General features: G+C 33.9%; 2 protein-coding genes and 2 non-coding genes across 17 annotated transcripts; 2 read left to right on the plus strand and 2 right to left on the minus strand.

Moving 5' to 3' along the window:
• Positions 1-2,229: 2,229 nt before the first annotated feature.
• On the minus strand, positions 2,230-24,450 carry Acat2 (Acetyl-CoA acetyltransferase 2). The gene is made up of 8 exons (XM_089640112.1): positions 24,172-24,450; positions 23,024-23,145; positions 19,186-19,298; positions 15,074-15,270; positions 14,360-14,589; positions 9,295-9,480; positions 6,806-6,968; positions 2,230-6,053 (listed from the first exon to the last, which is right to left on the minus strand). The coding sequence occupies exons 1-8, from the start codon at positions 24,218-24,220 to the stop codon at positions 5,935-5,937; spliced, it is 1,179 nt and encodes a 392-aa protein (XP_089496238.1). The 5' UTR covers positions 24,221-24,450; the 3' UTR covers positions 2,230-5,934.
• A 2,018-nt stretch (positions 24,451-26,468) lies between these two features.
• On the plus strand, positions 26,469-169,656 carry LOC149417633 (uncharacterized). Of its 14 annotated transcripts, none has more exons than XM_089640464.1 (14): positions 44,003-44,254; positions 45,998-46,135; positions 78,698-78,803; positions 81,140-81,256; positions 82,608-87,008; positions 152,450-152,629; positions 154,989-155,079; positions 158,424-158,574; positions 159,338-159,427; positions 160,513-160,599; positions 163,419-163,612; positions 165,480-165,641; positions 166,941-167,090; positions 167,591-169,656. In XM_089640464.1, exons 2-14 carry the CDS (start codon positions 46,115-46,117, stop codon positions 167,769-167,771), a joined length of 5,931 nt encoding a protein of 1,976 aa, XP_089496590.1. In that variant the 5' UTR covers positions 44,003-44,254; positions 45,998-46,114; the 3' UTR covers positions 167,772-169,656. The 14 variants fall into 14 exon arrangements, with proteins under 14 accessions (XP_089496587.1, XP_089496596.1, XP_089496590.1 ...); XM_089640465.1 differs by having other exon boundaries at positions 44,003-44,174; XM_089640461.1 differs by lacking the exons at positions 44,003-44,254; positions 45,998-46,135 and adding an exon at positions 26,469-26,681.
• TRNAT-GGU (transfer RNA threonine (anticodon GGU)) lies at positions 100,951-101,022 on the plus strand. The gene has a single exon. It is a non-coding gene; the product is annotated as a tRNA-Thr (tRNA).
• A 23,010-nt stretch (positions 169,657-192,666) lies between the features above and the next one.
• TRNAS-AGA (transfer RNA serine (anticodon AGA)) lies at positions 192,667-192,739 on the minus strand. Its single transcript has one exon. It is a non-coding gene; the product is annotated as a tRNA-Ser (tRNA).
• Between the last annotated feature and the right edge of the window lie 66,258 nt (positions 192,740-258,997).

The raw sequence follows: 258,997 nt of genomic DNA on the forward strand, positions 1-258,997 counted from the left end.
ACACATAGGATAGGACTTCTGCCTATCAGAACGCGCCAATAAACAGAGCGACTCAACTGCTTAACGATTCTGCATTAGCCATCGACATTTTCAATGTCACCTACAGACAATTCAGTAACTATCTTATAACACATGTGACAAAATAGTAAAACTGCCTGTGTAAACCTTTTAATTTGTAATCTTCTCCATGATATATTGGTTTTTTTTTTTTTTTTTTTTCATGGAAAACATAAAAAAATAAATAAATAAATAATCTGTATAGGCCACGCCCAAATAAGCGTTGATGCGTGTAGCGTAATGTGTCTTCAATGGGATATACTGGAACACAAGGTCCATAAATTTTCAAAACAATTATCAGGAACATACAAATTCATAAATATTTTTAATCAATTCCATCAAAAAATATTACTGTATATACTTTGTTTAAAGTATTGAATTTCAAGTTTCTTTCACCGAAGATATTGTACCTAAATTATAAAAAAAGTTAAATAGGTTGTATATTTTACTCTAATTAATTATAAGTTACAAAAATTATCTAGTTATTTCATATTATGTAAGTAAATTTTTTATTAATATAAATGAGCATAAAATCTAGTCCAAGTAAAATTAAAATATCGAACATAGCAAGTTAAAAAGATACATATATTTTAATATAAGAATAATATATTTAAAACATTACAGTGTGTGAGAAATACAACTTATTATTTTTATACAACAAATTTATTACAATAATAAATTACATAATATGCAAAACTCTTTTTACAAAAGCCTTCAACATCAAAAATATCCATGACTCTAAATATTATTTTCGAAACAACTTTTTGGAATACATTAGTTTCTCGTCTACCATAATTAGATTACATGTTAAATGCAATGTTGTATATCAGCTGATTGGTGTTTCTAGGTCTAAAAGCAAACAGGCAAAATAAAACTTCTTAAAGAACCTAAATCATATGATGTATAAATATAAAAAACATAAAGTATTTACGGGTACCACAGCCAACCTGCTCTCTGCTGCACTTATAAAACATGTTATATTATTAACAGTCATAACAAAATATAATAATATGTAGTCATAACTTACCATAATTACCAAGTCAAAAATACAGAAAATTTGTTTGGCAGCAGTTTCCCATGAAGAATACTTTAAATACTTGTCACATTAAAATTTTCGAATAATCGCAATTGTTCAGCGTAAAACTGTAATGAGAATCAATTTTTTTATTATTTATAGCGGTGCATTACTAGTTGCTTGTTGCAAAATACATAGTTTGTACATAAATAAATTGTAATTTTTTACCAACAAATGTATATTTATATAATAAATTATATGCTAACTATAAAACCAACTTTTAATTATTTTTCTACTGATTTACTTTTGGGGCAATAAACCATGTTGCACTTCCTCCTTCTTGAGCTGACGTTTCAGGGAGCCTAGCAGTATCCATCATCAGGGTAGTTGTGCGATGTGAAATTTTTCCCTATTTATGCGATTATATTATTTTTAATTTAATTCATTTTACGGCATATTTTTTTTTAAATTTCATTTGTTTGGAATTAAAGTTAATGGATGTTCTCAATATGAAGCCTAGAGTTTTCATACCCTTGTTCACAATTTGGTGGATGTGACTAGCGAAGTTCAGTTTTCCATCCAAAATGATACCAAGATCTCTCATTTCTGTGACTCTTTCTAATCCCCTGTTATTAATGGATATTCAAATAAAACAGGAGATTTATTTCGGTAGAAAGTCAATTTTTTGAACTTTTCTACATTAAAGAATAGATTATTTTGTATGCACCAATCTTTAAACTAACAATATTTGAATGTAGTATTTGACAATGATTTTCATCAGTAATTTTTTGTATAGCTTGATGTCATCAGCAAGGAGCAATACTTCAACATCTTCGAAGCAATTTGTTATATCATTGATGAAAATGAGGAATAAAACCGGACATGCGGTAAGCCACTAGTAGCCACTGGTTCAACAAGATATACAGGGTGTCCAGGGATAAAACATGCTAACTTCGGGGGGTGATTCTACACGATTTTAGAAGTAAAAAAGATAAATAAATTTTTCGAAATTCCAATGTTTAAAGGTAGTTTTTAGGTTAAAAAGTTGAATTTTATTTATGCGAAAATAAATAATCTTAGAAAATAAACAAAGTAATTTTGAAAAAATGTTAATTTATATTTTTTACTTCTACCATCATGTAGAATCACCTCCCGAAGTTAGCGCACTTTACCCCCGGACACCCTGTATAAATACACACATACACTTTAAAATTCAGAACAAGGTAAAAACTCAAATAACTACAAGATTGGTAGAAATTTATTTTATTTATTGTCCAATGGAATAAAACATAAATACGTAATTTTTCCCATACTTCTTAGGTGAGCACCATCAGTTAAATAATAAAGATTGAACTGTGTACCCAAGTAATTTAAAAAAAAAAACAAAAATTAAATAAATTTTATAAAAATACAGATATAACATCAAAATTTAACTGTACTGACCAAAGCAATAATTTAAGAAAAAAATAATTTAGTACTCTCTCAGTAATCTGCCGTTATCTCCAAATAGTCTAAAACAAAGTCGCTATCTGCGTCTGTCTGTGCGTTTAGTTCTTTTAAACTGTATTACGGATTTTGATAGGATTTTCACGATCATTTATAGAATTTCTTTCATAAGGTTTATATACATATAATACATGCATATTATGTTTATAGAAAGTAGAGAAAGTCGACATTTTGTAATCAAGTAAATATATTTTCAGGCGCTTACATTGCTAACACTGGCTAAACCTTATGAGATAAATCAAAATAATGTACTACGGAATTGTACATCTAAAAAGATCTACAGAAAAGCCCGCGATAGTATATGTCTACTTTCTAAGGATAACCGTCGAGTACACGTCAGCTAGTTTTTACTATTTGAAAACACAGCATAAAGCTCTTTAAAAGTAGGCAATACACAATCGGTTATGATACCTCCGTTTAGCTTGCTTGAGCTGACCATTTTACCACCAGGGTTCATTATTTTTGTTTTATGACATTTCGGTTAGTTAGAGGTGTATTCTAGCAACTGTCGCAAGTATTTCTTTCAGTTTCGTTCTGCCACATTGTTTGTTCAACCTCTGGAAAACCTTTCATGCACCAAAGAATTTTTTCCCACCAACAAACCGTTTGTGCGCTGCTGGAATTGGAATTTCCCCCTAGCTGGAATTTTTTGATATGCGATTTAAACTTGTATGGCATGAGAAGGTGCATACATTTTTTTAACAGAATCGTTTATGCTTGAAACACTTTAGAGTTCATTTTTATTTCACTTTATATTTCACTCAAAAAGGGTCTGGTGTTCCAAAGGTTAAACTTGTTTACAAAATGGAGTCTTCTAGCAAGAAAAATGACAACTTTAACCTGTTGAAGGCCGAAGCATAAAACAGAAAAATATTTTTTAAGCTTTCAGAGAGGTACAATTCAGAAAAATCAAAAAGGTTTTATTAGCCCAAGCGAGGCCGATTTTGTTTTCATACATCTTTCGATGCACTAAGGTCAAAATCGCATCGCAAATTATACTAAAAAGGAAAATATTAGAATGCTCGCATGTTCTCCAGAGACCCATCGGCATTCCACTGGTTAAACCGAAAAATGAAAATTTACAAAAGATCGACAGCGATGCTTGGTTGTTTTTACAAAATACCTGTTTTCTTTTCGAGCATATTTAAATGCATACTATACTATATGTAATCTGCCACTTTCAATAATATTGAACAAATGCCCACTTTTTGGGGTGACAGATTAGTGAGAGAGTTCTGTAAGGAAAATAATATATTAAACAAATTTATGAAGGACGGAATACAATAAATAATATTTAATTATACATATAACAATGTCCCTAACCACATTTTTAAAACGATCCTTGTGTAGCCCATAAACTTAACAATCAACATCACATCACTAAACTAGCAATGCCTGAATATTAAATGATAAATTCATGTCATGAAAAATTACTTAAAACATTTACGGTGCAATAAAAATTAAAATGCAAATGGTAGTGATATTTTTTAAATGGAGTCATTTCTCACGCTTAAGCAATAAACATACAACACTAAATCCACAAAATTGGTCGAGTCATAATAATTTGTAAATCAATGTTAAAACTATTCAATCAATACTTCAACAATACCTAAATATATAATTTTAGCAACATATATATTTTTCTAAATTAACACATATTTTTTAAAGTTTAAAACTGACTTCTCCGAGAAGACACACATTTTTTAAATTACACATTTAAAGTTGTCGATATATTATAAAGCATTCTTGAGTTCAAGCTCGTTTAAAAAATATTGTATAATAAATTACACATTTAAAGTTGTTGATATATTATAAAGCATTCTTGAGTTCAAGCTCATTTAAAAAATATTGTATAATAATACTTTTATATTTTTACCATAAAAGGTACCTAAAATATTATTATATGTATTTAAATCTCGCTTCTATGTATCTTTTATTATTTAGCAATATGTATGTATACCTACATAATCTGTAGTATTAAAAATACAATCCTCATAAATTGTAACAAATACTCTACAAAACAACGGCGATTGTCATATGTCACAAGCATAAAAAGGGTTCTTTGCACAAAAAGCCACAAAGGTGACGAAACGATGATTTACTAACATAAAAACTTGAATATATTATATAATTATAGATTTTAAATGAAAACATACAAATAAAATAAATTCAATCAATGCAAATTCAACTCCATGCAAGTCACTTTTTAAAATACGATCACACAGAATCCAAAAGTCCTAATCTAATCAGATGTCCAATTTAATATCACGCTTTATCTAAAACTTTAGTATTGTAACTTTCGTTTGTTCTCCACGCATTTATACGTGTATTAGGCACATTGGGGATTTGCTGTTACTTTATATATGGTTCTACTCCCTTGCAAAGGGTGAATATAAAATAAAGAATAACTTGGTCACATCATGAGGAGGCAACGAAAATACAGGATTACACAACTGATAATCCAGGGATGGAAAATGTGGTAAATGAAGAAACACACTTTGAAACATACGCAAATGGTACAAATGTAGTTCCACTGAGTTACTTCGATTGCCATGATGATGGTCAACCTACGATTAGAGAGCAAACTAGAAGAATATTAATAATAGAATTTCAAAATAAGAGGAACGGCAGCGCGGCATTTTTCATATAAAATTTAAATTTGGATTTCAGATCAAAATATCCAACCAAACTTGAAATTTTTTTTAAATCAAAAGCTATAACAAATACCTTGTATGGATATTTCCTATTTTATTTTTTTTAATGTTTTAAATTATGAAATCTAGTCAATAAAGTATTAGATTTTTCATGATTTTAAAAAGAACTTTGGCATTTGTAGTTAACAGTAATTACTAAAAAAAAAAACCTAATTAACCTACTATGTCAATATAATGAAATATAATATTTTTTTTAATCATCAAAGAATAGTTTTTGGGTGGAAATTAAAATTTTTATATGACAAATTTGTGTGCCAAAGTAAAATGGTAATTACGTCTTTTGTAATTTAAATTTAAGCCCATCGAAACGAATTTTAAAATAATTTTGTACATGTACATTGTAGGTGAGAAAAAATACTCAAATAATTGCCAAGTTGTATGTAAAATCATGAAAAATCGAATTAATGACCTGTACTTCATAATTTATAACATAAATAAATAAAATAGCACTAGATATTTGCTATACCTTTTGTTTAAAAAGATCTTTATTCAGTTTGGTTAAGTATTTTGGCTACAAATCCAAATTTAAGTTTTGTATGAAAAAGCCAGGTCAGCTCTTCCTCTTAACGATGGTGATGAACTTGCGATCATTTAAATAATCCAAATGAAATAGAAATCACGAAATATAGCGTGACCGTGAAATCACTGTCTTTGGACAGCTATCGCCACCCCCATTCCTCCTCCTATGCAGAGGGATGCAATTCCTTTGTGGCCGTTGGTCCTCTCCAAGGCGTGGAGCAGTGTTACCAGCACACGGCAACCTGTCAAACAAATACCTATTAGAAATATAGCTCTACATCTTTGCAGCTCTTTACTCAAAATTCCATACCCACACTAGAAAAATATTGCATAATTTAGTTTCCATTCTGAATGTTAGTTTCTCACAAGGACGATGCTGAGAGTATCTACCAGCTGCTTGAATACATACATACAATACATATATTTTTTTCCACTTAAGGCGATGCCATACGTAGTAATGCAAAATTTTGGTTTGAAAATTTGGTCGCCTAGAAATGTTTCAGATGCTTTAATTAAATACCGCGAGTATAATACATCTTGGCCTTTGAAATAATCGAGTATTTTTTACATAAGTCTTTTTATAAGCCCAGAAAAAAATAATTTGTAAGGCCTATGAAAACTGCTTTAAAGTTCAAAATTTCCTACTTACGAACCCATTTTCGGTTATGGTTTTATTGTATAATGTGGCAAATTAAGTTATTTATAAAATGATCAGAAAACATTTAAATATTTATGCCTGAACATCCACAAAATAAAATAAAAGGCACTTTTTGGCCATTTTTTTTCTTGCCTAAATCAAAACAGCTGGTTGGTGTTATGCGGGAATTTAAGCCTTATCGCCATCTACATAAGGAGTGTTATTGATGGCGGCTCGATTCAAAATATTACACGACGTATGGCATCGCCTTAAAGTTTTTTACCAGGTCTCTTCAAAAAACCTTTTAAAAGAAAGTTTCACTGTATATTTAATATTAAAAATATATAATGTTCTTACCCGAAGCACCGATTGGGTGACCTAGTGCCACAGCTCCTCCCTGAATGTTAACCTTCTTGGGGTCAACTCCAAGTTCCCTGACGACGGCCAGCGACTGGACTGCAAAAGCCTCGTTCAGCTCAAATAGATCCACCTCATCCAAACTCCAACCAGCCTTGGCGGCCTAGAAACAACACACGAAATAGGTTTTATTTATTTATATATTGATAAAATTTCACAGTTTAAAAAAAATCCTCTGAATTTCATTAAAGAAAATATATTAATTTTGAACAATGTTGCTGAAGGGAATGTAGGTTGTTTTTTCAAAATTACTTTAATAATTAGTCGTTGTACCAAATCGTAGGAAAATCTTATTATATGGTTACATTGGTTAATAATACCGCCGCCCTGGGAACCATTTACTGTGAACTGTGACTTAGCAAGGGTGCCCGGGTTTATGGGGTGAGACTTGTCTAGATCTTGCCGGCTGATGCGTCTGCTTATCACTGAGACACTGATTGATGGAGGCCTTTTGAACTCTCCAGCAGGACTCTCGATCCATCGCCTTGGTGTCAAGCCACTCCTGTCACTCCTGGACCAACTGACCCCGAGATACCTAAGAATACCTTTTTCCTTCCCAGAACTTCCTTTCTTGAAAGAAAGACCCTCCGCATAGCATCCCATAAGATGACATAGACCCTGAGGGAAATTATTTTCCTCAGGGCTTCATGTGTGGAATTAAAATTTAAAAAAAAATAAGGAATAACAATAGGGAATTCTCGTGCATTTTGTAAATAATTTATTTCAATAAAGATAATTATTTTATTATGTGCCTCTTTTTTTTCTTTTTTTTTAAATGCATTTTCAATTTTTTGTAGTTGTTTTAAATATTGCGTGCTATTTCGGCTCTGAAAACGGTCATGCGCCATTTTGACCGCTACGTCACAAGTGCTACGTCACACCTTTGCCGCTGCCGCCGCCATCGGTTTGCAGGATCTACTTGGGCCGGTCAACAGTGACGTCATCGTTCGCCCATGAACGCTTGATCAATCACCGGGCGTTTTTAGCTGCATTGAAATATTTCATTCGCGCCTGTTTTTAAAGTCATTATAACTTTAATAAATGATTTTTGAAAATCATAAAAACTATGTATTCTTGTGTCTGAAGTGTTTCTACATGTGAATAATTAATAATAAGTGATTTTTTGGTGTGAAGAGAATTCCCTATTATAATTAGGTAAAGAAATAAAGTGCTGGCAGATGAAGACATTTCTGGATGAAGTAACTCCGAGAATGTTATAGCTGTGGTAAGACATTAAATTTTAATGCCACTAGATCACTCTCTGTACTCTCTCTATAAGATCTATATCTTTCACAAAATATGGACTCCATATTCAAAAAGAAAGCATAGTCCAGGAGAGGTTGCACAAATATATTTTAAAATTATTTTTAATATATTTTTAACATCAAGTGCGGTGTTAGGTCAATGAAGGCTTTACTGACTAAACATATTATCGTTTGCTCTTTTGACAATCCCAGCGATATGCGGTTCCCATTTCAAGTCTTCTGATATGGTAATTCTATATTGTGTTGAGTTGCGGCTCACCACAATATGTAATTAAATATTCAATGCGAAATTCAATCTCTCACATTTACAAAGATGCACAAAGCTAGCAGGTAAAATGTTCATGCTGATAATATAACAATCACATATTGTACAGGGTTTTCCAATAAGAGGCGTTATTTTGATATTCAATTGTAAAAGATCAATGGTTTCGTTGCTTGTGTGGCACGTAGCGCCGTCTTGTTGAAAGTAAACACTGTCCATATCAATACCATCCAATTCCGGCCATAAAAAATCATTAATCATCTCTCGATAGCGCAATCCATTCACCGTAACTGTTGCTCCAGCCTCATTTTCGAAAAGTAAGGTCCACATACACCTCAGCACAGGTTCTCCTAGTGAGGTGTTCACGAAACATACAATATTAATCACATACAGTTTCACCTTCTCAAACCTACCTTACACAAAACATATTATAGTTATAAGTTTGAAATGTATCATGTACAAATATAAATAATTATGTGAACACTGTAAATATTATATAGAAATAAATAAAAATAAAAATTTAAAAAATGACTCCGCCGGACCATAAACCGAACCAAACAGTCACACAGGATAGAGAGGCTTTTCAACAATAACTCTTGGGTTTTCCGAGCCAAAGATGCGACAATTTTGCTTGTTGACGAAGCCACCGAGGTGGAAATGGCCCTCATCACTCAAGATGATTTGCATTTGATTCACTCAAGTGAATTTTTCATAATTTCAATGCGTTTTTGAAGCGTGTATAGTTCCATTTTTATTAATGGCGTAGTTTCTACTTGTCAAATGTCAAAAAATGACAGCTTCAAAAGTAACATCTACCGAAATAGCGGGCTATTCAAAATAACACCTCTTATTGGAAAACCCTGTATAAATAATAATGAATATCTTTATAAATCCATGCTTACCACCGCCCTAACTGCCGGGATAGGTCCAATGCCCATAATGAGTGGGTCCACCCCCACCTGGGATATTGCCTTTATGGAGGCCATAACAGTTAGCCCCTTGAGCTCGGCTATCTTGGAGTTCATCAGCACCACGGCGGCTGCTCCATCGTTCACTCCAGATGCGTTTCCAGCCGTAACTGTACCTTCCTGTCGGGAAGACAAACATTAATTAATTATTGAAAGGGCCAATAGAAAAACATAATAAAAAATGTTATATTGGCTTTTAGTGCATTTGTGCGGTGGAAAAAATTATGAATTTTTATGTGTCTAGTATTTGGCTTAATGAATAAATTAAGCGGTCATATCGTCGCTGTGAAATCAAACCGGCATATCTGCAAAATGCTAGTTTTTCACCAGAGCCCTTTAAAGATTTTGCATATGATATTTTCCTTTTAACGTCCGTTTGGTTCACCTCAAAGCCACCTTATGAATGAATAAAATTTAGACGAATACTGCTTATTGAAGTAGTAGTTGCAAATAAATCGAAAATTGCTTAAATTAAGAGTAAAATGCAGATATGCCAGTATGGCTTTAAAATCACTGTAATATTTGCTTTTGTGTCATAGTGGCTTCTTCTTTTGGAACCTGTTTTAGGTATAAAAAAAAGATAATGTTGTCAATGAAAAAATAATTTATTGCTTCACAATTTATTTATAAACAATTAACATAAAACTGCTCTTCCCTTTGCTGGTAACTGGTAACAAAGTTTCCCAATCGTTTATGGAAATCTGAATAAATTGACGGTATTATCCCGGCGGTAACTAACTTTAGGATACCATTTTTCTTCTTCTCATCAATGGTCTCTTGGAATAAGCTTGCATCAAAACAGGATTCACGCTCCCATTGCCCCGTTTATTCCTTTTCTTCGCCTCCTCCCAGGCATGTGATCCGTAGGATATTTTGAAGTAAAAGTTGCCGTCGTCTTTAATTACTTTAAACTTTCGAATGTCCAAAATGGGTAAAATTACCTGGGAGTCCTTCAGAGCTTTTATATCAAAAAGTCCTCATGACTCAACTCATGAACCAGGTAAGGCTTGCCACTTTTCTTTGCCGTTTTCATGGCCATGGCGTATTGGGAAGGTAAGTATATCGGTCCGCTTCGGAGTGCTCTTTTAACTTATTTTTCAATGGTTGAGTGAGCCGAATCCACCTTGTTTTGGGTGTGGCCCTTTACTAAAAATTTGTGAGTGATATATTTTTTAATGTTGTAACAGCATATTTGTACATTGCCATCATAAAGTTATTTTTGTTGTTGTCCACAACAATTATCGTTGTAAAAGACAACGTCTATTGGACAGTCAGCTTTGTCATTTAAGGCGAAATAGGTAGACTTGACCTGAAATTTGGCATTTTTGAGGCCACTTTTAGACGTATGGACACTTTTCTAGAAAAAAACACAAATTGATTTCGAAAGATCGTTATTTTATCTTGTAAAGTAAGATGTAAAATTTTGAAAAATGATATTATTTTCATATCATAATAAAGTGTTACCGTTGGACGATGCGCAGATTTGTTGCATTTTCAAAGGTGAAGTTGTATTATACAGCAAATATTTCAAATCATTGAATAATAATGTATAAACAATCAATAAATTATCTATCATATGTATGTATAAGAATTTTGTTTTTATTTCAAATAAAATTACTAATAAATAAATCCGAGCACGCGTTTTGTGACGAAAATCCCTCAATTGGACTATTTATTTATGGTCTTACAAATTGGTATAGTTCAGATTTTTTTAGAAAAATAATTTACCAAGACATAATTGAAACATTAGAAATAATTTATGACCAAAAAATATATTCTTAAAGTATATAATAGTAATTAATTTCGATTCGCGTTTGTTGTTTGTGTCTTGCCCCGGCGCAAGCCGAAATTTTATCATTCCCCGCTGCGACAGGGCGGCGAGCAGACGTCTATTCCACGCCAGTCTACTTGATAACATTTTAAAGAAATTCCTCGCTTAAAAATGAGGAGGAAAATACCCTCGAAAAAAAGTTTTATTAGATAGCACAAATTACGACATCAAAAACGTACGTGGGAGATATATTTTCAGAAAAAACAAAGGTTAGTGATATTTAATTATCCGTGTACATTGTTCGTACTTATATGCTACAGGGTCGTTCGAAAGAATCAGTCAGAATAAGCACATATTTTTATAACATTTGGCGATAATTTTGTGTTGTTTAATTTCCAGGGAAAAGAATCAACTATGGACAGGAGTTTATGTCTGTTATCGTTTTTTCATGTATAAATGTTAAAACTTATGCCAAAGTACGTGAAACTGTTTGTGATTGGTAGTCAAAAAGTGACACGAACAAAATGAATTTCGATTCGTGATGTGCGATTCAAATCATTTTTTTGTTCATAATTTCTATTTTATTGTCCAATTCACTATTACATTGGTATAATTCAACATATTTAATGTTTTTTGTGTTACTTTTTGTCAGTTTCATAATGTCATATTGTGAATTGAGCTTCTTGTTTTAGGAAAAAAAAACAAGGTTATTTTTGACATACAAACCTATGATTTTTACTCGTGAATTTAATAACATTTCGAAAATTAGACGAGTCAGGTCGCTCCGTTAATCATGAAAACAAATACATGAAAGCGATACAATATTATGCAATCGCATAACTACATATGTAGGTAAGTACCGTAGAAAATAGTTGGAAATAAAACCTAGTTTTAATATATAAATTACTTCAGTTGTAAGGAATAAACCCTCTTTTCAATGTCATACATATCAAATCAAGTAATACTTTGAAGATAAGTATTAGAAATAAAACTTACCGGTAATACCTTTCGGACAAACGAATAAATAAGTAAAACAAAAGATTTTTACTCACCTTTGGAAAACTCGTGTAAAATATTAAAAAAAAAAACAAATTAAACAAATATTTGAAATTTTTTTAAATGTATATTTATATACCTACATATTTTATATCTACCATGTCAACAAACTGCATTTGTATTTATTTATGTTTACGCACTCCGACGTATAATTTACAAATATGTATGTAACTACTTATAAGGAAGAAAGCTACAACCAAGAATTAAACAACAATAATTGTTATTTCATCGGAACCATGCTGTAGTTTTCACTGCCGCGCGAGTGGACGGCTCGCAGCGGAATGAATTCGGTATTTCTGTCTCGGTCTAAAAAAACGTCCGATCGCGAGATCGTCTTTTAACGATATTTGAATTCTCGTCCGCTGGTTAAATCGCCTTAAATGTTGCAGTCATTTCAGCACACAGCTCCCAATCTCAATAACGCTTCTTTTTCCCTGTGTTGGTTCACTCTTCCACGGGTTTCAGACCCGTATTCCTCACCGCAGTTTCGCATCTTTCAGTTTGCTAAAGTTTTTTTTATTAAATTTGCCTATTTTAATTTATTTTTTTAACCGGTAGAAATTTTACCCGGGTCAGACATTTTGGCATATATGCCGGTTTATTTTAGTTGAGGCTGCTATAAACGCTTTTGTTAAGTGCAAACCGGATTATCTGCCAATAAGTCATATCTGGGTAATAATAAAAATGTACTATTGTGAGATAATTCAGTTTTACTTACATGATGGACGCATTTCCCCCTTGAAAGTTTTGAAGCAACTGGCGTATTGCGGAATAGGTCTGTCTTCTGCTAAAAAAAATGGCGATTCCCGCGTAAATGCATACCGGCCCAATGCCATCTGACAGATTTTTATTCAACTATATGACATGCCGGTTCGACGTAAGAATAGAAGGGAAAAAATAAATTTTTTGACACCAATAACTCAAAAGCTCCATTTTTGCACATATGCCGGTTTGATTTAACAGCGACGATATGGTTATTTAATTGGTAACCTAACCAACGTCGGCTAAAGCCTGCAGCTTAGCCATTCTTTGTGAAAGTCACGTAGTAAGATGATGAATTAATTTGCAGTTTTTCCTACTGCCTACCCTGATGGCATGCCACTGCTAGGTAAATGGATTGTTATTCGAATAATCTATGCTGTAGCTGTTATGTTTTCTCGTTTCTAAATCAAAATGATCAGGAATGAAAAAAGAGTTTCTAATAGTAAATTAGCTTTCAACAACATTTCATCAATAAGAACCCAGAAATTTAAGAATAGACTTTCAATTAACAAGACCAGTTTCAGGGTGCTGAGAGCATCTTCAAACTGGTACAATTTAGACGAAAGCGAGGATTTTTGAAGGAGAATTCAAGGAGAAGCAAGCATCTGGATCAGGGCTAAATAATAAAAATGATGTATAGATTTCGATTGGAAACTATTGAAAATGTTACATAAAAGTTTAAAAAATAAATACTATAAATATTTATATATATAAATCTACTACTAGTATGAGAACCAAACTTTTGTAGCATTATTATATAATACTATGTAGTAGTTCTGTGAACAGAAAACTTTGCGTAATGTTGATTACTCAGTCTTGACAGCACGCAATACTCATGCGCTCTGGCGGAATAAAAAGGAACTATCAAATACGGCTACCATCTAGACAGGATTGACGAGACACGAAACATACAAACAAATTTACAGACAGACAAAATGCAAAGTGGTAGAGTAAAACAGTTCCATGATAACTCAACACAGTGATAATTCAACAGACCTATAAAAAGTCATTAGAAAAGATGAAAAAACTAACATATGGACCTAACCTAAGTAACCTACTTTAGTTTATAGTTTATATTTGTACTTTCCTGATGAAGGTTGAGTTCAACCGAAACCGGTCGACGTATATAAATGTAATAAAGTGGTTTAAAACAAAGATATTCTTTCATTTGTGTAATAATGTCAAGCCACAAAGTGTTTGCTTCCTTCGATAATTTAACCTACTTTATCTAGTTTTTATTTCATCACTTTTCATGACATTATATCACTTTTGAAAGATGTGTTGAATTGTCATTTTAATGATTAGCCAGTCACCGAGTAAAACAGAACTTCGCTACACTCATTCAATAAATATTTTTATTAAGCTTTCAATTGTTTAATCCATTTCAAAATACATATTCAACAATTTTACCTTATCAAAGCATGGTCTGAGTTTGGACAAGGTCTCCATTGTTGTTCCGTGTTTCGGGTATTCATCTTCAGAAACCGTGACTGGTCCTTTCCTGGATGGGATGATAACGGGAATAATTTCTTTGGAGAAGTGTCCGGCCTTCTGCGCTGCCTCCGCTTTGTTTTGGGATTCTGCGGCAGATTCGTCCTGGTCTCGCCGGGATATGTTGTACTTCTTGCCGATATTTTCAGCTTTAGATTAAAAGAATCATTGATAATAATTTATGAAACAACAAAGTAAAAGGCAACAAAATTAGGTGAGGATCTATCGTTTTGATTAAACACCCACTTGAATCTCTATCCCAGTTTTAAGAGAATTTAAAATATCACCTAACAAGCAATAAAGATGTAGACCGATGAAAGGTTCAAAACACACAGCTTGAAATTCGGGTAGATACTTTCTAGTTTTATTATTTTCCTTCTTATTTGAATGTGTTCTATTTTTAAATTGAAATAAAGCAAATAATTTACTTTTGAGAGGTGGATTATTGGTGGGAAAACACAGTTTAAGAGGGAAAAGAGACGGAAAAAGTGAGGTTAGTTAAATGTGAGAGATCGGTGGATTGAGTGTAAATTGAGGAAAATAAACAGAAAGAACAAAGAAAACTTGGCATTATTATAGTCAATGGAAGCGTGCAAGTACTGAAAATTAACTGAAATAATATTAATATAATACCTGTGATTCCCATGTGAATATCGTGCATGGCATCCGTTAGACCATCACACAGCATTGTGTCTGACAGTTGACAGTGTCCTGTCTTAACTCCCGACCTCATGAACACGACGTGAGTTGATAAACTCATAGACTCCTGACCCCCGCAGACCACTATGTCAGAGCCGCATAACACTGATTGGTAGCCGAGACAGACAGACCTGAAAAAATATTACATAATTAATACACCAGCACAAAACAAAATCACAAAACCAAATACACTTATCGTCATCTACTTACACAACTAAATTTGGAATTAACTCCTTACAATACATTGCGCAGAAGCAATATAACGCATTACCTAGTAATCTAAAACATCCGGCAATGAACAAAAGAACATTGGCAAAAGCTCTTAAAAGCTATTTCCTCAGCAGTTTTATTAATGACTGACATATTCTTTCTTTGGAACTCCAAAATAACTTCTGCGTTTATTTATTTTAATGTACATATTTATGTTGTCTTGTCTTTAATCTAATGTTGTCTTTCCCCAAATGAGTTTTGTAAACTCACTGGGAATAATACATTATAAATTTGTTATCATTTTGTAATATATTATCTTGTAATAAATAAATAAATAATATAATATCAAGAACCTAAAAGGCCCTGGACGGAGCTATTCGAGAACAATTTGAAGCTTCAGGGAGAGGGGGAATATGTATGAAAATGCCAAAACCTCCTTAAAAATTTTAATGACATATCCCATTCCCTGTCTCATCAAACATCCAAAAAAAATATTAGTCAATAATAATTGCATCACAATAGTTAATTTTACACCACTTTGCAGACAAATCATTTCAAAAGTTTGTCATACAAGATGGCTGACAGGCAACCTCTACTCGCCCTAACTTTGGCTTCAATTTCATTCATACAAAATCGCATTAATGCTCTGTCCAGGGTGCACATTCGCAAATACCCGACACATTATCCATTCGGGATATTTCGACAACACTCGGGCACCTGACATCTTCGTCAGCTATTTACCTCCCTCTTAATCAGTATTGTTTTATAAACTGAAGTGCAAACCGAACCACGAATTATGCGAAAGGAACGAAGCAACCGTAAACGGCATTTTGCGCGTAACTACTCTTGCGGTCGTTTCTATCCTTTCTCATAATTCGTGGTTCAGCTTCTGTTCGCAAATGTATATATTTTTTTTCTTTTTAAAAGAATGACAAACATTACCGGGTTACGAATAACCTGACAATATTTGAAAATCTCCTACTACCACCACAGTAAGCGGAAAAATGTTGCTTGTGTTGTGATGGAGGACTTAGCCAGTCGAGGAATTGAACACACTACGCCTGGGTGGGACCCAAGCACGATGTCACCTCGGCCACCGACCGAGCATTAGGTTAAACAAACGTTGCTTGTTTAATAAATTACTGCGGTCAATCGAAACGAAAATAAGTGATTAATTACCTACTATTTTTATTAAAATAGGCATTCAGTCTTAGTGAATTTCGTTAAAAAATAGCACAACCTTTAACATGTGAAACGCCGATGGGTCTCTGGGGAACATTCGAGCATTCTAATATGATTCTTATTAGATTAATTTGCGATGCGATTTTGACCTAAATGCTTTGAAAAATATATGAAAACAAAATCAGCATTATTTGGGCTAATAAAATGATAGCTTCTGTTTTATGCTCCGGCCTTCAGCAGGTTAAAACAATACTGATTAAGAGAGAGGTAAATAGCTGACGAATCGTCATGAGATGTCGGGCATTTACCGAGCGCCCGAGTGCTGCCCAAATATCGTGAATGGATAATGCTAGCTGGTATTTACGACTATACGACATACGTCCAGGGCATTATAGGTTTTACTTACCTACATAATATTATGATTCGCTTGTACTACAAAAGCAATTGCGACTGCACTCCAATTTAATTTATCAGTTTCCTTTCAAACTCGACTACAAAGAAAGCGTAAGGCGCTTTGCTTGTTAAACCTATTCAATTTATCTTTCTTTTTATTAAGTTCTTCAAGGATTTTGGTTTTTATTATTATAACAGCTATTTCGGCTTTCAATGCCATTTTCAATCTGTGGTCATAACACGTTTAGAGGACTTATTTGAAATGGCCGAAAATGGCCTTGAATGCAGAAACATCTGCAGAAGCATCAATTAGCATAGCAACATTAAAAACTAGAGCTAACCAATGATGTAATGATTGTTAACTATTTCCTCATACATTAATATCAAAAACAACATAATATTTTGGTGACATAATTTAATAGCAGTGTAACTAAACACATTTCGGCCGAGTATTTTTTGCCCTGGCGCTAAGCTGACTCCGGGCGAAAATAAAGGTCCCGCGCGAATTTCTTTAGTTTGTTTTAAATCGCTATATCTTCGAAAATAATTAAAATATATTAATAAAAATTTCTACGTAATAACTTAGCATACCCAAGCTATAAAATTGCTGAACGAAAATCGAATATTATTTGAAATTCAACTCAATTAACCTTGTAATATTTTTATTACGGTCCGCCTGTCGGTATTTGTCCATACCTGATTTCTTTAAATACACCAGACAACTCTCGCTCGCTTGCACATAGGAGTTGAGTGGGTGCGGAACAGAGAAAGAGATTCAATGAATTATTTCAATAACAAATAATATACTATCCTTAAGTTGAAATACCGATGTAAACGAAAGGCACGAAGATAAATAATGAATAATAAAGAAGACTTGCATTACGATTCAATAATTATGTACATATAGTTGGGACCTTTATAAAGAGATTGGTATATAATAATAATATAAAAACATTGAATAATTCCGTCTTTTCTGCCATTGAAATGAGGCCGGCGCAAAAGGTAGAACTACCCTTCCCGGCATTAAGCATCAATCGACCGAACGGGTAGAACTACCTTTCCCGACCCAAGTGTGTTAATATTCCTTTTACCCTTTCAGGTAACACTCAGATATTATTTACTACCTACCGTTTTAACTAGACATCGCCCATCTTCACCCAGCAGTCAATAACAAAGTAATGCAAAATGGTAAACGAGATTGAGTATGAAATTGAGCATAACTCAAATACATATTATTTTTACGTATTATACATAATCCAGTAACATGCATCTTTTGCAACTGCGCTCACGACTTGTTTGTGGCGAGTATCAGAATTTGATAAACATTATGACGCTTTTAAACCAACTTCCAACATGTTTCGGTGAAACCTCATTGAATTCAAGATTAGTATTTTTTAACACAATGATGCATCGCAACTGATTTAACCTTCCAGCGGGCGCGTTAAGAAATTTCCCTTGAGCGGGCGCTTGTCGTAAATTTTACGTCATCGAGTTTTCTCCATGTAAGTGGTGTTTTCTTTATACAAACGTTAGGGAATTTCTTTATGGTTATGAAAAATGATAATAGGCAGTATTTAAAATTAATATAAATTTGATTTTCTTAAAAAAAAAGGAAGCAACACTCTAAACGTGTTAGTATTTCAAAACAACTTATTTAGTCAGAATCAATATTCTCATCCTTACAATTGTTGCAAACCATCTCAACTGAAGAATGGTTCTTGCATGTAAAGGACTGGCAACGGTAACACTTCATTGATGCTGAGGATCTTTTCTTATCCAGTGCACATAACCGACAAACACCGCATTTTGGAAAGCTTCTGTTTTCTTCTTCTGTTATCAGTTTAACTGCCCGACCGTAATTAACTTTGAGAAAATCACTTATATCTTGCGGTAAATGTTTGACATTTGATTTGATTTGATTTGACTCTAGCATAGCTCGAAGTTCGATGCTTACGACTAAGTGGTAAGAGTGGGGGAAGTGATATGGCGCGTTTGTCGTAAATTTTACGACAGCGCGCCCGCTGGAAGGTTAATAAATGTATATAATAGATTAATGTACTCATAGGTATATGATTAATTGTAATTGGAAATGTTGTGAAATGTTACACCTGTGCCAGGTAAAAATATGTTTTTTTTAAAACAGGTCATCTGTTAGACTTAAAAGCAACAAGCGCTATTGTTTCTCTATTTGCACAGACAGATTGAGCCACAGCAACGTATGGCAGGGTACTGATAGTAAAATAATAAATAAATAATCTCACTTGAGACCAGATCCACATAGCATGTTGATAGTGTAGGCAGGAACTGATTCAGGAATTCCCGCTTTAATGGAGGCTTGCCTTGCCGGATTTTGGCCTTGTCCTGCAGTTAAGCACTGAAACAAAATGTATTCACGGTTAATTATGCCAGGACACAGTTGTCTGGTGTTCCATCCTCTCTGCCTACCACTGACGACCAGTGTGCATAAATATGGATGGGGCAAATATATGATCCTGTCACCGAGAGTTCCAACGTAACACTTCTGTCTGTTAATGTGTCATTTATTATTTAGCTATATATATGTAAATTGATAGACTGGACCACACTTATAATACTGGTTTTAAATTAAATGATAAACTAATCGTATATAAGAATTTAAATAAATATGAACAAAGAATGTTGGACTACACGATACCTAATTGCTTAAATATGTTACCTGACGAAATTAAAAAATACACAACCAAATATTATGTTGAAGACTTGGCTCGCTGAAAGAAATAGCTTGTATTAGACTCTAATACAAATTATTTCTAAGGAACTAGCTATAACAAGCGCTTGCCGAAGTTATCCTAGTTCTTATAGTCCATATAAACTATATAAACACTTTTTATAGTTTGACAAAACAAACATGCTATTTTTTAAACGGCGCCATCTGTTGGACATAAAAGTAACAAGCGCTATTGTTTCTCTATCTGCACAGACAGACTGAGCCACAGCAACGCGTAGCGGGGTACAGCTAGTAAATAAATAAATAAAAAAGTAACATTTAAAATGGAGCTAGCAGTGATGAATGACTTTAGGTATATATTTATGATATTTAAAAAACCTAACAATAACATTAATGGTTTAATAATTGAAATAGCTATGTTACTGATTGTAGATTATGTATTCAAAATTTATCTTGTACAGTTACTTGAAGTCTGAAAATAATTTTAAAATAGCAATAAAAACTAAGCAAATGTTAATGGAAGCATTTAAGTACCTAAATAAAAAAAAGTCATGCATTAGTAAGAATGATTGTTTTTTTAATGATACGCTCAAGAACATAATATTACGATATTACCTAAGCATAAAACGCTGTTATTCTATACTGTTGCATCTAATATTTCATGTAAACCACAAAGTATTTGTATGCAACTAATACTTTGTGGTTGTTCATTATAAAAATTAAAGAAACTCACTTAGTACCTAAAACACCACTTTAGGTTCAGTATTTTCCTGAAAAAGAAACTGGCTGGAAAAATACTGAAAATAAAGTATCGTTTTACTAAGCGCATTTTATTTATTTTTATGTCATAATACATGACTTTACCCTACCCGGTTTTGTTTTAGCTGACGTACACCCGGCCGTTGCTGGGAGTTATCCTTAAGAGATAGACTAGACTAGATAGATAGACTATCGCGGACTTTTTTGGGGGCCTTTTTAAGATATACAATTCACATGTTATAAATATAATACGCATGTATTTACAGGGTGTCCGGATGTCATCAGCAAAGAGCAATACTTCAACATCTTCGAAGCAATTTGTTATATCATTGATGAAAATGAGGAATAAAACCAGACTTGCGGTAAGCCACTAGTAGCCACTGGTTCAACAAGATATACAGGGTGTCCAGGGATAAAGCGTGCTAACTTCGGGGGGTGATTCTACATGATTTTAGAAGTAGAAAAGATAAAATAACTTTTTTCGAAATTCCAACGTTTTAAGGTAGTTTTTAGGTAAAAAAGTTGAATTGTTTGTATGGGAAAATAAATATTCTTCTATGGAAAAATATTTTAATATAGGAAAAAAAGGAGAATTTTGAACAAAGTTATTTATCTTTTTTACTTCTACTACCATGTAGAATCACCTCCCGAAGTTAGTGCACTTTACCTCCGGACACCTTGTATATATATATATATATATATATAAACCTTACGGAAGAAATTATCTAAATGATGGTAAGTTTTTAGACTCTCACGGCCAAAAGCATTTTTGTTGTTTGTTTTTGGGGTGTTATGCCGTGTTGCGCTAACTCCTTCTTTAGCCGACGTTTCGGACAGCGTTGCAGTGTCCATCATCAGGGCAGATCCGGTAGATCCGAAGATGTGTAAATTTTGGTTGTCGAGTTTGTTCTTTGTTTGTTGTTTCAACTTCCGTTGGCATTTCGCACTTGGACGGGCCCCAGGCTAACATAAATACTGTGCTTTCAGAATTCGCCACAAGATGTCGCCACTTCCGTTGGCATTTCGCACTTCGACGGGCCCAGGCCACAAACAAATAAGCACAAACTCGACAACCAAAATTTACACATCTTCGGATCTACCGGATCTGCCCTGATGATGGACACTGCAACGCTGTCCGAAACGTCGGCTAAAGAAGGAGTTAGCGCAACACGGCATAACACCCCAAAAACAAACAACAAAAATATCTAAATGATAGTGAAAAGTTTTCACGCGCCCGATTTTGATAGGGTTTTCACTGAAAACCCTATCAAAATCGGGCGCGTAGTTTAGAAGAACTAAGCGCACAGGCGGATTCGGAAAGTGATTTTATTTTATACTATTTAGAGATTTTGAAATAATATACACAATATTAAATTGTAACAATGTATAATACAGAGTACACAACTGCTGACCGTGTACAAATCGCAAGTGAGCCCCACTGTTGAGTTTGGTAGCCACCTCTGGTCTAGAGCCCCAAAATACCTGAAAAAAAAACCCTTGGATTGCAATCTTTGGAGCACAGACATCAAGTTGGTATGCTGTCCTTGTTCTACCGATATTACAATGGGAGATGATCTGAGGAACTAGCGTCATTGATCCCTTCAAGACCCATGTTTCTCCCTCCCTCTTCTTAAAACTCCGAAAATAAGCATCATCCCCAAAGATCACATAGGCCCTGTCATCATTAATTAATTAAAATTATTTTCCTCAGGCCTCCTGTATGAAGTTAATCTAGTAAAAAAGAAAAATGCCAAGGATTAACTAACCAAAGGGTATCTCTGGCATAAGAGGTATTTGGCCAATTGTGTTATTTTATTCAAATGTTTGTTTGTTCAAAATCATAAATCTCCGAAAGTTCTTCATAGACTGCTTTGAAATTTTGACGCAATGTTGCATTCAAATACGCATGTGTTTGTATATACCTATATTATATAGATGACACCTGTGACATCTAGGAATATATGAAAATTTAGTCGGCGTATGTTTGTACCCCCAAAACTCGAAAAGTAGTCAACTGATATCACTGAAAATTTTAGAGTTTGTTCTTATTAGTGCCAGGAGTGTTTAGAGAGTGGTTTAAATGGTAGAAGAAGTAACAGATGTACGATGTATACTTATTACTTAACACAACATCTCTGCACCGTGATACAGAGTCGAATTAAAGTCAGTCATTGTTAATCAGTCTGTTAACAATGGATTGTCCTTTGCACGGAATCAAGTAGTTTTATCAAGTGTTGTGGGGCTCTAGCCCAGAGGTGGCTCCCAAATTCAATTGTTGGGCGTATTTGAGATTTGTACAGGGTTAGCAGCAATCAATCAAAAGATCTACGAATTAAATGGTTAAATTCAAGATCAATACATATTTATTGGGCTTCTATAGATCCCTGATACTTGAGCTGGTCTGATAATCTTACTCCAAGCAGTAATTTCGTCAATCCTTCTTATTACGCTTACCGCCCCCTTACAGCTCTCGTAAACCATTACCGCTCTCAAGGGGGCAATATCACTTTGGGAATCACTGATCTATATATTTAAATTGAGATAGTCGGAAATGGAGATAATATATTTATGAGTAGCAGAGTACTGATCTTTGAAGTGTGTGCATGTTTAATGTATTCCTTAGAAATGCTTACTTGACCTATGATGACCTCTGATATCTCTTCGCCTTTGATATTGGCTCGGTGCAAAGCTTCCTTGATAACAATAGCACCCAGATCGGATGCCTTCACTGATGAGATAGCTCCGCATAGTGAACCTAACAATAAATACATAATAATTACACAATCATTTAATAAGAAGGAAATAGATTGTATCAAATAGAAGTTTTTTTCACCAAATTCACAATAATTTTTTTTTAATGAAGAAGATAATACTAATAAATCTAAACAAAACGTGAAACAGAACAAGACACAGAAAATAAAAAGATAACGGTCACAACTAGGAATCGAACCCAGGATCTTTCGTCTGGGACAGTCTTTACCGGGACAGCCTCTTAACCACTCGACCTTTGGACCTAGTTATAAAACATCATATTTCAATTTCAGAATTTAACAATATCATCTTGCAGTTAATTTTTCCATATTTTTGGCAGCTACATATATATAAAAGGTGGCTGCCAGGTATAATGAGGCATATTAAGTTCTTTAAAAATTATCAAAAAACATTTAAATATTTGTGCCTGAACTTTGCAAAATCATACAAAAAAAAAACTTTTTGACCATGTTTTTTCTAGCATAAATCAAAACAAGCGACTAGTGTTAAGCGGAAATTTATACCTTATCGCCATCTACATAATGAGTGTTATTGTTAGTGACCCGATTCCAAATTTTCCACAATGTGCTGCATCACCTTAATACAATACTTAAAGTTTCTAACAAGAAACATAGTCCTACGTACAAATGTATTAATGTCTATAATTTAAATTACATCATTTAACCATTTTACTGGGGAAAGAACTCAGATACCGATAATGATATAAAACATACACACACAAAAGTAACATTCATAAAATAAAAGGAAAATTCATCTGCATCCTCTACTACTCATCACGTATTGATTGGCGACATTTTCACTCAAAAGTTTAAAATATTTGTCAATTAATGTATTCATTGATGTTTTAGATAACTTGTTTTCTCGCGCGAACGGAAAACTTTCTAAATTTCTCATTAGTTTAACCAAATAAATTATGTGGGTCAAATACTGGACTCATCATACAAATACAAAATTATAAATTACAAAATTAACATTTGAAATTTATCATTAAATAATTAATATTACATACCAATAGGGGTTCGAGCGGCTGACACAATCACGACATCAATATCAGACATGATTTATATTTTATTTTAAACTTCGCGGTTCTTTCAAAATGAGATATTCAGAAAATTTATATTACGCAGGTATATTAACGTAATTAATGTGATAATATAAAACCGGTCTCATATAAAACAATCAAAGTACTAAATAAAGAACTCGGTACACTAGCAATAAGCAAGAAGAGACGACGCATTCCTTGATGTAACACCGAGTAAAGAAAATATAATTTCACTATTCCACTGACATTGACAGCGCACACTTGGGATAGAGATGGTCGACCTCAGTCGCCGCCGGTTACCTTGTACAGGTGACTTTGTTGTCACTCATAAATAAACCACTCGTATCATTTTTGGAGCCGGTTCCTTTTGTTTTATTTTGTAACACTTTTAATAAAAATTTTGAAAAAACGAGAAAGTGGAGGAGGTTGCAGCCGACCCGGTAGAAATGGTCATCGCGCCCAGTTGCTGTTGATCCACCGTTACCTCCTACCCTTCCCAACTCCATTCAACCTTACAACATAACCCTATTATAAAAGCCATGGTTCCACTGAATCAATACAGAAGAGGGAAGTTGGGACTCTAGTGTAGTCTTGGGCTTAAGCCAATATATAAGCCTATATCACCACGGCTATACGGATGAACTAAGTAATTAACATTACGTCATGAACTAAGAGTAGAGATGGTCGATACTCCTTTCCCGGCGAGTTTGGTGATTTCCCAAATCCGAACCATATTCAGTTAGTTACACACGACGAATAGGTATAGTATTATTATTTAACTAGGCATCGCCATGCAATCCCATACAATCGTCAACAATAATTAATTGTCCTAATACAACGCAAAGTCTTTAGTTTCGGTTGCCTCTTTATTGTACCTTGTTTAAATTTCTACTCAGAAGATTCTCATTTCTGAGCACAAACTGCCACCTGTTTTATATTATGTTTTAGTTTTAACGTTACTGTTTTTTTCCTGTTCTGCTGTTATTGTTATTCTTTGTTTTGTCATCGCTTTGTATAAACTGTATATTTAGTGTTATATTATTAGATCTGTTTGGGGTAAGGCACATCGAGGAATAATTTAAGAACTTTACCACTAATACTAAATAACCATTTTTAAGTTTGTCATAGTAAAGCGTACTTGAAGTGAAATGACACTTAACTTAACTTATAAATGCTATTTTATAATTATAATAAAGATTATTTTTTACACAAAAGGCTTTACACAAAATACAAATCATCCATATATTATTGATTACAGTGATCACTCACCAAGAGGCGTCTATTGGTTGAGACAAGGGGCGCCAAAATTTTAATTGCGCCAGGCGCCGCTTGGCTAGGCCCGGTCATGCGTAACAGATATAATTATTTTACTCGTCTGTGATGACTGTATTGAATTGTTTGGTTATTGAATTATTTGGTCTATCTCACGAGCAATGTCGTGAGATAGACCAAACCCATTTTTATATTTATATTATATTCGTCGTGTGTAAATAACTTGATTTATAGCTTTCCAATAGTAATTGGATAAAGAGCCGGCTACTCATCCGATAACTGGAACCGCAGTGACAGTCAATTTAAGATATTACATCTCTATTAAAGTTTTGACCCAGTGGGAACCATAATAACAAAAAGATTCACACATGAAGTACATTATAATAGCGTTTAGGAAACCAATACTGATCGCTCACTTATCTCAAATAACTGATTATTTATTTTCAATGCTTTAAATTTAATAACAACACCTTCTTATATAAAAATTCTTTCAATAAAAACGTTAATTTACAACTGACAGTTTAAGTTAAATAAATTTTAATTGTTACCATTGTCGTTAGACTTGTAGAACCTTTTTTTTCTTATTATGTATTTTCAAATGAAAAATAGTGTTTTTCTTTGGAAAATCACCCTTTATTTTTCTTGACTATTCGTTACATTTTACGTTTAGTTATAAAATAAATGCAAAATGATAATAGTATTTTAATAATGATTTAAAATGGCGCATTTTTGATTGTGAGGAAAAAATCATTATTTATTCCTGATGAAGTGATTTTGCACAAAAAACCGGCGTTATACAGATCATTAAAATATTATTATCACAGAACTAGTTTAATTATTAAAGAAGTTGTTTTCGATTTTTCCCACCGCTTCGTAAAAAAAGTTCTTACCTAGTAAATAAGTATTGCAATGTTGGTAATAGTGCGCAAAGTTTGAAAGCAAGTGACAACTTCAGTGCAGTCGTTTATCGCGCAGTGGTTGTGTTTATGATATTTGACGGACGTTTGTTTTCTCAAAGGATTTAAAACCATATTTATAAGGATATAACCCTGTGAAATCTTCGGTTTTCAGATAATTTGGAGAATTCTATTAGTAACATGGAGAATCAAGCCCCAGCGGCTCTTCAATCTTCCCCGAAGGCCGTCTTCAAATCTCCCCTGTCTCCAATGGGACGGGAGGTTTTTAGAGAAATACCGCAGAATTTGGTAAGCAATGAGTTTATTTAACATGTGTTATATTTTGTAATCTGTAAATGTGAATTTTTAAATATCGAGGGTATTATTGATTTAACAGGTTTTCGGCAATGACATTCATTGGTTTTCGGTTATTGTAAAAATAACTGCCAATGTTTTTAAAATTCAAAAGGTGTTCTTATATTTTGTTCTGCCGCTAGAGGGCAGTAACTTCAAACGTCTATTATTTTTGTTATGGCGGATTTTTTTTCTACCTTCAAAGCTTCGTCTGGGCTTGCAATTATTATATGTTATTGTCTTTTATCTCTCGTGCATTGTGTCATATTAGTGTTCAAGTTTTTTGAAACTCTACAGCCAGTGTAACACATTTCCAGTGGATTATTTACTCGGTAAGCTTTCTGAATTCTGTCACTTTCACTGTGTTGTATTTAACGATTTTTCTAATGTTAACATTTTATTTGTACCGTTTTATTTCTAATTATATTTTGGAATTTTATCTGTTGCATACTATTTCACCTCTAGATATAAAGGTACCTATATAAAAGAGGTTTAAAATGGAATAATAATATATTTCCAAACTGAACTGGGGGCGTAACATTATACTACCTTTTTTTATGCCGATTTTAAAATCTTTATATTTTGTACACTCTAATCTTGCCGATTTAATACTATTAAATGGGACATACAAATTAACAAAATCTGTAAAAAACTGAGAGGGATAGTGGGTAGAATGTATAAACTGAAGTATTTCATTCCTGTGAACATATTAAAAATTATTTACTTATCACTTTACCATTCACAGAATCAACTTTACGATATGCAATAACCACTTTGGGACATCCTTGCAAAACTAATTTAAATTAGTTACAATCAGTACAGAGTTGAATAATTAAATTACTAGTTCAAAAATATTTTTTTTCACAGAGCGAAACATTTCATTGAAGTATCGGAATTTAAATATCTTGCATGTGATTCAGCATATATCTGGCTAAGAATATAAGAGAAAAATGGAACAACACAACAATAGGTTCACAAATAATGAATGCATGCTTGTTCCAAAACATAACAATAAATATGTACTGGGAACCCTAGAATATAACGTGCCCATCATATTAACATGTTACCAAGTAATATCAAAAATTACGAATTACTAAAAAGATTCTAAATGTGGCAGAGATAATTTATTCTATTCGTCGTTGCACATTAAATATGAGCTTTGTGACGATTTTGATGAAAGTAAGTTAAATATACAGTTTTTTTTCAATTTTCCTTTTCTCCACCTTCTACAATTTGAGCCATGTGATAATTATACATATTATAAATTGAAATGTGTTATATACGTTATGTATGTTAAATTAAAAAAATTGTGAAATAACTTAAAAAAATTAAGGAGATAGAAAATGAACCATGTGCCAACGATCAAAATTTAGCTTTTATAAGAGCCATGTGATTTGATAATAATGTTTTTTCATTGAATTCTGATATTAAGGCGGTCAGGAGATTTAAAAAAATCAGAAACGGAGAGTCTTGGGGAAAGGATATTACGGTTATAAAAAAATTGCGGATAATATGAACAAAGCTAATTGCCAGAAAAGTCTGTAGTGTGAGTAAGATTGATGTTCATACCAATTACACAAGGTGGCACAGAAACATTTTTTTGCTGTCAGAAAATAACGGAAGATGTAAATATTTAACAGTTTTTGGAAATAGAAAATTTTGTCAGAGAAAAAAGCATATTTCGTGGGCTTTGTAGCACAAATGTATTATTTAGACCTTACCGCAGCACTCGGGGCTCTGCCTCGGTGGACCTTCTATTTTCCTAGACACTCATGGAACCATAAATGGTCCATTCAAACAGAGAACTAAGGGATGTTGGGCGACCTCCGTCTTTATATATATATATATATTTTTTAAACATGTTCAGTATCGATTTAGGCTGTAAAAGTTTTCTCCACTCACACAAAGATCAATGTGATATTTGTATGGACTTAATGCGATACTATTGGGAAAGAAGTTGAAGACAAAGCCAAAATTGCCAAGAAAACTGCAAAAGAATCTGCTGGCGAACATGTCATGTAAATGGCTCGATCCAAACACCCATACCATATAAAATGTCCACTTTGACTTATTTTAAAATTATGAAACATTAAACCCAAATTTAAATCTTTGTGACTGGGAAAGAATGTAGCGGATCCTGTTGTCACTGATATCCTTCATAAATTAAATCAGTAGAAGAAACAAGCAATGGTTAAAGTTGTTTTAATGCCGCACGAATAGCTATGTTCCTCCATTGCCTCTCTATACCACAGAATGTTTCCGAAATAATCAATAAATATTTAATGTTTCAAAGATTTTCAAATGAAACAATAAACTTAGTTAGTTCTTTAATAATGTCACTAATGCTAATAATATAGTAAATATTTCACATGAATTTCGTGCAAACACTTTTTTGGCTGATTGGGGGAGTGACCTATCAATGACATATCGATCTCGAGATTATTTTTCATTAAACCAGCACTTCTCAAAAATACAAATATTATTGATTACAGTGATCACCTACCTAACTAACTACCTAGGCTACTACTGGTTTTGACAAGGGGCGTCAAAATTATACACCACTCTAACACATAAAGTTTTTAAAATTAATTAACCGTAAAATATTCCATTTTATTAAAAAAAAAAAAATTCTGGGAAATTTTACACTTTAGGTGAATGTATTGTTTTGTAATATTTCAATCGCTGGAGTGTGAATACAGCGGCGCAATAAAAAAAATGTTTTCCTTAAATTATTATTTTTGGCCCAGCCTATAAAGTATATTGGCTCACTGCACTCAAGGGACATAAAGTGTCATGCCATTTCATCGGCATATTGCACCTAAAGGGTTAAGGCACTGATTGTGTTTCAATTAAACATTATTGAGACGTAACCAATAATAAACTGCTGGATTTCGTTTGTTTTCTCAATGTGCAAATATTTGGAATGTGCAGTTTGAAGGAGCAAATTAATGGCTTCTCTAGCTTTAGGTAGGCGACACATAACACTATACGCATCATGGCTTGGTCTATTACAGCACATTGCTCACCATACACTACCAATGTAAATGTATGGCGAGCGATACGCTGAAATATGCCAAGCCACGAAAATATTGTGCTATTATAGCGTGGTCTGTCACAGGCTATGAATTTATTTCACAGCGTGTTGGTTAGCAGATGGGTATTCCTCTTTTGAAAATAATGCCATTGATTTTTTTGTTTTGTTCTTCATGCTTAGTACAAATATAAGAGAAATGTCTTCTTTATCTCTTGTCAACTCAAATTTCTTTTTTTTTGTGATATTAATTTTTAAGCCTTTTAACAGTTACACTATAATAATGTATACGGAGTACGGGCCTAAAAATATCCACATGAACTAAAATATTACTTTCCAGAATAATTTAAGCTAAATGACTGAGGCAAAAGTACGCCTCTAATAACCACTTCCTAAACTTCCTTTTAGTGGTTGACTCGCAATGAGTGCTATAAATAATATAAAATGCTATATCAGAATATTTTTATTTTACTATGACTGTTGTATAATTGTTTTCATAGTTTGCTTAAAATCTTACCATTTTGCATTGACCAGGATTTCTATAAAATAAATTATTATTATACAATATCCCATTAAATGGTTTGCTTCTTGGATGAATACGAAGCTTTACTTTTTAATTCATAGGTGGCAGTGATGATTATTTTTAATTTGTTTTTTCTAGTTGCCAGGATTTATGAGTTTATTGGTCTCCTTGTGATGGATTGTATAATAATTAATTAATGCTAGTTGATTACTAATAATAGTCACAATAATAATATGTTTTACGTTAAAATCAGAAAGTAAAACAATCTATAATAATAATGAAATTATTTTCCCAGTGTGTAATAATAAAATGTACCTATGCTTGTAATTATTTTTAAATGTCTCCATCTATTTGAATTTCACTTTTGCTTTTCGACAATGAATGAATGCAAATCTTGGAAGTGGAAATTTACCCTCTTCGCGACACCCGATCGAGCTGAAACTCGACAGATAGACGCGTTGTCGATGACAATGCATTCTATCAAGTTTTGGTCGCAATAATACATACGCACGCAGACTTATACGAATTTTTCTGAAATTCGAAGAAATTAAAGCACTTAATATACTAAATAAATGTCATACCAAAATGGGATTTGGACCGGTTGGTAGCGCGGTTGATTCCGATTACTGGGTAGGAAGGTTCAAACCAAAGAAAATACTTTTAAAATATTTGTCATAGATAAAACTTCAATTTTTACACCTTGATTTCTTACTATTTCTTTTATCTATTGAATAATATATTAGGAAACTTTCCAACTGTACCAATAACATGAAATGTTTTTATTCACCAATCATTTTTTAATGATAATATTAAGTTTCCCACACACTTTTGTAAAATTACATAAATAAAAATAAATATCTATATGCCACTGGTTTTTTTGGTAACTGAATAAATCATCACATTTTAAAAAGTTATACTATAAAGTCATGGAAAGTGATGAAACAAAAACTTTATTAACTGGTTTATGTAGGTTAGGTTAAAAAAAAAAATTTTTTCATCGTTATTAATGACTATCACTTTAAAAGTGTGTTGAATTGTCACTGTGTCGAGTTATCATGGAACCGGTTTTTTTATAGCTGTTTCATAGACGAAAGCTCCCGGATAAATCTGTATTGATATTGAATTTCAATTTTTTTTCGAAACGTGCTAGTCAGATTTAGTCCCTCTTTCCAATCCCAACTAGATTACTTATGTAATGTGTAACCAATCAACAGATCTATTAATACATAAATCAACCAATTTCATCTCGTTGATAGCAGTAACAAGGTACTTCAACTCTAGCAGTTACCAAGTGACGTACTGCAAGATCAATGGCTTCGTGTTATTTCTCTTCCGTGTTCGTCTTGTAGTTTGGCCAATATTACCATCGTAATTCTGTTTCGGTCGTTTGGCGCCCATAAACTTTGACATGGTCAATGGCCACGGCTTCCACTATTAGTAATATGCGACTTACGTTGAACGAGAAAAGCGCTTTTCTAGTAAGGATGACTTATATTTTATGTATTTATATATCCTCTTTGAGCCTAGTCAAATTAGTAATGTAACAAGGAAGTGAATACATAGTTTATTATTTTCAAATAATCCTAAACGTGACTTTTCTAAAGCGTCATTCGCGGAGGAGTCAAATTTTCGGCGCCGAGATTTTTGGCGCTTCGGCATAACAAATATATACAGAGTGTATCGGCACGTAACCGACAAACTTTAACCAGCTATTCCTTAGCATATTTGGAGTAAAAAATCTTACGTGCACTTTGCTGTCCGGTAAGGTTTTTTTTTAATAAAAAATTTATTATTCATATTTTCACCACATGTCACCACTGTTTTATCCTTTGTCAAAGTTTGAAAACCCATCTGGCAATATTTTATTCGAATTCCGTTGAATAATGTACGTGTGTACCTATATTGGCGCGCTTTTACAATCACAACGAAATGGCACGGCACCATTCGTCTCATTTTTAACTATTATTATTTAGTGTGTGCGAAAGAGCGAAGACGTTTTTCGACATACATACTTGCTTATAACAGCTGTTGAACACGAAAAGCAATGCCAATGACAGTGATGGAGTGTGGAAATTTTTAATTTTTTTGTTTTTAATTTTTTTTTAAATGCTACCGGACAGCAAAGTGCCCATAACAGTTTTTACTCCAAATGTGCTAAGGAATAGCTGGTTAAAGTTTGTCGGGTTAGTGCCGATACACCCTGTATATACATTACTTATATGAAATTCCCTCGATGGAAAATAATCGCAAAGCAAGCTCCGAAAATTATTAAAAACACATTTTGTTCTGTTATTTAATATGTTATAGGCATGAACAAAATTCACAGTATATCTTTAAATGCAACTAAAGCATTTATCGAGAGAGTTTTGCTCTATTAAACGAGTCGTGTTTTATTAAATATTTTCACCATTTTCCCTTATTTATTATTGTTTTTGTTATTATTAGCGCGCTCCTTTTAACATCCGTATTTACATATCTCCCTTTCAAACGGTCTTAAACGCTTACTACGGGGCCTTAAACATGCGTACAGTAAATTATTAAACAAATTGTTTATTTTACGTGTGTTGTTCTTATTCATGTAAATACCTACATTATCATTATCTGACTGTTTCGACATTTTCTTATAGTTTTGTGGGTACACATTTAAATTAGTTGCTGACAATTTCTTGACATTCTCAAGTTTTTTTAAAGCATACTTTCAGTAGAGTAGTCGTAGTTGCCAGGAGCTTAATTTAGATGAGACATTCGGAAAACACTTTCTATTTTGACTGTTGAACTTGATTTTTTATGGACCGAATGCAACCCGACAAAAATCAACTAACCGTGTTCCCAGAAATTTATAACTTGACTAAAGATTTTATATAACTTTCAACAATGGTAAAATCAAATTAGCTTTTTGCTTTGCTTTATTTTTGCATCACAAGTTATTGTATACTTTTTATATCCAATCTATAATGCAATTTAACAAGTAACGATTAACCGTTCCGGTAAAATTATCTTGTTATGTCTATTGAGAGAGAAGTACAATTTTCTAAGATAGAGACAGGTGGCACTTTTTATTTATTACAGAATACAATAATAATATTTTTTTCTCTTTCGTTGTTCATTTTCAGCTACATACTTACAGTCTTACTAATAAACGTTGTGAAACATTTATTCAATTAATAAGATTTTCACCACGAAAAATAAAAACAGCCATAAAATAGTTATTGGAAATAAATAATTATAAGCAATAATTAGTCGCCTGAAATATCAAAACAAATTTTAAATATCTCGGGAGAATAACCAAAAAAATCTAGAGTATTTACTTTCACTTGTATAAGGCATTTACATAAAACATTACTTTCAAAGAAGTGTTCTATGAAAGTTTTTGTATTAGAATTTAATAAGTTTTCAATTCAGGCGGTAAAAGTCAATTAAAAATAATGTGTCAGAAATTACCTCGCTTTTTCCGAAAACATTAAACTAAATTCAAAACATGATATTATTAATGTATTAAAACTGACGAAAAATAACATAAATGATGTTAAATATATTGAATTTTACTAATAAAATAGGGAATTGGTTATTATCATAGAAATTATGAACAAAAGATGATTTGAATCACAAATCAAAACTGTCATTTTGCTGGGAAACTCACCCGCATAGCCAGTTCTTTCGCGGAACAGTTAAAGACATTTTTTCTAGTAATAATTCGAAATAGAAATTATACAGTCTTTATTGAATGTTATTAGTAAGGCTGCCAGTAATTATTTATTTTGCTATCCGTTAATTTATTACTATATTAATTTTGCCTCCGTCAGCTACTTTTACCAAACAAACTGAGTGATCGGTTCACCAACACAGCTGAGCGTAATTTTCGCTCAACGGTTTTCATATATAGGTAAACCTCCGCTAAATGATTCCACATTATACTTATTGTATAATTTTGCAAAACTTGTACAAATACGAATGTCAAACCAGCGGAATTTGGCTTTGACATATTTCGCAATAATAATAATACTCCTCGAATTTAACATTATAAAACTAAGGACGGGATGTTTCAGAGAATTTGAACAATTCATCAAATTCAAAGTTCATTATCAAGTTCTTTGAAGATTCTATTCAAGTTCTGTTATTATTTCAGATTTGTGAAACAACTGGCTAATAATTATATATTAGCAGAACTTGAATAGAGCCTCCACCGAAGTTGAACATCAATTCTGAAATTTGACGAATTGTTAAAATTCTGTGAAACAACCCATTCTTGGAGTTTTCTGTAGCTTTGTCTCTTTGTCCTACATAATAGAGTCTTACATGACTGCGTAGGTACGTTTTTGACCCACAAAACCCGTTCCTACAGGGACATATGAAATGTAAACCACAAAGCCATTGTGTCAACAATTCCCATCCTTTGTAGTTAGACGCGGAGATTATCCAATCCACTTCTTCCTCGTTCTGACTGGATTTCAGTCTGGATCAGGGGGGGTTCGTGCAATGAAGCAGGGGAGGCTGTGTCTCCCCTAAAATAATAGAGGATGAAATTATAGTTATTAAATATTAACTATTTATATTTTCGTATTTACTAGGACTGGTTGTCTCTGTAATTTATGTAACTCTACATTCCGGCCCGCCACGTGAATTTCCGGTCACTTAGGTACATATTATAACAGTGTAATACAAAATACACTAGTGAGGCAGACGTACGGCCTGCTTCCGAGAGCCGCTGATTTCTTGTAGGCGGAAGGGGGTGGGGAAGTCACATGGAATCGAAATGAACGGTAGCTGATAGGGTTTAGTTTGAGGCGCGCCTCCAACTACACTTCCTAAGTAGCACCCATCATTAAAGTTTTTTTTCTTTATTCAATTGATAGTTTATTACATGGTTTTAGATTTTTCGACCACCATACTACTTAAAATCACATGCCCGTGTTGTGGTGGTCGGATTACTTGGCCATTTGATTAGATCATTGATTTGACCTCCCGCTTGCGTGGTGTATTGGTGTGTAGGTATATTTATAATACTTTAAATGTAAGTTTATGCCTCACCACATTTCAATCCCTCAAATCGCCACTGGTTCATCTATTCAGAGTTCATTCTGAACACTTGAAAAATATCGAGCGATCAATATTACATATAAGTCTTTTTTTATCTTTAATTTGATACTTCAAATCTCCCTAGCTCGTGATAGTTGACCTGGAAATTACATACAATGAAAACTGTTCGATTTTCATGACAGTTGTATTTGTATCTTAATGCAAACTAGTTTCATTATAAAATTTAAACATTATAAATGCAACGACAATAAAAAAATTATGTTAAATGTCCACTAAATTTTTTTTTGTCTCGGGATACTTACATGCCAATATTTTCTCTTTTTTTATTTTTACTATATATTATATTATTCATATTTCAATGCCTTCCTGCGGTTCAATATTGACCATGACTAAACAGAACGCGTACGAAAGTAGCCAATTTGCTATGCAATTATTGACTTTTATCGCAGAGAAACTAAGCGAGCTGTTATCGGCTAGTATAGGTAGTTATTAATATTACAGCGGTACATACTGTCAATATCACATAGAATGGAAACATTGCTTGAAATGTGACCAGATCTGAATAGCAAGATGCATCCCAACATTATTTTTCCCTACAGCCACACAACATACCTCAATTGAAAAACGCTGATATTTAATTAAACATCACTCTCAATTCCAGAGTGGAGGATACTCTCGGTATAGCCCTGGTGTAAGACCACCGTTCAGAATTGAAACGTTGCCTTAAATGGCTTTGGTTGTGTTTGGTGACCTGATCTGAAAAGCCAGGTACCCCTTCACCTTCCTCTTCCCTTCTCCTTCCCCTCCCGACTACCTTCAGCCTCACAACATACCCCTATTGGCTATACTTTTAAGAACTCTGCTACTCCTCTGTGAAATTAATATCAAAAAGATGTCGTATAATTTCTAGGTAATCCTTTTTCTTTATGTTTTTTTCTTCCTTCGCACGCGCCGACAGGAGACAAGGTTTAATTTTATAGCAGCGTCTATGTTCTTTATCTTTATTTTTGCCATTCCACCATTTTAGTTTGTCTTTTTTGTACTCTCATCTTTGCGCTCCGACGCTATACGACTGACGCCGTTTGACAGTCGCAGTTTGACAGTTACGTCAGTTTGACAGATGCAGCGCGGCCGATCAGCTGATGCCCCGTCCGTGTAATTTGCATGGAGGTTTTAGCATACCGGCGCGCACCATACCAACTTCCGCCGGGCCGCCATTACTAATGCCATTATTTATGGTTTGTGCTGATGCGACACAGACGGTTAAATTATCCATTAAATTGGTGGGCCATCGGAGTATGATCGTCGTCAGGCCATTGTTTAGCCCTAACATTAAAATATACAATATAAATTTTGTATGTTTTTTATAGTACCTACTTCCAGTTTGAAGAGAAAAATTTAAATATAAAGTACCATGTAGGAAGTAGGTGAGGGTACCTATATTAGTTTTGTCGATTGTTGTCATTTGATGTAATTTGTTTTCAAGATCTAATTTTGAAAATTATTTGTATTGGGATTATGTTTTCATAATTTGCATTTGTTTATTTTTAAACCTTTAAAAGTTTGTTCCACTTATTTTAGCAATAGGCACCATCAGAATGTTACAATTTTAGGTTTATTTTAGTAACATACTAGCTGATAAGTTTTAGTTTCACTTGATCGTGCCACGTCTTTCTTTGGCATGCCCGACTTTCACCAATCCCTACTATTTACCACATTGTTAGTATTAAAAAAACTACATTTTCCGGTGCAGACATAATGCTTTAAGTCTTCCTCGTGCGTCCCCGACTTGTTTTACCACTCTAAACACTCCTGACACTAATAAGAACAATCTTTGAAATATTCTGCCAAATTAGACCTGTAGTTTTTGAGTCTATAGGGGAAAAACAAAGAAACATTCATGTAATACAGAGTTTTCCAATAAGAGGTGTTATTTTGAATAGCCCGCTATTTCGGTAGATGTTTTTTTTAAAGCTGTTTTTTTTTTTACATTTGACAAGTAGAAACTACGCCATTAATAAAAATGGAACGATACACGCTTCAACAACGCATTGAAATTATTAAAATTCACTTGAGTGAATCAAATGCAAATCATCTTGAGTGATGAGGCCCATTTCCACCTCGGTGGCTTCATCAACAAGCAAAATTTTCGCATCTGGGGCTCGGAAAACCCAAGAGTTATGGTTGAAAAGCCTCTATATCCTCAACGTGTGACTGTTTGGTGCGGTTTATGGTCCGGCGGAGTCATTGCTTTTTACTTTTACGAAAATGAGGCTGGAGCAACAGTTACGATGAATGGATCGCTATCGAGGGATGATTAATGATTTTTTTATGGTTGGAATTGGATGGTATTGATCTGGACAACGTTTACTTTCAACAAGACAGCGCTACGTGCCACACAAGCAACGAAACCATTGATATATTTCGATTGCATATCAAAATAACACCTCTTATTGGAAAACCCTGTATAAGCCAGGGATAAAACATGGATTCTTTATTATATTATGTTAAATATTTTGTAGAATAATAAAATTATTGTAGATATGTTGATTTTATTTGCTGACTAGAAGGAATTGTCTTCTATGTATTTATTACCTTCTAATATATAGGTTACTTTGTTACGTAGCAACGATGTATAATAATATGATTTATTTATTGTTGTAGCACAATTACAGGGAATATTATTCCCTCTATTTTTAAAAAGTGCGAGATAATTTCACAAATAACTATTGTGCATACTTATTTTTGCCACAAATGCATTTGCCAAATATTAGATAGAGTGAATACCAACTCAAAATTAGAATCTTGAATTTACTGCGTCTTAAATACTTGATCTTTGTCGTTCGCTAAGGTCGTCTATTTGTTCATTTGTGTATTGCGTACTTACGAAGTATCTATCTAATCAAACGTTATTATTTTTAAACCTTAATTTGGATTATAGTTTGTAATAAAAGGTGATTAATAATTTTTTTAAATTCAAAACTTAAACCGTAGAATATTATTGGTAATTCACTTTTTGATTTTGGCACTCTAACCGAAAATGTATCTTCAAAATCATTTTCCATTTTCTCTCTTATTTTGGATAATACTAGTGAAGTCCCCTTGATATTTTTATTACTTTCAATCCTAATAAAGATAGTACACAGAGAAAAATGAGTATTGTTAATAATGACTATTGTTTTCAAGAGTGACCGGATAAATCATCAAAATGATAATTCATCACATCTTTAAAAAGTTAAATAAAGTCATGGAAAGTGATGAAACAAAATCTTTATTAACTGGGTTAAGTAGGTTAGGTTAGGTTTACATTTTTTTTTTCATCGTTTCTAATGACTTAATATCACTTTTTAAAGGTGTGTTGAATTGTCACTGTGTTGAGTTATCATGGAACCGTTTTCAAGCGTAATCCGGGTAATAGTAGAATTACCTTTGGGAAAGTTATTATTTTCAATCTTAATCCGGTTAATAGCCGATTATCTCTTGAAAAAGCTATTATTTTCAATCTTAATCTGGATAATAGAGTAATATCTCGCGGAAAAGTTATTAGTTATTATTTTCAATCTTAATCAGTTAATTGCAGAATTAACTCTTGAAAAGGCCATTATTTTCAATCTTAATCCGGATAATAGAGTAATATATCGTGGAAAAGTTATTATTTTCAATCTTAATCCAGTTAACAGCAGAATTATCTCTTGAAAAGGCTATTGTTTTCAATCTTCATCCGGATTGTAGAGAATTATTTCATGAAAAGCTATTAATTTCAGTATTAATCAGAAAAATAGCAGAAGTATATCTTAGAAATTATATTATTTTCAGTATTAATCAGAATAATAGCAGAAGTATCTCTTGTAGGAGTTATTATTTTCTATCTAATATCACAAACCACGGTCGTTGGGATTTGATTGGCGGTAATCTCGCCTCCATTTGCATCGGCTTGGTTTGGATTGTGTTATGAGTGGTGCATTTTATTGGCCTCTCTTATTAATGACGCAAGAATGTGCGCAAATATTTGAAAGGGAAACGTTAGCCTGTTGCGATAATGTATACCCAGAAGCAATCATGATTACTTTTATTATTGGTGTGACTACTTATTCACAATTAATTGTTTGATTAAACATACTAAGTAAATTATATTATTTTAATATATGCAGAAGAGAGTTACCAAGTGATTGATAAAATAGGAACTAATAAAATAATTTAGGTACATATCTTGTTTTTCGACTGCCAATAAATTTTATTCTTCAACCTTCCATAGCGCATAGCAATATTTTATTGACCTAGGAAATCCGCTCACAAAAAGCTATGCAAATTTCGTGAAGCCAGTTATTGCTTTTTCTGCTTCAACAGATGATTTATAAACGAGTTTTGGTTTAAGGATATTTTAAAGACGTTTCTTTTTTATTATTTACTAGCTGTACCCCGCCACGCATTGCCGTGGATCAGTCTGTCTGTGCAGATAGAGAAACAATAGAGTGTGTTGCTTTTACGTCCAGAGAAAGGCATTGTTTAAAAAAAAGCATTTTTGTCCAACAGATGGCGCCGTTTTTCCAAAAAACTTTTTAACTGTCACAGGTGACATCTATGTAATATAGGTAAATGAAAACACAAGCGTTTTTGAATCCAACGTAGTGTAAAAATTTCAAAGCAACCGATGAAGAACTTTCGGAGATTTAAGATTTTGAACAAACGAACATTTATATAGATAGATTATATTGTTTTCATGAACATTTATATAGATAGATTATATTGTTTTCATGAACATTTATATAGATAGATTATATTGTTTTCATGAACATTTATATAGATAGATTATATTGTTTTCATGAACATTTATATAGATAGATTATATTGTTTTCATGAACATTTATATAGATAGATTATATTGTTTTCATGAACATTTATATAGATAGATTATATTGTTTTCATGAACATTTATATAGATAGATTATATTGTTTTCATGAACATTTATATAGATAGATTATATTGTTTTCATGAACATTTATATAGATAGATTATATTGTTTTCATGAACATTTATATAGATAGATTATATTGTTTTCATGAACATTTATATAGATAGATTATATTGTTTTCATGAACATTTATATAGATAGATTATATTGTTTTCATGAACATTTATATAGATAGATTATATTGTTTTCATGAACATTTATATAGATAGATTATATTGTTTTCATGAACATTTATATAGATAGATTATATTGTTTTCATGAACATTTATATAGATAGATTATATTGTTTTCATGAACATTTATATAGATAGATTATATTGTTTTCATGAACATTTATATAGATAGATTATATTGTTTTCATGAACATTTATATAGATAGATTATATTGTTTTCATGAACATTTATATAGATAGATTATATTGTTTTCATGAACATTTATATAGATAGATTATATTGTTTTCATGAACATTTATATAGATAGATTATATTGTTTTCATGAACATTTATATAGATAGATTATATTGTTTTCATGGCCATTTTTTTTATGCTACTCGTACACAGTTTTTATCTCTGTTTAAATATTTTGTTTACTTTCAAGACTAAGAAACTAATTGAAAGCGTAATATAATGTTTTCATTATTATATTGCCCAATCCAAACAATGCCAAGTGATAAGTGACCTTTACTCAACATATCATGTTGTGCATGAAGAGACATACACAACATAGTCCATCGGCATAGGTACAATTGTGCCTTCATATAATTTTACATTTAAAATATCTTATATATTTTGTGAATGTGATCATTTTATTAAATTGATCATATTCAAAGTTTATTACTCAGAGATAATCTTAGTATAAAATTCAATGTGAAAAAAAAACGCCTTTTCTTTGGAGCTGAGGGCAATAAAATTTGAGAGATCTTAAATTAAACAAACAATATCCAAGGGCTTAGTAAAGTAGGTATTTAAGAGTATTAGTCAACGAACCGACACTTAAACATACATTTCACTGTGTAATATGTTTTTAACTCTTGTAGGACATTGTGATTATAAAATACCAGGCTGTTAAATTATTTTATTTGGGATTTTACATTGCAGATGTGAGGCGAAAAAATTGTGTCCTGATAACATTAATATTAAAAATGGTGGGAAAATTAATCTAATATTATGTCTAAATTATTTGCAATGGATATTGTCGCATTCATTCTGGAATGAACATGAATCTATTAATAAAAATCGGTGTTATAGTAAAAGAAAACTTTGACATTACTCGTTGATTTTTTAATAAATTGGCTGATATAATTTTGTTTATAAATTTGCTTATATAATTTAACGAAACATACAAGACATATGTCACAGAATTTCAGGTCACCACGTCTTCTACAATAAAAGTTATTACAATCTAAAATCGCTAAAGTTACAGTTGTGCCTATTCCGCTGGACAGGTATAAATATACACTTGTTATGTATTATTAACAACATGACATTATTTTTCTATAATAATAATATTATTGTGAATATTTTCGATGCTGGGCACATCTATGATCGACGCCATTAATCTTCAGACCGAAACTTATGATTTGTCCTTACATTTGAGACTCCTAGGGAACAAAATTTGCTCTAAAGAAACGAATATGTGAAAGTAATTTCCACTTTTATCAGAAAGGTGACTGATCCATCGTTTCGATAAGGCACCTGCCGGTATCCATGCCAGTTTTAAGACGAAGCTTAAAACTGACATGCAATAATTATTTTGATTAATCTTCATAACTAATTGGTGTTCATTATGAATACCAAAAAATATGTTTTGGATAAATTTAAGGTTTTCCTATCGTTTCGTTTGAGTAGAATATAAATAAAAAATAAATGTAAACTACTAAAAAAAAACTTTTTCATTAGACATTTATGAACGCGTAAAGAAAAAAACTTTAAAAAAAATACAGTATTATAGCTAAGATTATCTGTGACAGTTTCGCTTTATTAACTTTTTTGCTTTCTTATAAAATCATTTACAAAATAAATAAAAACCAGTTTTGTGTTTGAAATTGTACGATTCTAGACTCCGTTTGTCAAGCGATTATACCAAGAATATACACATTTTTGGCTTGTAGCTTCCTTTTGAGAATTCAAAATATCATTTACCAGGCATTTTGTAAATTATCCTTTGGCCATCTGCGAAGGTAAGTGTGTCAAGCTGTGATGTGTTTTCCTGCCTGCTTAATTTCACTGTAGGTACTGTGAAACAAAGAAGATTATAATTGTTTGCTTTTGTCTTTATTAATGCAGGCTTCAAACAAAAGCATGCGGGTATTGGTTGTACCATGTTACAAACCGCTTTTGTCTACGATTTTTTTTAATGTTTCGTTACAACGTTTTTTTTGCTTTGTCCGGTGACCTACTGTGTTTTTTCGGCCGGCTCTGGCGGTGATAATTTGCCGTGGCGGTCAGGCACACGGCATATGATGTGACTTTGATGGAAAATCATGCATCATCGACGCGAATAGAAGCGGAGGAAAGGATGATTGGAAGCCAGCCACCTCTGTCTCTGACCTGCTCATTCAAAATGATGAATTATTTTTGGTTGTTAGTTTTAGAAATTAATGTTTTAGTTGTGGGAAGATATTTTATATTAAATTGCGGGAATCGCTGTAGGGGGTGATCCTTCCGATGGGTGAAGATGCCCGCATAGGATTCCAAGATGGATACTTCCGAATCTCGATGTAATTGCAAACCCTCATCCATTTTGTCGTTCGTTCTTTTAACGTTTCTTTCAGAAGCGTATTTTCAAGCGGGGCTTACGTATTTATGTACCGTACCTTATTGTTGACTTATAAATGAGAAATTAATTTTTTAAGGTACAAATTTTTATTTATTTTGTCAGCTCCGTGTCCCCAGAAGCAGATTGTTGTAAGTATCACAAATGGGCTCGGAAACTGAAATCCGTAAAGTCACGAACGTCTCCCATGCCAGATAATTTGAAAGCAAATTTACAAAACGATGCTTGACTTAAGTGGTCCTGAGCCATGCTTAGAAGTTGGTTTAAAATGATTGCATGTGTCATACAACATATTGCGTGGCATTTTTTCCACACGTTTTTTAAACCGAGGTGTATGTTTTATGATTTTTCTTAGAAACAATATAGCCAAAATGGAAACAAACGCGTTTTGCGCATTTGAATTTTCGCTCAAACGTTAATCGAATTTAGTTTATAGACTAATATTATGTTCACATCATAAATTGTGGTAAAATAGCAATACTCAATATTGCATCGACCAAAGACCATCATACCTAAAATTAACTGGGTTTCGTGTCCAGATCTGCCGATAGCCTGATATTTCGCAATCTTCCCTTCTCATTCCCTTTAACCTCAAAGCAATCCCAAAAGAGGTGCCAAAGTCCCATTTGCTCAAGGCATCATCACATAATGAAACTAAATGAATTTGTTTTGCGTTTTCGCACTCAAGCGTGCTTCTTTTTTTGTCAACATTTTTTCCGTCGATGACATTACAATTATTTTGTATTTTTATCCATGTTCGTTCTTTATCACATGGTCCAGATTGTACGTCGCCAAATGATCACTGCTTTTTGTGGTCGATCCTCTTTCATAATAAAAAGGTACCTAACAATGGTAGTTATGTACCGCCGTTTGGTCATTGTTGTTTATGTTGACTTTTTCAGCGGACGGACGGTACGGCGCGCTGTGTTTTCAGACGCCCAGTTAGTATCTGACTGTCGCGTACGGAGCAATGTCGCCGAGGTGCACCTGAAAGTGACATTATTTCAGGAAAGTCCTACAATTAATTTGTTCCACGAAAAAAGCCGCCTCGGTTTAACGCGATCGTGTGGAAGTTGGAACTCGTCGGGTTTCTCCGCTCTAGTGAAGTGTTTGTTTATTTATTTGTCTTTAGATTAAACTATGTTCTCGTTGATTAGTGGTATACGGACTCTAATCGGACTGTTGACGGTCAGTTGCTTTATTGAAGAGCTCGTCATTCTTCGTACTGTTGATGTGAATGTTATCTCTTTTTGTGTCTAAAAGCGTATGAATTTAATTGGCTATTTCCTCAGGCCAACAGCTGTATTGTTTGACCAATTATTGGACAATTGAACACGAACCTTTTTCTAAGCTTGCAAGTACCTTCTTTGGAGGTGTTTAGATAGGGACTGTTGTCAAAGGCTTGTTTACAAGTAAGAATGCTTTACATTGCGTACATAAATATCAATTATTCAGGGTGGCCACCAGGTAAATTAGATTCAAATGGGAGTTTTAAGGGAACCTTAATAAAAATATTATCATATTAGGGAATTCAATTGTTTACATAATATTGGCATAATTCCATTTGATTAAATTTTAGATTTATTTATTTATCTAATGTTGAATTTTCTTGTAACTCTACCTATTTTTAATTCGTAATGCCCCATCTCAAGAAAAAATCAGAAATCTAAAAAAAAAAATCTCTCTCAGAAAAACTCTCTAACGGTGAGTTTTGGCGTCATGAAATTTCGCAGCCTTTCATGTCGCCTTTTCTGCTTGGAATTAGAGATTCTAACGCTGCCGGCGTTGTCTCAATAATGAGCTATGAAGCTTTGAATATTAATTTAATTATGAAAAAAAAATAACACACGACGTCATCCATGTACTTTTGCTTCGTAATTGTATTCAATTCAAATCTCTTGCCGGTCAGTTTAGCTAGTGTATCTTAATAATAGTATTTTTTTCACAGACGACACAACTTAGCTTTATAATCATTATTAATTTAATAATAAGTTTGGTTTTGTTAGAAATCTCACGGAATAAAACAAAAAAATGGAAACATTGCCGAATTGGATCGCGAGTTAAAAAATTCAAACTAGTTCATGAAACTTTTTTGAACATTTCGACAATTTTCTAAGGTGTCCTCTAAATAATATGCCTGTTTTGTTGAAAATAATATATTTTCATATTAGTAACCCTGTTAATAATTTTGAAATCGTTTTTCTGTGGCCACCCTCATATCGATCATTACTCATTAGTCATTAGCTGCAACTGTAAAAACAAATAGTTTATAATAAATATGCAACCTGCATGCATGCTCCATATACTATGCATTTATTGATTGCATGGTCGGCATTATTTAAAGCCGTACATCGGCTTGAAATTGAAACCTATCCAAAACTCGGAAATTTCTTCCGTTCATCTGCCAAACAATTTATAAATATATTATCCTTTCTCGTGTCCGATACATTAGCGTACATTATTTTGTTTTCTCATCATCTGCCTATTGTGATTTTACTTACTATAAATAAATTGTACTTACATCTTGTATACAATCCGTCGCTTCTTCCTCGTGTTTGAAATCAATCGTATCTTTTAGAATAATGTAGGAGTAATTTCTATTTTTTATTGTTATTAAGTTTAATTTGTAGAACTCCATTTTATTTTTTTATTTTTTATATATACAATAATATTATTATTGGGTTTATAAAAACAGTTTATTTTTAAACAAGTTCTGCTGTGTAATTATTATTAATAATAATTATTAATAATAATTACACAGCAGAACTTGTTTAAAAATAAACTGTTTTTATAAACCCAATAATAATATTATTGTATATATAAAAAAAAAAAAAAAAAAAAAGTAATTTCTATTCTTGATGTAGTCGCTTCGTGACTTTCGTTGGTACAGTCTATTCGGCCTCTTGTTATTTATCTCAGTGTTTCTTATAGATCTGATCTCACCGTGTGAAGATAACGTAAATCCTGTTATTTTGTGGAAAAATCGATCATTTTCTATAGTGTTAATTACATTATTTATTGTGTTATTGTGACGTTCTGTGCCTGAAAATGGGATCTACGTTTACGAAGGTATATTATGCTTTTATTTGATTCATTTCTTCATCAGTTTTTGTGTATTTTTCGTTCATCGAGTCATTCGTGATCCAATGTTTTCATTGTAAATGTTCAGATTCTTACTGTCAAATCGTATTAGCTTGTTTAGCTATTGGGGTATTGAACCGTTTTGCGCTTCTCTTCTTTCTTAAGTCTTCGACAATCTCACTGTGCCCATCTATCATCAGGGCATATGTCTGAAGATGATGATGGACTCTGCAAGGTTGCCCGAAATCACGACTCAATACCCCAAAACCCAACCATAAGTAAACATATTTCATCAACAAAAAACAACATAACCAATTTCGTATTTGCTAAAGTTATAATTTTCTTATAAGTAGCGTATTCCTTCTCATGTTTAACAGACCATAAACAATTTTTTGCCAAACATTACTTATAATTTATGTGGCTATGTTTGTACCTATTTGTCTTAACAATCATACTTTACAGGGATCTTTTTTCAAACATTAACATTATTCTTATTTATGACTAATCGTATAAAAAGCATGATGCATGGGTCAATTTTAATATCATTTCGTTTTCATTAGGAATAACAAAACACGAATTGACGTGAACATAAATATACACGCTGTGTTTTTGTATGTTTTCCAGATTAAATGCATCACGCATGCACGCATTTGTATTGTTTAGCATTTTATGCAGTGATGCATCTGTAATTTTACGATTATCGAACGATAATATTATAATCTTTGCATAATTATTATTTGAAAATTGTATGTTATATTGTTTGTTATAGGGTTATTATTTTTAGTTATTATTTACGACAGCTGTTGAGTCAATTTAGTGATGTGTGCAATGTAAACATAGTCGACATCTCTACAAGCAGACAACCAGCGCCCATGTATGAAATTATAAATTTATATATAATATGTACTGAACCTGTAACCTCACGACTAAGTGAAATGCGTATACTTCTAGGCCGATGGAACTTAGAGGGCTGATATATGAGGAAGATATTCTTTGCCGATCTGGAAAATAAAATAAAAATATTATTTAAATAAAATAGTTCTGTGATAACCGCGCAAGAGTTCCAATTGCTCAGAGTTTAAGTTGCTTAGAGTTTTATTGTGTCTTAATCCCTCAGGCCTATTCTGTCAGATCGGAGAATTTTCGCTTTGCAATGGAATATTTATAAACGTTTCCAAAAACTGTAAACTGTTTTTGAAAGGTGATGAAATACACATACTTACACATTTTATTAAATACTAAAATTTCGAATGAAAATATAATAACAACAAAAATTGGTCACCTCACGTTTTACGTAACTAAAATTAGTGGTAATTAATAAAAAAAAAATCATTTAACTTTATTGTTTCCTCACCTTTTTGTCGTTTCATATGCAAATAAATAATAAAAAATCACAATTTTTTTTTTTCAAATTTCGGTCGGAGCTTTTGGTTTCATAAAGTTGCATATTTTAATTCTTCTTTGGTTAACTCCTAGATTTGAATGTAAGGCGTGGTGTTTTCTCTTTCTAACATCTTTTAGATTTACATCATATTTCTCACCATCACAGTAGGAGAGACATCGATTTCTGTGAGAAAATATGAGTAGTTCCCAAAAGCGAACAAATTGGAGGTGTTACTATTTAGTAGGTAAAGGGAAGAGGAATATTGGATAAGAATAAGAGATGCTCCTGATACATACCATACTCACGAATTAATTTATGATCGCGTTACTTCTGTTCGATATGTTTGAAAGTTATTGCCAAGAATATCTTATTTTTGAAATGTTGCGTTTTACTGCGCACACATACGGGGAATTGGGATATTTTTCTAACGTTGATTCTGCATGGGGAGAGGAAGCTTGGGAAGTGGGTGACTCCAACATAAGTTAACTAAACACGGCCAAAGCCATTTCAACAGTTGCTCTCGAAGAGTGGTTTAATTAAACTTTAATTTTTAATATGTCATAATAATATATCGTCGTGGACCTAACCTAACAGTGTTGTAGTACACTGAAGATTACTTTAGTGCGGTTGTTTTTCGTAGAAATAAGTTTTGTTTATGGTAATCCATTCATACTAGGCACCGTTGCCTAATACAGAAAAAAGCAGGAAATAAAAGTCCATAATGATTTAATGGATTTTTTTAAAGATTGTTACTAAGTTAGCCATAATTATTATTCAAACTTTAATCACTGAACATTTTCTTATACGTATAATATACAGCATTATGCTTTCTTTAAATCGTATAAAACAAAGTTGTCATCCGCGTCTGTCTGTTCTTCCAAAAACGGATTTTGATAAGGTTTTCACTATCATTTTGATAATTTCTTCCGGAAGGTTTATATACAGGGTGTATCGGCACGTACCCGACAAACTTTAACCAGCTATTCCTTAGCACATTTGGAGTAAAAAATGTTATTGGCACTTTGCTGTCCGGTAACATTTTTTTTTAATAAAAAAATTATTCATATTTTCACCACATGTCACCACTGTTTTATCCTTTGTCACAGTTTGAAAACCCATCTGGCAATATTTTATTCGAGTTTCGTTGAATAATATACGTACGTACCTACATTGGCGCGCTTTTACAATCACAACGAAATGGCATGGCACCATTCGTCTCATTTTTAACTATTATTATTTAGTGTGTATGAAAGAGCGAAGACGCTTTTTGAAACACTTGCTAATAACAGCTGTTGAACACGAGAAACAATGCCAATGACAGTGACGGAGTGTGGATTTTTTAAATATTTTTTTGTTTATAATTGAAAAAAAAAATGTTACCGGACAGCAAAGTGCCCATAACATTTTTTACTCCAAATGTGCTAAGTAAAAGCTGGTTAAAGTTTGTCGGGTACGTGCCGATACACCCTGTATATATAATACATGCATATTATATTTGTAGAAAGTAGAAAACATCCTAAGAGCAGCATCTAAGCTGTAAGCTAATTTTGAAACAAAAAACTGATAAAATACTATATTGAAGCGTTCATTTTCTTTAAAATGGGAACGTTTTGTTCCTAACAATGTATTTGAACTGATTTAGCCATTGTTTTGAATATGTAGATAAGCAATTGAATTGTATGAAAAAAATGTCAACCCTTTTTTTAACAATCTTGTTAATTTTTTGACAAATTGCTCTCAATAACAACCGTTATGTTTGATTGTTGACAATTTCGAAGACAAGACAAAAGCATCGGAACAAACGATTAAATTTGGTACAGAATTCCTTGCAGCATTAAGGGATTGTACGTCGTATGAATACATAATACTGCAATTCAAATACGCTGTGTGCATTTCTGTTCCCCACAGCCTACTAGAATAAATTATATATCGAGATTACTGTGCTTTGTGCATAAGTTACAAGCGCCATCGACTTTGGGTGACAAAATTATTTTTTAATAATTAATTAAAACATTCATTATTAATGGTACTTTAAAAAAATATTCACCCTGTATTACTTTTTTTTGTTATTGAAAATTATTTCCTTTCACTGAACAGATTTTATGTGCACTAAATAAAATTGCAAACGTTTTTACAATTAAAAATCAATCTGTGAATAATATATTTTTTTAATAAATGTATTTAAAATATATTTTTTTAGAGTGACTGAGGTTTGAACTTCCTCTCCAGGGACTGACTGAAATGAGTGAACCGCCCTATTACTTAAGCCAAATCCTAATTGGGTGCTTCCGAGATTTATTACGTATAATAACTACTGTAAATGTTTATAACGTCATCCAATTTTAGAGAAATTCTTGTTCTCATGAATGCCACCAAAAATGATAGAATGCATTGTCATCGACAAAGAGTCTATCGGCCGAGTTTCAGCTCGATTCCCAGATTCCGTTTTATCCATTCATTCATTCGAGAAAACAAAATCATCATTGAAATACGAGTAGATGTATTAAAAAACAAATTGATGAACTATAATTTTTACATACTAGTCGTAGATTTCTAAAACATAAAATTGCCATATTAATGTGTATGTAATAAGTACGTACCTACGTTATATGTTATTGTTTATTTACCTATAAATTTGTAATGAACAACATTTAGAAAATAAATACAAAATACCTAGATCAAAACATAAAAAACAAACTTTTCTTAGTACCGTCATATGAGATACCCCTTTTACAATAAATACAACGACCGAATATTTCTTAGTACCGTCATATGAGATATCCCTTTTACAATCTACGACCGAATATTTCTTATAATAATAATAATATGGCATTTATATAGCGCAGTTTAGTGTCATTTCACTTCAAGTGCGCACCGTCATGTGAGTGAGATACTCCTTTTACAATAAATACTATGACCGAATATTTCTTAGTACCGTCATATGAGATACCCCTTTTACAATAAATACTACGACCGAATATTTCTTAGTACCGTCATATGAGATACCCCTTTTACAATTAATACGAGGACCGAATATTTCTTGAATTTTTACGAGGAATGAGTTTTTTCATCATTATTTTATTTGAAGTGTCAACTGAGAGATATCGTCCGTTTTCTATCGCGCCTCCAAAAAAAATCCACTTCCCTTCTTTTAGATGTGAAAATTCTTGCCCGCATTTTAAAGCGTAGTAAAATTCGTAGAATGCAATCGTTTTAACTTGGTAGATAGATTCCTAAACAGCATTTAGAGGACGACCGTTTCCTGCCTAGTTAGAAGAGCATCTCGCCTTTGATTTATCGCATTAACTGATTCCAAAATAGTGCAAGCAGTAAATGTGCAAGATGCATTGCCCGATGTCGGATCAAAGATGTAAACAGCAGCACGCGTTTAGACAGAACTATAACTATCGGGTGTGGTCCGCTCCTATCAAAGGGATTAGGTGTCGTAATATCAGAGGCGTAACCTGATTATTTTATTGGCTTTTATAGCTGTGAGATTGTTACAGTGAAAACTAACAGGGAAGCTTTAACATGCTTAGCTACCTTTATTTTTCAAAACAATAGAAATTTTCTTCATTACTTTCATCACAACGGTTGGTTTGGATGTTCACTGTCAAAATTATTGTCGTGATTAATTGTTGGGTTATTATGCCGTGTTGCGTTTCCTCCTTCAGCCAATGTTTCGGACAGCGTTACATTGTCCATCATTAGCATGGCGCAACTTTAAAATCAATCACGATAAAGCCATGACAATTATGATTTGAGATTTTCTCGGACAAAAGTATTATGGTGATTTATTTTTGGGGTATTATGCCGTGTTGCGCTACCTCCTTCTTTAGCCAACGTTTCGGACAGCATTACAGTGCTTTACAGTGTAATCTGACAAATACATGAGATGGAAAGTGTCCTGATGATGGAAATTGCAATGCTCTCCGAAACGTTGGCAAAAGAAGGAGGTAGCGCAACATGGCACAAAACTCCAAAAATAAATCTCTTTAATTCCGTGACAATGTTTAACGAAGATGTTTTTTGGTATCACCATTCTTTTTTATGTTATTTCGAAAACAGACTTACATATGATAGTATCTATTAGATTTCTGCTAGTTTTTCACTAGTTAAAAAAACATTCAGGTACCCCAGTGATGCATTATTCACGGAAATAAAAGTTCTCGATGTTAGACAACTGTATATTAGAAAGATTATATTACTTGCACAAAAACAACGTCAGCACTTCCCTTCCATCGACCACCTTCACGACACCCGACTTTCAAGGAATAATCCAATAGTCCCAATAAAAACCACGACGTCCCTTGGGCAACGGCAATTCAAGTACTTAGGACCTAAATTATTTAATATCATTCCTAATGCTTGGAAAACGAAAAGTACAAATGTTTTGCGCAAATTGGTCAAAAAAGTGAAGAAATGTTGATCAATAGATAATCTCATTATAAAAAATATATATGTACATTACTGTCAAAACACTGATACATATTTTTTTAAAGTCCATACAATACAAAAACACATATTTATCACCTCTGAACACAATTGTCTATTCTATATTAATCTATACTTTATTTATCAATGCTATCGATTATTTTCTAATCATTCAACTATATTATAAACTTATAAACTACCCTTCCCATTTTTTCTACCTTACAACTCCTGTGGTGATCTGTCTTTTTATTACAACTATCTGGCTGTTATTTACTTTACCGGTTTTGTTTTATATTAAGTGCTAAATTATGATATGAACTAAACTTGTCAATTTGACTGGCCTAAAACAGGATCCATTTCCAGTTGGCTATTCAAAGTTTCCGCATGTTTTATTGTATGATTTTTATGTGAAACTTTATTATTATTATTAATATAATTAAAAAATTACATACTTCCTTTTTCCAACACGAAAATTTGCGTTGTGTCTAAAAGTTAAAATTACCTGACGTATCGCGTCTTGTCTTGTTTATTGGCAGTCCAAAGCTCCAGATGGAAATGAAATTACAAGCTAAAAATACTAACTAAAAATTTCATACGAAAAAATCTGTGCATATTTGATAGCACCAGATTTTACAATTCGGAATTTTTACTGCTATGGTACACAGATGTTATTGCTTTATAAAATTGAATCTCGCTAATTTTGTAGATTGTGTGCAGTTCAAATATAAAATTAGTTCCATTATATTGCTCGTAAGCTAAAATATCTATTTTGATCTTGGCGGGCGCTTCGTTTTCTAACCATCTTCTTCGTTCTCAATTTTCTTTAGCAGCACTCCTTGGAACCCTTTGTCTTCTGTGTAAATCATTGTTAATTGTTAAATTACATTCTTCCTGTGTTTGTTTGTAAAATTCCACTTTAACCCTTTCATACCTAAATTAAACATGGAAGTGGTAGAACGCATTCGATACTTATAATAATATCACTAGATTTTTTTTTAAATTAGCCTGTTTTTTTCAATAGTTAGATATCACTATTTTTCAATAGTTAGATAACTCGGGGGCTCCATCGAAGCCAGAGTAAAGTTGGCCTCTCAGAAGCTGGGCGTACTGTACAGGGCCCGCAGATACTTTAATAGTACACAACTGCTGACCATGTACAAATCGCAAGTGCCCCCTACTGTCGAATTTGGCAGCCATCTCTAGTCTGGAGCCCCTAAATACTACCTGAAAAAAACCCTTGACTCTGTGCAGAAACGGGCGGTCTGTTTGATAGATTCTCCAATCTTAACAAACGGACTGCAATATTTAGAGCACAGGCGTCAGGTAGGTATGCTGTCCTTGTTCTATCGGTATTACAATGGAAGATGCTCTGAGGAACTAGCGTCATTGATTCCTTCGGCACCGGTGCGTAGTCGGGATACACGCCAAACGCGCGCCCAACATTTGTACACGGTTGACATTTGTCACATGAGAACGGGTCGCTTCTACGATTCGTTCTTAAGTTCAACAGCTCGGCTGTGGAACGAACTGCCGGCCTCTGTGTTTCCTCCCTCCTACAACATGGGACTCTTCAAGACCCATGTTCACTCCTTCCTCTCCACAAAAAGACCCTCCACTCAGCATCCCCAAAGATGACATAGGCCCTGAGGGAAATTATTTTCTTCAGGGCCTCCTGTGTGGAGTTAATAAAAAATAAAAAAAAATTCAATTTAAAATATCATTAGGTCTCAGAGGGCGTGTTTCACATACAATGACAAATCATACACTGTGTAGCAAAAATATGACACTTTATTATATTTTAAAAACTCAGTATAAAAAAATACCTTTCATTTTACACAACACAAATATGAAAATAATCGGTCGAAATTAAGTACGAAAATCACATTTCAAAATGTTAATATATTTTCGCCTGAACTAGTTACTAGCCACTAAAAAATACAGTACAACAAAATAGCGTGCTAAGAAAATGAAAATCTGAGGAAAAAATCTTATATCTATTTATTTTCAAATGTACTCACGGCCTAAAAGGGTTAAATTACATAGATGGATTGACTGGTGTAAGAATTTACCCGTCTTGTCTAGGTTTGATTTTCTGAACGTTTTATCAAGAAAATCATTTGATAGCATGTTACGTTACGTTTAAAAAATCTCAGAATGAATAATCTAATTCCTACGATATTAAAGTTTATTTGTAATTCGCGACGTCATTGTGCAAAACGTACATCTTTGTGGGATAAGTTATTTTCGTAAACATTTTGGTATGAAATGAATATTTCTCCAGGATAATTTATGTATCCAGTCCCGCCCACGTAATGCTCGCAATTGACGTTAAATAAACTGGGTCTCCTTCTAAATCAGTGTGCGCGCGCGTTATGGTTTCCCGAGACGTCCCTTCAAAATTGAAAGAAAAAACATGTGCGCTGATTAACGCTCATAAAAGCCGAAGGAACAAAGAAGCTTCTGCGAAAATGATGAACTGCAGAAAAACATCAACAAACATTTAATTTTAAATGACCTCAGTCTAGATTTTCAAAGTAACGAAACGAATGGGGAATGATTGTGTTGATTTTACCACCACTATGTTCGCGTCACTCACAAAAATCCAAAACTGAATTCTCATTTCTCAAAACTATTTTTTTTAATGTGAAACCGCACAAGAGTCCCAACTGCTCCCGACCCCATGGCGTAGGTGAGACAAAAAATACAATGGAGTTTTATAAATAAAAATTGATGACAATAAATAAATACATTATATTTCGTTCAGTTATATTATTACTAACCCACGGCTTCTCTCGCCTTGTGTTAAGGAGAAATTACAGCACAAATAATTTTCCCACGAGAATGAAATATTTTTCCGGGATGAAAAGTAGCCTATGTCACTTCCCAGCCCTCCAACTATGCCTACGCGAAAAATCACGTCGATCTGTCGGTCCGTTGCAACGTGGAATAAGTACAAACAAATAAACAAGCACATTCAATAATGTTATTAGTTCCCACTTGCAGAATATTATTAAATTTTATTTACGTTAAATTTAAAAAAAAATGGAATTCTATAACTTAAAAACAGAACCTAAATAATTTTATATACCTACCAACGTAATATGTATCTATGTTGAATGTATGTATATCACAGTATGTAACTGTCATGGATGTAGGTATAGCCTTATCTAAAAAGGAAAATACATATAAAAGTTACAAATAACCTGACCATATTGAAAATGCTTCTTCACAGTTCAGGAGGGGACCCACCCTTTCCCAACGGAAAGTGTGAGGAAACTGATTGTTTAACCGCCTTAGTGAAAACACGAAACTTCTCCACAGTCAGCGGAAAATGTTGGTTATGTCGTGAGCCAACCGAGGAATTGAACTCACGACGCCTTGGGTGAGACCCAGACGCGATTCCAATTCAGCCACTGACCGGTCACATTAGAAACCTTAATTGGAATGAAAATACAATGGCTAAATAGATAGCAAAAAAAAAACACCTACCTTTTTGGGATGATGTTTTTAATTTTATTAAAGAAATAGCTGTACCCCGCCACACGTTGCTGTGGCTCAGTCTGTCTTTGGAGATACAGAAACAATAGCGGGTGTTGCTTTTACGTCCAACGATGGCGCTTTAAAAAAAGTTTTTACCTGCCACATGTGACATCTATACAATATAGGTATATACAGGGTTTTCCAATAAGAGGTGTTATTTTGATATTCAATCGTAAAAGATTAATGGTTTCGTTTCTTGTGTGGCACGTAAAAACGTCTTGTTGAAAGTAAACGTTGTCCAGATCAATACCATCCAATTCCGGCTATAAAAAATCATTAATCATCTCTCGATAGCGCAATCCATTCACCGTAACTGTTGCTCCAGCCTCATTTTATAAAAAGTCAGGCCCAATGACTCCGCCGGACCATAAACTGCACCAAACAGTCACACGTTGAGAATAGAGAGGCTTTTCAACAATAACTCTTGGGTTTTCCGAGCCCCAGATGCGACAATTTTGCTTGTTGACGAAGCCACTGAGGTGGAAATGGGCCTCATCACTCAAGATGATTTGCATTTGATTCACTCAAGTGAATTTTAATAATTTCAATGCGTTGTTGAAGCGTGTATCGCTCCATTTTTATTAATGGCGTAGTTTCTACTTGTCAAATGTCAAAAAATGACAGCTTCAAAAGTAACATCTACCGAAATAGCGGGCTATTCAAAATAACACCTTATTGAAAAACCCTGTAAAACACAGGCGTGTTCGAATGCAACAGTTGTGTCAAAATTTCAAAGCAATCTTTGAAGAACTTTCGGAGATTTAAGATGTTTAACAAACGAACATTTACATTTTTATATTTATACATAGAAGATTCGAATAATTTGCATGCATGCTTAATTACCACTGTAATTTTCTGTTCTAAAGTTTTCTTTCCTCATTATTCTGTTCTAAAGTTTACTGCCCGAGTTAGAGTGAAGGAACGTGGAAGAGACGAGTGACGGTTGGCAGATAAGTGAAAGCTTTAGCTTTCTTTGTCCTTGTTGGCTAGACGAATCTGCCCAAATTAGCGAGACTATTATACCGACGATTAGGCTTCTCTCCTCGCTTACCGAACCAGAGAAGAGAAGCAATCGGGGGTATTCCGCTACGTTACTAATTTAATAATGAGCCGGCGAGAATCGCCTGTTCAAATAATTGTAGTTTAGCTGGTAACTTACGTCATGTTAAGTTTTGCAGTATACAGAAAAAATTCATATTAAAATCTCATGAAAATAATAATACCTAACTTATCTTGTTTTCAAAAATGTTTATCTCTAAATAGTATGAATTATGTCGCTATCCGCGTCTGTCTGTTTATGTGCTTAGTTCTTCTAAACTACGCAATGGATTTTGATAGGGTTTTTACTATCATTTAGAGATTTTTTTCCAGAATGTTTACATATATAATACGTGTATATTATACCTAGTATTTTATTTTATTTGGAAAACCAACAGTTATAATTATTACAAGGTATGGTGTAGTAAGTATTCATTATTTAACCAAAAATAGGTTATCACTTAGGTATTTTAATTATTTAGTGAATATATATAATATTATACCTAGAATTCAAACTCAAACTTTACTCCATATCATGCACAACGCCGGGTACACGACAGCTAGTTTTAAAAAAAATATAATTCGTGACAATATGTTCATGTTGAACATAAAAAACAAGATATCAATAATATTCATGAAATCCTCTTCCCTTAAATAAGTTTGAAGACTTTTTTGACTTCCGAAAGAGATGTTTCCTACAGTTTTAAAATATTGGTGTTACAAATTTTCACGTTGCACCTGATTGAACCTTGATTGAATTGAAGCTGTAGATAGGTAGGTAGGTACTGTTAATTTTTATTCATATACATTTTAAATGTCCTGTTTTATGAATATTGTTTTTTTTTTCATTATTTCCAACAACCGTTCTTGTTTATTTTTGGAACATTTTCGCCGTTCGTAACAACGAATCCTTCGAAATAAGACAGAATACGCATTCGCCTGCGAAAGCATTATCCCGCGGGAGAGCGCCATATTGCGTTCGCGGTTCGCGAGGTTAAGCACCCCTTGCTGCTCGGCCGATCAGAACTGCGTTTCCACAAAAATCTCCGCAAATAGAAGCCCGAGGAGTCAGAGCTTGCAAAAGCTTGCACTTTTAAGCGCCCTCAACACATAATTGTTTTTTTTTTTAATCGTTACTTAATTCAAATACATTGTCATTGTGTTGTATATTTAAAGCACAAAACACGATCACAAAATCAAATACATTTATCGTCATCTACTTACACGACCAAATTTGGAATTAACTCCTTACAATACATTGCACATAAACAATGTAACGCATTACCTAGTAATTTAAAACTTCCGGCAACGAACAAAAAAACATTGGCAAAAGCTCTTAAAAGCTATTTCCTTAGCAGTTTCATTAATGACTAACACAATCTTTCTCTGGAACTCCATAATAACATCTGCTTTTTTATTTTAATGCATTTATTTTAATGTATTTTATTTATTTGTCTTGTCTTTAATATAATGTTGTCTTTCCCGAAATGAGTTCGTTTGTTGTTTGAGTTTTATAACTTACTTGTTTGAGTTTTATAACCTCACTGGGAATAATACATTATTACTTTGTTATCATTTTGTAATGTATTATCTTGTAATAAATATAACCTATATTAGGTTGTAATTCCTCTATTCCAACGCGTTTTGGTAGATACCTACTACAGTTTGTGTTAGATAGGTATTTACGAACAGTGGAAGCGTCGTACGTTTTTAGCCTGAATTTTCTTTCAGGCATGCGAAATTCTCTGTTTTCAGATTGATCAAATTAATATTGCCACTTTTTAAAACTCTATAATTTTATGGGGCATGGGTGCGATTTGACCTCCCTTACAGTGTTCTCTCCCAGTTTCAGTCTCTAGCCATTAATCTCCAGGCCGCGGGACTATACTTACCACACTGTTTCTATCTTCTACAAAGTCCTCCTTGGTCTGCCTCTGGGTCGCTTCCTCTGCTACATCCACTTGATCATGATTTTCGATGTCCTATCATTTATTTTGGGTTTGAAAGATTTTATCACTTACTCAGTTAAAATTCAAATATGTGCATACAATTACAAAAACCTACTCAGTCCATTCATTCAGAATCACAGTCCAGTCAGATTCATAATATCTACATACCATTATAAAATTATATAAAAGCTTACTCAAATGACAAACGATACAAAAAGAGGCAAGATAACTAGGAGACACAAGACACACAAGAAGAGAGCGTGATATAATTAGCTCAACATATTTTTGCCAATTAGCAGAACATTTTTTCTGAATTCGTATAAATTATCGACGAAAATGTATACTTCAGAACGCTATCTTATCTTATTATATAGTCGACATATTTGGGTCAGAGGGCTTAAATAGGCTATATAATTTTTAAATGTAGGTCAAGCGAGTCGTCTGATTTTTTTTTTGCATATTGACAGTAAATCGGGCTTAAGAATTAACGCCACGTGCCGTATCATTTTGTGTAACAATAATTTACTTAAATTCATGTCAATTATATTGTATAAACCTACACCACCCGCCTAAAATGGCCGTCTCTTGAATATGATCCAATTCGTAGTTTTTTTGTACTACGGTGAATCGTTGCCAATTATTTTCCCTGCACCGTAGCCGACCGTATCGGAATCACGTAACACGGCGACCGAAGTCCGGTCTCTTTTTGCTCGGTTTAATTAAAATTCGATATTTTAGAACTTTTTGCCGGCTTTGAATTCGAGGTTTTCTCAATACCGTTATGTTGTATCATTGCTATACAAATTGCATGAACTGAAAACTTTGAAACTAAGAGAATAGTTTTCAAGTTGTGTCATTGCTATACAAATTGCATGAACTGAAAACTTTGAAACTAAGAGAATAGTTTTCAAAAAATTTTTTTTTCGGAAGTTTGAAATTTCGGCCCGGCTCATTTTTCGGGCTAATGAGAGTCGCTATTATTTTCAGTAACATCGTGATGTCTTCATTTTTGTTCTGCCGTGTAAGAACACACACATTATCTTGCTGGATGAAATGTGCTGATATTGGTCAACGGAAAACTCCGCCGTCGAAATATGTGCCAAACATGGTGCGAATACGGCTTATAATGCGAAATACGTGTACGGCCGTTATTAGAAAAAAAAAACGGTGACTAATGACGGAGACAAATGATTTAAAAGCTGAGCATAACAGAACAAATGGACACCAAGACTAGTCGAAATTTTAGTGTTATAACATCGAGTGATTGGTGCCTTATGTTCCTGAATGTTAGAGATGCTTTTGTAAAGTGAAGAAACAAGAATATTATTTACATGACTGATAATTACTATTGGATTCTAATAGGATAATCATCCGCATTGAAGTATTAACGTCCTCAACGAGCCTTGCAAGGGCAAGTGACTACCCTCGAATGGTAGCCGATACGAATGACTGAATGTCCTGTCTATTAGCCGCACGGTGACCTTATTATTATTTACTGTTATTGTCTATAAACAGACCAGACTGCCCTTGCCTCCCAATCTAAAAATGTTTTACACCTTTTCTTTATTTTAATGATACACCGATAATGACACAATGTCCTGATGAGAATACTGTGTTTTCGACCACCTAGAGGAAATATTTGATTTAGTTTTATCCCCACTTGATTTTGTCCATGCTGTGTGCATTCCGAACATGTGGTGGTATCATCTAACGCTGCGCCACGGTTTGAGAACCTCCGTTCACCGAGTGTCAAGTAACGGTGCCTGTTTTTCTTTTTCTGGCTACATTACTACAGTCTGGAGGAGGCGTCCCCATTGATGCGTCTGCCCGTTGCATATATGAGGAGCTGGTCGGGCTTACGTGATGGCACCACCGCCCGCTGAACAGTTTTGTCTTTGTCACTTGGTGTGACAGTTTAACCCATCCGTCGGTATTCTTACTTCTTTGTCTTCTGAATTCCTGGTCGCCGCGTCCAGCAACAAGCAGTTTCGCTTCTGCCTCTGCCGCGGAGAGATCTCACCGAGTGCTAAATAAATTATATCCAGTCGTACAAAACGCGTAATTCTTCTCGAAAGCTCTTGACATGTAACGTGTTGTGTTAAACTTTTAAAATCGCAGTTAAATTTGAGGTTAAATTCGTGTTTTTGTTGTTATTTTTGAGTGTTTGAGTTTTCTCTGGTCGTTTCGCCGGGCTTCTGGTTCAGTCGCTAAAGTGGAGGTCAATACAGATGGAAAAGCAAGAAAATGGCGATTTTGTATTTGCGGGAAATCTCGTTTGGAAAATGTGCATCGCCAACGGAGGATATCCAAAAAATTTCATCAAGTCGTCGGAGGATCTTAGGAAATTTACCACGCTTAAGGTTTGGTAGAATTGTTTTATGAAATAGGAAAAGTTTTAAAATTTACTAGTGTAGTTCGTAACGCTCGTTTTTCTCGTCGACAATTTTGAAAACTATGGTTTTCTGTTTTTTGTCAGTTAAATGACAGTTGTGAATATCTTCCGTTTTTTCTTTTTTATGGTTCAGATAATTGGACCATACATCACATACATTTAGAATGTGCAATGTGTGTGACATTTTTATGGAAATTTGAGAGTAAGTTAAGATTAATTAATTGCACTGATCTCTCAATTTCCACTGGATTTCTAACATGAATATAATATTTTTTTCTGGCGTTAGAATTTTGATATTTTTATTTAACAGCAATTCAAATGTACTGTTTTTTTTTCTCATACTTCCATTATTTATGTTGCCAGATTGTGAAAATACATGCTAGTACTTTTTGTCTTCGTCGATGATATTCTTATCATCAAAGTTTAAAGTAACTTTTTCGTAGTTTTTCAGTTTATAAATGCGTGCATTTTAAGCCTTGTCTAGCCGAATCAGGCCAAAATGCAAAAAGAGCTGTGGGACAGCAGACATATCTGCAAATTTCAGTTTGTTTGTTCTTTTTGGAATGTGTATTACAAGTATTTTCAAACCGGGAAGTATTCGTTAGCATGCATCACGCATCACGCAGGCATTTCAGAGTCCAAGTCATTTTGTTTTTATCCTTTTGGTGTGACAGTGATTAAATCTTAACTTCTGCTGTAGAACATTATTTGTTTAATAAGGACTTGTATTTGAGCAACAACTAGTAATTTGATGATCAAATGTTTGATACCAAACCTAATATTTGATGAACAATGTTTACAGCATTAAAAGGTTAGATTCTCATAAAAATATTTTGGGCGTCTGAATATTGACTTTTATCATCCAATATTATTATACTAGCCGGCAGAGCCGTGAAAAATCATAGAATATTAGATTTGTGAAGCTAAACGTATTTATAAGATATTTACACATTGCTTTTCAAAAACAAATATATCCAATTTTATTTAATTGTATTTTTTTCTTAACAAATTACAGAGAATTCAGAAATTTACCTTTGAAATAAACACGTTAGTAAACCCGCAAAATAATGTGTCAAAATTTAATTAAAAAATTAATAACATTTCAAATGTAGAATTATTCTTTAATGTATTAAAAATAAAATGTTTTTGGTACCTACTGTATCCTTTGTATGAACAATCAGTTTTAATTTTTTTCAAACCATATTTGAGCACGAGGATACTTCACATCACGCATATCATCACAGACAACTGAAATTATTATGTTCGGATTGATTGCCACAAAAATAATTTTCTTTTAATAAAATAATACGAACACCGTTATCCGGGTCTTGAAGTTATTCATTCTCTAAAAAATGTGTTTAGGTTACAGTGCAACAAGTAATAATTATTGTAACCTAACCGAACATAATGTATTATACATTTATACAGCGCCCTTGAGGTGATTTTGCACCAAAACGGCGCCATACAAATTATTCAAATATTATTATTATTTGCTAACGTGTTCTAAGACTCTTTTTTTGTATCCAAATATGTTTAAATTTCCCTCATGAATCTTTAAATGAAAGGTAAACCAACTAAGGACAGAATGTTCTGTCATACGTTATGAAGTAAATTAACATTTATGATAATATCCCTATTGAAATGTTCACGACTTGCTCGTTTAATATTGTGCATATTCCTTGTGACAGCTGTAAGTCCATGTTTGTAAGGTCCATCAAATCTCACAATCGACATCATAACATCCGACACTGTCCATATATGAATATCTAAATGCAGATACGGGCCTACTACGCATTTGTATGAAAAATAACCTCCTCATTTACAAGTCAATAATAAGGCCTAAACTAACATACGAAAGGCATACATTCTCGAAAGCCACTCAAAATATTCAAAATAAAATCATCCGTTTTTAAAGTCATCCGGTTGCCCAATTACATCGAGATACAGAAGATCCGATCTTAACGAAATGTACCATTCGTTTTGTGGAATGAAAGCGAGTTCATAAAAATAGCCTCATATGACGAATGTGTACGATTTTTTTTCGAAAGTCGAATAAAATCTTCTGGAAGGATCGTCCTTCTGCTGCACACACCCGTTCCGGCAATTTAGTTTGTTATATTTTCTTAAAACTAAAATACTTTTTTTTTATGCAACCTGTAATAATTTTCCATTTTGAAAGGGCATAGAGCCTTTTTTATTTTTATATAAGCTCCGCACAGGAGTTCTTAGGAAGATAATTTTTACCAAGGCCTATGCCATCAGTGGAGGGTCTTTTTATGGAAAGGAAGGATAGGAAGTTCTGGGAAGGAAAAGGGTGTGAGGGGTGGGTAGGAACCTGGGCATCAATGTGTCTAACCATTGTATGAATGAATCCATCCCTCCCACCGCAGTGCAAGGCGACGGGTCAAGAGAGGACGAAAAGTCTCCCTCAACCACTATCTCCCGACCCGGCCCGCCACGCAGTGGGTGGACAGACGCCTTCCCCGCCAAGACCTAGACAAACCTCACCCCATGAACCCCTACACCCCTGTTAACCCTTAAATGCATACTGTTGCGAAACTGCAACATACCGTTCAAACCACCTTTAACTCTTTGGTGTATACTTAATGCATGCCGTTTTAGAATTATCAAGTTCACGGCAATATATTTTATCGAGTGGCATCACCTTTTTTTTTCTTTCGCGAATGTCAAATGTCACATTTTCTTTAACAAAATGAAGATTGTCGAAAATTGGTTGGAGGTTAGAATTAAAGTTTTGTTTTGCTGTTATTATTTTGATTTTCTTAGGTAAGTAGATACAATAATACAATACTTATATGTAATAACTCGTATTTTTCCGGTACACTTATTAGTTTTGAGAATTTTTTTTAGCTTTTTAATTTTTTTTTCATACGTAAATTGTTCATATTAATTTTTATTAAATACATTGTGTTGTAAACCTGCAACAATTTTTTTTAGTCAAATATCATTAAAATATTACAAAAAAATAAAAAAAATTATATTTCCTTGCATATGCATGTAAATATCTACAAAATATATTTTTTTCAAAAAAAAAAAAATTATGCATTTAAGGGTTAAGTCACCGTATGTAGTGAACCACTTGGGTTGACTTATGGCAGAGGTGTTGGTTCGATTCCAATTCGTTACTATTCTATGAATTGTACGTCTTTGATATGTGCTTGGGATAAGCGACTCATTATGCGTTTATTGGGAGCAAATAGCACCGTGTGTATGATGCAGGTGCTAATGGTAAGATGAGGCGTTTTGGATCAAGAATCCTTCCTGAGTCAGTCGACCTTGTAACGATTCGAGAAAAGGAAGATTGTTAAGTCCTCACATATCACACCCATCCTACCCGGCTGGGCCTGGTAGGATGGTTTTGTAGGTACACACTTTGTATTTCAATTTATCGAAAAATGCACATAAAATCACAACTAAACAAAAGTGTTTGATTCATACGATACGATAAAGCGCAATATCCACCGCGAACGAAACAAGCTAGTACTAACTTTGTTGAGTTTTTTTCATACTTTCTTTTCCACCACGGGACTCACCCACTCTTCTTTCAGCTTCAAAATATTGATTGTTAGCTCGTTAGCTCATTAGCTCATTAGCTTCAGGCAATAAGCTTCTTATGTTGTGAAACGTAAAAAAAGACGAAGTTTTATTGTAAATTATTTAAAAAAAAACGTATGAATATCATGCAGATTAACGCTGCTTCCAATTCCAACCTATAGACACATTACCTCATAATATATTCCTTCTCAACCACTATCTAAACAACATCCTTAGTACAGATATCACTAGTATAATCGTGATTTATTTTTGGGGTATTGTGCCGTGATGCGCTACGTCTACTTTTATTAACATTTCGTTAGCGCAACACGGCAGAATACCCCAAAAATAAATACTACTTTTGGCCGTGAAAATCTCAAATTATATATCACCAGTTTAGGTAGCTTTTTATTGTGATGTATGCTTTATCTGTATTCTATAACCACTCCTAATTCAGTTACAATCGTCAATATTTTGTTCGTGTCCCAAATGGCTGACAGGCTATAATAATAGTTTTTGTGGGCCCGCGTGTTCAATGAACTGTCCTAATATGGTACAATAGAATAAATTCGCACAATGCTAACTTATTGTCGATGTCCATTTGGTCATGTACTTCCGTCTATTTCAAAATATCATCGATATTATAAAAGTAATATTGATATTATTTCAATGCTATATAATATATGTGTATGTATAAATGTACCTATGCAGAAGGATACTAAAAATAAAACTACCTGACGAAGGTATTTCTACCATGAAAATTTAACTGTCAAAATACTTTAAAAATATCAAAGCGGCAACACTCAAACGGGTAATTAGTTATTCACATTAACTCCACACCGGAGGTCTTGAAGGGAATCTGTTTTCCGTAGGGTCTATGTAATCTTATGGATGCTGTGTCGATGGTCCAAGTTCCATATTATTATCAAATTCAACAACACTTCACCCACCATAAGTGTTAATCTAACATATTTTCTATTTTATCTTTTAAAAGTATCCACTTACCTGAATTTTAATAAATCTTCACCGGCTTATAAATAGTATTTTTACTATTTTATTTCCGAAAATAATTATGAAAAAAATGACCATAGTGCAGGTATTTTTATGTTGACGAATACATTTTTTATATTGATTTAAAATGTGTCATTTTCGATTTGTTTCCTTTGTGAATATGTTGGCGTTGACGCACAGTGGGCTGAAAATCGCTTTTCATAGACACAGAGACTTGAATTTTCAAAGGTATTTTTTTGGCCAGAAATGGATTCTGCTGATCATTTACTATGCTATAAAATTTCGTTTGAAGCAATTGTGTGTACAAATGAAGGAGTTATCATTTTTTTAAGATAAATTTGTATGGCACTGACATTAAAAATGAGGCTACTTAAAAATGGCACTGACATTAAAAATGAGATAAAAAGGATATAATGGCCAACCTTATGATTCCAGAGATAGACTCATTTTTAATGTCAGTACCGTACAAATTTTTCTTAAAAAAATGATAACTCCTTCATTTGTACACACAATTGCTTCATACGAAATTTTATAGCATAGTAATTGATCAGTAGAATCCATTTCTAGCCAAAAATACCCTTGAAAATTCAAGTCTCTATGTCTATGAAAGGCGATTTTCATAGACATAGAAACTTGAATTTTCAAGGGTATTTTTTTTGGCTAGAAATGGATTCTGCTGATCATTACTATGCTTTAAAATGTCGTACGAAGCAATTGCGTGTACAAATGAAGGAGTTATAATTTTTTCAAGAAAAAATTGTATGGCGCTGACATTAAAAATGAGGCTATCTCTGGAATCATAAGGTTGGCCATTCTATCCTTACACACAGATAATACTACTATTTATTTGTATTTTTTGACATACTTCATATTGTGGCGCAAGGTGCGATTTTTTTTTATCAAATTATTCGTATTACGGTTAATAAAGGGACTGCAGAACTTTAACGAATGAATTGAGAGGTTAATAAACAATCAGTAAAACACGAATATTTTATGGCGATGTCGGAACATGTGTTCATAAAAATTCTAATGTAAACGCTGGTGCATGAACACGCGATCCTTTTTATCAATATTTTAATAAATCAGCAATACTCATTTTTCTCCGTGTAAATTCACAGTTTATGAAAATACCCCATTCGTGTAAATATTTCTTTAAATGTAGGCATTTTTTATCACACTTTGTTCCATAATTTATTTTTTTCTTATTTACTGAGAAGCTACCAAATATTTGTACCCTACATGTTAGTATTAAATTCTGCTTTTCATGTTTTATTTACCTCTGCATTTATAACATTACATTTAACAACCGACTCCGAAGCGGGTGCTAAAAATACATTCTTTATATAATATAGTTATCACTCAATTCCAACAGATGTTGTTGTAATCGCTGTACAGCCCAAACTGGTTTGTTTCCGCACTTACCTCCATTATAATATTATCGATTTGCCCTGGTGCCCGAGCGCGCTATCACTGTCTCAGTTGTCGTAGTCCCTCTTCACGAGTGAGCATGCGCAATACAAACCACCCCTCGAATCTCGATTCAACAGTTACCTAGAAACCTTCCCTAAAAAATAGGAACCTGAAAAAACACAACTATTCTCATCTGTCATCTGACAGAAGATCTTTTGCGAATATCTGAAAAATATTTTGCAAGAACTCTGCACAATTTTGATTCATTGTGCTTGTGACTAAGAAACATACATGTTGTTGTTTATTTGGAGTGAGAGTTTTGACGTTTGCTCTCCACTTTGTACAGTGTTTGAAAGCTTTAATCTTGTGTTGAGTTTGTGATTTATGAAGTGCCAGAATAATATAAGTTGTCAGAGGCCTACGTGCTTTACGGGCTTTGTTTTAATGATACTACTGCACCCACAATAATAATCCATTCCTCGAGCGTGATTGTTCTTTTGTTCCTCACGCTTGAATAGTTTTTCAATGCAGGGGATACGAAGTCGAACGCTTTTGCATCGATATCCAAACTATGGTATATTTTATTAGTTTTGTTTGGTCAATATTTTAACAACTTATCTCATAAATTATTACTGATACCTACTGTCATTATAACGATATTATTATTTATATTTTGCATACCTACCTCTATATACAGAATGTTAAGGGATGTACTTGACTTACTTTAACCAATGATTCATGTCCTTCACATCGACCCTAGGTGACCAATTCCTACTGATTCTCTATGTTTTTTGATTTAAAAAAATATACGTATTCTTGCATTCAGTGTGTAATTACTGTGTTTTGTTTTGTGTGACACCATGTTAATTTTCCTTTGCTCGGAGCTAATGGAACTATGACACTGAATGTTACGGGGCCTTTTAGGTACCTACCCACCACAAAATAATGTATAGTAATTTCTAGCAAAGCTACCCTTCTAAATATTATTATATAGTGTCCCTTCCAATGAGATACTATGTGAATCGTCCACCCGAATGAAGCACTTTTATATGTATTACTAGCTGTACCGTGCAGTCTGTATGTGCAGATAGAGAAACGATAGCGCATGTTGCTCCATATGCCAACATATGGAGCTGTTTTAAAAAGAAAGCATGTTTGTCCAACATTGGTTGCTGTTTTGTAAAAAATATTGTTATCTGTCACAGTTAACATCTATACAATATGGATATATAAAAACAATCACGTATTCGAACGCAACGTTATGTCAAAAATTCGAAGCAATCGATGAAGAACTTTCAGAGATTTAGGATTTTGAACATACGAACATTTACATTTTCATTTAAACAGTTAGAAAGATTCATCAAAAATTCATTACAATTTTTTTTCACTTATCCTACTCCCGCGTTCTCTGAGCCTTGAACCAAAGCTCCCACCATTCTGTCGAAGAACTCGTTAAATTACTTCAACACTGGTGCAACTTCAGAATCTACGTGTTACTTGTTATATAGATGTATAAAAAATCAAAAACGATAGCTTTCTTTTAAGATTTACTAAGAAACTTTTTGATGATTTCAGAATTTGTATGTGTGGAGAGAATACAAGGTCACCGACTCGATATAAAAAAAATTAGAATGCAATGAAAGCCGTCGTCTTGAGAACCCCACCGTTCTAATTATCCATTGTTTATTGGATTTAAAATAATCCAGCTACTCAATGTAGACGCCAATAAGTAGATTAGTTTAGTTTCGGCCATGCAAACGGGAGCACCTTCTAAAAATCTGGTGAGATTAATCAAGACGCAAATAAAAATAATATCAAATACTTATTTTCGCTAGACCGTGAATACTCTGTTTACCATATAGTAGAATTTTATGTACTTGTGATATTTTCAGCATAATTTAACCATCGTAATGTAGGTATAATGTCTCTTCGTGAATTATTTCAACTCGACTATTGTAAAGCCTTATCAATTCCGCGATTTAGGTCGTACTATTATTTATTCCGGCTTTTGTGGGGTATCGGATTTCATAAAAATACACATGTAATTGGACAATATAGTGGTAGGAACTGTGACTGAAACTGCTCGATCTAATTGTTTTATTCCATTGCAACGGTCTTCCCGGTAAATAGAAATGTGGGAATCGTTGAATTACGTAATTGTTTGACAAGGCGGTGGTCTGGATGGTGATATTTTACCATTGTTAAATTAAGTCACCGAACACGGCTAGTGCCATTTCAAGCCACGTTTCAATTTTTAATGTGCTTGTCTATCACCAAGGCGATACTGAGAGTATCTTCCCCCCTGGAACGTACCGCGAATATAATTTATATAAATAAAAATGTAACGGTTCGTTTGTTCAAAATCTTAAATCTCCGAAAATTCTTCACCGATTGCTTTGAAATTTTAACACAAAGTTGTATTCGAATACGAGTGTATTTTTACATTCCTAAATTAAATTAATGTCACCCGTGACAAGTAAAAACATGATTTAAAAAAACGGCGCCATCTGTTGTGCGTAAAAGCAATACGCACTATTATGATAATAATAGTAAAACAACACAAATTAAGTAAATAAAATTTACTTGCACACGCTGAGATTTGAACCCACGATCTCGGGATTTGAGGTCGAGAACCGTACCCCTCAAATTGAGTAACTCTATGTTTAAAATTTCAACATGGTTGAAGATTATTATTGTGTTTTGTGAATTTCTCCTTTGAATATTTCATAAAAAATGGCACTAAAAATTTGACAAGTTTATTTTTATCATTATTAGAAATCGTACCATTACATATTTTATAAATTAGGTCCTATTCCAGCATGTATCTAGTTATTTAATAGAATTCTCTGGATTCGTTGTCGTTATCACAGATGGCTCGGCTACTGTTGATTTATAAATACAATTTAATCATTTATCCTCTCGCCCAATTGTCTACAATCTATTAACCTCTATGATTATACTCCTCAATCCAATTATCTTGTTAGACGTATAGCTGGACCACTTGCTGCTTTTGAAACAATTCGAATCATGATTTTGTTTATAGTATTTTGAAGGTTCTGTGGAAATTAGCTTTAAAATATTGCGTTTCACTCACGGAATAAGAATAGAATAAAGTATACCCATATTATGAAATTAGCTTTGAAATATTACATTTCACTCACGGAATAAGAATAGAATAAAGTATACCCATATTATGAAATTAGCTTTAAAATATTGCTTTTCACTCATGGAATAAGAATAGAATAAAGTATACCCATATTATGAAATTACTTTTAAAATATTGCATTTCACTTACGGAATAAGCACAGAATAAAGTATTCCCATATTATGGGTGACAACGATGTTCGTGTTTTTATTCTTACAAAGATTGGGATTAACATTATCTATTATACGTATATTAAAAAAAAAACATATTTTTAAAAATTAATTAACGTGAAGAATAGCACTGCCAGTGTAGGCTGGTGACTTTGTGATTAGTCCCCGGCAAAATAAAAAATTTAAAGTGGGGTTTCTTCGTTATTGTACCTTTTTTAACCGTCTTCGAAATTTCCGGAACTTTTTCTAGACTCACTATTTTATCTATTACCGTTACAGTTCTTTACGCAGAGCTTTTCCAAATCAAATTTAAACAATGACCTTTCTTCTTGTTTTGAAGGTCAAGTGTCCAAAATTTCGTCAGTCTCGGAATCTAAAACTGTAGATTTGTATAAAAATCAAATATTTTATAATATAATAAATAGATTAGCATTTTATACATCAAACAGTTGTTCGACCAGTCACCAACATTTGACTAAATGCTAACGGGCCGAGAATCAGAGTTAAACGGGGACCGTTATTTGATGAGGCAATTGGAAAAATTCATAATGACGTTGATGGCCAATTTGATGTGGTTCAAACAATGAAATGGACCTTAGATGTAAGCTCTCGATTCAATGTAGCTTTACGGTTATTAATTTGTGCGCGTTAGTTATGTTATAACCATAACTCTATATGCTAATGCAATTACCTATTACCAAATTCTAAACTTTTTTTTTTACATCTCAATTTTTACGTACATAATGTTTTAATTCAAATATTCATGTACCATGACTGTCGTAATGTAATTAATTATTCTTTTAGCCTTCATTTTCTCACTAACTCATCGCCTAAGTTCTCAGATCTCACATTGTAAAGGCGGGTCTCCTGCGATGCGTTTCCTCAAACTTATCACCAACATTACCACGAACATTGAACCAAATGGTTGTGCAAACCTGAAGCCGCGTCTCCAGCGACAATATTACCATAAACATTGAACCAAATGTTTGTGCAAATGAGAAATATTGGGACTCGCCCTCAATGTTTTTGTTTTCCGTGTCCGATAGAAAACAAAAAAACCTTGGGCCCGACTCAATATTTTGAAAACATTGCATCGCTGGAGACCCAACTTGAGAAATGTAGAGTGTCTGTACACACGTTTGTATGCAGATGTAATGTTTGAGCAGGTTTTTGATTCAATGTTTCTGCAAACATTTGGTTCAATGTTTATGCAAATATCTTATTCAATGTTTGTGCAATAATTTTTTCAATGTTTGTGTAAACATTTGGTTCAATGTTTGTGGAAACGCGTCGCAGGAGACCCGCCTTTAGTGTTTGAATTATTTCGGTATTTCTTCCGCTCATTATAATAATACAGGAGTGGGGTGAGATGTCATCTCGGCTCTGGGAAGCTGTGCAGCGACACGGGACGGGTGTTTTTATTTAATTGCGTTCTAATATTAGTACCCACGCGGGAATATACGAGGACCCTTTAAACTTGGAGATCACGATACAGAAAGCGCTCTGCAAGTGCGTCAGTTGAGTTTTGTGCTTTCACGAAGAAATGTGACAGTTAAATCCCTGATGTGATAATAATTAATTTTAATCGTCTTTCATAATAATATAATATACTATGCGCTTACCGTTATAATCTTTGTTTCTACCGGTAAATCTTAGTATGTTCCGAAGTGGTTGTGTAAAAATCCGAAAATATTAAGTTCGTTAGTTTTCAGTTCAGTTTCAAAACTTTAATATAGCGTTTAGGTTATGTTGGATTGAAATCTTACCGTAAATTAGCTAAATCCCGCATAGAATACAGAATCACACAAGAAGTGCCTCGTGTGCGTGTTTCGTGATACAAATAAATTTTAAATTTTCAATACAAAAATTCAAATGGAACTGAGATGTACAATATCAGGCGAGTTTATGTGAGACGGGGCGCTGGGCTATTGGGCTAAATAGAACATTTGTTAACATTAAAATTTGTATGGAAAGCACTTGTGTTATTCTTTATTATATGTCTAAAAAGCTTCAAAGTCTGTTAAAATTGTTACGCAGGAGTTAGGTTCGGTTAAAAAATAACCATACTTTACTAGTGGTCCCCACAATACTTCGCTATTGCTAATGTCTTTTTTTCGGGCGCCTCCAACTTCTTTCACCATCCACTACTACATACCACAGTGTTACTGTTAAAAAACTACATTACATAGACTTGAATTCGACTCCGTATCTCATTCCGGTGCAGAGATATTGCGTTAAGTATTCCCAGGGCGTCCCCGACTTCTTCTGCCATTCAAACTACTCTTTAAACAATCCTGACACCAATAAGAACAAACTATAAAATTTTGAGCGGTATCGGTCAACCGCTTTTCGAGTTTTGCGAGCACAAACATAAGAAGGCTGAATTTTTTTAAATATATTATTAGCTGACTTTTACCCGGCGTTGGTTGCTTGGGGTTGTTAATGATTTGGAGTAAAGTTTTTAGTTTGTCAATTCTAGGAAAAACATCGACTTTTTACTGTAAGTAAGACTACTTTCCAAGAAATTCCTTCCGAAATAAAATAAATCAAAATCCGTTTAGACGAACTAAGCGCACAAACAGACGGACGTGGATAGCGACTTTATTTTATACTATTTAGAGAAGATAGCAAAACATAATTAAAAAATTGATAAATCTTAACAAAATGGTTGTTTAAAGGTAAGCTGAAAAGCTTGTACCCACGTCTATATCCTTTAAGCTTGCTACGTAGATGTTAGTTAAAATAATAAAATAATCTACCCCCAAACCTCTTTGCCTTATCGTCCGCGATATCAATTAATTAACACTTGTATTAACAGTTTCGATTGTGTACTGTACTGGGTGTGTTTGAAGCTTAATCGATTGTTCTATTCTCGTTTATATCCTCAACCATCGACAGTGCTATGGGTTTAATATGCCTTTAATCGCCAATCATTGTTATTGATGATTTTCTCGCTAAGTGTTGTTGAAAAACGACTTGCGTTTTAGTTTATTATTTAGTTTCAATACTCCCATGCCGCGCCGTGAGCTTGTTGATTTGTGAATTGGCCGCCTGTTTGGTGGCCAGCTGATCCCAGAAAAGACTAAAGAACTGCATGAATGTGTTACATTTTTCATGAAATAACTGTTCGGTATTACAAACGCTAAAATATGTGTGCAAAATTTCATCAAAAAGTATCTAAGTTCTTCTTTGAAGAGTGGGTAAGGATGGATGGACAATGATTTTTCTCTTGTTTTGAAAGTCAAGTGTGCAAAATTTCATTAATGTCGGAATAAAACTGTGGATGTGTATAAAAATCAAAGCTACGCCCACCGCTAAAGGTACTATTCTTTGTATAGACAGATACACGTGGAAAATGGTTCCATGATAACTAAACACAGTGACAATTCAACACACTTTTAAAAAGTGATATAAAGTCATTAGAAACGATGATTAAAATTTAACCTAACCTACTTAACCCTATTAATAAAGTTTTTGTTTCATCACTTTCCATGACTTTATTATAACTTTTTAAAGATGTGATGAATTATCATTGTGATGATTTATCCGGTCACCGTGGAAAATAAGGATCAGGTCGACACAAGTTGATACCTAAAAGCGAATTCTCATTTTAGCTCAGTGTTTTCTATAACTTCAGTGTGTAGACAATATGCGATTTTAATGGTCACTACAAAATTATAAAACTTACACAGCCTATTAAAAATTGTTTCCCAACCAAAATAATATCTCTTCAAAACATTGTTGTGAAGTGCGTCATCTTCGTTCAAAACTTTGTTCTTCCCAAACAAACAATCTGACAAGTTTTATCATCGCGCAGCTTACTCCACATTTTAGCCACCCGATAGCAGAAGCAGTCCCAGTTGTTTGTTGGCCAGTTTCCCCTAGGTCGCAGCGAGAGTCGCACCTCTCACACACTCAATCGCAGTCAGTCGGTGGCACAATAATTCGACTTGCTTTGGCCCGTCACTCAGCTGCTGTGGGGGTAGACGTAGACAGCCAAACAGCGAAACAGTAGACGGTGTTCTGTACCCAGTATAGAGTACTCATTCTCTGCAGTGGTTGGTTGGTGAATGCTCACGCTCACTGAAATAGCAATTGGGTTAGTGCTCGGAAGATGGATTTCCTCTCGCGGCTCCTGAGGAAAAGCCCGGCGAAGGAGATGCTCACCAGCCTCAAGGACCAAGAGCCTGTGCAGGTTGAACAACTTGGAGTTTGCGTTAATGTTTACAAGTGTTTTGTGTCATCATAACAGAACAGATAATATTTTGTGAAAGTAATCTATTTATGAAATGTTTGACACTGTGCTCAAATATTACTGTTATTATGTCTTTACGTCGCTTTATTTATACTAACATGCCAACCGGTTTCGGCGCGACTGTGTTGTAAAATGTTAATATCTATTCTGATGAAGGTACGGCTATGCCGAAATCAGTTGGCGTATCCGTATAAATTATGTGATAATTGTATATCATGATTGAAGTGTCTCTGTTTTGAAATGCACTCAATAACTAATATTGGCTTATCTTTGTACGTTGCATACTGTTGCGCATTTTAAATTGTGATTTCATTGTCTGAAAGCCTTGTTTTTGTTTTGAAAATTTGATTCACCTTTTCTAATAATTATTCAGCTGCGTTTGACGTCGTCAGCATTCTTGGCAACCGCGCTGCGATTTTTTTGGCCGATCGCCCAATAGGTAGAGCATGTTACCCGCCTAAATACGCAATTACGTAGGTACCCCAACTCTAATCAACTTCCAAATTTGCTACGAGCAAAAGAACTTAACTTCTTTATCGTACTATTACTATAAATATTCGGCAAATCTTTCGCATTTCGCATAACGATCTATGCTATCTCATAATTATTTCGTAAAAATTGTATATTTCCTTACTTCGCTACGTTAGTTTTGCGGAATCTTGATTTGTATCAACAATTATTTACATTGGCTTTTTTATACTTTTACAAAATGCTTTACACTTCTGCACGCTCTTGTGAAAAAATGTAGGAAATTGATCTGATTTCGTATTGAATATTCGTGCATTTATTATTATCGTGGATCCATTAACATGCATTACTGCTGAATGAACATGCAATCCCAATATAATATGTACATATTTCTGTGCCATGCATTTTGTAAGCATATTATAGGTAATATCTCTTTCATCAAACTTGGCTTACAGTCGACGAACTTAATTTTAACGACATCGAGTTTCTGGTATATTTCTCCAATCATAACCTGTTTTTGGCGAGAGAAGATGTTATTTCGTACCTTTTTAAATGTGAAAAAATTCGGAAGTAAGTATGCAAATTCGGTTAATTCTGTCCATAACCTCAAAAACCTTCGGAGTTAATCTGCTTTCGCCTTTCCAAGGCTTCCCTCGGCAATAATCCCGGTTGATTTCCGAGTAGGTTGTGCTTATTAGAATGTATGCAACTATTATAATGATTTATGACGAATAATAAGATTGCATTCCCGGCCCACTGGGACAACCGTTGAACTTGATTCAGTCTACATTTACGGACACCGGCCACACAAATATTGTGTTCCTTTGAAATACAGGTTTTACTGGTTGCAAACAATACTTCTGTTTTTGCCGGCGCGATACATATTAGGGCAAGCTAGGTTCGGTTTCACTTTTCGAGAGACAGGCACGATCGCATAAAATATTGGTTCACTTTGCGGAATAATCATTTTCATTGCTGATTGGTGATTGTACTGATCGTGAACGTTTTCTCTGCCGCAATACTTCTGCTGCATTTTCTGCGCTTCTGTGCCTTGTGATTTTAAATTATTTTTTTCTTGCTTTTTTTACAAGTTCTTCATTCCTTTTGACGGGTGCTGCGATTGCGGAATTCATATTATTTTTATTTGCTATCCTCTTGCATCAGCAGCTGGACCAAATAAACATATTCCGCGGATCTAGAAAACCTAAACAAGAACTCGTGTTTATTTTTTTCAAGTGGTTTGTTTACGTTCTTATCGAACTCGAAGTCAACATAAAGCGTCGTTCTGATGACGTCCCGAGGATCTCTAGGAATATCAACGCGCTTGACTTTGGTTGTTTTATTCTTATGATTTTGGCAACGATTCAACATCATAACTACACACTAGCGTCCTCTTACATTTGCACCGACCTTGGCCAACTGCGCCGCGGGAGAAATTATTCAAGGGATTTTCTCGTTCGTTCCACCTCCCTCTGACTAGGTACTTCTATGCATTCTTTTTTACGTTCATTATTTTCTTCTTTCGACCCTCAATATGTTTTTAAATGTAATGTCCTCTCGAATTGATGTTTGGTACACATAAACTATTGTAATTATTACTAACGATCTACCCCATAACAAAGTTTAATGCTATATGACCGTTTTGATTCCGGTCGTTCAGGTTTGTTACGGATTTGATACATTTGCTCCCACGTCGTTCCTATTTTTTGGCTGCCGTTTATTTGATTGGCTGTTTTATTTGATGGCGGGCCAACATTAACGATGGATGAAAAATAATACATGTCCTATCTCTTTGTTCACTTGATCTTTTCGAAGTCAACGACACGATAAAACATATTTTAATGCCAGTTAAAAAAAATCCCGTTACATATATCCCTCTACTTGCAATTTCACACCACCACCCAAAATTATTATTTACTTTTCATTATTCTTTCTATTTTTAAATACATCTTTTTCGATTTCCCGAATGAATGAATGCAAATCTTGAACGTAAATATTAACCCACTTCCCGACATCCGATCGAGCTGAAACTCTGCAGATAGACTCGATGTCTACGACAATGCATTCTATCGATTTTTGTGGCAATCATACGCACTCGGAAATATACGCATTTTTATGAAATTGGATGACATTACAGCAATTAAGAGATTTGGCTCAGTTGTTAGCGCGGTTGATTCCAGTCGCTGGGGGGAAGGTTCAGTCATACCAATTATTTTTTTTAAGTTTTAAAAGACATTCTGAATTTTCACATCACTTAAGAGCTATTCATTGGGGATGAGATTTCAATCCTCAGTAAATAGATGAATTATAGTTTAAAAAAACTTTTTGTTGATTTTAAAATCTTTTTTTCCATTTTTAACTTAATGTCCTGACAAAGAAATCGGAAGGAAGGCAACTTCCGAAACAGGTCGACAGTTAAAATAAATGTTGTGGTTAGAACAAAGTACCTACTCTTGTTTAACTCAATTGTGCTAAGCCGCAAATTAATGTACAAATAATTGCATTTTACGAATAAATTTAAGACTATTGTGCACTTTATTTTTTTATCAATAAATTATAATGTTTGAAGTTTGGCGAAACAATGAAGCATCGTGTGAATATCTCTAATCATAATATTAATTACACTAATGACATGTGAACGTCGATTGTGTGTTTTCATCTTGTCAAGAAAGAGAAAATATCCTTTCTTAATGTTCTCGTTAATTTAAAACTTAATGTATTTTTTTATTGCATGTTTTTTGTACATCGTTAAGAAAGTATGCATATTTTTTTATGATTTAAATAAATATATTTGACAGATGATTTATAATAATACCAGTTCCTATCTAGCTGTCTACAGTTCCTATCTGTCTACAATAATATTTTCGTTTCGTAATTTGAAAAAACATTTTTTTATGTCAATAACTATTCCAAAGTTAAATGTTGAAAATCGATCAAGCAATACGAATGTAGGTAATATTTTTTCGTGTTTCGTGTAATGTTTATACCAAATTTGTTAAAGATTTTATTTTTTAAATGGCACCAAAGGGAGTGTTTTTTTTTAGATACATCTTTCATTATGCCTTCGATGTGGCCGTGTTTCTATGGATATTCTTGACGAATATGGTTTGTACTTATGGTGAAGTCAGTTTTTTTTATTTTTGTTTTAGGTTTTCTTAACATTTTCCACAGAACCAAAATAAGTAATTATAGTGTTTTTATATCATTATAACGTCCAAAAATATTGTATAATGTAGTCTACGGATCTTAAAATAATAATTATAATAATATTTAGATATTTTATGTAGCGCCGTTTTTCTGACAAACTACCTTAAGAATGGTAAAACTAATTAAAAACGGCACATTATAGGCATTTCTTCTTTTCGCATACAAAAATAAAGAGTGATTATGTTCTAATGATATTTTTCACGGTTCCATGAAATTTCATCAAAATAAAAATTCAACACACGTCCAAAAAGTGACGAGTCATGAAAAGTGATAAAACAAAAACTAGGTTTAATAGTTACATATGTAACCTATTTATCCTAGTTTTTGTTTCATCACTTTTCATGACTTCATATCACTTTTTGGAGGTGTGTTGAATTGTAATTTTGATGACATACCCGGTCACCGTTTTTCACTCCCTGCCATGAGATGCCAATAATAAAATATATTAACCATGAAAATGTTTAAACAAAAAAAATTTTTTTTGTCAGGGTACAAAATTTTTTTCTGTGATGACAGATAGAGGCCCATTTTCATACATATTTTTTATTTCTAAGTAAGTACCTACTATAAGAGTTTTTTTTATTCTTTCCAGAATGCTGCAGCTAATCAGGCTTCTCAAGCAGACCAGCCTGTGATCAATGATTCTCCAAACTCAGCGATCAACTCAGTTGCATCCAAAAACAGCAAAATTTCTGATGGTAAGCTACGACGATAGATGATACTAGTCAGTGCACAAATACTGTAGAGAGTTTCGTGTGGCATCCTGAATGTCTTCATCCTATAACTCATTTATTTAACTGTGACATTCGCCACCTAAAATCTATTTTGATTATGGAGTCATACAGAGTTGACTTTGGCATTAATGATCAAGTTTATGGTGATAGATTTTTTTTGAATTTTTCTGAATCGTTTCATGGTTAACTTTTAGATACTTGAAAACAGTATTATTTTTTAATAGAAATCAAAGAAATTAAATGATGGAATATGATATTTTAATTTGATTTAAGGTTTTCACTGTCGATAGTCTTCTGTTGGTTTTTTTTCTTTTGGGCGTTAAAATGTGTTTCCATTATTGAAGGAAAAATTCACTTTTTTTAATTAGTCGTATTTTTGACAAAACTCACCTGAGTGTTTTTTGTTGTTTGTTTTTGGGGTGTTATGCCGTGTTGCGCTAACTCCTTCTTTAGCCGACGTTTCGGACAGCGTTGCAGTGTCCATCATCAACGCTATCCGAAACGTCGGCTAAAGAAGGAGTTAGCGCAACACGGCATAACACCCCAAAAACAAACAACAAAAATGCTTTTGGCCGTGAAAATCTAAAAACTTACTTCACCTGAGTGTGATTAAAATTTTGAACCCAACAACCACAACTGCTTCTGCGTTTTCCGTAGACCTGTTTTTTTTTTTTTGAGACTTACCAATGACCTGTGTAATTCATGTCACTGCAATACTGTTCTAATTATGGATGCTTGAAGCATAAAGATAAGTAACACTGGGCCGACGTACGCAATTTACTCAACGCATTAAGATATCTTGACAATTTATAATCGATACATTTTCTTTGAAAATAGATACTTAAGATACACACTTGTCATACGCACTGCAATCCTAAGCTTCCCACGTATCCAGATTGTCCAGATTGACGTGGGACTTGTGAAAGAAAGATGACTTTGGTCTAAGGCCTTCCAACGAGTTGATTTGACATTTAAGGTTATGTTTTTTTTTTAGCATTTACTGACATTTGTTACTCATTTTGTTGTTAAAATGGGATATAAGCAACTAAATAAAGATATAATATGACCTTACAAAGTGATTTATAACCTAAAATCTATTGAATATCGTGATACTACAATTCAAATTTACATTGCGTGCATAGGACAAGTGTGCACATTGGCCTGGGACAGTAGTAATGCACAGGTTGCGTATGAGGGCCCAGTGTGTCCTTTCCTTTATGTAGGTAGTTGAAACGCAAGATGGCTTAACACTCAATAAATTACCATTACGGTATTAAAATATATTCATTTGTAAGACATATTCTTCTGTTGGGCTAACCAAATTACAGCCCCAGGCAGTTAATGATAATATCGTCTTCAAACTGATTTCTTATGCCAAACTCTCATAATATGATTTTTAATTGATAATTCTCGCAATACTTTCAACTTCATGCTACAATGTTTGTGATTTGTTTATCCTAATTTAATTTTCAATAATTACTGTCATAACAATAATCTTAATTATAATTAATATTATTTGTAGTTTGCTTTTGTGTCTATGCGGTCATCGTGTTACTTTATTGATTTATTATTGAACTTCTCTTGTAACGCTAAGATTTAACTTTTCCCGCTAACTGATTTTGTGCTTCATTCATGTAACTACAAAGTCGGTAAATTTGCCAAGCAAAACTAAAAACTTCACATTTATCTTTCGTAAATTTTATTTATAGTAGCAAGTTTTTTTTGTTTGTTTTAATCTATCCGTAACTTGTATTAGCCATATTTTTCAGTAACTTTATTATTTGTAAATAAGTACCTAATATCGATTCCCTAATTCCAATGTGCAACATGTGAAAAATGGCCAGCTTGAGTTACGTTCTTTTCCGAAGACTTCATAATTCTGATGCATTAAATTGTAGATTGGTTTATGTCTTGCAATTACGACTCATTCCTATTTAGGAATTATAAATGCTTGGTCTCCGAACAATTTCTCGTATTTCTGCCATTTTATTTTGCATCTGGAACTGGGATATCAATATTATACTGTTCTATTTCTCATATCAATAAACAAAACATGCTACCTATTAAAAAGCTCTTTCTGTAGTTCAAGGAAAAAAAAATTTCAGTTGAAAAACTAAGTATCTTTGTAATCTCTCTATGGGCAAAATTTGTAGTGGGCTGTTATTATTTTTATCTACATATTAAGTAATCTTCTTAAATGAATACAATTTCCTTAACTTTGATGGCCGTCGAATCACCCTCACGCACTAACAAACTCATGAACATTGACCAATGGCCGTTGTGTGACATTAACATTGCAGACTCGTCAGATAGCTCATTAGACTATGGCAGTGCCAACGAAGACTCGGCTTCCGCTCCCCGCGACGATAGTCTCATTCACGCATTCAACGATTTCAACCTAAATACCCCCAAATCCGGTGAGGCTTCCTTCATCATTTGTGGCATTGGATATGACCTGAAGGCCGGCTCGGTTATATTGACCTCGGATATAGGAACGACGGCATGATGACTTTATATACTATACTAAAAAAGGGCATGTACATTAATTTGGAAATGGTGATAATACACATATAAATTTGGATAATGTAGCAAATATTTTGCCATATCTACTGATGACAAAGGGATTCTTATCATTATCTTCTATTTTGATGTTTTAGTTAATTAAGTATTTGTGATTGTTATGATAGATGTGTAAATTCAGTTTATTTATGTGATAAATTCCCTCATAGAAGTCTTATCGATTGAATTTAACAAAATAATAACAATATTCTAAGCCATTTTGGTGCTCACTCTGAATTAAATATGTAATCATTTTTTCTTCATCCATTTGCGGAATTTCAATGTCATTCTCCGAATAGTTGTACCTCTATTAAAGTTGGTTGGTTATTTAACTAGTTGCAGTAGACTATAACGTCACAGATGTCCTGGTTCCTAACAGTGTCAATATAACAGAGTTGTACTGTCTGTCCCTTTTAGTGATAATTCAATTGCTAGGTTATAACTTGTAATTATGAACACAGTATGCTTTTGCAACCTTAGATTTCCTAGCAATCAATAAAGGGACTCTTTTCCAGTATAAACATTGTTTCCTATTTGCTCTATAAACTATTAATATTAATGAAACAAAATCAGCAAACAGTGTTTATTAATATATACTGTTTATGTAAAGTTTTTTCCCCGGTTGTTTTTTGTTGAATAATTTGTGTCGATGGAGAGTATACGAAACATTGTTTCTTTGAGAAGAAGTTGCCCTTAATGTTTATATAATATTTTTTTGTCGACTCACCTGTGATTTTTCATCTGTATTGGTTTCCATATTTGTGTCAGCATTTTCACTAATAATATTGAACACTGCTTATAGAGCATGGAGCAATACACCATTTGGAATGCGTTTTACTAAATGTTTTCATTCAAAGTTTGTTTAACCGTTATAGCACATGTGTTGGAATTTGCACAATTTGCCATTGAATGTTTCTTAGTGACAAATGATAACGAGCTTTATTATATAATTCCTACCAATATTTTAAACTTGAAATAAGTTTTTCAATAATTTATAATAATATATCACATTCAAAGTGGTTTAATTTTTCGACAGCAAGCTTGTCATTCTATATTTTTTAATTGTTCTCCATTCAAAAAGGCAACATCCAATTATTGTTGTAATCTTATTATAATTTATAATATTCTTTATTCATTTTCTTTTCTTTTGATTTGTTTTAATTATTTTTATTTTATTGTTTTCCTTTCAATCGTTGCTTTGGGAAGCAGTCAAGAAACATCAAAAGGAGCCTCTGTTTTTAACGCCCCATGAAGACCACCAGAAGCCAGACTTCCAAAACAGCCCAGTGGGTGTCAGATGGCCTGATGATAATTCTGTACTGATCGACAACCCAGATTTACCAGAGCCTGTTTCGGTAGTACATGAAGATTCTCTGCCCTTGCGGAAACAGAAAGTTTTCAATATCTTGACGGAATCATTTGAAACACCCGATTCAAGCATCATCGGTGATCTCAATTTGTCAGCCCTTTTGAATACAAGAGATCAATGTGAAGTTGGGCAGGACCCGCTCAGTTTAAGTGCTGAAAGCAATCACTTTCATCACGACGTTTCAGAACTGTCAACGGCGCTAACAAAGAATGATGCCGTTTCTAATGTTTCATACGTTCTAAACAATACAACAGATATAGAACCCTGCAATGGTATTACTAAAGATGATACCGAAAACGGCAATTTTGTAATTGCGCAAGATGAAGGGATCGCCGTTGTGAATTCTGACGAACGTGAAGAAATTTTCAAAGTATCAGAAGTTTATGTCAAAGATTTGGAGGATAATGACGAATTCATTTTGGAATCTAAAATTTTGAACATTTCGGATTTTCTCCACAAGGATCACGAACTAGAAAGTGTAAGCAAACTAAATTATACATTTGATAAGAGCATTTCTTCTGCAACCATGAATAATTCGGAAAATGATGATCCTGAATTGCAGAATCATTATGTTTTGTCAAACTCGATTCATTTAAATAATGGTAATTCTGTTAACTCTGCGGCAGATATATCAAATAATTTTGTCGAGCATATGAAAGAGATTTCTGATGTCAGGAATAGTATTAATAATCTTCTTGCCGGTGCTAATAATTCTCTGCACTTGAATGAAAGTACAAATAATGTTGAAGACTCGAATAGCCAACCCGAAAACATTGAATCTGAAGGAATTGCTGTTATAGATGAAAATTCTAATAAATCTGTCAATATTAGTGAATGCCTTCCGACAGTGGATCAAAGTAACAGTTTTACCATCCAAAGCTCTGATGAGGCTTGCAGGAACATTTCTCAGAGCGGTGTAGATAAACTGTGCAATGCTGAGGAAAATAAAATTGAATCACAAAAAACTATTCAAAGTAGTGATAACTCTTTGCAAATTGTGGATGTAACATTAAACATCATCTCCACTGAGGAAATCCAAACCTCACATTCCCCTGAAAAGTTGGACTTGAATCAATCCCATAATTCAAGCGCAGGGTTATTAGATCCTTCATTTATAAATGAAGCTGATAGCATTATTGACGGGAAATATGATGGTGATGAGCCGATGGATTGTGACTTTGAAGTATCTTATGTCATTCAAGCCAATCCAGATGCCAACTTGCCTTTGGTAGATACAATCGGTACCATTACACAGCAGATTGATCTTGTTAACCCCTTTGAAACAAACTCAAATGTAGCCAACACACCAGAAAGACTTAATACAACTTCAACTCTTTCCAATTCTATTGTTGTGGAAGGTACAAATTCCAGCTTTGATGGGAAACCTCATCAGTGTGGTGACACTTCAGAGCCAATGGAATGTGATGAATCATTCATTACTGATACGGCAATGAAAAACATTATTTTAAATAACTCTAGTCCTGCACCAAATAATTGTTCAACAGAATTCAGTGGTTTCGGTACAAGAGCAAATGTATTTAACAGCCCAGTATTTGAGAAGACTTTTGAAGGAAATCATTCATTGATAGAAGATAATGCTTTCGGCGTAAGAGCAAATGTGTTCAACAGTCCAGTAGCTGAGAATATTGCTGAAAGAAATAATGTGTCGATGGAACATACTGGTTTCACTACAAGAGCAAATGTATATAATAGTCCAGCAATTGAGAAGACTTTTGAAGGAAATCAGTCTTTGACAGAAGCTAATGGTTTCGGCGTAAGAGCGAATGTATTTAACAGTCCAGTAGCTGAGAATATTGCTGAAAGAAATAATGTGTCAATGGAACCTAATGGCTTCACTACAAGAGCAAATGTATGTAATAGTCCAGCAATTGAGAAGATTGTTGAAGGAAATAATTCTATGACAGAAATCACCAGTTTTGATACAAGGGCAAATGTATTTAATAGCCCAGTATTTGAGAAGACTTTTGAAGGAAATCATTCTTTGACAGAAGCTAATGGTTTCGGAATAAGAGCAAATGTATTTAACAGTCCAGCAGCTGAGAATATAGCTGAAAAAAATAATGTGTCGATGGAAGCTAGTGCTTTCACTACAAGAGCAAATGTTTGTAATAGTCCAGCAATTGAGAAGATTGTCGAAGGAAATAATTTTACAACAGAAGTCAGCGGTTTTGATTCAAGAGCAAATGTGCCAAATAGTACCCCGCAAGTAATTGAGCGTTCTTTGAATATGGAGATCAACGAACCTTTGGTTAAGGCTTACGTTTGTAATAATAGCCCTGCTAAAGTGAAAGAGAATATACCGTGTACGGAAACAAGCGAAGCTAACGGTTTTGAAACCAAATCAAACATGTTTAACACTCCAGTGAAAAATGCTTCTGAACCACCTTCACAAAAAGGCATTACTCCAAAAGCTGAATTAACGGATAATCTAACTCCAAACAAAGAAGTGCTTGTTTCAAATGGTGTTGACGATTTAGAAGCAGCCAATAAATCTCTAGAGCTTAGCAGTTCAAATGAGAATATGGATGCAGATGTAACTATTACCATCTCAGCTCCTTCCCCTGATGAATCTAAAATTTTGCCTCAACCTGATGAGTTTTGTATTAACAATGGAAACTCAACCCCGGTGGATGACACTTCTTCAAATATCAATACGGAAGCTGACACTACTTTTGATACTGATAAATCCACTGAACAGAGTAGTGGTTCAGTCAGCTTTGAAATCAAAACCATCGACGCCTCATCGAATTCTATTCAAGCAAGCCATTTTAGTGCTCATCAAAATCTAAGTGAGGCGATTGCTATCCTGAATGGCACAGAAGCCTTACCAAATGAATTGGCAGATAACCATTTGATGGCAGATCAAGCTCTGGATGAAGCTTGTGATATTTTGGAAAGTATGAACAATTCAATCCCAATTGTGCAAAGAACAGAAGCTGAAATAAATGCTACTTTTAATGGTGATTTTTCAATGTCTCATGTAGAACCTTCAGAGGTCACCTTTGAAGTACAAAGCAACCCAATAATTTCTGAAGAATTGACTTCTAAAATTTTAAAGCCTACTGAGTTGGTGATGGACAATACATTTGGAGTTAAGGACAATATTGGAAGTTCTGTTGGTGATGATGAATCAAATGTTCCTTCGGATGTTATTAAATCGGTTGTTGCTGATAATGAACCAATTTTATCTTCAGATATAACTGTCGGTGATGATAAACCAATCGTACCTTCAGATATTATTGAAACTATTGTCGGTGAGAATAAACCAATTTTACCTTCAGGTATAATTGAAACTGTTTTTGTTGTTGACGAACCAAATATACCTTCAGATATTATCGAAACCGTAGTAGGTGATAATGAATCAAATGTACCTTCAGATATTATTGAAAACGCAGTAGAAAATAATGAATCAAATGTACCTTCAGGTATTATTGAAAGTGATTTTCTTGATAATGATTTGGATGGGTTAGAATCAGACAGTGACACAATCAGCGCTTGTTCTTCGGTTCCATCTGAATTCAATCCCTTCGAAACAAGATGTAAAATCAAGAATACCCCAGACCGGGAATTGGATACTACCATTACGGTTGATGCAAACGTGCCAGAGGTAGAAACTCCACTTGAATCTACTTTAGTCATTGAAAAGAAAGTTATTAAGAAAGACGTGAAAAAGGTGGCAAGCCAATCAATGAACCAGATGATTAACAAAACTGAAAATCCAGCCAACAAACCCGACAGTGTATCTCAATTGATGACTGACATTTTGACAGACGATCAATGCAATGCTAACATTTCATTGTTTAACATGTCTATTGCAAATGGCGACTTTGTTAAAAACTCTACGAATTTCAAGAACAATTTGGAGAGGATAAACGATATCTCCCCTGAAAACATTGAAACCACTCCAAAATCAGCCAACGTTGCCAGGAGCGACTCTTGCAAGTTGAATACATCCGATCACACTTTTGCATCGCCAGTTCCTCGCAGAGTCAATCAATTGTCCAAGAGGAATGCTAGTGTCAAAGTTCAGAAGGTCAAGAATCTCTCTCCGATGTCTCGGTGTGGTGACCTGATGGGAATGTCTCCTGTTTCTCATGACGATGATGAGCGAGACTCACCACAGGATAGGCCCGCTGATTTCTTGACTGGAGACAGCAACTTCCAATATTCTCATGTGATTGATGATGACATGGAGGATGAATTTAAAATGCCCGGGGAATGTGAGTTTTTTATAACTTTTCTTTTATTTTAACCCTTTCATTTTCATTTCTACTTAAATATGTATTATGGTTGTAATTCTATTCTATCGGCCTTTGGTAATGTTGTTACAGGTGCTTTTGTATCTTGCTTTTGTTACTAACACTTTATTTAGTAGACATTATGTGCACTGGTGATAGACAATCTTCTCTCCTTGATTAGCCAAATAAGAAGCCTTTTCCCTACTTATTTGAATCAACATTTCACAAGCATTAGTTAAATCCTTAAAAAAAATCATTAAAAAAAAGTTTCTTCAAAATCATAATAATTTTCCTTGAAAACTCAATTTTATTTACAAACGAGTGTGAAGGAAAAAATGTTGTTCATTTTCGTAACTGTATTCTTTCTCTTTTGCAAACAATTTTATTTAAATGCACATTCCTTATTTATTTATAATCAGTGTTTAAACTTTTTGGTAGGTTATTAGTATATTTCATATTTGTTTGTAGAAATTGAAGTAATGTCTTGTTTTTTGTGTTATTGCATACTGAATTATAACAAAATATGATCCAAATCCTCAGGTGATTTAAAAAAATTATTGAATCTTTTGTGTGTGTGTACCTACATTTTATTTCAGATAGACAATGTTTTTTCCAGGTGTGTAATTAGAAAGTACAGAGAAACATTTAATGTTATTTAAAAAAAAATTATACTGCCATTTATTTGCGCAAGTGATTATTTTTGGGAGAAGAATTTCTGTATTTATATATTACTAGTGCAGACGGTGTAGTGCTTTTATGTCCAACAGATGGCTCTCTTTTTACCTGTCACAGGTGACATCTTTATAATATAGGTATATAAAAACAAGAATATTCTAATTTAACTTTGTGTCAAAATGTCAAAGCAATCAATGAAGAACTTTTGGAGATTTAAGATTTTGATCAAAGGAACGGTTACATTTTTATTTATTTAGGTTGATGCATGTTGCTTTCAACAATTTAATTTAATTAAACATGGTAATGCCAATTTACCTTCCATCGTTAATATTTTATGAATGTATTTAATTAGTTTATTTTCTGAAGCAATAATAGGTCAAATTGTTGCATCAACTCAATCAACACATTTAGTTTAATTTTTAGCAATAGCGTTTCGTTAAAAGCCAGGGTCGTCCATTTCTCCATCCCTCATTCCCCTTACCGTCCCTCCTTCCTTTCTAGATCCCATCCCACTCGTCCCCAACCTGTTAGGAGACCCCTCCCGAGGGTTGGGAGCCGGGGACCAGACTCTATCCTCATTGCTCCAAGCGTTCCAGCTGTGGAACGGTGATGTACCACCACCTATTCCTCCCATGAGACTTCTTCACCAGCTAGGTAAATAAATAAATTTTGAAAACATTTTACACAATACGGGAAATGAGACAAATTAATGCAACTTTAGAACAGTATCACGCATAATAAATATGTTATTCGTAATTGGAGAAGGAAATAAATTTTATTGATGTATTTTATCAACGATAAACCACTCTTTAAAGAAAAGGTTTTCAAGATAATCTCTCGACTTTACAATATTTTTCTACTGCCATCTGTTGTTCAATGCCAACAACACTTTCTGGATCTGAGGCCCAAAATGCATCGTTATTTTAGTTGAGATGTAAATTAAGACGAGCAAACTTTTCTAAATACATAATATACATAAATTTTTTTTCGTGAATAAAATGAATGGTATAAAACTTATGAATCAATTTAGTTAATTATTGGATTATTTGTTTTATTATTTATTCGTGAGAAAATCACCTCAAGGATGCAACCATGAAAAACAATGTAATGAAAATCAACCTGCATAAAATAATCTTCTTACTTACTTATTATTATTAAACTTTTGTGTGTAGGGGAACAACTACTTGTTGCACCTCAAACAATGGGTCGATTTGTATAACTCTTCGGGCCTCAGCCATATTTTATTTTGACAGGAGGTCGGAGTTTTTCCGTTTTGCAATAAAATCCAAATAATTGGAATATTTCTGAATGTATTCAAATACTAAAAACTGCCTTTGAAAGTTAATAAAATACGCTTTGAAATTTTATTTTTCTAAGTAAAAATATTTTTTTGATATGTTAAAATTTTGATTGGAAACATAAAAAAAATTAAAAAAGCACATCTTATGTTTTTGTAACTAAAATTAATGATAACGAAAAAAAAAATATATACAACATACCCATTTTATTAGACAAATGTATTACAAACGTTATTGTCATCTCACTTTTTGTCATTTCATTAAAAAAAAATACATTTCGTTTTTAACCTTTGGTTTCATAAAAGTGCACATTTTGATTCTTCTGCAGTTAAAATTTAGATTTGAATATAAATTGTGGTGTTTTCTCTTTCCAACACCGTTTACATCAGATTTCTCATAATGACAGTAAGGGAGATACAACGATTTCTATGAGACAATATGACTTTTTTATGTGTAACCGCACAAGAGTCCCAACTGCTCCCAACTGTCTGGATCCATTGAGACTATGGCATCCCCAATTGGAGTATGCTGTGAGGTTGAAGGTAATGGGGCGGGGAAGGAGATGAGGAAGACGAAGGTGGGGAAGTACCTGGTTATTCAGATCTGGTCACCAAACAAATTTCAAGCAACATTTCAATTCTGGATAGTGATACCAGGGCAATACTGAGAGTATCTTCCACTCTGGAACGTGCCGCAAATATACATATATTATTTGAAATGAGTAATTTGACTGTTCCCACTTGTAATGTGACCTGTTCCCAAAAGCGAACAAATTAGCTTGAAGAGATAAGTAGCGTAATGTATAGAGCTTTGGAAATACTTTTCTATAACCGCCATTGGATTTAAATATTATTTAAGATTTTCACGTCCAAAAGTATTTTTGTTATTTGTTTTGGGGGTGTTATGCCGTGTTGCGATAACACATCTGCCCTGATGATGGACACTGCAATGCTGTCCGAAACGTTGGCTAAAGAAGGAGTAAGCGCAACACGGCATAACACCCCAAAAACAAATAACAAAAAAAAGTCATTGGATTTTATTAAATTTTCACAAAATTTATTCGAATTCAAAATTATTAACATTCCACACTCTTGTTTTTTATAGATATTACTTACGGATATTATTTACGGATATATTATGAAATGTTGGGGGATGCTGGGTAATTTTAAGGAGAACAAATAATTAATCTGGCTGTTGAAGAGACCCATGTTGGAGGAAGGAAACAGAAAAGTTAAAGTCAACAATTCGCTAGAAGTTATTACGATAACTTGTACTAAAACTACACGTTTTCTTGTGATAAATAATAATGTTGGGCACACATTTGGCATACCTCACTGCTATGTAACGATACAGTTTTATAGAAAATTTAAATTTTTAATTATTGGAAATTTTCGATAAGAAAGTGCGTCATTTTAGGTCATCCTTACTAAAACTTATCCGCTAAAACATTTTTACTGTAAGTTTATCGGTTTTCTCGCCCGTGTGCGTCAGTGTTATTACCAACCCATGCTTTATAGTTTCCTATGACGTCATGCATCGGACACACTCCCATCCCATTGATTTCAAGTTACGCCCACTGCAGCATTTTACTAAATAACCCCAAGAAGGAACCTAATCGAATCGTTTCCAAAATGTAAACTAAATCCACTAATCTTGAGGGTATATCATCTTTTCTACAGATTGACATAGGTACTTATCTCTAGGGAGTTTTGCGTGTGTGGATTTTGTGGATACAAAAAGATCTATCTCTTTTTGACCTCTTGCACTGATAACCTTTTCGATCTGTAGACACAACATTATTGATGAATAATAATTGTATAATGTCTAATGCTTTTTCTTATCAACGTACAACAAATTCCTAACATAACTAGTTTTTTAAAATAAAAACTGTCTGTGGATAAACAAACAGACTAGAGTAAGGCCTGGCCAAATTACGAAATCAGTACTGTCGCTAAGTAAGCTTCACTATTTATAACAATAACGCTGTTTACTTAATATGCTTGCGGTAAAACTACACACAAATTGGCAGTAACAACAAGTATCATCATTTGCTAACTATCGCTGCCCGATGGCACTGACTTGATCACGTGACACTTCTAAATCCGTCGCGCGCCAAGGCAAGTACTCTAGTACTAAGTTCATAAGCGTGTAGCTATTAGGAACCATCTTACTTTAATTTCGCCTTGGTCTGGATTTAACCCACGACCCACGAGTATTATGTCGCGTATAAACATGACAAAATTTCCGCGAGCCGAGCGACCGCAAACGGCGCGAACCGCTGCTTGCGGTTGCTTTGTTCCTTTCCTGTAATTCTCGGCTCGGCTCCGCGAAATTTGTCCTGTTTATACGTAGCATTGGGGTACGTATACATTTGCGAACCGTACTATTACTTACGGGAAAGGAACGAATCAACTGCAAGCGGCGTTTCGCGCCATTTGCGGTTGCTTCGTTTCTTTCCCATAAGTTGAGATTCAGTTCGGCAGTTCGACTCGCTGATGTATACGTACATACATTGCAGACATTTGCACATCGCCTCATTTGGGCCAATTCCATCCCATGTCAGCTTATTCTTCAACAATGCCAATTATTATTTTATATTCATCGCTCTAACTCGAAACTAATACCATTTACAAAATGTGTTATTTCAGGCCATTTTTTGAGATGCGTATTCGTGTTTAGGTTTCATAAAACTAATTTTAACAACGTTAGGGTTCTCGTTGATTTCGTAGCCGTTTTGTATCAGTCGAAGAAATAATCCAGGAGATTGATCTACCTAAAGCTTTTTAGGGTAATCTTTACCCAAAACAATGCCTTCAATCATAATAATGCATAATTTCAAAATGTGTTTGGTTTGGTTTCATAAATAATCAAATCACTAAGAACGGGTTGTTTCACGAAATTTGAACAATTCATCAAATTTCAAAGTTGATTTTCAATTTTTATTATTATATCATCATTGGCCAGTTGCTTCACAAAACTGAAATCACAACAGAATTTTAATAGAACCTTCACTTGATATTTGATGAATTGTTCAAATTCTGTTTGTTTTATAACCGCGCATAAGTAAATTTATCATTTTAAAAATCTTCCTTGGGTACGCGTGAATGTGGTTAAAAAGTAGGACAATTTGCGTATTCATCACATTAGAAACGAAAACATAGGTGCAATTTTTAATACGTAGGTACATCTACTTGAATTTCACTTTTGTTCTCAAAACTTTTTTGTGTTGAAAGCATTTAAAAATACGTGTATTATAATTTAAAAAAACCTTGTTTTTTACGCGTTGATTATTGACATTTTTTTTAGATCTTCAGGGCCCCAAAAAACGTTCGTTTTTTTTTCTACATTGCTGTTAAATACGCCACAAAATCCGTTTCGTATGATATATATTATCTTCATATAAATTGAGCCTGTTTATGTTTGTGATCGCAAAACTCGAAAAGTAGTCGACCGATATCGCTGAAAATTTCGAAGTTTGTTCTTGTTAGTGCCAGGAGTGTTTAGAGAGTATAGTAGTATTATAACTTTTTTCGTCTGATCGTTTTTTCTTGCGCGTAATGCTACATAATATACTACGCGAGCCGAACTGAACAGCTTGCAGTTGCTTCATTCTTTCCCGTAATTCGTGGCTCGGTTAGCGTTTAAGTTCGCAAACGTATACGTACCCTGACACGGTCATTTGGTTAGTCACTCAATGTCACCCACGACACGCTTCAAGAAAATTCGTGCACATACAATAATATTTTTATTTAGTTTAGAAGGCTGATTGATGGGTAATTTTTCTTCTTTGTGGTTAACTTATATTTCCCTTGTTTTCGAATTCGAAATCTCTATAACGGAAAGGTACCCGCCTTCAGTTTGTCGGTGATGGCTTTTGCAATGTTCTCCAAAGTCCCAAAATGGCGCCATTTCCGTGTCATATTAAAAAATTAAAGACTATTCACCAGTAATGTACGTTCCAGAACGTGAGCGTAATTTTGAACGTGTCCCAAAGAGTCGAGATACTTTTCCTTCTTGTTGTCCTTTTGATCCTGCGAAAGCTTTTGGAACCATTTTCGATTAGATTTTCCTCATCTCCAATTCATTAATCAAAATCCTACGGACGGTTGTGTCGTAAAAGTCAAATTCAACGATTTCCCGATCATTCTGACCGTTGACCGATCAGAACTCGCTAAAATCCCGATACTTGGACATTTTCATCAGTTCTTGCAGCTGAAGGCCTTAAAAATTAAACACCTGAAAACCCGGGCCCTTGACCAAACATTGTTTCCATACTTCCATAGGTCAGGTCATAGGTAAGTAAAAAAAAAATTGTAATCGTATATATATTCGTAATGTATTAAATTTCAAAGCAATTTATTCAAACGTTGCATGTAGTCTTATTACCGCAATGCAGAATGGCACAACCTCAAACCACTGAACACACATTATCCCAAGAAGTGCGAACTATACCGATTTTAAATAAATGATTCCACCAATTCTCATAAGATCTTTCGGCTCCTAGGCCTCAGACAGGCTAATTAAATTGACCTGTTCAAGAAAGAATTTCGACGTTTGTTTGATCGATTTCACCAGAAGCAAGGAAAAATTGAGTTTACTTCGGGCACACAGACACGCCCATAACACATTTCTATCGGGTTTTATGCTCAGTGCCTCCAAACTGATTTGGCTGAAATGCAAAAAAAGACGGGTAGGTACTTACCTACCGAGACGGAATTTAAACGCGGATAATTAAAATACCAAATTATTGCGGCGCTGGCGACCTCCGTAGCGTAACGGCAGAGATATTGCGACGTTGAGTCGGGATGTTGCGGGTTCGATTCCCGCCGCAGACGGAAAGATCTATCACAGGCGCTTGGCCCAGTGGTCGCTGGTTCGAAACCTGGCGCAGAGCAAATTAAGTTTTCTGAATATCATTTCATTCACATAATTTATTTAGGGAGGTGGCGAAGTACCCGTCTATTCAAATCTAGTCACTAAACACGGTTCAAGCCATTTCAAGCAACGTTTAAATCCTGAATGATAGTCTTACACCAGGGCGATACTGAGAATATCTTTCACTCTAGAAATTTCCGCAAATGTGCTATACATATATTATTTTAAATGAATATGTTATGAACAGAGATGTGCAAAATGGGTACCCAAAACCATTTGAAATGCAAAATGGAAATGGGTCGAAACTTTTCTATTTGAAAATGCAAAATGCAAAATGGTTTTTAAAAAAGCATTTCAAATGCAAAATGCAAAATACCTATTTTCAAAATGCATTGAAAATACAAAATGGTTTCTCAGGTCAAACAATTAAAATAATTATAGAATTTTTAAACAGTTTTGTCATTTAATAATGGAGATCAATGTAGAACAGACATATTACATGATGGTAAATCAAAAAATGCCGCGACTACGGATTATGAACCACAAAAAATTTGCGCGGGACAAATGTTGCCAACGTAAAAACATAGAAACTGCTATCTAACATTTTATATTACAGCGTCATGGTCCCATGTTCAGTATTTTTTAGAGATGTTCCGACTAGTCGGCGACTAGTCGGTAAAGCCGACTATCCGGCCACTATTGTAGTCGGCGATTAGTCGGCGACTAATCGGCAAAGAGCGCCGACTATCCGGCTTCTTACGTTGTATGTATTTCTCAATAATATGAATGCGGGGGAACTACATGAAATAAAAACCTTGATTATATATATTTTCTTTTTATAATCAGTCTTATACATTAAAAAATGTAAAGCAATCTTTCCTTTGGTAATCACTTTTTAAAATTACTTGCTTGTAAAGAAAACATAATTATGACATTTATTGAACAAAATTAGTATCTATCCTAATTAACATAAAAAACAACCTAATATCTTCTTATCTTCAATGAACATTTATAAGTATTTCTTATTATTAAAATAAAAAGTAGATTTTTTCAATTAACAAACTCAGTTATATGTATTAAATCAAGATTGTATGTACAAGATGCACAGTAATATATGTATATATTATATATATATATATATATATATATATATATATCACACCGCCTATTTGGCGACCAGCATGGGAAAATATGCATTTAAAGTGGCGACCACCGACATTTGGCGACCGATATACGGATGCCACTTTGTTTTCTCAAAATTTTTACACAGTTCAATAATAGATGTCGTTACAAGCATCTCAGCGAAATTAGTCCTGGTCGCCAAATTGGGCTGGGGGTGCACGTTTTCGAATATTTAAGTTCCGGAGTCTGTCGCCAGGCAGCTTGGCGCTAGGTGATATACACAGCCACGTATTCCGCATTTTATTCCTGGCCTTTAGTGGCGACTGGGTATGACGAATTCTTAATTTCACAACAAGCCTTTAGTGGCGACTGGGTACGACGTATTCCGCATTTCATATCTAGCCTAAAGTGGCTACCTTTCATAACTAGACTAAAATGGCGACCGTGTTCGACGTATTCTGCGTTTTATTCCTAGCCGTTAGTGGCGACTGGAAACGACGTATTCTGCATTTCATATCTAGCCTGTTGTGGTGACCGTGAAGGGTACGTTTTTTTGCATTTCATAGCTAGTGGCGACAGGAAACAATGTTGCCGGTTCGTTTCAACTCGCGGTGGCTGGTTATTTTGCGACGTTGCAGCACATGTTTTGCCAGTGGTCCCGAATGTCTTACTATTTCAAATGTATCTATTTTCAATTTAATACCGAGTATTGACGTCTGTACGTTTTAGAGTTTATTTGGCGACCAACCATTTTAATGTCTTGTTTACATACAGTATTGATTACTGTCGATTACTGTCGAAAGCAACTCGTTCTAAATAGAAGTTAAAAAGCACAAATAGAAATTTAGAAGGTGGGTATGGGTAGCACTTCCCTGGAAACCATTTAATGACACAACACCCCTGACATAGGCCACACCAAGTGGTTGGCTACGTTTCGTGATTTAGCAGATGTGTCTGTTTTCATGGGGTAATGTTTGCCCGGGTCTGGGTGGTGGGTGCGATGACTGTTTACAATCGGTTACCGCGGTCAGGGCCGCTTGGTAATGCCGGGGCCTGAGCCTCAGACTGACGACTGAGGGTGTGCTGCCTCATCAACTAGTTGGGCAACTGTTGTGCCGGTTCGTGACCGAAACGGACCCAGCAACAGCGTTCGGGGACATTTGGGGTGACCTCTCCAGCCGGATTCTCTCGGCTCATCGCCTTGCGCCGCAATGGGTGGGTTGGGTTCATACCAATCATCACTACTGTCCACTATAATCCCTAGTTTACTACACACCCCTCATACCCTTTTCTTCCCAGACCTTCCTTTCCCTTCATAACATTGCAGAAAAATGTACAAATAAGAAAACAATTAACTGGTAAACATTAAACAAACAACCATAAGGAACTCCAGTCCATTATTTTTATATTTTATTATTAAATTACAGAATTTTAATTCTATGGTATCATCTTCTTTGTATTCAATTTATTAAAATAAAAAAATTAAAAAAAAATAATTTCAATTTCTCTACAAAGTCTCACATGGCGTCTCCAATAATACTAAACAATAGGTACGCATGTACCTAACAACTGTCTTTACAATACAATCACCTTTCTGAATGCTTCTGGTAATACTGGCAAGTATCTCAGATTTAAAGTAAAATACAAAATGATCATACAAACAAAAATAAATAAAACCGTTACATTGACAAGTTGGCGGATAACAAAATTCTTATTATTAATTCATAAATATAAATAGCATACTAGGGTTGTACTGCAATTATTTGTCATAAATTCACAAGTAATAAACTAGTTTTATCGATCTTTTTATAGTTTTTTTAAATCAAAATCGCATTCCAGGTTGTACTCCTAAGGGTAAGGCTCATTAACAATTTATTAGTATGTAATTTTATTTGAATAAATGTTAAAAATATAAAAATTGATTATTTTTTCGGTATGGAACGCATTGTTGTATTTTACATTGTTTTATATGGGAAAAATTATTTCGCAACGAGTGTTTCACATAACGAGTAAGATTCTGGAACGAATTAGTCTCGTTATGAGAGGTTCCACTGTACTTATATAACCACCCTTTACAAAATAGTTTTATTTTTATTTATTTACTTATTAATTTACGCCTTGAAGGCTTTTACATGAATACACGTTTACAAGGATACTTTATCAGGATCACAATATTAAGTGTATATAATTTAGTACATAACACTTGTTTAATTTACATATAAATGACATGGAACGTAATATTAGTCATTCTTGTTTCTTATTTCACGCGGATGACATGAAATTATATAAATGCATTGACTCCGTAGATGACTGCAACCAGTTACAGGAAGACATTAACAAAATTGAACAATATTGCGAAAACAATCAACTATTTCTAAACCTAAGCAAATGTAATGTCCAATTAATTATACTTACAAATTAAACCTTGTACCATTACAATGGGTAGAAACAATCAGATCTCTTGGACTAATACTACATTCTAAAATTTTATTTAAGGATCATATTGAAAATATTTTAGAAAAAGCTTATAAACAAATGGTCTTTATTATAAGCATAGCAAAGACTTTCCCGTAGCACACACCCTAATTATGTTATATGTCATATGTAAGGTCACAACTTGAGTTCGCCGCAGTCATTTGGAATCCTCAATATCAAACATATGTATATTGATCGTATCGAAAATATCCAAAACAAATTTATAAAACACCTATCATATCGCTTTAGTGATCATCGGTTTGACCCTTTCGCTTTATATAAACGCATAAAAATCTATGATGCTTTATTCTTATACAAAATCGTGAACTGTCTTGTTCGTTCATCATATCTGTTAGAAAAGATTGCATTTCGTTGCCCCAAACAAAACACCAGATCGAACGATTTATTTAGAATATCTCACTGTAAATCCAAATACGCGCAAAACTCTATAATAGGACGTATGTGTGAAACTTCTAATACCTTACGAGATTTTCAACTTGAAATCAAATAAATTGCAACTCACTAAATTAATAATTAATAACTAAAAATACTTTTACTTTTGGGAAAATTATACTATTATGTGGAGGGAACTTTACTTCGTGTGGAGTCGAAGATACTTACGAATCTTTCAGGAAGGATCATGTGTTCAGTGATGAAATCAAAAGTTCCTCGCACATTTAATAATTAATAAATTAACTGATTCGTTTGTCTTCCGTAGTTTGTTTTATTATTTTCAATTAGTACCTATAACCATGCGAAAACTGTATCTTTAATAATATTATGTACTTCTTTAACATTTCATGGAATTTAATTGGTCTATAACATATTCATGTTTATTGTTATATTTCACTGTACGACTATAAGTTTCCTAAATAAATTTAAATGAAAAACAATTTTTAAAAAATAAGGTGAAAATAAAAAGTAGGTACAATATAAGTGGGTACAGAGTAAAACAGAAATAATAATATAAAAGATATTGAACATGACGTTAGCAATGTAAATATTTTTTTCGGAAGATGCAAATTTAATTTTACTATGGTTCGGACGGTGATATAGCGGGTGGGACTTCAACACTTCTAATTTTAAGCTGCCATATAATGTTGGAGATTTATTGCTTTTCCTACTTGAGATAGACAATAGATAAGGGTTTCAGTAGGTAAGTAGTTTACCTAACACTTAAAAATAAGTCCTAAAAATGATATTTACAATGCAACATTTTAGAATTTCATAATATAGTTGTAAGACACCGTGTTTATAAATATACCATGCCAAAAATATTACTGTACTTTACAATATAAGGCTATGACATTATTTGTGAACATGTGAGGAAATAATATATGTTTTTATGCTACTTTTAAAAACGAAATGACGAATAAATATAATTCTTATGACAAAAACTATTTGGAATAGGAATTGTCGCATTCCGGAAAAAACAGATACCTAACTGAGTTTTGCAAATATTTTTGTATTTATTATTGTGACGGCTGTTTCGGGGTTCAAGTACTTATAAAATTTCAGCTACGCCACACGAAGGCAACTTATTTATATGATTTTATTTACCCCTTCAGTATTCTTATTTGTATGATGTTTTGGTGTTTTATTAACACACTTTGATCGGGTTATTTTTTCGCCGGCAGACCGCTGAAAATGGGCGAAAATAAAGGTCCCGTGCGAATTTCTTTAATTTGTTTTAAATCGCTATATCTTCGAAAATAATGGAAATATTTTAATAAAATTTTCTACATACTAACTCAGCATACCCAAGCTATAAAATTTCTAGCCGAAAACCAAGTATTATTTCTAATGCAACTTAATAAATCGAAAACAAAATCATTGTTGGGTCATTAGTGTTCAATTTTTAAAGTATAAACTAGGTTTCAATTTTATAAAATTACAAATTATTATATTTTCACCAAGCCCAAATCATTATAAAAACAAAAACAATTGCCACATCACTAGTATCGTCAGAGTAACACATTATTACCCATTCAAATACCACGTGTGCAATTGCCACCCAAAAAACCATCGGAACATGCTAATAATATTGGTTATTTTTTAAAATGAAATTTAAAATAATCTCCTCGGAACACAACCGTAGGACAATTTGCTTTTTAAAAACTGCCATGCACTTGTAAATATTTATTATGGTCCGCCTTACTGTGTTCGCCGATACCTGCTTTTGTTATATGCGCCAGACACTCGGTAGTTGAGTGGGTGCGGAACCGAGATAGAGAGATTTGTTTCGAGTTCCAGGGACATAAAAACTCTCGTTCCAGGAATTGAACTATTATAATAACAGAATATGTTATCTAAATTACTTATTTCATTGTACTTCAAACGCAATACCTATCAAGTGTCAGGTGTTAATAATATAGGTCATTTTAGTTGAAATATCGATGTACACAAAAGACTCCAAGATAAATACTAAAAAAAGACTTGCATTACAATTTGATAATTACGTACGTATAGTTGGAACCTTTACAGAGAGATTGGTTTATAATATTCATATAAAAACATCGGATAATTTCTTCTTTTCTGCCATTGAAATGAGGCGGGCGCAGAAGGTAGAAATACACTTCCGACGCGAACGGGAAGAACTACCCTTCCCGATTAAAGTGTGTTAAGCTAGCTTGGAATGGCTTTAGCTGTGTTTGGTGACCAGAACTGAATATCCTGGTACTTCCCCACCTTCCTCTTCCTCGTCTCATTCCCCTCACCTACCTTCAGTCTCACAACATTCCCCAATTGGGGATAGGCCATAGTCTCACTGACTCCAGACGGGAGCGATTGAGACTCTTGTGTGGTATTCAATTAAAAAATGTACTAATAGACGTAAAAAGTAGAAGAACAAAATAATATAACTGGAAGTGGGTGTACAAGCGTCCTGAGGGGTTTTACATGTAGGTAGTACAATATTAACATCACAGAAAGTTTTAAAACAAAGTAAAGTTAGTAATAATAAAAATAAAACTATATTAGATAAACAAATACAACAAACAAAAATTAAAATAACACAGCAAACAGAGAGGTTATTAATTTTCTTTTGAATTAACTTAATGTTTATAAGGTAAGGTTTATGCATAGCACAAAGGATTGCAAATTATTATAAGCAATAATTATTGTAAGGCTGCGGTTACACTTGGAAGTTTTTTTTACCGTAAGTGAGTTAAGGCAAAATTATCTATCGAAACGTCACCTATAAAGTGACATGCTGCCAATGGGACTCGAACCCACGGCCTTCTGATTACCGGTCAGCAGCTCTACTTCTGAGGTATGGCGGCTTATTTAATACCCGCCAAATTAGTCAATGTGTACTTAGTGTTCTGCAAGCAAAATTATTGCTTATTAATTTTTTTTCTTACCTGAAAAAACCAACTTCATTTTTGTAGGTAAAGGAATTATAAGTGCTTAATTCTCCCACTTAAGGGCGTCGAGATATATGTCTTGATTAATTGACTAATTTGGTGGGTATTAAATAAGCCGCCATAGTTCAGTGGTAGAGCTGCCGACCGGTAATCAGAAGGCCGTGGGTTCGAGTCCCATTGGTGACATGTATTTTTTCTCGGGAGCTTTTTCAATTTGTAAGTTTTTTCTCTTACAATAATATTGCTTATAATAATTTGTAACCGAGAGGTTTACAAAAATCTTCTTTAATCATGGTTATTATCGGTTAAACTTGATTAATCTTAGTTTATCTTGGTTTATCTAAGTTAATCTTGGTTAACTCTTAAACCCTACCTGGGGTACTGGAGTACCCCACTGATGTTTAAAATATCAACAATTTCAACAATATTGCACTGTTGCAAAAATCGCTCTAGGTAATCTACTCTCGATAATTGGCGCGTAAGTACGTCAGTAAGCCGTAACCGCCCGGCAAGTGTTTTCGCGTCCACAGGTGTTCCGGGGTACCCCAGTACCCCGTGGTAGGAATAGTGTTAGTTCTTCCTTCCAGTTATACTTGAAGTACTGAAGTTGTTTTTCGACATTTCTCTGGTAAGTTTACACATTATTTATGATTTACTTTACTTTGTGATAATGGTTAGAGTACAGTGTTGATAGGCAGGGCTTGCGCCCAATAACGAGACATTCATGGACTAATAATGTGTTATGAATGTAATGAGAGTGTATGCAGTGTAGAGAGGTATTGTTTTCAGATATGGCATCCCAGACTCGAAGTCTTGTGGGGGGGGGGGGGTGAAATTGCAGCCGCTTTGTTGGTTTCTGACGACGAAGAGCTAAACCTAGGAGAAGATTCAGAAGATGAGCCCGACGGTGTTCCAAGGATTTCCGGAACCATTTTGAAGTAGCATCTCACGAAGACGGTGATCAAGATAGTGTAGAAGAAGATGAAGAGTATTTAGTGCCTGACAATGACGGGGCTGGTGTGCTAGATTCTCCATTAGTTCTGTACGGAAAAGGTCATAATAATCGACATAAGTGGACTAGTGTTAAGCCTTCTCGCTCAAGAATGCCTCGCCGCAATATTTTGTTGCACCCACCTGGTAACGTCTTAACAGAAACCTGACATGTGACAATTGGTTCACGTCTATACTCACAGCCAAGAAGTTACTGGAAAAAGGTATAACATTAGTTAGAACTGTAAAGAAGAATAAACGAGAAATTCCTCCTGTTTTCTTGGACACTAAAAATTGAGAGAGATGCACATCAATGTTTGCCTACGACGGACCTCTCACACTTTTGTCGTATTGTCCTCTGAAGTCAGCTAAGAAGAAAGTTGTAATCATGCTGTCCACCATGCATGACAGCCCTGACAAGGATTATTAAGTGTACCTTCCATAAATAATACATTTCTATAATAAAATCAAATGCGGGGAGGATGTGTTCGACCAACTTTGTAAGAAGTACTCGACGTCCAGGAAGATCAAAAGGTAGCCCGTGTGTCTCTTCTATGGGTTGCTAAATGCCGTTGGTGTCAACTCTTGGGTCTTATTCAAGCTGTCAACTAACATTGATAAAGAGAAAATAACCAAGCGGCGTGAATTTCTTAAGAGTTTGTCAATGGCACTCATAAAGCCTCATAGGAGAGCAAAATTACAATAACCAAGTTTACCCCGGGATATCAGAGAAACTATACATGCAGTTTTGAATATTCATAATGAAGATCATAGGGCGGTCCCTGATAATCCCAAACCTGGTTGCTGCTGTTTTTGTCCGCGCACAAAGGACAGAAAATCTCGATCTGACTGTAACACTTGTCGCCACCATATTTGTGTTGACCATCAATACAAAATCTGTCCTTCATGCAACAACAAAAATGTCTTTTAGTATTTATTAATAAATTTTATTGTATTTTCTTATTACTTTGCCATAATGAAAATAATTTTCAAAAAAATATCAAAGACTTTTATTTTATTATTTTTTTTTTGCGCGGGGTACTTCAGTACCCCGTGGTAGGAATAATTACATTCCCAGAGTGGTAGGATTTAAGAGTTAATGTTTTGGTAGTCTTAGTTAATAATATGGGTATTCTTTGTTAGTAGCCTCCATACTCAAAAACTAAATACAAAAAACAAATATTAATATAAGTACACTGATGCTCGAACTCTGAATTTTGTAAAATAAATGGTTAAGCAACCTAACTTTTACTATTGTCTAATTACCTTGTCATAGTTACCTAAGATTATTTTTGAGAAATAGTTCTTTGCTAATTAGCGCCATGCACTAGTCACCAAACCTGCTGGAGTGTTATTTATTTATGCGACAATTTGTGTTTCCATTTTTAATTTTGTACCTGTTCATGTATGGGATTTCAGCACTGTGCAATGCCGTGTACAGTTCAGACTTAATGAATCCACCCATAAGCGACACTTTGAACTTAAACTCTTGTCTCTAACTGCTCAAGGAAAACCTCCCCTCTGCGGGTGTAAAACACTCAGCCAACCTCCAATCATACAGATGAGGTTAAGGAAATATCCGAAGAAAGAGTTGACTTTAATTAGGTAGGTAGGCAGCTGGGCAGGTAGGTACATTGAAAAAAATTGAAAAAATCGTCATACATATCTTGCAATACCTACTTAGTTTTAAGTAGTGCGTATCTCTATTTGATAGCCTATTACTCTTGGAATTATTTGACATTTACGTGCCTGAAAACTTGAGCAGTAGGTAGTCGTCATCATGACACGAATTGTTCAAGATACCAAACTGCAGAATAGATTTTCAAGCATAGCATAGCATGACAATATGAATTTTTCTATTGAATAATATTGTAAAAACAGTATATATATTTAATTACTCTAAATAACCTCAAAACTTGGTTCGTATACCTACCTGTATTCCCTAATGTGTTTATTGTTCTACATGAGAAATATTTTACGTATGCAAATTGCATTGTGTATATATCTACTGATTAATCTATTGATCAATACATTATTTGAGTAATTGTGGAATGATTTGCCGGCCTCTGTTTTTCCTCCCTCATGCATCATGGGTCTCTTTAATACCCATGTACAGTCTTTCCTCTCCTCAAAAAGACATGTTCAGGCCCAGAAGTAAATTATATTCCTCAGGGCCTCAATGTAAAAAATGGGTTTAAGTAAAGTAAACATTTTTTTCCTGCAATAAGTTATATCTTAGGCCCTTGAAGTGGTTTTTCACAAACACTCTACAAATAATCAAAATATTTTTTTTACTAGGTAGGTAGTTCCTACGTGCTTAAGTGTGAACAGTGTACACTAAGGACGGGTTGTTTCGGAGAATTTGAACAATTCATCAAATTTCAACGTTCATTTTCGGGTTCTGTGAAAGTCCTATTCAAGTTCTGTTACTATATGATTGCAGGCTAGTTGCTTGACAAAACTGAAATAAAAACAGAACTTGAAAAAATCTTTCACAGAACTTGAAAATGAGCGTTGAAATTTGATGAATTATTCAAATTCTCCGAAACAACCGGTCCTAAGAGTGCATAATAATAATTGGATAATATTTGGAGCATCGTATTTTGAAAAATCACCTCATGGGCGCTGAAACTATGGTATGGTGATACTATGGCATATCCTTACAACGACACCCTTCGAGGATTTTCAGGATTAGCATAACTGATGAATTAGCAAGTAACCTTCCCCAGGACTTGTTGAAATTACAACTAGCTTATGGCAGGATTATTCGTTTATTATATCTTAAAATATCACGTGACATTAATATTTTTTCAAAGACAGATCATTTATTTCATCTTATGTTGTTTTTTTTAAATGCCACACAATAAAGTCTTTTACAAATTTAGGTACGTTTTTATAGGTAAGTTGTGCAAAGTAGTATGACAAGTTTAAAGTACATAATATAATAATAACTGTGTAAAAAAAGTACATAAAAAATAAAATATGATACGTAAAAGATAGATATAATAGTACAATATTCTTTAATTGGCAAGTTGAAATCTGGGTAGCCGTCTACGAAGATTTATGATGATAGAGAAATTATTATAAGTATTCCAGCTATTCTTTGAACACGTATCCTCAGTGATTTTCATATATTATTATGAAAAAGTGTTATTACACATAAAATAAATAAAACAATTTGTTGAGCACGAGACCACAAAAAAATTAAAAAAAAGCTAATAATCATGCGACAGATATAAATATATTAGGAAGATGGCCAACTATAAAACAGATGGATAACTTTTTTTCAAAATAAATGCAAAAGATATTATTATTTGTCAGCATAATTCACATCGAATAACGTTATATGATAATAACAGGATATTATTGTAGTACTTATATTATGTAATCATTACATTTATCTTAATAATCTATGGCTTGTCATTGAAGTAAAATCATGTATTATTTCATAGTGCTTTCACACAAACAAAAGTATTGAAATCCGTAAGTCTAAACTTAAACTTTAGGTTGCACAGTTTACACCCGCGCTGTGCAAGCGGGTTCCTTTCAGAGCATCGGACCATCATAATATGATTATTTGCCGGAAATTAAAACAAAAATTATGTCCTAAATGAAAAGAAAAATGATTATTGACAGTAGATGTAATATGGACGATGGTCCCTTTACTTAATCAATTGTTTATGAAATTACTAACTCAACTCTTTTTCTTGTTAGAATGGTAGAATAGAGTCATAAAATAGGTACATAATATTCGTGATAATTACTAATATCAATGAACGAAATCGTTTTATCTAAAATCAGAAAAAATTGCGATCGCCCAACAAACATTTGGTAGGGCGCTAATGTCAGATGTTGTTAGCTTTGACGAAACCGATTCCAATAAATATAAGGGGGATCAATCAAATTAATAATAATATGACCATTACGTGATAATTTTATCCAACTCAGTTCTATCTAAACAATAACTTGTTTATTTACGGTGATAAGTTTATTGTTCGCCAAACAAGTTGAGAAAATGATTAGTTTACTAATGCGGATTTTGTGTTGTTTAGATATATAGAGAGATTATCTTGCCTTTATCGCGAGATTAATTTTAAAAGGGTTCCCAGATTTTAAAATAAAATTTTGAAACATATTTATATTAGATTAGCCGGGCTTTACACACAATTTTTAGAATTCGGATGTAGGTAGTAATTTTTATTTTATTCTTATCGTCAAGTATGCAAAATTTCATCAACATCGGAATAAAACTGTAGATTTGTATAAAAAGCCAAACCAAACATCTTTATATATTATGCATGTAGATGGATATATAGGCCCTGACCCAATCTTTTTGTTTTTGTCGGATGTTTTGAAAACATTTTGTCGCTGGAGACCTGACTTGAGATGACCGCCGCTAACTATGAAATTTGGCAAAATTTCGTTGTTGTTTCTAAGCATAGAAAAATAATTACTTTTCTACCAACCTTACGGTTTCACTGTCAGTGAATTCAATTCATTTGGCTAATACCATTTGTTCCCACCCAGTCAAGGCCTGGCTGGTTTCATTGGCTGGCTAAGTCCTCCATCACTGAATAAGCAACCAACATCTGCCGCTTATAATGACGGTAGTAGGAGATTTTTAAATAGTGATAGGTTTTACGAAATCCGAGAATGATTATCTTTCTTTTAAGAAATAAACCTTTTCGCAATTGTCGTCCATCGTAGAAAGGCAGCTACTAAGTCAAAATACTTATTGGTGACAAACATAACGCTAGAGCCAAAGCGGTTCGTAAAAATACAAGCCAAAATCGATAGTCAATTTTGACAGACGTGAAGGGAGATAATTACGTTATTTTCTGTTATTTCTAATATAAAATGTATCATAAAATCGTCCACCATTTTGAATTTTCGGAATGCTATTCTTTTAAAATTAAATTTGCATCATTCTAGACAAGCAACTTAAATTAATGTATTATGTCGTCAAATTAACCTTTGTTTGTATGGACTCGTCTTTTCAATGACAGCGTATCGTTATATACATAGGATATACACCGGTGCCAAATCAAGACCAAATTAAAAGGATTCTGAAAGCATCGGAATATAAACGTATGGCATACGGGAATATACGGAAGTCGTTAAATGTTCGTAATGAACGGACGCCTTATTAAAAACGTAATGTACTGTGATATTCGTAAGATATATGCGGTTACCAAAAAGGGCAGCAATATGAGAGGGTGTCCAAAAGACTCTAAAATGTATGTACCTTGCAAAAATATGAATACCCTTAAAACACGATTTATGGCAAATTCTGTTACGATCACTTTATTCTATAACTATATATAAGTGAACATTCACAGCGTTTTTGTTTCTAAACCTACCATAAGCGGTGGTAGTCAAAAGGATGCGAAGTGAAAGGTCGCCACATCGGTAGCGGGATTTATATATATATATATATATATATATATGTGTATATCCAAAAATTCTAAACATGAACTGTTTGATAAAAACAAAAAAAAATGAAAAAAACATATTTCTTATAACCATACCTACATAATCTAATCAAATCAAAGTCACAATTGTGACAACCAAAAATATCATAATCTCCTTATATTTTTTATAACTTATATTTTTTAAGGGTAAATTATGATGTAAGGAGACTAAAGCTTCTGCCTTTCTGGTAGCAATCGATTTCTTTTTGTTTCATATATGTTTCCGGCCTCTGAGAACAGCTTCTCACTGTAAACAGAACTTGCGGGACAGCAGAGGTACACTTTGGCCATGCGCGACATTTCATGGTATAGGTAACGCAACGAAAGAAGGAAGCAATAAAAATGCTTAGAATTGATGTATTGGTCTATCTGTGTGAACGTCAAGCGCCGCCCACTAACGCGATAAGGCTCTCTGTCTTGCTTACGCTCACTTATTGTAACTAGTTAGAAGAGAGGCAAGTTTTAACAATACCTTTACGGGGTATACTTACGGGTGTCCTATTCATTCAGTTCATAATTTGATTTAAACATACGTGCACCTACATATCGCAAGTGAAATAATTACCAATTTTTGAATTTGAAATAATAAATAGTTTATCATTTTTAATTCGAATTAGTAGATTTACAGAGTGTTTTTAAAGTGTGCAAGTGAATATTTATTACGACATCATGGAGTCCTGTTACAAAACGGGACGTGGCAAATCACTGAATGGACAAAGTCGTGAAATTTTATTCCGCCTGTTTAATTATTTTATGCATAATATAAAAAACGGTGGTCAATTTTTAAGCATGACTGACTTATATGATTTGACGTCTAAGGCAACTGAAGTATCGCAGACTAGTATTCGACGTATCGTAACTGGAGTGGCAAAGGAAGCAGAAACACAACCGTCATCATCGTCAACTCAACGACCAACCTTCAGCACACCAGGGAAGAAACGACGCAGACTATCAACCAAATCAGATGTAGATGATTTCGATAAGGAAGTTATTAGAAGATGTGTGTATGATTTTCATTTAGTTCATAAGTCTTTGCCAACGATGAAAAAGATTCATAGAGTTCTGAAAGGGGACATCGACTACGCAGGGTGTATAACTACGTTAAGGAAAGTTGTTCACAATTTGGGTTTTCGATGGAGAAAAACAGAAACAAACCGAAAGTTGCTTATTGAAAAAAATGATATCCGACTTAAACGTACCACATATCTCACTAAATTAGAAGAATATAGGAATGACGGACGTCCAATTGTTTTTTTTTTCAATCTTAAATCGAAACACGCTGTATGTAAGTTTTGCATCTGTGTGAGTACTGTGATGAAGCCAACTTAACTTGCGAGACCTATACCTAGAACTATCCCCGAAACCGTAATCGGCTTAGCCGACTAGTCGGCCGACTAGTCGGTCTTATTACAACCGACTAATCGGCTAGTCGGCTAGTCGGCGAAAGTCATAATCGGCACATCTCTAGTATTTTTTGTAATGGTATCACTCAATTGCCAGGGCTTCTACCAGGGAGCAACTTAACAAATGTAAATTATCTCTCATAGCGAGTTTGAGGACCGACTGATATTTGGGGCTTATGAAAAAAAGATGAGTGGAGATAGTACGAAGAATGTTGCAAAAATATAAAAAAAGTATAGGTACATTTAAAAAGAAATTGTTCAGTTTTATGCTCAATCAACAAAACAATGAAAGTGAATAATATCAGTGTGTAATATATATGTTATTTCTAGTTAAATAAGTGAAAAATGTAATTTTCTTTTATCTAGAATAAAAAAAAAATAAAAAAAAAATCATTTAAAATGGAAAATGCATTGAGAAAAGCATTTAAAATGCACAATGGAAAATACCCATTTTGCATTTCCATTTGAAATGGATTTATTTGAAATAAAGTACATCTCTGGTTATGAAACGCAAATAAAATTTACTTGCGCACGCCGGGATTTCAACCCGCGACCTCCGGATGTTAACGTACTTTATATCTAATTACGTGATTACTTATCGAAAATGAAATGAGTAATATCTTATAAGATTGAAAATAATCTTGATTCATCTGGAACCCCGCGATATCAGAAACAGCACAAGCACACACACACACCTTCCACATAAAACCATTACATTACACCAATACCACTGCGATTATTTTATCTATCCGCGCATTATACCGTGCGCAGTGGGAACCGCACAGTGGTCCCATCTCCCTCGCACTTGTTCATTACGGCTTTAATAGCGTAGACGGCTAACGACTGCCGCTGTCTGCAAGTCTAGACTCGTCGCGATCGATACCACTCGTGAAAAGGGAGCAAGAATGTATCAACTCTTAAATTTCATGCCTGCTTTTAGTTTGTTCTTTTTTGTGCGGTGGGAGTGCACCTGGAATTTTTAATAGTCTTCTCGGGACCCAAACAATTGTTCCCAATTGGGATGCAACCTGCATTTGTGGAATCTTCAATGGAAGTTTTTTAGAAAAAAGTTGAATAAAAATGCATTTTACAATTTATATTTTTTACTAGCTGACCCGGCGTTGCTCGGAATGTGAATGATTTTGAGTTATGTTTTGAGGTTGTGAATTCTAGAATAAATATCGACTCTTCTCTACTTTATTTCAATATAATAGGCATGCATGACATATAAACCTTCCGGAGAAATTCTCTAAATCATAATGAAAAGCTTATCAATATCCGTTGCATAGCTTAGAAGAACTAAGCGCGCAAATAGACAGACGCGGATAGCGACTTTATTTTATATATTTAGAAATTGCGGGAATATTGTGTAAAAAATAAATGCTCCTTAATTTGTGATTACGTTTGCCATTTTCAATATCTGAAGTTAATCCCTACGGTCATGGACGGTTTTAATATAGAGTTATGCATTGAATATTAAATTTAACGATGCAATGTTTGCCCAACACATTTACATTTTCTCGGCTTTTTGGCAAGTATTTGATTTACCTTTCGGCAAAAGTTATTACGCAACACTTTTTTTGCAGTTCTGATCTCACACCAGGAATTATAATGACCGCATAATTATTTCGAATATTATGAATACCACTTTTATGGGTTTTTGCGTTTAAAATAATAGCGAGACGGTCTTCGATAGCCTTATTTTAAATTATTTGGTTAGTCTGTGCTTCCTCTGCAGTGCCTCTTCATCACTCTTGTTTATTTTACCTTTATCAGAACTCTTCTATTAGTAATACATCTCCACAATCTACCCAAACTCAATCCATTGGCGTGAGAGAGAAAGAAGGCAGTTGTATCAGCCCCGTCTCCGCCGGGTAAACCGTCCGCCCGTATAGTAAAGTTATTCCGTCGGTCGTGCCGCATCTAGCAACGTGTGCACGAATTACGAATGAGTCAGTATTCGTCAGAAGTTCGCGGGTGGTGCACGTGTTATTGTGCTCCGATCTGTGTTTAAAAATTGTGATATTGTGCCACTAAATCGCCGATAGAAACGGTTGAACGTGGTCAATCAAAAGTGTTACTCGCCCACGAAGCGCTTGGATCTGTTTTTTGTGGAGAACCTAACGGTATTTAGCACGTTTTGTTATTATTTTAGTTTATTGTTATCTGACAACACCCGAGCTCGGAACTTCATAACTTGCCGCTGTCTCTTCTTTGTATTGCAATCTACTGTTTTATTATTGTGGCTGTGTTTGTATGTTTAGAAACATGCCCTGAAATGGTTGATTTACTGTTTACACTTTCAAGGAATGTTGTATGTTTCTAATCTTTTGTGTGCTTTTTCTTGTTACTCGAAATAGAACATGATGTGTGATAATATACTTACTGGATTCTCAGACTGTACTGTCGTAGAGTTCTCTTTACGTTAGTTATTTTCATTCATATAGTTATCCCTCACGTTAAACACTGTTTAGAAAAATTTCCTGCAAATTTTTGATCACCCTTATTAGGATTTACGTTAACGCTTTTGAGAAATGTTTCCTATTTCTATACGTTAACTCGAAATAAAACAAGATTTATAATAATATATACCGCATTCTCAGACGGTACTGTCATGTACTACTGTCTTTTTTATTTTATGTCCCTCGTCAATTCACATTCATATAAACAGTTTTAATAAACAAATGCCCCGATATGTTATTTGAATTACTTTTTTCACATTGTTTGTATGCTTTTTCTCGGTATATAATAAATAACATTTGTAATAATAATAACTTCTCAGATGGTCCGGTACTTTATTTCGTTTTTTTGTATATCCCTTTTGTATATTTCATTTCTAATGATTTTATTAATCAACCCTAAGTGTTAATAACTGTTCAAGTTTTGTTGCTCGCTTTCCCATTGTGCAGCAACAAAGAAAGATGGGCTCCCTTTCGTCCCATCTTTCTAACAGCAGTAATAAATTATATTAATAACGCTGTCTTTGAAAATAATTAATATTGAATGCAGACCACACTTCGTTCTATATGTATGCACAATGCACATATGAACAAATATGATTTGTTTATCCGGACAGAGATAAAACTGGCGAGTGTTTTCAAAGTATCTTCACTATATGAAGGATTACAATAAAGCCAAATTATTTTGTTGCGGTTCTTGTAATTGTGGCTTATCGCAAAACCTCGTAAAACCATTGTGAAATTTTAATGTCTTTTGGTAACTGAGAATTTATCAGTAGTTCTTGGCACTGCAGTAATTTAAAAGAAGACAATGAGTAATATAACGTACGAAATAATAATTATAATTTGTCTCTTGGAGGACTTTGCGCGCTTGATGAAGTCATCCGCCGGAAGACACGTGACCATCTGACGTTTCTCCGTTTCTGCGAGCTGTCAGCTGTCAAAAATAACGCACTTCGCAAAAATGGCAAAACTCAAACATTTCGCAATTTTCAGCGCTATGGTAAAAGTAGGTCGCTTTTTATTTCATGTGAAATTTTCCGCTTTTCTGACTAAAATGAGCTTTACAGGATCGAGTTTTTTGTGCAGTAAGAATTTTCACACGTTCAAAGGAGATAATATATCATTGGTAGTTATTACGGATTACACGAAAACTGATCGCTTAACGAATTATTTAATTTCTGTTAATACTTAATTCCAGTTGATCAGAAGTTGACGTGGGTCATGGAATAATTTTCAAAATTATCTACTTATAGACTAGAAGTAAACAGAAAATAGATTATTCATTATTATCAATGTGCACTTTCTCAACTTTTGAACAAGGTCATGGATAAGGTATCACTTACTATTAAGAACAATAGATTGCATTTATAATTAACACAAATTAGTATTATACTGATAATATTCATATTTGTGTTCTTAGGTAAATATAAAGCTACCGATTGCCAAGAAATTATCTTCTAAATTACCTAGAGATTCAGGTTTAGAAGAGAAGCTTGCTTATATAGTGATGTATACTAATAATTAGATTCATCATAATTTTATTTTTTATTTTATTAAAATAAAATTGTCGAATTGAATAGCGAACTTAAATTTGAATGGAATTGATAAACTTCGTTACCCACCCAGTATCTTTAGGCATTTGCAAGGTAAGAGGGGACTGCGGGCGGGTGTTTTAAACTAGTCCGAAAACTTTTTTGAAACTTTAGATTACATCAGTTTGCATAAATACATTCAAACGTATCCTTTTTTAAATGATTTGCGTGTAATAAAGTATATTACAAATCGCTAATCTATCAACGCAAGACCCTCATAAGTGGCAAGATCCGGATGTTTGTGGCAATTTACAAGAAACACGGAAGTTTTTAAACGGTTTAGGAAATGCCCATTTAAATTTTATTATTTTATAAATCTTTTTACAATACTAGATAAAAATAGTTTGTTCCTTTGTGTAATATTGACGTGATTTTCTTTCCGAGAACATTATTTTAACATTTTATCTTTATATGTATGTAAAAAAACATGCTTTTTATTCGAATACTGATTTTAGAATCTCCATTATTTTTCTCCTTACATCCAATTAGTTTCCTGCTAGTATCCAAAACAAGTAATTTTCTTGCTTATTTAAAATTATTTCAGCTCAGATAAAATCAACCATGCTGTATTCGAAGCTCTGTTGAAACTAATTCATGAAATTATATACTTACCTACTTTAAGCATTTTTATGTTATAATCGTACGCTTTTTTTAAAATGTTTTCGCTACCGTGCCAGACACTGAATTTTAATAACAGTTTAAACATCCTGTGTTTTTCGTACTTGTGAATAAAATTATTATGTAGATGCCGCACAAGTGTTTGAAATGTTTGCATCGGTCGATGGAGTTTTCATGTTCAAATCAGGTTTTAATTTCGAAATTTGAAGTATCTACCTACACTATTTTCACTCTCAAAATGTAATTAGGATTTGGTCATTTTGACGGACACCTGTTCATAAATAGTTTATGAAAAATATTATCAACCTAAAATATTGCATGAACCCTTCCAACAAATCTTTCTTCCCGACCTGCTTTTTTCCCTCGTTTATTTATTTATTTTCTTGAAATCTACGTTTGTACAAGAAGAAAAACTTATTAAGAATTTTTTTAAATCATTGGTAATCCGGTTTAAAATGGGATTGGAGGAATTACGAATGAAATAATAGGTTTCCTGATAAACTTTTAGTAAATAACGAATATATTATTACGATGTCGAAACATGTGTTCACGAAAATCCGAATATTTTCGCATTTCTTCATGATATATTATCAAGGCAAATTCACATGTGTACATGATATGTTTAATATATAGCCAAAATAAACTAATTATGGATTTCTTCCTTGTGAATTTACCTCTAATAAGACAACATATAAAAATAAAAATGAATCAAATTATCTAAAAGAAAATATCGCTCACGAAAAGCTAGAAAACCATTTATTTTATGGAGCTTATTCTGGTGGTAGTTGAAGATGTCATAAAAATTCATCACGTTACAAAAATAAGACGGGAAATAACATTTACTTGCGCCTCACAACGTCCCCCGATTGTTGGGGTTGCTACGATGCTAGAACTACCACAAACTAACCAAGGGGTCGATAAGGTCAGTGTTATCATGCAAAACTAATCAGGAAGTTACCCTTGTTCTATTTTCTAATTTTATCGTAATAATATGATAATATTATTATCACAATTATCTAATCTTTTGGTTAGTACAAGGGTAGGTAACAGTCGCTACTCTGTGATTAGATAACAAACTTTATCTATCAACCCTTATCCAACCTAGACACCAATAGAATAACGCTTAATCTAATCATTTTCAATATAACATAACAATAGAATTCGTACGGCCAAAACTAATTTTGTTAGATGATACGATTTTCTTATCTAAGTAAAGAATTTTTCGAATTATTTTGTTTTCGTGTCAAGAATTTTTATAGTCGCTTTGAACGACCGAGACTAGGTGCTTCTCGACTGGTGACAAACGGAATTCCTATGCGGATCACCTTGAAACAACATCTTGAGCATTATACATAGCATTCGTACTTAAATATACATTAAACAGTTTCTATAACCATCACGCCTTCTGTGGCGCCTGCGCCTCTGTGAGGAGAACGCATCGTTTCCGGCTTAGGATGCGACATTCCTTCACTTTCGTTAATAAGGAATTATAGTCCATTTAAAAAAAAATAATGTTCACATTCAAACTCAAATACCAGTATTTTTTTTACCAATGTCGATTTCAAAGTTAAAATAATTTTCAATATATGAATTTTTCGAAGTCCGCGTGACGATATACGTACCTCGGTTTTGTCAGTTAAAATTAAGGTCGATCCCTCTCGGGTCAGTATGAAATCAACAAATGTAATTTTTTCTGCATTCTTTAATGCACGCGGCCGCAAGGGCGGATCCAGCTTTGGCGCCAGGGGGGGGTCACGTAGTCGTGGTCAAGTTTTTTTTTTTTTTTTTAAAGAAAGACAAACATTCCCGGGTTACGAATAACCCAACAATAACTCCTACCACCACCACAGAAAGCCGAAAATGCTTGCTTGTGTTGTGATGGAGGACTTAGGTCCGGTCAGTTACAGTTACAAGAAGTTATAATTTAATTTTGATAATAATATATACAAGTAAAAAGTAGGTATTGTTGGATATGGTAACACTAGGTATATCATTAATATTGTCTTTTGCTCCGCAAGCCCGGGCGGCGTAGGCTCGTGTAATGTCAATTGTCAACCAATACAGTACAGATTACAATTATTAATCGTGTTCTTATTTCACCACAATATAACATGGTGTCAGGTGTGTCTTCAACATAGTATTGTGTGTAGGAATCTTGCAACTTTTTGAATTTCCTTTTCCTCGTTGTAGTTATTCGCCATCATATATAAAAGAAATGATTGCTTAAAACGTTTCCACTCGCCAACCATATCCGTAGCATTCTGCATTTGCAGAATTTGACTCGACATTATTATTGTAACACTTTGCTTGTCACGACAAAATAGACAAATAATAACAGCTTGTTGACCGTTATTTCTTTGCTTCCTGGTAAAGAATTTGAATCGTTCCACTGTAATATTCACTGTAGGTATGAAGTGTCTATCCAGTCTATCGAAGAGTAGAATAATGCCTTCCAGCGTGCTCTTCTCAATAGTGAGGCCAAATGAATTTTTTTTTTTTTTTTTTTTTTACAGTATTACCGCACAAGAGTCCCAACTGCTCCCGTCTGGAGCCAGTGAGACTATGGCATCCCCAATTGGGGTATGTTGTGAGGCTGAGGGTATTGGGGAGGGGAGGGAGATGGGGAAGAGGAAGGTGGGGAAGTACCTGGCTATTCAGATCTGGTCACCAAACACGGCTAAAGCCATTTCAAGCAACGTTTCAATTCTGAATGGTGGTCTTACACCATTAAATTAAAAATTTGAACTCCTTTATGACCAATCGTGTGCAGCAAACGTTATTAATAAATGTAAGTACTGTACTTCCATATTTAAGAGGAATATAAACGCTGGAAATATTTCGATTCTTGTGCTTTATAAATTTTAAAACCGAGCGCCTTGCACCATCATATTTTGGCCTGATTTGCACGAGGCAAGTAATTTGAAATAAATATTGTTGCCATGACGCGGTGCTTGCAATACGTAAGAAGCGCCCAGCGAGATCTCCGTTCGCCGATGCTTCCATACGCTTGTTAATACCTTGTTACCTGGTGGATGAATACCGTCCATTCTATTTTGCCAGCAGCGGCCGAGCCGGCAGCGTAGTCAATATTATCGACAATCCTCAAACTATGGGGAACGCTAATAAAAGTAAATATTTATAAAATTTGAATTGATTTTATTTATTTACAATCCAAACAAAAATATTCTGAAAGTGAATTATTAATAGGTACATATAAATATTAATAAAAAGAAACTTGATTAAGTTAAATATAATATGTATATATATTAATAAAATGTAACTAATACGTTCTTTTACAAAACTAGGTATATGTACTTTTATCAAATTTACATACACTTTATCAAATTACCACATCTAAAATTTTTGTAAAATTTATTTACAAATAAATTTTTTGGAAACAAATCAACAAACCAATCTCAATATTAGAAATGATGATGGAACAACTCACAGCTAGGTTTAAATATATTCTACAATAGATGCATCAATTTATGGATACATACACTTAAAAAAAAGGTTAAAATAAATAACTTGCATCTAGCTATTCTGAATTTATCCTAAAAGAGCATAATTAAAACAAATACAATAGATATCGCGGGTTCGAACCCCGGCAAACAAATCTCAGTATTAGACATTTTCAAGGAACAGCTCACAGCTACATATATTTAAAAATTATTCTTATAAAATATTAACTCTGATCTACCAATACTGAATTTAAGCATTATATTCGTCAACCTAAAATTTCTCAAATGAAAATATTCTACATTAGATACATCAATTTATGGATACATAGACTTAAAAAAAAACGGTGAAAATAAATAACTTGCATCTACCTATGCTGAATTTATTCCAAAAAGAGCATAATTAAAACGAATACAATATATATTATTTTAAAACAAAAAGTAAAATTTCGACGGCCTCCATGGTAGAGGGGAAAGGCTGCCAGCTAGCGATCCGAAGATCGCGGGTTCAAACCCGGCAAACAAATATCAGTATTAGACATTATCAAGGAACTGCTCCCAGCTACATATATTAATAAAAATAAACTTGATTAAGTATATATATATATATACATATTAACAAAATGTAACTAATACATACTTTTAAAAAACTAGGTATATGTATTTTATTTATTGTTATTAAGTTTAATTTGTAGAACTCCATTTTATTTTTTTATTTTTTATATATACAATAATATTATTATTGGGTTTATAAAAACAGTTTATTTTTAAACAAGTTCTGCTGTGTAATTATTATTACGCGTGACAGCTGTTTCGCCCTCTGAAGGCATTATCAAACTGTGGGTAGCCCACTTACAGACGATACATTTATATTATTTCTAGGTAGGTATTTTAATTTCATTTACTGATTTCTTAATTGATTTCTAAGTAAAATATTAAAAATTATTAATGGTTATTACCCCAGCAAAGTTTCCCCAATTAGTGTAATGTTTAAATTTGACTGAATGTCTTTATGTTAGTTATTCCCAAACGATGACTCATAGGGTTATTTTAATAGCATAATTAAGTACTTCATAGTGCACTCATATTTGCATTAGGTTTGAAGATATCTAGTAGGGGTGAACGAATTATATTTGTTTGTTCATTAATTAGAATAGCTTTCGGATTATTAGAGTTTTTGTTAATTTCTAATTGCTCTAAAAGATTCAGTTTACGGCCTTTATTTTGTACGTGTAACGGAGTTGGTTTATTATTATCATTAAGTGAGTGATTTTCATCTAGGAGATGTTTGGCAAATTGAGATTGTATTTTATTATTATTTTTAAAAGATCTTATATGTTCTTTAAACCTAGTGTTAAAGGACCGGCCCGTTTGTCCAACATAAACAGCGTTGCATTCGTCACACTGGAGTTTATAAATGCCACTATTTTGTAATTTGAGTACCTTACTTTTTGAGTTTTTAAGAGATGATCCTAAGTTGTTATTTGTGCGGAAGGCAATATCTAAACCACACTTTTTGAGGACTTTGGCAATTTTATTAGATGTCTGTCCGATGAATTCTAAACACCCGAATTTATTATTCGTCTTATTATTAGTCGTTGGGTAAATTAATTTAAGGTTATTTTTGTGTTTGTTATTATTAATTATTTTTTCAATGTCTCTACCCTTGAAGCCATTATTTTTAGCAATAGTTAGGATTGTATTTTTTTCCTTCTCGTATGCTTTCTTGTCGAGTGGGATATTAGTAAGCCTATGTACCATTGAGTGGTAGGCAGATAATTTATGTGACCATGGGTGTAAAGATTTATAATTAATGGTCGTATCTGTAAACGTAGGCTTACGGAAAATTTCAAACGTATGTTTATTATTTTCTCTACCGATAGTTAGGTCTAAAAAATTAATTTTATTATTACACTCTCTTTCAACCGTAAAGCAGATTTTACGGTTGATGGAGTTAGCAAATGTGACAAAAAGATCTAATTGTCTGTTGGTACCTTTCCAACAGACCAAAATGTCGTCAACATAACGAACATAGTATATTATGTGTTTGCTAAAGATTGAATTTAAAATTTGTTTTTCAATGTAATCCATGAATATTTCTGCAAGAAGTGGACTGAGGGGCGATCCCATTGGTAATCCGTCGTTTTGTTGATAGAATTTATCATTAAACTCAAAGTAGTTAGTTTCAACACAAATTTTAAATAGACAAATTCAACACAAATTTTAAATCTATCGAATGCAACGCTGTTTATGTTGGACAAACGGGCCGGTCCTTTAACACTAGGTTTAAAGAACATATAAGATCTTTTAAAAATAATAATAAAATACAATCTCAATTTGCCAAACATCTCCTAGATGAAAATCACTCACTTAATGATAATAATAAACCAACTCCGTTACACGTACAAAATAAAGGCCGTAAACTGAATCTTTTAGAGCAATTAGAAATTAACAAAAACTCTAATAATCCGAAAGCTATTCTAATTAATGAACAAACAAATATAATTCGTTCACCCCTACTAGATATCTTCAAACCTAATGCAAATATGAGTGCACTATGAAGTACTTAATTATGCTATTAAAATAACCCTATGAGTCATCGTTTGGGAATAACTAACATAAAGACATTCAGTCAAATTTAAACATTACACTAATTGGGGAAACTTTGCTGGGGTAATAACCATTAATAATTTTTAATATTTTACTTAGAAATCAATTAAGAAATCAGTAAATGAAATTAAAATACCTACCTAGAAATAATATAAATGTATCGTCTGTAAGTGGGCTACCCACAGTTTGATAATGCCTTCAGAGGGCGAAACAGCTGTCACGCGTAATAATAATTACACAGCAGAACTTGTTTAAAAATAAACTGTTTTTATAAACCCAATAATAATATTATTGTATATATAAAAAAAAAAAAAATATATGTATTTTTATCAAATTTACATACACCATACTAAAGGTCCCCATAAGGACGTCAACAACAGAAATTTTTAAGCATTTTGACGTTCCAAGTATACAGAAAATCTATGCCAAAAACATTCAGGTACACCACCTCAAAAATAATTCAGAAGTAAACACCTCACATACTTATAAAACCAGAGCCAAAGAAACAGAGATACAAAATATACCAAAGTGTAACTCTACCTTTGGACAAAAAAGTTCTAATTTTTTAGCAATAAAGGTATATAACAAACTCCCACTTAGTATCAAACAAATTAAAACCAAAAATCACTACATTAAGGACATTAAATCTTGGCTTAAGGAACTACCGGAAAAAGAACTCACTAGCCTATTAAAAACATCGTCGTAGAAGTTTCTGGAAAACCTTACCCAAAACATGAAGTCGAACCATAGAAGTCGCTGAAAAATTATTCAAAACCTAGTCCCCCTCAGCACAGGATCTCCTAGTGAGGAGGACTATAAAAATCTATATCAATTAATCATATAAATATATATAATTCTTCTAAAAATGTTTAAAAAAATGTAATATAGTTACTAAATAAAAAAAATAAAAAAAAAATAAAAAAAAGGATAGCTTCATCTTAAATAACAAAATCAATTTTTCGTTTACTTCTTCTCCCGAAACGCGTTATCACCTCATCTACTTCAATTGGTACGTTTTTATGAACGTGGAGAAGTGCCAGTCCGGTTAGGCGTTCTTCAACCATTGAAGCTCTTAGCCACGATTTGATTCTTCGTAACGTAGAGAAAGATCTTTCCGCTGTCGCTACACTAACAGGTAGTGTAGCCATAATACATAAAAATTTTCTTACATTAGGATACATCTCAATATCGCAATTTAAAATAATGTCAGAAATCGACTGCGGTATGTCCTGACTTTTTATAAACCGGAAAGACGGGACATAATTTTATATGTGCAAAAAAACGGTAATTAACTAGCCGAAAGTCATTTAAAAAAGAACGTTTTCCACACGAATGTCACAAAAATGGCATGAAATTGTACGGAGTTCTGTTCATAACATCTGTCAAAACACCGCCATCTTTAGCAAAAAGCATAAATATACCAAACCACCTACTCATGCAAAAAGTCAAATCAAAGGTTAAGTGGTTAAGTTCGCAGAGAACAAACAATAAATCTAGTGAACGTTAAACGTCAAATTCAAAAATTCGCCGGATATCAAAGTGTTGCCGTATAAAAAAAATAATCAGTGTGGAATTTTACAAAATTAAGGGAACATAATCGGAGACGGAACATTTTCATGTAAATCATTCAAAATCCATCATTAAAAATAATACTATGCATTTCTAAAAAAAATTACTAACGTTTTCGTAATCTTAGTAAAAAAATCTATCCACACTTTTAGCCTTCATTTTAATTGATTCTGAAGAATTTGTTACAAATATTAAAAATGTGTCCACTTCCGAAGTTATTAATTCATCATCTAGAAAAATAAAATCTGGTACTTACCGCTAAGTCCGCTAACTTTATAGTTATACACGGGTTATAAAGTTTTAAAATCGTTGAACGTAAAATATATTAATTGTAAGGTATTGTTTTATTAATCTAAAATATAAATAACTTGCATCCCTCGTGCGGCATAATTTTTTTTTTTTTTAAATTCAATTATAATTTCGCCGAAATAAATTAAAATGTTAGCCTTGGGCAAAACCTCGATGAACGAGGTTGTGTCTCGCCTTAAGAATTGCTTTAGGAAGTATAGGAAGGCTGGTAATTCGCGCGGGCGCGTTAGACCTGTCCAGACCTGTCAAAAAACTTCCGAAAGAATAAGTTCTGTAACTTACTAAAATTACGTTAAGTGACTTTTGGTGTCGTTTACATTGGGAATTTGGCCAAACTCGCCTTCAAGAGCGATTTACAGGAAAAAAAAACTTACGAGTCTAACCCCAGCCTTAGAACATTAACAAATAACATTTGAGTTTAAACACACATACACTGGCATAATGAAGAAACTGATTAGATTACTTACCATTTCTTGTAATGAATTGAATTTGCAGCAACAATTTTTAAGAACACTATTACTTATAATTGGAACTTATTTTTTTTTAACTTAGTAAACAAATAAAAGTAAACACTTTATTAATAAAGTTTAGTCGTTCCGATTGAGGTTAGGTTTTGCTAGACGTTAGTCGAAACAAAGCGCGCGCAAGCTTCACACGTGGTTACACGAAATGTGTCATAATAATATGAAAGGTGGCGGCCGAAGCGCGCGCCGGTGGCGGTGCGCGGTGACGCGGTAACATTCGAATTTTCGATGCGTTCGTTCCCGAATAATGCGTTTGCCGTCAAACAAAGTATTATATTAAATTAATTAAATATTGAAAGTACTTAAATAAAATTTATATTGTGACAAAAAATATATAAAAACATTATGTTTAACAATTTTAATTAGTGGTCCACCTAGGTCCTGGATGGGCCCAGGACCTAGGTAGTCATAACCCTCCCTGGGCTGGGGCCCAGGGGGGGGTCATGACCACCGTGACCCCCCCCCTGGATCCGCCACTGCGCGGCCGACCGACCGACCCGTGAGGTAGCGGTGTAAGTTCTGTCAGAACCCGTAGACCAATCTTAGCATTAGTCTCTTACGGTTATAATCGCTTTTAATAACGATTTACTTATTCATTATACTTAGATATAGACCGGTCGGTGGCCGAGTTGACATCGCGCTTGGGTCCCACCCAGGCGTAGCGTGTTCAATTCCTCGGCTGGCTAAGTCCTCCATCACAACACAAGCAACATTTTCCGCTTTCTGTGGTGGTAGTAGGAGATTTTCAAATATTGTCAGGTTATTCGTCACCCGGGAATGTTTGTCTTTCTTTTTAAAAAAAATAATGTATATACATATACTACATGTATATATTCAGAATCAGCGTTTTGAGAGCAATCTTGTTGTTGAATTAATCGCTTCGTTTATCGATTTTTATGTCTCAGTTATGCTGCATCCAAACGACTGGCATTTTTAAATATCACTTCTCTTTTATCCTTGCAAATAGTTCTTACACTTATGTTCGTATTAACTTGCCTTGATTATGTTTTTCGTTTACAACAAATTTGGACACCGTTGACAAACATGTAACTTCTTCTCTGACTTAAATGAGGTAAGAAATCGAAAGAAAGGCTTTAAAAATATGAAAGATTTGAACTTGACCCTGAAAAAACAAATTGTTTTCGTGTATGAAAATAACTTATTATTGGTTTGCTTATTTTTAGATACTCCTACAATGTTAGTCACGCAGGTCTGCATTTCTTCATGTGGCACGGTTTAGATGTATAACCAATTAACAAATGTTTGCATTACTGTTATTCGATCTAATTTTGATATGGATGACCTCGCATTACTTAAATAGTAAAATTATAAGCTAATGGGATAGCGTTCGACTTAGGTGTACGAAATGTCTGGAAAATAAACCAGCCCACATTGCAATTTCGACGTTTTGGAAACGAGTCAAATACTTGAGTCGTAAACTCGAATCATTTCAATTTTGGCCTAGTCTCGTCTTGCATCTTGGAAATTTCCCTGTATTGTTATATAATTCTGAACTGAAATGAAACTTTTCCACACAATCCACACATGGGAAATGTGTCGGCCAGACAATAAAGACAGGCTAAATACAATAAAAGACCAGTGTCGTAACTAGAGAGCTTCAGACCTTCAGGCAAAGTATTATTGTAGCTTTTCCTCCTGTCATCTCGCCTTTTGCAACGAATTGTGGGCTGTATTCAGAGATGTGCAAAATGGGTACCCAAAACCATTTGAAATGCAAAATGGAAATGGGTCAAAACTTTTCCATTTGAAAATGCAAAATGGTTTTTAGAAAAGCATTTCAAATGCAAAATACCTATTTTCAAAATGTATTGAAAATGCAAAATGGTTTCTCAGGTCAAACAAATAAAATAATTATAGAATTCTTAAACAATTTTGTCATTTAATAATGGACATCAATGTAGAACAAATATTATACATGATGGTAAATCCAAAAACACCACGACTACAGATAATGAAACCACAAAAAAATTGCGCGGGACTAATGTTGCCAACGTAAAAACATAGAAACTATATCTAACATTTAGTATTATAGCGTCGTAGACCCATGTTCAGTATTTGATTCAGTATTTTTTGTAATGGTTTCACTCAATTGCCAGGGCTCCTACCAGGGAGCAACTTGACAAATGGAAATTATCTCTCATAGCGAGGTTGAGGACCGACTGATATTTGGGGCTTATAAAAAAAAATAATAGAGATAGTAGGAAGAATGTTGCGAAAAGCATTTAAAATGGAAAATGCATTGAGAAAAGCATTTAAAATACAAAATGCAAAATGGTTTTTAGAAAAGCATTTAAAATGCAAAATGGAAAATGCCCATTTTGCATTTCCATTTGAAATGGATTTATTTGAAATAAAGCACATCTCTGGCTGTATTACGCTTGTCAAAAGTCATTGGAAGTCAAAAATGTCACGCGGTTTGTAGAGTACATGTCGCTAGGCATTTGTATTTATTCGGCAGACATTTTTCGATAAAACTGGTGTTATTTTGTAACTATTAGTTTGTTGACCTTCCGTAGGGTTTTGACCTCGAACTTACTTATAGATACGGTACTGAAATATTAAGCTCACGCATTTCTTCTAACCTAAGAGATTTATAAACATTTCCGATTTTTTCATGCGTCAACATAAATTTTATGTGGATATGCACTGCTCGACTAGACGTCTTTGATTTATGTTAAGATGCACATTTTATAGCATTAATATGCTTTTCTCTACGGGATTGAACATTGAACTCGCGCAAAAGGTCGCAAGTTTCGCCAACTTCCCAAAAAAATTATTCGATTTTTTTGTCACAATGTATGTTCTGATATTTATTGCATATTTTTATTACTTCGCACACAGTTAGCTCAGATTCAAATACGAGCTAATTCTAACTTTCGAAGACTTCCCAAAAAACCTTTCATAAGAACGGAATATTTCTATGGGTTGGAATTTCAGTTGGGTTCAGATACGAATATTAATAGACAATTATTTTTCTATCTTTAAAAAACTTTTAACTTACCCTATTAAAACACATCGCTCTGCATCACTATGTGTGACTTGAAGCTTAATAGCCCAGCTACACTACTCGCGAAGTTGACCGAATACGATAGTGTGGGCACGAACTTCGCTTCGCTTCGGGCATCTTCGCTTCGCTTCGCAAGACTTCCGATTGTTGTCGGTAAATGCGCCCGAGTCAAAGGACTCGAAGCGTCACGGCATAAATAAACCAATCACTGACTGGTTGGACTGAGTTACTCGCGAAGTACACGAGTGTGTGGGCACGCACTTCGAACTTCGTCGAGGACTTCGTCGAAGCGTCGAAGCGAGTAGTGTAGCGGCCGCTTTATATTGATGCTCAACACTCTTTTAAACACAAGCGCCTGCTTCTATAGAAGAGAAACAGAAACAAGCGGTGAAAAGTAATTTTAAATGACTATACTCTGTAAAGTGATTAATTATTTCATAAATAAAATAAAATATTAACCGATGAAGTAAAATATTATTAACTTACCAACTGTAGGTTCGTTTGAAATCATATGAAATGCAAATAAATAATTGTTACGCCTGCCTGTTGCTCGCACGAGTTTTCTTATAACACAATAATCGCAATAAGATGTTTTCAAGTACATAATTGTATGTAAGTAGTAATTAGAATTTTTGTTATTTTTTGCGTTGGTAATTGAATCATTCCTATCATCGACGAATCAATCAAAATCCATAGTCACTCGAGCATATTTATGAATTACATTTCATGTGTAATTAATTTATTCACCAAGAAAACATCTTCGTTATTGCATACGGTTACATTTTTACATAAACAGTGGTATGCTATGACTCTGCTGTGAACAGGAGTTATTGGAGATGATATGGCTTCGAACATTTCGCTGCAGATTCGCTGGTTTTCATTTTAAATTCACTTTTTACTGTTATTATTTTCCTCATTTCTCCGTATTTGTCAAATTTTAACTGTGGTCTGGAATGAATGTCAATATATATTTATATCGAAGCATCTGGGCCGAAGGCTTGGAATAAACTCCCTCCGGAACTAAGATCCATAACAAGTCCAACAGAATTCAGGTCTAAACTAAAAACTTACATTTTTAAGCTGTATATAATATAAAATATAAATATTACATACCGTTAAATTAAATATACCATTCCTGAGAAAACTCCAATTATGTCCTAAATCTTGTACTAAATTTCGCTAATAAACAATTAGTTAATGTTAATTAAGTGTTAATCTTAAGTGACCTACCAGTTAAGTATGGTACTGTATATTATCTCCATTTATAGTTAGTAATAACATAGATCATCGTAGAAATGTATTATATATTTGTACAGCGCCCTTGAGGTGATTTTGCACAAAAACGGCGCTATTCAAATCATCCAAATATTATTATTATTATTGTTATAATACTCTAATTTTGTAGTTTAAATTCCACGGCTGTTGAATTCAATGGGATGTATGTACATGTTATTATGAAGGCATCTCTCCCAAATATTGTAATAGCAAAAAAGTTGTGTGTAGGAACCAACATGAAATTTACTTTGATAATAACAACGTACAGTCTGTTCATCCCCTTTTTAGTAGGAACCAACATGAAATTTACTTTGATAATAACAACGTACAGTCTGTTCATCCCCCTTTTAGTGGTTCAAATCAAGAGAATGTCCCCATTTCTCATCATGTAAATATGCTAACCCTTTTTTTTAATGCTTTTGGGGTGTTAAGTTTCTTCCTCTCTGAGGCAGCGTTTCGTATGGGTAGAAATTGTTGTTCCTTTATTATACTATAAAGGTGACACCGTGTCGTAGTCAATCCTCGTTAATGTTGGTTACGTCGGTCGCTTCTATGAAATACCCTTTAAAGTTAGTTGCCTAGTTTGTTTTGTTAAGTATCAGTTTGATATCCCTATTAACGATAAAGGGGTGCTCGTAAGTTTCAGTAATCTTTGCAAGCGGGCGAGCTCGATGGGCTTTAGACTTTACTATTCTTATGATAATAATATTTGGATGATTTGTATAGCGCCGTTTTTGTGCAAAATCACCCCAAGGGCGCTGTACAAACATATAATACATTTCTACAATCATCTATCTTACTTCTAACTATATATAGACTAGTCAAACTATTGTCAATTTATGACTAACAGATTGCATCCACCGGTTCGTCGGTCACTAATACAAAGCTACAATGCATTTGTTTCAATAATCCATATTTCAAAAATCCAGAAATTTTGAATAAAATTTTATTTTACGTCCCTGATAACTTCGCAAGAGCGCGTAGACACAAACCATTCATTCTTCCGAGATGTAGGACTAACTTACCATCAGCAATGCCTCTCGGAAGAATGATAGGCCTTCTAAACTCACTAGCCTCTGACATCGACATTTTCCACCTGAGCATTATTAAATTTAAATCGCTAATTAGGCAATTGTGATTGTATAATGTATCTTTGTTATTGGGAATTTTTATTCTATAAATATACATTTAAAATATAAATAAATAAATAAATTTGATTGACGAATGCGATTCTAGAAATACTTATAGTTGATTTGTCCCAATGGTCGTTAAAAAAGGCTTCTGAACTTTTCTACAAGCATGAAAATCGTTACAGTGTAATATTATATATCAAACATATGCCCTGACGATGAACACTGCCAGGCTCTCGAAAATGGTGACTCACGAAAAAGAAGGATGCGCAACATGATTTAAAAGCAAAAGAAAACAACTAATACAGAACCTTTTATACTGTTGAACATCTTGAATCTTGTCCCAATGTTAGTCCCAGATGGTGGTTTTGACCTTTCTAATATTGTACGAATGACTTATCAACGATATATCAACGTAATGGTGACGTTATTATTTTGACCGATTATACACGGTGTCCGGAAATCCGTAGTACAAGCGGGAAACCGGTGAGTCTACATCACATTTACAGTCGATTTGGTGGCACACTTTTTTCATTTGAGCTTTCGTTTTCGAGTAAATAGAGTCCGAAGTTGGAATATTTTGGGTATACATTTTTTTTCATCAGACGCCAGTGGTTAATATCAACTTTTTATTGTTTTTTTTTTTAATGTGTCGAAGCATTAAAAAAAGCAGTAAAAATAATCTAAAATAATTAGGGTTGTGTATATATGATGTGGTTTCACTAGTTCACAGTTTCCGGACACAGTGTATAATGGGGATAATGACATTGCCTTGGCAGGCTTTGAAAAAATATTGTACTGGTTCACTAGTATGAGAAAAACCCTCCAATAATAGCAATAATAAAAAGTAAACAAAATTTTATCGCGTGTATAAAAAAGATTGTTAAAAGTTCTTAAAAATAATGTAAATATTTTCATAATTTTCTTTTATTTTCCGACCGTATTTAAAATTCGAAATTGCCATATAGTTCATTGAATTAGAATATTAATAAATTCAGACAAAGTAATATACTTGATGGTGAAGTATACTTCATACTTCAGTATACTTCAGTGCCCCATTATGGAAGCCAAATAAATGCGATTTGGATCTAACTATCTTAATTATTTTATCTCCCACATATGCTATTTATGTATTAAAGTTGCTTAATTCTGCAAATTAGTAGTTTTTTGTTTCCAAATCACCCATTATATCCTCCCAACAATGGCGCGATGTTGCGAAAATTCTAACTGAGCTAAATTCTAAGTGAGAAAGATTGTGATTATAACAAAGGCCTTTTGAAGATAGGGCTGCCACAAGAAACAGAACGGAGCTTTGGGAACAGGCCTTTTCCAACCAACAATAAAACTCTGCAAAGACAACCGATACAGAATTTGTCACGTAGTTACTACGTTCACTTTAGTCGTTAGGTTCCTGAAATAATCGATTAACTTCATTTTGTTCAAATGATTTAGTTAGGCTAAGGACTCACGGAGCGATTTTTACCCGCGCCCGCCGCGGTTGCGGGCCCGCAGCCTTTGTAGAATGCAGATATGTATGTAAAAAATTAAAGCACATTTTACGACGCGCTTTACGCCCGCGGCGTGGGCGATTGTTTGCGGGGCCCGCTGCACCGGCGGTTATCTTGTACCGGCGGGCGCGGTCCCGCAGCCGCGGCGGGTTGCTCCCGCGCGCTCTGCGATCGGTTGACGGGCGAGTTAGTGCAACTCAACTGATCGTTTAACTGCCCGTCTTGCAACCGCCCGTCTTGCGATAATCGACCGCCAAGATTGCGGGCGATAACCGCAACCGCAACGGCTGCGTCACGCAAAAAAGTCCGGTCTCGTCAGTTTTGAAAATAAAACTCCATTCCGCCACTGCAGCGGGCGCGGGAAAAAATCACTCCGTGAGTCCTTAGCCTTAGTTAGAACTCGTCGTTCGTATCCGAGTGATTAACTCGACATTTATCGATTGTGAAAATGTTTCGAAAACCGATTTTTCGATTATAGCTAGAGATGCTTTGGCAACCCTATTAGCGACCAGATCGCCTCACTTGTCACTTGGTCTAATGATGGCCGACACGCTAGCCATGAATATGCTGTCAGTTTTCATTGTTATTTATTAATCTTTATTAGCCTTTATTAGCTGCTTATTAGTGTTAGTTATTAAGAATTTCAGGGAATCAATACAAATAAAATTTATTTTACACGCTGATTCCACAAGGATATGAAACTTAAAATAAGCTGAAAAGTCATATTTAAATTTATAATAAGTACCGTCTTGTTGCGATGAGAAGACGCAAACTAATTGATTTAATAAAATAGCAGATTATTTGATGTGGACATCCGCTTCTTATTGGTAATGCCGTTCTAATAAATGTCACGTCTTACAATGTTAATATTCTACACCTACTATATTAACGAGACTATTCTTTTTAATGATGTTGATCAATTAATTGTGATTATTCGTACTGTATTTTTCCGTCAAGGACTGTAATTGTTGTTGTTGTGACTTTTGTTCGGTTTAGTATCTTGCTTTTCCTCCTCCTTGATTCAACGTTTAGGACAGTCTTGTTATGCACATCAACATCCAAAAGATTAAACTACGCAATAAGATTGGACGTGATACTCTTAAATATATCTGAAATATTTTTTGTTGTTGAACAACTGGCTCTGTGCTTATGACCCCGCATTCCGAATTTATACCGATTTAAAACGTACTTCCTTTGAACACTGTTTTTAAGCTCTAAAATATGTGTTATTTTTGTAGTATTGCCGATTTGAAAAAGTAATATGAAATTCTTCCCTCAATAGAAAAATCGCGAAGTATGCTCCGATAATTATAAAAAACTCACCTGGTGCTGTTATTTTAATAGGTTAAAGGTTGAAAAAATTAAATGTTTCTAAATGCTACTTGTCATTTGTTTTTAAATATTTTTGCTTATTTCTGAATTACAAGTTTTTTATTATTAGCATTCGCATTTGCATATCTCCCTTCAAACCATCTTCTTCTTCTTTTTGAATGTTTGTACTGAGCATAAATGTCTACTTCCACCCACACGGTCTCTAAAACAATCGAAGTTACCTACGTTTATTTTAGGATGAAAAACATTAAAAACTAACATGGCCGGCATTCTCAATCCCTCGGCACAGCTCCCGCCCACGTCTTTCTCCATATTTGTAAGTCTCGCCGTACAACTTTTATGTGATGGTTTTTTAAAGGCGGTTCCGCCCTCTGAGCTGATGTTGGTGCTAGTTGTTGGGAGACGCTACGACTTCAGAAAATGCGAGGCATACCTTTTAAAAACGATTTCATGATAAATCAGTCTCATAACTTGCGCTCGCTGTATCGGGAAATCCGGTAGGTGGGCAGGTTAAGAAATGTAAAACGAAAGTGCTTCCAGTAAAGTAGATGAACCTTCGATATAGTCGTACACCTGTGATATATATGGAGATCATAAATAATATATATTTTTTAAGTATATCTCTCCGTAAATGGGATAGATGGTTTATTTTCGGCTTGGCAGTGACTGCCCCGATTTCGACGTTTTTTCCAAAACGATTTTAAAATTTTTTTTTTTTTTAGCACGAAACCGAAAACTGTAATATTTCTTAATTGTAGACGGTTACGATGTATGTACTTGGTCGATGCTCGTTAGCTGTCTTTTTCACTAATGTCACGAAAATCGTTAAAAAGACTAGATTTTTTATTCAATCAACGTCAACAAAACTAGCGAAAATAAAAGCATCTCCTCGTAGAGGCTTGTTGAATTTTTAATAATTTATTAATTATCGTATTTTTTTCAGGTTTAATATTTTTGAGATGTCACCGTTGACGTTTTATTGATTGTCATACGCTGACTATGCCTTCAGATAATCTGCTATTAAATACACTAAAAGCACTCCTCATTGGAACTTAGGTTTCTGTACTTCCATACGTCATGTTAATGGAATATACATGAATTGTTTTGTGTTTAATTCATAGAACTCCATCTACTTTAATTTAAATCAAATTTAATGTTATTATTAAGTTCTGCTAATATATATATATTTTTAATTTTATTTTTGTGACAGATGTTTCGGCGTTCAATGCTATTTTCAAACTGTGGTTATGCAACATTGAGACGACTTATTTATATGCTTCTATTTACCCCCGCCCAATTTCAATTTATTCAATATTAGAACATTCATTCACCTATCGGGAATATAGCTTTACTAATAATAGGTTACTTTAATAGGTGCCTTCTTCTAAAGGTATTTTGGTATATCTTTAGTATACTCCTCATCTCTTATAGATGTCGATAGCAATAATGATAATTCACATCGGAACTTTTATTCGCGAGAGTTGATTCAAGCCTCCGCAAAACACGGCCACTTCTCAACTTTCTCCTTGATATGTTTGCACTTTGAGGTTTTATTTGATTTGATCACGCTTAGGTTAAATACGCCCATACTATTAAGCCGAGATAATTATTACTCATCACTTCTTACACCTCCCATAGGCCCGGGTGTGAAATGTGTTTTTTGCCACGTCAATTGAATAATAGATTAGTTAGATAACTTCATAAACGATTGTGAAAAAACACTTTCCCACGCTGGTTTAGATAGATTCTTTATTGGTTGATATTACACCAGACCGCCACACAATAATGTGCGTTTTATGTGTAGGTAGTTGTTGGACTTGTTTCCTAAAATAATTTGATAATTTTCTCATGGACAAATAAATAGGCCAAATCCTAAACACTTAAGTTTAAACTTTGTAAGACCACTTCAAGTGATTGGAACACCCTTGAATGTTCGTTATCTACCACTTTCAAGAGTCTACAGTTGGGAACTGACTTTTTAATACGAAGGTCAATGATTCATTAAGTGCAACGAGCAAGTAGCGGAACCATTTTTTTAATAAAATTCTATCATAGTTCACAAGTTCAAAGCTACTCACCACATTGGATCATCGTCCTAATTTTGCTAGCGTGTAATATTGTTTAGGTGATCTAATTCCAACCCACCTCTCGAATTCATAGAGCTGTCAGCGGTGACTGTGCCGGGTCTAAAATTATACTCCTGTAACGCATCTGTCTGCATACCTTATTATCATTCAACCTGCGGCGATCCGCTGTTGGATTAAGGTGTTTTTAAGATGTATCAATCAACCTTGAAGATTTTGTTGTCTTCAAATGTTATTTTTTTTTAATTCTGTCAATTTTAAATAGACTGATTATATTCTACTGTCTTTCACGTGACAATGGAAAACATCTGCATCTCTTTTCAGCCAAGGATTTGCCACTTTACAAAGATGTATGCTTCTGCCTTTCCCACCTTTCGTTCAGCCTCTCAGCAGAGCTAGAATCTTCATCCTCGTAATGAGAATAAGTAGGTACCTACTAATGATTGTTGTCGTCCCACCTGCCGCAGTGGCGTGATGACCCCGCTAGCCCCGGGCTGAAGAAAGCAGTCTTTCCTGTTAATTAGATCTCGTCGCGCCCATGTGTATTTTTTCTTATACTCTGGTCTGGTGTAGGAATCGATGCCTTGGTGACGCATTCGAAAGTCGCTTTGAATTGCGCTCAAGTTCAATCCACTTTAAAGTATGCAGTACATATGTATATTATATTATCTTGTTTTACCCATGTTTATTTTTTCTCTTGTAATGTAATCTTCAAGTTTAAAGGGGAATGAAAAATAACAAACCGATAAATGTACTACTTTTTCTGGTGCACTCTTCCATTGGAGGTTAGCTATCATCAGGGAAATCTTCACTCTGAAGACATCATCTCAAAATTACACCCGTACAGTAGATTTTCTCTCTACGTCTTTCAACAATCTTCCCCGAGATCATCGTTTGAGTTATCTTGTATCTGCCGCTCCGTGAAATTACCAAGACTTTGGAGTTTCCTTCTTTTAACATCCATTGTACCAAACAACCACTGCCAGGGGTGGCACCACGATCTGCTATGTATGGCTCATGGCCGAAAAAATGTATTGGCTCAGCACAGCATGACACGGGGTATGGTGCTGCTAAACAACATGACTCTTGATATCTTCAACAGTAACCTTAAATGTTTCAAGAGAAATAATTTCTCAATAATTCAATTCATACTTTTTTTCGTATTAGGCTTAAGAACTTACCACGTATTGTAACTTTTATGTACATAATATAATGCATTTTTGTTATCGTTTCGTAGTAAATGAACAGTCTGTAATACAACTCTAAAAATCTACCATAATTATGCAATTTTTGTATCCCTATATTTCCAAGGTATTTTAAGGATACGCATACACCTTTATCAATTTTTAAAAAGCCTCCATCTTCCATGTCAATGCTTGAATTGTAATACAAGACTCAATATTTTGACAAATAATTGACTTAAATGAAACTTTAAAAAATTCAAGTGGTTCCAGCTTCGTCTCCATTCTTCATACATTTGGTCATAATGACCCATACGCTTACGGTCATCGTCCGCGTAGGCGGCAAACCAAGTATGAACGCTTTACCAACATTAGGTACATATATTTAAATATTCTCAACCTTTTGGTATGCATTCGAGTACTCAAAAGGCGTTGGACATTGAACGTACAACCATTATTTGGTATAAGCCAGATCATCTTATTGATTGACCATAAAAAATTATATTTTGTTTGCAAGAAGATGAAACGGATATGAGATTGATGCAGACATGATCAACATATTTGATACATATTTATTTTGGTTGGCTCGTAAATAACTGCGCTTTTAATACGAACGAGCGATTTAATTGGCATATTAATATAAATGGATTGCAGTTTTTTGGACATTGACGTCGGGTGGGAATGGAAGAGCTGTGTTTGGTCTACTGATAATTTCAATTTCAATCGAAGATTAATTATTAACATCTTTGATAAATTCGATGCAGGTGCAAAGCTGGACACAAACATGTGCCCATCATTTGTAAACGGTTGACATTATTTGCCGGCGTCTGTTTTTCCTCCCTCCTACACCATGGGTCTCTTCAAGACCCAAGTTCACTCATTTCTCTCCTCAAAAAGATCCTAAACACAGCAATCCCATTATGTGGAGTTAATGTTTAAAAAAACCGATAGAATAGATCTGATCTGTAACGATTTCAAAGAAAACGGTTGTCGCTGTTTAAATTAATAACTTTCGACTCCTTAATCAAATTGATTATATGTTGAAGAACGAATTACTTCGTTGCGCATAGACACGCCCACAATACACTTATATCGGTCTATCTCTTCAGTGTCTAGTCTATAATATTATCTTTGTCCGCACGCACACGGATGAATCTTTTTTTACTGTGGCAAAAACATCTCAAGTTGCGCGCATTTTTTCAGAACGAATTATCTTAATATGGCCACTGACTGGTACAGTTACTATACCGGTTGAAGTCAATCAACCTATTTCAAGGCGTTTGTTGTTTGACGAATGTACAGCAGTCTTTACTCGTTTAAATTATTAGTTGCGAACATTGAAAAATGAAAAACTAGGATAACCCTTTCCTTATTAGAAAACACTTTTTGTGAAAGTAGGATTTATGCGACGCTTTTCTGTACAGCGTGCTTTCCCGATTGTTTCAACTGAAATTAGTTGCGAACATTGAAAAATAATAAAGTAGGATAGCCCTTTCTGTACTAGAAAAGACTGATGGATGTATGCGACGCTTTTTGCCTACGACAATGATCAACGAAGTTAGGTTAGGTTAGGTTCAATCAAGTTAGGTTTGGTTAACACAAAACGTCCGGTGTTCAGGCTTTCTGCGTTCAGAATTATTTTACTAATTCCTTTTTCCCGAACAAAATTTCAAAATGTCACAGCCAACCTTTGTCTTCTGAGGCTCAAAATTAATCGAAGTTGATTAAAATTTGCAGTAAAAATTATCGTTATGTAATCGATTTTCCTCGCCTTTGTTGCCGAGAAACTCGGAAATCAGGAAAGAAAAATCATAAAAAAATTGCATCTACTTCTTTGTGATATTATTATCAATGATTTAAAGTGAAATGGATGTTGTGAAAAATCACCTGTTCTGCATTAGGTCACTTTCATCATCTGGATGCGATTTACAAATTTCTATTAAAACCGTTTTCCGTGTGTTTTGCACAGTACCTACTTTGACTTCCACAGTTTCAGCACCATAAGTTAGTCCAGAAGTGAGAATTTCTTAGGTAGTCTGGTTTACCAATATACCAGGCTATTCCAGACAGTGCTATTTATCCCAGCTTCCAGATCGATCCTTTGTATTCCATATATATGCCTACGGACATCATAATTCGGTATCTTATATATTATTATCTTAATTCTCGCGGCATACGAATTTAATTAACCCATTTCGCGTGGTTTTCTTCTGAACGCATCTCGACTGTGACTTACAATATCTACTCATTAAAGTCGTTGCTATCACTCGGTTAAAATACACATCATGTACGAGTATCTACATACAGTTCGACACACTTAACATTGCATTCGGGGGCGTCGCCACTACAGATATTTTGGATTCAACAAAATTGGATGGATTTGAAAAATACGCAAACTCTAAAAATATGTTATTTGATTGCTTGCGAAGTTTGTTAAAGTTTATTTTATTATAACTGGACTGTTTCTCAAGAATGTAAGAGTTCCAGAAGCACTTTTACCATAACGATGTTGTGTTCTTATATTAGTAATTAAATTATAATATTATTTTATGCTTTTGCCTTCGTTAGTTCATTTCGTAATTGAAATTGGAGCAAATATAGATATCGAATAGTCGAGATGAAATGTCAAATAGTCGATTTAATGAAATTGTAGCAAATATAGATATCGAATAGTCGAGATGAGACGTCAGATAGTCGATCTAATGTAATTGTAGCAAATATAGATATCGAATAGTCGAGATGAGACGTCAGATAGTCGATCTAATTGTAGCAAATATAGATATCGAATAGTCGAGATGAGACGTCAGATAGTCGATCTAATGTAATTGTAGCAAATATAGATATCGAATAGTCGAGATGAGACGTCATATAGTCGATCTAATGTAATTGTAGCAAATATAGATATCGAATAGTCGAGATGAGACGTCAGATAGTCGATCTAATGTAATTGTAGCAAATATAGTTATCGAATAGTCGAGATGAGACGTCAGATAGTCGATATAATGAAATTGAGCACTTTATAATCACTATTATAATTTATTGTCAATAACAAACGAAAATTGATACAGCATTGTCTTTTATGTTCAATGTTGCGTACAAAGTGCGAAAAAAAGGTAAGCAATTTTATTGCCATTTGCTGAAATGCATTTTTATCGTAAATACGTGCATATATCTATCTACGTGCGTTTCTCTGAAAATTAATAACATATCGGAACGTGTTTATTGCGTGTTTAATTGAGTTAAAGTTTAATTGAGCACAGTGAACCAACTACCGTTTAAAAAATCTTATCTTTGTAAATTTTTCAACTTAAAATTATTTGTCTAGCGTCGTTTTTCGCTAGATAAGGACACTATTTTAATACAATTATTAAATTTAAGATTTATTTCTGTATTCTCTTGAAGGTGTGATTTCTGATAACAATGTGCGGTATAGTTTTATCTTCTTTTGAATACAATAATAATAATGTGGATAGCGCCGTTATTGTGAAAAAATCACGAGGGCGCTAAATACAAGCTCATATTGTACTTTTATGATATCGAAGAATAGTTCTATCAACGAGGGATAGAGGGACAGTACCTGCCACTAAATTAAGTAGTTTTTTGCTTGGACTCGGAACGTCTCTAAACTCTTATTGGCAGTGTTGTACTATGTATTCAGTATTGACTCAAGGTCGATTCTGATCTGATTATAACGCAATTCCTTATAAAAGATTACATCCAGCCATGTTTCTAATTTGCATTAAAATGACAGTTTGTCGTATTGAAATTCTTAATTCGTATCTTGCGATACGTGAAATGGTTTATATACCCGTTGTTAATTCAATAATTAATCTCGTTAAATTTATTAATCATACGGGCAATTAATTTCTCTACTCTATGATGATTTGTTATAATTATAAAGTACAAAATGTATTTTAATTATTATTTTCATGATATTTCTTAGTTTCTATTCTCGATTGCTTCTGACTAATGTTGAGTTGGCCAGTTAGGAGTACCTATTCACTACGCTTTGTTGCACATGCACAGGAACGGAGAAGTGTGGAGGATGCACTCAAATGATTGTGACAAAAGTTTCTGCGTTAATGAAATGTATGGTGAAAAGATTGTCATGGGACAGCGAGCTAAGTTGCACATACACGGAAAAAATTGACAAATCTCTTCAAATTATTAATAATCCGGTTAAAAATGGGATTGCAGGTCATTTCCTGATATTTTTTTAGTAAATTCGTAATAATAATAATAATAAATGATGACGAAATGATAATACATTGGTATTTTACCAAAAAAATATCAGGAAACCTATCAATTCATTCGTTAAGGGCCTGCAATCCCGTTTTTAACCGGCTTACGAATAATTTGATGAGATTCATAAGAAATTATCCATATTTTTATCAGTAATTTTTCTCCGTGTACATGATAGTCAGAACTGAAGCTGAGATATTAAATTTCGCGAAGTTTGTCAATCTTCGTTCACTCGTGTGGTGGCTTCATGTATCACCCTACCAGACATCTATCTACCTAACACTATAATAGCTACAAATTACAAAAAATATCACAATTACAAATTACAATATTATTATTCGCATATGCACCAGCGATCTACCTCTTAGTCAGCCTCCAGTCAATAAAAATACTTGGCAAGTTCATATGTTCCACCTTGAAGCTAACTTTTAGTCTAGGTTGAGTATTTTTTCATCGGCTTTCTGGCGTCCAGCTTTGTACAAAGTCCTCCCTCGAAAGTCTTCAGCTTTGCCTATCGGCGGCTCTATGCGAATTTAGCCTGATAAATTATTATAAGCAATAATTAGTCGCATGAAATATCCATACAAATTGTTAGCCTGTTTATCTGTGGACGATCTCTGCTTCTCTTCTTCAACCGCTATTGGGTGATTTGTTTATTTTTGTTATCAATCGGATAACACGTGAATAATTAAAAAAACGTATTAAATACTTTAGTTCTTCGATCATTGCATTCCGTATTAGGTATATTGGCTCCTGCTGTATGTCTTTATGGATTCATCTGTTAGTAATGAAGTGTTGATTGGACATAATAATATATGGACTATATTATAGAGCTCTAACCTCTTCACCCATATGGCCATCGACCTTCAGCCGCTGAGTAACAGACTTCTTCGTGAGCAACCCAGTTCTCGCATTGCTTCTTTTAATATTATCTCCTGGACAACGCCATTTTGTAAAAATGTTTTATCATTCCTCGCTTGTCCTGTTCGTATTGAGATTGGAGGAACTGCAGATCTGGGGTGGCTATAATAACAATACTCCTTTACTTTCATAAATGCAAAGCATAAGAAATAATAACTAACACGTAGGTATATTCGAAATACTAGATCTCAGGGTCAAAAACATATTTAACAAGCAACTACAAATGCAACATTTGGGCAAAAAAACTTCCCATACTCTGGTACTAAACTCTACAACAAAATCCCACTCTCATTCAAAACCCACAACAATTAAGAAGCATTTTTTTTGCTGACCGGATAACTCATCAAAATGACAATTCAACATACCTTTAAAAAATGGTATAAAGTTAGTTATCACAAGCGATGAAACAAAAACTAGATTAAATAGGTTTTGTAGATTAGGTTTATAAATTTTACTTTATTTTCGCCGCTTTTAAAGATTTTTATGCATAATGACTTATGTGGGAGTTATCATGGGACCGTTTTTTGTTGACCAGTTGACTGTGGTGACGTCTGTGACCTTGAGAAAAAAATGACACGCCCAAAAATCGTTGATAATTTTTTTCAAAGCTGCCAGAGAAGCTGCATACATCAAATAAAAAGTATTTTCTACAGCAATATTAGTGCAAGCGATTCTGAACTTATTCTTCATACAGTTTATTCGTACTTAAGGGTTAAAATCGCAAAAAATTAAATATATTTGTATGGAGGACACCGGTGTCCCATCCACAGTTGATGTGCAACACCTTTGTATAAATTTTTTTTTTTTTGTTTTTTTTTTGCCGATTTAGGATGTTTATCATTGTCCATTTTTCATGGAGATTCTGTAACGCGGTAAATAAACCATATGATACGATCATCTCACCTTAGCAGATGCGGAAGGGAGACCCAACAGGATCCAAAAAAGGATATGCGAGCTTCTCGAAGACAATGAAATTGATAATTTAATTATTGTGAATGTCGCCGGGGAATGATTGTCTCTGTCGATCGATTGTCAATTGAGCTGTGTTCAAGGCGCTCGTCACGGTCAGTTCTGCGATATACATTGACGTCCTGAAACGGTATAAACTTTATTGATTTCCCGTGTATTCGTTTAAAACCGCATGGACATAATAAAACGACATCAATGCCACGACAATTAGAATTAACTTACCCAAAAAAATAATGGGTTCATTCGGATGTGAGAAGCAGCAAAACGAGCTCTTGCGTCAAAAAAAATTCAAGGTCAGTGAAACTGTTTTCATCTCGTGATGCTATTTTATTTATTATGAGCTGTGGAGCTTTGAAATATTCATCTTTCAAATCCAGTAGTTATTCAAGGACGTCATGTTGTTTGTTCCATGTTTTTGAATTCGGATTTTGGACGAAACCTGTGCTTATTTTGTGTGTAATGTAACTGATTGGATTCTTACACGCCCGTTCAACGTTGGTGTGGTAAAGCCTGGTTTAAATCTGTTTTAATTCCACAAACTTCGCGGTAATAAGTTAAGTTTCCACTGTTCCGACCTAACATTTATATTTACACCGCGTTTATTAGAAAGGGGGTTAATGTTGACTGTTTTATTGCAAACTTGACGACACTAAACTTTTCAAATACCGAGTTGTCAATCTATGATATCTTATTTAATATCTGCACCAAGGTTAGTTTCATGCCAACATAGTATATTATGTATATCGTGGGGTTTCTTCCAAAAGATGGTAACTACATTTTATGGATTTTTGAGTTTATGTATTATAATCTATGTCTGGAACAAGTTTTTGTACCCTCTTATGTTGTTAAGGAGTTTTTTTTGTTGCTATAAAATTGTTTGTATTATAAAAATATTGTGATTCACTCCAATGATTAAAAAAATAACTCTGACTTCATAATGAAGACCAAACTTTTTAAATATTGAAGACAATATTAGTGATTCTTAAACGCAAATCTGAAACAGAAAAATCAGAAAAGGAAACGGTCACATCTGGGACTCGAACCCAGGACCCTTGTCTTTCCGGGACAATGCTCTACCAACTGCGCTAATGGGACCCTATCCTCATCGGTCACTTTTAACTGTATCATACTTCGAATAAGAACTACCAACGTTGTCTTCATTTTTTCACCGCACATTTTTTTTATTGGCAACTATCTTTATGTATGATATTTAAATATTATAATTTGAGGTTTTACTCAATAAGTTATTCCGAAAAATAATAACCAAACTTTTTCATTGAGTTTACTCCAAAACATGTTTGTGGTAAGTTACCAACTTTTAGCAGTACCTAACCCCACCATATATTATCACAAAATTTCATGTTCTTGAGATTTTTCATTGACACATTTTAGAGACCCGCCCCCGTTACTGTAATCATAAATCTGCTAATAATTATCATATCGGCTATTATCCAAATCGTGCCTTGAATTAATCTTCTATTGTCTGATGAAAATTGGATGTAATCACAAAGTACCTACATTCTTTTACAGCGATGTATTTATAATGTTGCCTATAATTGACCCGAAATTCAACTATTGAAAAACTAAACAAAAACGTTTTGTATTTTTGTAGTTGAATTTTTAAATATCCACGCATCGTTTTTTCTACATTGCTTTTAAAATACGCCACCAATTGATGCGTCAGTTTCCGTGTGATTGTATTGATATATAATATGTATAAAACATCAGCCTGATTATGTTTATGCTCGCAAAACTCGAAAAGTAGTCGATCGATAACGCTGAAATTTTTTTTTTCTTATTTGTTCCAGGATTGTTTAGAGAGTGGTTTGAAGCTGGGAACGCCCGACGAAAACTTGATTTAATTTTTTTTTTTAAAGTAACATTGTGGTATACAGTTGTGAATGGCGAAAGAAGTCAGAGACGCCCGTAAAAGACATTAGCAATAGCGAAGCATTGTGGAGTCCACTAGTATTTTCATAAAATAATTAAATTATCGCCATCTATGAACGCGTATATTATGACGTACGTTGCGTTTACCCTTAATGATCTGCTTTCGAGCGTATAATGGTACGAATACATTTGCGAACCGAGTCACGAATTACGGGAATGGAACGAAGCAACTGCAAGCGGCGTTTCGCGCCATTTGCGGTTGCTTCGTTCCTTTCCCATAAGCTGAAGTTCAGCTCGGCAGTTCGGCTCGCGTATTTATGCGTAGAGAAATATTTATCCAGCAAATACGATGTATTTTATTGACTAGCCCGAGACGCGTTTTATCGTTTCTAATGATTTGATCATCATTTTAATTATTACGTAGGTAGGCTCATTGAGGCGTACAACTTATCATTACCTCCTCGAGGCCTACAGTTTTTTCGTCATTCCGACACAGACCTCTTATTAAACACATTGGTATAATAGCTCACGTAGACGGCTGACATAGCTCGCGATAGGCGCATAATTACATACAATACAACCAACAACTGCAGCTTGCAACATGACGTTACAGTAGAATTTCGATTATCAAACCTAAACGGATAATCGGAAGGGTCGGATAACTGAGAGTAATGGATAATCCGGAAAATGGACTTTTGGAAATGAATCTGATGCAAATAATTGAATCAGTATTTATTTGAAATTATACACATCGAAAAACAGTGTTTTGCTACGGCGGAGTTTGAACTCCGATATTAAAATCTGCATGGGTACATAAATAAAATTGCAAGTTTTTTCTAGGGCAGATATACATGTCCCCCTTCTTACTAAACCTTTCGCCTATTTTCCTCATATGGCTCACTTCCACATACGCTTTATCTGTTGGGTTAGGTTAGGTTAAGATGGATATGCACAATACTATCGTGAGTATGTCGATACAGATACAGCCATTATTTACGTCTGATTAAAATTATTTTTTTTATAGATGGATTTTAAAAAACATTAATAAAATAGTAGTTAATACAGGTTTTGTAAAAAAAAAGTGGTCCAGCAAATGACCAGGTTCTAATTAAGACGATGCACTACGTCGTGTAGTATTTTAAATTGAGCCGCTATCAATAACAACTCTTACGTCGATGGCGGCGATAAGGATTAAATTCCCGCTTAACACCATCCGCCTGTTTTGATTTATGCAAGAAAAAAACATGGCCAAAAAATGCCTTATTTTATTTTGTAGATGTTCAGGCATAAATATTTAATTTTTTTTCGATCATTTTATAAATAACTTATTTTTCCACATTCTACAATAAAATCATAACCGAAAATGGGTTCGTAAGTAGGAGATTTTGAACTTTAAAGCAGTTTTCATAGGCCTTTACATTATTTTTTTCTGGGCTTATAAAAAGACTTATCTAAAAAATACTCGATTATTTCAAAGACCAAAATGTATTCTACTCGCAGTATTTAATTAAAGCATCTGAAACATTTCTAGGCCACCAAATTTTCAAACCAAAAACACATGATTTTGCATTACTACGTATGGCATCGCCTTAATAAGAATAAGGAGTAGAATTGTACATAATACATGTATAGAAAAGTAGAAAATATTATTTGTACTGTGTCAACACCAGTAGAATCAATAGCGAAGTGAAGGTTGTGGACTTTTAGAATTGTTTAATAATGTGTGAATGTTTTATAATTGTAATTAATAATAATCCGGATTGTACATAATCGAAGGGTGCACAATCGGAACATCACTGTACAACAATTATTGTATCAATCAAACGCGTTTCCATTGCGAATGGCTGTAACTCGTTCAACAATAATTCTTAGTATTGAAAACTCGCCGCTTCTTAGCTCGCCTAAATTCCTATCGGCAATCGTTACGCCGTTGGACGTATTAAAACTTCAGTTTACGGCGAGCCTGACCCATTTAGCATCTTCCATTTACGTGGATCTATCTGTGAAACTAATTTGTTACCGGTTGACATTGTTTAGTGAAGCCAATACAATACTTAACTACCTTTTACTTGACTTTACTTGATTATCTCCCACAGCTCATTTTTTAGCAGAATTGTTGTTTTGGAAAGGAGATAACCATGTACCAATGTTTAAAATATATGAAGTAAAAATCGTCTCACGAATGATTCTGCGATGTTATCGGAGGACCCCGCAGGGTTCAAAATAACTAGCTTTGCTACCCGGTTTCGCTGAATGAATGGTGATGAAACGAACGGCGTATTTGGAAGTTATGATATTTCAAACTACACAGCTCTTAATGAAAATGACAACGTTAACAATTGACTTTCAGTCAGAAAAAGCTGTTCAAATTTCATAAAGCAAGTTTTAGATAAACTTTCGAGATCTTTTACCGGTTCAATCAAACAGATTTATGGTTAATATTGCCTAGTTATTGGGTTTTATGTATATTCGTTATTATTTTAAGTGTGTCGTTTTAAAACTTAATTCAAGACTCGTTCGGTTTCAGCCTTTATTCATTTGAAATTAATTATTTCCTACAACCATAAATGAATAACCTTACATTACGCTGTGAGGTCTGCAGAATCGTGTACTTGTCAATTACTCTGCATATGGTTTAAATAAATACACACCCATACAAGGGTTCGTTTCAAAGACTTGCTTCTCCAAAAAAATATCGCACTGTCGTTAGTCAATGTCACTATTATGGAGAGAACACGTTTTACTATTCAAGTACGGCCGAGTGTATCTGTTTCCTTAGCCTCACGTAAACGTGTAAACAGTTGTAAATAATAAGCTGTGTTTCTCTTTCCTGGAATTTTATAGAACCTATAAAGTTATCGTTAGTCGCCCGGTAAATATGTCACCATGTAATAATTATCAACTGTTGCAACTGTTTAACAGACGTGTTGGACGATAGAAAAGGTGGAAACACATTATTAAAACCCGACGCGACCCGATGAAACGCGATGCGTGTTGAGTCGAATCAAATGTATTGTTTTCTTATGACCAGAATCACACTATGAACATCCGACATGGCGTCGCGTCGGATGTTCATAGTGTGATTCTGGTCATAAGAAAACAATACATTTGATTCGACTCAACACGCATCGCGTTTCATCGGGTCGCGTCGGGTTTTAATAATGTGTTTCCACCTAAAAACGTTTGTGGGAGGGGCCTTAGATTTAAAACTGGTAACACGATTGAACATAATACTTTTTTCCTATTCATTTTTTATATTAATTTAATAGTGTTTCTTAAACTGTGAAAGCTGGATCCCTACAAAGCTTCGGATCATCTCATTATTAATTATTAAATTCTTCTTTTCGTGATATCTTCTATCGTGTGTCGGCTATATCAGATCTTTATTCATCATGCATGCTGCAACCAGAAACTGTACTCGTACCAGTCATAGTAGAAATATTTTGACTGTCAAATTGTATTAAACCTTTCTGGATCAAGCTATAATATATTTTTTATGCCTTGTCCGATCTGAACACGGCAGCTTCGCTAAATACTTCTTCATTGTGTATTCTATTAAAAATACATTTTTCAAATCTTTATTTAAACCATTTCCGTTTACAGCATCCGCCGAAAGCAGAGTGATGATCTGGCTGAGATGAAAATTGCCGGACGGCTAGTTCATGCGTCTATTTAAACCATTTATCACGACGCCCTTGCGAATTCCCGAGCCGTCACTGGCATTATTTTCTGCGTGCCGAGATTTTATTTGAATAGTTTATTATTATATCACGAGTAAACTGAGAGGAGCGTACTTAATGTTGAAGTAAAATGTTCTTGCATAAAGCTTAGAGGCTTCTGTTTAAAACCCGATAAGTGTAAATGGGACACATATTTAAATGGGTTTTCCGTCTGAAAATTCCTTGAAATGTCTTTTGCTGTTTTTTTTCTTCTCAACAGTCTCAACTGCCTTAGCGATTGCGGCTATGACGTCCCCAATATTGATTTTTGATGAATTTCGAAAGATGATTGAAGCGGGTAGGAAAGGTGATGGGGAAGACAGAGGAGGGAGATTTTGGGAGCACCTGGCTATGCAGATGTGAACATAGGCCATTTAATATTAATTTATAAGATTTTTAGTGGAGACCTCTTCACTAAAATGAATAGTCTATGTTGAAATGGTGGTAAGTTTGTATCCGCTGTGTATAGACATCCAAATTTATTGACTAGCCCCATCAAGGAAAGGGGAACAAACCAAGTTGCGAGGAGCGGGGAGAGGCTTTAGACCATTTAGTTTTTTTTTTAACTTTTACGAATGTGTTGTAATGTACCCACCTCACTCATTTTTAGCGTCGCTACGCTCGGCGGTTCGGTTAAAAATGAACATTCAGACCATGCGATTAAGTCCCATCATGAACTGGGTCTAGTTATTTCAGTGTGCGCTCTTTGGCGGTCAAAAAGCTTTTTCGAACCCCCCCGGTGCCAGTAAATATGCTCACTTGACTTGCCTCCAGCTCGTAGAAATGATACCCAGATTTCATGCTACCGTAAGTCTATATCAATTTGGATGTCCACCGGGCCACCCCCATTTTAAGCACAGAGCTACACAATTAGAGACGTTATTGCTCCTATCAAAATGGAACCTATTTTTTCGCTTCATGGCTTATCTAAATATACATCAATGATATTTTAAGTAACTTCTCGTTTCCCCAATTTCTTTCCGCTTCACAACATTGACACTAGAACTTCTGTGGTAGTCCCACTAAGAGAAATTCAAATAACTCTAAAATATTCGCACCGCCACATGGGACACGGGACGGTCCTTTACGGCTAGAGCTATTTATAAATAAACCGAGGAGAGAAATCCTTCCCGAGCGATTTGAACCCCGACATTTCCCATCACTCTTCCACCCAATATCCACAAAAGCGTCCTTACATAGCGCCGCCAAATACGTCAACATTTTGCTCTTAACTCTAAAACTTTAACCACACACAGATGGAGCGCCGTTTGCTCGATACAATCTTGGCGTATTCTTTTTTGATTCAATCGATTTTCTCATTTCTTTGGTTTCCCGCCGGCTAGTACTCGCTGAACAAATAATCCCTAGAAGTGATTTATACCGATTTGAAGGAAAGCTGACGTCGCCAATTTACATAAAACTTTTTAATTCGCACACAGATAAAACTTACTGATATAAAATATTGCTAATTTATTAAGAATCTGTTCAAATTATTAGTAATCCGGTTAAAAAGGGGACTGCCGGTAACGAATGAATTGATTTCCTGTTAAACTTTTAGTACAAAAGAATGTATTATCGAGGTGTCGGAACACGCGTTTTCGCATTTCGTCATCATGCACGGTGTCCGGAAACTCGTAGTACAAGCGGGAAACTGGAGAATCTACACCACATGGGGAACCCAAATAAACATAAAGTTTTTTGATTTGAGCATTTTCACAAAAAAAAATATTTTTCGGCTATTTTAGGGTTAAAGTTTTTTCTGGTGTTTAGGGTTGAACAACAGATGTTTTAACCCTGCAGAGCAGAAATATTTTATGATTACACCGGATTAAATGAATGGTGATTTCAAAATAATGCTTCAAATCCGAGTTTCTTCATTTGTTTTACTTTCAAATGTTTTTAATTAGTTGGGTACTTTGATCTTCAGTAATAATTTATAAGAATTTGATTAAAAAAAAAAAATCAACTTCTAACTCGATTTACTCGATAACGAAAGCTCAAATCAAAAAAATATATACTACAAAATCGACTCCAAATGTGATGTAGATTCACCAGTTTCCCGCTTGTACTACGAGTTTCCGGACACCCTGTATATTATATATATTAGGAATGTGCTAAAAAATTTACGGCAAACGGCCTGCAATTCCGTTTTTACCTGTTATTTAATAAATCAACATTACTCATTTTTCTCCGTGCCCGCTAGCTGTTCATGAAAGAAGAATTTAGATATTTTGAAAATGTACTAAACTGGTCCCAGCGAGAGGTCGTAAGGACGTTATCGACGTTCGTCCTCTTCCTTTTCACGCGTCTTGTTTGAAAACGAAAAAGACATAAGATACTAGAACGATGACGTCACTTACGATCTCTCGCTGGGACTAGGTCACAATCCACCTATTTTTTCATACTTTATATCGTAAATAAGTCATCATGTTGAATAACACTTTTTATAGCTAATTGAACATAGTATTGCACGTAATACCAATGATTGTTGAAATTGGGATGATGTGCGAAAATGCACATAAAATACTCCTAAAAAAATTATACCTAAAAATCACTAAAACATTTCTTCTTGTGAGAAAAAATATTTTACCGCTCATTGTTGTTTGCTAAAAGTCACTATGTGCAGCTTTCATATATTTTTTCCAATTAATGTGAATAAAACATGTTGTAGTAGATAAATAAAAGTGCATTTAAAAAGTCTACTTTGCTGACGAAATATATATTTTTTACTTAGTTCGGGCAGGCAAGCAATCTTCCGAACAGGCCTTCCATTGATATGCTTGGTGTAACTATAAGTGACCAGCTCAGGTACGGGGGCTCCATCGAAGCCAGAGTAAAGTTGACCTCTCAGAAGCTGGGCGTACTGTACAGGGCCCGCAGATACTTTAATAGTACACAACTGCTGACCCTGTACAAATCGCAAGTGCGCCCTACTGTCGAATTTGGCAGCCATCTCTGGTCCGGAGCCCCTAAATACCTGAAAAAAACCCTTGACTCTGTGCAAAAACGGGCGGTCCGTTTGATAGATTCTCCAATCTTAAGAAACGGACTGCAATCTTTAGAGCACAGGCGTCAGGTAGGTATGCTGTCCTTGTTCTATCGGTATTACAATGGAAGATGCTCTGAGGAACTAGCGTCATTGATCCCTTCGGCACCGGTGCTTAGTCGGGACACACGCCAAACGCGCGCCCAACATTTGTACACGGTTGACATTTGTCACATGAGAACGGGTCGCTTCTACGATTGTTTCCTCCCTCCTACAACATGGGACTCTTCAAGACCCATGTTCACTCCTTCCTCTCCACAAAAAGACCCTCCACACAGCATCCCCAAAGATGACATAGGCCCTGAGGGAAATTATTTTCTTCAGGGCCTCCTGTGTGGAGTTAATATAAACAAAAAAAGGCCGACACGGCCACAACACACTCTTATTGTTTTATATATTCAGTGGTAAAACTTAGACATTTGGCGCTTTCCCACCTCGGAGACAATATCCTTCGCGCTGAAAATCGCGACTACTCTCTCTGTTTATTTCGTAGAGAATTTTCATCTTGCCCAGACAATGGGGACAATCACCACAATCTACGGGTGTGGTGACGTCACTATCTATAATATGCCCGTTTGGGGGCTTAGGGTGCATTGTGCATTTATACGGGCCGTGCCGTGTCGTACCGTACCGGCTCAGTTCAGTAATCCCCCTTATGTGTAAATGCATAAGTAGGTACTATTGTGTATTGTACCATGGCGGGCGATTAATACGAAAGAGGCGTTCGCACCGTGCATACGATACGCCTTTGATAAATTCAAAAGCCGGAATTTTGTTTGCCTTTGACCTGTAAATTGCTGCAATTTGTGATTATGGTGACGATCTTTATAATTAGTGGCTGTTATTTGATTGATAAAAGTAGGACTGCATTCAAACTGGAATCAAAAACTTTTTGCCAGTTGTCAGTCAGTAGTAGTACATACCTAGTAATAATAATAGTGAGAAGTTCTAAAATAATATGCGGTTAATGGTTACGGAGATGAATACTTGTTGGCTGTTTTGAGTTGATCATCGATTTAAAGTGTACTCTGGAAATGTATATTATTTTTATGTGATTTCAGTTTTATAACACTGCGAAATTACTCGTAGAATCTAAAATATTAATTTCGGTTGTGTGTTTGTTTGTTTGTAACTCTGGTTTAATGAACTCTGTAACTAAAATTTGAACTAATTGTATGAAAAATTCAGACAAGACATAAATTAGGTACCTACCTAGTTTCTTCCTTATAATTAAAAATATAAATGTTCGTTTATTCAAAATCTTAAATCTTTGAAAGTTTTTCACCGATTGCTTTGAAATTTTGACGCAACATTATGACATTTGACACCTATACTATATAGATTTCACCTGTGACAAGTAAAATCATGTTTTCTTTTTAAATATCTCTTGGACAAACGTGCTTTTTTAAAACAGCGCCATCTGTTTGACATAAAAGCAACACGCGCTATTGTTTATCTATCTACACAGACAGATGCCACATCAACGCATGGCGGTGTGAAGCAAGTAATGTAATATATTTTAACAGAAATCTATTTTGATTTTCTTTTTCAAATTTGCAATTGTAATGTCCACGTATTTTTCACTGGTCTGCGCCAATCTACAATAAATTCGTCAATATTTTGTGAGATACTCTTATTTTTATCGGTAGATAGGTACCTACATATTGTCGTCTAATGCTGCGTACACATTTGCGAACCGAAACGCGAGTCAAGCCGCGAATTACGAGAAAGGAAAGAGGCGCGTTTCGCGCCATTTGCTGTTACTTCGTTCTTTTCCCAAAATTAGGTGCTCGGCTCCCGTTTCGGTTCGCAAATGTATACGCAGCGTTGTATCACTAGGCGGGAGTTCGAACCCATTAGTTGCGTAGTTTTGTATGTGCTCGGATGCTTTGACAGCACGATACGCGTATTTTTTGGAAATTTTCCGTTTATTTTTCGTGAAACTTCACATTATTTATTATTATCTATTGAAGGCCGCCTGCTAAATGCTGCGGTTTCCGACTAGTAAACGTGAGTAGTCTTGCCTATCCCATCCGCCGGAAACTATTCGCGGATAGAGGAAGGTCATTATTATAGGTCGTTCGCCGTTCGATTGGATTCGTGTAGAAAGGAAATTTTACGAACACTTAACCGCATTCACGATATACGACTTTTGGAACAATGCAATCCTGATTTGGTGAAAAACTCTTCGTACCAAAAACACCCTAATGCGAATGGGGCTTTACCCACAATATGCTCACGTTTATGCGGCGTTTAATCGAAATCACGTACTTACTGTTTTTTGTTTACCAACCAAATAACTTACCAACATCAAATCACATTTTAATAATATACACGGTGTCTGGAAACTCATAGTACAAGCGGGAAAATGATGAATCTAAATCACATTTCGAGTCTATTTTGTGTAACAACTTTTTTGATTTTAGCTTTGGATTTCGCGTAAATCGAGTCTGAAGTTGGAATTTTTTATGTCAAATTTTATAAAAAAAACAACGAAATGTTCAGATCGATTTTTTTTTTCGATTTGAGCATCTTGATTGACACCGTGTGGATGTATATTATGAAGTATTGAAGGTTAAACCTATAAGTATGGAATCAGAAGCTCGAGTAAATTCATCTTTCAATAGATTCTGTTCGTTCAAGGTTTCCCTTGGCGTATATTAGCGTAACTGATTTTCACAATTTTCGGAATTCCATTACTTTTTCACTTGATAACCCACCCTGAATTTGACCTATCCATCAATCTTCCTATTCACCATCATATCATATTTTTTGCGCTAACGTTTATATAAAAACGATCACTACCACATTTCATCGAAGATGTTCAACAAAAATGTTTCGTGAATTCGAAGTATACGATTCGATCAAAAAAGTAGCCATTATTTATTATTTGTGCGTATCGATTCAACAACAAAATCGAGTATCAGTTATGCGAATACAGTAAAGAATTCGATTCGTCTCTGTCAATAAAAAAACGATTAAATCACTCTTCGTTTTATTTTGTTTCCTAAATCGTGACTTTACGATTGAGAAAAATAATCATTTTCTTGGGTGACGATTTTTGTGCCGTTTTATTTAAAACCGCATTTTCGCTAAAATAAGCGTTTTTTTTAGGACAAGTATTTTACTTTTGGAGGGCATTAACTTACTAATATATTAAGGGTATTCTGTTTTTCGTCCATATTCTGAAAATGCAATCTAGGTTCTTAGAAAGATACTGATAACTGATTACATTTTTAGATATTTTATGAATTATGACAATATTATTCCCGAGTAAAAGAATAATATCTGTTTTATATAATATCTTGGAATTTTTTATGCTCTAATATTTTTTATATATGTAAATTGTTTCCTTCCTGATGGGATAATATTATCGTTGCTCAGGCCTTATACAGAGATGTAAACAGTACTTTTCCTCTTATTTTGAAGGTCAAGTTTGCAAAACTTCATCAACAATTATCAAAATTTTGCTTTAAAGGGTGGGAATAGAGGATGGGGTGATTTTTCGAAATTTCATGTAGACAATTACCTTCCTCTTGTTTTGAAGGTCAAGTGTGCAAAATTTCATCAATCTCAGGTTAAAACTGTAGATTTGTATAAAAATCAAAGCCAAGCCCACCACACACTCTTTATGTAAAGAAAATACACGGTGTTATTAAAATTATTATAATTATATTTTTTTTGTATATTCAATAATATTGTTGTTGGGTTTATAAAAACAGTTTATTTATAACAATATTATTGAATATATAAAAAATAAAATGAAGTTCTATAAATTAAACTTAGTAACAATAAATGAATAAAAATTATTTTTACTATTTACTTTTTATTTGGTCCCAAACGGTTTCATGCTCTGATCATCTTCAAACTGGTGTGGTACAGCAGTCTAAGTAATGATTAACAAAATGTCTGTAAATGTTTGTAACAAGAAGAAATTAGTCCATTAAAAAATAAACCCTTGAAAGTTACATCAAAATTTTACTAATTACGCTTACTCGATCTCGAATAGATTGTCTTAGGATGTGTTACCCACAGGCATAACTACCACTGACAGCTGCACTTTAACCTAACTCTTTTTCTTATAATTAACATAATATGTATCACAAAGAGGGGTTGTGATGGAGCTCTCAGCAACAGAACTGTATGACATTTTAACTTCAATTCCCTATTTAACAGTTGGTATTCGTCTCCCAACGATCCCACACTATCACTATTAAAATTATTGTTTTTTTTTAAATTTAATATATATCTTTAATTAATAATATCATTATTGTATTTGCAGTGTTCAAAGACCCAGCCGCCTTCGACTATCTACTGAGCTGCGGTAGTGGTGGGGGCCGCGACCTGTGCAAAGAGAGCCTGCTGGTGCGCTTCGACCCGCTGGTGGCCGGGGGCGCGCGGCAGTTGCCCACGGGGGCCCGCCCGGGGCGCCAAGTGCCACCTCCACCGCCCAAGCTGGAAGGTAATATAATCAAATCCCTGTACTGTAATTAATGCCCATTATATAATTTGCTTTTCCTTTCCTTAAAATGAATGAATAAAAAGGAACATAAATACTAATGATCTTAAATATATTCATTTGTAAAATATATACAGTCAAACTTGGTTATAACGATCACCGCAATAGCGAGTTCACGGCTATAAAGAGCAATTACAAAATGATATTTTAGTTCAGCCTTATCTTCATATAATTGTTGACTGTTATAACGAGATCAATTCACTGATATACCGAACATATAATTTTGTCAACACAATTTATGATGCATGAATATAAATAGTTGGCAATTATTCAAGAATTTCCTATCCCATTAGGGACGGTTTAATATTTTTATGGCACTACCTGTGTAAGATTGTCGGCTATGTGAACCATTGCTATCCATCAGACACAATGTAAAATTGTCATAAAATCTACGAAAGTCGTGCAAAATTTGAGCCTATTTTTTGGAAATCCAGCATTAATTAATTAATAAAACAATGTTCTCAGTCAGGGTTTTCAAGAATTACCCCAATAATTTATATTTTCTCTATAGCCAAGTGGGGCGTATGAGATTGACATGCTAGCTGCAAGAATGGGGCTGCGGGTTGTGCATCACAATTTGTGACAAGCAAAATTTACAGCCGAAAACCAATACAATCCCGCAATAATTTGTGACATGTGTGGTACAGTACGCACAAGGTAGTGATAATAAGATAGCCAAGTTAGTGATATTTTTCTTGGAAGCCTTGAACCATGTGATGCTAGTTATAATGCGTTTATTGTTTTGAAATGGAAATTGAGAACCATGAAATCAAAATCTTTAAAACAATCATTGATAGTAAATTTGAGTAATAAAAGGGTATTTTTCTAATTAATAATTTTAATAAATAATACCTATTCACTGTACATTTGCGAATATATTGACAGTAGAGGCATTTAAGTAGGTACATACAACCGATTTGGATATAACGATTAACTGCCATAAGGTGCAAATTTAGTCAGTCCCCTCGTGCTCGTTATAACCAAGTTTGACTGGGTGTATAAATATAACCCGTTGTGTACATATAACCCATCAAATAAATATAACCCGTCTTATAACTTCTTATATACTATAGCTCTATACACTGCACATTGCAGTGCACCGTGCACCGGAAGGTAGCCATGATTTCACTGAACTGGTATTGTAGTTGATCGTATCCTAAGGGTTAAGAAGATTATTTTTTGTTACTTTTATGTCCCTTTATCTTTAATTCTTATGCTGTATTTTTGCTCATGCTTCGTGACGTCTATTCTTTCCTGCTAGATGTATGAACATTTTCTGCGTACATCTAAATAAATGTTCGAAATAAACCGCATAATCCAAAATGTAAAATTTTTTAGTAAGTATGATCAAAAAAAGTTTTTACAAAAAATCTTTTAAGAGCATTTTCAAAGATGTTTTAGTGTTTTCATAACCAGGTGTGGAATTTTGCACATTTTGGTTAAATATTATATTATATGGTAGTTTTCAGTTAAGTTACATATTTTAATGACAATAATACGTAATAGTATAAGCAGTGCGTATGCCTGAAAGTATAATACAGTGAAACTCTCTTGAGAAGTTTTCTAAGGGACCGGACGAAAAAAAAAAGTGGGAAAACTTCTTTTTTTTTTTAGTGTTGTATGCATAGTTATTAGCATTATGTATTTTTAAATTTCAAAAGTAAAATGAATTAAAAATATCATCAATATTTTTGCATTTTTTCGTACCTATGTTGTGACAATAGTTTTGGTTTATGATAGTTTTACTGCTGAACTTCTAAAACCTTGTAAATGGGATGCAGAAAATAGTAACAAAGTGATAAATTTTATGACTTTCGGAAAAAAGGGACATTTTATATTTTTATTTCGCCACTAGATTTCGTTTTTGATGGATTCACTGCCGAACTTTAAAACTTAGGCGGGAAGCAGTTTTAGCTAAAACTTTTTATGTGGGAAAAAATCGTATTTACTGCAGTTCTTCTGTATAGAATTTCGAGGGACCGAACAACAAAACTTCCTAAGTGTAAAAACTTCTTATGTGGAACTTCTTTAGCGAATTTCACTGTTCGTAGAACTATGCTAAGCTTCCACTTCATTGTTTGTTATTTTCATACTCCCATTTCTGCATTCCACTGTACAAATGAATCATTTAACAATATGTGCTGTTTACACTCCGTAATAATAATAACATAATATTATTGAATTCAGTGATTCTTGAGCACGTACATATCTTGTGACAGGTGACAGACACCTTGAAACGCAATACTCTTATAATAATCTCAATAATAATTAATAATTACAATTATTTGTTGTCTTATTCCAGAAGATGCAAGCACTGCTAGTGGTCTAGCAGAGAGTTGCAGCTCAGATTCCAGCCTTTGTACCAGTAACTCAGACCCGGCAAAGACATTGGGGTAAGTTTATCAATAAATGTATTAAACTCAATTTATAATAGATACAATTATAAAAATAAAAAACATATAAAATCTCAAACAATGCGCCAAACAAAATGTTATTGAAATTGAATGGAAAATACTTATTGTTGTATCAACTAGCGATGAGTCAGTCGTTCATGAGCAAGCTGCACAATTGAGCTAGCTCTTTTTGATGAGTCATATTCGTACGGTCCTATTCGTCCAGTCATATTCGTACTCCCGGTAAACCATACCACGGCTCAATTGAACAGTTTCCCGTTTTTATCAGGTGATATTTTAGAAAAATAGTGCCATTAAAATTATCCAGGTTGGTATTAATTGTTATTACTTACTAGGATACGTGACGGCGTCTGACAGTCCGACATCTGGACTTGGACGTATGTACCTATATCCAGTGGCGGCTCGTGACTTTTGGGTGTACTAGAGTGTTAATATTACAAAAATGGCAGTATTGATGTTGTTGTAGCTGAAAAAGATTTTTTTTTCTATAATTCGCTTTTTGTATGAAGATTTTCAGGTAATTTCAGTTTTGCCGGATTCGAATTTCTTGAAAATCTTCATACAAAAAATCAAATTTTCGAAAAAAAAAAAACTGGTTTTTAGCTATAACAACATCAATAATGCCATTTTTGTAATATTAGCACTCTAGTACACCCAAAAGTCACGATCCGCCACTGCCTATACCTACCGACTACCTAGCATCTTATTAATCTCATGTTACGAGGCGGTAACGCTACCAAGAGTCGTATGATCATTCATACGCTGGGAGTTGTATCGGGGAGCCGTACCGGCGGAGTCATATTGTGCAAGCACAGTATTCTCATTGCTCATACGCTCTGAGCTCTCGCTCTTGTTCAATTGAGCCGTTGTTCAATTGAGCCGTGGTTCCATTGAGCCGTGGTTCCATTGAGCCGTGGTTCCATTGAGCCGTGATTCAATTGAGCTGTCGTAAAATTGAGCCATCGTTCAATTGAGCCGTCGTTCCATTGAGCCGTCGTTCAATTGAGCCGTCGTTCAATTCAGCCGTCGTTCAATTCAGCCGTCGTTCAATTGAGCCGTCGTTTAATTGACCCGTCGTTCAATTGAGCCGTCGTTCAATTGAGCCGTCGTTCAATTGAGCCGTCGTTCAATTGAGCCGTCGTTCAATTGAGCCGTCGTTCAATTGAGCCGTCGTTCAATTGACCCGTCGTTCAATTGACTCGTCGTTCAATTGACCCGTCGTTCAATTGAGCCATCGTACAATTGAGCCGTCGTTCAATTGAGCCGTCGTTCAATTGAGCCGTCGTTCAATTGACCCGTCGTTCAATTGACTCGTCGTTCAATTGACCCGTCGTTCAATTGACCCATCGTTCAATTGAGCCGTCGTTCAATTGAGCCGTCGTTCAATTGAGCCGTCGTTCAATTGAGCCGTCGTTCAATTGAGCCGTCGTTCAATTGAGCCGTCGTTCAATTGAGCCGTCGTTCAATTGAGCCGTCGTTCAATTGAGCCGTCGTTCAATTGAGCCGTCGTTCAATTGAGCCGTCGTTCAATTGAGCCGAGATTCAATTGAGCCGAGATTCAATTGAGTCGTCGTTCAAATGAGTTGACTGTTTGAGCCGGTAGCGTGTCTCCCACTAAAATGAGTCATGATCCATCTCTATTTTCAACTGTTGCAATTCTGTCTTCATTAATCACTAAAAGTAATGTGTTTAATTTATTTATCTATAAAACTTTACTTTGAAGAATCCACCCAATAAAGTCACAATCCAGTGGTGGCACGCGATTGGTAGAAAAATATTTTATCACACTAAATTATGTTAAATGAACGCACCGGAATATCCCAGCTTGTATTAGAATTTGACATAATTATGGCTGAAATTACGAAATAATACATTCTTTTTACATGTACCTGAAAACATGGATTAGGTAATCTAACTGATATTGAATTTATCAGTTCGAGATTGCTTCATTTTATCAGGCTATCCTATAATCATAACACATTATTTTTATATTTATTGTCAAATGGGAGAGCGTCCACCATAGACAAATAATTTGTGTTATTATTGGAAAATGTATTGCAAAAGTATTTAAAATATTTAAACAAATTGAGTGAACTGAACCAAAATTATGATACTTTTACTAATGCCTTCTTTATCATGGTGGTATGGCAAATCAATTTATTTATTTTTTACTATGAATTAACAGTATGTACGCTCTGGATTTTAGGATTAAGAAATTTTTACAGAAAAATATATTTTGTGACACAAACAATATGGTCATAATAATTATGTGTGATAATGTCGTGTAATTAAATAATTGTTTTGAAAATTTGAGTTATTCATCACATCAATACTAGCAAATAAGGATCGAAAATCTTGTTCAATGTTTTTATATCTGCTATCAGACTAGACCTATTATATCAGATTATCTTTTCTGCAAAAAAAAAACATACATCTCACTTCTTCTTTTCTCAAAGGTTATTGAACTGTCTTCTTAATTTATTATATTTTATATGGCCAAATATGTTTTTATTTTTTGAAAATGAGGCGACACGTGGCTTGCAACAATACGGTTCCATCTGAAACAACATTCCTCCTAGATAATGAGCTCTAAAGAGAGCTCCATTACAGCTCAGAATAGTGTTATGTGTCAGATGATACCTTGTTGTTGTAAGGGGTCGATATATTACTTATCCTTTTCACATCGGCCATTAACCTCTGGATCACCGAACTTGTGCGACCTAATACCTCCATGGTGCACGGCCCCAAAGATTTTGCGCGGCTCGCCATGCGCCAGCGGATACTATTGTACTATGTGATAATATGTGTAATATGTGTAAATTGTACTATCTTACAAATAATTTTGTTTATACATTTATAAAAATAGTAGGTGTATAATCTACTACATATAAGCATTTAAAATGCATGCTATTAAAAATATATAAGAAAATATTCTTGAACTTTTATTATATTTTCCATAAGTGATTTCACAATGAAAAATAAAGAAAATACACACAAAGTTCACCAACTGCATGCGGGTGCGTTGAAGAATGACACAGTTGTGACTTATTTATAAATGGTTGCTCTTTACAAAACGAAAAGCAAGAACTCTTATCTCATTGTTTATATTGTTGAATTGATTTAATTGAATAAGATTTATTTTAGTAAGCTATGAACTTTTTTTACGTTGCCAATCCCATGAAAAGAAAGTATGTCAGCGTTCAACTGGTAAAATATTTCGTAACCGAAAGGATATGCCGGTGAATAAGCTGTTAGTACATAGGCATTTTTCATTATACATACTAATAAAATCACCAATCTAATAGAGTATCTTTTCTTTGCAGTACAATGTCCTCCGTTGACCAGAGCATGAGTGCTCTCTCCTTGCAATCGCAGGGCGCCCAGCAGCACAGTGCCGCCAACTGCAGCACCCCTCCCAGTGTGGCCAGCAATGTGCTCAACGTCACCAGCCAGCCTACTGAGAAACCTACCCAGGTAATAGACACACACATTCATCCTTTGCACTACAATGTCCTTTGTTGACCAGAACCTAAGTGCTCTCTCTCGCTCTCTCTTTAGTATGTTGTAAGAATTCTGAGAAATGAGTGCCTTCTGCCCACAACCTTTATTCTGTATATCGGAAAGGCGACGATAGGTTAAATGGTAAATCCACATTCGTATACAAGTTGAAATCGAACCTGCAACCTTCCAGTAAGATCAACATCAAATACCTAGAAGCATATCGAGCAAATTCAAGTCATGATCGGCAAAGATCTGCACTATTTTATCTATTCTTACGGGGTGTTGAATTATTTCATAAGCCATTCCTTGATTTGCTGGCTCTATAAATAACATTGTTTTTAACACCACTTTATTGTGTATATTTTCAATATATAAAACCTTTTATATATTGAAATGAATTGTTAGGTTTTATATATTGAAAATATACACAATAAAGTGGTGTTAAAAACAATGTTATGTTATTATAATTATGTAAACCCACGAAGTGTTTGCTGCTTGTGAAAATTTTATAAATTCTTTCTTATTCAATTATTGCTAAGTTTTTAGTTAAAACAATAAGGATAATGTTGTGTCTGTGAGCAAGTCACCTTAAGTCAGCTCTTTTATTAAAAAGTTTCTTTCTTTTAAAATTTTTCCATTTACAATTCAACATCTATCAACCTAACCTAACCTAAATTATAAAAATCATCATCATTAAATTATAATTTTCTCACCCATGTTGTTTATTTGATTCCAGGTGGTGACTCCTGCTATCAGCACGAGACAACAGCAGCAGTACCTTCCTTCCACACCACTCTCATCTAAAAACCCTCAAACCCCAGCAAAGGTCAGTATTAATATTCACGGACAAGCATTTTCAAAAGATTTGTTTGCCTTTTCAAAATTGATTTCAACATCATTGTTAGAAATGGAATGTTTTTATTAACATTTACATAGAGATTCCTGAACTAAATTAAAATTTAATGTCTTGATCATTTTGGAATACTTTTACTTAAGTCCATTTAAAAAAATATTTAGACAGTTAACTGCTTTTTCGTAGGTAGATTTTTATAAAACATTTATTTTGCCTTCAATTATCTCCTATGGTTTTTATTACATCTGTATTCTTAAAACATAACTTTAATTTTTTACTTCATTCTAATTTAATCTGGTTAGGTATCAAAATTTACTAATAATAACAATTATTGTTAAAATTCAGATTTTAACTTTTAATATCAAATGGTAAGATGTGTAACAGAATATTCTTAACTTATAATGTGTGGTTTTGTTTTAAACATAACTCAAAACTAATTAATTTGACATTAAATTATTGAGGTTTGGTGTTCTTCAAAACAATGGTACTGGTTTGTTCTAGCGAGTTCATTGATTTCAAATACAATTATCAGCATTTAGCCTATTGGATATAGCTTGGTTATGGTTTATATCCTCGATTCCCAAACGTTACTTATTAATTGAAGGTTGAAATCAGTAAAGTTTGCTAGAATGGTATCAAATCAATGAATATTATTTATTTTATTTCAGCCTTCAATTGGCACTATTGTTTTATTTTATTTTTTTACCTTTCTACCCTTGCCCGATTGTCAAATTTGACTATTTTGCAAAATTATCAAAAAGACATGATTTTCAAAGTTTCCACCTTTGTATAGGTCAGTGTGTTTCGAATGGGTCAATAGATATTGTTCTGCAAGTTGTCTATACTTGTTTCAAATGGGCGAAAGAATATTGATTTGAAAGTCCCCAACATTTGTATCGAATGGGTCAAAAGGGTATTGTTTTGAAAGTTATCTGCACATCATGAATGTCTCAAAAGGATGTGGTGTCACCAGTGCAGGAATCCCACATCGATACTTTTGTACAGAATCTTTCCACACGCGGCGCACTATACTGTGAGGGTGCTTGTGTCTTTTTCAGTCGGTCACTTCGGCACTGGCTGCGATAGACAGGCTCATCAGCCTGGGAGGAACCCCGCCACCACCCCCTGTAGTCGTACAGCCCAAGGTAAACAAACTTCACAAACACCCCAAGAGGGGATATCTCTACATTGCCAACCAACCAACCACCCGCTCTATATCTCTCTCTCTCTCTCTTTTGCCTTGCCTCATTGTGCCAAGGTGTATGTGTACGTTACTAATGGGAAATGGATCATCTTACTAACACTCGCACATCATGGGTTAATCATAGATAATATTTATCTCTGAAAAAGTTTGTAGGTCCTTTGATCTAGGTTATAATATTTTAAATGCAGATAATTTTTTCAGCTAGTCTGTTGCAAGGACAGTGTCAGCCATGACGAAACCTCTGCCAGTAAATTTTATTGAATCACCAATCTTTTTATATTTAAAAAAATAGATAAATGGTTGAACATTGAAATCTCTGTCACCCTAACTTTTGGCAGCAACGCCAGGATTATTAATAGGCATTTTCATGATGGTAGCAATTCTGTTGAATTCGATAAAGTATGTTTATCAAATCATCTTCACAATTTGATATTATGTACTAGCTGTACCCCGCCACTCTTTGCTGTGGCTCAGTATGTCTGTGCAGATAGTGAAACAATAGCGCCTGTTGCTTTTACGTCCAACAGATGGCGCTGTTTAAAAAAAAAACTTTTTACCCATCACAGGTGTCATCTATATAATATATAAAAACACACTCATATTCGAATGCAACATTGTGTCAAAATTTAAAAGCAATTGGTGAAGAACTTTAGGAGATTTGAGATTTTGAACGAACTATAGAGTAGAAAAGTGCTGACATATTTAATAAAATTTGAAACCCCTTTTTTTTCAAGAGATTGATTAAAACATTTCAAAATAAATAGATATTTTATTAAAATATTATTTCATCTTTGCTTAATTTAAATTTTGTTGAAAAGTTTATTTTTTATCTTTAATAAATTCAAACTTTGCATCGGAAATCTTGCGTCACTAATAATTAGTTATTTTGTTAATAATTAATTTTATTTATGATAGTCAGCCACCCTTACATGTAATTATTACATAGTGTTATGTAATACACATAGTCAACGCTTTCAGCTGTTCAAAATTCATAATTTTCCCCATTTTTGCTTTTGCTTAATTTCAAAATCCTGCTTGATTGTATAAATTTAGTTATGTACCAAAAATGCATGAAATATGTAGGTACTTCATTGGATATTGTAAATATATTTATAAAATATATGTTATGCTTCTAAAATATATGTTTGTAAAAATATTGACTGTGAAATGGAAGATTTTTCAAAGGATGTTCTTGTAAAATGGTAAAAAACATTATGCATGTGGATGTGGTTGGTATGAGGAAATATGTGAATCCTTCGCTTAGTATATTGTATTATAATGCTATGAAATTCATGTTGGGATATCATAAATCATTGTGTGAGCGTGCTCGTCATTTCATCACAAATTTAGTAAAATCCAACTACTTATTGGATGGCCTATAAATTGTAGAAGTTAAATTATTTGCAATTAAAAGTAAACCCTGAAACAGGCACATTTTAGAAAACTATCATATTTGTGAATATTGAGTAAATGAAAGCTTCCTCGTTCATCCATTTGCTAATTGTTTATTATGGTAGTGTTGATTTTATATTTGTTTTTGTTTTGACCTACATATTGTCAAATGTCATCATTCTTCACAGCACAATTTTACAAAATTGCTTTTAATAAAGGCACCGCTGATAGACGCATTGTAACCTCTCCCTCTTTCTCATAAACAATGCATGTAACAGAAAGAGAGGTTACAATGTAGCCCTCAGTGCGCAGGACCGTAACAGAATTATTATTATTAATTTTTTGATTTTTTATATTAACTCCACACAGGAGGCCCTGAAGAAAATAATTTCCCTCAGGGCCTATGTCATCTTTGGGGATGCTGTGTGGAGGGTCTTTTTGTTGAGAGGAAGGAGTGAACATGGGTCTTGAAGAGTCCCATGTTGAAGGAGGGAGGAAACACAGAGGCCGGCAGTTCGTTCCACAGCCGAGCTGTTGAAAGAACGAATCGTAGAAGCGACCCGTTCCTTCAGTTTATTTCCTTCAGTGTGCTTAATTTTTTTCGGAATCTACTTCTTAAGATTTCGAAAGATCCCCTAATACACATTGGGCCAACATTGGCTGCAATCTGCCAATGTGAGAGAGCTGTTGACGGGTTGGTGCCAAGATCCTTTGATGTGTGCACGAAAAAACGTCAATAATTGTGTTGGCCGGCCAATGCGTGCACCGGCAGTAAACGCCAATTGGTCCGGTACACGTTAAGCCAATGCGCTGACAGCATAAGAGTGTAACATTTAAATTAAATTCATACAGCAATTTGGTTAGAAGAAACTCGACACAAACACAAGTCTATTTTGTTCCATTGCAAGTGAAAATATTATGGAAAATGATTTTTTTAAAAATTTTGTTAAAAATTAAAAAAAAAAAAAAATATTAAACCAATATGGCCTATGGAAGATTTACATATCAATAAGTATATCCTTAGATATATATCCATACATAACATTTCAAAAGCTTTAAAAAAATGATCTAACAATTACATCAACAAGCCTTTTTTATCAATATCATTCACTTGAAGTCAGTAGTTTATTTTAAAAACATTACAAAAATGTCCACTTTAGCGCATTTTTAAATACATTTGTAAAGGAGAATTACATAAACATAAAAAGTTAGTATCAACTGTACCAGTTATAACTGAGTTTGTCTTTAGTCTTCATTGATGCTAAATACGTCAATATCTGAATTGATTCTGTTCAACGGCAAGATTGCTGATCATTCAAGTCTTTTAGTTCCGTTAAGTGTAAATATGAATGAAAAGTATAATTCCAGGAACCAGACATGGATCCCCGACTGATGGCAGAACTGCAGTCAGTTCGAGAGCTGTTCAGCCACCAGGAGGAGGAGCTGCGGCACACCAATGAGAGCATGTCCGCTCTGCAGAAGCAGCTCAACGACGCCATCGCCCGGGAGCAGGCTCTCATCGACAGGGTCAACGAAAAAAATAGGGACCATCGCCAGATGGAGTGAGTATTATTATTTTTTTACTAAATTAATGATACACAGAGTAAAGAAATATACTGTGATGAACTAAAAGGTGTGGGGAACAAACATATGAGCAGGGCGGCAGCGGTGGTCGTGGGCATCTAAAAAATTGATGTCCTCAAAACCTCAAAACACATTAAACTTTACTAAATAAGTTTATACAGTAGAACCTCGTTAATTCGAAATCCATTGCACACCAAAAATGAAGTTTTGAATTAACAAATTCCCACGTAATTTGATATTTTATGAAATTGCCACAATGTTTTGCGTTTTCCGTCAGTTACAGAAAACGTAAATATTGTAACCCTGCCATAATTTTTCATGTTTGCCCGAACATTTCGACAGTCCTGAAGAACAATGTAGGATGTGCAAATTTGTAGTTTTGCAGTAGAGCTGTTTAAAGTTTCATTTCTGCATTTTGACTGTTTTTGAGATTAAGAAATATAGTGTTGTTTGATATCTTAACATTAACTCCCTATTTATTTAATTGGAGATATATAAATGATCAAAAATGGTAAAAATGCAATGGTAAAGAAACATTAAACAGCTACTGTAAAACTACAAATTTGCACATCCGACATAGTTTTCCGGCACCGTCGATTCGGTTCTATGTTTGTGGTAATATTGCCGCTGGAGATGCAGCTTAAAATACACTTTAATGTGTAATCTGCCTGCAATATTAAAATTTCAATGTCTCTAAACTTGTGGACTTTTGCATGACTTTTTCATATTTGGAGTGTCATAGTCCCACTGGCTCCTGATTCTTTCCTAATTAATATCCTTAACCCTATTACTGTTGAAAATGATGTGGCCTGAATGATAACGACAACTATGTAATGGCTATGTACAACATAAATTGGAAACAATGTTTTCCGTGTGTTAGCCAATTTTGTAAAATGCTGCTTTGTATTTAACTGTGGTATAAAACATTAATTTCAACATTATAATAATTGTTGTTGCAAATATATATATGAAGATTCAAGCACGGAAAAGACTAAGGGCCTTACTAATAAACAACCATTAAGGAATCAGTAAGGCTACGTCCGCACAGACAGGCGGCTTGCTTAGCGCCTAGAGTCTAGTGGCTTGCGTTCTAGCTACTTGCTGGGATACACGGTGGCCGCATTGAAGGTGGTTTGCGTGGTGGGTCGCTAGGTGTCTTGGTCATTTGCTTGTCGTCACGTTGACGAGATGTCACTTTCAAAAATAGCTCTAAAACTGCTACTTACAGAAAATTCATCTTTAAAATATACCATTTCACGACCTTATCCATCACGTTGGGTTCATGACATAAATAAGTCACGGTCAAGTCATGGGGAGTTTAATGTTCTGTTTAAACAATTCAGTTCAAACAGTCCAGTCCAGAGAATCATTTGATCTACTTCTTAGTATACATAATCCAACGCCATAACATTTTTTTTTTTTTTTAAGACAACTACATTTTTTATGGAGTTCATTAGCTGGATTCTACAGAGGTTCTCTTTTAAAAACAGATGCAATTAATATTTCGTCCATTTTTCTCTTCAAAAATGCCTCGCCTCTTGTGACAAAAAACCAACACGTTCGTTCACTTCGATACACGCAAAGCGACTAGCATGCAACTAGCTAGGCGCCAAGCGCGCAGTGCGGCCAGTCTCATTCTAGAACGTTTGTTTTACTAAGCTACTCGCTAGGTAACTCGCTAGACTCGAGGCGCTAAGCAAGCCGCCTGTCTGTGCGGACGTGGCCTAAGGGTGTTAGTAAGGGGATCTATAATTTATTAGGCTGTACATTTTGATTGAAATGCCTTGTAACATTGAAAACAATATTAAAGTTATAAAACTAATAAATCATTAACTATTTTTTCAGTATGGTGATGGAAGAGTATGAGCGTACCATGTCTCAGTTCATTGGTGACCGAGAGAGCGAGAAAAGACAGTGGGGAGAGGAGAGGGCGGCCCTGATCAGGGAAAGAGACGAGGCCAATTCTCACCTCGCCAACATGGAACATTCCTTCAATGACATTCATGCGTAAGTTCAACAACAATTAACTCAATATTCTATTTGAACTTCATAATTTTTTTTTAATATTAATGATTTTTCAATGTTTTTCTGAAGTTCTTGATATATAAAAATAATAATTTAGTGGTACATTGTTAAAGAAGTAAAATTTGTTAAAGAAATTATAAAATAGTAAATGACAACAATATTTATTTATGATGTTTGTGTGTCATTATAGCCTTCTTGTAACTAAATTCCATGCAGTTGAACACATGTACCATCTCTGAGAAAGTATTGCCAACTGCATGCAATCTAGGTACAAGCGAGCATCTAAAAGACTCTGTCCTGATATTGTTGCCAAAGCATGTCAAAAAACTAACTGAAATAATTATTTCATTTAAAAAAAACATTATTTTTTCCTGTACAGGACTTTAATTTATTTACTCAAAAACGAAAGCTCTCATCAAAAAAGTATGGTTCCAAATCAACTGTAAATGTGATGTAAATTCACCAGTTTCCCGCTTGTACTACGGGTTTCCGGACGCCGTGTATAATTGGTCAAAATAATAACGCCATCATCTATATAAATAAAAATGTTAATGTTCCTTTGTTCAAAATCTTAAATCTCCGTAACATCTTCACTGAAAATTTGACAGAATGTTGCATTCGAATATGTGTGTTTTTATATACCTATTTTATGTAGATGTTACCTGTGAGAGGTAAAAACATGCTTTTTTGAAGAACAGCATAATCTGTTGGACAAACATGCTTTTTTTTAATAAAACAGTGCCATCTTTTGGAAGTAAAACTAACACACGCTATTGTTTTTCTATCTACACAGAAGATTGAGCTACAGCCACGCTTGGCGGGGTACAGCTAGTAACTATGTAATTTTTGAGGACAGATGAATAGATTAAGTTTGAAACAATAAGTTTATGAAAAACAAATTGTCTCCATTTAGCATTATTGTCTTTAGTAAGGTTGACTGAATTATTGAAAATGAAATGTTTCTTTGCTTCCTATTTTCAGTAATTTCAAAATTACGATAATTCATTATTGTTGTAATGCACAGAATAAAGAAGAAAACTAGAAGTTCCTTCCATATAAATTTAAATGAAAACAAAGGTTCCATTTAGTCCAATAGCCCTGCGCTCTGTCTCACTTACTACTTGTAGCACTACATCCCATTTGAATTTCATAAACACAGTATTGTATTGGAAATGTAAGCCTCGGTTGGTCAAATATTGAGATCATGAAACACGCCCACAAGGCATTTCTTGTTTATTCTATGTTGTAACGGAATAATAAAATAGTGTATTGTGTTTGCAGCAAATACGAGCGCTGCAAGCAGCTGGTGCAGGGGTACAAGAACAACGAAGAGGGCCTCAAGGAAGAGGCGCGACTCAATGATGAGGCCACCAAAAAGCAGGCCGAGAGATACGAGCAACTGCGCCAGCACGCCATGAGCCAATTAGAGACGTGAGTTATATACTTTTCATTCTTTGTCCAGTAAGCCTGTCTTCCCACGGGCTCGGTAATGGTAAGGAATTGATAAAAAAAAACAAGGACCCTGCGTAGAAAAATAATGTTCACCACGGTTGTCAGCGCAGCCATTGTGGGACTTTTCTGTGCAGGGTCTCCAATTTTAATCCTTACTTTTACCGAGCCAGTAGGACGACGGGCTAAGCTTTGACTCTTCTCTTTATTTTTTTTTTGGGTAATTATGTACGAATATGCATGTAATTATCGCGGTCTAATTCTAACTCTTTAGTGGTGATTATTGGCAAATATCAAATAGTACCAAAGACATAAGCCATCAAAAAGTTGATATTTGCGACGGGCAAAGAGTAAAGAAGTAAAACATTTTCTGTATTTGGCCCAACAGAGACATCCATTTATATCTACATATTTTCGATCTGTTTGTTTGGATGTAGTAAACAGTCTTTTTGAAATGTTTAATAATATAATATTATTTTCAGAGCCAATGCCGAGATTGAAAGCCTGAAGAAATCCAGCTCCTCCGAAGTTATCAAACTGCAAGCCATGCTGAAGAAGTCGGACATCCAAGTGGCCTCGTTGCAGGAGTCACTTTTACAAAAGGTCAAGGATATCGAAGACTTGACGGCCATCTGTGATGACCTCATCCAGAAGGTTGGCTAGGCCTTCCCTGACGGCAAAGTCTGTTTGGTTTAACTGTCAATCAAAAGATGTCACTGTCTGTCTGGCTAGATTATCAACAGACGTATTTGTCTGTTTAGCTAGGATGTCAACAGATGGCATATTTTGGTTGACTGAACCGTCAACAGATTGTGTCTTCTTGGAAATTGACTGGTGTGGACATTGTTTCAGTGAAAAAGACAGTTCATATTGATTCGTATCACCGTGAGGGTGAATAATAATAATTATTATATGTTATTTTGCAAAATCAGTTTTGACCGGCTTTATTTATTCGAAAGATAGATTCTTTTCGTTATGTTTACGTGGTTTTATCTTGTGAACATATATGTATTTGGTATTATTATAAACTTGATGTTTACTTATTATTTTATTATGTATGAGAGATTAACCGTGATATAGAATACACAATTCAATCAAAAAGGAAGTTAGGTCAATTTTCTAACATTTAACCATTGAAAAGCAATATGTGCATTTGTCATTTGTTTCGATGTCGAATTTGACGTCAATTGACTATTTAAAGCAGTGTTTCTATCAAGGTTTTTTGTGGTGGCCAGGCCAAACTTGTGAATTGTATGTCATTCAGTGGAGATAAACATTTGAGAAGCTTTATCGTGACAACATGCCATGGAGTGAAAGTTATATTTTTGATGTAAATTGTAAAATAGTTATCGTTGATTTCTTAATCCACTTTGTGGCTGACTGCCTTATTGTTGACCCAAGGAAAGGGAGAGTATGTAAAATTAAAAAAAAATGCTAACTAAGTCTTCTTGGATTTTTCCACTCCCTTCCTCACTTTAGGCGTCACAGTATAGCTGATGTTCTGAAAGCTTAAAAAAATACTTCATTTAATTTCTACTTAACCTCATTACTAATTTTGAAAAATAAATTGATAGGTTTGGTAATGAAAATAATTTTCATAAAATTAATTTCAAGCATCAATACGCATTATTAGTGCTTGTTGATAAAAAAAAAAGTTTTATTTCTTTCTTTGTAATCGTTAATAACATAAAAGATATAACATATTTTATACTAGATTATATACTCACATCCTAAGAAAAAAACCTTCAATTGAACCTGAAGCTAATAATATATTAAAATTGGTGTCATCAATATTACAGTAAAATTACTAGTAAAATAATGATATTCGATTTATTTAATGATGATTGTTTACGTATAACTAAAAATACGTCATGTTTTTTTTGTTTTGGAGTCTGATTGACTTGCATGTAAATAGTGGTTTGCCGATCCATTTTGTATTTTAGTAATATTTTTTTACCAGATTGTGAAGAAAAGAGCAGAAAAAGGGTGGGAAAAAAAAAACTGAAGTTTGATTGAATTTTTTTTTTATACGGTGGCAAGTCTAACAGAAGTCTGTAGGATTATGGATGTAAGAGAGAAAAGAATATGTACGTTATTATATTTTTCGTACTCCTTTTACTAATTGAACTTGTAAATTGCTTAGTGCCTGTACATTCCATATTGTTGGCTGCATCTAGATTTGCTGCAGTCACTCATGGTTTTATCATTTTCACCGCTTAACGCAGACAGTCATCAATTGCTTATTGTATCTTCATCAGAATGTTATTAATTTGTCTGAATAAACCAACAGTCGAGCGGAATTATTGTTGTGAATGTTAAATATGATTATATTTTCATAACCCGAGAACTATCCTGAAATATATTGTTAAACTGATGATGACCTAACCTTTGGATGGTTATAATAGTATGTCTAACGTGAACACATTCATAATTAGTTGGCCTATTTTTATATTATTTTGTTGCCATATAATATGGTAAGATCAAATTGTGTAGCATAGCACACCCGTCTGAAATAAATACATATAAAATAAATACTTTTTTTAAATAATGTCATGTTTCATTTTAACACTGCCTAGAACTGATATAAAAATGTTCTAACATTTTGAGTGTTTACAAAACTCTATCAATGAAGAAAATTCAAACGGCATTCACATTAAAAGTGTTTGAAATGTCATGCCTGCTTGCATATTTACCACAACCATAAAATGCCGAAGTAGTAAATTTTCTAAAATAACACCCTGAATTAGTACAAAGTATTTTTTAATGAAAAACTTATGTTTGACAATGAGCATTTCACCAACAAATGTAGATATAATATATCTCGAAGCCATCTAGTGGGAAATTCAGAACTAACAAAGCCTTTCCTACAAAAATAAATTTGGCTGTTTACAGTGGAAAAAAATACTATAAGCAGTAATTGTCGATTGAAGTACTTGTACATATTGAATTATTTGGCAGGTTGGGAATACGCCGACTTAGCTCAGTGGTCCAGAGCACCTGACCGGACATCGGAAGGTGCGGGTTTTATTCCCTTCGGCGGCATTTATTTTTATTCTGGAGATATTTTCAATTTGTATGGATATTTCAGGCGAGTAATACTTTTAAGGCGATGCATTACGTTGTGTAATATTTTGAATCAAGCCGCTATCAATAACACACCTTACGTAGATAGCGATAAGGCTTAAATTCATGCTTCACACCATCCACCTGTTTTGATTTATGCAAGAAAAAAACATGGCCAAAAAGTGCCTTTTATTTTATTTTGTGGATGTTCAGGTACAACTTAAATGTTTAAATGTTTTTCGATCATTTTATAAATAACTTAATTTGCCACATTATACAATAAAACCATAACCGAAAATGGGTTCGTAAGTAGGAGATTTTGAACTTTAAAGCAGTTTTCATAGGCCTATACATTATTTATTTCTGGGCTTATGAAAAGACTTATATAAAAAAATACTCGATTATTTCAAAGGCCAAGATGTATTCTAGTCGCAGTATTTAATTAAAGCATCTGAAAAATTTCTAGGAGACCAAATTTTCAAACCAAAAAAACATGATTTTAAGTTACTACGTAGTGCATCGCCATTTAGTACAAAGTAATACATACCAGGAGCACATAACGCCGAAGAAGGTATACAAGAAAACCTAATGTCATTAATTTATGAGCAATCGTTGTGTTTGAAGAGGTAAAATGATATAAAAATATCCATGCAAATTGCAGGAGCGTAGGCAAAATATAAATAATTTATTAGACCAAATAAGCCACTCAAGAGATGAATATTTATGAAGGATCTGCAGGGAGCGTAAGAGACGAGACCTTTTTTCAAATATGCGCTATGCCAGATGAATTTAAGCAATCTACGTAGCTTCTAAGCTGTGTAAATTGCGGAATCTATCCCGACAGGCGCAAAATATGCGCATGGTGTGATTAATTTATGCAATAATCGCACCTCTGAAGTCACGTGCATGGAAGAATCGTGTTAAAAGGCGTGAAGCAATTTAATACACGCAATATGAATAGCTTAGAATCAACCAGGAGAACAAGGTGTGTAAAATATACACCTGCTGTATCTCAGTATCTCACTCACACAATATTCGCAACCCTTGATTCATGTAGGTACACGGTACACTGCAGAAGGTGTCTAATTAGCATCTAACAATGTAGGGTACGCAACCTACGTAGTTAAAGTTGAAAAAGCAGTAGCTATATAAATTATTTATTTTAAATGTGAGAGGCACAGGGCACAAATTAATAAAATGAGGTGCGAAGGGTTTTTAATTAACAAATATTATAATTTTAGAGCAACCACTTTCATCGTTTACTGCCATCTTTGGAAAAATATCAAAAACTATTTAAGAAGTTTACAAATAATGTCTAGAATGTCCGGTAGATGTCTCATTTCAGAAGGGGAAATAATTTCAAGAGTATTACTTCGAAGCATTCACTAACTGCTCTTTCATAGATGGCGCTAATTTAATAATTTTTCATATACGTTTTGTTTGCGCCCGTACATGAGTATTATGAATGTGAATTATAAGTTTGTCCTTGTAAAAAATAAATTATTCTTTCAAGAAAGCCATACAAAATAATACAGTATATCATCGATGATTGAATCCAATACTATATTTGTATGCCTTTCATAAAAGAATTGAGATGTTATACATGACAAAACTATTTATTCATTTTCATAATACTTATGTACAGACGCAATAAAAATAAATTGTCTTAATATTTCAAAGCATAACTGGCAGAGGGTGGTTTAAAAAAAAAAATATATATATATAGAAACGCCATCTATGAACGCGTTGATAGTAACGTATGTTACGTTTACCCACAAAACGTTTCCACGATAACTCAACACAGTGACTATTCAATAAACCTTTAAAAAGTGAATTAAAAACAAACGAAGAAAAAAAAATTAAACCTAACCTAACCTAACCTTCTTAACGCAGTTAATAAAGTTTTTGTTTCATCACTTTCCATGACTTTATATAACTTTTTAAAGATGTGATGAATTATCATTTTGATGATTTATCCGGTCACCATAATCAATATATATTATAAAAGTAAGTGTACAATATGCGTACAGTGAAAACTCAAAAACTAGTCCCGGTGTGATCAAGATGGTGTGGTAGCCCTCTATCCCCCATCCATGAAGAAGGTTCCCGTTTTTACATGAAAGGCGTGCTTTTGAAGATATAAGGGCCAGAAGTTTCGCCCTCTAGTAATTTCTAGAACAGTCCAGAACATTCAATGTATTTGAGAGCATTCCACAACATCCCATAACATCCTGGAACATTATCGACCGTTGTGGAATGTTCGGGAATAGTTTGGAACATTCCCTAAGCGAAGGCGGGTACCCCATAAACTTACTGTACGTTGAAGTACAACACAATAGTCCATTCTTTGGCTTTAATATAAAATATCAAGCCTGGAAATTACATTTATCAAAACACACCATTTTGACAACAAAAACAACCCATTCTCATGATGCCAACATCATTACTGTGAAGGGTGTTTCCTTGAATGAAATATACATATTATACATTATTCCATACTTGTAATGAAATTGATCAAACATTTATCAAATATGTATAATAGTCCCAGGCCACGCTCGTATGTCGTATCTTGCGTGATATAATGGTTCCATAAAAACTAAATACAATGACAATTCAACGCACCTTAAAGTGATAAACCATTTTGCAAACAAAACGACCCACTCTCATGATGCCGATAACACTACCGTAAACGGGTGTTTCCTTGGAGGAAATATATTATTTTATTTATTTTTTATTTCTTTTTATTTAGGAAGCAAACAGTCGTACAGTAAAAAAATAATAACAGTAAACATTCATATGTTCTAGACCAAGGCTGCCCAACCCCAGGCCCGCGGGCCATAATGTGGCCCGCGAACGAATTATATGTGGCCCGCGTGAACCATTTTCAAAAAACCCGCCAATCCGCCAATTTGAAAAAGTATCGCTATTTGGGCTACTCAGACCGAGAATCAGCGAGGAAAAAATCTAACCTGTTGAACTTACTTTTTATACAAAAATACACCGGTTTTGATATAGTATTTTTTGCGTCCGAAATGGAATCTTGTAGCCACCCCCCCCCATGGAATTCGAAAAATTGTTGTGGGGAATCACATATGATGTTTTTGGGTGCGCGGAATTTTTTCTCAGCGAAGTTCCGTAACAACCCCCCACCCCATGGATTTCAAATATTTGGTGGGGAGTACTCATTTTGAATTTTTTTTTGTGAGGAATTATGTTTTATAGAAATTCTCTAACAACCCCCCCCCCCCTATGGAAATAGGAACCGTCAGGTATTCAGTGGCCCGCCAGTGATTCAAAATCGTCAGTTTGGCCCAACTGTTAAAAAGGTTGGGCAGCCTTGTTCTAGACCAGGGGTGCTCAAACTTGAACTGCTGGCGCTCTACCTCAATATTATTAGATTCCGATCGATCGACTCTGAGAGGCTGCAAGTATGTGTGATGCAGGATTGTCGTCTATATAGGTAAGGTGTATCGTGGCGCAGGTATAAGTATATATATATATATAGGGACGTTGCACAATTGCATGGCCACGAATCCACATAGAATTTGGAGGAACGACAGAAATTAGTTCGCAATATGCATTTTTTTAGTCAAGGTAGGTGGAGGTCTGCACTAAAAAGTCAATAAAAAAACTTATATTTATTCAAAATTGCAAGTTTATTGGTTCTTACAAAAAACAAACAAGTTCTAGTTTCTAAACACTAAATAATGACTTTGGATGTTGAAGCGTGGCACTGCATGTCCTCAGCATACTTTTCATACGATGGTACGTAATTACCGAGTTCTAATCGCAAGCACGATGACATATGTTCGTCAGTTAGTCGATTGCGATATTTTGACATAATTATCTTCATTTCAGAAAATGCAGACTCGCACAAGTAAGTTGACCCAAACATTATCGTCAACTGAAGGGCGATTTGCCTTAGATTCGGATATTTATCTTCAGATATAAAATACCAGAATTTTGTGTCAGATGCTGTGGCTATTAGATATATATCTGATATTATCTGCAATGTTCCAGAACACTCCGTTCAGTAACTCAGTCCGCTACAAGCTACAAATAAATAATAAAAAAGAAGGCATGAAAAATGGGAAATTTTTCTCGAAATCGACTCAAAAAGCACTCGCGATCGACCGGTCGATCGCGATCGCCCGTTTGAGCACCCTTGTTCTAGACCAATTAAGTTCCATTGAGTTAAATGTTGATTTAGTATTTTATATTTATATTATTTATATTATACATTATTCCTCCAGGGGTGTACGTGTACGGCTCATGTTCGTTGCCTTGGTAAACAAAAATGATACGAGTACAACACTTTATATTATCATTAATTTTCAATGCATATTTCCACCGCCTTGACGCATTTTCGTATCGGTTTTTGACTTCCCACCCAATCACTTAAAAAAAATTGACAGATGTAATCATTTGAATGGTATAAGCATGCGATAATTTAGTGCCGTCATTTGCGTGAAGAATTATAACTTTATTTTAATTTTAATAAATTCCTCTTCAATTATAATATTTTTTTACCTTGTTTGAAGGTCAAATGTGCAAAATATTATCAAATTTGGAATAAAACTGTAAATTTGTATTTTGAACTTGAAAATCATTGATATAAAGTAAGGAACTATTCTCCCATTTTAATAAATAAATATTCGCAATAAGTAGAGAATTCGGCTAACTTATCCGATAATGGCCAATATTCAGAGGTTCGAGTACTGAATTGTGTATTCCGCCTTTGCGTGTATTTATTTATACGTAGTCTATGGATAAGCCCAGGGCCGGCCCTATTGCCCCGTTCACACAGAGCGATTTTAGTTGAACGACGAAAATTGAACAAGATATCGTTCAGACGTTTCAATTCAACTCCCACAATCAAGATGGCGTCAAGTGGAGTTATCGCTGCGTCGCGTCGTCCCTATGATTTCTGACCTTTTACGGAACGAACTTTAGAATATGAAAAAGCGCAAAAAACATCGTAGGTGGGCTAGAAAATGGATTATGTATATGGAATAAACGAATTGGGTGGTTCTAACACTATATTGAGAGAGATGGCGTTAGAAGATATCGAAGGCCATCGCAATCATTTTCGAATTTCGGAAGAACGATTTGATGTACTGTTGTCTAAGATTCACGAAAAAAATCCAAAAACAGGACACAGTTATGCGAGCGGCTGTCCCAAGTTTCAAGTCTGGCTTATAGGCACAGAGTTCCAAAAAATACGATATCATTGTTTATAAAAGAAGTGTTCGTTGCAATAGTTGATGCCCTAAAATTTGTTATGAAAATAAAAAAAAATATTTAAAAAAAAAATTCAGTTAGTGTTATTTAATTGTATTAATTACAAAGTAACAGTAACATTTCAAAAATAATATTATTAATTGCAGTGTCACGGGCATTCTTATTTTTGTAAACTTCTTGCTTCTGATCCCAAAAACAGGGATGGCTTAGATCTAGACTAGATCCATAAATCTAAACATCATATCATCCGACCACTTAATAAATTCTTTCATTGAATTAGATGCCATGATAGTAGGTACTAGGTAAGCATAAAAAAACCACTCACTAGGAACGTCTTACGTCTACTTTTGACCGTAGGGAACACGGTTCGATTCCGCAGGAAAATCGAATGATGTCTCATACTTGAACAACAAAAATAGACGGGCTTTCAACTTTCGTCGCTCAACTAAAAGCTTGATCATTTCTGTTGAAAGGCTGTTCACACTTCTCGATTAGCTTTCAAGTGTCATCCAACTCCGACTTGATCAACTAAAATCGCCCTGTGTGAACGGTGTATATGCGACAGTACGCTAATCTAATGTTACGTATGTATTAGCGAATCGCAACGCGAACCGAAACACGAACCGAGCCACGAATTACGGGAAAGGCACGAAGCAACTGCAAGCGGCGTTTCGCGCCATTTGCGGTTGCTTCGTTCCCTTTTCAGGCTTTTGTTAGGTTCAGCTCTGCAGCTCGGCTCGCTTATGTACACGTAGCATAACATCTGGCGCTACGCAAAAATACAAATCATCCAAATATCATTGATTACGGTGATCACCTACCTAGGGCCTGTTTTGACAAGGGGTGCCAAAATTTTACCTGCGCCAGTCTCCCTTTGGCTCAGGGCCGGCGATGAGAAAAGCTATCAGGTATATTCTCTGTCTTCTCTTCTATTACACTAAAATAAAGTCGCGATCCGCGTCTGTCTGTTTGTGAGCTTACTTTTTCTAAGCTACGCAAAATATTTTGATAAGGCTATTACTATAATTTAGAGAATTTCTTCCGGAAGGTTTAGGTATGTATATAATACTCGTACATGCATATTATATTTGTAGAAAGTAGAGAAAGTTGAGCAATGCCAGATACACGTAAGCTAGTAAGAAATAAGAGAAATACATACAGTAAGTGCGTTGTGGGCACTGAACAAACAATCCCAGGAGATTGTGATCTATGTCGCCAGTTTACTTTGGAATTTTCAACTTCAAGGACAGACAGGCCGATAAAATTGATTATCTGTTCTAAAAATAATAATAACGACATTTGAAAAAGATCTGATCAATTTTAGACGAAGAAGGGGAAAAATCAAATTAGTGTTTGGGCTTGTCCCTGTGCCCGAAGCAAGCTTAGTTTTTCCTTACTCCTAATGAAATTGATCAAACATTTTTCAACTATTCCCAGGCAGAGCTCGTTTGTAAGTAATCATGAAACATTCCAATGAAACTATGTCGTATCTTGCTCGTTATAATACTGATAGAATAGTGACCATTCTTACATAATAAAATTAAATTGAATATATTATATTACATTTATTTATTTAATTATGAATCAGTTGTGATTAGTCAAATAGTTCGACTTGTTTAAACATCCTTCACTTCAGTTTATTACACCCCCAAATATTTAAGAAAGGAAGCCAAAGGTTTCGTCATGCATTTATTTCAGAAACGAAGGAAAACCACGATAATCAAAAATTAGTCATTTACTTTGATTTATTATATTTAGATTTTATTTTATTTATATATTTATATATAATTTGTACATTTATTTATAACAATTACAGGTAATAAAGCCTAAGACGTTATAGTTGTACCATTTATGCAGTATATATGCAATGCCAAAAATCTCGCAAATGCGCTATAGGACACAACAAAATAAATCTAATTTTTTATCTACCGCATTCAAAAAGCACGTAGCTCTCCCTACAGGTGAGTTCATTAATAAATTAGTGCGGCTTGCTCTACTATATAGAAGATTGTGAAGACGTCCTCGAGAGTGAGACTCTGGTACAAAAAAATTTAATTGGGCCAGTATCTCATTATTAGATAAGTGACCGTTTATTAGTTGGAAAAAATATTTAAGCAAAGCAATACCTCTACGTGTCTTTAGGGAGTGGTAATTGGTCATGCCTAATATATAAATCGATGGGTAAAGCCAAGGGTAACGTCCATAGAGCCGCGAGAATAAAAACCTTAAAAAATTTTTATGGACTCTTTCAATGCGTAAAGTGTATGTTAATTCGTGTGGAGCCCAGATGATCGAGTTTGATTCAAGTACACTTAGGACTAGTGTGTTATATAATAACGTCAGTGTTTTTGTGTTACGAAACGGATATGAGTTTCTAATTACGAAGCCGAGAAGCCTGTATCCTCTGTTTATTAAATCATCGATGTGTTGGTGAAAAGTTAGTTTGCTGTCGTAAATAACTCCTAGATCTTTGATTTGGTTTAGGTGTTGGAGAATAATTTCATTGATTGTATATTCAAATACATGCGGTTTCTTTGATCTTGTAAACGAGACGATATTGCACTTGGGTGTACTGAAGTTCAAGCCATTTATTTTGGCCCAGTTTGAGACGCAGTCAATGTCACGTTGAACGAGAATACAGTTAAGATGGTTTTTTATTGAGCGATATAGTTTCAAGTCATCTGCAAATAGTAAATACAGCGAATGTGTGATGACTGAACCAATATCGTTGATAAAAGAGATGAGACATGAAGCGAAAAAAAGGCTCCACTTTGTTACCTTCAAGTGACCTCCAACTCTCACTACGCTTTAACTAGAACTACCAAATCACATTCTAATAGTGGAAGGTATTTCGACGAGATATTGAATTATTCAATTTTTCTCTCCTCTTGTTCATTTTGATAAGCGGGCTTATAAAATAATAATATATTTTCATAAAATCACTTTTATTCTAAACCAGGGGGATTTGGATGATTTTTTTGTTTTATTTTTCGTTTGGCATCTAAAACGCCATTTTGGGTATGATTTAAACTCGACAGAAAAACGCCCTTAAATTGAAAATGTCCACTGACTCGGTATAATTTTTTTTCCATCCATTAGTTTTCTAGGTAATGAGGAATGCTTATGTCCCAGAATTTCTACACTGAAACAACTACACATTTGGCTGAGTTGGTATCGCGTTTGGGTCCCACCCAGGCGTAGTGCGTTTAATTCCTCGACTGGCTAAGTCTTCCATCATAACACACTCAGGTTATTCGTAACCCGGGAATGTTTGTCTTCAGCAACATTAAGCATCATTTAGAATTCTAGATAAAAATACCAAGTCGGTGAAATTCCTTCTAACTGACAATTTAAACATATTCACATAATTTAAAAGAGTATTATAGTCCAACAAAATTGCTGGAATACCGATTTTAAAACAGAAAATGTAAGATTTTTATTGGTATTCTTTTTTTCATAGCTTGTACATGAACTTTTAATAGCTTGGTACTCAAGTTGACTTCTAACAAAGACAAAATATAACAGTTTGATTCACTTAATATTGTTTTAATTTCTAGTTAACTATGTTAAAAATCCCAATATTTATAAGCCCTTGTTAGAGATTTCTGTTGTATGGTTAACATTTGATTTAAGAGTGATGCCGAAGCCTTAAGATTAAACGCGACGTTCGTTATATTCTATGTGTTTGTAGATGGCATTAATTAATTTATTTTATTAAAATACGTTTTTGGCAAGGTATTGCTTTACAATATTAAGACAAATTATTTGACAACTCAATATTTTCGAGAAACGCATACAAATACAATATTGTACCGATGATTCAATCCAATATTTTATTTGTATGCCTTTCTTGAAAGAATTGAGTTTTTCTACGGACAAAACTGTTTATTCATATTTAATCAATCTTTTCGAGAAAGGCATACAAATACAATATTGTACCGATGATTCAATCCAATATTTTATTTGTATGCCTTTCTTGAAAGAATTGAGTTTTTCTACGGACAAAACTGTTTATTGTAAAGAAATACCCTGAAAACGCGTATTTTGATAAAATAATATAATTAACGCCATTTATGAACACGTAGAATATAACGAGCGTCGCGTTAAACCTTAAAGAGTAAATATTGAAGGTGCCACACATTGAAACCATAGATATAAATTGAGTAGGAGGATCCAAACACCTTTTTTTACAAAACCTTCAAGTAAACAAAGTGACTATGATTCTAAAAGTTTTCTGTAAAATGGCGGCAATCGCTTTGTTTAAAATCGTTATAGATTACACTTCTATGGATCTTCCGTTCAGTGTTAGAAATGTATTAAATTTATGGAAATTTGACCGGAAACGTCATCGCCATCGACATAGGATATTATTTTGGGTTTGCGGTTGGAGCGGGAGCATAGTTGAATTCATGGCTGATGCGTTGACCCGATGGTTTGCCGTCAAATTGGTTTTTACGGAACTGCGAAATAGGTTGTACCATTAACGATTATTTATTACCCAACAATAAATTATTCAGCGTTAGTCCATAGTGGTCGCGGTTCGCGGTACATTATGTGAACAAATTGTAGTAGACGGTTACATTGCTGGTTTATATGAAATAAGCTTCAGTTCGATGCACGGCAAGAGGATGCAACGCCATCAACTATTTATTTTTTAACAAAAAAGACATTTTGTAAATATCTGTAATATATTTGACTTTTTAAGGTTAAACGCAACGCTCGTTGTATTCTACGTGTTCACAGATGGCGTTAATTAATTAAATTTGTTTAAATACGCTTTTGCAAGGTATTGCTTTACAATATTAAGACAAATTATTTGTTTGCGCCCTCATATACGCAATATGAATATGAATAAATAGTTTTGTCCATATAAAAACTCAATTCTATCGAGAAAGGCATACAAATACAGTATTGGATTGAATCATCGGTAAAATATTGTATTTGTGTGCCTTTCTCGAAAGAATTAAGTCTTTAAACGAACAAAACTATTGATTCATATTCATATTATGTATATACGGGCGCAAACAAATGATTTGTCTTAATATTGTAAAGCAATACCTTGCAAAAGTGTATTTAAACAAAATTAATTAATTAACGCCATCCGTGAACACGTAGAATACAACGAGCGTTGCGTTTAACCTTAACACATATTTCAGAATTTCGTAATCTTTGATATAAAAATGTTTTTATATTTTTTTTGGTTTTTGAGTTAGTTTATATAACTAATACACATGGTTACATTTAATTCTTCATAAAATTATATTTTTACAATAAGCATGACAACTTATTTTAAATACATTCATTTTTCAGGCATCTCACAATGTTAATCGCGAATATCGTTATATTCTACATGTTCATAGATGACGTTAATTAATTTATTTAATTAAAATAATTTTTTTGGAAGGTATTGCTTTACAATATTAAAACAAATGATTTGTTTGGGCCCATACAAACGCAATATGAATATGAATAAATAGTTTCGTCTGTAAAATAATCAATTCTTTCGAAAAAGGCATACAAATACAATATTGTATTGAATCATCGACACGATATTGTATTTGTATGCCTTTCTCGAAAGAATTGAGTTTTTAATCGAACAAAACTATTTATTCATATTTAAATTGCAAATAATTTGTCTTAGTATCGTGAAGCAAATGCGAAAATCGTAATTTAATAAAATTAAAATAACTTTTAAATAATTAAAATAAATTAATTTAACTTTCTTGCTCCAAAAATATTCAATAATTTAACGCAGGGGTGTCCAAACTAGATGGGACCCAGGGCCAATAAAAAAGACTAAATACATTGGTGGGCCGCAAAATATTTATAAAAATAAAATACTGGTAATAATACGTAATATCGTTATTTTATTATCTACTTTTTCATTAATTTGTCTTTTACAATTCTGTCAACATCAACCTCAATACTAGTGGTAGCTAGGCGCAGTGCATGTTTAAGTGAAGTATCTGTCAATGAAGACCTGTATTTCGATTTAATAAACTTCATTGTTGAATATGCACTTTCACAAAGGTAGGTACTGCCCATCATCGAGCCCATTTTTTGCCCGAAATTCGTCAGTTTCGGGAAACGTTCAGCGAGGAGCTTAAAAAAATCAATTCCTGTTTCTGTTCTGCCCTTGTAAAAGGGGTCTGATTGCAGATCACACAGTTCCAATTGATAATCAATCTTCACACTCGCAACTGCGATCGTTAATGGATGAGTAAAGAGAGCTATATCACTCTCAATTTTTTTAAAATCTGCAAAACGCCGCTCAAATTCGACGATTATTTCGTCCATGTATTTGAGGTGGTCCAAAATATTACATTCTTCAAAATTTTTCATCTCTAAATAATGTTCTTTACAACTTGAAAAAAAAGAAAAATCATTTTGTTGTAGAGACGTTTTGAACAATTTCAGTTTACTTCTGAATCCATTCACATTTCCGTACATGTTGGCTATATTGAGGTTTTTACCTTGCAATTTTAAATTTAATTCATTCAAGTGTTGCGTCATATCAGTTAAAAACGCAAGATCAGCCAGAAACTGAAGATCTCGCATTTTATCTTGTAGTTCAGAAGTGTCAGATGATATCTCATTTTTTAGAAATAAAGGTATTTCTTTTCTTAAGGCGAAAAAGCGTTGCAAGCACTGGCCAGCACTTAGCCATCTGATTTCCGAATGCAATAGTAAATCTCCATAGTTTGCATCGATTTCACTTAAAAAGTCTCTAAATTTTCTATGTGTCAATGCCCTGTTTCCACCTCTAATCAAATTGGTTATCCTTATAACAACTTTCATAGCATTCATTTGACGCAAAGATTTTCCACACAAGGCTTCCTGATGTATAATACAATGCAACAACGGGCAATCAATGCCATTTTGTGTTAGAAGTCCCGCGAATCCTGTCACTGTCCCGGTCATAGCTTTTGCCCCATCGGTCACAATACAAGAACACTTACGAAATCCTCCATATTCTACTATAGTTTTGTTAACCGCTTCAAATATATCACTGCCTTTAGTTGTTCCATGAAATGGTATTAAATCCAGCATTTCTTCCGTGATTGTAAAATCTTTGGAAATGCAACGTATAACGTAACGTAAGATTATTAATTGACTGACATCGGTCTGGTCGGTACTTTCATCCAAACAAATTGAATAGTATTTGCAATCTACAAAGTAATCACATATTTTTTTTGTAATATAATTACCCATGTCCTCTATTCGTCGCGCCACCGTTTGATGAGATAATTTATTTTATTTATTTATTTAACGCCCAGAGGGCTTTTACATGGTTGGTAGTATAATTTTAATTTGACAAATACTTTCAAACATAAAAAATAAGAATAAAATTACATTTGATAAAAGCTATGCAACAAGTCATACAAACACAAGAAACAAAAACAGAAAATTACAGCTATTTGTTGGTTTACATGATGTGTTTAGGAGTATTGTTGAAATAAATGTTTTAAATGATCCACAAAACTTGCCAAGTTGGTATTGAATATGTCAACATCACCCAAGTAATGATTTCCCATGGTGTGAAGTCGTTGTATCGGAGAGTGGGCAATGTAGTTACGCTTATGTGTGCTGCTGTAGAATATTGTATTTTGTCGTGTTGTTACTGTGGGTGTATGTATGTTTATAAGTTGCAGGAGTTCACAACAGTCGAATTTAGAGTTAAGTATTTTGAATAAGAACGTTAAATCGTTTATTTTACGTCTATCTTCTAATGTATGTATTTTTAGAGTATTCAGTAAGAAATTGTATTTTAAGTCTTCGACAGGGATATTTAATTTAAAATTTATAAAACGTAGAAATTTTTTGTGTATTCGCTCAATGTTGTTAATGTGAATTTTATAAGATGGAGACCAAACTACTGAGTTATATTCAATTAGACTTCTTACTAGAGATACGTATAATAGTTTAATGGCTTGCAAAGAATTAAAGTTTTTAGTTGTTCTTAATACGAAGCCTAGTATTTTCATACCTTTGTTCACAATTTGATGGATATGATTGGTGAAACTTAGTTTTTCATCCAAAATAATTCCAAGATCTCTCATTTCCGTGACTCTTTCTAAAGCTATGTTATTGATGGAATATTCGAATAAAACAGGATTTTTGTTTCTGAAGAAAGTCAAGGTTTTGCACTTTACTACATTTAAAAATAAATTATTTTGAACGCACCAATCTCTAAACTTACTAATATTTGACTGTAGTATATGGCAATGATTTATATCAGTTATTTTCTTGTATAGTTTGACGTCATCTTCAAAGAGCAATACCTCGACATCGTTGAAGTAATTGGTTATATCATTGATGAAAATGAGGAACAAAACCGGGCCAAGGTGACTACCTTGCGGTAGGCCACTGGTAGCCCGGAAAGCTTTCGACATCCAAGATTTTATTTTAACGAACAGTTTACGATTTGACAAATAGCTACTAAACCATTTTAGCATGTTATCCCTTATTCCTAGAGCAAATAGTTTTTGGATTAGTAGTTTATGGGATACTTTGTCGAATGCCTTCGAAAAGTCTGTATATATACAGTCGACTTGTTTATTTTCTGCAAATGATTGTATAATGAAGTTTTGAAATACCGTTAAGTTAGTTGCGGTGGATCTTCCTTTGATAAAACCGTGCTGTTTTTGATTAATTAATTTGGGATAGATTTCATCAAGGACCAATGATTCAAAAAGCTTTGGCAGTACTGACTGTATACAAATGGGGCGATAATTAGCTATGTCAGTATCGTCTCCTTTTTTGTAGATCGGTGTAATGAAGCTAGATTTCCAGCGGTCTGGAAAATGTCCAAGGGACAAGAGACGGTTAAATAGTAATGTAAGTGGTTTAGATAATGTATTAGAGCATGTTTTGAGGAATATTGGTGGAATGTTGTCTGGGCCAGCGGATTTGTCAGTGTCTAAGGAAAGTAATTTTTGTTCGCAACACTTTTGTGTGATTTGGCAGTTTGTTAAGTTTGTGGTCATATTAAATTTGTATTCGGGTATTTTATCATCTGGAGTGTCTTCATCATATACATTTTTGAAGAAGTCCGAAAAAAGGTTTACAATATCCTGTGTATTGTTTGCACTGATTCCATTCATATGCATTATTGGCGGGTAGTCTGTGTTTTCATTGTTCATTTTTTTAAGAAATTTCCAAAGGTTTTTGGATTTAAAGACAGTGTCCTCGACAGAGGTTATGTACATTTTGTAACATTGTTTGGAAAGATCTTTACATTTTTTCCTAGTTTCGCTAAAGATTATATAATCATTTATGGATTTACTTTGTTTGAATTTTTTGTGTTGACTCTTTTTTTGCTGAAGAGAGGCTGTAAGCTCTGATGAAAACCAAACCGGGTAGGTATAGCTTCTTGGTGTGTAAAAAGGTACATAGGATTCAATAGTATTAGAAAAATATAAATAAAGTTTATCTAACGATTCATCAACGCTTTCATCGGATAAAAAAGACCAGTCTGTATTTGAGAAATAGGAGTTAATTGAGTCGAAGTCGGCTCGTTTAAAGTTTAGGACGCTTTGTGAAGGTTTCCTTTCATTATCACATATCATATTTAATTTAATGTATAGGGGAGGATGATGATTATCTATAGGTAGAAGTGGATCATTTGAGAGTTCAACAGACATTTTAGCATTTTAAAGCTAAGTCTAATAAGCGATTGTTACTGTTATATATAAAATTATGTTGATGAAAGTTTAGAAAGTTTACCATGTCCAAAATTTCACGTGCACGAACGTTTTCACTTTCGTTTATGATGAGACCACAGTTATTTGCTTTCCATATTAAGTTTGGTAAGTTATAATCCCCAAGAATAACAATTTTCGAGTCAGGATATTTTGATGAAATTGTTTCGATGTCTTGACAGTGGTTTCTATATGACTGAGGGTCAGAAAGTGGTGGTAGATAGGCCGTTCCAAATATAATTTTCTCGAGAGGAGTCGTTATTTGCACAAAAATATGTTCGATGTTATTGTGTTTCGTGGTTAATTTTCTTGCTGACAACTTCTGTTTTATTGCAATTAAAACTCCTCCACCTCTTGACTTGGAACTTGATCTGACGTTTCTGTCGCAACGAAATACTTTGTAGTTAGTAAGACCGAGTTCAGTCGATTTGATTTCCGAGTTTAGCCAGGTTTCCGTAAGTATAATGATGTCATGATGATGAGAAGGTAGAGCTGCTTGTAGGTCATCGAGTTTTGAACGCAGTCCGCGGATGTTTTGATAATAGATTTTTATGGTTCTGGTTCGGTTAGGTGGGATTTCTTGAATATTTTTGTAACTTCCTAGTTTTTTGGTCGATTCGGCACGATTCGGGGGGTGGAGTTAATGTATTTTATGGTGACATCTTCACCATTTTCTTTCCTTTTTTCCAGCTGAACCCTCAGATCGCTCAGAAATTTTTGTTGCGCCGGTGTTGAGTCGGGGTAAATTCTGACATTGTTCTTGAGAAGACTTCGTTTGCTTAGAATATTTCTGGATTGTGTTGAATTTTGTAGTTCTATTTTTATTGGTCTAGGCTTGTCATTTAATAATTTTCCAACCCTATAAAATTTAGAAATATTTTCATTTGCTGAATTGTCGATTACACCGATTATACTGGTGACAGCTGCCTGGTCATCCAAGATCCTGCCAGATTCTGTCGCTTTAATGCTTTCGGGCACATTGCAAATAATAATATTTTTAGATCGCACTTGTTGTTCATTCATTTCCGAAATTGCCTCGCAAATATTAAAGTTGCTCTAATATCCTTGTATGCGCAGTTCACCTTCTAAATTAGCAGTTTTGGATGCTACAGCTGAAGACATGGTACTTATGGCACTTAAAATTTCACATGCAATTGGGGAAATTTTAGAGATTTGATCCTTGTTAAATTTGTTGGCCGGATCAAAAAGTACTTTATTTAAGGCATTGACAGCTATTTCTGCTTTGGAGATGAAATTTTGCACATCCATTGTGAAACGTTTAAAAATTCACTATTCACTGCTTATCACTGTTGGGAGTCGATGATTTATTTTTGCTTTTGTTGACACAGTACACAAGTTCTTCCAATGCTAAATACTGCTATGTTAGTAAATAAGTGCTGCTTGTTAATATTCGATAATATTTATGTGTAATAATTCACTGTAATTAGTTTAAATGTTTAATTTTGACAGGAGTAGATCAAAATATGTTTGTACTGTCAAAAGAGTATTGTTGTAATTTTAGGCGCTTTGTGCCATATTTTTCGTATATCGTGCGCCCGACGCTTTTTCACAATAATACTATCATTTTTCATTCATTATTGCTTTAAGCTTATTTTAAAAATTATTTTGAAGTTTTTAGTTCGATATTATTTAAAAGCGTGTTTTTTAGTTTTTTTAAACTATATTTATTTTTTCACTTTTTAGTTTCGTATGCTACAAAAGCGTGTTTTTTTAGTTTCTTTAAACTATATTTATTTAATGGTAGTTTCTTTATTACCGACTATGGTTCTAACAGGTAACTTTTATTCCGGAGAGGGAGCCTGAGAAACGGCCGAGGAAGGCAGCAGGAGAGTTACATACAAGCAAGCAAACAAGCAAGCAAGCAAGCAAACAAACATACAAGTGAAGTTAGTATAAAAGCGTGTTAATAAAGTATTATTATATGCAGTGGGTACACCTACAGACCTCTTTGTAGTCGGTGTAACCGAACCGGACTTTTTTTTGAAGTCGGTTAAAAAAAGGTTCAATGGGCCGCAATAATCTAAACCGCGGGCCGCATGCGGCCCGCGGGCCGTGGTTTGGACAGCCCTGATTTAACGTTAGAAATAAAATCAATAGCCAAATACGACAGTTTCAGGAAAGCGCTCGGGGATTTTTTGATGTGTGATTGTTATAGTGTTAGTAGCCTATTCCAAGTACTCAGATAGAGGTGTATATATTGTTTATATGCGTGAAGATGCGTCATATGGGTGTATGTATACATGTGTTGTTTTATGTATATAGGTACCTATGTCTGCTGCTATATACACATGTGTGCTTGCATGCACACATATTAAAAATTATATATATAATTATGTACATTTTTAAAATCTAATGCTAATTTACTTCTTTCTCCTTTCTAATTTCTATCTTCTACTTTTTATTACAATTTTTCCAAAATTTTAGCTTCATCTATAGTTACTAATTTCATATGTTTACACTAGATTTCATATTTCATACAAAGTAATTACACTCAATTGGTCACCATGAAACAGGCAACCGCCTAGTATGGTGATTCATTATATTTACTTTATGTAAATTTCAAAACAATGTAACATGTATTAAATTTAAAAAATAATAATAATAATTACCGCCATCTATGAACACGTAGAATATAAGGAGCGTCGCATTTCTCATATGCGGTCTATCTTCATGTATCACAATCTTCTCTATTATCTTCTATATAAATAAAAATGTAACCGTTCGTTTGATCAAAATCTTAAATCTCCGAAAGTTCTTCAAATTGCTTTGAAATTTTGACACAACATCCCATTCGAATACGCGTGTGTTTTAATATGGATGTCATATATTTATATAGATGTCACCTGTGACAGGTAAAAACATATATTTTTTGTAAAACAGCGCCATCTGTTGAACAAACATATTTTTTGAGAGACTGCGACATCTGTTTGACGTAAAAGCAACACTCGCAATTGTTTCTCTATATTCACAGACAGATTGAGCACAGCAACTCATGGTGGGGTACAGCTAGTTTATTTAATACATCCATATTATATTTGTAGAAAGTAGAGAAAATTATAAATTAACACCTTATAATATTATGTCGCTATTTTTTTGGAATCCAATTAGCTCTTTTCTCATTTGATTAATTTTAGCATATTTGCCTTTCCTTAGTATCTATTCATCTCGTAGCTATGTTTTGAATAATTTCTGGTTTCTTTTATTAGCTAAATATAATATCGTAGAACAGTACCTAATCCAAATATGGAGTAACTACACTTTTAAAATGAGCTCTGCGGTGTTTAGATAATAATATAATATATCAAATAAGAACATATACTTATTTGATACCTTCTTTTGCACACATTCACAATTTGCTGTTGTACAGGGTTTTCCAATAAGAGGTGTTATTTTGAATAGCCCGCTATTTCGGTAGATGTTACTTTTGAAGCTGTCATTTTTTAACACTTGACAAGTAGAAACTACGCCATTAATAAAAATGGAACGATACACGCTTCAACAACGCATTTAAATTATTAAAATTCACTTGAGTGAATCAAATGCAAATCATCTTTAGTGATGAGACCCATTTCCGCCTCGGTGGCTTCGTCAACAAGCAAAATTGTCGCATCTGGGGCTCGGAAAACCCAAGAGTTATTGTTGAAAAGCCTCTCTATCCTCAACGTGTGACTGTTTGGTGCGGTTTATGGTCCGGCGGAGTCATTGGACCTTACTTTTTCGAAAATGAGGTTAGTTAGTTTTGAATCCAATATTACGCCTAAGGCCTCGGTATTTGATTTAATTTACGCCCTATATTAATTGTAAAATTTCACCCAAAGTTCTCCGTTTTATTGCCTATTTCAAAATAATTTGTTTTGTTTTGGTACTGTTGGAACTTTTCAGCCATTTTACTATATATTTTGCCGGTCTTAATTTATTATATTAATTGCGTTTTTATTTTATTCACATGAAACAGATTAACATATCTTCGGTGAACAGTTAGGTTTTTAATCATTCTCATTCCGCTCTACCCTCCTATTTTCTAGAATAAAAGTCTTCAAATGTTATTTTATGGTAGATGAGTATTTTTGTAAAATTTACTACTCTTAAAGAGAGATTACCTTTTGAGGTTTCTGTTTTTGTCTTACTATAAGGGCTGGCGTTGCAAACTGCAATCATCAAGATTAATAATTTCGGTTGTAACTCTGTTTTAAGGAACTCGGATTTGTTTTGAATTTAAGTGCCATTTTAAAAAATTGGAATTGGTTGGGTCAAGAATTCACAGAAGCGATAAATACCTACCTATAATTAATAAATTGTTTTAATTCTTTATTTGAAATTTGTATTTCTTTGGTATAAATTTGTTGTGGTTCATTTCTTAATAAGTAAAGACAGATTTCGTGACTTTTCTAGCGCTTTATCTATTTTCAAGAAAGCGCAATATACTAACATGATGATTTACTTAAGGCATTTTTTTATAAATGCTTTCAGCTTCAAAAATCCTGCAAATATAATATTCCGTGATTTTTCAAGGGTCTGCGCGGGTAAGTAACAATAAGCAGAAATTAACCAAGTACCTATATATTAGTCTCTCAAGCGTCAAAGGCACAATCTGCTCTAACCCCCCAACCCCCAAACTTCGTCTTGCATCTTTCCCCAGATTTTCATTTTGTTGGCCACCAATTTGTGGCTTATACTATTAATATTGCTGTTCTCTTATTATAATATCTATAATATCAAAACTGTAATACCCAACCCAACCTAACCTCACCTATTGGATGAAGAAATTTTTATAATCTCCCAATCTGTCTGAAACGTATTACCCAATTTCATAATTTTACTCTTGCAGTATTTTTTACAAGAAGAATATTAAATGTCGTGAGTGGAAAAAAATTACACAGTGATAAATAAACACAATCCCGGCTGTCAAAATCCAAAAAAAAAACGTCACAAAAACACCAATACTAGAAACACACTAAGAAAAATTCTTTCTTTTAACACCGTTCATAAAAAAGAATTCTCGACAAAAAAGACAAATTTGACGTTTGTTTCCTCGGATATTAGCAGCCAACCGCAATATCACCCGTGACATAGAATTATGTCGCTTACATGGAAACTCCATAGCACATTACGCCAGTGTTATATTAAGGAAACCCCATGGAATATTACACCTGTCATATAGGTAACATCATGGGATGCTGATGGCTGTCAAAGCGTCATCGAAAATATTCTCCATCTAATTATCGGATCAGATCTCATTCATTTTTTTCTGCTTTTTTGACATTTAATTTGAAACATTCCTCCAATTTGGGGTTTTCTCAGTGTGCATAAGCTATGCTGGTCAAATTCGTAATCATCCTTTAAATAGCAACGAAATGTTTACTATCTAACTAACTAACCATCACGCCATGTCGACAGTGGTAGGCAGACAGGATAGACCGCCCCACAACTCTGTCTCTGTACACAATCCTTGTTTCATTAATGAATAAATTTTTATCTTCCAACACATACTCTTCTGTTATTCTTACTCTTGACATGACCCAACTAAAGTATTTTATCCACTTGATCGTCCGATGTCTTCCTCGGGCGTTCCAGATTTCTTCCAACACTAACTTCTTCGTCATACCCATTTTCCTTATACCCGTTTCTTCGTTCCGCTCTACACGCTTAAGTAGGACTTCGGTGACCTTAAAAAAAAATTGACGTGTCGAAAAATAATATATAAATAAAAGGTGCATATATCAAATAAAATGTCTTTTTAAAAATGATATTTAGCGCAAGAGATTCTGGCCTAATCCTTCATACACAATAGTTACAATCGTTGTAAAAAAATCATCGATTTTAGTGTGGGTCCCAAACACAGTTGAAAGACTAATTAGTGCTAGGGCAAATTTGAGCGGATATATTTTTGTATACCCCATATTAATTAACGTCGTTAAGATTCCTGCTTTATTTTATAATCGTATTAAAAATTATCTATCCTATCGTCTAACCACTATGCTTACATCACAGTCTTGTAAAATTATCTATCCTATCGTCTAAACACTATGCTTACATCACAGTCTTGTAAAATTATCTATCCTATCGTCTAACCACTATGCTTACATCACAGTCTTGTAAAATTATCTATCCTATCGTCTAACTACTATGCTTACATCACAGTCTTGTAAAATTATCTATCCTATCGTTTAACCACTATGCTTACATCACAGTCTTGTAAAATTATCTATCCTATCGTCTAACCACTATGCTTACATCACAGTCTTGTAAAATTATCTATCATATCGTCTAACCACTATGCTTACATCACAGTCTTGTAAAATTATCGATCCTATCGTCTAACCAATATGCTTACATCGCAGTCTTGTAAAATTATCTATCCTATCGTCTAACCACTATGCTTACATCACAGTCTTGTAAAATTATCTATCATATCGTCTAACCACTATGCTTACATCACAGTCTTGTAAAATTATCGATCCTATCGTCTAACCACTATGCTTACATCGCAGTCTTGTAAAATTATCTATCCTATCGTCTAACCACTATGCTTACATCACAGTCTTGTAAAATTATCTATCCTATCGTCTAACCAATATGCTTACATCACAGTCTTGTAAAATTATCTATCCTATCGTCTAACCAATATGCTTACATCACAGTCTTGTAAAATTATCTACCCTATCGTCTAACCACTATGCTTACATCACAGTCTTGTAAAATTATCTATCCTATCGTATAACCACTATGCTTACATCACAGTCTTGTAAAATTATCTATCCTATCGTCTAACACTATGCTTACATCACAGTCTTGTAAAATTATCTATCCTATCGTCTAACCACTATGCTTACATCACAGTCTTGTAAAATTTTCGAATCTCAAAATTTTTAATACGATCATACAGGTTTTGCTACACAGACCTACCTACTTCCTACCTTCTTCTACCTTCTTTGCCTAGTTTCTTGCCTCTCTGTCATACAGCAGGCTTGGCATCAGTATTCCATTGTGAACTGCTAGGCTTATCGAAATAAGGTTGCCAATAGATAAAAACATGCATTCACAAGTATTTAGATGATTTCTATAAATCAGTAAAAATAATGAAATGATCTGGATTTGACTCCCTGGATAACAATAATTATTACCACCTGAAATTTGAATTAGACCGTTAATTTCCCGCTGAATTCATCGCTAACGCCATTATGAAATACCCGCTTATAAGTGGTCATTTTCCAGCCGAAAACATTACGTTTATCCAGCCCCGGGAAATGTACATGTTGACTGTGGATGGAGTAGGGGGTACGCACTGCCAAATAATTAATAAAGATTAAAGGCGCCGAAATGCTCTAATGTGATTATTTATTGTGGCAGCTTACGTGTATTTTGTACAGGTGAACCGATGGTAAAATAAATAATTTAAAGGATACGTTGAATAATTGGCGATTAATAATAGGAGAAACTGTATCGTGAATTAGATTATAAATTATTATAAGCAATAATTAGTCGCCTGAAATATCAATACAAATTGAAAATATCTCCCGAGTAAAAATAAATGCCGTCGACGGGAATTGAACCCGCACCTTCTGATGTCTGGTCAGACGCTCTGGACCACTGAGCCACGTCGGCTTATTGCTTATTATTATTATTGCTTATAATAATTTATTATCCTTTGTGCTATGCATAAAAACCTTATCTTATAAAAATTAATTTATCATTAAAAAAATTAGTGAATTAGATTTACTTTATGTTTAAATCTCTTCAATGTTTTGCGTTACATAAACTGCGTTTATGAAAATAGTCAATAAGGTGAACCAACAGCTTGATTGGCACTTAACTACTTTCAAGCAAAACCTGAATATAAATGCATACATTTTAGCTATTGTAATATATTATATCATGTATTTATACTATCATATAATTCAATCAATACTAATCTAATCTAGTCTACCTATAAGTTTTGCATGTACTTGTATCTCTTATAACTTTTTATATCCATCTAGAGTTTCTATTAATTGTATATTTTCTGATGTCACTGCTTATAATTTACTGTATATTATGGTATATTTTATACCGTTGATATTAAAATAAATATATTTAAATAGTTTTTTTTAACACGGTTATTTTAACTAATACCTAATAATCGTATAGTGTCTTTTATCGTGTATTGCCCTTTATAAAAACTCAAAAAAGGCATATCAACACAATATTGAATTGAATCACTGACATAAAATTGTATTTGTTTGCGTTTATTGAAAAAATTGGGTTTGAATATGGACAAAATTATTTATTCATATTGCGTATGTACGGGCGCAGACTAATAATTCATTTTAATGTATTTGAAATTTTAACCTGTAAACAGTGTTTATCCTAAAATAATTATCGACGAACGCGCAGATTATGAATAATTTTAAGTGTCCTAGACGTGACCGTATCCTTTTCTGATTTTTCTGTTTCAGATCTTCAATTAGAAATCGCTAATATTGTCTTCAATAATTAAATATTACAATTTGAGGTTTTACTCAATAAAGTCATTCCAAAAAATAAATATTCATCATAGACTTGCAGAAAAGTCAATAGATGTCGCACATTATAATAAAATAAAAAAATAAGATAGGTTTATCTAAAAGACGCTGTCTAGATTGCATTTAGTTCGGGTTGAATCTTGCCATCATACATAAAGATAGTTGCCAATAAATAATGTGCAGTGAAAAAATGAAGAAATTGTTGGTAGTTCTTATTCGAAGTATGATACAGTTAAAAGTGACCGAAGCGGATAGGGTCCCATTAGCTCAGTGGTAGAGCGGTGTCCCGGCAAGGCAAGAGTCCTGGGTTCGTGTCCTAGATGTGACCGTATCCTTTTCTGATTTTTCTGTTTCAGATCTTCGTTTAAAAATTGCTAATATTGTCTTCAATAATTAATAATTTTAAGCTTAACCTTAAAACCCTCTTCCGTAGGGATCCGAATGTATTCACGTCGTAAACAACGAAATTACGAGAACCGCGTCGCCACCACTAATTGTTGAACTCTCGAAAAGACGAAATTGGCTTTCATAACCTCACTCACAACAAAACAGTTGCTGTAGCTGTCATTTTTGTTAGCTGTTTTGTTCCTAACATTGATCTAAAGCAAACGCATTATTACAAAATGTTTGACACTAATGACGATGATATTAATGTTTTCGCTACACTATCATAACATAAACTGCTTCGCAATGTTTAGTCTCGAAAACTGGTCGAGTGGTAAGGACTTCAAACGGGTGCGGGATACTGACGTCGCCGACGTGCTTACAAAATGTTGGAAACGTGTGCCTATGTATAAACTGTGTGTATGGCTGTATTCGACAAGATTCATGAATAGTCGAATGACAAATACTTGCAGATCCCTGTGAAAGAAAACCCTTACCGAATACATGAAAATAGTCATGGAACGTTGTGATTATTTCTCGATCAATCTGTTTTTTAAGGTTCCATGAAAACTCAACACAGTGACAATTCAACACACTTTAGTTAAGTTTGACAAGTGATATAAAGTCATAAGAAACGGTGAAAAAATTTTTTTTTATCCTAACCTAACCTAACCTACATAACCTAGTTAATAAAGTTTTTGTTTCATCACTTTCCATGACTTTACATAACTTTTTAAAGATTGATGGATTATCATTGTGATGATTTATCCGTTTACCGTTTTTTAAAACCATAACAGGTTGCTTCGGAGAATTTGAACAATTCTTCAAATTTTAAAGTTAATTTTCAATTTCTGTGAAAGATTTTTTCAAATTCTGTTATTATTTTAGTTCTGTCAAGCAACTAGCCTACAATGATATAATAACAAAACTCGAATAGGACTTTCACAGAACCGAAAAATGAACGTTGAAATTTGATGAATTGTTCAAATTCTCGGAAACATCAATTTTGTTATAACAGTCATCACCGACAGACAAAGAGACGTGCGTTTCAAAATACAAAGTGGTGCGTAGTACTTATTTTTTTGTAGTTATTCATGGTCAGTTATATCTATATTATTCAAAGTTATCGTGTTGTCTCTGTAGTTATAAAATCTCGGTGATGAAAACAGTAGGAATATTTTAACGCTTTGCGTTTGCGTAATTTATCCATGCCATGTTCGTAATGCCCCCAAATAAGGCATAGCGAAGAAACATCAATTTTATTAAAAACGCCACCCTTATTAAAACTCTAACAAAATATCTAGATCTGCAACTGTTGAACTCGGTAGATATCAATCAAATGTCTTCACAGCCTACTTAGTAATTATAATCGAAATTAACTTATTTACGTACATTTAAAATTGCTTAGGTACTGGTAGGTAGGTACATGATTTAAACAAATTTTCTATCACAGTGACTTCACTTTTTTCTTTATCTCTTCCATAAACATTATTTTTAGTTTGTCAATGTCTCATCATATCAATAAGAGAAGAAGAAGAGTAATTTTATGATTAATCAGAGTTTTGGAGTTTTTTTTTTGTATTAGGCAATTCACCCTAAAGAGAGTGCTTTGTGCCGATTGGGTTAAGATATATGGTTAAAATGAGGGGAATTATCTATAAGGGGACTGGACATATCATATATTAAAGTCATTCAAATCTATATACTTATAAAGAATAGAATATACGCGAGAGTTGTTGAGAGACAGCAAATATGGAATACTAAGGGAAGACTGGTGGGTGATTTTAATAAGCAATCGATACATGCCTTTGAAAGAAGAGTGGTTTTTACAATTGAAGAAGACATGGTCAAGAGTCTCATCTTCCACACCACACTGGCATAATGAACTTTCGAGCACCCGAATTTTAAACAAATGAGTTGCAATAGAGCAGTGGCCAATTCTCATTCTCGAGATACAGGAAATAAATCTTTTGGACTTTTTTTGCCGTGAAACCAGGGTTTACTTGGAATATGATTTTGTATTCCAGCATAGAAAGATCCAGTTTGAGTTTTCGTGATTGTCCAATTTTCTTCCCAGGAACGAGACATGTTGGATTTAAGAATAGAGAAGACGTCAGAGACAGGAATTTTAAAATCTAAAGGAATAGAACCAGATACAGTTCCAAGTTTAGCGAGAGAATCAGCTTTCTCGTTACCCTCAATTCCTAGATGGCCAGGCACCCAAACCAGTATTGTCTCAAACATAGATTCGTTTAAAGAATCGAGGATTTTTTTAATATTACAAATAACATAGTCTTCTGGACATTGAACGATATTAGAGGAAATTTTTAATACTGCACTTAGAGAGTCAGTACACAGTAAGGCTCGACGAATATTGAGGAGTTGGATTTGAATTAAAGCTTGTTCAATTGCGAAGCATTCTGCAGTGAATATGGAAATTTCTTTAGGCAATTTATAAGACAGATTAAAATTGAATTCAGCAATATATACCGATGCGCCACATTCTTTGTGGTCGGATTTGGAACCATCTTTGTATATGAGGGAAAATCCAGGAAACTTTGAAAATATAAAGTTTTTAAAATGTTCTTCAACATTTTGAAAGTTATTAGCTGATGATAAAATGTTCGTCCGGAAGTCAGAAATTATTACGTTTGGGATAAAATTAATAGCATTAAACGGGGTACTGTAAATAGGAAGGATTGGATCATCTTGTAGATTTTGAAGGTAAGAAGACAGAGATCTAAATGATAGAAAACTTTTTAATAAGAGAGGGAATCGATCTCTATCTATTACCCTCCTTCTGTTATTCAAAATACTGAACAAACGATCGAGACTCTGTTCCAATGAGTGACGCGATAAAGATAACGCTTTGAAGATATATCTATCCGCGAGGTATTGTCTTCTCAAAAATAAGGGAGGATCTACACATTCTATCTGAAGAGCATTAATTGGAGAAGATTTCATTGCCCCAATAATCATTCTGAGCCCTTTTGATTGGATTCTTTCAAGTTTTTTATCCAGATATTTAGGAAGTGGGTCGAAAAGAAATGTGCCATAATCCAAGTGACTTCGAACGAGGGAATTATACATTAGTTTAAGAGTAGTAGGATGGGATCCCCACCATACTCTGGAAACAGCTCGCATCATATTAAGCCCCTTTTCACACTTAGCAGAAACGTTCTGAATATGCGAGAGCCAGGAAAGCTTATGGTCCAAAAGCAGGCCAAGAAATTTTATTTGCTTAACGATTTGAAGGGGGAAATTATCAAAAGAGACTGTAAAGTGAGGCAGTTTTCTTTTGCGAGTAAAAGCTACTACTTTGGTTTTAGAGGTAGCTAAATTCATTCCATTTGTCAACATCCAAACTTTAATATTATGTAAGGCCAAATTTAATTCCTTCGCAGCATGCGATAAATTTTTGCGAGATAAATATATGAGAAAATCGTCCGCAAAATAAAGTCGCTTAGTAGACGAAGGGATTACAATGTCTAAATCACTCATATAAATATTAAATAATAATGGACTGATTACAGACCCCTGGGATAGCCCTTTCCAAAGTTTGCGCTTCAATATGTTTGAGGAAGAGTGGATAATAATGGATCTGTCTGTTAGCAAGTTGATAATAAATTGAACTAATTTTATGGGGATTTTTATTTTAATTAATTTTTCCTTCAAAACATCAATTAATACATCGTCGTAAGCTGAAGAAAGATCTAGAAATGTGGCCAATGTACAAGAGTTAAGGGATTGAGAAATACGGATATCTGTTGTTAACAAACTTAAATTATCCATAGTAGATTTCTTTTTCCGAAAGCCGTATTGATTAGGAGGGATAATACTGTGATTTTCAACAAACCATTCTAATCTGTTCTTTATCAAATGTTCCACTACTTTAATTAAACACGACGAAAGAGCAATAGGACGATAGGATGAGACTTCGGATGGATTTTTCCCTGGTTTTAAAACCGGGAGGATTTTATGAACTTTCCAGACATCCGGAATAAATCCTGTTTCAAACATGTTATTAATTAAGGATAAGAAATATTCAACCGACATGTCGGAGAATGCTTTAAAGAAGCTATATAATATTCCATCAGGACCCGGAGAAGAGTCAGAAAGAGATTTGATTACTCGTTTTAGTTCACTAACTATGAAAGGAGAGTCTAGCCAGTTAGAGTGAGATGGATATGAAATAAAAGAGGGCATTTCTTCACATCTGGCAACTGAAGGAGGGGCAATCTTATCAGCAAAACCTATAATAATTTCCTCCGGAATATGTTTGGTACGCTCCGGAGCATAAGACGAACCGAATTTTTTTAAATTAGTCCAAACAGATGACTGGGGTGTTTCAGGAGACAAGTTTTCACAAAATTTTCGCCATCCAGACCGCTTTTTATTTTTCAAAATACGTTTAGTTTCTGATTGGACGCGTTTCACTGATAAGAAATTTTCAAAAGACATGCATTTGCGGTAAATGGAAACTGTTTATTTTCTAGAGTTAACAGCACGAGTGCATTCTTCGTCCCACCACGGAGTCGAATGTTTAGTTTTAATGTTAACTTTACGCTTTGGAATGGATTTTTCTGCTGCTTTTATAACTATACTAGGAAATAATTCACATTGTGTTCTGATGTTCCCAAGAGAAGATTTTACAAAGTGAACAAGAGAGTCTAATACAGAAGAAAAAAAACTCCAGTTCGCATCTTTCGTTTTAAATTTAAAATTATTGTTAATTGTAAAGGAATGCGAGGTGGTTAGATAGTGAAAGAGGATTATAATAGGGAAATGACCACTGGAAAGGGGGTCTTTAAGTATGTTCCAAGAACATTTACGTATCACCGAAGATGAACAGAGAGACAAATCAACAACACTTTTCCTTTGTTGAGGGGGGGTGAATCGGGTTGGAGATCCGTCGTTTAAAATACATAAATTATGGGAATCAATAAAATCTAAAAGATTACGGCCAGAACGATTCGTTAATTCACTACCCCAAGAGGTAGAATGAGCGTTAAAGTCGCCCAGTAACATATACGGGGGACGGATCTGAGACATAAATGATGACCATTCGTTTTCATCAAAAATAGTGGAGGGAGGGACATATATTGATAGTATTGTAATATCACATACAACAGCTGCTACTATCTGAAAATTGTTAGAGAGAGTATGAAACATGATTGGTTTGAAAGGGATAGAGTCATGGATGATTAAGGCAGCGCCACCTTTACCATCCAGTCTATCATGTCTAAGACAATTATATCCAGAAATTTTAAATAGATACGAGGGTTTAAACCACGTTTCAGAAATAGCGGCAACTGAAATTTCATGTTCATCGAGTAATTTTACAAGTTCAAATTTATTACAGATTAGACTTCTGATATTCCACTGAAGAATTCTGTTCAGTTTCGGAGACATTAGGAAGACAGGATAATAAAGATTTAATGCAATCGGCAGCGTTGGACGGTATATTATTGTTGTTTGAAAGAATAGAAATTAAGAGGGTAATTAAAGTCTGAATGAAAGCAGAATTTTCATTCACCACTTTCCCTAAATTAGGGGAAGATTGGGAACTATTTAAAGCACTCCCATTGAGTGTCTGAGATTTATAATTCCCATTTGGGTTAAACAAAATATCATTATGTTGATTTTTATCAATAGAAGCAATAAATTTTGGTTTCGGTTTTAGTGGTATAAAAATTGTTTCCCTGTGAGAAGATGATGGAGGAGATTTAGAGTAAGATAGATTGCAAGGAATTGAGGTAGATGTTACCTCTGCAAACGATTTTATTGCAGGTGGGAATAATTTTGATGCCTGGAAATAGGAAATGTTGTCTGAAGCCATTGATTATTTAATATTCCTTTGTCTGGTCAATTCTGGACAGGCCACACTAACCGCTGTATGATTTTCCTTGCAGTTAATGCAACGTGGATCATTCGATGATTTTTGGCAAAGATCAAAGGGGTGGTCCTCTCCGCAATGAAAAAAATGTGGAGGGGAACGACATATGGGTTTTGAGTGTCCGAAACGGCAGCAGTTAAAACACTGGATCGTCGGGAATATATATACTTCCACAGGGAGTGAGTTGTAATAAATAAATACCCGAGATGGTAAAGTTTGGCCTTCAAAAGTAATAACAACCGATTGTGAGGGTTTCCATGTAGTGGTTCCATTAGATGTATCTTTGTAATTTAATCTAAGTGCTTTTAAAACCTTAGGGGTCACTTGAGAATCATTAAGTGCATCAACAATTTCAGATTCTGAGAGATCGGTTGGTATACCTCTCACTCGGCCCATTCTAGTAAGGTTATAAGTTGGAATATAAGCTTTAAATTTGTGGCGTGACAGCGTATCAATTTTTTGGACAAATTCATTTGCAAAGTTTGCGGATTTAAATTCTAGGGATAACTTATAGCGGCCTTCCGGCTTAACAGATCCGTTAACTATGCCAAGGTTATTGTTTTTTGAACTAAAAATGAATTTCCCGAAATCCAGAGGTTGAATAATTTTTCCTTGTTCAGTACTTTGGACATTGACAATGAATGGAGCCGAGGAGGATGGGGAATAACTTAGTTCAGTATTTTTAGATTCTGATAATATGGTATCCTTACGACTTTCCTTAGGGTTTGAGGTTTCATTGGATTGCGAAGGTTTAATTTTGGGTGGTACATTAAGACAGAGCGATGGTCTTCGTTTTCTGGAAGGGAGTAATATAGAAACATCCGATTCATACCCATCTCCAATATTAAATATGGACTCGGGGTCAGGAGGTCGATTTTCATCTTCTTCCATATTTATCAATTAATTAACAAAAAAAAATAATAATACAGTCTATTTGATTGACTGTACACACGAATTTATCAAAACCTAAATATAACAAACAAATAATAGAAAACAAAAATGTAACAATAATTTCTTATCTGTACGAAGTCCGCGACAGCAGGTGGGCAATTCGTCAAACACAGAGCACGACTATCCACTACCGTAGTTCGATGACCAATCAGTTTTGTAGTTCATTGGTTTGAAACTCCGTGGACAAGAATTTGAAACCCCTTTGCTCAAAATTATTTTCAAAGTACAATCTGTTAAATTGCTTTCGAGTTTGATATATTTAGGAATTCTGGTTTAATAAAACACAACCACAAAACTTACCTGATGCAATCCTGGAAGCCGCTACTTCGTATGAAATAGGAATGCCTTACATTATATCCTCTTTATCCTTGTGGGTCTGTAATGGCGTTGACGAGATGCCAACAGCCTTAGGGCGTCTGTATCGTCTAACGCATATTTGGGTAAATTTAAAACACCAGCAAAAAATATCTCTTGGCAACATTGTCTATTCGATTCGCGTTATCACATAATTATTTATTATTTATTTATTTTGTACGAAACAAACAGCTTTTATATAATATACAATGCTAGATATAAATATACAAGTTAACTGAAGTCAAGCCACAGAAGTTTCTTATGTTAAAGTTAATTGGAAATGAAGTTTTAATATCTTAAAATTAATTTGGAGGAAAATAGGAAGAGGATAGGAGATGCTCCCGATACATGACATACTCTCATATTAATAATCGATCGTACGCATTACTTCATATCGATATTTCTATAGGTTATTACCATATGTGACAATAAATGATTCAGTCAAAGATAACGTTCCGACTATTGGAAGAAAGTTCGACTAGAGCTCAATTCTTCCATTACAACGGAATGATATAAACTTGTATTAAATTAAAATCATATTTTACCGATAGCCAAAAGAAAAAAAGAAAATTGAAATATTTCGCCTTAAAAAATTACGTTCTGAATTCAATAAAATTTCATAGAAAATCATTTTTTTAAATTTCATTAAATAAGAAATGAAAAGTCTTCTAATAAAATGAACATTGCATATCCACCCATGTTAAACTTTTGTCATTAAATTGATTTTTGTAGTTGCGTTAACTTTTGGAGTGTTGAGCCGTATTGCGCTTCTCGCTTCTACGTGAACTGACATTTCGGTTAGCCTTGCCAATTCTGCATCAGTGCAGATAATACTCTATATTATAAGTCAGAAAACTGAAAAATATCAGCACCTTAAAGCAAAGAAAATTAATAATAATTTGTTAAAAAAGTTGGGTACCTATTTCAAAAAAAAAATTAGGATAAATATTGCAAATGTTATCTTGAAAGCTTAATGAATCGAATTTAAAAATATACCAACTAACAATTATAATAAAATTACAGAAATCCCACATTTTACAAATGTGCAGGTATATCAGACCAGTTTTAAAACAATAATATAAACAACAAAACACACAAATTTATTTAAAAACGACGATTATTAAACATTTTTAATAATTAAAATGGGAAATTCGAATAATACAATATCCAATTGGAGATAATTGTAAAACGGGGAGAATTAATTGCAGCATAAAACCAAGTATTATTATTACTGTACGACCGCTAATTTGGAAACAAGTAAAATAATTGGGCGCAATTTTTTTGTAAAAAACAAACATTGTTCAATGTAGTGATATTGAATTTTAATGATTTTATATCTACTGTAGATAAGTATGCCTCTAATATTATGTAACTAATTCCATAGATCAGAAAAAAACTCTACTAGTGACTCGTTTGAAAAAAAATATTATAATTAAACTTCATGGAAGAAAAGTCCCGATGTTCTGAAAGGACAGAAACCAACCGAGGGAGCTAGTGGCATTATTAACAGCAGACTGCTACCTCAGGAGACACGACAAGGTTTTTAGAAGTGGAAAGTTGCAATAGCTGTAGGGCATGTGATTATTATGAAGAAACACTGACACACTTATGGTGACAGTAGCCCGCTTTGATGAGAAGAAGAAGTTCAAATACCTTAGAAGCCAAGCTGCAGAACTGTAGATAATCCCTAGTAAAGGCTATTTCTGTTAAAGACGAAACATGGGAGATAGCACAATGGTCTATACATGGAGAAAAATGAGAATTGCTAATTTATTATAAATCTCTTCAAATTATTGGTAATCCGGTTAGAAACGGGATTGCAGGCCATTTTCCGATAAACTTTAAACACATCGGAACACGTGTTCATGCACCTGCATTTGCTTTGATAATAAAAAATGACAAAATATGTAAATATTATGATTTTTATAAACACGTGATATCGTTCGTATTTTACTAAAAATTTATTAAAAAAACTATCAATTCAATCGTTAAGAGCCTACGATCCCGTTATTAACCGGATTACGAATAATTTGAAGAGATTCTTAATAAATTTACAATATTTTTAATCAGTAAATTTTCTCCACTGTCAGTGTACATAACATAACACAAAAAAACAGAACTAAACATATTATCAAATGTCGTGATATGCAGTTTTACAATAACAGTAAATTATAGATGTAAACTTAATATATATTTAAAAATATAAACCTACAAAATTATTATAAAAATAGACTGTTATTTAAAGTAATAAAATATCTACAGATGAACAGTTCACTAAATGAAACAGTAAATATTATTGTTGACAACAATAACATTCCACTGTAAACTAAATTAGAATAACAAAGTACCTGTGGCGGCTTATCGGCCACAGCAAGGGGTGATCAATTATTAACAAAAATAATACATACCTAAGTAAATTTAGATGAAAACAGTTTATTAATAACATGTAAGTTAAGTTAGTTAGTTAAGGTAAGTGAGTATAAGCCTAAATAATAGTAAGTAAATAATTATAAATAAATTAAGGACATATTAATGATAAAATAATAGTAAGTATATTGAATATGAATGGCAAATTTAAATAGATAATAATAACCAGATAATAATAAGGAAACTAGCAGTTAAAAACCCGCTCCGCGGGTTTTTTTCTGCTAGGCCCTGCGGGCGGCTCTACCTTGGGCTTCGCCCATTTTAAGTGATATTAACAACAGTTACATTTAATAGATAGATATTAGAACATTCACAGAGAGAGGGTGAGTATATATATTGTTAAAACACGGAACAGGAAGGAGTTAATTAATAATAACATTCTAAATTTACGCATAATAAGAATGACAGTTGTTTGAATAAATGAAATTTTACGTATTTGTGATGGATTATTTCAAATGAAACACTATTATTGACTACATTTCTACAACTGATATTAACTGTTATCGTACCTAATATAATTAGCTCATAGGAGACTTGCAGTGCTTAAATATGTGTTACAACCGTCAATGTCTATAAGTTGAATCAATATCGTTTAGTTTGTCACAATTAAAGATAGTTTTAACAAAGTTGACTTAAATAATAGATTATTACATATTGATTAATTGTACCCGTGTTTATGAATAAAAGGAGGGTAATTGTGCGATGACATTAGCAGTCGGTTTAATTAAAAGGTGTTAATTTTACTCCAACTGGTGGTAATTCTTTACCTACAACTGTTACTGTATCTAATAAAGTTTAAAGCTAGATTATATATACACCTTCATCAGGAGAGTAAAAATCTATATATAAAGGTAGATTATTACAATATAGCGCCCCTGAGGTGATATCTCACAAAAGCGGCGCTATGCAAATTGTCCAATAAATAAATAAATATAATGTTTACATTTTATTGTGTATACACCGAAGTCAAAAATTAAATATAGATTGCAATTGGGAAAGAAGAAGTGGAAGGAGGGGGGAGGAGTAAGAGTAGGCTGGGTTTATAATAATTAGGAATTACAATATCGTTAGACGGGAAAGACCAGTTGAGTGGGAAAATATTTAAAAGAGAGTTTATAAAAAAATTCTTGTTAATTATATCTGCTTTTATATTAATATGTTTCCTCATTTCTAAAATTTCTAAATTATTAATAGTGAAGTATTTTAAGACCTGAAAAAAACAAATAGCATATAACCATAAAACAATATATTCATAAGACAAATAGCATTTAATAACGGTTATTCTAATAAATTGATAGTTGAAATACTAAATAAAAAAATTAAACACATTCTCTTCAAACGGTCTTTCTAAAGATAGAAATAAACAATGGCGTAGAATTCTGTTTGTGGATAACGATACTTCTAAAATTATATATATATAAACAATCCTGGTACCATTCAACTGGCGTTTTACACTAATAACAATGAAGAAATATATTCTTAATAATAATGATAGCAAAATTCAAACAAAAAAAACAGGAGTTTAAAAACTCAATTGAGATGATTGTAATTTCTTTTACAAAGGTAGAACCAATAGAAACTTTGAAGTCAGAACTAAAGAATATCGCAGGGCTATAAATGGAAATAGTGAATCTGAGTTTGCAAATAATCTTTTAAATAATGATCACACTTTCGATAAAAATTCAGGTCTTAAAATACTTCACTCAGGATATAAAGCATCGCAAATAAATAATTTTGCAATTTTAGAAATTAGAAAACATGCCAATATAAAATCAGATATAATTAATAAGAAAAAAAATATAAAAAATAATGATAAATGCCATTACAAAGTGATAAGCTTCCAGAAGAAATCTTCTTATAAAACGCTTGTTAATGGTAAGTAGTCAAGTATTGTTAGCTGCATATTTAAATATTCGCGCCAGGCATTTGGTTCGTTTTTAAAACGCCAGAGGTGCGCTCTGTCGGCCATCTTGAAGAAACGCGTGAATTTTTATAAACGTCAAACATAATCACGTAACTGTGGAGAATTTTCATGGTAATGTAATTAATCCAATGGATTATGAACTTTCTAAAACATATTTTCTTCGATATTATCCAAAAATTATATGAGCAGAAACGATGCTTATGAAGAAATCTCGTATTATTATGAGGCGATCCTATTTTAGTATGGAATTGTGTCTTAATATTCAAGTTACCCGAAACAGACAATTGATAAATTTAAAGTTTGTTAATATCGAATATAGAGTTTAAACAGTGATATATAACATAAGCGACAACATGGGTAATCCGAAGACACCACCCTCGGCTAGCATAAAGTTGTTGAAAAATAATTAAAGTAATCCGAAGACACCACCCTCGGCTAACATAAAGTTGTTGATAATTAATTGAATCGTAAGTTTGATAATATCGAGTATAGAGTTTCCAGTGTTTCCATAGTGATTTATAACATAAGCGACAACATGGGTAATCCGCAGTCACCACCCTCAGCTAGCATAAAGTTGTTGAAAATTAATTAAAGTAATCCGAAGTCACCACCCTTGGCTATCATAAAGTTGTTGTTAACAAACTTAAGCATTAATAAATTTAAAGTTTGTTAATATCGAATATAGAGTTTAAACAGTGATATATAACATAAGCGACAACATGGGTAATCCGAAGACACCACCCTCGGCTAGCATAAAGTTGTTGAAAAATAATTAAAGTAATCCGAAGACACCACCCTCGGCTAGCATAAAGTTGTTGAAAAATAATTAAAGTAATCCGAAGACACCACCCTCGGCTAGCATAAAGTTGTTGAAAAATAATTAAAGTAATCCGAAGACACCACCCTCGGCTAGCATAAAGTTGTTGATAATTAATTAAATCGTAAGTTTGATAATATCGAGTATAGAGTTTCCAGTGTTTCCATAGTGATTTATAACATAAGCGACAACATGGGTAATCCGCAGTCATCACCCTCAGCTAGCATAAAGTTGTTGAAAATTAATTAAAGTAATCCGAAGTCACCACCCTTGGCTATCATAAAGTTGTTGTTAACAAACTTAAGCATTAATAAATTTAAAGTTTGTTAATATCGAATATAGAGTTTAAACAGTGATATATAACATAAGCGACAACATGGGTAATCCGAAGACACCACCCTCGGCTAGCATAAAGTTGTTGATAATTAATTAAATCGTAAGTTTGATAATATCGAGTATAGAGTTTCCAGTGTGTCCATAGTGATTTATAACATAAGCGACAACATGGGTAATCCGTAGTCAACACCCTCAGCTGGCATAAAGTTGTTGAAAATTAATTAAAGTAATCCGAAGTCACAACCCATGGCTATCATAAAGTTGTTGTTAATAAAGTTAAGCATTAATAAATTTAAAGTTTGTTAATATCAAATATAGAGTTTAAACAGTGATATACAACATAAGCGCCCTTGAGGTGTTTTTGCACAAAAACGGCGCTATACAAGTCATCCAAGTATTATTATTATTATTATTATAAGCGACAACATGGGTAATCCGAAGACACCACTCTCGGCTAGCATAAAGTTGTTGATAATTAATTAAATCGTAAGTTTGGCCTACATTTAATTTTGATTTGGTGGATAAATACGCTCTCGAGAGCGATGAAACGAAGAACGGATTGAGTCCAAACAAGACCTGTTCAAAGTACTCGTCCTTACATTATAAGGTTATTCTCCAGACGACAGGTGGAAATATTAGTACTTGACTAATACCTACTACAAAATTAACCAATCAAACGTCTCCCGTGTATTTTCATGTACAGTCGCTATTTTCATAACCGTCCGCTTACGCATAAGGCATTAAAAGGGCAACAAATCTCTAATAACTTCCCATTAATGTAGGTTCTAGCTCCTCAGCGCCGGATATCCTCTCTCGCCTCCACTTCCTCTCTTTGAGGTTTCGTTAAGCCCCAATTGGGAATAATTCAGCCGGAATTAGGAGCCTCGGGTTATATTATTGCCTTGTTAGATGGTCAATTAGTGACCGATGAGTTTTCAATTTACCAGCCCGAACAGCCTGGCTATAAAGGCTTCTTCCTACCAAAAGCGATACCTCAGAGAATTGATAGAAATTCAATTTCTTTGTGTTTCCTTTCATTACGCTCCCTTCCAGACCATTAAAGAGAATATATACACCTGGTCCATTAACTGTATTCAGTATTTAATATTCACAGAATTAACACCGTAATAGACGTTTTGTTTCAACACTAGAGACTCACTATGCTGTAATTATTGAAATAATCATATTTCATATTGCTACCAAATTAATTGAAAACTGCAATGGCGTGAGGCTGGAGGGGAATATTCTATTAGTAATTAATCGTGATTTTAGATTGGATATTGATGAACAAATAATGGCGTTAAACACTCGATGACCTAGATAACACACGCCATTAATACTCGTATGCAACGCCATTTAAAAATAATTAATAAAGCTAGTGGGAATATTAACGAAATTATAATCCTTACAGAATTTAATGGTATCCTACGCAATTTCCCTTCGTTAAATGTTGAAACATTTTTCCAATTTTTACATGTGCCTTGAAATTAAACCGAATTCTGTATGAGAATTTCTAGTAACAATATTTATTGTCACTTTTAAACAACGTGATTTATAAATATATATTTGACGATCTATAAAATGTGGTTCACGCTTGTTGGCGAATATCTTCAATTTGTGAATATATGTTATGAATATCGGAGGATCCATTAGAAAATTTTCAATAGAACTTCCATATATTGATTTGAGGTGCCCTTTTTCACGCAAGAATTTTTTTCCTTCTCATTATTAATATGATTTCTGTAAATATTGTGAACTAACTATCATACTCTAGTGATTGTCGCCAGGGGTCGGTTTGTATTCGGGTTTCACGAATTTATCCGAGTAAGGCAGAAGGATCGCCTGGAGCGCAGTTAAGACTGACCAGCCCGAGTCTCGAAAATATTCTGGGGGAATTCGGCACTAAGTTTCTCATACAAAGTCATTCTGATATCAAGAAAAAATCTAGGGAAATTTCGATGTGAAATCCAGGGAAATAAACAAATCGGTACTAAGTTTCTCACACAACGTCATTCTGAAATCTAAGGAAATTTCGATATGAAATCTAGGGATATAAATATTTTGGACATTCCATCACCTCTCAGGGCCGCTCAGGCGAATTCTAGTATTGAGCAAGGATGACTGTATTGTAGCTATACTTGTAACCGTGAACCAATAAATATTATTGTAATCAAATAATCTACGAGTCCTCTTGATGATATTCTTTTTGGTGCACTGAAGTGTACAACGTAAGAGAAAATGATGTCCAATTCATTGTTTCCAAGGACATAATTACAAAATATTTAAGAAATCTATACAGCCCTTACCTTGATCCGCCTCATAGTGCTGTCCAGCCCGGTGGCGATATTGTTCCCCTGTCTTTAAACTGTACCGATAGGGCAGCTCTTGGGAGGTGTAAGATAAAAAAACGCCCTAATGTCTAAGAATTACTGAATGATAAAAAATCGAAGTATCAACTTTTCATATAAGTTCCCACTCGTTCAAAAGTGACAAATTCAATACACAGAATCACAAAAAAATAATATTTGGATTTGTGAACTTTCTTTACTAATAACCAGGAACGATATTTAGTATAATTATAACTTTCATTTTCACTCATACACCTAAAAAAGCTGAACACTTACGCAAGTACCTATGTTTCATCGGCCTTATGACCACCTTCAAATATATTTGCGCGGTGTCAGTTCTAATGAACAACAGACGAAATAGTTTAAGCTATGTGATTTATTTATTTACTAACGTACCATGTCCAATTACAACACATTACATATTACACGAAGTTAATACAAGGAGAAATGTTACAATACAGGATAATTTAAACATACTGCTATAACAAAAATATTATGTTAAGTTAAGACAGGAACAAGGTTTCGAAGGAGTTCTCCACTTCTGCCACATCGGTAATATTACTTGAGGAATGACTGAGAAAAATCATTAAAGCTTACACAAAAAATAAGCTGACATAGCGTAGTGGCTACTGCACCTGACCGAAAATCATAAGGCTGCGGGTTCGATTTCCGTCGGCGGCATTTATTTTTTCTCGGAAGATTTTTTCGATTAATATTTAATAATTGTTGTTTATTAATTTGTTAGATTTTTAATAAATGAGGAATACACATTTTTTTCGTGTACTTGCTTATAAAGAAGAATCTTATTTAGAGCTTTAATAATTTTAGTAAACGATATCATTGAAAATTGACGCTTTTCCCACAGATGTTCAGGTTGCAAACGCTGTTTTTTTTTATTTTATTTTTTAAATTTATTAACGAGGCTTCTGACTCACATAATGTTGTCATTTTTTGCCTAATCTGTTTTTAAAATTACAATATTAAAATATTGTTATTATAATTTATAAGTTTTTTAAAAGGTGCCTTTTGTCCAAGATTACACTTTTAAATATTTTCCAATTTACATGATCGAATAAATTTCATGATTCTTGATATGGCATAGAACTCTGTTGAGGCTATTAAATTCTGAATTTCCGATGGGTCCGAGGTCATCAATATTGTCACTCTCTGTTGTTTATACTTAATGCACTTTGTTAATGTATGTTGGACATCTTCGATTTCTTCACATATTGAGCACATTGGAGAATCAGAGAGGCCTATCAAACACAATACTCTTCCCATTAGTGCATGTCCGGATCTTAATCTAAAAATTATTCTTATTTCTGATCTTTTCAGATTAACCTCAGTGAACCAGGGTTTTTTAACGGTTCCTTTTGGAGTTTTCTATACCATATACACTTATTGGTAGATAAAGTCTCAAAATATTGATTCCACATCATATTACATGTTAAATAAATTTTTTGGCAGTAATCTTCGGCATCTGATTTCCAGTCATACATGTGTCCATTCACACATGCTTCGTTTGCTAACAAATCCGCTTCTTCATTCCCATGTATTCCTACGTGAGATGGAATCCATTGCAAGCATATTTGCTTACCTTTCTGCTGTAGCCGCATTATTTGATCTGCAATATTGTAGGCTATCTTTCTGCAGGCAATTCCTTTTGAAACACTTTTGATAGCAAACGCTGTTTGCGCAAGTATTTAGATTGAAAGTACTTGCGCAAGTCTTTGCTCACAAGTATACAAAGGTGAATGGCCGGCCAAAGGCAGAAAGAGCAACATTTTTAACAAATTGATTCTTTCTCACATTTATAAAGTTGTCCAGTTGTTTCTTGTTAGGTATACTATTGGTTAGAACGATAAAGCAATGTTAGACTGTGGCGGGTTCTCCACTTTCCCGTCCCACACTCGTCTGATTGTGATATTTTTGTTCCTCGCCGCTGTGAAAGTTTAACTAGTTGTCCAAACGAATGTGGTGACGTTACTGGAGCTTACTAACAAGCGAGATATCCGAAAGGACACTAAAACTTTTATTCGGAAATGTTGGCAAAGTTCTGTGTTTACTTTCAGAATTTACCCGACGGTCGCTGAGTGAACAGTGAACAGCCTGAAGTTGACAACAGGTAGCTAGCAACTACCCTATTTAGCTATACACTTTACTCCCTCTGCCATGCGTATAAAGAACTTGCTTTAAATATTTTCTCTCCTACGCATCTACTAACAAAAAAACTTTTAAAACACGATGGAGTCTTTTTAAAAAAAATTATGGGTATAGCTTGTTCGCGGTAAATAGTGAAAATTTTATCAAATTGTCTTCTCTTCTATTGGTTTTTTTTATAGATTTTAGTGGTTATTAATTCGTGATTTCCACCACATGGGAAGGTACAAATTTACAAAAAGTATATACATAGTTGCACGACGAAAAATAAGTTTGTTTTAATTTTTATTATAGTGACTTTCTAAACATTGTACACAAAAAATGGTAGTTAAAATATTTTTAGTAAATTTTATTTCTTGGTCCTCCTCACAAGGGTGACCTGTGCTGAGATTATAGGTTTATTAAACTCCTGTTTAAAACGGGATAGCATGCCGGTTTCTAATAAACTTTTAGTATATTCATAATGGTTCCATGATAACTCAACACACATTTAAAAAGTGATATAAAGTCATTTAAAACGATGAAACAAAATAAAATTTAAACCTAACCTAACCTAACCTAACCTAACCTAACCTAACCTAACCTAACCTAACCTACTTAACCCAGTTAAAAACGTTTTTGTTTCATCACTTTCCATGACTTTATACAACTTTTTAAAGATGAGATGAATTATCATTTTGATGATTTATCTGGTCCCCATTCATAATATATCTGAACACGCGTTCATGCTTTAGTTCTATATACAATGATGAAATGCGAACATATTAGAATTTAGGTGAACGATTTCCGACATCGCTATAACATAATCGTGTTTTATTGATAGTTTATTAGGAAACCTGTCAATTCATGCGTTGAAGGCCTGCAGTCCCGTTTTTAACTGGAATACGAATAATTTGGTATTCACAAGTTTAACATTAAGATTAAATAATGATTTGAGATTTTCCCGGCCAAAAGTATTATCGTGTTTATTTTTTTATTATGACATGTTGCCCTTTCTCCTTTTTTAGCTAACGCTTCGGACAGCTTTAACGTCCATCATCATCTGTGGGCACTGTAAAAGTAATAAAAAAACCACTATAACTAAATGAAGTACACTGTTGTACCTTAAATAAATAATATCTAAAACCATTCATGATAACTAGTTAAACGCAATAAAGACCTACTTAGGGTTAAACTTAATGTTCGTTATAATCTACCCCTCTATAGATGGCCTAAATTTAATTATTTTAGGAAAACACAAATTGTGCTTCAAAATAAAAATACGTACTATTTATTTGAGCCCATACATATTCAAGATGAATATGAATAAATAGTATTTTTTCTGTTTATAAATTCAATTCTTTCAAGAAAGGCATACAAATACAATATTGGAGTGAATCACCAATTGGTAATTGTTTTATGCACTAGATAATATAATGTATATACTTATTTGCACGGAATATTTCGTAAATATTTTTTATATATATGTATGTAAAAGCCTTAATAGGCGTGAAATAAATAAATAAATAAATAAATATTGTCACATAAATATTTTGTGACAAGAGAAGTTCTTGCTTAATTGGGTTTATTTTGTCTATGGGTATTTTTTTCGAACTTTGGCAATATTTTGAAGGAAGGAAGGACAGTTTTGTTTATGGTCACTTCCTCCCCGGTCAGCGAGGCCTGCTGATCGGTGGATCCAGTCACTCTCCTTAAAGGGGCTTGAATCTGAGTTAATCATGTGAATAGGAGTTATAATTTCTTTTAAAAAGGGCGCGGGGTGTTTATCCATTCACGAACAGTTCGTGTTTGTTATTATTTTAGTGGGGGAATATGGAATCCCGCTTTTATTGAGTGTTGGCCGATGGTCATGTCGGAGTGCTCGTGTTTCGGACTTGAAACCGAGATTGGTTTGGTCCTAGCTGTGGCTGGTTGTTCTTGGCGGAGTGTCCCCGTGTCGCAAGAGAGCGGATTGCTGTCTTGGCTCCGTTGAAGAGTCTGGTCGACTACCACGTGCTGCAGGCCTGATGCCCCTGCAGGCGTCCATTGAGGGAGTTGCTGTCCTCCCGCTGCCACTAAGAAAACGGATTGCTGTCTTGGCTCCGTTGAAGAGTCTGGTCGACTACCACGTGCTGCAGGCCTGATGCCCCTGCAGGCGTCCATTGAAGGAGATGCGTCCTCCTGCTTCCACTAAGAGAAGGATGTCCTGGCCTTCGTCCCGGGTCCGTTCCCCGCTGCCGAGAGCAAGTTTTCGTTCGCCATCCGTTGTCGTTCTTTCGTTTCACGTTAAGTTAGTTTAGTTTGATTCAGGAGTCCATCGGGTATGTGCCTATATTTATTTCTATGGTAATCATGAGATGGACATCTCTGCTCTACCGTTTTTGTAAACATTGGAATGTTACAACAATATACATTACATTTGGCGACCCAACATTTTCCTTACATTACAATATATAGAACTGAAAATTAACATATCAATATTTTATTATATGTTTTCATGTGTTCTGTGTCTGTTTTGCATTCATGTAAGATTATTTGATTAGTTAAGAAAATACGTATCTTTATTACTGGACGTTATTTTCAGATGTTTCTTAAGTGCTGTTGATTTTTTTTGCAATGACAATTTGACAAAAGGCTTGTCCTAGTGAGGTAAAAAGATATAACGTAAAAAAAGATACACATGTAAAGAAACAGTAAATAAATAAAATAGTTCCTACTGGAATGTCGTATATCCAGTTCCTACCTATCTCCAACCATCACCTTGCTGGAAAAGCATTTGAAATTTAGAACAATTTATTTAATATTTATTTATACATTTTAGGAAAAGTTGACAGCAAATCTTTAATTATACAATGATACAATTATAATATAGTTAATTATGCCAATTATAAACTTTCCACTGATGAATAGTTAATGGTAACGTGTACAATGTCATAGAGATGTTCTCTTAAATTAATTTGTTGTTTAGTTAGAAAATATTAAAATAAAGGAGGGTGGGGGGGGGGAGGAGGGGGAAATATAGGATAAGGATTAAGAGGCAAAAGACGGGAATATATAGGAATTGAACTTCTAGTTTGAGTTTTGTTGATTATTGAGTTTTTGTTTTATGTCGCGTAAAGTCGAGTTAAAAATGTCAATATGGTAATAATTTAAGTTAAATGAACGTGTGGATCTGTCGATAAATGAGTTTTGTTTGGAATTGGTATTACAATGAGGGAGATTAAAGGTAAGCGACTGTCTGCTGTTGCGATTGGGAACATGGAATAATAGGCGTTGAAGAAGATCAGGACTATCGATTAAATTGTGTGTACTTTTAAATAACATTACCGAATCTGCTATATTTCTTCGGAAAGTTAACGTCTGTATATTGAAGAACTTTGCAGAGTCTTCATTACTAATATGAGATCGAAAAGAGCGGAAATTAAGGTACCTTAAAAATCTATTTGAACACTTTCAATTCTATTTTTATGTATCTATTTTATGCCTGGGTTCCACACTTGTGATGCGTATTCAAGGATACTACGAACGAATGAGAAATAAAGTGTTTTGAAAGTAGTAATATCTTTGAATTGTTTACAGGAACGGATTATGAAACCCAGCATAGAAGATGCGTTAGTGACTACGTGGTCAATATGTTTATTGAAATTCAGTTTACTATCAAATATAACCCCAAGGTCCTTAATTTCTGATTTGGTAGATAGAGGTTGATGATTAATTGAGTATTCGTGTATAAATATGTTTTTGTTTCTAGTAAAGCGTACGATGAAGCATTTGGATATATTTAATTCCAGAAAATGGGCATTAAAATACGCGTTTAAACGTTTTAAATCCTTTTGCAGATTGTGACAGTCTTCGATTGAGTTTATAGGTGAGAAGATTTTCATGTCATCTGCATATAGGATGGTCTGCGAGTATAAAAAGCAGTGACCAATATCATTGATAAAGATATTAAATAGTAATGGTCCTAACAGGCTGCCTTGAGGAACTCCCAATGTAACAGCAACAGAGTCTGATTTAAATCTAGCAACCACTACTATTTGACTACGGTTGGAGATATAAGAAGAGAGCCAACGATAAAGATTGCCGTGGATACCAATCTTTAAAAGCTTGTTCAACAAGGTTGAGTGATCGACCTTGTCAAACGCCTTACTATAGTCGTTATAGACAGTGTCCACTTGTATTCTGTTATCCAAATTATCCCGCAGGTACTCTGTGAAGGTTAAAAGATTTGTGGTTGTAGATTTACCACTAATGAAACCGTGTTGGGTCCTATTCAGGCTGGGCTTAAGAGCAGAATATAGTTGGTCATAGACTATTTTTTCAAAAATTTTGTTAAATATACAAAGTTTGGAGATTGGCCTGTTGTTTTTAACGTCTGTTTTTGTACCATTTTTGAAACACAAATGCAGATTTCCATATGACAGGGACAGTGCAATCGGTTAGGGAACGATTGAAAATTAAAGAAAGGGGTAAGGCTAGATTGTGTGCGCATTGTTTGATAAAGATTGAAGGTATTTCGTCAGGACCGGCACCTTTGCGAGTATCAATTTCCTTAAGGTATTTTAAGACAATTTCTCGTGTCACCTCAATATTGCTTATATTGGATGTATGGTTCCCGACGTCAGTTGGATCAAGAGTAAGTGGATCGGAGGGTTTACTGAAAACTGAACTGAAATATTTTGAAAATAAATTTGCGATTTCCGTTCCACTATTGGCTTTCAGCTCTCCAAAATACATACATTTTGGGACACTTTGAGATGCGTTAGAAGATTTGACGTGGCTCCAGAAGTTTTTAGGGTTTGAGGACATATTGTTTTCGATATTACTCAAAAAACAGGATTTGCTTTTCCGACATAAGTTTTTGTGCCGTTTACGAAGAAGAGAAAATGCGTCATAGTCAGCCTGGTTCTTGTGTTTTTTTATATTTGCTAAAATATTTTGATTTTTCCTTAGTTACTTTAATAAGGGCAGCATTGTACCAAGGAGGATATTTCGGGTTCCACGAAAGTTTATGGGGAATATGAAGATTTATGAGGTATTTCAAAAACGTATAGAAACCGTCAAGCGCTGGTTCTATTTGAGAGGTAGAGAAAATGGAAGCCCAGTCAGCTTGTTCAAGGGCGAAATTAATTGAATCGTAGTCTCCACGATTATAAAGAAAAACTTTTCTTTTCGCATTCGTCAATGAAGGGGTTTCCTGAAATGGCACACTAATGGACAGAGCTTTATGATGTTCATCTTCGGGAACTAACGGGTCGTCATTAGATTCGACGGAGATTAGTAGATTTGACAGAATCAGATCTAGGATATGGCCGCTTGAGTTTAGTTCACCGTTATATTGAGAGAGGTTCAGAAAATGCATACAGTCTACGAAGTGTTTACTAACGTGAGTAGAGTAATTACTAGCTGCAAAGTGAGCAGATGGCGTAGTTTGGATCCATGGAATTTCTGGAAGATTAAAGTCACCTAAGATAATAAAAGAATCATTGGGGTTATTTGATACTACGTCTGATAACATGTTCAGGAAATTTTCGATTACATATTGATGTTGAGTCCTTCCGGGGATGTACACGCAACAAATAGACGAAACTGTGAGGTGTAGTATTAGTGCGAATGGTGACCCAAATGTCTTCAGCACAAGAAGTCCATTCAGGTCTGGCGACGCTGATCAGCTCCTGTTTAATAGCTATCACTACACCACCGCCAAGACGCTGACCGGTGGAAGCGTAATCGCGGTCTCTACGATAAACATAGTATCGAGGATCGAGAAGTTCTTCGTCTCTGATACCTTTGGTGAGCCATGATTCTGTGAGGGCAATTAAATCGTAATCGTTTGAAAAGGTATTTTGAAGGATCGTCGTTGTTTTTGTACGAAGACCTCTACAGTTCTGATGATATATTGCTAAAGACATGGGGAGTATTCAAATAAATATTAGTGAGTAAGCGGTAAATTATACATATGAATGATAACTTCAACAAATGAGTTCGGTTATAGTGGTCATGCAGTTTTAAAAAGTAAGTACATCTAACACAATAATTTCTTAGTATGGGTGCATAAAGTAGTTTAAAATAATAATGATATAAAAGTCTTGTAATACTGTAATACTCTGGCCCGGCTAATGATAATATTATTCTGGTGTTGGTATAATAAGATAGAGGTAGATATCCATATTTGAGGTGAGAACGGTTAATAATACTATTCAGTTTATATTTGAGTAAAATGTTTGTTGACAAATGAGTATACGGTAATTTGCTTACCACGGCAGAGAGTATAATTAGTGTGTGTGAGACCGCGATTGTCCGTTGAGTAGGTCTGATTGTCGGGAGTGCAGGGGGTTGCCAACATGCGGTAACATGTATTCCAGGTTGGTTCTTGAGAATGTTGACTGATTTAGAAAAGAATTAGAAAGTTTGTGGGAGGGGGTGAAGTGGTAGAGGGACGGTGAGTGTAATTGGAGTGGATAAAAGGAGGGGAAAATGTATATGGAGACACATGAGTGAATGAAAAATCCATTTTACGACGCGAAAAGAATGCAGATCGACTCAGGCTATTTTCTTTAGGTCCTCTTCCTTGAAAATTGCTGCTGTTTTTTATCCAAGTGAACTGGAATCCCTTCTCCTTGGCAATCCCCTTGGCCCGAAAAAGGAGGTTTTTGTTAGAACTAGTCAGATGGTCGTTGACATAGATTTTTCTATCCTCACCAGGGTAATTCAGGTCCTTCGTGCTTATTCCTTTCCTTCGTCGAATTTCCGTGATGAATTCATTTTTACGCGAGCGGATGGTGAATTCAACAATTATTGGTTTGATTAATTTGGAATGAAGTGGGTCTTTCGCCGAGACTCTGGGGGCGAACTAAATTTCGTTAGTTTTAAAGTTGTGTATGCCAATTTTGTTTGCTATCTCTGATAGGATGTTTGGAATGTTTTCATTGTTGTCTTGAGGTATTCCTTTTATTTCGATATTCTGTAGTCTTGCCCATTGGTCCTTTCTGTTTGATTCCTCGATCATGTTACGTACTTCTGTTCTCAGGTGGGAGATTTCTGCCTCCACAACTTTTTAAGTCGATTTTCCATATCGGCAATCTTGTTTCCGAATGTTGCCACATCATGGTGACAGCTCTCAACCGACTTTTGTACGCCTTGTACTTCTTCACGGAGGATTTTAATATCGTCGTGCAGTGCCTTGAATGATGACAAGTCCATCTGAATCCTTTTGATATCTTCCATAATGGTGGTCAGATCGTGGACGCCGACGGCAATATTTTCTCCTACTTTAGTGGTTCTGGCCACTGGGGTCTCCTTACTGGAAATGGAAATAGAACGCGCCGTACTGCGCGTTTCCGTCTTGCAGCCAGTGCATTTGGTATTATTGCGTTTTTCTTGGGAAAGTTTTCGGTAATGACCTTCACTTACGCCACCGCAGGCGAAATGTAGACTCTCCTTGCAGGAGGAGCACCAAAACATTGATTCCCTCGTGAGTATGGGTTCCGGGCACTTGCTGCAGGTGGTGATCTCCATATTGCAGGTCGTTATTATGTATTACAACGAAAAATCGACACAGAAACTGGGTTGTAAAAAAATGATATTTTAGTATCACAGTTTTGAAGGATTTGTATTAGAATATTATATTTAATTTATTTTGTTGTTAGATTTAATATCGTTGTTGTTAGATTTTTTTAAAATTTATTTATTTAATTTTTAAGAAAACATGACATAATACATTGTTACAGCGATCCTTGGCTGTCCAACTAGGATATCACCCGTTTTAGGACAGACAGAAATAGGTAGATCCATCAAAAGCGACTCTTGATTAGTCTAGTGTATTGACTTAGTTATTATTTACTTAGTGTATTACTTAGTTCTTATAGTTCTTCTTATTCTTAAAGTGTATTGACTGTACTTAGTCACATGCAGCTGAATCAAAGTGATAATTTAATTAATATAATATATAAATATAAGAGTTAGTGAGTTCTGAATGATGTGTAGGAATTTTTGTGATATTTGTGTCAATGATTGATGTATGAAATATGTATTATTGTACGTTCTGAAAGTTATTTGTATGATGAGAATCTTGAAGGCTATAAATATACTAAAAACAATAAAATGGCCTATATCATGGTAAGAACTTATGATGGAGAGAGGTTGATGCTGAAAATAAGTTACAATGAAAAAATGAAGAAAAAGCAAATTTATAAGATCAATTACATAATGAATATATAGAGATATGATTTTGATCTTGTGTGGGTATTTGGAGTGAGGTTTTCTTTCTAATCTATGAAAATTTATATAAGTATATTGTTACCCATTGACAAATGACTTATGATAAAGACAGTTGCTATTGCAAAATGAAAGTAAAATACATAAAAATGAGTATAAGATATTATTTTTTTATCAGATATGTATAGCTTTACTGAGAGTATGGGATTAAATATAATTTCATACCATAATAATAATAATAAAAAATGAGAAAACATTTTTTTGACGATGTAGTATCCTGTCGAAAAAATTGTTACGACTAGTGAAAAAGCCCGGAAATGAAATTACTATTACAAATTTTTCCTTATTAAAGTAAATTAAAACCAAAAAAATAATAGACGATGTAGTGACATATTGAAAATAGTGGCGTGACTCGTGAAAAAACCAAGAAAGGAAATTATGATTACAAAATTAAAATTTCTGAAAATTAAATGAATTAACATCCAGTGCTTACATAATTTATCAAGAGAACATATAATAACACTAAAAACAATGTGCATATGATTTTGCAGTATGTATGTTTTCAAGATTTAAATTCTATTAAAATAGGAATGACGTAATAACTTTTCACTGTAATATAAGAGCTGAGTGGATAACTGAACTTGAAATGAGAACATTTAAAAATACCTTCTTTAGTGGCTTTAATAATGGAGAGAACAAATTAAAACTAACAAATGAATGATCATAAGGTAAGTACTTCTATTGGAATTGATTTTATATGATAAATGATTTAATATCCAGTGCTCACATAATTTATCAAGAGAAACATAATATTATAATAACACTAAAAACAATGTGCATATGATTTTGCAGTATTTATTTTTACAAGATTTAAATTCTATTAAAATCGGAATGGCGTAATAGCTTTTCACTGTAATATAAGAGCTGGGTGGATAACTAAACTTGAAATGAGAACATTTAAAAATATCTTCTTTTGTAGTCTTAATAATGGAGAGAATTTGTAGTCAGATGTTCTGACTTTTTAAACGGTCAAGGTCATTGGCATTGTTAACTGTTATGATTTTGGAGCTATCAGACTGTTTTAGTAGGGTACGTCCTGATAGCCCAGTCAATGAAGGGAAAAAAAGACCCAATGTCGGAACTAATTCCCCGGAAGCTGAATTTTTCACAGATGTTAGAAGACCTTTAGACATGTATTTTTACAAAAGTCCCCGACTTTCCCCCTTGTGCTTCCTTCCCCACCCCCTCTTGAATATATTTTTCAAAGCCTTTCGGAATACGCTAATATCTCCTTAATGGTTTTTATAAAATCATATTATTTATTTTTTGTTTAGTTTTTGATTAGTTATTCTAAAAAATTGTATTCTTTCATTTTTGCGAGAAAAGCTATACAATCTCTACAATTTATTAGTAAAGGGAAAATATCAGTTTTTAAAATAGTATTTCAGAATATATTTGCACATAACTTTTTTCTGAGCCTGTTAACGAAAAAAAATAAATCAACAAAACTTGTAGACAATATTTTTAACTATAAAATGATGTATATATTAATGGGTTTTAATTCATAATAAGGCACGTAGGCTGTTAATAAGGAGCACGGCACGCGGCGGCTCAAACGCGCAGCGGTTCGCGGCGCAGCGAGAAATTACAAAAACCTAAGGAAAGTAATGACTAATTCATGGGTTTGCTTTTTTTATAACAAATTCATTTAACGTTGAAGAGTTATATTGTTATTTACCAGTTTTAGTTCGGAGGGGAGGGGGGTAATATAAATATTTTCCCCTGCCCAATGAAGCGCTTTCATTATCCACCAACTGCCGTGCCCCGGTCTGGCTAAACAGTCATATTATGTTGTATGATTGTTTGTTACTTATTATTTAAATAAAGGTATGTGGGAAATTTATGGGAATCAGTTTACGCGTCCTCAACAGTAACCCACATGCTCCAGGGACATGAATATTCTCGGGCAAACAGAGCCTACACTTTAACAGCAGCGTCTGTTGTCCACGTAATGAGAGAAGAATACAAAGATATTGATGGTAAATTAAGACAAATAGAAAAAATGTATCAAGATTTAGTTACGTGGAAAAAAGATATGGAGGAAGTTAATAATGATGACAATCTAAAAGAGACGATTCCATATACTGAAGCAAGTGAAGACAGGATTAAGGAATCATCGAGTAGAATTGCCAAGTTGTGGCTTTACCTTCTACATTGCATCGAACTCATGCTTAGATTTACATTTGCAGAGAAGTCCGGGAATCGGAAAATGCACCTAAATACTATTGTTGATATGCTTCCATTTTTCCACCCGGCAGGACATTTACCATACGCAAAATCAGCACATATGTACGTTCAAAGTATGTTGCAACTCGAATCAAGAATAACTAAAGAAGAATATAAACTATTCACTGAAAATGGGTACATTACAATAAGAAAAAGCGACAGATATTAGTCCGGTACGTCGACGGACATGATCATCGAGCAGTGTCTCATGCGACCAATGAAGTCAGTAGGAGGTTTGACACATGTGGAAACTTGGAACCACTTACTGCGTGAAAGTGCAAGAGAGCATTGAAGAATTCATCGGTATAGAATTTAATTTTACTGAACAGCATGTTGAGCTGCGCGAATCACGGAAGAAAGGGATGAGCTAGATATAGGAAAATATACATCATGGCTAAGACAGCACAGCCCGTTCACCAAGCTCTCGGGGGAGCTGGTGTCTTTATCTTCAGGGTTTATTTCAGATAATAGTGTCAATTGTGAAAACGCTTATGAGGTGGGCCTGGCAGCTATGCAAAAAATGAAAGGATGTAATTTTGGAGATATACGACTGAAAAGGACATGGTGACTACCCAACAAGATTCAAATCCGCAACTGTTAGGACGAAACAAGTTGCAGTAAACCCCCAGCAGCTATTTAACAGAATACTGTGAGTAGTGGTAGTCCTAGCAAGCTTTAGGCCTACTTAGGATATGAATTGGATTCAATACCCCTTCTATTTATGATGAAGTCTCCCTTTGTAAAGGAACAAAATCATATTATTCATGACGAAGTTGATTTGGAAAATTTTGCAATAGTCATCGGTGGGGGATACCTCCTACACTCTGTTGTCTGGCAAACTGAAACTACTTACGGAGACATCATTAAATCATACTCACGTTTCGTCCATACTAAATTTGGCAAACATTCTATTGTCGTTTTCGATGGAAACCCTGAAGAACCAACTGTAAAATATGAAGAGCAAAAACGAAGGTCGGCTAACAACTCATCGTGCGATATTGAATTAAACTTCACTACACGTTGTTTGACTAAGAATGAAGCTTTCTTATCTAATAAGAAAAACAACAAAAATAATGATTGAAGCACTGTGTCATGAATTTAGTGAATCTGGTTTGAAAACAGTCACGGCCGCAGGTGATGCCGATATTGACATTGTACTAACCGGCATCGAACAACTCAACATCTTCTCAAAAGTGATTGTTGTTGGCACGGATAGTGATCTTTTGGTATTACTTGTAAGTCTTGCTCCTGAAGGTAAATCAATTTTTTTCTGTATAGATGTTGGTGGAAACGCCCCTTCAAGAACTTTCTACATCATAGAGAAACCTATAATGTTACATAAAGATATTCGAAAACACGTGCTATTTACCCATGCCATTACGGGCTGTGATACAACCCCATATTTATATGGGTTAGGAAAGATAAAAGCTGTTGACATGATGAAAAACAATCCCGAAGCAAAACGCGCAGCTGAGGCATTTCTGGAAAAAGATGCAACTGAAGAGAACTTGTTGCAAAATGGAGAAAAATTCGCTCTCGCCATGTATGGTCTTGATGGCTACTCTAATTGAAACGAAGCTCGATACTATAAGTTTACCAAACTAACGACAAAATCAGCTTTTAAATCTAAATTTGACTTAGCAAAACCTACTACTACCACCGACTTCAGAATCGTGTCATCAACATTTGTTGAGAGTTTATTTGCAAGTACAGTTTTGGTTAGGAAACAAACTAAACCCTATAAACTCGGGATGGAGGTATGAAAATGGTGGAAAGAAGAAATTTTTGAAACCATTTGCTCCTGATGACCTTACTGTGGCTGCAGAAAATCTGGATTTACCTGCTCTGCCATGTGCTACAACCGTAACGGATTATCATGTCTGAACACACCCTAGTATGACGAATAAATAGAAGACTCTCTTGACTAGAAAATTATTTGAATATTTGCCTAATTTTGTCATAGATAATATTGATAAATATATTATATAAATTACAAACCGTTTGTCATTATAATTTTTTTAAGGTATATTTTAAGAAGCTTGTTTGAAAGTAAACCATTTTAGATCTATGCACTATTTTAAGTGATTTGTTGTTTCGGTATTTTATTGTTGATAGGTGCACATAATAAAACAAGTGAGAATTTCCACAAAAGATTTTTTAGAACTTCGCCATAACATAAGGTCTGCAATATTTTAATGTTGTGAAAGGGTAGTCCCACGCTGCTGTAGGTATTTTTGGCTTATTTCACATAACTTTATTTAAATAATAAGTAACAAACAATCATACAACATAATATGACTGTTAAGCCAGACCGGGGCACGGCGGTTGGTGGATAATGAAAGCGCTTCATTGGGCAGGGGAAAATATTTATATTACCCCCCTCCCCTCCAAACTAAAACTGGTAAATAACAATAAAACTCTTCAACGTTAAATGAATTTGTTATAAAAAAAGCATACCCATGAATTAGTCATTACTTTCCTTAGGTTTTTGTAATTTCTCGCTGCGCCGCGAACCGCTGCGCGTTCGAGCCGCCGCGCGCCGTGCTCCTTATTAACAGTCTACTTGCCTTATTATGAATTAAAACCCATCATTATATACATCATTTTATAGCTAAAAATATTGTCTACAAGTTTTGTTGATTTATTTTTTTTCGTTAACAGGCTCAGAAAAAAGTAATGTGCAAATATATTCTGAAATACTATTTTAAAAACCGATATTTTTCCTTTACTAATAAATTGTAGAGATTGTATAGCTTTTCTCGTAAAAATGAAAGAATACAATTTTTTAGAATAACTAATCAAAAACTAAACAAAAAATAAATAATATGATTTTATAAAACCATTAAGGAGATATTAGCGTATTCCGAAAGGCTTTGAAAAATATATTCAAGAGGGGGTGGGGAAGGAAGCACAAGGGGGAAAGTCGGGGACTTTTGTAAAAATACATGTCTAAAGGTCTTCTAACATCTGTGAAAAATTCAGCTTCCGGGGAATTAGTTCCGACACAAAACCTTCATTGACTGGGCTATGACGCTGACCACGCATATTTGAAATTGTTCTCTCTGGCGAATCGTTTTGTTTGCGCTAATAAAAATTTGCCTTTTTGTGTTAGATGATCTGATATATAAATTTTTTTGGCATCTTGCGATAATCCTAAATCGTATGTGTTTAATTTATTGCTGCTGGGTGTTGTGGCTTTTAGGTAAGTTTTCAATTTGTATAGAAAATTATCCCTTGCTTGATTGTTATAAAATGTTGCAATGATGGATGTGGGACTTTTTTCAGAGATTTTCGGCCCCATCCTGTATATTTTTTTGATTGCCGAATGCACATTTTCTGTTGCGTCCTCGTAATTGATAATTTTTGATATTTTAAAGAGCACTTCCATATTGTTATTTGCGTTGGATTCCGGAATGTCCCTCACATCTATATATTTCATGATTGGTTCAAGTATTCCAGTTTATCAATTCTATCGTCTTGTTTATCGATTGTGTTAGATAAACTAAAATTCTGTTTTTTTAAATCATCAAGTTCCGCGTTCACTTTTTCGTGTGATGTCTCTAAAACAATGACTCGATTTTTTAGCTCTTCTTGTTGGTCTGAAATATATTGAAGTGACTTAATCAGTTCATTGTTTTGATTTAAAATTTCTTCGTATTTTTTAGCATACATGTCTAATTTATTCTCTACAAGAGATATCATTGCAGACTTAAATGAATTCAATTCATTTATTAATAATTCCGCTGTTAATTGTTGACTAGCGCCATCTATGTTTAATTTCGATGAGTTTACATTGGTGAAAGATTGGGCGGAGGTAGATTTCTGTGAGTTGGCATATTGTTTTGATTGTAATTCAAAAGGTGGCAGTTCTTGATTGCATTCACTCAAAGTATTTCCAACACTTTTCATTTTATTCACTTTTTGGGGTTTAGAGCATTTCTTGCATCTCCAATTTTGTTGACTCTTACCTCTGCGAGAGTTTTCTCCTATGCCAGCACACATTATGTGGTAGCCATCATCACAATTCGAACACGATATAAAGTCTGAAGGAACCTCAATGTTGATTTGACAGGCACTGCATTTCGTAACCATTTTTGAAGTTGATAAGAGAGTTCACATAAAAAATATACACTTTTTCCTTGAATGTGCGCGCTTTCGTAACTTTTTAGATCTTATTGTGAATGATTCCTAGAAAACTGTAATCTTATGGTCACTGTCACAGATTATTAAAATTGTGTTACAAATTCCCAAGCTCAGATCTTCTTTGAGAGATAAAAAAACACACTTTTTGGGAAAAATAATTACGCTAGCCTTGTGCGCAATCTTCGTTTTATAAAATTGACCACTTTTAGTTAATTCTCTACTGGTTGTTATGTTTATTCTTTGATATTTTGAAGCAGGCACAGAAATGCGTCGACACTAGACTAATGTGGGTAGTATTAATGATTAATGATATCACATTTATTTTGAAATTAAAGTATATATTTGATTTAGTACTGGATTTATTTTGTATGATTTATTGTATTGCCATCTGCGGGACAGTAGGAAGATCAAACTTCACAACGTAAAAATAAAAATAAATGTTTTTTCAGGGTTTCGGATTCACGTCCCAGGAAGGTAGATCGGAATGTGTCGGCGCCTCTCACCACTCTGCCAAGTACCGATAAACAGTTAATGTGATTTATTCCAATATAACTGGTAGACTTACGAAATAGTCGTACAAAAGGTCTAAATTGTGGTTTAGTTGTTTTGTCACATGTATAACGACTGTTTTTTTTTAAATAAATAGAGAAATTCACGTTCGCGTACTACGGGTTCACTGGATTAGTAGTAATTATTTTTAATGTTTGTTATTTAGATTCACTTTTCACTATGTTTATTACGATTGTTTGTTACCTTCTTTGTATGTTAGAAAGTGTTAATATAAAACACAAATTTAATGTCGGTTTGTCGTTTTTTAGAAGAGCGCAGCTCACAGATAGTGCGCAATCGCAAAAATGATTATATTCTCTTGAACTCTAACTTTAATTCTAACTTTAGGATTGTTTATTTTTTTGTATAGCAAGAACACTGAAATTCGATTGCATTTTTTTGGAGAAAAAAACAGAAGTTTTCAAGTACTGAAAGCAAGTTTTTTGTGGCTATCGCGTACATAATCTTTGAAAATAAGGAAGTATTGAAAGTGCTTAGTATCGTTTAAGTATTCATTCGTTACGTTGGGGCCACAATTACCTCGAGGTATCAGGGTGGAACTGTTATAAATGATATTGTGTTGTATGCTGCTTCTTGGTAAGTAATTGGTTATCCTTACCTAGTTTTATCCTACACGTATGATTATCCAATTCCAACAAAATCATTAATTTCGTTTTGGTTTTAATTTCATTTACACTCCATGTTCGTATGAAGCTAAAATTCGGAACAGTTTCGGATGCAACAGTTGTGTTCCTGAATGTAAATCCAATCATAGCAGTTCCCCGAAGAAAGAAAATGTTCATTTAATAAAAGGACATTTACCATTTCGAATGACGAAGAACTATTCAAGAATTAAAGATTCTGTTGGATATTGAATATTAAAATTGTCTTTATATTAAGCCACAATTTTTAATTATTAAGATGCTTTCATGTTTTACTCCTTTTCTTTATTTGTGTGAAATAATCTGCTTTCACCAATAATTATTATATTTTATTAATCCATCAATTTAATTAAAGTTTATTTAAGTGCTTGTTGGTAGCAGTACTCAACTGATTTCTTTTTTTGTTCTGTCCGGTGTACCCCAACTCTGGGGTGGCATAAGACCTCATCCGTGCATACCCATCTTGGACGACCATTTCACGATGAGGGATTAGTGCTGTCGCCTGCCATCAGTGCCTCCCCTGAGATCAGGAACGGAACTGAGGATGGGCTGATCGTGAATTGGTGACTTTCCGCCCTCCCTCCAGGTTCTCTGACGCTTTCTCCTCATGGTCTTTGGGATCTTCCCAACCCCAACTTACATCTTTCGTCGAGGCACAACCGGTTTCCTGGCTTAGGAGCGCGGAACCTGATCCTCGTGAAACCTATCCAATGCCCTGCTTTCTCCCCCTATGACTGCCTGGGAGCGGGTGGTGACACCCCCCACCACAAAATGAGGTGCACATTTCACCATTTTCTTTTGTCTCATAATTTTTCATTTTTGCAGTAAGTTTGTAGTAGTTTGCAGTAGTTTCAGTTTTGCATTTTTGGCTGTAAATTATTATTTTTACCTGTTATTGTTGATACCTTGTATATATGACCTGTTAAACTAACCAAATAGAGTAGATATTACTAACAAGTTACTAATATGCAGCACTTGCATACTGCGAATAACATTGTATGCATGGACATTTTGGAAGTCTTGTTTAGAAAATTTTAAATGTAGACTCGTTATATCAAAAAAATTTGCGTTCTTGCGAGAGCTCTGAAGTTGTACTCTAACTACCAGGATAGTTATGCCAAACAAAATTCCGTACCACAAAAATCTGTATCTACTTTTATAGGAAGACTAAAAAAAAAACTAAATGAAAAAACAAGTCTTTAAAACGTTGGCCATTTTTCAACTCATGGAAACAAAGCGACAAACGCTATTTGTCAAGGTTGCTGTTCGTCAGATGTCACAACAGGTTCCGGTCGCTTTTTAAACCCCGTCATGCTGTTGAAACACAATCGGTCTGCCGCCAGCAGCCCCGTGCGACGTGTATAGACGTATAGCTGCTTCGCTCATGGATGTAGCAACGCTGGAGCAATCAGTCGGAAAATTGGGACAACAAAGTGGCATCTGACGGCGGAAAAGACAAACAGAGTTCCGTCAGTGCCAGGCGGCGGCGAAGGGTTGATTCGTTAAATAAATCCACGGAAATTCGGATATCGTGTGAATCTAACGAGGTTGTTTGTTTCGGAGTGTGAATGAAGTTGGATGCATTTTTATAGTAATTATTTAGTTGAATTTAAAAAAAAATTAGATTGTGATGTGTCAAACAGTTATTCATAAGATAATTAAATTATGAAATTAATATATAACTAACTAACTAACCATCATGCCGTTTCCTGAAGGCCACCATGGCCCGATTTAAGTATTTATTTATTTATTCATTTATAAATTAACGCCCTTTTTGGGGCTTTTACATGTGAATATTAAGATATATGCATTATTTATTGCACATAACTGAATTGCTACATTAACAACATTTTATATTTGCTTAAAGATAAATTGAAGATGTTCACTGACTTGGTAAAATTGATTCCCTCTATTAGTATTCTGGGCAAAGAGGAATACATATGGTAGCAAGTCCCAGAATTTCTGCACTGAAATAAATCCTGACTTCTAGTATTACGTTGTGGAATCCGGAAGCTTATCAATTCTAGCAATACCGGACTATCAACCAAATCATTTAGAATTTTATATGGAAATACCAAGTCAGTAAATAAGTAAGTCAGTTTGATTGACTTATCATGCCATTTTTCTCAGGCGTTCCCGACTTCTTTTCCATTTGCATTTGCGTCATATATTCTCCTTTCTGCGTTTATTTTCTCTATATGCCCAAACCATCTAAACGTCCCTTGCTTAATCTTACTCATTTTGCTTAGCCTTGCATTCTTTCGGATCCCCACATTTCTCAGACGAACATAAATAGTTTAACGACCAAATGAATAGTGTTTTATGACTAGCAAATCAGTTGGAGAATATAACCTAACCTAACTAAAGTAGTTTTTTAAGTAAATGCACACGCGAGATAAGCAATGCAAAGTGCATGGAAATTATGTTACATATCTAAATAACCTACCTAACCTAACCTACCTAGCCTACCTATGAAATAAAACAAATTATACGCTGAGTTAACTTTGGGTGATATTTGATTAGAGATGATAAAATTAAAATATACATGACCAAAAATCACGCACATTTAAAAGTAGTCCCAAAAATGAATTTATATTAAAATATATATGTATTAGGGTTATAAAGTCCTAACATTTTTTTGTTCTGGAAAATCACAAACATCAATTAAAAACCAAGAAAATCAAGAAACGCAAATGGTAGGCACGTGTAAGTGCCTACAATAGAATTTAATGCGGTTTTTGTAAACAATTTCTGCTTTGAGCAGATTGCCATCAAAGTGGAAAACTTTAGTAAAGGTCACAGGGTGAAAACTAGTTATTTAGACAACTAGTTTATTTGTGAAAAATAACCAACGTCAGGTACAAACAGAGTACAAACTACGAATATGTGTTAATTGTACATTTTTTATACTGCTCTGGATATATAAACTGACAGAAGATATTATGTAAACTAGTGATTATCTGTTCCGTAGTATTACTACATCCACTATGGTCTTCTGAAAGTTAATTACAAACTCATTAAAATTATATGACATGTTTTGAACGTCGAATGAACGCTATCTGAAGTGACAAATGATAAAGTAGGCATTGCCTTACTGGATATGTCTGTAATGTAGTGCACCGAGTGAATGAGTAATAGGGTGGGCATAATTCATAATGCCGGGAGAAGTTGGCCATAGTAATAAATATATGGGTATTCTATATTTTGCCTGATGCTATCTAGGGTAGCGTGTTATCTATAAACTTTGTATCATATCACACGATGTTAGTAACTACTATCCAATTAGAATTTTAATAATTATGAGAGTTGCTACGTTATAATTTCAATACTAACAAATGAACAGTTTTCAATCATGTTCCTGCCTTCTCTAGTCGCAGATATTTCATATAATGCCTGTTAAGGGGGATCCAAGTCGTTGAATTCAAACTAAATTCGTCTGTTTTGAACTGTGAAAAAAAACATGATAATGAACTTTTTATTTTAGATTGTCAGTTCAGTTTCAGAAAACATAATATGAAAATGTATTTCGAACAAACTCTGAATAACAATTGACACATTATGAAATAATACTTAATCCGAAGAGGGGTTTGTAAGGAAGAGATTTTACATAAAGCATATCTTAAAAGAAAGAGGCCTGAAAACAGGTCTTCTAAAAAGATATAAAAAAAGCAAACGTCCATCAAATTTTCAAACATTTTGGATGTTTTTAAAGATGCCTAAAAAAATCTTCTAAAAAGATATGAAAAAAGCAAACACACATCAAATTTTCAAACATTTTGGATATTTTTCAAGAGATACGAAAACAAGTCAGATATGAAAAAAGCAACATTTCGGATATTTTTCAATCCATAGTTACAATTTTTCAGTATCGTCCACAATACGTAGAGTTAAAAGTAGTTCCTAACTTGGCAGATTGGCTTTGGAACCAAATCAGCCTATATTTTTAATCCTCGTTTTTCGGTCTTTCAATGTGCAAATGTAGTCATTTTAAAGAGTTAATTTGCACGAGACTTTTATGAAGCAACTCTTTGAAGCGCGGGTAAAAATAAAGAAAGATATAAATGTAGCAGGACTTAGTAGGGGAGTGTAAGCGACGGAGGAACTTGCTAATGGTTCCACTTTATAAATTCACAAGTTGACTAGTGCAAGTATTCCCGGAGATTTTTTATACTGGGAGCCAAGGAAAAGTTTAAATTGGTTGCCTCAACTCTCGACTTCATCCCGCCGATGTTTGCAGACAATATCGGAAACGAATCACTACTACAAAACGGGCCAGCGAAATATTATGCCATTTACTTCAAAGAAGTGTAAATATAACCTGATTTTATTAATTCATTTAGAGCCTAAGAATGTTTAATTTGTCCGAAAATAGTCACAAACCAGTTTAGAATTTAAACATGCACAGTAATATTTTCTGTTAATGTTTGATGTAAAATGGTATCTCAAGGTCTGTCTGCGAGTAATTTTAACTCTGGTTCAATTAACTCGGATTTGGATTAAATCTAAGGATCATTTTCAAAAATCAAACTAAGTATGTCAAGAATTCAGACAAGCTATAAAGCACCTAACTATAATATAATATTTTAACAGAAAATTATTTAAACTGTCATTTTCAAAATTAGATATGTCAATAATTCAAACATACTTAATTTAATAACTCACATAACTGATCAAGAAAAGTTATTCCCAAAAAACGTTTGATATATTTTAATGTGAATATTTTTCTCGATTGTCCAAAAAAACATCCTTGTTCTGATGGGCTCTTTATATTAACTTTCAGCTTCGAAAATCCTACAATAATATTACATGATTTTTCGGTAACCGGATAAACCGTCACAATGATAATTCATCACATCTCTAAAAAGTCGTATAAAGTCATGGAAAGTGATGAAACAAAAACTTTATTAACTGGGTTATGTAGGTTAGGTTAGGTTAGGTTAGGTTAGGTTAAAAAAAAATCATCGTTTCTAATGACTTTATATCACTTTTTAAAAGTGGGTTGAATTGTTACTGTGTTGAGTTATCATGGAACCGATTTTTCACGTGTCTGAGCTAGTTTAATAATATTTGTTTATACGAAGTCCGCAGAAGAGCGGTTAGGTAAGGTTAGGTTGGCACGTAGCATAAATTCATTTTATGAAATGGGTTAAGTTTAAACTAAAAAATAATCACAAATTGTAAAGTTTTCGCTATTCAGATCGGTAGTTGTTGACACTAGGAATATTTAATTAATAATGAATTACACTGAAACAAAAATTAATAATTTAATTAAAATTAATCCTAATTAGTTGCCTATTTAGCCCTAAACAATTAAAGAGGGAAATTAATATTATTGAAGCGGTGAAAAGAGTTACAATTATTTGATTGCATATTTAATGGGACCATTGCCAACTTGGCAAAAAATAGTTTTCGGCTACTATTTTTAAAGCCGAAAAAAAACATATATATTTTTTACAATTTTTTTTCGGCTCTCTGGAAATTACTTTTTTCTGGAAAATTACCTAAATCTCAATCTTCGTAAATGGAAAATACTACCTACATTATTTTTTAATTCCCATTACGAATATGGGTTTTTGGAGGAATTGGTTACCATACCCACTTTTATATATAAAAAAAAACAACTAAGGTCCCCGGCGTTGGCCGGGCTTTACACATAGTTTTTCGAAATAGATGACAGTAAATTTCCTCATATGTTAAATGTCAAGTGTACAAAATTTCATCAAGGAATGATTTGATTTAAGGAGTGGGGAAATTCGGGTGGGGGTGGATTGCAAAATCTCATGAAGACGGTGACCTTTCTCATAGTTTGAAGGTCAATTGTTCAAAATTGTATCAATCTCGGAATAAAATTGAGAATTCATTTAAAAAAAAACCCATACAATGATTTTTATCAGAAGTAATGATAAATAACTAGCAGTTTTTTTCTGCTAGGCCCTGCGGGCAGCTCTTGGTTGGGCTTCGCCCATTTTAAGTGATATTAACAATAGTTACATTTAATAGATAGATATAAGGACATTAACAGAGAGAGAGAGGGTGAGTATATATATATATATATATATATACAGGGTGTCCGGAAACTCGTAGTACAAGCGGGAAACTGGTGAATCTACATCACATTTGGAGTCGATTTTGTAGTATATTTTTTTTTTATTTGAGCTTTCGTTATCGAGTAAATCGAGTTTGAAGTTGATTTTTTTTTTTTTTTTTTTAATCAAATTCTTATAAATTATTACTGAAGATCAAAGTACCCAACTAATTAAAACTATTTGAAAGTAAAACAAATGAAGAAACTCGGATTTGAAGCATTATTTTGAAATCACCCTTCATTTAACCCGGTGTAATCATAAAATATTTCTGCTCTGCAGGGTTAAAACATCTGTTATTCAACCCTAAGCACCAGAAAAAACTTTAACCCTAAAATAGCCGAAAAATATTTTTTTTTGGTTTTTTTTTTTTTTTTTTTGAAAATGCTCAAATCAAAAAACTTTATGTTTTTTTGGGTTCCCCATGTGGTGTAGATTCTCCAGTTTCCCGCTTGTACTACGAGTTTCCGGACACCGTGTATATATATATATTAGGGTGTCCCAAAAAAATTAAAGTTGTTATTTTTGAACGCATACCCTCTAATTTTGTTAAAATAATGACAAAACACTTATAAAAAAAATTTCATTTACTTTTGACAACTGCAACCCGTGCCGACTTGCATCGAAAGATGTCAGTACTTGTACATTAAGACGCCAGCGAGCAAACGTGTTGATGAGCTTGTAGTAACTTGCTATTTTGTTAGTAAACGAAAATCACTCGTTCAGGCAAGATGTTGTTAGATTTACGCACTTCTAAAAAGAGTAAATTTTTAATAGGAGTCGTAAAACACCAAATATCGGGTACTAAACTGCCTTTATATATATATTGTTAAAACACGGAACAGGAAGGAGTTAATTAATAATAAAATGCTAAATTTACGCATAATAAGAATGACAGTTGTTTGAATAAATGAAATTTTACGTATTTGTGATGGATTATTTCAAATGAAACACTATTATTGACTACATGTCTACAACTGATATAAACTGTTATCGTACTAATATAATTAGCTCATAGGAGACTTGCAGTGCTTAAATATGTGTTACAACCGTCAATGTCTATAAGTCGAATCAATATCGTTTAGTTTGTCACAATTAAAGATAGTTATAACAAATTTGACTGAAATAATAGATTATTACATATTGATTAATTTTATCCGTGTTTATGAATAAAATGAGAGTAATTGTGCGATGAGATTAGCAGCCGGTTTATATATAAGGTGTTAATTTTACTCCAACTGGTGGTAATTCTTTACCTAAAACTGTTACTGTATCTTATAAGTTTAAAGTTAGATTATATATACACCTTCATCAGGAGAGTAAAAATCTATATTTAAATATACATAGATTATTACAATATAGCGCCCCTGAGGTGATATCTCACAAAAGCGGCGCTATGCAAATTGTCCAATAAATAAATAAATATAATGTTTACATTTTATTGTGTATACACCGAAGTCAAAAATTAAATAAAGATTGCAATTGGGAAAGAAGAAGTGGAAGGAGGGGGGAGGGGTTAGAATAGGCTGGGTTTATAATAATTAGGAATTACAATATCGTTAGACGGGAAAGACCAGTTAAGTGGGAAAATATTTAAAAGAGAGTTTATAAAAAAAATCTTGTTAATTATTTCTGCTTTTATATCAACATGTTTCCTCATTTCTAAAATTTCAAAATTATATATAGTGAAGTATTTTAAGACCTGAAAAAAACAAATAGCATTTAATAACGGTTATTCTAATAAATTGATAGTTGAAATACTAAATAAAAAAATTAAACATATTCTCTTCAAACGGTCTTTCTAAAGATAGAAATAAACAATGGCGTAGAATTCTATTTGTGGATAACGATACTTCTAAAATTATATATAAAAACAATCCTGGTACTATTCAACTGGTGTTTTTCACTAATAACAAAATAAAGAAATATATTCTTAATAATAAAGATAGCAAAATTCAAACAAAAAAATCAGGAGTTTAAAAACTCAATTGGGATGGTTGTAATTTCTTTAACAAAGGTAGAACCATTAGAAACTTGAAGTCAGAACTAAAGAATATCGCAGGGCTCTAAATGGAAATAGTGAATCTGAGTTTGTAAATCATCTTTTGAATAATGATCACACTTTCGATAAAAATTCAGGTCTTAAAATACTTCACTCAGGATATAAAGCATCGCAAATATAATTGAGAAATTTTAGTAATTAGAAAACATGTGAATATAAAATCAGATATAATTAATAAGCAAAACAAATATAAATAATAGTGAAAAATGCCATTACAAAGTGATTAGCTTCCAGAAGAAATCTTCTTATTAAACGCTTGTTAATCGTAAGTAGTCAAATATTGTGAGCTGCATATTTAAATATTCGCGCCATTCATTTGGTTCGTTTTTATTCCGCCAGAGGTGCGCTCTGTCGGCCTACTATAGCCGTGCGTATCGGCCATTGAAGGAACGCGTGATTTTTTATAAACGTCAAACATAATCACGTAACTGTGGATAATTTTCATTGTAATGTAATTAATCCAATGGATTATGAACTTTCTAAAACATATTTTCTTCGATATTATCCAAAAATTATATGAGCAAAAACGATTCTTTTGAAGAAATCTCGATTATGAGGCGATCCTATTTTAGTATGAAATCGTGTCTTAATTTTCAAGTTAGCTGAATTTACCCGAAACAGACAATTTTAATTAGACCAATCAGAGGGCCTACATCGTCCAGACGCTAGGACATTAATACTATTAAAAAGTCATGTACGCCACTGCGGCAAAGACATCATTATCAAAGTAGAAATGACCGCAAAAATACCTTCATACAGTTGGAAAAGGTGCTCTGCGCAGATATCAATCTCTGCTCCATTTGTAAATGGTCAAACAGGGCCGGCCTAGAGCAAAACGGCGCCTGGCGCGAGTCGAATTTATAATTAATAGACGCCTAGGTAGATGATAACGGTAATTAATAATATTCGAATGATTTGTATTTTTGAGTAACGCCGTTTTGGGACTGTTAGATGTTAGATAACTGTAATTAGGACTGTTAGATGTTAGGTACCTATTATAAGCGCCTTGCACGGAGTAAAATGAGTATTGCTGATTATTAAAATCCTGTTAAAAACGGAACACATGCAGTTTCCTAATAAAATTTTAGTACATTCATAATATATCTGAATAAGTATTCACGCACCTGCGTTTTTCCTGATAATAAACAATGACGAAATGTGAAAATATTAGGATATTTATGTACATTAATTTGTGTTGTACTGATAGTTTATTAGGAAAATCAGTCAGATCATTGGTTCATATATAACCATACGAATAATTTGAAAAGATTCTCAATAAATTAACAATATTTTATATCAGTTAGTTTGGCTGGAGTAGCCTGCTGAATTGCACCCGCACAGGACCGGCCCTGTGGTCATATGCCGCATACCTCACCACACACCCTGATAGGCAACATGAAAGAGAGCAGAAGCCTTTGAACTCCCGGTATATCGCAGATCGCAGCGCACTGAGAATTCCCTGGACAGACCGACTTACTTATATGGGTCAAGACAAGAATGCACATACGAGGGCAGCCAAATTGTAAACATTCTAGAATAGCGCGCTGCAGCTTTTTGGACAACATATATTTTAAACAAAATGAGAAACAAAAATAATTAATCTTGTCTTCAAACTAAACGACGCAGTAAAACTTATTTTTTTAAATAATATTCGTATTTTTGCAGAAGGCAATCGCTTCGTATGAACCAATTATTATTTATTGACATTCTACCCAAATTATTTTGCTTCCCCCGGTGTTTGAATTATTTTTTATATTTTTTTTTTATTATTAAATACATATAAGTGGGTACAGTGATGTTATATAAATAACATATGATTACAAGATATATTTATAATCGCAATATCACCAAAGAAGAAACTGGTTGTTGGGATTGGTGAGCGAGTTACACTAATTGTAAGGAAAATAATAATAATAACATTATGCAATAGGTAAGTACATATATAATAGGAACAATTGAAACTTCTGGATTATCTATGTGTATGTTGAAAAGGAGCAGAAAATAATTATGAAAATTATTCTCAAACTTCCTCAAACTGCAAGCAGTAACTTAATTTTCCACATAATGAGAGTATTTGATTTTTGACAGATCTATACTGTACTTTACGAAAAAAAGCTCCAGCACTTTCTTCCACCTTTGGCCAACGTAGCTTTAGATACTTTGCCACAAAAATATTCAACATGCTCCCAGAAAATATTAAATTGAGTCAAACACAGAAAGATTTAAAAAAAAATTGGATTTATTCAAATAATCGAGCCCTCATTATGAACTGGTGCCCTCATCCAAACGCCTTGTCACTGACAGTTATTGTAGTATGTATTGTGCTAAAATTTGCTGTGTTTGTATTGTGTATATGCTAGTAAAAATGTAATCTAAAATAATGTTTTGCTGTTTAGGAACCTATATTAAACATTTATAAGTAAATAAAATAATAATTAACAAAAAATCTGCCTCAACACAGGTTCGCCTAGTGAGGCAGGTTATACACAACTTAAAATATAGTATATTATGCCATATCTTTACAACATTCATACATATTTACTTTTTTTCTATTAGAAACTGTTCTATTATAATAACATTAGTTTTTTAACAATGGTATTGTTACTAACTTAAATATAGGTACTAATGATATATTATATTTTCTGTAATTTTTTTGATGAAATAAATAAATAAATTTAAAGTAATTGTAGATTTATAGGATTCTATTACATACTAAATATTGAGCAATTGAGAGAGTAATTACAAACATCTTAATACAGGAGAGATGATTATAGACTGATAATAAATATAAATAAAGGATTTTTAATGTGCGACATTAAAATAAAAAAAATAAGATAGGTTTATCTAAAAAGACGCTGTCTGGATTGCATTTAGTTCGGTTTGAATCTTGCGATCATACATAAAGATAGTTGCCAATAAAAATATGCGGTGAAAAAATGAAGACAATGTTAGTGGTTCTTATTCGAAGTATGATACAGTTAAAAGTGACCGAGGGGAATAGGGTCCTATTAGCTCAGTTGGTAGAGCACTGTCCCGGAAAGACAAGGGTCCTGGGTTCGAGTCCCAGATGTGACCGTTTCCTTTTCTGTTTTTTCAGTTTCAGATTTTCGTTTAGAAATCACTAATATTGTCTTCAATATTTAAATATAATTTTTATTCATGCATTATAATATGGATAGGAAAGATAGTGTGTGACCCATATCCCATTTTTGAGATCAAAGGATGTTTCAACGAGAGGAAATAAAAGCATACTAAATGAAGTATTTTCATTGAAATTTTAATCACATACATAGTTGTCTTTAGTTGCTAATTTATTTGTCTTAATCATTTTTGCATTTTAAAAATCTTTGTACAAAAAATATGTACCTATATCTATATGGGATGTGTGGGATTGCACTAACTTCCTCGCATCCTGGAATAATAATACAAATTTTCAAAGAAGGCTTTGGATTTAAAAGTTATCTGATGTAAAGTAATTGAAAACAATATATTCTGCACTTTGACAGTCAATAATAGAATATGGAATTATTGCTTGGGGAGGAGCAACAAACTCGGCTATCAATTACATAGAAATCGCACAAAAAAATCGCAAAATAATCGTAAGTCACCGCGTTCAATAACTTGCAGCCCATTTCTCTTTTCAGTTGGCAAAGTAGCTACAGCACTACATCCATAATCACATAAATACATTCATGTTCATATAATATGTAACTGTTTTATGGAAGTAAAACAAACTATTATTATTTAATTCATCTAGATTTCGTCGGATTTTTAAAGACAGAATTTGTCTGCCGTTGCCCTTTTAGATTTCCTCAACGCCCCCTAAGTTTCTTCGAGCCTTCTATTGCTCCCCTGAAAGCCTTCAGCGCTCCACAAGGGGGCGTTATACCCCACTTTGAGAAATACTGATCTAGAGAACTTTTATAACTAACATATTTTTTTAAATATCTACCTACGATTTAAAAAAACAACAAATTTTTTGCACGCTTTTACTTATGTTATTCGGTCTGTTTTAATCTTTTTTGTATGACTCATTCTGCACACTGTTTTTAACGCCGCGCCGCTTTTCAAACGAGATGTTGTTTTTACGAAGAAAAAAAAAACACATTTCTCCACAGCATAACATTGTGTGAAGGTACACATCTCCTCCAGCATGATTTAACATATTTTACAACCGCGGCTAGCCTGACCTCTACCAGCACGAATATAACAACGGGTACACTGGACAGAAAATTCGTAGAAATAACTAACCACGACTTCGTTTCTACGCGGGGGTAGGTTGAGATGACAACTCCTTGCTTCCTTCATTCAAATTCATACATCGTCTCATACTTTTCTGTAATTCTGACTTAACCCAACCCGACTCAAGTATTTTGATACCTTAGTTCAAAAGTGTAACAACTCAAAAAGCACAGATCGGAGATAATTATCAAACAAGATTTTTGGCAGTTCTAATCTTCTACTATTCAAAAGATTTTTAAAGGAGTGTCGTAGTTGTTACAATTTTAATCTAAAGTAATTGTGTTATGCTAGAAATTTAGAATTGTTGTGGTATTTGTATAAATAATAATAAACGTTTTCCTTCTAAAATACCCACTTAAACTAAATTCGCACTTGTTACTTTTTGGAACTGTTAGATACCGGCATTCTAAACATTTTCTCAAAGTTATATCAAAACTGCAAATTTGAGAGATGTTATACTTTAGAACTGAGGAACCGATTTGATTTGATTCACTTGATCTTCTCCACTTCTCCTTTTTGACACTCTTCCATCGTTTTTAAGCTCCACAGCCCAAAGTATCCTGTCTTCCTATTTATAGACCAAGTTGTTTCGCAGGAATTTACATTTGAAAGATTCCGTTAAACGCTGATTTTAGGTGCGTTTCAGCTTTCTATCAAACTGTAATAATAGTCCAGTCAGCCTGTGTTTTTATATGTAACTAAATAGTATAAAGCTAATTTTTTCCCCATCGACCACTACCATTTAGACAAGTGTTTAGAAAAAAGTCCCCGCCCCTACCCCCCTTGCTTCCCCCCCTGTGCCCCCCCAAACATGAAAAGTGTAAGGGTTTCGTAAATCGCGTCTATCTCAATTATTAAACAACATATCGGATTGAAATTTTTTTTATTCTCTTTGTTGTAACATTTTCTACAAAAAAAGTTCAGTTAACTTTCGTCGTAACTTTTACCGTTTGTTTGTAATTCGTATGATAAGGTAAAAATTTGTATATTTTTTGGCACATAATTTTATATTTTGTCACAGAACTTTTCAGGCCGACATTTTATGAAAAAATATTTCCTACAAAAGTTGTAGCCCCTATTATTACCTTTAAAATGATATAAAATAGTACTTACTTTGTTGGAGATCCAACGAGATTATCATGGCGGGTTCGGTCGAGGTGGGGCCGGCCGGCGCGGCGTTGCAATGCAGATATTGTTGTATAGTGATAGTGTTTTTTATCTTCAAGGTACACTATTGCATTTTCCATAAATAAAACTAATCGAGTCTCGGTGAAACCTAAATTCCCCACTTTTTAAATTTGTTTCAAATAATAATAAGTCCTTGTATACAGCGAAAATAGGTATTTTAAATAGTTTTTGGTTTGAAAATGCATGTAATATTTTTTAAAGATGTTATTTTAGAACAAAATAATTGCGGTATCTTAATTTGATCATATCCTAAACTTCCATGAGAGGTTCTTCATTTTCCTCGACTTCAACCAAAGTTACATTGCTGCATGATCCACCACAGTTCCCGCACATTTCTGTGCAATCAAGTGATGCTTTAAAGCAGTTACAATTATTTTTGCAAGCCTTTTTGCAGTTGCAGGAAACTAAGTTTATAACTTCTTCAGGTGCCGGTGGTTTTTTTGAGTGCACTGGGTACAGCATGTTGTCTGTTAAAATCCATCCCCAGTCCGTAGCGCTGATTTCCTTATCTCCAATCCATTTTTGAATCTGATAGTATGTTCGATAGGCGTGTTGTTCAGCAGCATCAGATGTTGGAGGGAGGGACGCCATTTTAAATTTGGATTTTAATGACATTTTTGCAACAGCTTTAAGGTACATTGAATATCTACTGTCATTCAGACTTGCAGACCTTGTGCATCCATATAGTTTCAAGACAAAAGCCTCTCCTACCTCTTTGAGAATATTTTTGTCTGCCTGTTTTTCATAAAACTGTAAAACTTTTGTGCGGAGATCATTTGATGAACTTAGCAATTTGTACGCGTTAATTTTGCCTTTGCCGAATAAATAAGATGTGGTATCACATCCTGTGATAGCATGCAAAAATAATACCACATCCTTCATATCACCAATCTCTTCACGAATCTTGCTGATGTCATACGTTGATGGTGTGCCAGAGGGTTTGTGAAAGAATAGTTGCACATTTTGACACTGTGGTAGCCCTAACAATAGAACGAAAAGATCAGTATCCTGTCCGACAACAACTACAGGCCTCCCACTTTGAATCTGGGAGACATCTATTGCTCTTCCGACCACTTTAGTATCTGCATCTTCCTCCGCCACAATGGTTGGAATGTTTGCTTCATTAAGCTTCTGAGAGAGCTGTTCAATAAGCTGGCTTTTGTTTTTTGGATTTGCCAAAAATTCATTTTGCTTCACAGAGCATTCCATATTAACGTTGAATTTCATTTCTAGAGATGTTTTTTTACTTCTCCGCATATGTTCGACCCCTTTTGTGGTGGGATAGTCAGGACACCCATCAAACACAACATGACAATCTTTCCCATACCGTTTCATTACAGTATCAATATACTTCTCTATGATGCTGCTATATGTTACTTTGTCAGGCCAAATAACACTATGCAAAAGATACCCTCCATCTACTACATATATTTTTGGGGGAAAATTTTTAAAAACTTCGTTGCTAACTGTCCACTTTTCAAATATTTTCATAAGACTTGATTTAGTTCCCTTTCTTATCATTTTATTGTTTTCAAATAAAGACAAAGGGTATGGGCTAAGTTCATAGTTGAAGTAGGTATTGTTTGAGATTATTTGTTCCTTGAGACATACATATAACCCTATTAAACAGCTGATCAGGATTAATTGGCACTTCTTCAGATCTCACATTTATTCCACTTACTACGGAGCCTATAGTTTTAACTTTATTTTTTCTTTTCAATTTAACATCTGCAAAATTATTTCCTTCGATGTCTTTCAAGCATTTTATTCCTACATCATACGCTTCATCGCAGTTTACACCCAAACTTGTCACTACTAGACCAGAGGATAAAGAAATTAAATCGTTGCTCTGTCGGAAAGGATTATGGATACGCAGCCACCCGAGAAATTTATTAATATCTTGCAAGTCCCTTTCTCTTCTACTGCATCTAAGTTCAGTGTGCTGTTCGTTAAACTGAGTCAAGCAGCCAGAGAACTTCTCGAAAGCCTCACAAATTTGTAGGGATGCAGGAGCGCAAGCAATGAACTTGGTTAGCGTCCTCTCGCTTAATCCTCGTCCATGAGTAAGGCCACCTATGGATTTTGATGATCGCATTAATGTCTGCTCTATGGTCATGTCCGTCCAGATACCGGTAAAAAATCCATCTGTACGCCGAACTGTAAAAAAACCTTTATTGACGAACCTTTCGAAGTCTTCATTTGACATCTTCGATTGTAGACTCAACATTTGTTGTAAGTATATATGTGCGGATTTGGCGTAGAGCAAATGTCCAGCAGCATGGAAATACGGTATCATTTGCTTGACTGTATTAATGTGCAAATTCCAATCACCGATTCTCTCTGCCAGAATAAAATCTAGAGCCAAATTCACCAATTTAAACTCTTGTAGCCACAGTTTTGAAGTTCTACTAGTTTTAACCAAATCTTCATACACTTCTTCTAGTCTTGTCATTATTTCATTTGTTTTACACTCACTCATGGCGTCTTCAACAGTTGTTTGTTTGTTAATTGTTTGGATATGAATATCATTAAAGTCGTTTGTAATCATTTCTTTAAGAGATGAACATTCCTCGAATAGCAGTAACATCAAAGCTGCCTGGGTCATCATGTGAGCTCTACAAGACCTTGCGTAAGCATGTCCTGACATAAGGTGAGGAATCGTTGATTTTCCATAAACAGAGGTCCACATTTCTTCGATTCCACTACCTTCCATAAACTTTCCTAAGCAACCAAGGAAACTCATTAGAAGATGGAATCCGCCTAGTCTGACGATTACTCCAGATATTTCACTTTCTGTAGAAGAACTTGCAACAATGTCTACTGCTTTCAGGAAAAGTGGTTGGTCAAAAGTGACAATACACGGCTGGCCAGCTAACTTGCTCTCTTTAGAAGCGTAACTAAGGGCAGAATAAATAGCAGTCGGATTTCCTGGATCTATGTTTATAAAAGGCAAAGCCAGTACATAAGATGGTTCAAAGTTTTGTCTACCATCGTAACAGTTTCGCATGTATGCAGACCATCCAGGTAGTGAAACTGGCACAAAAGCAAAACTACATAACCAAAGCATGTTACGAGCTGAGACTAAGCATTGAGTGGGCATATTTTCAGAAATGTTTTCTATTGTTAAAGACTTTAAGCCACTTTTCGCCTTTTTAGTATACATTAAAACTGGGACATTGAATTTACCTTCAAAGTCGCATGTCTTAACACGTGGAACTCGGACATCACTCGACACAGCTGTTTTTGGAGTTACGCACTGTATGCCTCCGAGAGCGTGAAATGTGTCTTTACCGTCAAGAGTTCTTAAGTTGATATCAATATTGTCAAATACAAATTGGAAAAAAATCCTTTCCTCAATTTGGGGCCTACCTGCTTTTAACAGCGATTGTAAGTACATTTCTGTCTCATAGTATGACGTTGAACATCCCAGAGATGAACAAATGTCTATTAAATGTTTAGAGCCATACCGTCTAGATAAGTATAATCCAAAAGCAGACTGGACAGGTGATTGAAAAGACCTAGGCCTACACAGTTTTAATATCATGTGATTTATGGTAGTCCTCTTTCGTTTTACGTCCATACTTTCGTCTGAAGTTTGCCTTCTTCTCTTCGTTAGATCGTTTAAAAACAAATCTAGAAGTTGTGGAACAACATCTTTCCCGCCTGACCTTATATCTTCAACACTGGGGTAAGTCGAGTCATCATACACTTGATTTTGAATTTCTTGTCTTATCAAAGCTGCTGCTGTAGAAACGATTCTCCTAATCTCATCATCTTTATTGCTTTTCTTTTGAGAGTACCAAGTTTCAGACAAAACCTTGCCCGCCCCATCTCTTAAACAAACGATGGAGGATTTATGTTTTATGTTTGTAATAAGAAGTCTTTCACCAAAGTGCCTAAGTAATAGAGTTTTGAAGTAGTTAATTTCATAAACCTGGTCTCTGCCTGACACACTTTTCATCAATTGCAAAAGGTCAGAAATACTATGCTGGCAATCATCGTTTTCCTCAATGAAATCACAAACTTTTATGAATGATTCTTTTAATAAATCGTCAACTGGTCTACCACGACCTGCGTACGTACTGGATGATTGAGTGGGTTGTTTCGAAAACCTAGCATAACAGTCGGAATGATAACGCCCCTCAGCAGCTACGAGGTCTACAACTCCTTCTAGCCTGGACCTAACCAAATCACCCCAATCATCATTCCTATTTTCAATATATTTAGATATAGTTTGTTTTATAGTTAAAGTATGAACTAAATGGACCGCTTTCCTATATTCTGTTGGAGTCTTTATATTTACCACCGCATCCATTCCACAAAATAAGCAATTCACTTTTAAATTAAACTTCTGAGAATTAGACCTACATTTTATAGGCGCACTGTTTGATTCAAAATCTTCAACGTTTTTGGAGCTCGCTATGTAAGCTTTTATTGAACTACTGCGGGTATACACTTTACGGCATTCTTTGTGTATACTGACTGTCGGAAGAGTTTCGAATTTACACTGTAGGCCGTCCTTCCTTTGAAGGCTAGATTCGATTAAAGTTTTAATCCCCTTAGAAGTAACTGTAACATTTTGACTTACAGATAAAGGTTCATTGCAAATAACACATGACTCGCCCTCCATTTTGGTTCACAAAAACAAACACAAACCGTAAAACACAAACCATAAAACACAATCACTGCGAAACACGGACTCTCGCGACGCGACCCTTTCTGTCTGGCGGGTTTCCGTAACTGACCTATTTATGGCCTTGACATCAGTCACTCTGCATGCAACAACTCGAAACCCCCTCCTCGAGGCCAGTACACTCTGATGTCACATCCCGACTTTCACGGTTGATATTTGGCGTTTTCTAGCCATAAAGTACACATTAAAATATATCATTTTAAAGGTAATAACAGGGGCTACAATTTTTGTAGGAAATATTTTTTCATAAAATGTCGGCCTGAAAAGTTCTGTGACAAAATATAAAATTATGTGCCAAAAAATATACAAATTTTTACCTTATCATACGAATTACAAACAAACGGTAAAAGTTACGACGAAAGTTAACTGAACTTTTTTTGTAGAAAATGTTACAACAAAGAGAATAAAAAAAATTTCAATCCGATATGTTGTTTAATAATTGAGATAGACGCGATTTACGAAACCCTTACACTTTTCATGTTTGGGGGGGCACAGGGGGGGAAGCAAGGGGGGTAGGGGCGGGGACTTTTTTCTAAACACTTGTCTAAATGGTAGTAGTCGATGGGGAAAAAATTAGCTTTATACTATTTAGTTGGTCTAAATGGTGTTCTACGACACAGGCTGACTGGACTATAAGCAGACAATCTTTACAACATGATAGTTGTCCTCTTCTGCTGATCGTAATTTATTCAAACGGACTTAGAATCGGCATTTAACGGAAAATTTTCATGAGTCAAGAAAAAAAAACTAAATGGCGCCTGAATGGCAATTTTATGACTTGGTCGCAAGTGAATTTTTGCGAAACAACTGGTCCAAAATCTTATTAATTTTTAATCGTTGCGTTTATATCATATTTTTGGATCTCCACGTGTAATCTATACTGATTTGTAAGAAACTGATTTCGTCAACTCATAAAATAACCTTTTCTAGTCATGGACCACAGGCAGGCTAATGAAATAGACAGGTTCAAGAAAGAAATTCTAAATTTCGAAGTTTGATGAATTTCACGAGAAACAAAACTTGGACTTACTTCGGGCACACTGACATGCCCACAACACGCTTCTGTCCGTTCATCTCTCCACTGAGCGGAAAACTGTAAACATTGACTTTTATATAAACATAAAATTCCAACATTTTGTGGAAGTAATTATCCGGCGCGAGTTGGCGGCAGTCCAAAGGACGCCATCTTTTTGTTTCGTATGCTTTGGCTACAAAAATACCACTTGAGTCAGTGTCTTGAATATTTCATCGCTGATCGCGAAGGTGTTAATCTAGATGTTAGCAGCCAATGCTCTGTCAAACTCTGCCATTTTTTTTTTCATCAATTATTTTCATTGAGATGTGATGGCGTTAATGCCAGACAAAGTTTAATTACCATCCCATATCATTAGGATTGGATTTAAATATAAAACCTCTATATTTCATTAGTTAGAAGTAATGTGGAATATTATTCACTAATTTGGTCCCCTTTGTATAAAGTTCACTCTAACAATATATAACGAGTTCAGCACAAATTTCTTAGGTACGTAAATTTTGAGCTCTGAATTTTAATTGAATACATTGATTATGTCAGTTTGATAAATCAATTGCATCTTATAACACTGTGTGAAATGAGAAATTTATCAGACGTGTTTGAGCTACACAGAGTCATTAAAAACTTAATTGACAGCCCTGCCATCGTCGCCAATATTAAATACCATGTGCCAAATAGGAACACATGAAAAAATGTTGCATTCTTCTGCAAAACATTCACAACCAACTAACAGACACACTCACTAACCAATATTATGCATGATCTGGGTATATATATCAATATTATGTAGTTTGGGGGTACTATTAATATAATTACTTACTGAATTTGTAGGACTAAGCGTAATCTATACCAGCACTTTGTTGAACCCTACACATTAAAGTAGCGTTGGTAATGTAGTTTTAGTGATTTATCTTATGTGTAATATTGTTCTAGTTACTATATTATTTCGTGTTATTGTCACATGTTTTATTAATATTGTTTTATATTAAATTTAACGTAATTTCATGCTTTAATAACTTGTGTATAATATTCGATAGCTCACTAGGGATACTTTGTTCTTAAAATCCATGTAAAAGCCCGGCTAGGCGTAAAACCAGATAAAATAAATAGTTTTACCGCCATGTAAGTGGAAGATATTCCCAGCATCACCCTGGTGACAGACGATCATATATCGTGACAGAGTCCGAATATTTTTTTCTGTATCTTGTACTGTTTCATTTAGATTTATTAGTATTATATTCTTCTTTAATGGCATATAAATTGTGTTCATTTTAGTGTAAAATAAAATAACTACATACATAAATAAATAAGACATGAAAAACCTCCTAGTCTAATTCACAAATGTCTACGTAATCAGTTTTCTAGACTGAACGAGTCTTTTTCACCCTGTTGCCTCTTGTCACACCTAATATTCTCGTAAATAATAAATTTATAGCGCCGTTTCGCTATTTTGTCGCAGTTTGTTGCCAGTTCCAGGAATACACGCCGCAGGCTGCTGGGGAAAACAAAATCTCAACCTCCTTCTCAACCCTCCGAGGATATACTATGTAAACTAATATAAAATAGAAGTTTTATAGTTTATTCAGCATGTTTTAAAGTAGAAAAGACATTTATCAATATATCATGATCATTTTTTAAAGGTATTTACATTAAGATATTAGTCATAATACAATGTACCCAATTTCGCATTAAAAATATGCTTACTTCAATATTTTCCAAAAAAGAAATGAAATATGGTCTTCATGTTTTCGTTTTATTGAAATCTTTTGCTTACAATGAACAATGAAAACTACACCATATGGCCGCTGAGAGCTAAAACTAGTTGCGTTGATATTATCCTAGATATAAATCAAGAAATATAAAAATGCGCAAAATTTCATAACGTCAGACTTCACCGTTTCAAAGTTTTTGAAGGAACATTTAACAGATTGTCAGCTTTAGTATCAGAGTTTAAGAAATAGGTGTTTAATTTATTTTGTGAGAAATTTTAAAATACAATTATATAATATTTGAGGTTTATTCTGATGCACTCTTTTATCGTTGGATGGTTATCATACTCTTCCCTTCAGACTGCAACAGCCCGGAACAAATCTGCGACTGCCTACATGAAATCTTCCCCTGCAGTTTCGGTTGGGTAATCTTATATTTTTAACCATTAAGTGCTATGGAAGAGGTATTACTGTTTTCTGTTTATAAGCATGTATTTGGTTTTGAAATGAGAATATGGTTGGTTCCTACCGGGATGTCATTTATCCGGTTTTTACTTTTCTCTAACCTTCACTACTAGAAGGAAACCGTTTGAAGTATGGAACGCATTGCAATAAGATTGTGCAAGTTTAAGTGCTTTTGTTTTTGAACCAATGTTACGTGAATTACACATGACGAAAGCTCCGCCATGTTATTTGCTTTGTTACTCGGTAGAGCAACTTATTGGAGAGTAGAGGCGATCAAATGTAGAAGAGACAGAACGTCAAAAACCCATAAAATTTTTTAATTAGGACGAATGCACTGCCTCGGCCGAGAACTCAGCACGTATAATTCAGGCATAAGAAGGAAAAATTACTACGATAAAAGCAGGTGGTTGGTGTTTATTTTTAAGGAAAATATAGTTTTTCCTCTCTTATTTGTAGCATGACGTTCGGAATTATTGCCGAGCTGCATTAAAAACCTGAGCTAATTGAGAAAGTGATTGTGTTATATGTCATTTTCTCCCCATCCCTAGTTTAAATCAATTTCTCCCAATTCCATCAAACCACCTTGATTCTTTTTTTGTTACTTTTACAGTCCATTTTTCAAGTTAATCTAAAGCTGCATATTGTGCTTAATTCGTCAATAGTTTCGGATAACACAACATGTTTTTTAAACTTTTATCCATTAAATGAAAACCTCTGCATACATTTCCTTATATGCCATGGATAGTTTGAGGTAACGGTATTGCCTGAATAATAAAGTTTTCCTTCATAAAAGTTAGTTAATTTAATGAAATTTATAATTTTTGTTTAATATGTAATTATGTCGACAACATTGTTGTGTTACAAAATTAAATGGTATACAAGCGAAAATGAAACGTGTTTCCTAGAATTAAACCTGCCCTTAACATGTTAACGTATTATGTCTTATATTCATAAGAATTTGATATTAATATGGGGAAGTCATTTGGTATAAAATCAAATAAAGGGAGAACAAAAGGATCCAACACGATGAACGAAGTTTCAATGGAATTTGTGAAGAAATTTTATAATATTAGATACATATTTTATCATGTACACGTGCCGTCAAAAAAAAAACTTTTCTACTATATAAGCACCGTATGTATGAGTATATATATATATTTTATTACTTTGATGATTAAACCTTCCTTCAGATGAAATGGAGTCAACAACTGTACTAACCAAGCCAAATCCCACAAAATTTTATTTATTGTTCCTTTCCATGTAGTATCACTGTTGTTTCATTTAAATTATTAACCTAACTAGGACTAGCCTGTGTCGAGGTTAGTAATTTTACAAAATAACACAAAGTAATATGTATATTGAAAGAACAATATTGTTGCATGAATAATGGGTACCTACTAAGTAGGGTGACCATGTGAAATAACATATCTTGCTAATAATTTAAAAGAACAAAGATGAAATGTAGAAGAAAAAATTTCTATATATTATGCGATTAATTTAGGACAAGGGTAGGGAAAAAATATTTTAACGTAACTATTACTAACAACTTTCCACACTCATTTAAAAAAAAATTATAATCTTTTTAGCAGCTATTAACATTTTGTGATGGCAGGAATTCCATGATTCCTCCTTTGATTTGAACATGATTGTTATCTGTGACGGTTTTAATTTTTTCATTATCATTGGCTATTTTATTTGATGTAAAGTTCATAAATCTCAGCAATATTGCACCACGATCTGTTTTAGTAGTAGTGAAGACAGCTCCCTGTGGTTCAAATTTTATTTTCATAATTTGATCGATACAGCTTAAAATTATAGTAGTAGGAAACTGTAGGTGAAATTATGATTACGAATTACGATTGGATAAACTAATATAATATATTTTTAAATACATGTGTCATTAAAAGTAAAAGCATAATAGTAAAATTACTTTGTTTTTACGGGTTAATTTTTTGATCAACAAATTGTGAAATAACACAAATTAATCAAATAAAATTTACTTGCGCACGTCGGGAATGGAACCCGACCTCCGGATTTGTATCAAAGGATTATAATTAGTCAACTAAGGAGGCCGTTCTTAATGCTTTTGTTTTCTCGGTAAAAAATAGATATTTAAGTTTTAAAGATTTTGTTAAAAAAGTTGCATTTTTCAAATTTAATATTACTATACTTTTCTTATGCTTTCCTATTCAGGATTTACAAATAATCGCCGTATTACACTGATAACCATAATAACTGACTAGGAAATACAGCATACTATAAATATATTTAACATCATATTTTGTATGTGCAATGTTTAAAAGGACGCTATATAAAAAAGCATCTTACTCTGTATCTTTGACTATACAAACAATCTAACAACATCAGCTTTGAAGTTGAGCCGTTGTTTATATCCAGTGGAACTCTTTATGTGACATAAAAAAAGAAAACATTTCGAATTAACCCACGTAACACTTTGAAATTATGAAGCAATACTATTAAATAGGCTTAGAATCCAATCTCATAGAGACTCATGGTAAACTTCTTTTGTAAATCAGACAAAAACTTCGAAACGTATTATAATTTCGGTGTAAATCAAAATAGACACTTACTTGGTGATTAAATATAGCCTGCGCGCTGCTGGAGGAAAAGAACTGCGCGAAACTTGCGCGCGAAAGTTTTCTTTGGAGAGTCTCTATTTGTGTCACCTTTTTTAAAAGCGCCAGCTGAAAACAAACGAAATAATAATAATATTTGTTTTTCGATTACAAATTGATTTAAAGCTTCTTCTAATTATTTATTGGTTGAGCTTATTTTATTTTCATTAAGTCCGTTTCTGAAATTTAGAACGCATCTATCCATATTAAAATTAATCACCCGGAAAAAAAACAAACTTTGTTCTTTGAATGAGAATAAATAATTTTTGTATTTTTAAACATTGAGATGATGTTACCTGTTCCGTCACGCCGATTTGCTTTTGACAGGCAGTGTGACAGATTTTGAACTGTACAGTTTAAAATCACACACGTCAACTATAATCACGGAGTGCCATGAGCCGTACAATCGCATCGAAACATTCGTCTTATCAAAACCAATGTGTGTACTATCACCGGTTATTTATCGGAATAATCGATTAAACGTATTTTATCGCAATTATCGCAATCCAATTCAATATAACGAGTGCTACCGTACAACGATCGCCGTTCCAGTGCTGACAGATGATTCTCGAGATGCAGATTTCGCCACCCGGTAAGCTGACTGTGAATTTACCTTACAAATTGTGTTATCGCATTCGCCTGTCATAAACCATAGGCGTAATCCATGCTTTATCTGTGTGGAATAGCCCTTTAAAATACGGCTATCCCAACCCTTGTTCGTTCCTCTCCGTTCCATCAATAATGTTAAGCTGAGATTTTGTTAAATATTATACTCTTTGAAAGGCACAATTATTGTGCGGTTGTAGGTTGCAAATTAGGTCGATAATTCGAGAGACTGCTCTGCTTCAAAATAGTATTTGATTTTCGAGTTCTAAAAACAAAACAAATACAAATCTGATTAGATGTGGTGTGACTACAGTTCTCTGAGAAAGTAAAAATAAATTGTGACTAAACTCTTTATGTAACTGTGTGTATTAGGTACTCACACGGGTATCGGTACACATGCACTATTACAACATTTATAAGATGTACCGAATTTATTGAAGATTGTCTATTATCTGGCTAAAGAAATTTCCCAACGCTGACGAAGTGATCGAGTTCTACAGAGGGCGATGGAGTTTTCCTAGGTTCTATTACAAATTATTGGAGTTCAAAGGAGGATAAAACCTCAGCAGCGGTAATAGTGGGATGAGGGATTGTTACTTTATAGAAGAGGTGTAATTTAAGTTTACGTGAATCAAGTTTATTTTTATTAACAGAATATAACAATTAATAGATATTGATAGAAGTAAGTAAGTACATCAGTAAGCGTGCAACAGACAGAAGGTTAATATCAAGAATATTACAAAGTAAAAACAAAGTATACGTACCAACCGTCCTATGACGGTGTACAACAGTATGTTATTTAAAATGATCTGCAAAAGGGTAAGTATATAAATGTTGTTTCAAACTGTTAATTAATACCTCCCTAATTGAGAGTAACTCGTGTTTAGGGAGGGAAAAGTCAAAAAGTTAGGAGGGACAAATTTTATTATTCATTCAATAAATAATGCTTTAATCATGTTATAATATGTTCACTCTTTGGAATCGATGTCATAAAAGGTAGCAGCCGGGAAAATATGAAGCTAGGATCATAGTGTGACTTTATTATATGTCTACTGGATTGCAAAAAATAAAGTGAAAGAAACGAAGAGTTTTTTCGGATTTGAGAATCCAATTTCAAAACGTTAGTAGGAACATTTTATACTCATTGGTAGGTAATAAAATACATGTATTATGCTTTCACAAAGTGTCTGCAGACAAGTTAGTTCTCATTTTAGTTACTTAAAAAAATCGTGTAAATAAATCAAACACGAATCAAAGCTGCAGGTTTTCTTCGTAATGGAATTTAAACGCGAATTGATAGCAAATACCCCAGATGCTTATACATTCCGTCCAATTTTCAAATCTAAATAGACTTTTGGACGGAAAAGGGTTTTTTTATCAAACACGTGACAGAAAAGGGTCGAAAGCCGACAGAGTATGGCAAGTAATAAAATTATTGAACAAAGGAAAAATATATACTTTAGCTACGCGGTAAAGTCGTTACTATGCGTGGTAAAAAATATTTTCCATCGAATATGGTGACTGTTTTAATTTTTGGGTGTTATTTTTAACCCTTTTAAATGTTAGGAAAATTGGATACTTAGAATAGTAACAATAAATCAGATTTTTAGTATGTTTTAAATGATGCCATAAAAAATCTAATATTTAAAATTTTACACTCAAAACAGGGGAATTATTTATGGAGCTGAAGTATTTTTGGTTACCAATGTTTTGTATAACAAAAATAATGGATGCACACCAGATTACCACTATTTTTAATGCATTTTTATAAAAAAAAAATAGTGTTCAATTTATAAAATGAATATTTATGAATGGAACATTCCAAGCAATTATCATCAAATTGACTTTTCGTCATAAAACAAATCTAAAAAACATGCTTATTGTGATCTTTCATTACGGCAACAGAAAAATACAATTCATTACTTTCGAAAGTACTTATATTTACTTATATATTGACCGTGAAAATTAACTTTTCGAAATAACAGAAAAAAAATTCAAGTTGCAATAATTAAAAGTTCAAAAAACTTTTGATAGTGAAAAGTACGTATATGAAACGATTCATAGGACTTCCTACATAAACAACATTAATATTGTCGACATTTCTTTCATAAATAACTTGAAAAAGTAGTATTGTATTGAATAATCATTCACTAAATATCTTTGTTTTGATAAATCTTTCTATCGCAGAAAATATGTTAATTAACATTAGAAAAAAAGTAATGAAATTTTGACTGTTAATATAATTAAGGAGATGGGTATGAGTACAGTCATACCCACCTCCTTAAACCAGGTCACCCAGAGTAGTTCGCTACGTTTGGTTTGTGACTTAGCAAGGGTGCCCGGGTTCATGGGGTGAGGTTTGTCTTTTTTTTTTTTTTAGAATGTGTTTATTCAGTTTTTTTTTTTATTTGTACAATATTTTATCTCACTTAAATCCTACAAAACTGATCAATCAGTTTGATTGTAAGAAATCTCTCACTTTTCCTATTTATTTGCTTATAATAATATATTTAAATCTCAACTTGATATCTTGATGCGTAATACATAATATTTACTTAATAGTATATATCTAACATAAAAATACTTACTAATTATTATAATACTTATGATCATAATGTACGATAGTAATTTTGTTATTTTTAACAATGGTTAACAGTCCTAGGTATTTTTCACAATATTATTTGGTTTTCACAGATCTAGGTATTTATCCTCAATATTATTAGTTTTCATGTTTCACGGAGGTAGAACGATCTAATTTTCGTTTCGATTTTTGAATAAGATGTCTCATTTTTAATGTCTTCAGATAATGCGATAATTCCGGAATTTTCTGTATTTTTGTTCTATCTCCGTATACATTTTGCGATATTTTAATAATAAACATGTAGGGTACAACTAGTAGGGTAGTTATGGTATACCGGTTTTTGTATTCTGTGTTCCAGAATTCATCTAGCGTTAGTTGGTAATCTACCCTACTATGTTTAGCGAGTACAATGCACACCTACTGCATGGCGGGTGGGATAGGGAGGGACAGGTTAAGGGGAGACTTTTTGACCTCTCCACTCAGACTCTCTCTACACCCACCGCCTTGGGAGGGATGGATTCATACGTCCGTCACTCCTGAACACATTAATTACCAGATTTCCACCCTCCTCTCAAACTCTTTTCTTTTCCAGAACTTCTTCCTTTCCCTAAGAAGACCCTTCCACACAGCAGCCTAAAGATGAAATAGGCCCTGAGGGATTTTTTTTCCTCGGGGCCTCCTGTGTAGAAATAATGTAAAAAATTTAAATAACAAGATAATAATTATTGCGATAAGCTTGATATTCTAAGAGGTAGATTTGTGCAAATTTTAAGACGTTCACAATTATTTTAGAGTTCTCGCCGCTTCAGAAAACAGATTTCTGATTTATATAGTATTAACCCAGTTAGTCTGTGAGTAGGTACCCAATTTATGATGATCTTTACTTTTCCACACGGATACGAAATGTTGACACATTTCTCGTAATGATTAGTCTTTTCCTCGAAGTAAAGAAACGTGTACGGGAATATCTACGTTACGTTACACAGAGAGGCATTCCTTCCATCCAGTCTTTTGCAAATAGCAAACTTGACTAGATGGATTTTATAAAACGTTTTCATTGCCGTCTTAAAATATATTATTACGTTCGAGATTCCGAGAATTTCAGATAGTGTAGACAAACAGTGTTACATTGAGCTACTTTATATTACTTACCTCGTAGTTTTGTTATTACCTGGCTTTGTACGAGTTTAAACACCCACTGAGGTTTTTTCTTCTTGTTGGAAATTGTGAACAAATTGGAAAATGTGAACAAATTGGAAATTGTGAACAAATTGGAAAATGTGAACAAATTGGTAATTATGAACAAATTGGAAATTGTGACAAACGATTTGGCTGGTATAACCTAGAATCTTTTATTTGGAAATAAAAAATATTTCCATGATGGAAACGATCTTGCGAGCTTAAATAAATTGTATTATCAATTTCATGACACCAGATCTCACCGTTTGTGAGTTTTTGCTGCTTAAGACAATCACAAAGTGTAAGAGAAGAACAGGAACGCGCGTAAAATGAGATGGTCGTAAATAAAATTAGTCAAATGACTGTTTTCTGTTGATTTTTAATAGTAAGATGATGAATAAAAAAAATATTATCTACAAGAAGAACGATTAAGCGATGTGTAGACTTAAAATATATATAAATTATTATGCCATATTTATAAAAGACTATTCAATCACTTGTAATACATAACAAGCAATTAAAAACACTTTACATGAATACACCTACGAAATTATTATTACGCAACACAGGCTGGTTTATTAATATTATTAAAAGAAGACACATCTATTGTTTACTAGTATAGTAAAATTGAAATTTAATGACAGGTGCCTGATGTTTTCCAGCCTGAAAGAATTTGAAAACATTGCCACAAAGTTTGTTGAAAAATCTTAAAATATACAAGTTGTTCAGTTTACACGTGGAAATTAGCCTACCTGCAAAATGGATTTATCTAGATTTTAATTGTATTTGTGTTTATTTGGTTTCTCTCCAGAGTTTTCTTTTATAAATTAAGATTATAGGTGTATGGACCTCTTATATATCAAATCCGTTTAAATCAAATACCTACGGTTCTAGTAAAATACCTTAGACACCTCCCTGCAATCGGAGGCGATTTAGGGGAGTGGTGTTAGGGGTAAAATTCGGCGTCTTCTCTGCACACCCGCCACAGCCACAGTGGGATACTGATCGTGCAGCAAAGCGCTCGTCGATCCAGATGGCGCCAACACTTTCCAAACATCGGAAAATAAGAATGGCTCTGGCGATTTCTTGCGTAAATGTAAAAAATATGAAGATTTGGTTGAAGAACTGGTTTATGAATGGCTGTAATTTTAGCCACTTAAATGTAGTAATAGTAGTGGACCCAGCAAACCCGAAGAACTTATATCGATATCTTATTAACTGATATCAAGTGGTCACCCGTCACAGTTTCGGAGTTAAGGGCGATTTGTCCACTCACGCCTCACTCACTCCCCACCACTGCCCCGTATTTCCGAAACCTCCTAGATCGCAAGGCCGGGACACTGAATCAAATCAGCCTGGTAACTTGTATGAGAACCTCCAAAAATCTATTTTTATTTTATTTTTTAAATTAAATATAACATTTTAAGATGTTTTAAAAAATTGAAAAAAAATTAAAACCATGTTTTTTGTAAAAACGCATACAAGTTAGGAAGCTGCATTGTACAAGTATTCAGGCCTTGTTATCTAGGAGGTTTTGGTATATTTCTCCCGATTGCAGAGAGTTGTGTCGCTTGTCGCTCTTCCTAAGAAGAATATATCATATTTTATGTAAATAACAATATTTATTAGGTATTAGATTATATTTTTTATCAAGTAAACCTCCAGCCATATACTTATTTTCATTTAATTATTATTTTCTGTCTCTTCTTTATAAATACCATGTGTACTTAAAAAAATACATACATCTACTTAGTTATAATAAAATTTTATTTTAGTCATTTTTTTGAATTATTGTTTTTTTTTTAAATAATTCGATTTCAAATTGAAAATCTCAAATTCCACCCAAAGGTACGCAGAAAATGGAAAAGTACACACCTCTGTCCTGCACACAGTTCTAGCTTCATCCACATTCATACTCTTCGTCACGATTCAGTTATTCCGGCACAAGTATTCGATTTACTCGATTCATTCCAGCATATCTTCCTATGTTGTTACCCATAAACTTGCGATTCTTATTTTGTTCTACAAATATAGTCCTTAATTCGTTCTTCCGTAGAACGAATCAAAACAATCTGATCGTCCCTTTGATAGACAGATTATTCATGAAATTCACACTGGCCTTCAACTCAACGTAAACAGATACCTACGTTTATTTTTCACCAGATGATTAATATGTATCGAGGTCAATATGACAATCAAATTAGATTTATATGATTATGTAGCAGGTTGTCGGACAATTCATCAACAATTTCTGGGATAGTCGTCATGTTTCTATTTGAGAACTAATGCCGTACGAAAGTCAAAAATAAATTGGCGATTCATCCCACGCCCGAATAATGACGTCGAACATGAGTGTACAAAACGCTGAAAATAAGGCATAAACAAATGCATCTGTTAGGCATAAGATTACACTAAACGAGAGCACAAAGAATTGCAATGTGGGCGTGTTGCGTGATCCAAAAGTCTGGCATATTGGGCTTAAAATTTCCAATACAATTCCAATTCAACTGTTATGTCGATGTACGATGTCGATCTAGTGTAAAAGAGATAGGTCGATTTCTAAATGGGTTAGAACCCAACGATATTAAGACAGTTAAATAAGTCGGGATTTATTTCAGTGCAAAAATTCTTGGATTAACTACCACACGTATTCATAGTTGCACATAATACTAGAGGAGGGAAATAATTATCCCGAGTCGGGGGACATCTTCAATGTATCACTAAATAAAAACAAAATATTGTTACTGGCAGTTCAGTTGTACAATACTGTGTAAATTTTTGCTGTGTATTCCTATAAGGGAAAGAGGCCCCTAAAAGGGGCGTTAATCTATAATCTATATAAATGCTAATGTTAAAGTTCGTTTGTTCAAAGTGTTAAATCTCCGAAAATTCTTCGCCGATTGTTTTGAAATTTTGACATAACGTTGCATACTATACGCATATGTTTTTATATTCCTATATTATATACATGTCACCTGTGACAGATAAAAACATGCTTTAAATTAGAGACTTAAGATTATGACTTTCGCCGACTAGCCGACTAGCCGATTAGTCGGTTGTAATAAGACCGACTAGTCGGCTAAGCCGATTACGGTTTGAAGCAGAAGCTTTAGTCTTCTTACATCATAATTTACCCTTAATTAAAAAATATAAGTAAGTTATAAAAAATATAAGGAGATTATGATATTTTTGGTTGTCACAATTGTGACTTTGATTTGATTAGATTATGTAGGTATGGTTATAAGAAATATGTTTTTTTAATTTTTTTTTTGTTTTTATCAAACAGTTCGTGTTTAGAATATATATATATATATATATATATATATATTACTGTGCATCTTGTACATACAATCTTGCTTTAATACATATAACTGAGTTTGTTAATTTAAAAAATCTACTTTTTATTTTAATAATAAGAAATACTTATAAATGTTCATTGAAGATACGAAGAT

This window comes from Hesperophylax consimilis, chromosome 15 (assembly GCF_061612785.1).
Source record: "Hesperophylax consimilis isolate HC1 chromosome 15, BYU_Hcon_1.0, whole genome shotgun sequence".
In the NCBI taxonomy this organism is placed as follows: Eukaryota; Metazoa; Arthropoda; class Insecta; order Trichoptera; family Limnephilidae; genus Hesperophylax; species Hesperophylax consimilis.

Bases quoted from the DNA above. Each gene is read 5' to 3' on its own strand.
- Acat2 (XM_089640112.1), bottom strand. From the start codon at position 24,220: ATGTCTGATATTGATGTCGTGATTGTGTCAGCCGCTCGAACCCCTATT. The intron at 14,590-15,073 runs GTATTATATTAA...TTTAATCTAAAG, and splicing joins TATTCACATGGGAATCACAG to CTGAAAATATCGGCAAGAAG. The intron at 9,481-14,359 runs GTAAAATTGTTG...TCTTCCCGACAG, and splicing joins TCAGACCATGCTTTGATAAG to GAAGGTACAGTTACGGCTGG.
- LOC149417633 (XM_089640461.1), top strand. From the start codon at position 26,574: ATGGAGAATCAAGCCCCAGCGGCTCTTCAATCTTCCCCGAAGGCCGTC. The intron at 159,428-160,512 runs GTCAGTATTAAT...TGTCTTTTTCAG, and splicing joins ACCCTCAAACCCCAGCAAAG to TCGGTCACTTCGGCACTGGC. The intron at 167,091-167,590 runs GTGAGTTATATA...TATTATTTTCAG, and splicing joins GCCATGAGCCAATTAGAGAC to AGCCAATGCCGAGATTGAAA.